The 269,329-nt window shown below is 40.9% G+C and overlaps 15 protein-coding genes across 19 annotated transcripts; 7 read left to right on the top strand and 8 right to left on the bottom strand.

Annotated features, from left to right (window-relative positions):
- Positions 1-8,650: 8,650 nt before the first annotated feature.
- On the top strand, positions 8,651-11,281 carry LOC139203500 (interleukin-1 beta-like). The gene is made up of 5 exons (XM_070833287.1): positions 8,651-8,710; positions 9,027-9,268; positions 9,571-9,735; positions 10,379-10,515; positions 10,756-11,281. Exons 2-5 carry the CDS (start codon positions 9,049-9,051, stop codon positions 11,008-11,010), a joined length of 777 nt encoding a protein of 258 aa, XP_070689388.1. The 5' UTR covers positions 8,651-8,710; positions 9,027-9,048; the 3' UTR covers positions 11,011-11,281.
- Positions 11,282-12,729: 1,448 nt separating this feature from the next.
- ckap2l (cytoskeleton associated protein 2-like) lies at positions 12,730-21,528 on the top strand. Of its 2 annotated transcripts, none has more exons than XM_070833936.1 (9): positions 12,730-12,869; positions 14,233-14,299; positions 14,406-14,460; positions 14,677-15,950; positions 16,868-17,063; positions 17,613-17,771; positions 18,291-18,351; positions 19,705-19,867; positions 20,969-21,528. In XM_070833936.1, the coding sequence occupies exons 1-9, from the start codon at positions 12,830-12,832 to the stop codon at positions 21,282-21,284; spliced, it is 2,331 nt and encodes a 776-aa protein (XP_070690037.1). In that variant the 5' UTR covers positions 12,730-12,829; the 3' UTR covers positions 21,285-21,528. The 2 variants fall into 2 exon arrangements, with proteins under 2 accessions (XP_070690037.1, XP_070690036.1); XM_070833935.1 differs by having other exon boundaries at positions 19,702-19,867.
- A 32,484-nt stretch (positions 21,529-54,012) lies between these two features.
- LOC139203360 (transcriptional regulator protein Pur-beta) lies at positions 54,013-57,233 on the bottom strand. The gene has a single exon (XM_070833045.1). The coding sequence runs from the start codon at positions 57,222-57,224 to the stop codon at positions 56,295-56,297; it is 930 nt and encodes a 309-aa protein (XP_070689146.1). The 5' UTR covers positions 57,225-57,233; the 3' UTR covers positions 54,013-56,294.
- A 621-nt stretch (positions 57,234-57,854) lies between these two features.
- Positions 57,855-60,656, top strand: h2az2a (H2A.Z variant histone 2a). 2 transcript variants are annotated; one of them, XM_070833466.1, is made up of 5 exons: positions 57,855-57,960; positions 58,976-59,053; positions 59,187-59,300; positions 59,402-59,531; positions 59,740-60,656. In XM_070833466.1, the coding sequence occupies exons 1-5, from the start codon at positions 57,958-57,960 to the stop codon at positions 59,799-59,801; spliced, it is 387 nt and encodes a 128-aa protein (XP_070689567.1). In that variant the 5' UTR covers positions 57,855-57,957; the 3' UTR covers positions 59,802-60,656. The 2 variants fall into 2 exon arrangements, with proteins under 2 accessions (XP_070689567.1, XP_070689566.1); XM_070833465.1 differs by lacking the exon at positions 57,855-57,960 and having other exon boundaries at positions 58,970-59,053.
- An 8,092-nt stretch (positions 60,657-68,748) lies between these two features.
- On the bottom strand, positions 68,749-95,742 carry hs3st1l2 (heparan sulfate (glucosamine) 3-O-sulfotransferase 1-like 2). Its single transcript, XM_070834098.1, has 3 exons — positions 95,722-95,742; positions 72,190-72,569; positions 68,749-70,112 (listed from the first exon to the last, which is right to left on the bottom strand). Exons 2-3 carry the CDS (start codon positions 72,439-72,441, stop codon positions 69,447-69,449), a joined length of 918 nt encoding a protein of 305 aa, XP_070690199.1. The 5' UTR covers positions 72,442-72,569; positions 95,722-95,742; the 3' UTR covers positions 68,749-69,446.
- Positions 95,743-118,506: 22,764 nt separating this feature from the next.
- Positions 118,507-129,863, top strand: LOC139204278 (uncharacterized). Of its 2 annotated transcripts, none has more exons than XM_070834277.1 (10): positions 118,507-118,800; positions 120,010-120,750; positions 123,534-123,613; positions 123,861-123,941; positions 124,066-124,125; positions 124,257-124,316; positions 124,424-124,525; positions 125,070-126,945; positions 127,712-127,882; positions 129,259-129,863. In XM_070834277.1, the coding sequence occupies exons 2-10, from the start codon at positions 120,069-120,071 to the stop codon at positions 129,501-129,503; spliced, it is 3,357 nt and encodes a 1,118-aa protein (XP_070690378.1). In that variant the 5' UTR covers positions 118,507-118,800; positions 120,010-120,068; the 3' UTR covers positions 129,504-129,863. The 2 variants fall into 2 exon arrangements, with proteins under 2 accessions (XP_070690378.1, XP_070690377.1); XM_070834276.1 differs by lacking the exon at positions 118,507-118,800 and adding an exon at positions 119,049-119,123.
- Positions 129,864-130,690: 827 nt separating this feature from the next.
- Positions 130,691-143,872, top strand: LOC139204071 (protein transport protein Sec24C). Its single transcript, XM_070834029.1, has 21 exons — positions 130,691-130,757; positions 131,242-131,958; positions 132,319-132,377; positions 132,949-133,002; positions 133,462-133,573; positions 134,324-134,451; positions 134,595-134,730; positions 135,868-135,977; positions 136,589-136,701; positions 136,860-137,051; positions 137,565-137,661; positions 138,170-138,274; positions 138,719-138,886; positions 139,466-139,562; positions 139,651-139,799; positions 140,131-140,269; positions 140,840-140,961; positions 141,247-141,426; positions 141,952-142,149; positions 142,364-142,453; positions 143,309-143,872. The coding sequence occupies exons 2-21, from the start codon at positions 131,289-131,291 to the stop codon at positions 143,447-143,449; spliced, it is 3,060 nt and encodes a 1,019-aa protein (XP_070690130.1). The 5' UTR covers positions 130,691-130,757; positions 131,242-131,288; the 3' UTR covers positions 143,450-143,872.
- Positions 143,873-147,108: 3,236 nt separating this feature from the next.
- LOC139203784 (calcium/calmodulin-dependent protein kinase type II subunit beta-like) lies at positions 147,109-212,898 on the top strand. The gene is made up of 22 exons (XM_070833662.1): positions 147,109-147,326; positions 153,656-153,750; positions 161,868-161,927; positions 162,790-162,844; positions 163,177-163,242; positions 170,178-170,250; positions 179,401-179,503; positions 180,345-180,428; positions 180,623-180,717; positions 181,572-181,694; positions 181,875-181,958; positions 183,473-183,515; positions 191,931-191,968; positions 196,866-196,934; positions 200,896-200,940; positions 203,363-203,411; positions 208,182-208,325; positions 208,560-208,739; positions 209,470-209,545; positions 209,653-209,747; positions 209,981-210,214; positions 211,419-212,898. Exons 1-21 carry the CDS (start codon positions 147,265-147,267, stop codon positions 210,211-210,213), a joined length of 1,872 nt encoding a protein of 623 aa, XP_070689763.1. The 5' UTR covers positions 147,109-147,264; the 3' UTR covers position 210,214; positions 211,419-212,898.
- A 4,410-nt stretch (positions 212,899-217,308) lies between these two features.
- On the bottom strand, positions 217,309-219,406 carry LOC139203786 (zinc-binding protein A33-like). The gene has a single exon (XM_070833663.1). It carries the CDS (start codon positions 219,375-219,377, stop codon positions 217,971-217,973), a length of 1,407 nt encoding a protein of 468 aa, XP_070689764.1. The 5' UTR covers positions 219,378-219,406; the 3' UTR covers positions 217,309-217,970.
- Positions 219,407-221,122: 1,716 nt separating this feature from the next.
- On the bottom strand, positions 221,123-222,335 carry LOC139204450 (retinol dehydrogenase 14-like). The gene is made up of 2 exons (XM_070834477.1): positions 222,008-222,335; positions 221,123-221,540 (listed from the first exon to the last, which is right to left on the bottom strand). The coding sequence occupies exons 1-2, from the start codon at positions 222,333-222,335 to the stop codon at positions 221,281-221,283; spliced, it is 588 nt and encodes a 195-aa protein (XP_070690578.1). The 3' UTR covers positions 221,123-221,280.
- A 4,882-nt stretch (positions 222,336-227,217) lies between these two features.
- LOC139204266 (zinc-binding protein A33-like) lies at positions 227,218-229,076 on the bottom strand. 2 transcript variants are annotated; one of them, XM_070834254.1, is made up of 2 exons: positions 227,957-229,076; positions 227,645-227,781 (listed from the first exon to the last, which is right to left on the bottom strand). In XM_070834254.1, exons 1-2 carry the CDS (start codon positions 228,960-228,962, stop codon positions 227,741-227,743), a joined length of 1,047 nt encoding a protein of 348 aa, XP_070690355.1. In that variant the 5' UTR covers positions 228,963-229,076; the 3' UTR covers positions 227,645-227,740. The 2 variants fall into 2 exon arrangements, with proteins under 2 accessions (XP_070690353.1, XP_070690355.1); XM_070834252.1 differs by having other exon boundaries at positions 227,218-229,076.
- Positions 229,077-230,859: 1,783 nt separating this feature from the next.
- LOC139204453 (retinol dehydrogenase 14-like) lies at positions 230,860-231,914 on the bottom strand. Its single transcript, XM_070834480.1, has 2 exons — positions 231,587-231,914; positions 230,860-231,119 (listed from the first exon to the last, which is right to left on the bottom strand). The coding sequence occupies exons 1-2, from the start codon at positions 231,912-231,914 to the stop codon at positions 230,860-230,862; spliced, it is 588 nt and encodes a 195-aa protein (XP_070690581.1).
- Positions 231,915-237,400: 5,486 nt separating this feature from the next.
- Positions 237,401-238,928, bottom strand: LOC139204189 (zinc-binding protein A33-like). Its single transcript, XM_070834166.1, has one exon. It carries the CDS (start codon positions 238,812-238,814, stop codon positions 237,408-237,410), a length of 1,407 nt encoding a protein of 468 aa, XP_070690267.1. The 5' UTR covers positions 238,815-238,928; the 3' UTR covers positions 237,401-237,407.
- Positions 238,929-240,563: 1,635 nt separating this feature from the next.
- On the bottom strand, positions 240,564-243,045 carry LOC139203580 (retinol dehydrogenase 14). The gene is made up of 4 exons (XM_070833395.1): positions 242,688-243,045; positions 242,223-242,465; positions 241,444-241,746; positions 240,564-240,976 (listed from the first exon to the last, which is right to left on the bottom strand). Exons 1-4 carry the CDS (start codon positions 242,806-242,808, stop codon positions 240,717-240,719), a joined length of 927 nt encoding a protein of 308 aa, XP_070689496.1. The 5' UTR covers positions 242,809-243,045; the 3' UTR covers positions 240,564-240,716.
- A 370-nt stretch (positions 243,046-243,415) lies between these two features.
- Positions 243,416-267,977, top strand: susd2 (sushi domain containing 2). The gene is made up of 14 exons (XM_070833393.1): positions 243,416-243,496; positions 243,717-243,915; positions 244,584-244,732; positions 245,561-245,918; positions 246,485-246,686; positions 252,743-252,828; positions 252,920-253,188; positions 253,873-254,016; positions 255,064-255,216; positions 255,700-255,951; positions 256,791-257,069; positions 257,419-257,595; positions 263,570-263,666; positions 267,217-267,977. The coding sequence occupies exons 1-14, from the start codon at positions 243,427-243,429 to the stop codon at positions 267,266-267,268; spliced, it is 2,487 nt and encodes an 828-aa protein (XP_070689494.1). The 5' UTR covers positions 243,416-243,426; the 3' UTR covers positions 267,269-267,977.
- Positions 267,978-269,329: the final 1,352 nt, after the last annotated feature.

Genomic DNA, 269,329 nt, shown 5'->3' with positions numbered 1-269,329 from the left:
GATTACAATGAATGTGTTGAATTAAATGTGTAGGGTACGTTAACTGTGGCCACCCTGCTCTCCAGCGGCCTCCCTTCGTTTTCTCTCTCTGGCAGATGACGGATCAGAAAACGGTGTTTCAGATAAACCCGGAGTCGGTTTTCTCAGAGGCGGTCGATGTCGGAGAGCACTGAGACTTGGCGAGTCCGTCCTTTCTTCGTAGAAGGAGGGAGGGCCGTCTGCGCGCGCGCGCGCGTGTGTGTGTGTTTGTTTGTGTGTGTACATGACCAAAATGGCCATCACCAGACTCGGTGGGAACAGAAACCAAAAGAGGGAAGCTTGATCACATTCTGACTAGAAAATACTAGATAATCTGAGACTTTATTTATTGAGTTCGATGTGTGTGTGACTGAGTGTGTGTGTGTGTATTATTGTCAATGGAGGCACCAGAAATGTGATTTTTATTTTGCCTCATTGTGAGATTTTACATGTTAAATGTTTGTTTGCATTCAGTGGTTATGTTGGGGGTTTATTTTGTTTGTTTTTTTCTAAATCACATGTGGGGAAGGGGGTATCTCCAGCATACTGAACAGCAAACGTCACCATTTACGGTTGTTTGTATTTGTGTAGCCAAACAGAACGCTCAGCTGTGGCATCAGCCAAATGTTGCCACTTTTATGGGAAACAATGTTGTATATTTTATGATCACCACAATGCATGTTTTTCACTGAACTGCACACACTCCAGTTACATTTTACTGTTTCTTCTGAGGAGATGTTAAAGGACGAACCTATTCTGAAACTCTTAAATTTTGTGTCCTGTGACAGATCTTCGCCTGACTTTCAGCAGAGCCCCAGTGGTGTTTTATAGTGATGAAATGAAAAGTTTTAGTTTGTAAAACCAAAGAGAAAAGGCTGCTTTCCAGTCGTGTTATTTCTTGAACGCTGTTCTGCGTTCACACACAGTAGAGAATGATTTCACCAACACCTACATGTACCAGAATGCATCTCTCCCCCCCTTCTTTTCTTCTCATTTTGCTGCTCTGTTGTCGATATCGCCAAATGTTTTCTTCCACTTAACACACGTAAATCACAGGTTAATCCAACGAGTTCCCATATGCTCTCTAGATGTTGTGAAAAGGGGATTCTGGGAAATGTAGGACGTTAGGAGAACGATACATGAAATAACAATAATACAACAATATGATTATAACACTTAATGTTAAAGACGAGTTTGTGATGGTGGATTTTTTTGTATCTTTTTCTTTTTTCCTGTCAGATTCTCAATCAACAACGCTGACAAACAACGAAGTAAAGCTACTGACGCACTGTGCTGCTTGTTCTAAAACATCTGGCCAGCTTGTCATTTCTCTCTTCTGCAGAAAATATAATGTCAGAAACACGATGCCTCCTTTCCCGGAAGAAGAAATTCAAAACACTTGCATCTAATTTTTCTGCATGAATCTGAAACCAAAGGTTAAATAACTATGATGACATTTTGTGGTTTTTACTTGGAAAGCTTAAATAGCACTGGTGATTTGGGAGAAAAACCAAAATTAACATACTGTACTTTTGAGTCAGACTGAAAGGGGAGTCATATTTTTTCCATTTTTTTGTAAATCAACACATAGATGGCGTTCGATCAGGCAGGAAGCGTCCTGAAGTAGTCGCGGATAGTTGATTTAGTTTTGCAAAAACAAGTAGAAATTTTAAATCGTCTTTTTATGTCACGTGTTTGAGTTTGAGAGGACTTTCTGCCAAAGACAGCGGTGATAATCTACAGAGTAAAGTTTTCTGGGCTGATGCGTTGTGGGTCTGAGCTTTCCCGGTGTTTTATCTTTTCAACAACTTTGCCAACATTTTCTCCACAAGTTGCAATTATTTGATGCCTTGCCATCCAGCTTATTAAAGTCAGTTTATTTACTCACACTGCCTTAAAATGTTTAAGTTTGAGCCTGGTGTCGGGTTTACCTGATCCTTAAAGACGCTGAGCTACTGTCCAGTTTATTTTTTTTTAACTGGAAAATGTTCAGTCACACTATTTATGTTCCAGTGTGGAGTTTCACAGCAGCAACATCACAGCAGACTGGATGTTTAGTAGCATCATTGGGTGAGTTAAACGAAGCCAAATGGGGGTGAAGCTGAAAATCTGATCTTGATAAAACTGAAAATAAAATCTTATGCACTGGTGATTAAGGCATTTATGACAGCAGTTTTACTATTTGAATGTTTGGGTATTTTTGTGGACTTGTTTTTTCTTTCTTGATTTATTACAGGCAAAATAATTCACATAACACACGAAAACATGGTGTAATTATAATATAAAGAAGGGGAAAAACAAAAGGGAAAATAAAAGTAATATTGGAAGGATCACTTCAGTAATTCACATAATTAGGTGACAGTACCAGTGCATTTAGAAACTGAAATATGCATGAGAAACCAAATTGGCTTTGCAGTTTATCTTTTTTCTTTTGAAAAGCAAATTTACATTCCGTTCTTAAATGGGCTTTAGATATAAACATTTTACCAAGCAGAATAATTTGAAATTAGTATCTGTAGACAGTTTTCACCCCGAATCCCCAACATAATGTCTAAAGGTTAAAGTTTATATGGTTTTTGTTTTATTTGTAGGTCATTTTAAGACAAAACTATAAACAAAACTAGACTAAAACCAATGTAAAATTAACAAGATTTTACTTTTTTACGCAGGAAGTTTAACATCTGTATTCGTATGTGCACAACATAAATAGGTCTTTTTTGTACTGTATAGTAAAGTACGTTCATCTTAACGTTCATCTTAAAATGCATTTTTGACTCGACAGAAAAGCTTCGTCAGAAAACCCCAGTGAGCAGAAGCTGGTGATGAAGATTTTATTTTGAAGGGTCATTACGATCCACCTGCTGATGTTTAACTCAACCACTGAGTGCTTCTAAGAAATCTTTTAAACCAGAACTCATCTGTGATTAAAGATAGAAGCACTTTATAATGAGGAAAGCAGTATTTTCCCCAAATCCACCAATTTGCCAAAGTTGCTGGCTCAGTAGTTCTGTCGCAATTCTGTTACTGATCAGGATTTCATAATTATTTCGTCTCCTTAACATGACTTTTTTTTTTTTTTTTACTTTTATTTCAGTTTTGTGTCTCTGCACAGAAAAGACAGTTCTGTTGCCTTCACTGTCTTTTAATGACTTTACTGGATTTTTTGGTCATTCCTGAATTATTTCTCTCTCTCTCACACACACACACACTCTTATTTCAGAGGACGTTTTTTGTTCATTTTGTAGATTTTTATGGCTGAGATTGTTTTTGTTAATGTATGTGTTACCCCCCCCCCCCCTTAATGTTTTAAATTGTACTGGCTTTGGGTTCATTAATGTGTGTGTGTGTAGGTGTGTGTGTGAATGCCTGTGAATCAAGTCTTGTTATTTTTTTTTTTTGTACCTCAGAACACTGTCAGTAATTGTGGTAAACAAAAATCTTTTTTTTTTTTTTTTATTTGTCTTGAGTTTAATTTGGGAACAGAGCAAATGGAGCGACTGGCGTTTTAGGGGAAAAATAAACTGATTGTCCTTCATTCTCTCTGGCATGCTTTAACTTAAAAAAACAACAACAACAACAGAGAAACAAGGTGTAAATACTGTTTTATAATTTCTGTCTTAATGAGTTTTGAAGATGAAGAAAGTTATTAATAAACCTGAGATATATTTCTCTACGGACCTTTGTGAGTGTCCTTGTGATTTGGGGTCGTCCATCTCATTCTGGTGACATCTCAGTAATTTCTTTAAATTTGAGTCAAATGTCCACTTGGGCTCAAGAATGATCTGATTAGATTTTGGTGGTCAAAGGTCACTGTGACCTCACACTACACATTTTTGTTTGGCCATAACTTAAGAAATTATTCGCTAATTATGATGGAATTTCACACAAATGTCTAATAGGATGAAATGATGAATTAATGACACTGTTTGTCCGTCTGTTCGTCCCATTTTCGTGATACACAATATATCAGGAATGCCTTGAGTTCATTTCTTTAAATTTAAACAAAGATCTCCTTTCCTGAATTGTGATGCATGTTGGTCTGGATTGATGTTTTCATGATTGTATTGATCATAAATATTAAAACCTGCATTCATTAACCTTAGACATCCATTTTGACTATTACAGTATTTACTGTTGCTGTTTGGTACCACTCTTAAAATGAACCCAAAATTATTTTCATTTCTATCTTAAACCATTTTAAATTCCCCAGCTCACTATTTACAGTGCAGTTTGACGTGTTGAGGATTTTTAACAAAAAATAAAACATTTTGATTGGCCAAGATAAAGGAAGATAAATGTCCTCATGGGGGGAAAATGAATGGAAAAGAAATAAGAGTTTTTAATGTATTTTATCAAAGGACAAAAGAAAAAGGTTTGAGGTTAAAAGAAAAGCATAAATCTTTACATTTTTTACTCTGTATTATCTGTTGGTGTATTTAGTTATATGTTTGACTCATCTTATTACCTTTTACTGCCTTCTGTTGGTTTCAAGCTCCATAAGTCAAAGTCAAATAAGAATAAATTATGATGATCAATAAGAACCCACCTACCCAAGATAACTATATAGATAAAGCTTTCTTATCAGTGGTGATCACATTCCTTTCCTTTTCCCATTTACCTTTGACCTCTAGGGTGTCGCCTGTTGTTGAGCTTTGTAGCACATCTTTAATATTCAAACTCTTCATTTTGAGATACAGTATATATTTTTTTAAGGTTTTCTCTGCTAAATATTACAAGGAAATTCAACAGATTTTTCTTTCCTCTTTCCTTGTTGATGTAAAACATTAACTGTTTACAGTAACATAAATGACACACGATGATGAAACATGTCGGTCGGGTTGTGTGGATGAGGAAGTAAAGTTCTAGTTTTGGGAAGTGGGTTTGAATTGTGAGGGTGAGAAATCCAAGATCTGCTCCTGATGAAACGTCCCATGAAACAAGAGCCAGCACAACGTAGAAACCTGCTGTTAGAAGACACAAAGAAAAGTCCGGCCGAAGGCTTTTCATCACCACACATCTTCTTATTGTATGAAATTATATCCACCACACCTCTCACACAGGGCTCAGCAGAGAACCGCCGCCCACCAATTCCTGCCCAGGTTTTTATTTGTACAGTCACAGCTGACTGGCTCAAGATAGAAGAGCGATGATGGAAGAAATATTGAGCAATACTTAAGTGTAAAAAACAGGTTTATACAGGTTAACTTTTCACAATCTTCAGTAGAAGCAAAGGAGGTACAATTTACATATTACCAGTATTATTACTATACTATATAACACACAATCATATAATATCTAATCATATAATAAAAATACTGAAATAAAATACAAGGAAAGCACAGGTACCTCAAAATGTACTTATGTTCAGTCCTTCAGTAAATAGTTGCTCCTTCCATCACTGGTTGGTTCCTTTAAAACTCCTTTTAAGTATTTTATTGCAGGACTGATTCTCCTCTCATACTCACATATTCTAAGTCTCATACAAAAAGCTGATCCGGATCTTTATTTACATTTTAAAGTCAAATAATTTTTTTCTCCCCAAAATGTGTTTATTAAGTTCATATTTTTCCATTTAACAAAGAAAAGGAAGAAGGCTGAAGTACATAAAAGTACAAAATAACAGAAACAACCATAGTTGTAGTCATAAAACCTATAAACCCATTTCATACCAACGCCCTTGATAAAATGTCAGATATGTTCTCATCAGCATATATTTAAAGCTGCTCTAATCAGTATTTTTTACATTCACAGAGGGTCAGATGACTACATGGAAAGTAACAGAAACAGAAAATTACTAGTAGACTGTTTAGTTTCCTTTTAGTGTCTTTCAGCTCATTTTTTTGCCCAAAACTTTACTGTTTTGGTTATTTGTGGCAGGCAGCTGTTATCGTCTGTAATCACCAAAGCTCCGCCTGGCGGTTAGACGGTTAGAGACTTGCTGGTGAACATAGTGGAGTATTTAGCTGCTAAAGAGCCCAATATTTCCTTCAGGAGTTGGCGGAGACCAAAACTGAGATAAAAGAGACTTTGATTCACCGGGTGGCCACAAACATGACTCACGTTTGCTGGGCGTGTAAACAAGACACTGTTTGCCAATACGTTCATCATATCGACACTATAAGATGATAATATGTCAGTGTTCGCAGCTGTTACTCTGCTCCCAACGATTAGCGCAAAAGGATTACGTTGATTTACCGTAAACCCCCTTATCTACACATTTATAAGCACTATATAAACATTTAGTAAATGGTGTATAACACATTATAATGTAATCACATATGTGGAGTACAGCATGTGAAAGATTTTTTGCAGCTGCCCTTCCACATTTTTCAGTGTGGAAACCTCATTCACACATCAAAAATTAGGAACGGTGTGCTTCTGCTGAAATTGTGTTAAGAGGAAAAGCAACCAGAAAATAGAAATTATCATCTGAATTTAGTATAGATAATAATAAATGGAATATGTGTTACATTTCCTCTTTAAATTTAGTAATTAAACAGTTTGTCTCTTGGTTTGTAATTTACAGTTTTCTTAGACGTGACTTCATATTCTGCTCAAATTAAAGGCATTCTGGATACAATTAAAGACAAATGAGATAATCACTCTTAATCATATCAAATTCATACAAATGCTGACAGTTTGTGATCTTAAATTACTTAAATGATGAGTTTTCCCACAGCAGTAAAAGTACAAAATTATGACTAATTTCTTTGTAATTTAGCATTTCAGCACAGATAACACAATTTCATATATTTTACATTTCCTTAACTCTATTACGTCATTTCTCTATATGCTCACTTCCTCCAATTGAACAAAAAAGACGACTGTTAATAGGATGTGAAAGTACTGCTACAACACAGGAAACCCAATTGCCTGATGCCAACATGGGACAAAACATTAGTCAGCAGCAATTAAAGCTAAGCGATTTACACAGAGGTAGAGCAACAACATGTAAGTGTGGCTACAACACAAATAAATATGTATAGAAAGCAGAATATGGGGTAATGAGATATTTATACCCAAATTCCTACAAAACTAACGACATTCACACCAGCCTCAGCTGTTTTACTACTGTACTGTTAAGTGGTTATTGTCAAATGTTAGCATGTTAAAACTCGGTGAACATGGTGAATATTTTACCTGCTGCTGTAATGTCAGTATGTTAGCATTGTCATTGTGATCTGCTAGCATGGCAGTAGACGTTTCTATATATAGTATACTGAATGTAATTAAATCTACAATAACCATATAAAAACATGATTTTGGAATTTTAAATAGAAAAGAAAGCTCTATATTATTATATCATACATACTCAGTGAATGATTAAATATCATAACGGTTTATCTTACTGCAGCCCTCCCCCCCCCAGACAGTGTAAAATCCCTCCTATCGAATCCAGACCAAGATTGGAGTGTGACGCAGCTTCCTCCTGCATCATGACAAAACAGGGAAGTGAAGAAATTTCAGATTTAGCCGCAGTTATGCAACTCTAAACAACAAACAAGTGCATTATAGCTGGCGGAATTTTTATTCACATCAAAAGAACCACAAAACCCCAAAGGGCCTGGTCAAAGACGTGAGAAGATTAGGAAACAGTAAGAAAATTCAGCATTTCATGTGATGAGCATAACTTTTTGCAGTAGTGTGTATTTTTTGGTATTTCTCTGGGATAAAACAACTTTTAGCCAGCTGTGACTAAACAGAATGGCTTTCATTTCATTTCACTTCGTTTTTTTCCATCAGCTTTTAATATTACACAGACACTTGCTGAAAAAAACAACGTATTTCTCTTTATAATATGAATTTGAATCTGTTTGGATGGACTACAGAAAGTAAATGGATGTAAAAGCAGCACTTCTACACACTTAACACTTCTATCCCTCCACCAACTTGTTTCCCAAAATGTCAAATTTCAAACCTTGTACACTCATGACTACCAGAGTCTGCATAAAAAACAGCACATTCATATTAATTATTTATGTTCAATATTGATCATAAATGCTAGCATTTTTCTGAGTTACTATCTTACTAGACTTACTATCATCTTCAGACCCCTGGAAGGTCACAATTAAACATCCACGCAATGACAGAACAGCACTAAACACAGTTACACCATGTGTATGTTAGACAATTAAAAGTGAGTGTATTTGTATACCAAGCAAAACAAATCAGCTGCATAGTTAGAGGTTACAGAGCTGAGCAGCTTTTAGCAGATTTCTCAATTTTACCCTAAAAGCTAATGAAGGAACTTCACCTCTTTGTTGTCTTTTATGAAGAATATTTTATATTTAAATGTCATTGTGTTTTTTAGGATTCCAACATAAAATATTAACACATTAATGATCAGTGCATGAACTGGTGTACATGCAGATCACGACAAGTGTAATCTCTCATTCCTAAACAGTATGTGTAACACATCTGCTTTAGCGCTGCTCCTTGTGTGTGTGTGTCACAATCACACGCTATACTTAAGCCATGTGCACGGCAGAGTGTGTAAGTACAATATTTCATCACCACAGTAAGTGCGGCATTAAAGACCCTCCCACTTCCTGTCTATGAGGGAAAATCCCTCAATGATTGTGTATAAAAATGCTGCAGATCAGCACAGACAGACAGAACAACACTGACAGGACAACTGCTGTGGTCTTAACCAAACACACAAACAAAGCTTCAAATCTACAGAACTTAACAGGTAAGCTGAGTTTTTTTGGAGCAATTGTTAAACTGCTAAAAGTCTTGTATTATGTCTAAAATATTTCAGCTTCTCTAGATCATTGTGTGCTTTGTAATCTCCATCAGTATTACTGAATAAATGCCTTATAGTGTTGATACAGTAGTCATACATTACTGCAGCATCAGACAGAGATGTACTGCACTCTTTACAACGGAGAGTAAAAGGGTAAATAATTATATTCAAGACAAATAAATAAAGCTAATAAAACAGTTATCAGGAGTAAAGCTGAAAATCCAGCTGAATTAAAAATGTTAGACTTTCTGTCTTCCTGCAGATCTTCATTAATTCAGAAAAAGATGGAATCCGAGATGCAGTGCAGCGTGAGCCAGATGTGGCGCCCCAAGATGCCAGAGGGAATGGACTTGGAGATTTCCCATCACCCCCTGACAATGAGGCGCGTGGTGAACCTCATCATCGCCATGGAGAAGTGGAAGGGCAGCACCGCAGAGTCGGTCCTGAGCACTGAGTTCAGAGATGAAAACCTGCTCAACATCATGCTGGAGAACCTAGTGGAGGGTAAGCACATAGACGAGACTATTTCAACACTGTTGCATAAAAAGGACTCACTGGACTGTTACTCACGTTTAAAAGTTCCTAAAAAAAATCCATAATATACTGTATTTCTGCAATGTGGTGACGAAGTTGCTAATAAAAAGCATTAAGTTACTCTGCCAGGTGCTCAGAATTTTGGCTTTCAAGGCTCACTAGTGCATGAAAAGACAAGGTCTCTGTTGCTGTTCCTGCTTCTTCGAGATGAATTGAACGATAAAAATCCCATCAGCAACATAACTAATCAGACTTGCCTCTTTTCCCCTCAGAGCAAATTGTGTTTGAGCGTGGTACAACTCCATCAGAGCCATTTGTGTGGACCGGCGAGGACCTGTACAACGTAACTGACAGCGAGAAAAGGAGCTTGGTCCTGCTCCGAAACAGCATGGAGCTCCACGCAGTGATGCTGCAAGGAGGCTCTGCCTGTCGCAAAGGTAAATGCTTGTGGAAGTTAGAAAATCATCCTCTGGGTTATGGTAGATATTTGAATTTTAGGTATAATGTACCTATCGCTGTTTAAAGGTGATATTTTACATCTAAAATTACATCTAAAACTTCCCAAATATTCAGTGTTTCCTCCAGTACTTTTATTTGCAGGATGGAAAATACCCAGTAACATAATCAAGTCATAATATCTCCTTAATACAGCCTAATATCTCAATTTAGGCCTGGATTGAGGTGTAACAGCTCACAGGTGCTTTAACAAAGTGCTGAATTTTATAAATGTACAATATGTTTTGTATGAAAAGTCTCAATTAGTAATATAGCCAGAAATGATAGCTGCTGGTATGATGATGGAGTAATAAGTATAATGTTTCCTTTTAAATATGGGGGAATAAAACTATAACATTGCAGAAAATTAGGCACAGTGTAACTCCTGATGTGGTGACATTGGATACTACATTTAACCTAAAACCTTCCAAGTCACACCTGTTTGATCTTACCTTAGCCCTGCTGCACAAATTCAGGTTTGCCTTCAGTAAAATGCACAGAAAGCAGCATTTGTCTGATGATAGAGGATGAAATGGTCTTTCAGCTTTCATTAAAACGAACTTGCATCCTCTTTTCTCTCCTCAGTTCAGTTCAGCATGTCAACTTACGTGCCGTCTGCACCCAGCCAAGAGGCCAGAACTGTGGCTCTGTGCATCAGGGGCACAGATCTCTACCTCTCTTGCCACAAGGATGGTGACGAGTCTTGCACCTTGCATCTGGAGGTAAAACTCATGACGCTTACTTACAGATAACACACTTTGTTTAACTGTCAAAGGGTAAATTCAATCCCATGTGCCACATTTCTCAAAGCCAGAATAGTGGTGATTAGATCTACATGGTCATTTGAATTGTTATAATCTGAAAGAGACACTGCACATTTATCTGAACTGGTAGTTTTGGGTTTTTTTGGTCAAAGTGTTTTGGTATTTGAGCCTTCTGACATCTATCTTTTCACACCTCAGGCGGTGGACAACAAAGAAAGTCTGAAGAGCATCACCCCGGGCAGCGACATGGAAAGATTCCTCTTCAACCAGCAGGTGACTGGGTTGAATATCAGCACCCTCACATCTGTCCCCTTCAGTGACTGGTATGTCAGCACAGCAGCCGTCGAGAAGAAGCCACTGGAGATGTGCCAGGAGACTGCCCAACGCCACCGAACCTTCACCCTCGAGCAGACAACACTCACTCTGGATTGTGAAACTGCATCTCAAGTTTGATGCTCTTCAGGAGCAAAACTGGGTGTTGAGCAGAGTGTAAAACATGCTGCACTTCATCCATTCTGATTCAAAAACATTTACTGTATGTACCAAGTACAGAAAGTGAAATGCGTCTTGTATTGACGAATTGAAGTTTCACCACAAGGTGGCATTATTGTGCTTTTTGGTGAGCACCTTATATATTTATTGTGCTGAATGACATGACACACTATTAATGCTTTTATCTACTAATTTATTTATCTATTTATGCACTATTTTAACATATTAATGTATTTGGTAATCTGTTCACTAACAATTATTTCAATGATGTATTTTTGTATGTATTTATCTTTAATAAAGCCATATAATTTATTTGGATTTGTGGTTTATATGTTCCTTTAGGATTTGATAAATGACACAACTCAAACAGGATAAATGATACAGCAGACATTAGCTGTAGCCCAAATCTAAAGGCTGTAATCCAAACTAGATTTTGAGCTTTTTTTGAGTATACTTTTGCACTTAAAAAAAAAAAAAGTCACATAAAGTCTGTAACTTTTTATACATAAGAATTGCTACTTTTAATACTTTTTCCAACACTGTACAGGTTACAGGTAATACAAGCATTTAGTTTACACAAGCATCAATCCACGACTTTCTTAAAATGCTAACATAGTATACAGAATATCAGTGTTACCATTGGGTCGACTGTCTTTGGTGTGTGTGAGGGGAGGAAGTAAACATCTAGAAAAGTAATTACAGTACTTAAAAGGGGTCATATTTATTTAATTTACAATAGTAATGATGGTATAATATCATGATAGGGGAACTAGATATTCTGCACTAAATTGCACATGGCCAGCCAATCAAACCAGGCCTGTTTTTGCGTCATCTAACCTTCTCCTCTGATCAGCCATTATAAGGAACAATGATCAAACTACTCAGAACAAAATTGGTGTGGACGTCCTGACATATGGGATCTGCTTTAATGGTCCTGGTGTAGTGATGAGCAGATTCCACCATCAGTCACTCTGTTCTTGGATAGTTTTGGGTAACTAGAGTATCAAGATGTCAAAGCACTTCAGAAGATAGATAGATAGATAGATAGATAGATAGATAGATAGATAGATAGATAGATAGATAGATAGATAGATAGATAGATAGATAGATAGATAGATAGATAGATAGATAGATAGATAGATAGATAGATAGATAGATAGATAGATAGATAGATAGTCATTGTCGGGATTGGCTCCAGCTAATGGATGGATTTATTATTGTCTTTTAAATGCACATTTATTTTTATTTTTTCTTTGCACTGTAAGCAGCTGGTGATGTATTTTGTTTCATCCCGTGTATGCGAGTACTCAGGGAAATGACAATAAAGTGAATCTTGAATTTCGAATCTTGAATCTCTTGAATTCTGTTGTGGTTAAAGTACCTTTGTGACTTAAATATTTACTTTGTTGTATTTCATTTCATATTACTTTATTATTTTTGTTACTGATCATCGTATATTTTGTATTTCTGTATTCTCCAATTAAAAAAACATGAAGGAAATACTATTATGAACCCAGAATACAGCCTGTATGTACTTTTTGTTTACATCGTCTACACCAATCCGCTTAGGGGTTGTGCGCATGCGTACCGTTCTTTCGAAATTTGAAATCGTCCAATCAGAGAAGAGGAGGCGTTCAGACCCGGTAATTTCAAAACCGAATGCCAGAGCTGAGTTGTTATGGAGCAAACTAACGTTACTTTAACGTATCGATAACCACCAACAAGGCGTTTTTGTGTTGAGAGAAATACGGATAAATTCGAGAGACAAGTCCTGATAGATATGGAAGAAGGAGAGACCGTATCGATACTTTCCAGAAAAGGTTAGCTTGTTAAATTACATTAAACCCAGCTAGCTTTAGGCTAGTTAACGTTAGCCTATTGACGCTAAGGCTAGATAGCAACCGTTTGCTAAAACTTTATGTTAGCAACAGCGAGGACATGTTTTTATGTCTAAATAGATAAACTAGCACTTATCGTGCTGGTTTGGTAGCGTTAAATGTATCAGACGCGAACACTACATCAGTTTTTGTAAAGACCGGGTATTAACATAAATCACTAGTATCCCCACAAGATGCTCTGGTAGTGGAGGGTTTGGTGTGTGTGATCACATGGATTATTCATCTTAGTTATAAATGCTGGATTTTCTGCCTAAAACAAACTAGATATTTAACATAATTTGACACAATGGAAGGTGGGTTAGTTGTAGGCTTCCCATGCAAACAGAACAGCGATGGACAGAGTTAATGAAAAAATAAGTCCAATATTTTTTTGTCAAATTAGACAAATAAAGCAGCAAACGTTCACTTTTCGGATGTTAGAACAACTAAATTTTAGTTTGAATAATTATTCAAAGGATTTATCATTATCAAAATTGTTGGAGATTACTTCTCTTTACTTGTTGATCAATTAATCAGTTATTTAAGCTCTATTTTGCAGTCCACTGTTCAAATTTCGATTTTCCACAAGATGGCAGTAACTTTCTGTTGAGTCGTCTAGTAACTTAAATCAGTCACCTACATTAGTTAGAGGTCTTATTCTGGAAGGCTGGTGAAAGTGAACGCATACAAACATATTACGCCAATTTTCACTTGCATGATTGTACTTTGAGGCCTCACTAGAATATGTTTACATGTTGTAATGTTCAAAAGACATTATTTTTCTCATACTGTGCACACTGCTATGCATGGTGTCTCTGAATTCCCTGTTTGAGCTCCTGTCTCATATATGTTGGAAAAGCATAATAGTTTTCTATAATATGCCCCCTTTAGGTGTCAATTATGATGACTTGGCTGCTGCTGTTACATTCTGCCCCTTATAATTCAGCAGATGAAGGACTTAAAAACCTTTTAGACTTCATTTTTCTTACTGTCTGCCACATCCAGTATGGGGAACTGAGCTGTAGTTCAACTCTTGGCCTTGATGAACATACTGTATTTTTCAGTGATGCTGTGTTTATTTTTTTTAATCAAAAGACAGTTTCCAAATCTTGTAATGTTCCTCATTTACACTTAATTTGTATGCAGGCACATTTATTAAGAGCTACAGTATCTGGCTGGATAATAAGCCTTTAAGCCAAAATGATTTGCTTGAGTCTGTAATATGGAATTTACAGTTGAGTATATTGGAAAGTCATTTGTGTGTGTGTTCACCAGTGCTGAATTCCTGTGCTGTTTTCTGTCACAGAGCTGCGTAAGCAGAAGTTGATGGAATATCTAGCAGCAAAAGGAAAGCTGAAACAAACCAACCCCAAGTAAGAAAAACAAAACTCAAAAACAGTGTGGTTAAATGTTGTTATTGTTATTGTTATCTGTTATCGTATCGGGGGTAAACTGACTAGCCAAAATTTTACTTTTCAGGCCAAACCTCCATGATGACTGTCAGGTTAAGAAGCCGGTGTCGTCTGCACTAAAGGTGGGTTGTAACTCTTGATTGTGCAGGTAATGGAGCTGAATTTTAAATAATGGTGTCAGTATTAGATTGGGATTGTGAGGTGGCCTCATAGTCACGCTGAAATGCCATTTGTTTGACACTTACTTGATGAACAAAACAGATGATTACTCAGACCGACTCAGAAGTCTGGAAGCAGAGTAATGCTGATTATTTTATTTCATGTTTTTGTTTTCACAGATTCTTAAGGGAAAAGAAAATGAGGCTCCAGCTGGCAGATTCAGATATGAACGCACAAAAGTTCAAACTCTGGCTGCTAAATCCTTAAAAGGTCCTACTAGAACAGCATTCGGTGTCACTAACAAAGTTAATGTAAAAGTCAGCCTCCTGATTGGCATGCAGGATGACTCTTGTTCACCTGTAACCAGTGGCACTCAGTCAAAATATAATCAAAACCCTGCGCTCACAAGCACAAAAAACACTGTGTCCTCCAAATCCAACCTGAATGCAGCCAGCCATCTCAAAAATCTGCCAGACACAGGAAGCCAGTCTTCTGGCAGATTCTCTTCAAATGCAGCTTGCACAGCTGGAACAAAATCTAACTGCAGATTCAGCTCCAGCTCAAATGCTGCCAGGTCATCTCAAATGAGGACAGCCAGTGCCAGGATAAGTCTAGGTCCCATCGTCAAAACAAAAACAGGACTCATTCCTGCAGTGACCCAGCCAAGAAACAGTGGACGCCAAAACCTAACACTCACCTCCGCCCCAGCAGCTGCTACCACCTCGAAGTCAGTTGCTAACAAAGTGCGATCCAGCACCTCATCATCAATCTCTGTTTACCAGAGGTCTGCCTTGGCTCAGAGGAAAACATTACCTGCTGCTGCTCTAAACAACCCTGTTAACAAGAGAATATCTGTTTCTTCGACTGCAAGAGCTGGGGTCAAAGTTCAAAATCAGATCAAGTCTAACTCTAAACCAGTCTCTGGTAAACATTATCAGCTGTCTTGTAAGATTCAGTTATCAAGTGGTCTGAAATCAACATCCACCTCCTCCAAGTGCTCTGCAGCACATATTAAGCCAGAGTGGAGAGTAGGGATGCCAAAAACTGATAAAACTGGTCAGTCCACACACGTGTACATAAAGCAGAGATCTGAGGGTGAAGGGGAGAAAAGTGGCCGACCATCCACCTCCCAAGCGCACTCAGGAATAGCGAGTGGGTGCATTTCCAGAGCTGCCAACGCGGTTATGCGAGCTGCTGTGGCTGAGCTTAGTGGGAAAACCAAGAAATGTAAAGAGACCGAGAGCAAGAAGGGGCGCAGTTCAGTAAATGCCCCACCACCACAAACCACTGTAAAAAGAACAGGTGCTCCAGTGTCGTCACAGACGGTGCCACGGCCTGCCAGGACCATCAGCCATACAGGCCAGGCCACAGACATGAAGACCCCAAAGATCCCAGTCAGGCTCATTCCCCAGACAGAGGGAAACAAGCTGACAGCTGTCCAGGAGGAACGAATGTAAGTAGAAAAGTAAATGCATAGCATGAAACTATGGCCTGGCAACATGAATCATTTCCAGCTGTGAGTGAGTTTGAGTTTGGCTCTTCATTTGGACACTTAACCAGCTACAGAAGAACTGCGATACTTCATATCTTTCTGTATGTGACTCACATGGAACGTTTCTTTTAGGGTTGGGTCAACGGTTCAGTATTTTTTTTATTATTTACTTTTTAATTGTAGTGTGTCAATGATAAAATTTTCTATCATCCAAATGAATGATTTCGGGCAAGCGATTGGACTTTTTTTGTTAAGTAATGCATAACAGTGAGAAAACAGTTGATGACAATGATTTGAACATCTTTTTTTCATACTGTGATAGGTGTTGGAAAATGTTTAGGTAATAAGATAACGATTTCAGCCATATTGTATTTTGAGAGTTATTTAAGAGTCCCTGTGCAGCCGTTCTAAATGACTAAATGATTGGGAATCGGTATGGGAAGATGTTCATTATTAGAGATGTCCTAATCGAGTTGTTCATGCCCCGACCCAATCTGGCCAAGTGACAATTCAGGTGAGATTTTTGGTGATAAGGAAGTCTGGTTTATAGATCCTATAGACACAAATGCGCCAGAAATCCGACAGCGTGTCAGACAGAAATAGACTGCAGTGAACGGGGCAGCAAATTACCACGAAATAGGGCAGTCACCTCCAGGCTATAGCTAATGGTGTTTACTGAGTAAGACAGTAAAATAAACAGTTAGATAGACATACTCAGAGTCAAAAATGCCCCGGATAAGCAGAAGATAATGGATGGATGAACCCCAGTTTGTCCTTGGATTTGTTATTCCACTGCCACACCCCTCATTCCTCTCTCCTGTGCTGTCCAAAGAAAATAGATTAAATGTTCATCCTCCGTTTTATTATTTGGCCCCAAGGAGAAAACTACAGGAATGGCGAGAAGCCAAGGGCATTTCCTACAAGCGTCCTCCAATGCCGGTAAAACTTCAGGTCAGGCGCACTGTGGCTGAGCCACAGTCCTTCTGGGCCACCATGAAGGAGGAAGACGAGGCTCATTCCCTCATCTGTGCCGTGGACAGATCCCTCGCTGATTGCATCAAATTGCTTGGAGAGGTATTTGAAGTGGAGTGAGGGATTTAAAATTTCTCTCTATTATTTTCCAGGACATTGCAATCTGATGAGCACTTACTAGATATTACATTTTACTGGAAGTTGTGTTGTGAGCACATTTGTAAAGTATTGGTATTCATGAAATTTATTTGGGGCTGCAGGGATGCCCCAGTTTCCTCGAAAAAAAAGTTGGATTCTGGATTATTGAATAAGAGTAAACATTTATGATACTTAGACTTTTTGTTCAGCAGCATAATCTTCACAGATGAACACCACTTTTGATTTTTTTTATGTCTAAATGCAGTCTAGGTAGTAGATAAAGTTAGGATATAAATGAACTACAGCACAGTCACATGACTTTAACTGCAAAGTTGGAAAATACTATACAGTGTTTCCCCTAGGTTTACTGCCGTTATATTATATTGTTTTAATATTCTACACAGTCTCTTCTGGGCACAGACGCTGAATGACTGTGATGACTGTACGATAAGCACCTTGGTTGAAGTGTCTTCCAGCGCATGAGTTTGACATGAGCCTGCTTCGCTCTCACAGGGCTGCCCTCCACACCAGGTGAAGGAGGTTCTCTCGCGGCTGCCTGCGGTGTCCAAGAAGTTTGCTAAATACTGGATCTGTCAGGCCCGCCTGATGGAACAGGAGGGCAACCTAGCTGTCCTGCCCATGTTTGAGGAGGCCGTTCGTGTTGTGTTGGAGGTAAGACCTCCACAATATTAAAACTCCGGAGTCATCTTTCATAAGAGTTTCGTACAGTTGTTAAAGGTGCCCTGTGGCGTTTTCCTATAAACAAAGTTGTCACCTGTGTACGTATGCACATGCACACTCAACTCAACCTGTCTTCAGGTAATATTGAAATACTGAGTGATACTCATCATGTGTCACCAGATGTCTTTCAGTAGAAATCTTATCTGATTTTCTGTTGTTTTTCTGCTGTTGCTTAATTTTCCATTACTGCTGTTCAGATGCTCGAAGCCCTTGTACTCAGTGGTTCCTGTTGAGAACCACAATAGTTATACCATAGAAAACAATTGTTGACTTCACTTCACTGCATCATTCAGATTTTATATTACCCCTGATGGCTTGATTTGTTGATCACAATCAACAGCCCAGTAAATAATATTACTTCAGATTCCCCAACACACTCATTGTTTAAGTTGTGCTGCGGTTTAAAATGAAAGGATCCTTCTTCGTTTCTGTCTTTCTGTTTTATTCTAGCCAGTGGACGAGCTGCGGACTGTGGTGTTTGAGATTCTGAAGAAAAAGGACGAGATCCAAGGTAGCCGGCCTGCGTGCCTTGTTCACTTACATTGCACAGGTTTCAGTCAGCACTTAGCATGGCTTTGTTTTGTTGCATTTCTGGAAGCCACTTTTTTTTTATTTCTTATGCCATATCCATCTGATTTCATAGATGGCTACAGCCCGCACCTAAACACGACAGTTGTAATTCAATATGGAATACAGGGGTTTAGAGACGCTCCAATACCATTACCTAACTAATCCTCCTGCAGGACTGAGGCGATAGATGGAATGGTCCCGTGGGAACATTCCGGAATTCTTTTAGATAGATCAGAGACTGTTTGTGGCCACATCTTTACACAGACCTGCCTTAATCTCAACGCCTCGTATCAAGCTACTGCTCCTGACAGGCATACGACCAAACGCTGGTAAAAACGAAACAAAATATATACATACAATAATTTAACAACATCACGGCCCATCCCTACAATTGTGATAGATGATTGATCCAGCATCTTAGGCAGGATCGGAGGCATTTCCGCTGCTGGTATTGCATTCTCTTATTTGCTCCTGTTTGGATAACGTATGGTCATAGTTTTATGTATGTTGGTTTCATGATGGCACTGTTTGTTTTGCATCCGTCTACAATAGAGAGGACTTATTTTAATTAAGCAGGTCAAATCTTTCATTACACAAACAGCAGCCCACATGTATGTATTTAAATATTTTCAGAACTCATACACACAAATCATTACCAGAGAATTTAGTTATTATGATTATATTAGAAATAACACTATTTTAGTTAATAGTATTAATAGGACCTCACTTTCATTTCCCTCTTCAGACTATTGCAGATGGTGGTGGGAGCAGAGAACACGAAGGCAGCATTTCTTATTTCTGTCTGAGGGTTAACCACAGCTAATACACCCAGCTGTACCATTTATCGACTAGATATTACAAACGCCTCTCAGTATAACACAATATTATTCAGCATTACAATCTGCAGCCTCCAAACTGGCCATAGAGTTGAATCACACCTCAACGGGTTAAACAAAAAGCATCCGAACGCACAGAGAAACAAATTGGCGACCACAGCGTAAAAATGTGCAGCCAAAGAGCCAGATGTTTTTTGCTGGATTCGTGAACAAAAACAGCTAAGAGAAGAGTGGTTGTTATATTTGTCAGGTGGCCACAAACACAATTCCAAATGAGTGGCGATGTTGCTCCGTATCTCCACATCTGTTTATAGATGTGTGAATAAGCCACTGTTTACTAACAAGTTTGCCATAAACACTTTATTAGATGATGATATGTCAATGATTTTGATGCATCTTTAATGGAAATAAAGTTAATTTTTAATTACTTCAGTTCTTTTTCATGTTTTTGTCAGCAGCAGAAGAAAATGAGGCAGAGGATGGGCAGATTTCAACATGTGAAACTCCTCCGGAGAGTATCATCAATAACCCAATGATGACTCCTAAACCTGTCCGAGCCCTCATCTGTGGGGAGAAAGGAGACTCGTCTGTAGTCAAATACAAGATCACAGCAACTCCTGGGTGTGGCTGAGTAATTATTACAACTTCCAGCAGCTGCACATGTGACAGTTTTTATGCTAGCAAGTGTTAGTGTTTTTGCTTTGCTGAGTGTTGTAACTGTTAGTTAGCCAAAGCTGAAGAAGAGCCTGGTAATTATTTTACTTTCACGGCCGAATTAGCTTCGTTCAAATGTATCTGTTGGCGTGTTGCAGGCGTAGCCAAGAGCACATCCGCTCTGTAGGCGGTCTGCACACATTATGTGATCAGTATAGCTGCGCACCGACTGTATCAAGGAATTGGACTTAGCCACCATGACGTCACCCAATGGTTTGCGGCGTGCTGTTTTTAAGCCAGGAGCGATGGTCATTCTGCAAAGACCCCCTTGTCTGATTGGTCAGGGTTCAGCACGATCCACCTCTGATTGGTTAGTCACAAGGTAGTCCCGCCCCAAAGCATACCCTGCTTTATTGTCTATTTCAATGTAAGTGGGACCATAAGGCGCCGTCTAACCTGCTCCTCTGATCAGCCGTTATAAAGAACAACGATCAAACTACTCAGAACGAATACTGGAGTGGACGTCCTGACATCTGCTTTAATGGTCCTGGTGTAGTGATGAGCAGATTCCACCATCAGTCACTCTGTTCTTGGATAGTTTTGGGTAATTAGAGTATCAAGATGTCAAAGCACTTCATGACAGCAGAAGTGCATGCAGTCAAGTCGTACTTGCTTGCTGGTGTGTTTTTATTGATATTGTTAGCAGTGTTACTGGGACCAGAGACATAAGAATTTCACTGCCAGTGATTGCTTCATGTAACTGCTGAGCATGTGACAATAAAGTCTTTGAATCTTGAATCAAGTCAACACACGCCCATGATGGTACCAGCTTAGCTGCAGTGGTGGTGAGCCAGATGTAAACACATTGAGAGATGTTACAAATATGACACACCACTTAACAAGTTTATTTTCCTAAGAAATGGAGTGACATGCATGTCTATGTGCAGACTTCAGAGGGGAAAAGAACTGATGAAACATAAAGGAGGTTGACATGACCTTCTAAACAAGCTTCTTGGAGGTTGAATAAGTTTTGAAATTGTGATTCATGCTTTTCTTTCTTTTCTTCAGTGGCCCTCCAAGCCAACAGAAGGAACCAGCGAGGATAAACGGCCAGGAGGTTCGCTTCTTCACGCCAGTTAGACGCTCCGTGCGAATTGAGAGGGCCTCGCTTAGATACCCGGCGTCCCTCCAGGACCACGACCTCTGCGTGGCCTCCTACAATGACCTGATCTCAGGGGAGGACAACGAGGAAAGTGAGGAGCAGAGGGGCGGGGAAGCCAACTCAGAGGCTAACAACACGCCGATGTACGTCTACAGACAGAACGAAGCGCTCAAAGATAAGGTGCTTGTCCAACTAGTCTGTGATGAACACTTCCAGCCTTAGATGCTCACTTCATTTCCACCAGTTTGTAGTTGAGATCTTATTAGGCAGTCGGCCCTGTTCCCACGATATATGTACATACGCTGTTGTTGTCAGATCCCCTCCTCCTCCAGACATTTTAGGTAATGTTTTAGCTGTTTTATACAGTTGGGTGTTTCTCACACATGCTTATGGAGAGTTTATTGGTTCATCCTTTTTTATATGTATTGTATTGTGTTATTTGATTCCTTCAAAAAATGTGATGTACACAGCAAAATAAATGTTTTTTTTTATATATATAATCAGAGGTACTGACTCCTATTTAACATGATTCTGAATGTGATTGGTTAATTCTGAACACAGCCACATCCCCAGTTATAAGAGGGTGTGCACACTTATACAACCACATTATTTTAGTTTTTTATTTTTACCCCCCCCACACACATGAATGAAATTTGCATCTAATCACGTCTTTCTCATGACTTTTTATGCACTTGTGCTACCTCTGTAGTTTGACTTGTGTTCTTTCTGAACAAACCATGAAAACGTAATAAATAATAAAAAACATAAAACCATCTCCACCTGCACAGTGGCCCAGTGATACCCTGTGTTTTATACAAATGTTAGCATTATTTTAAAGGGCTCTTTAAGGAGGTTTCATTGTATTTTTGCTTATTGTTGTGACGTTATTATTCCAGTATCTTCCAGTGCTCCATATAACTAAAATCTGCACAACCTCAGCTCAAAGGCTAAATAAGCCAATAAACCAAAATGATTAATAAAAGTATTGAGATTGTTTCATATACACAAGAAATATACGAAAATCTGACATGTTTTTTCATCGAATTTGACTAAATAAAGACACAAAACACTGATGCAAAGATGCTAGAGCGTCTTATAGACTCCTTAAGACTTTAGGACCGTGCCACTGTACCCGCACGCCATCAACTTGCAACACGGGCAACTTGCAACCTCAAGAATGACACCTTTCTGCTGCAAAAAGACTGAATACTCTGTTCTGGTTTTTATTTTAGATCAATTTAAATGGGAACATGAAAAACTGTCTCCCACATCCGCTCCAACCATAACCTTCGGCCTAACCTCAACCCTTGACCCAAATCTTGTGAGACTTTAGCCAATCGAGTGTTCAAATCTAGAGAGAAACTTAGATGTTTTGAAGCCAGTAACACCACCACTAATGAATGTGTGATCAGCTGTGATCAGCACTGATCTGAATGGATGCTAGAAGGCACTTAGAGCAGGGGAGGAGAGCGGGGAGAGATAGGGGCCATTGGTTTGTCCCTGGGCCCACTTCTGGTCCCTGCTTGTTGGATATGAGCTGTGGACTCCTTATCAATTTACAGCCACAATATTCCTCACATCTGGTGTTTTTTAACTTGTGAGTGTGAGATGAGTGTCTGACAAGAGCAGAAATAAAATACAAAAAAAGGAAACAGTTCCCAGAAAACCACCAGACATTTGCTTATTCTCTGCAATTCCAGGGAAAATATGATTCAACTGTTACAACGACAGAAGCTGATTTACTTCCATAAACAGAGTTCGCCGTCTCTTTTGAGCAGCGCTGGTGCCATTCCGAGAATTGTGGGGTTTCGGTTGTTGGCAGACTGCCGCCGTGCGTAAAGCGCCTGCGCCACCCATCAGTCGGCCTCCTTAAAAGGTCTCCAGCACCTCTGCAGACCAAAGCTGCACCCGCCGGCCCGACAAGCACACACTCGCCCCACAGCTTCACAGGACTGTTTCACCGAGAGTAAGTCACACTGCTTTATTTCTAACCTGCACAGCAGCTTTACGTTCCTCCTCTCTGCCACATCCAGGCGCTCACAGCTTTGTGTGGTTTCACCTGTTATCTGTGGTCAACAGTGGTGAAGCGCCAGCCTGCATGCACGCACTTGATTCTGCAGCGTAATTATAGCTCAGGCAGATTGACCTACTGACTGTTTATTTAAGAGAACAGCCATCTGGCTCTGCAGGATCAGACATGCCTTTTCGTTCGCTAATATTAGGAGCTCAGAGTTCAGCCAAGGTTTACCGCTGGTTAAAGCACAGATAATTAATAAACCGTACCTAATGTTTTCATTCATGCATTATATTGACGCGGTTGAATGTGTTTCAGTGCATTTACTCAAGCAGTGTACACTAGTCAGGGTTTTAGGTTGGGGTTGGCTGTGACACTTTGCTCTCTGCTCAGCAACAACACATCTTACAAAAGTCACTCTTACATTAGAGGGAAGCTAAAGCTCTGGGGTTTAAATGGGCATCCCTTTCATTCTTGTAACTCAGTTTAACATCAAATATAAACTCCTTCACATTGTGACTCTAAACCCCAGCACAGAGTTGTTGTCCCTTATGTTGTTGTCCCGCTTTGTCACCCTGCACAATGCGTCAATCTGTTTCATCGCTCAGTTGAATTGTTCCAGCCATCCTTTCATTATAGATGGTTCTCATTCCCAGTTTGTCAAATATCTTAGACTGCATAGAAGAAGTGGATGTGGTGTCCTGATCTGAAAAGTGAAGTGAATGACCAGCAGGGGACTCCAAACAGAAGTCTGATTGGATGGAAGTCTGTGAGCTTTTTTCTGACTTGATTTCAATCAATCAATCAATCAATCAATCAATTCACCTTTATTGATCCCCCCAAGGGGAGAAATTCCATTTTACAGTGGGGGGGGGGGGGGGGAACAGGAGGAGAGAGAGAGGGGAGGAGAAAAAACATGCGACACCAGACTGTACTCATGTGGAGTGCAGTGTGGGACCGGTAAAAAAACCTCAGCACAAATTTTTTGCACATCACATGACAATAACAACATGGCAACAGGGGATGGGAAAAGGGGAGTGGAGAATTCCAGCACCGCAGGAGGCAGGTCGCTGGCTACAGCCCTGGTAGGCGAGCCCTTGGACCACGCCCCTCGTACTGGAGGGGTGGAAGCTGGCGAAGGCGTTGGATATAGGGCAGGAGTAAGTCCCGATGTGTTTGCCCATCAGTTCTCAAAACTGCAGAGCCGAAAGCTTCTCCAAGATGTTATCCGAGCGGTTGAGAACCACAGCCACGGCTGTGGCCTGAGCCCTGCCTAAGCCCTCAATCATGGTCGGCAGCGGAGTGGGGCCCTTGACTGCTGCCACCGTCTTCCAGATTTGATGATACATCAGTGCAAAGCCTGACCCAATCAGCAGAGCACCTAGTATCATGGATCCAAACAGATAAACATCTTCCACGTCCTCAATGGACAGGTCCGCCAGGCACATGGTCCTCCACTTATCCCACGAGTCGACCGTGTAGCCAGCTGGAAACGTTCCCCAGGCACCGCTCTTCTGGTATTTATTATCTCAATAAACATTTAGCTATTTATGGTATCAGTTGCTAGTTTCACGTCTTCTTCAACACAGCAGGATGTTCATTTAGTAAATTATGGTCCAGTTTAGAGGAAAGTAGAGTATAAAGCAGGATATGCTTTAGGGTGGGACTGCCTTGTGACTGACAATCAGGGGCAGGTCATGCTGAAACCTAACCATCACTTCTGGTTGATGATGTGGAAGATCGGGGCACTTTCACACCCGGGAAGTCGAACTTTTTGGCTTCAGGCGCCACTGAGTAACTTTCATAGGAATGAACTGAGCCTCCAACCCCGTGTCCAGGTCCCTTTACACATCCATGTTCAGACAGGGTTTATGCGAGCTACCACACGTCTTTAGCCAGCAACTGAATACTTCAGTTAAAACTGCTGCCTTCTTCTGTTTAATTAGTGTTTGATCATGACATGCCTGATCACCTAAAACATTTATTTCAAAAGCAACATCAGCATGACATCAGCACCACCCAGCTGTAATAAGTACTGTGACAACCGACCCCATGGGACAACTTGCCCCGTTCTCCCCTACCTGTACTTAACTAAAGTATTTCTATTTTGTGACATGTTTTACTTTGACTTTTCTACATCTTAGAGGGAAATGTTCTTATTACTCCACTACATTCACTCGACAACTATAGTCAGTTTTTACTTTACAAATTCAGATTTTACATATGAAATATATGAAGATGAAGAACTTTTTGAAACGTGTTGCATTGTAAAACCTCTGACTATTCAACAGTGTGGAAAAATTGCATTTTTGCCTTTTTGATAAATAGTTTTATCGTGGAGATGCTGGCAGAGAGCACAGGGAGAGATGAGACCAGTAATAATCAGTAGTTGCAGCGCTTACATGCAGCAAAGGCCCCCAGCAATGCAAATAGTAACAGTTTAAAATAGCTGTAATTATTACACCAGTGGATTAGTCAGCTCGTCTAGTGTGCAGAGAGAAAAACATAGTGCTTTACACAAGCAGTTCAGTGCAATACAGGCATACTTACAGAGTAGGCAGACAGTAGTTAGTACAAATAAGGAGCACATGTTGCTCATGCTGCTGTGGGATGACTGTAGGTATTTAAAGGATAACAACCAGTATTTATAAACCTCTGCCCCAATTTTACATATTTTGGGTTCAAAATGACTGATAGATACAAAAACGTACTTAAAACTGATCCCCTGACAGACTCAGACTGTTCTTTGAAGTGTCTGACAACAGTACAGAAAGGACCTCTACAGAGATCCCTTTTGTTTAACCAGAAACAGCCATGGCATCGCGCTATTCAAACCCACCAGACTCCATTGACAAAAACAGTAATTTCACATCACAGAACATGGGAGCGGCTGGTCTGCTGCTGCCTCAATCAGTTAGTTCGATTGTGTTATTTTGTGGGGTAAAAATATTGTATTGGATCCAGACTAACTTTTCAAAACACCAAAGCCTCACAAATAATACAATCACACTAATTGATCGAGACAACTGTAGACCAGCAACGACTGCTGACAAAAAGCGGTGTTTTTTCAGTGCAGTCTGGTGCCTTTGAACCGAGCGATTTAAGGGTCATGTCTGGTGAAACAAAAAGGGTTTTACAGGTCTATCCCTGCAGGAATCCTTTCTATAATGTTGTCAGACACTTCAAATGATAATTTGAGCCTTAGCGGGCGCACTTTCGTTCGCTGTCTGGTCTTGGCAGCTGGCTGAGGATGTCTACAAGACCAGTTACAAAACTATACAATTTATTTATTCTGTTTGACAATCAGTGACTCACAGCGACCTAGTAAGTATTAGTGATAGTTTCCATAATTGTAACATAACAGACAGCTGAGAATACAAATACGTCAAAGTGTGAGGGCAAGTACATTTTTCCAATATTCCATGGATTGGGTTTTGTACAATGTGCTCTTGGGAAAACTGGAGTTTCTGAAGTTTCTTGAGTACTATAGATGATGTCTCTGACTTATTAAAGGTTTTTCTATCCTTCCTGTCCTGTCAGAACGCTACAGAGGAGCCAGCATGGTCCTAAAAACTGAGGAGTCTGTGATGAAGATTAAAGAAGGGAAATTTGTGACAATCAAGACTATCAACCGTACATTGAAGATGTGTGCTGTTGACCGACAAACCGAAGGTGGGAATGGTACAACTTTCTATTGTCTTCCATTTCCACTATTTCAAAATAAAAGATGAGCGGTTTTGCAAAGGCCCAGTTGATCCGTGTATTACACTCCATCCTGATTTAGTCATAAAATGTCTTTATGAAGGGCTGGTTATGTTTGATTTTAATCTGATTTTAATCAAATGTATTCATATGTTGTCTTGCTGTTGTTCTTAGAGCCTTTGGTGCACATTTGGAGACACGAAGAAAACCAAAAAATGGCTTTATGTTTCCAGCACGGAGGAAATTACTATTTCCCAAAGGTGGATGTAAACGTGGATGGAGAACAAAGCCTAATGGTGAATGTAAACCTTTAACTATACTGTACTGTATATATAATATATATATGTGTGTATGTGTGTGTGTGTGCGTGTGTGTAAAAAGCCAGTTAACCAGTTAAATGTCACACAATAGGTGAACCTGCATATTTCGCTAGGTTTTTTTTTTCCTTCAAGCTATTTATTTTTATCTATTCTTGATTTCTGGAGTTAATTATGCACCCTTGTTTTTAATTGTTTACCCCACTAGAGGTTGTGCAGGCATCTTCCACAATCTTCACACACATCTTCATTATTAATTCAACAACATACTGTATATCTAACAGGCATCCATCTTTCAGCTTCAAACCAATTGCTGAGTAGAAAAGTGGATGAAAATATTTTCTCACATTTTCTCCAAATGCACTGAAATACTCGCATCTCACCGAGAGAGGAGCAGAAGCAGAGTCATCCTGTCACAGAGCTTGAAAGTCTGTCATGTGCACCGCTAGTGGTGTGTGACTATATAGAAAACAGTTTGTACAATCTGCAGCTTAAATCAATTTCTTTTTGGATTGTGGGTCCATGTTCGATTAATTCAGCAGCCACGGTGCCCTGAGTTGTTCATAAATCCACAAAGCCATCCCTCTGCCTCCATCTCTGACCACAGCTGATTTCTGCAAGAAAAAGCAAACTGCAAACTTCTTATCATCACTTTCCGTACCCAAGGAGTGCTTCCTTCTCAAAAGATAGATATTGGGTACATCACATGACCTCAACTCAAATGGCTCATTATAATTGTTGCAAATTCAAGAAAAACACACTGAAAAATCACTGAATGTGCACATTCCTTCCCTTTTACTGCCTAAAATGGGGCCAAATCTTGAAAGGAATTTGCTAAACATGTGTGTTCTGTGTGTTCACAGCTGGAAAAGGCTGCCAGCAACACCCCAGATAACACATCTGACAGACTCTGGTTTGAGAAGGAAAACCTGGGAGATGGCGACCATTACGGCCTGCGGTCTGTGGTCCAACCCCGGCAGTACCTCTCCATTAAGAGGAAAGTCGTCTTCGTCCTCAGCCAAACCCGTGAAAAGTGTGTGCTGGTCACACATAAAAAGATAAACTAGAGGTATGTTTTCATTGTTCTAACCAACGTTATTTTGTATTTGTACTTTATGTTCTATTTCGCATCGACTTTTAGATGCTCTGAAAATGTTTTTCTGGTTCACAAATAAAATGTTGATCTGGCGGTGAGAAATTGTACGAAACAAATACACATATCTTGACACCACAGAAGTTATTTTTCTCTAATAATTTGTAGAGACGTGGTGATATTTCGACACAGAATGATGAGGACAAGGTTTAAAGAATAGTTTTGCATAATACTGTTGGCCATCGCTACCTGCTACCAAACCATATGTCAAACTTGATGTTTTTGTAGCCGTGATAGATCATCATGATACTAAATGAGATTCAAACCTGAATAAAGATACAGTTCAGTGCAACTTACAACTTAATGTATTTGGTCATAAACTAAAATTGAGATTTAGACCAAATGATGCCCTCTAGATGAGCCACAAGTCTGCATCCAATTTCATGGCACAAACCATCAAATGCATGTGGTGACGTTTCACTCAAAGTCAAAAATGTCAGCCTCACGGTCGTGTCAGGTGAAAAGTCAGAGGATCATCGGAGTCAGTGGACTTCATCGTCTGTGAACCACAAATTTCTGCACCAACCTGTCAAACAAAAGGCCTGCTGTGCTCAGCTCAGATGTTTTTAGAGTGTAATGGGTGCAGACCCAAAAATCACAAAATAGCAAATGAAGTTGTCGGTACTCACAAGTACGCCTGTTATACTTTTGCTAATGCACAGAAGACAGACGAGAAAAGAAAACAGAAGTGTTTGAGCCCAGCAGCTGAAAGGTCTGAGGGCCGAGACGCATCTGTTATGTCTTCATTCTTTAGAACAAACTTTGCTTTGCCTCTGTTCTCTTCAGCCTTCTGCATTATTTCTGAACACATTATCTCTGAGTGTATTTATCATATTTGCAGCATCTCCCATATGTTTCCCCTGGTTTGAGTGCATGATGGCAGATCCTGACTTGTTGTGTGTTTGTGAGCTGAGAGGGTCGAAGTCATGTCGAAATGTCCTTGGGCAAGACACTGAACCCCAACTTGCTCCTGAAGCAGCTTCAGCGTGTGAATGTGTGTGAAAAAATGGTCTCCTCCAACTTAGATTCCTCCTGAATGAATGATGTGTGAATGGGTGAATGAGGGTGTGATGTAAAAGTGATTTGAGTCGTCAAAATGAGTAGAGAGGCGCTATAGAAATACAGTCTGTCTGGATTATTTCTGAACACAATATCTCTGAGTGTCTTTATCATATTGTGCCCATGCTGACCATATATTCAATTCAATTCAATTTATTTTGTATAGCCCAATATCATAACAGAGTTGTCTCACAGTGCTTTACAAAGTTCACTGAAATAATCAAGAAGTGTAAGCGAACAAACAATCTAATAAAGAGTCCAGCAGTCGATGAGGCCAATGGATCAGTCGGAGGCATCACCTGCCCTTTATGACCCTCCTTCTTCGGGAAGGAAAAACTCAAAAAACCCAGTGGGAAAAGAGAAACCTCCGGGAGCACCACAATGAAGGAGAGATATATGGCCTCACATGCCCTCTTTGTGCATGAGCGAATATCCACTAACTGAATGTTTTACCATGCCTCTAGTTAATCAGACGCTGAGCCCTTACCCTTCTTCGATGTGTTGTTTGTCTTGCAGGAACTCATCACCACCAAACCACATAACTCAAGATTTCCCTCCTCCTTCTGCGCTCCACCAGATCTGCTCCGGCTCTGGATCAAGCACACGATCGATTTGTTTAGTTAATTAGTCATTATTGGGTGGCGAAGTGGCTCCTTGTTAAACTAAAATAAAGGGGACAGGGAAAAGATGGATTTAAAAAGAATGGTCAAACTAGAAGCAGCACTGGCTGAGATACTTTGGTTTTCAATCCTTACTGTGGGACAAATTAAAAAACATCCTTTCCTGTAATATGGTAGTTTGTTTTCGTTAAACCTTTGCTTCTTTGTAAATTCTGCTAACCTGTCTAAAGAGACAACATATAACCCAAAGGTTTCCATTTAATGTGAAAATGTTCTTTAAATGCTTTTTAATGTGTTGCTATTAGTGGAAATGCGGCATTTTCTTATTTTTGTACCACATCTGTCTGTGATCCGACACACTGATTGGCTGGCAGTAATGCTGACCCAGCGTAATCGGACTTCGACTTAAAGTAGTGAGACTGTGAATACCATCAGTGAATCATTGTTTTTTTTGGGTGCGGGGGAATTGCACAGTTTCATCACATCAAAATCTTTGTTCAACAGTTTAAGCAGCGTCTCACTTTACCAGCATTTAAATAATGCCTGCAAGTACTTTTTTTATGCTAACTTTGTAACTGTAAATACAAACTAAAGGTTTAATAAATAGGTGTATATTCTGAAAGGTGCCCTGGTGTCTTGGCCAGAGTGGTCGTGTAAGAGTCCTCGACACTCTTGTCCCACTCACTGGTGTAATGTTTTGCAGTAGATATGAGTAGAAACCTTCAGGGTAGATCAAATCTGTTTAAACATGATTTTTCTTACTTAGACATTCCACAGCTACTTCAACAAATTCGCTCTTAAGAAAGGAAACCTCAGCGGGGATGTTTCACACACTTCATTACCTGTCAGGCAAACGTATAGAAGAATTTATTAACATTATTGCAAAAATTCCTTCCTCATACACACACACACACTCAGGCCTGAAATGTACACACTTGCACAGACAGGGGATAGTAGTGGATAGATATGATGAGATGGAAATGGTACTTTTGTTTGGACAGGATGAATGCAGAGCAGTGTTTTCCTGCTCCAGCACACCAGATTCAAATCAGCTCGTCATCAAGTCCCAACAACGACCCACTCATTCTAATCAGATGTGTGTTGGAGCAGGGAAACAGGAAACACTGATATGAGTGTCTCAGGAGTGTGAGAGGATGGAAAAACAATTTAAGAAATTCAGCGTTTGATTTCAGATCTGCTTGCTATGCTTTAAAAACAAAAAGTTATAAAAGTCATACTTTGTTTGATTATTGCTCTTATTCTCTTATTTGGATGTATTCATATTTTATATTTGCAAATGTTTTAATGTCTTTGATCTCTTCTGCAGCCCTCTCTTGACTCTGTTTTTAAAGGTGTAATACAAATAAAGCTACTATTATTATTATTATCATTATCATTATTATTAATTTTATTACAAATCTGAGGCCATCTGTTTGTTATTCATGTCTGTTAAACAGTGTAGTTTCACATACAGCATCTGCAGCCAGGAAACAATCCTGTTTGTAATACTTTCTGCTCATGACTCTATGTTACATAATGTTCTTTTATGTAGTCAGTCTTCCTAAGGCGGTCTGATACCATGCTGCTGCATGATGGGAAGTGCTCATTCCTGTAGAAGCTCACTACTTGCCAAGAAGCTCAAGAAGGACAATGCAGTGAATGCAAACCGGTAATTACCACCTGGCGCCAACTCCAGTCCACCTAACACCAGTCTGATGAAAACTGCACACAAACACGCAAACTATCGGCGTAGGGGGCTCGCTTCGACATCAGGTCACTGTGTTATATGTGACAAACCTCAGACTGCATGGTGCTCTACTGGTCAATAGGGATTGATTAGGATCTGACCTGTGTGTGAGACTCTCCCAGTTTATCTTAGAAAGCATGAGTCAAGTCTTAGTCAGTTGAGGTCAGCTTTCCTGTAGCGGGGATTGAAGAAGATAACCTCATCTCTCTGACTCTTACGATATTCAGCAGAGAATGGTACATGGGAGCAGTGGAAAAACCAAAGTCAGATTCCTTAAACAACTTCACATACTTGGCCAGTAAAAGCTGATTCTGAATCCTCAAAGATGAGAAAACCACCAAATGATGAGCAAATAACGACACATCCAACAGTTGTTTAGATGCAGCATTTCAGTCTGGACTTAAGTTTAGAAAGTTATGAATATTGTCAGATGCAGCTTCAAATTCCTCCTCTTAAAGTGGGTTGCAGATGCTGTTTGAAGGATACTGAGAACTTAAGATGTGTATTCATACTGTAGGGCCACTGCGATGTATTTGTTAGGTATTTCCATGCTTTTGTCCAGCTCAGCGTTTCCTCTCATTTGTAAAAATGGTTTGCTGTGCTGCATAAATATATACATACACTATTTGCAACCATCAATACAATATAATGATGCAGCCATCAATACAATATAACAAACTTATCAATATCATAAAACATTTTATTTTACCTTGATAACTTTGTGCTGATTAGAGCAATTCATTCAAATGGCGTCCCTGAGCAGAGGTGTTTAATCTTCTCTAATCTACAACTTTATCACTTTGTGTGGTAACCTCTTAAACACTCATTTTACTGTATGTGGGAGGAACTTTTATTAGCATGCTGGGAGGATCAACCAATGCAGATTTTATTTTCATTTTTTTTATGTTTAATCAGCCTGATTCATTCAAGTGTATTTAGTTATCAAATTTTTCAGCTTTCAGTTCTTATCAGTGCTGGTTCCTCCCTGCAACAGCTCAGTGAAGGCACTCTGCAAATAAAACAATCTCTTCACTTGTCGAGCCATGAAATTGCGTTGACGGTTGCCTTCATTTGACTGGATTCAAACTGAGCACATGAAACTTTATTTTGACATTTCAAGGTTTTGATGTGAACATTTCACACGTCAGGTCACGATCAGCCTTCCTTCAGACGTTCATTGGACTTTTGAAGAGTTTTGGGTTCAAATTTCCCATGTTGTGTTTTGTATTTTGTGGTCTAGTGCGGTCGTTGCCTCCTCTTTTATTTTGTAGTCTCCTGCTCCTTGTTTGCTTCACCTGTCCTCACTTCCCTCATTAGCGTTCCCTTTATATACTTGCCCTGATCCTTTGTTCTTTGTCAGATTGTCAGTGCGTGGTTGGTTTTTGTCCCTGTGGTTTTTCACCTGCCTGATTTAGTTTTTTGCACATTAAACTCTTGGAAAATCAGCTTATCTCTGTTCCTGGCTACCAACCCCTCAAACATGACAATGATGCCTTCTTTATTACTGAGCAGGTGTGATTTTAGTGTCCCTTTTCCGTTGCAGTAGCAATAATTATACAATAAAAGCAACAGTAAATTGATTTACACATGCTTAGAACCACCCTGCTCACAGCTAAATGAATCATTGCTTTTTTTCTACTCTCGTTTCTGCACACAAGCAAGCAGTAGTGGAATTAAATACACACTGGAGGTGCTTGTACTCTACTAGTAGTAGTGGAGTATTTTCATTTTATACAACTTTAAACTTCAGCTTCACGACATCTCAGGGCTAAATATTAGAGTTTCCACTCCACTACATCTGTCTGACATCCCGATCCTGTCCAGTGAAAACTATTTATCTCCAGATTTGGTCGTGTCTGTGATAAACTGAAGGATGAACTGAAGAGTTCCTTTATGGGCTGAGAGAACCGCTTTAGCTAAATAAACTGTTTACGTTTAGTTTTTCTGATTTCATGAAAAGTTAACTTTTTAGAGACACTTGCTGTCGATTAAACTACCCAACAGTATATAAAGTAGTTAACTTTTACTACTACTTTTACTTCAGGCAGAGACGGCTCTGGCCATAATGGTGCCCTAGGCGAGATGCGCACCCATCACTCTCAGGAGCGCCGTACGGGGGGGGTGCGCGCGTCTCAGGAGTGCCGGACGGACGGAGGGCGCCACTCGGGGATGCAAATTATTACTGGCAGCGCCCCTCCAGCAGCTGGCGCTCTAGGCGACCGCCTATATGGCCTATGCCTAGAGCCGGCCCTGACTTCAGGATATGAGTTATTCCTGCACCACTGGGTGCAGCAGTTGGATGCCAGAGCTTCATATGTCAGCACCTGCACCTGAACCCGGTGCCTCACCTTCATCATATTCAGATCAAGTTTGACAACTCCTGAGATAGAAACCTCGCGTCTGTTGGGCTTCACTACACGGTGAATAGCACATGGTGAAGACCGCATGTTTCTTTGTCTGTGGAACTATTGGACTCCATTCCCCAGTGTCCCCAAGTTTCACAGATAGGTGTGAAATCACCCCTGCACCCAGCTCCACAGCCACCATTGGCCAGTGTGGGACACATGATTTTACGACCTCAGGCCAACAAAACCAGTTCACCCCCACTGAACTCTCTCTTTCCCATTGTCTTCTCCTGGAGGAGAGACGACTCTCTTTCCCATTGTTTCTCCTGGAGGAGAGACGTCTGTCCTGAGGAGGACAGACCAGCTCTTTTTCCTGGACCTCTCCTCACAAGAGCAGGCCACCTCCTTCATGGTAGCGACACAAGGTCCTGCCTGAACTAAATAGATCAGCGCCAGCAGGTACAACCCTGAGTCTGCCAGCTGATAATCAGAACCAACAACAGGAGCATACCAGCAAGTTGGTATCAAGGTGCTAACTAGCCAGAATCAAGGAGCGACCGGATTCCTCCAGCCTGTAACCACAGCAAGGACACAACCAAACCCCTTTTCTCCAGCAACCAGCAACTCATCTCAAGGACTCTTCTTCTCCCCCTTTAAGGACTGGAACAAACTCTAACTGGGCATAATTAGCATAACATTAATGCATACATGGTCTACCCCTGTTAATGTATTTGATTTGCTTTAATGTACAGTGAGTTTGATTATTGTGATGTGTTGTAGTTACTGTGTAGCCATTACGTTTAGTTGATGTTAGTTTGTTCACACAGACACAGAGTCTACACACAACTAACCACCTTTTCTTAACCTGGCACCTTTATCTCACACACACACACACACACAGTTTTCAACAGGCTACTGAGGGACAAAGCTAAGCTAACAGCACTTAGCTTCCTTTGTCTCCTTTGCCCCACACCCCAGGGGGGGCTGGCCATCACCATTTGGGCTCTCCCCCACCTTTGTGGGCCCATCTCACATTCCTCAGCCTTATCACACACACACCCACACACACACACTATTCCTATCCTATTGTTAGTTTAGTCATAGACACTTAGTTAGATTGTTTGATTGATTTTGTTCTGTTTTAATAAATGTTTTAATACCTGCTGCCTTCTTTAATGTTGTACAGGGGTGAATACTGCCAACCTCTACACTGTCAAGAACTCCAAAATCCTTCAGCTAGCTATCAATGTGGTAATTTTGGTAGTAATTATTAAATTAATTATAAAACATAATTCCAAATTGATAGTTTAGTATTTTTATGAGACTAAATCAATTAAAACGGCTATCTTTTCCTCGCTTTTCAAGGTGGTGCCCCAATCGAGGTGGACTTTATTCAAAGTTCCATTCATTTTAATAATTATTAACTATCTTTGATAATTATTAATTATTTCTGATAGCCAAATTTAACTTAACCACTTGTTAAACCCCAACACGTCTGATGCAATATGCGCTACATGTTTGAACAGATGCAGAAAGAGATGTTTGTAGAGATGTGACATAAGTGGTGGAAGTCCTCAAGTGCTGACATAACAAACTGAATGTGCTTGCTGAGGTTGTTTTTTGGGGTTACGTCGCTTGTATGGTCATGCTTCATGTGTTTTCTTGTCACTTACTGGCGTTTCCCTTATAGGACCTAAAGGCAGACAAGGCAGAGCTGATGCAGTTCAGTGATTTGATAACAAAAAGTGGAGGTACACAGGCTTACAGAGCAAGTTAGACAGGCAAGGATCGAAACCAAGAAAACAGTCCAAACTGGAGGGCTTGGACAAACCATGCGCTGTATTTTGTTGTTTAATTTAAAAAACTTCTTGGGAAATTATAAGAATTCTGCATCATTATTGATGTGAAGTAACTGTTGTATGCAGAACAATCCCTCTCACCAGAGACTCATTGAGCAGCTTGGCTCAGGTCTCTGTCATAATCATTCCTACTATCCTCTCCTCCTGTGTCTGTTGTGCTTTAAAGCAGGCAGATGGCATTACTAGTATTGGTATATAATTGGTTTGTTTCCAGATGGGCTGGGCGCAATAATTTTTAAGGATTAACTATTCATTCAGATGAGAAAAGCAGAGAAAGGCTCCGGGGGAAGATACCAAGTTAGTAACAGACATTAAAGGGACATGAAGCATAAGGAATGGAGAGGCAGAAGAGGAGGAGAGGGGAGCCCAGTGCATCATGGGAGTTCCCCCGGCAGTCCAAGCCTATAGCGGCATAACTAGGGGCTGGTCCAAGGCCTGAGCCAGACTTAAACTATAAGCTTCATCAAAAAGGAAGGTTTTTAGCCTACTCCTAAATGTACACAACACTCTTCAGAAGAAAGCTACTGTCGTGTTTGTTTTTTTCGAATGAAGACAGGCAACTTCTCTCATTTAAGGTGTTTTAATGTTTGTAAGAATAAAACATAAGCATGGCCATGGACTCAGTCTGTTCTCGGAAAACCACAGTCAGCAAGCTGCTACTCTGTAGCCAACAGATAGCAGAGTGAGCCCCGACTTTGCTCTCTCTTGTTGGTCCTCGCGAGTCCTCATCAGACAGCGAGAACGACTTATCTAGGGATGAGGACAATTCCCTCCCCCAGAACCCCACCACCCACTCAGCTGAGGAGGTAGGCGGCTCTACTTTGGACGAGTTTTAGGCCCTGTTCAGTGTTTCCCATCACCCCCTAACTCTGGACAGCAACTTTTGGGGACGTCAGGAGCCGTCCCTTGAGGGGGGGGGGGCTCTGTCACAGTTCTGCCCTGCTCTTCCCTGTAGCCACCTCTCAGTATTTTTCCACACTGCCATCAGCCACAGCCACCTCGTCAACCACTCTCCCTAACGCAGGTGCTGCCCATCTGTAATCAACCATGCCACTACATAAGCCACCCTCTGCCAGATTGTGCTTCGCAGTATTCAGCAAGACTTTCCAGCGTTTCATGTATCGGCCTGATTTCTCTTGTTATGAACCTTGCCCTGCTCATCGCTCCTCGGTAACCGCACTGCCTTCTGCCCCTGGACTTTGGATTCTGTCTGCCTGTCTTTGTGAGTTTATATGTTTACCTGCCTGCCTGAGACCTAAGGAACTGTGATTGAAGAACACTATTCAGCACTTCAAGTTGGTGGTGTTGCACTTGGGTGGGTCCTTCGCTCGCCCCGTTACAATTATTAGTCATATTCCTATCATCAATAATTTTCTCTCTCTCTCTCTCCCCCTCTCCCCCCACCTCTGATCCTGGTTCTGTTTGAGGTGTCTTCCTGTTAAAGGGGAGTTTTTCCTCCCACTGTTGTTGACTATAACATCTGATGCTTACTCATGTTCGGATTCTTGAATCATTAGGTCTCTCAGTTAAACTAGTTTGGTCTAGAGCTGCTCTTTATGGGAAGTGTCTTGAGATAACGCTGTTTTGAATTGGCGTAATATAAATAAAGATCGATTGATCATCAAAATAATGAACCCTGTAAAATATCGGTTGAGTTTGAGAGGCTGTTTCTGCCAAAGCTTATTAAGCCACTTCACACTTTGTAGCTCCTGTCATCTTTGCTGTAGTTTGAAAGTTGAGGATTGCAGCTTTAAGGACTAGATTGTAAGATAAATGTATCTACGCCAGTTTATCTCAGCCAGATGGGTTACTTTTCCCACCAAAACCTGCCTCACAATGTGGACACATGTGCTTCCCAAATGTATGACCTTACTGTAACAACAAGGACGCCTTTAACACATCAGTAACCACATCTCACATTTCCTGTCTGTGTTTTTTCACTCTTCAATCATAGTTTTTCTGTGGTCCACAGGTACTGTTCTGGCGCTGTGGCACTGCTCCCCTGAGATACATTTCCAGGATCAGTGGGCAGCTGTTTTCTGCAAAAAAAAGCTTCGATAAACCTATGCAGCACCAAACTGCAGACATACGAAAGTATGTCTTATTATGAGTATTTGGCAGCGAAAGAGCGAGAACGTTCCCTCAGACAGATGAGATGTGTATTTGTCAGCTCAGTTATCTGCTTAAAAAAGCACAAAATAAAGGTAGCCACCCACACAGTTGTGCAACTCTGTGTTAGGCAACACTTCATCTGATTGGTTAGTCACAGCATAGTCTTGCCCTGAATTATACTTATACTTTTATTTTTATTTACTTATATCTACTTTTTTTTTTATCATTTATTTTCTGACTGAGGCCATAAACTCATCAGGAAAATGTTTACTGAGGTAATAAATCACGTGAGAATTTGACTAATTTTCTTATAGGCTTCCATTCATTTGGACTCCCATTTTAATGTAATATAATCTCCAGAGTTGGTAGATGCTTTTATGTTTCTATCATGGATAAACCTGTAACCTGTAAACCCATCACACCTTTTTTTTTTAATGCCTTGCGTGGAGGTGTAGTGAGTCAGCAGTGAGAGTGACGCATCACCAAGCAACAAAGGTGTTCTCTCCTGGCTAAATGCCACACCAGTTCTGCTTAGACAACATAAAGTGCACTGCCTGTAAAATGGAAAAAATTGTGTTTACCTTTTTGTAACAAATTTTTAATACGTCAAATTCTGCATTTATTCTTTATATGCACTGTGGCTTCACAATGCCTTTAGTTATTTAGGCTGGGTCTAAAGCAGATAACACATTTCCCTCAAGGGATTAAAAAAGTACAATAACTTAGTATTACAAAACTTGGATAACTTAACGAGTAAGACAAACATAATAGAAGTAAAATATTAAAATTGTGCTGTTCAATACAATCCCTGCAAACAGTCCTTTATAGTTATGAAGGTTATGTTTGTTCGTTTTTTTTTTTTTTACTTTTCCAGACTGAAGACTGAAGATTTATTTTCATTGATATTATTTTATGATTATATTGTTTATTTTATCATTATTTATTTTAAAGCTGCACAAATCAATATCATTATGTTAACAATGCATCGCAGGACGTTTTGTCGCATGAAAGGAGTCAATGACGAGCCCACAAAGAAATATAACCTGACTCTGCAGCTCCCCTCGGCTCCACTGAGTTTGTTTTTTTTTTTAGTCTTTCAGCTCATTATTTTGGTTTTACGCTCATTGTGGGTATACTGGTCTAAACGAATGCTAATACTGCTACAACTCCGCAGGATTTGTAAGTGAGCAACTTCTCACTTAAAAGTTCGCAATATATGCCAACTTTTCAAACACTGTATAATGACAATAAAGGCATTCTATTCTATTCTACTCAAAAGTGATAAAGTGCCCCCATCACTGTTCTACTGGCCCCAGGTGGCCAAAACGTTGACTAAATTTAATATTGAGGTTACTACAAAGCAGCGTGTGCAAATTATTTTAGAAGCACCGTTTGTCTTCTGATCACTGTCGTGGACTCGCTCAGCAGTAACATTAGTCAGACAGTGCGTTCATGTGTTGTGCAGAGGAGGGAGGCCTGAAGGGAGGGGGAGGGATATTTTCGGTTGCTTATTTCTCCCTTGTTGCTGAGCCTGCCTTAAAGGTCCCACATTATGCAAAATGCACTTTTTTAATGTCTTTTTAACGTGAATATGTGTCCCCAGTGTACCTGGGGACCACCAAACTCTGAGAAAACACTGCCCTCTCTCTGTTTCTCCTGTTCTATCTTCCAATAGATTTGTGTGAAAATGCTCCCTTTAATCTGGCTCCCCTTTATGATGTCATAAGGGGATCATGTGACCTCCTCCAGCCCTTCAGCAGGCCAACTGTCCCCACCTGCTGAGTCCACCTCGCTGTCCGCCATTGTTTTTTCCTCACTAACGCCAGCTCTCAGTAAAACGAGGATGCGAAAGACGAGAGCGAGAGCTAAAGCGGCGACAAAGGCTGGACGTGTTCTAATAGGACCTCAAAGCACAAATGTGAACTTGAAAATTATCAGAATATAGGACCTTTTAAACAAATAAAAGTCTAAAACCTGTAATTGTTGTTTTCTTTCCCATGACTATTTACTTATAGATAATTCTCACATTGTTCAGAGAAGCCTCCACTTAGCTGCCACCTTGCTGATCACTACAGCGATCTCCATACATTTCATACTGCTGTCCGTACTGTATATGTCTCCTCTACCTTTAGTGTGTTCATGTCATACCTCCAGCTGTTCAGTCTGTACATCACTTGTACACACCTGCACTACATATTTCATGCTTCAGAATATCTGCACTGCCTACTGTTACTGCTGAACAAGTTCATACTGTTTATATCGTATTCTGTTTATATCTTAGCATTTTCATATCTACCCCTTTACCGTTTATTTATGTGTACCTCTCTACCTACAGCAGGCTACATTACTCCATACAGGACTGATTTGCACCTCCAGTTAAATGCTGAACTGGATTTTGTGGTCTCATTGCCTGTGCAGTTACAGTGAAGCTGAATCTAATCTAATCTGAAAAGGACAAAGGGTTACAATGCATTCTGGGAAAGAGCAAGGATAAACCTAGTGAAAGCATGTGGGCAATTAAGCTCTCCAGAGTCAACATGGATAAGTTATGCTTCAAGGTTAGGCAACTAAAAACACGTCACGTTTTGTTAGGAAATAGAAAATGTGCAGACACGCTTATGCTAATACATTTTTATGTTAGTACATTTATGCTTTATTATCATGAAGTTTTAGCCTGATGCTGGACTGTGTGATGGTTGCTGTGACCTTTACACAGATCAAAGAGATGTGTGTTGGCGTAGGATGTATCAGATTGTGCTTGCATTCTTGAGATAAAGAAGAGTTCGAGAAGGCCTTGAACGGAGAGAAGTCAGCGTACCTGCGTTTCCCACCAACCGCCCCTGCAAGGAGGAGAGGGAGCAGGGTGCGGCGGAGGACTGCTGAGAGGAGGAACTTTGCTTATACATGTTATATATGCTTGAAAGACACTGAGACTGCTCAGTGCAGATGTAGATCTTTGCCTGTACTCCTTGCTTGTTGCAAGTAAAACTTTGAACTGAGATCTCTGTCTCTGAGAGTTTATCTTGTGTGTTGGGAAATTAATGGTACGAACTAACAGCGAAAATACAGTTCTGGTCTTATAGAAATAATTTCCTGACACGTTTAATCACTGATGCTGGAGTATGTCTCAAGTCTGAAAACAAACTCAGCACCACTGCGGAGGGTGGTCAGATGTTCAATTTATTTATTTTAGATTGAGACAGGCAGAAAAAACATTACTGAAAACCATGTGAAACAGGTCAGCTCAGTCCAATATGAGTGAAAAAAAAAAGCTAATTATGCAATGCAAATGTTGGGAATCCAACAGCTGGGCTGTTTCCCCACAGCTCTCTGTTCTATGTCTTTGAAATGAAACAGCTATGAGGATAAGACTTGTCAGTGCTTAATGCTCCTTCTAACCTGCCTGGACTTTTATTGTGGCCAGCCTCAGGCACACCTGTGCAATAAGCATGCTGTCTAATCAGCATCTTGATATGCCACACCTGTGAGGTGGGATGGATTACCTCGGCAAAGGAGAAGTGCAAAAACAAAAGTATTGCGTTTATATTTTTGTTCAGTGTAGTATTACACTTTTAGTGCAGTCTCTCTAAAACAAAAATCTGAAGACCAAAAATCTGCAATCAATCAGTGATTAAGCACGGCAAAACGTACTTACGCTAAGAAGTTGCAGATTAGGATCTGAAATGGTAACACTTTATAATCAGTGTTTAAATCATATACTTACGAAATGCTTAACTAACGCATGACTCTATTTGATGTATGAATCAAAGCAGGGTGTATTGTGGACTGATGTTGCTCACCGGTAATAAATGATCATGTCACTATTTTCCTACATTGGCTGAAGTTCTCATAACAGCCCCACACCAACCAATAAATGAAGCTGTTTTTAAATAAGTTGCACACCCTGCCTTGAAGTTATGTTAAATATACACACACTTCATACATTAATTGATATGCAAGCAAATTGGCTGGATTCCTGTTATACAAAAGCTTATTTCAGGACCATCCAAAGCTTCATATTTTAAAGACAACAGGTACCGCTCATGTTGTTGTTGTTGTACATGTTGCATGACCCCGTGGTATTTTTGACACACTGACAACCTTACAAACTAAAGTGCGTAACATGAGCTGTTTTTCAGTGTGCTTTTTCTAACTCTAATTGTGTGGGGGGAAGTTCAGTATAGAAAGATACATCAAAACCCAAGTTTTATACCAGATACCAGTTGAAATATTAGAGAATGATCAGACATATTTAAACTCAATAGAAGTGCTGCAGGCCCATCTGTCAACTGAGTGTAAGAGAAATATGAAGTGTTCATCAGTAGTGCTGACTTGTGTCCCCCCAAGGTATGTCATGTCATAATGCTTATTATTGCTTAATCTTAATTACTTAATGTGTAAATTCTTCACAAAGTAATTATTTTTCTTGATTCAGCACTTTGCCATGCACTGACTCAAGCAGTCCTGAGCATACGATTTGTACCTTTATTATACAGAGTAACTCAAACTAATCCTTCCAAAGAATCTTTTTAGATTTGCAGCTATTTTGAGCCATGAGATTTCACATGTCTCAACAGGAGGGATGGTATCTATGATAAACAAAACATTTACAACCTATGGTTACCAAAACTACTCCAAGACAAGGTAAATTTCCTGAAGCAACCTACCCTTTTCATTTCATCTGTATGGATTTCAGATAGATAGATAGAAATACTTTATTGATCCCAGAGGGGAAATTCTGGTGCTACAGCAGCAAAAGAGCAAAAGCGAGTAAAAGTGACCACTACCATGAATACAACAATAAATAAGCAGATAATAAATAAGCAGATAGATTGATAAAAAGATTAAAACCAAAGTGCGAGTTAAATAAAATAAAATAAAATAAAAACTATAGTGCACGTTAAAGAACAGAAATACATATTTGTTAAATAGCAGAGGGTGCTGAAAGCTCTCTGCCAGCCAGAGCTGACTTGTTAAAAAGTGTTATGGCAGTTGGCAGAAAAGATTTTCTGTATCTGTCCTTGTGACAGCGGAGCTGAACCAGCCTGTTTGAGAAGCAATTTCATAGAACTAAACAAAAATTTAAGGAAAAATATACTGTTTGGTGATAATAGATATGTTCCCATACTCACATCCATGTTTTACTTTGTTTTCGTCTATCAGGGAAAGAATGATTAGTTATTAGGGGCAGGTCCACTTAACAGGTACGATGGGATGACCAGCCTGGAGGTGGACAGGTTTAGTTCTTTTATGGATGTTCCCACACTCAAAGTTTCTAGAGTAGACAACAGCTATTATTCTCATTGTGTGCCATTAATTTTTGACATTATTGTTACCCTCTGGGAGTGCCATAGTGCGGTCGCCGGGGTAGCGGGACCGTAAGAGAATTTTCCTGTCCAGAAAGATTGATTGTTCTGCCAGACAGGTTTTTCGCTCTTACCTCCATGGGCTTTTGATATACACGTAGGCAATATTCTTATATGTTACGTGGAAGGTTGCACTCTTGTGAGTGCAAACAGGAGGGAATGTTATAAGAATTCCCATCCGAGGACATGCTTGTGAATTGCCAGACAGTATGGCAATCGAGGGCGTGCTCTGCAACGGTGTGTAGCCTCATATCTACAAGGACAAGAAGACCTGAATAGCCCAAATGTCTTTCGCCTCACGCCAGTAGATGATCACACGATGTGTGAGAGCTACACCCACAACTCCCATTATAAAAACCAACTGTACATGCTCACTGGTTGAGCTTTTTACTCTGTAACCTCTATGATGTTGTTGCACTGTTGAACGCGTGCAACATTAAACTTTGTTATGACTCGCAAGACGGCTCCAATCTCCTCTATCAAAAGACTTTTCTTTTGAAAGTTCCTGTAAAGAGCCATTAACTCGCTGCATAAAACACTTCAGTGGTGGTGACGAGGCATTTCAACAGAACAATTAGACACCAAAAAGTCTGAAGTCAATTAGCTGCTGTTTGTGTTTGTGTCCTGTGACCAAACAAATGCCAAAGCTCATAATTGGGACAGTCTGCGAGAGGGTGCCAGTCAGTACTGAAAGGAAAGACAGGAACATTTCTACCAATACAGATGCATTATAATTTTTTTATATTAATTCAAAAAAGCATTCTTTTAGCTAAACTGTATATTTGGTGCCCCAGAGAGCAGAACAGTAAGATACATTGTAAGTAAGTAAGTAAGTTACCACTTTCATTCTTGATAACTTTCATGGTAACTTTCTGTCCACTTCAGCAACTAAAACATAAAATGTTTAAGTCATTGTCTGCAGAATTAGTGGAAACGGGTTTTTCCACCGAAGCAATTCTCAGGAAGGGAAGCTGTTTTGCCATGAAAGCAGAATAGTTCAAATAGAATAGTACATCTTGTGCAATACACAATTAAACTGTGGAACACATTACTGCTGGCATTTCACTGGACCATTTTAGCAATGTTTGGAGTTTCCCTCTGAAAGAGTTCAACGGTCCCCTCACATTAAAGGAATTCTGATTCTGATTCTCACAGCGTGGAAGAACAAAAAAATTCTGACATGGCTGTGAGGCCTGTGAATCCTTCAGAGCCCTCACCCTCAGTGGCTCCCGTCGCTGCAGGTGAGACAAACAGGTTGTAGGATGCAGGCAGCTGGATAGCGCTGCGCTCACTTCATCTCTGCTGCTAACATGTGGAATGAATATGGTACTGCCACTCTGGCTGTGTGTTCAGTGCGTTGGTGCAGAGAGGAAACCAGCAACAGTGCTGCTGCTCAGGGGGTGCAACAAAAAAGGGCTGAAGGGTAAAATCTTCCTCTGATCAGGTTTACCGCTTTGGGCTTTGAACTGGGTCAGGTCAGATTTCTTTAAAATGTTGTCAGCAACTGAATACAAATTACATGGAGTTTGTTTGTAATTAGTTATGTAATCCATTGGATTACAAAAATGTAATCTAATCTGAATTCAATTGGATTACTTCAAAATCAAACATTGAAAATATTGCACCTGCACACGACAAATTTTTTTTCTCTCTTTGAACATCTCAAAACATTTTTAATGCAAATAAAATGTATTTTGCATAAACAACATTTAAAGTTGCTCACAGTTACAAAAACTGTACTGACACAAACTACAGGTGTTCTGTTTTTTTATTTCTGTTTTTATGTGGGATGCTGTTTTTTTTTTTAATCTAGTCATTTAAACATAATTTATTTTAAAGGTGTAATCAAAAATATAGTCAAGTAATCCTTCACTAGGTATCAATGATCTAACAGCATTTTTTCAAAAATGCTCTGGCTTTCTTATTTTTGCAATCTGATTATGTATTCCCGATTATCTGTATCTGTTGCTATCCAACCCTGATTATGAACTTTCATGCCAATTAGACACACAAAGAAAGTAAGGAAGAAACAGAAAAATAGAAAGAGAGACAACAAATGACTGATGAAAAAGGAAGAAAACGTGGCTGATTGAATTGACACTGAGAGCCGGAAAGGGGGAGGAAGAAATATTCAGATACGGGGAGAAGAAGAGAAGAGATGCAGAGACGGAAAGAAGTGGCGGAAATACTAAAGAGATGGAGTTTGTATGTGATTGTGTGTGCGTCACGTGATGTGCTGCATTTCCCAGCAGCTCAGTTATGTGGACTTGAACTGATCATTTCCTCCATTCATGCATGGGATTAGGATGACGCTGTGTCATGCGCGTAGAAAATTTAGTTTGCTGGAGCGCGCAGCAGGGAGCATTCCTCACACATGACAACACGGGCTGAAAAAAGCTCAGAAGCCCCTCATTCACCACTATTAGATATTTGCTCTGCTCGGCAGGCGTGGGATCCCCGGCCATTCTGGTCTAGATTTGATGTATACAATCTCCTCAGTTACCTCACACTGTCCTGGATCACATATCCATCTTATGAGAATTTGTGCTGCTTCGTGTGAGGGCTAAAAATACTGTGCACTGACTGTAGAGCACAGCATCCATTGAATTGGGTTTAATTATCTTGCTTTTCCTGACGTAAAGCATCCATCATTTTTTGGTGTTCAGGCACTTTGGTGTTTGAGATACAGTATGAAAGGCAGACATGACATGAAGGTGGCATAAGTATTTGGGTTTAGACTATCTGTGACAAACCAGGCTCCACAAGACAGATGGACAGACAGATGGACACAGTCCTCTCATAAAGATCACAGACATCTGGAGAAAATCTCATCCACTAATTTAGGACAGCTGTCTTGATGGCGTGGTCAAACTGCTTATTGCCTCCTGACATGTATTTGTGTGGTTTGGTGAAAGCAGGCCAGCTGTCAAGCTGTACCATCGGTTGCATGAGTTAGCATTGCTAGCAGCTCCATTTAGCAGCTCCATTTATTCAGGTTTTTCCCAACCTGACCTTAATGGAATAAACAAAATGACCACAACCTCTTCACACCCTATTATGCGGCGGCACTTGATGTGTTAAATTTATCGTATAAGGTATTGTCAAGTTTCTTTGTCAGTTCAACATCTCCCTTCACACTGTCACAACTCACTGGGACACTGGAAGTGAATTGAATGTAATTGAATGTAACTGGAGAATAGTTAATGCTATTGGTAGGCTAACCTGTGCTGAGAAAAAGGCCTCTGTCACTGTCAATAATGTTGCCGTCAAGATGACTTGTTTTCGCTGTTTATGAGAAGAGCCCATTGGATGCAGTGTGTGTGTGTGTTAGTTCCACAATTACAAGTTGTCACGTCTGCTGATATCTTTAAAAATGTACTTCCTTTATGGAAAACATGACGTTCACGTGTGAAATTGTGTGAAAGGTCTTTTCCTAGAACACTAAACCAAACAGTTATTAAAACCATCACTAACGTCAGGTATATTTTAATATACCTGATAAAAAAATACTTCAAAATATATTAAAGTACAACAATACATGGCAAATTGAAGTACTCTTCTTTTATTTTCCCCTATACAACGTCTCATAAAACGAAAAAAAGGTATCATGGCAGACCCTATAAAAAAAAGAAAAATTAGACACGCAATGACACACAATGAAAATCACATTAGTGTTCTAGGGTTAAGTTCGATTTTTCCTTTTTCACCTGCGACATGTACACATCTGACCAATCAAAATGTTTGCTGTTGTCAACGTCACATTCAAAACATTCAACATGGCAGATGTTTTGATGTCTTTTACAGAATTTTGTCTCATAAAAAAGGGCTAAAGAAGCACAAAGACAATGATTATGATGATGTGTGCGGGAGGAATAGCAAATGAGCTTCAATATGATGATAGTGTTTGTAATCTATGTAGAACGTCTTTGCTCCCTCTGTTGTTGTTGCAATGCTACCATGCAGTAATTAGCACAAAGCTACACTGTAAGACATTTCATGTTATTTCAACTTGCAAATGAAAGTTCACCTACTGCCTTGAAAACACAAATTAACTTGAAGACAACCTTTGTTTCAACTCGTGAATTAAAGTCCATCTAGTTGATATGACTACAATGTTCTAGTTGTCTCAACATTGTTTTTTAAGTTGCCTAAATTGATTTAACTTTGGACTCAGAGTTAAAACAACTAACCATACATTATCAGTGCAAGAAAATCTCATTTACCTAGTCAAACAAACTCACATTTTGATATTGTTATAACTCACACTTTCAAGTTCAGTATTTATATAACTTGCCATTTCAAGTTAAGAGGATAGTGCAAGTTTGCTTGATTTATTAATCACAATTAACAGTTGCTTTCCTCCAAGACTTTCTGTATAATTTCCTTAATATTTTGACCAGCAAGTTCTCCAATGTCAAGTAACTCATTCCTGTATTGCTGAATTAGAAACATGTAAAATGGTTTGAATGCAGAGAAATAAAGATGCCAGCTGGTTTTTAATCACCTCTCCATTTCCAAGAGGAAGTTCAGCACCAGAATCATATTGCAGCAACCATCGGGGTCACAGACAGCAGAAGTTGCTGACCTCTTAGGCAATCACAACAAGTATTGCTTCAGAAAATCATTTATCATTGAACATACTTAACAGACCAAATCACATCATGTTATTGAACCCAATGCCCACCTAACTTGTGGTTCTCCCCAAAACACATTAACCCTACCCATAAGTCCTTGTGGCACTGCTCTGCCGATGCCACAATATGAAGGTGATGCCTCAGGATCATTAACAGAATCCTCCCCTTTGTTTTTTCAACTGATAACTTGATAAAGCAAGTTCAGTCAATTTGACAAAATGTTCAATTAGTCAAGACAATGAATAAATGTAAATTTAACCCACAAAAACTAGAATAGTTCAAAATCTAAAACTTATCAGAACACTTTGAGTTAAAGAGAAAATGTAAATTGACATAACTAAAAAGGGCTGTGATGTTTTACAGTGTAGTAGGTTTGAACGGCAGAGAAAATATGCTGATGGACTGTTAGCAACATATACTGTTTCATTGTGGTTGTAACGTGTAAAATAAAGAAATTTAATGATTACATTTTTTTAGACCATTAATATCTATTCACAAAATTTGCTCACAATGTGATGTAAATAGTTTGGCGGCTCAAAATGTTTAGTATTCCAAATGTCATGCTGTTTAAGTAAGTGCTCAGTTCGGATGTGTTGCTCAGATCTGCTTTTTTTGTGTGGTCGTCCTCATTGTTGCAGCACATGGTCATTCTGAGGTAAACACGGAGGCCACTGGAGTCGACCGTAGTGACATAAAAGCCACACGAACTCCCAGAGTGTGCAATTTCCCATTTTTCCCATTTAGATGAATTTTCTCTGAGTTCAGTGGGAGGAACTCCACGTTCAGTTGTAGTTTTTCCACTAGAAGGTCGCATAAGGTTCACACTTTCACACATCTGCACCATCGAGTGTGTGCATGGAAGCACTTAGCTGTGTATGCGTGTGTGTGTGTATATGTGTGTGTGTGTGTGTGTGTGTGGGGGGGGGGGGGGGAGGCAGGTGTGCACCAGGTGAATTGTACACCCCACTACCACATAGCCTTCATCAGCTCTCACTCCACGCCAGCTCAGAGCGATGGATAGGTGGCTTAGCGTGGCTCTGGAGCACGCCATCAGGACACCAGGCCCATGTGAAATAATCCCCTCTTTCAATGGTGCTTGGATCATGGTATTACGTGCCCTTGAGCTATGTCCTCTCTCTCGCTCTCTCACTCACTCACATTAGTGCTCTGTGCCTCTTCATTTTCAGAGAGGTCACAGAGTCTGTGTGTGTGTAATAGGGAGGAGGGGGCGGCTCTCATCTACGTGAATGAAAACATCTGTGTGAGCATGTACACGTACGGAAAAATTGGCAGCATTTGTTCAGATGAATCAAGAGGAAGTGGAGTCAGCCTTTGAAAAAAAGATGCAGCACTTAATGTTACCATCCAGGCTGAAGCTAATGGCTCACAGAGTCATTATGTAGCGTCATCATTAGGCTGACGCATATTTTGCGTCAAAGCATAGCTGCAATTGTTTACAAGATAAAAGGCAGGAATGTGTCTATAATAGATTGTGACATTTTAGATTTTATGAGATATAAACTCTCCGGCCAGATTCCTGATAGCTTTTCCATCATGTTGGCTGTGATCCATCCTGTCAATGTCACTTTCCCCTCAGCCGCAGCAGAGGCCTTCTCTGCACAAAGCTGTGTTGTGAAATAAAGTTGTGTTAAAGTGTGTGACGGCAGTTCATACGTTACTTTGCGTGTCGATGCAATGTCAACATTTCTTTTGTTACAGCTCTGCTGTGAACTCATCAGCTCATCTGATGACCAAGTGTTGATCAAACTCATCATTCATCATTCAGTCAAGTTTTAGTGTCAGTGCAGGAAGCAGCAAGGAGGCCTGTGAGGGTCATGTTAAGGTGTATCATCCGATCCTGAGGGAAATCAAACTTTTTTAGTTGTTTCAAACAGCTGTCACAGAGAGAGGGGAGCTGTGATACGACAAAGAGAACGAGAGAGAGAGAAGTTAAAACCCCGGCTTCTTTCTCACAGAGGGGTCAGACAGAGCATCCTGCTAGTCCGACATCGGAAAGGTGGGGGGGTTCCAACAAGCCCTTTGGATGGATTAACCTGCACCTTCAGGGTGTGGAGGTCAGCCAGTTGATAGGGATTCGTGTCCCATCACAGACATGCCAATTAAAGTTCACCTTTTTATCAAACATAACCACAAAATGTAGTTGCAATGCACAGATGTAGAATTCCAAATGAGTCTGTGTTGAATATGGATGCATTTCCAAATCAGAGCTTAAAGATAAGTAAATATTGGATGTCTATCTATCAGGGGGCAGAAACACAACTTCAATGGGACGTGGATGTGGCCCAAGTTTTACTAACATGTTAGTTTAAAAATCTAGATAATCAAAACAAAGTTTTTGTCAGTTGTGCTGCTGTGGGTTTGTTCTCCTGCAGCTCCACCAAGTGTCACCTGGTGTTGTCTTAAGACTTGACACTTGATACTTTTTCGAAGCGCTCCACCCACAGTCAGCACAACTGAGGTCAATGCCACAAAATGGTCATGAACTGTTTGCAGCACTCAAACTCAACCTCCACCAAATCTCTGGGTATCTGGGTTCAAAACATAATACAAAATTACCTTAAATCAGATTTTTTCTACATTCTTTCTACATTAGGACACCGAGCTCCTGCTTTCAGTGCCAGGTGAGAAAAAAGTGAGTGCAGGTGAGGTGAGGTCCAGAGCATTTTGTAAATATTTGGGACAATGTGGCTTTTCACTCAGAGCGGTTTACAGTCCATCCCAGGATGGTGTCATTTTTCCTTCCACCTTTTCCCGTCATTCCTAAAACCCATGAAGGATTATTTTCCTCTGGTGGAAAGTTTATGAACACCAGCCACACAAGCAGATGTCCCTCTTGGATGCAGTGAATGTTGGATGTCTGGACATACCTGCAGAGGATTGTCGGGGATGGATCAGACATGCAGCAGGATTCTTTCCCAGGTGGACTGCTGGACAGGACCGACGGTGGGATGTGGATGAGAACTTGTGGCTTATTTCTTTTCAGTTATGCTAGTTTTTTTTAATCAGTTTTGACAATAGCATATAAACATTATAAACAGCACACCGATTTTGGGTGGTGGTTGATTTTGAGTGAGAAAACAGTTCATGAAATTTGAAAGCTGAGTGCATTTTGTGCATAAGCTGTGAGAAGTGATCCACAGTTTAGTCCACATTGATTTCTCTGTGAAGCATTTTGAAAAAGAGAATTCCTCCACAGAAATGTGGCCTCGCCGTTGTAACTATAATTTCAGCAGCAGATACTATGAGGGAGTACAATCCAGGCAATAAAAAAGTGACCATGACCGCAGAGGAGGTTGTGAACAGGATTACGGAAACAGTGGTGGACTGATTTTCATGGAAGTTGGTGAAAGGGTGCAGCATGGACCAAGGAAGAACCAGATCTGGATCTGCCTCGAGGATGAGCGATGATAATGACCAAATTGTAACACCTATGGCAACAAAACATTTTTTGACATAATTGCAGTTTTTTCTAAATATATCCAGACATAAACAGTGGCTGCACTTGTAGATTTGCACATCACAGAAGACTGGACTCTAGTTTTTGTTATGATAGAATATTGGTTTATGCTATAAATAAATAAATGAATAAGTAAGTAAGTAAGTAAGCAAATAAATGAGTTATTATTGTAATGCTCCCTGTTGTTAGTGATTTTTATGGTCAGTACATAATAAGTGACACATTGTTACTATTGGCGGACAAATGTTCAGGAACATGGGTTGATTCTGAGATCTGTATCAAGTGTTTTAGTTGCATCAGTGCACTTTTGGATGTGAGATAAACTAAAAACTGCATGTCAGTAAAGAGAGCTTGAAAAAGTGGCCTAAGTACAGAGAAATATGTGACAGCTGGGCTACTTTTAGTACCTCTAAAATGAAACTGCACACTGTGGAACCCGCCCCGTCTGGCCTTTCACATGCTGCCCTGTTGACCTGCACCATGTCGGCCTGTACGTACAGCTGAGTATTTTTAGGTTTCAGGCAAACCTCATGGGATACACGGGCCTCTGGTCGGCCCTGCTGCCTGGATACTTAGTTTAATGCAGCAGGTGTCGCAGTATGGGAGTCCACTTGTTCAATTAAAGACGGGGACTGTTAGATTGACAGGTGGTGTCAGGTAAAAAACGACTAAACTCACCCCACTCTCCCCTACAGGACCTTTACTTGTAATGGAGCATGTTAACACTGAGGTATTGTTAGTTTTATTTCAGTAAAAGTTGCGTTCACCACTGTCGTTTTCACCTGTTGCCATCTTCATACCTCACAGCAGATGATGTATATTATGCCTCAGTATGTGACACATAAACAGACATTTATGTGCCTCTAAGAAGCCGCATCAGGGCCTGGACAGATGTTACTCCACATGTGATATCATCAGTGAAGTCTGTTTGTCACCACAAAAACGTCTTACATGTAATCTTGCAAGGATGACAATGTGCAACTGTGGGCCAACAAAAATAAGATTTCACTGATACACCTTCAACGAGGGAGAAGAATCTGGTGTGTAAAATCACCAGCTGCCATTTATTATTTGAAAGAGACAATTATTGGCTCAGCGACACACTGTGCACACCCTGGTGGACACACACATGCCTGCCACTGCTCTCCTTTCTAAATCAGTGGTGTGAAAACACTGCGCTTGTGTAAACTGACTTTGCAACACCTCCGGACCACAGACACAGAAGCTCAAAACAAATCTTACCTCGTGTGGTTGAAAGCTGAAGGGAGAAAAATCCAACAACTTTGACAATGTTTACTTGTCATTAATGGAAAGAAACTAAGTGTTATTTATTTATTAATTTATTATATTGAAGTACTTTGAGCAGCATTTTATGCATGAAAGATGCTGTGTAAAAAAATCATTTATTTAATTACTTATTCAAGTGCTGGTACTTCACTATCTTGTGCTGCACTACATCTTGTTCCTTTTTATCTGGAAGACATGCTGAATAGTCACAGTGATTCACAGCCATTTTGTTTGACTCATGACCCTACCAAAAAAAAAAAAAAGAAATCATATGAGACATTTATTCTAAAAAACTTCTCAGAAAGTTCAATTTAAGTAATGTAATTTGAGATCAAAAGAAGTACAGAAAAGTCCCCAACATGAAAACAGAAGAACTTTTTCTTCCTCTAACATTAATCATCCCACGACCTCTCAGATTTGCCTTGTGACCCTTCAAAGGGGCCTGACCCCTTGATTAGGAACCACTAAACTAAACTGCCTACTTAACTTCAGTAGCATTAACAGTGCCAGACGTAATAATACATAAGTCACAAGGAGCATTTTTATGCATGAAAATTACTTTTACTTTTGATACTTTAAGTACCTTTTCTTGATAATACTATTGAATGCAGGACTTTTACTTTTAATGGAGTATTTTTACATTGTTGTAGTTGTAATAAAAGCTCACAGTACTTCTTCCACCACTTGTACTTGGTACACAATACAATTTAAGTCAGTCGCTTGTGAAAAAATAATGTGGAAATATGAAATACTACCTTGGGGCTAACATTTCTGCTGTTTTGATCACTTTAAATAAAGGTGAAGAATCACAGAAATAGGACAAGGAGATAAATACATTTTCTGCTGATGTTAAGAGGCAGCTGTTGTGACATAACGCACAGTAACGTCACAGACAGATCCTGATAATTCAGATATAGAGCTGAAATCCTTGAGTGGTTAACTCGCTGGTGAGTTGGCAGCTAATGTGTTTTTTTTAAGCAAAAATGCCACAAATTTGCAGGTTCCAGCTTCTCAAAATTCAAACATTTGCTGCTTTTGCTAATTTTCTATGATTGTAAACTAAATATCTGAGTTCTGGATTGCAGGCCTGACAAATCAAGCAATTTAAAGACGTCTCCTTGAGCTGTGGAAAACTGTGATGAGCATATTTCACTATTTTTTGACATTTTATGGACAAGACGGCCTGCTGGTTATTAACACTTGAGTTGTGCACTGACCATGTAAAAATAGAGGGGGAGGATAAAAAGACCACACCTCTCCTGAGCAAAAACCTTTTTTATTTCTCGTTGAAAGGAACTCGGTAGAATATTACAGCAGAACACACGACTGAAACAGCTGCCATTTCACGTAACACAGTACAGGAAGAAGGATGTAGTTCAATCTCATGTGTAATATTATATATATTTATATCAATAGAAAAGAAAAAAAAACTATTGCTCCCAGGTGTTTATTTTTTTCATATGGCATTTTCTGCATTTGTTGTGTTGAAGTGGGTAAAGTAAAATTCAACGAGAGGTTCACACACCAAAGGAAGTGGGACAATGAAAGTGACATTCCCCAAAGCACGGGAACTTTGTGGCGTTTTTTTTTTTTTTTTATTAGGCTGAGAAGTAAACTTTTAACTTTTTTTTTCCCCCATTGCAAGAAATAAAACTTGAAACCGCTCTACAAATATGGATAAATACCATCATACAGCAATCAGAATATGCAAAAGAAAAGAACACAAGGCAGCTCCGCGTAAGAGCAGGCATGCAAAAATGATCATATTTCTAAAAAGGAGCACTAAAGACAAAATGTCGATGATTGCAGGTGTTTGTGTTTGCGTCGTATGGCAACTGATGGAAAGCCAGTTTATGACAGGACATGGGTTAAATGGGTGGACTGAAAAGTGTGGACAACTCGATGCTATGTAAAGTGAACTGGAGTGCTGAGTGTTTGCTGACAAACTACTTCAATGAAGTCGTCTCTAGAAATTGCTATAACATACTGTTATCAATTTGTTGTACTCTTCTTAATTTCCTCTAAGGAATAAAAGAAATGTTAGGAAAAAAAGCAGGTATGAAATATCACCCTGGACAGTTGCATCCAAGTTTAGTGTTTTAAATAAGCCACTTTAGGCAGCATTATCTAATAAATGTCTCATATTTCTAAGACATATTTCAATATATCTCTTTTGAAAAATAATTCTATCTATACTTGATCTTTTTTATTAAGTAAATCTCTTCCAGTATATATTTTTCTTTTTTTTTTTTTTATACCTTTAGGTACAGCGCCCCACTGTGGGTTTTGTTTTCCAAAAGCACCTAATTTTTCTTACAATCAGACTGAATATTGCTTCAGTCATTAATGGTCTGAGTTCAAGATTAAAGGATCCAAATGGCGCACACTAAATATGTCAACAAGGTTTCTTCCCTTGAGACTGTAGCTCAAGCCCGGCAATATTAAGCTTTAACTTGAAAAATCATGACCAGCGCTAGAGGCCTGGAGCTCACAGAGTCCCCTCGACGAAAAGGTCACAGGGGTCAGACGTGGCTCTGCATCGCGTGAGACATCATCAGTTGCCACAGACGTCTCTGCTGCAGCTACTGGCTGACCAGATCTGCACCCAGGACCTCTTGAGGATGATGCACAGGCACAGGTAATGCTGATATACCCCAGAATGTGGATTGGACTTGCCAGCCCTGAGACAAAAGAAGCCGCGTGTGAGCAGGCCTCCCCACATTTCAGCTATCGGAGCAGGAGGTTAGCACCTGAGGGATGCCCAGGAGGGATGAGGGGAGGGGGGGGGGACGAGAGGGGAGGTCATTTTGGACTCATTTGGATTGTCCATAGAATCCAAAATGAGTCATGTGCTTGTAACAGATCACGCTGTGGGACCTCGCTGGGCCGAGTGGATGTCCTGAGATGCCAAGGATGCCCCCTATAGCTGAGACTGTGGCTCTGGGTGTTGTGGGTCTTGTCTGGGCGAGCCGTCCGTTACAGGTCTTTTTTTTTGTGGTTTTTTTTTTTTTTGCAGACAAAAACACACACATCCACGGTGAGTGATGCAGGCGCTCTGTCTCACTCCCAGTCCTGCACCTGCTGGTGTGAGTGTGTCACACGTTTCACACTTCCTCATCATCATCATCACAGACTGCAGGTCAGAAGTGGGACTGGTAACCTGCTGCTGTGTCTTTAGCACTGTCAAACTTAATTTGCTGGGCTACATGTGTGAGGTTATCAAATAGACAATATATATTTATATATATTTCATATATATATAATTTTTTAATCAAAGGGGGCGTCTCATACAGGAGCCGACTACTGCAGTCTGCACTCATTTAGCTATAACATCCACCTAAACTTTAGGACATGATTCTCTTATATAGACAGTAATTTCTCACTCAAATATACTTTTTTATTTTACTCCGTAGTTTTAGCGTTTTAAAGTTCGATTCGTCATGCACAGAATAGTCGTTCCTCTCTCTCTGTTGCTCTTTTTCTCGCCAGGCTTTTTGCATCATGTTGTCAGCTTCATCATTAAGTAGTCACCTTCTCCATCAATCGTCGTCCACGTCGTCGCCCTCAGACTCCTCTCCGGCTCTCCTCTCGTACATCTTATCCCGGTGCCGCTCCTGGATCTCTTTCATTTCCTCGGCGTAGCGACTGAACGCTCCCCCGAACTTGCTCCACGCCTTGAAGGGGATTGTTATAGAGTTTCTGTAACTGGGCTTCACTTCGCTCACCCGCAAGAAAACTCCGTACTTGTTGGATCCCACGTCAAAGAAGAACCGCTTGGAGTCCACCATGATCGAGGTGCCCTCCGGAAGCTCGCTGTAGCCCCCGGCCCCTCCGCCGCCGGCCAGCTCCTCCTCATCTCCCCCGTAGTCGTCTATCAACTTGGCCAAGGCGTCACGGAACTCTATTAAACCCTGGGCCGGGAGCGCGATGGTCTGTCCGGCCTGCAGGCCCGCCCCGGGGATGCCTCCCACTCCGACACCGAAACCGGGGCCTCGGTTAACGGTCTGCCGGATCCGGAGAAACCGACCCCGTTGGTTCTCCTTCAGGTCGAGGTAGTATTTTCGGTTCTCACGCACCAGGAACTCGCTCTTCAAGGCCCGTCTAGGCCCGGTGTCATCCCCACCGGAAGATTGAGCGATCTGCTCCGGGGTGCTAGGCCCAAGCTGGGCGTAGTGCTCTATGAAATCCCCCAGGTAGTCGCGGAACTCCGCCGCCACTGACATGGAGAGGGTCAGCCGACTTTTCGAGCCCCCGGCGCCGACCTCGGCGATTTTGATGAACCGGCCTTTGGCGTTTTGCTTCACATCAAGGTAGAAGCGTTTGTTCTGAATGTCCAGCCGCTTCGACGCCAGCTCCTGGGTCTCCGGTTCCCGCTGGTAATGCTGAAACCCGCCGCCTCCTCCTCCTCCCCCGCCGCCGCCACCGCCGCTGCCGCCACCGCGCTCACTGCCACTGTCCCCATCCGCCATCTTCGCCACCAGCAGCCCGTTTCTCTGCGTATCTTTGACCCCCACCCCCCCTTGCTTGCCGAGTAAACCGGACGCTCGTTACTGAGCTCTGATTGGCCGCTGCAGCTGTCAATCACAACATCAGACAGAGGACTTGCGTTTTCATTGGCCGGTTGCCCTGCCTGTCATTAAACCCCCCCCCCCTCAGGATGACATTTGAGTACATATTGTTTTTACGATCCATAACAGAGCTCCATGTCGATATTAAACTCATATTTAACGTGTGTCTACAACGGGCGGATTGACCGTTGGTGAATATACTGTTGTCATAATCGGTTTCTAATCGCAGCCAGCACAAAACATGCGTATCTGAAGAAGTTATGAGAGCCCTCATACTTAAATCCAGGAGTTAATTCAAACTACGGTCTGCTGATAGTGTATTTTGTACATTTTTGGGATGGATGCCCCTGGAAGGACACTCCACACACACGCAGTCCCGCCTACTGGTTGGTTCCGTGCGCAAAGGCAGGCACGATGATCTTATGGTGGGGGATGGGTGAGCGTCCTACAAGCCGATCAGTGATTGGTCGAAAGGGAGATTCGAAGTAACAACACGCACTCTGATTGGCTGTCCAGATTCCCACGAGGGGTCTCATGCAAAAGATTTCCGAAAGGGTTTATTGTTTCTTTGCTTTCGGGAGCCGAAATTGTTTGCTATCTCCTCATTTCTACAATCAAATAACAACACGGAAAAATGGTACGTGCACTTCGGCTTATGCTAAACGCATTAAACGGGGGTTCGGTTCATTTGTACTGCAGTTGATGTGTAACTGTAGAAAGTGCTGTTTTGAATTTGAACTGAGGAAATTCGACTGGAAAGGTGTGTAGTTAAAAAGCTAACTCTAAGCTAATATGTTAGCATTAGCGTTAGCCGTAGAAGTCCCGAGTTTTGGGGCTTTTGCGTTACAGGTATCACGTTGGGTGCTTTGGGTGTTTTCTTCGGACAGTTCCGCTTATGTGAAAGAGTAGGTCTGCATTAGAAGTATTAACTTGAAGTCACGGCAGCGTTTTTTTTTTTCACTCGATGTGAACGGTGGATTAGCAACCATTAGCAAGCTAGCTCAAGCTAATGCATTAGCGTAACGGCTGGTTAACAGTTAGTAATTGACCGCAAGTCTTTCGTAATAAGTCTGCAATCTAGGATAATTAAGTCCAAACGACCGCGTCTTTTTCATGCTTCTGTGTGACTCCGTGAGGGAAACTTAAATCCGGTGTAATTCGTGAACGAAAACTTAAAACACCGACCGTCTTTAAAGCGGCGCGTCTGTTTTCCGTTTGTCGCGGGGTCACCGGGAGCAGCTGCCCGCTGACAGCTACCAGTGTTTTTGTCTGAATAGCTCTGTTAGATTTCTCAGTTTAATTGGTTTATCTACAATATACTAACTAGAGCTGCTGCATTGAATTTCTTGTAACTGTAATTGTTTATGCAGTTGATATGTTTTGTTATTGATTGGCGGGAAAGTGATAATAGTCGAACCGGGCATCTGTAACGTTACCTACACAATGCTGCCTCTTTCATTTTTAGAGCGGTATTGGTGTATTTAATCACTCCGTACATGAATATTGCTTCCTCGTTAGAATGTAGGAGATGCTTCAGGTGCTGTGTTTTTTTGTCGCCCAGGGCGTATTTTTGCTCATAAAAACAGACACTCGCCCCCGTGTTGCTTGTTTAATTTAATGATCTCTATAAATTTCCTAATCATCCCATGCAGGCTGGTGGCAAGGCAGGAAAAGACAGCGGCAAAGCCAAGGCAAAAGCAGTGTCACGCTCCCAGAGGGCTGGGCTGCAGGTAAACCTCTCACAAGCTTCATCATGGCAGTTTGTGGCTTAACTGCAAACTTAATTTGCCGCCCTTCATCATCGCAGTGGGTTTACTCCTTTTTTGTTTAAATCAAACCTCTATCTTGTCTGTTTCCTGTCAGTTCCCAGTGGGTCGTATCCACAGGCACTTGAAGACTCGCACAACCAGCCACGGGCGTGTAGGAGCCACAGCAGCTGTGTACAGTGCTGCCATCCTCGAGTACCTCACTGCTGAAGTAAGCCTTACCCTGATGTTGTGCATGTTCATTGCACAACGTGCAGTGTTTCTGTGTGAGGCGGTGCTTTAATGGACATTTGTGGTTATTGTGGCTCTCAGGTACTAGAGTTGGCGGGCAATGCCTCCAAAGACTTGAAGGTGAAGCGTATCACTCCCCGTCACTTGCAGCTGGCCATCCGTGGTGATGAGGAGTTGGACTCCCTTATCAAGGCAACAATTGCTGGAGGAGGTGAGCAGACGGTTTTCGTAAGCAGATGAATTCTGCCCGTCTTTTATCAGGGTTTAGTGTCTCCGTTGTACGTGCATCATACTTGCTTCTTGGTGTCTGTGTGCTCTGCTACATCTGTACTACACCTTCTGTAGAAATATCTTCCTCCTGATTATGGCTACATTTTGCATCAAACATTTAATCTCACCAATGTGTTTTTTGCTTTCAGGTGTCATTCCCCACATCCACAAGTCCCTTATTGGGAAGAAGGGCCAGCAGAAGACTGCATAGATGCCACGTAGACCAGAAATTTTGGGGCTTGGGCTTTGATTGGACCAGGAGTTCACATTTGTTCTTTTTTATTAATATTATAGCAAACGAAGAGTGATTGTTAGGCTTTATGTTGTAATATTTTCCCATAACTAGAAAAAAGTTCAGAAAATCCCGTAACAACAAAAAAAACCCTTTGTATGTTATTGTAGAACGTTTGACTGGGGAGTTAATGATTATTTCAAATGGTGACAGTGAATTTGTTTGATTGGCCTGGAACTCTGTAATGTTTTATACTGAAAAGAAATTGTTAAAACCATTTTTTATATAAAAAGGTTGTTTTGTGGTTATTTTCTTGAAGTTATAATATTTACTATTAAACAAGTTTTTAAGGAGAAATTTTTTTTTGGAACGGCAAATTGCGGTAACAGGTGAACGTGAGATGGTGCTTCTTTTTTCCTTTTGACTTGCTGTAATATTTTGAACTGCACAAAGATAACGATGTATTAAAAGTTGAATTTTTTTACATCAAAATGAAAAATCATTGAATACATCCTTCCGTTACAGAGTTTTGTGTTTATAGTTTAAAAAAATGTTTTAAATGTAAGTGCGATCAGGCGACTGATCTGTTTTTCCTTTGCTGTGGGGCCACCTGTCGGCTACATGCCACCATATAGTTTGGTACACTGTTATTTGGAGAAGACAGACTAAGGATTGAAAATCTGTCGGTGCTCCACAGTGTCTAAACTAGTGTACCGATCTTAAATCATTACGTTTTTGAAGTGCAGAAGTTGGAGCTTTTTTTTTTTTTAAGAGTTATGTGTTCAGGGAAATGACTGCGTATTTTATCTTTGAATAAATACCCATTGCATGTTATTCTTGGCTTGATTTGAAACCACTAGGTGAAATTATTTCTGTAGTTGTGAATTTAGAAGTAAGGACAGCATAACAAACATGAAACTGCAATATTTTAGATTGAGTTTTACATAAATAAGTATGAGGACAGTTAAGAGCTGAACATTAAGACAGTAAAGATCATTTGGTCTCCTGATCATAAATCAGAAGTTCACAGCTTCTTCGAGCAGGTTTACAGTCTGCCAGCAGAGGGAGGCACCGTCTTCAGCAACATCTCTGCTGAGCGATCAATGGGTACTTTGAATTTAGGAAGAAAGAGAATATAATATTCTTCCTTCAGCCTCACAGAACTGTGTCATAAATGCATCAAACTGTGCAAACATGACAATAGATTCTTACTAAATATTCAGGTCATGTAAGAGAGAAAAGCTTAATGAGGCAAATCCATCAGCGCTTACTGAAGGATGTGTGTTGGCAATATTGTGGTAACAGCAATTTTATCAAACATCCCAGTAATTCTACTTAAAATTCCTATTGCATTAGTTTCTTTTAAGCTGCAAAAACCACACATTACAGGAATAAGCTTAAATATAATTTTAGATTTGAGGAATTAAAAAAATTCCAAATGGAGCCAGGATCTCTATTTTAAACATGTCTTCTATTCTAATCACTTGTTTATTTTACTTTATTTATTTTATTCCACTTAGATTGCTTAAGAGTAAGAAAATAATTTCTCCACACTTTGGATCACTAAACAAATTTTACACATCACTAAACGCATTATTTCTGCTATTCAGCATGACTGTACTTAAAACGAAGCCCTGCAGGTTTGAACCACGCTTGCATTTGTGATGAGAAGTTGGTTGTTAGAATAATGAATAAACATATAACCTTGAATAAAACATGAAAAATAAAATGTAAACAATGAAAAAAAAACAGCAAAACAACATTGAAATCTGGATTTGGTGTTTCTCTCAGTAGTCTGCTGCCAGTCGTTCCGACCACTATTGCAACTGTGAGACAAAATTATACAATTATATTAACATTTCAAGTGTTTACATGCCAGCAAAACATGGCGTGTCCATGTCTTCACACAGAGACCAGAGTGCTGCAGCTTTAATTGTAGTTAAAAAGCTGATAGAAGCCCTGACATGATCAATCAGGAGGATGGAGATAATTTATGTCAGTATAATCATTAACATTTATCACTTCATACACTTCATGTACACTCACACTCTCGCACAGACAAGTTAACTGTGATTGTCTGAATGTGACACAGGCCATGACGAACTGTGCTGTGGGTGCTGTGGGTGGGTAGCTGTTCTTCTTCAAGCGGACAAAGCATCAAGAGTTTACACAGAGAGACGTGCGGCTTCAAGGGGCCACAACATTGAACTGAGCAGACCCCCCCCCCACACTGAACACTGATTGATTGCAGTCATCTGAACAACGAGCACTTTCCTATGATGTTTGACAGCAGTTTTACCAACGCGAACAAGGACAGTTCAGCCGCTTGTAGTGATAATCATGTGATAAACTTCATGTAAATTCCCAAGGACTGCCATTCAAGGCTGAAATGTGTCACTTTTGCTTTTGTTTTATTATTCCTTTTGCTGTGTTTGTGTCACTAGTGATTCTTAAGGGCAACGGTGCTGCTGCTGATGCTTTGAACTGTTTGTGGAACATGTTCTGAGCTTCAACCTTGGAAGACTTCACATCAGCATCACATTACAACCTTTCCAGATGGCAGAAATACAGTTTAAGAACAAGGACAACGTCCATACTTGAGTCAATGGGAAGGAGCGTAGCATTGAAATCCTTCACTTTGCATTTGAAAACAACTCCAGTACAAGTACAAACTCTGTGAGTTTACATCATCCAGGTAAAACTCGTTCCTCTGGATAATTTTGCATTGAACGTGTGATTAAAAGTGAAGTATTTGTAAAGTAAAATGTGCTCAGGAACCAACAATGGAAGCAATGATGATTTTTAAAGGGGATCGTGGTGGAGATTTTGAACTACTAGCAGGATTCATGCAGTCAGTGAGCGTGTTTTTTCAATTTTCACCCTCTGCTGCTTGAAAAAGTCTCCAAAACTAAAAACATGTCCAAAATGAAACGTATATCCTTTATTGCTGTGAGTTACACGAGAAGATTAATATCACTCTCATGTCTGTATAGTAAAAATGAAGCTGCAGCCAGTTAGCTTAGCTTAGCATAGGCACTGGAAGTACAGTATCGACTGTATATAAAGATAGACGCGCCTCTGCTTCCTCTGCTGCCATCTTGTGCTGTTGACGTCATTTGCAGCAAAATACACCAGCCCGACCCGATCACAGGTTAGAGCTGGATGTCAATCATGATGTTTCACTTCGTTTATGTAGCATCAAATAACTCATTTAAACCAAACTGATCAGAAAAATTAACATTCGACAGACATCAGAGTGATAAGAATTACTTAAATTAACAGAAACCATATGTAGAAAAATGTTATTTGATGTGTACTTTGATTTTTTTTGTTTGGCCCATCAGCTAAAGCAGAGTGGGCGGGCCATGGATGCTTTATAGAGACTGGATTTTTTCCCAATGACCACTCTTTCTACCCAGAAAGACGCTTCAAAGATGCTTTTAGGCAGATTTTCTTTACCTCTGGACCGAGGCAGGCAACCTGTTTCCCTCAGCTCCCAGTCTTTATGCTAAGCTATGCTAAGTGGCGAGATGTAGCTTCATATTTACCGTGAAAAGTGGTACCTAAGTTCTCATTTCACACTAAACATTTAGGGAACATCAAACTCTTTTATATATATATGTTTCACAACCCAATTCTTGTAGTTAGTCTTTATATTCAGAATTAATGTTTGTTCCCTGACAGAAGAGTCTAACGATTGTGTTCTGTATCCCATCAACACCTAGTTTGTATCTCATTATGTGCAGTTCCCACTGGCTGAAGTGTCACAAAATCTCTTCATTATATGGACAGCAGATGATGTGGAAAGAGTGACGAGCCTGCAGAGGAACAAGCAGATCAGAGGGTGACGGGAACAAAAAAAACTGTGGTTTATTTAAGGAGGAAACAAAATTCACAACTACTTCTGAAGTTTTGTTTACTGATTCAGAGGTGCAGTGACGAGCGATAAAACATGCTGCGTCGGCTGCGCGGCTCACAGCCCAACACTGACAGCGAGGATCTTATTACCACACTAACAGGACTGAGCTTCCACTGATGTCCAGAGGCCCACAGCTGGACTTTTCTTTACGTCACACAACATCAGATTTAATATTAAAGTTTTGTCCAGTTATGAGCCACAGATGGATATATTTTTATAATTCAACTGGAGCCACACAAAACGTCTTCTGAATCAGTCAGACTGCTGCAGCTTTGTTATGTTTTCTGATTGCTTTTCCAGTAAAGTATCTAGAAGCACCTTTAACCCTGTAATGCCAAGTGTATCATATTTGATACATGAGTTTTTGAGACTTCTCCATCATCAGTGTGATATTTTTTTTCCTGAAAAACCTGATGTATACAATCAGACACATGAAGTGCACGGATAATCCACCAGGGATCAGTAATTCATGCACCAGAGGGCTTTTAATTAAGACATCCAACATATATATATATATATATATATATGCAAATTGATATTTAATTTTTTTTTTATTTGTCAGAAGGTTCAATAAACACTCCAGTTTAAAAAAAATTGAATTTCCTGGCAATTATTTGGTTCAGGCTTTACAGCCAAGAGTACAGCCATGCTGGTCATTGCATTGGCTACATGCTAACATGCTAACATGCTGATGTTTGGCAGTATGTTCACCATCCTAGTTAAGTGTGGTGACATGCTTATGCATTATGTTTGTTATTAATGTCATTAGTTAGTTGAAGATGATGGGAACTGACTTGACAACTATCTAAAAGTGAATCAGTCTTTAGTGTACAGAATGTAAAGCAGAAAAAAATAGTAAATGAGAGAATTGCTGCAGTAAAAGCTTTATTAGTTCTGTGTTGTTCTGTATCCACATTGAACAAAATCATTCCAAAAAGTCCCTTTATACTGTAAATGTCCGTGTAAGTGAAAGAAGTTCACCGACTGCTGTGGTTGGTGTATTTTATCCAACTTAAATCAGATGTTTGTCAATGTTTCAATGATCCGTTCATTTAAAAATGCTGAACAGTTGTTTCAGTATAGCTTCTGAGCTGCTGTTGTTGCAGAGGAATGTAGAGTAGTCAGGCCAAAAAGGTCAAGGAAGGTGGTAGGCAGGCAGACTCAGCAGACTTCTTGTACACAAAAGTGGTGATTTTATTTTACAGTGCTTCTCCATTAAATGCAACTTAACCCTTGTATGGTGTTTGGGTCTGTGGGACCCATTTTCATTTTTTTATCAAGAGAAAAATGATACGATTAATTATTCTTTCAAACTCACTCATTGGCTTTGGCTCATATTGATGAGTCTGAAAAAATTATTAATAGTATAATTTTTCTTTTGATAAAGAACATGAAAATGGATTAAATCGGGTCCCACAAACCCAAACACCATACAAGGATTAAATTACAAAACAATACAAAAAAATATTTACAAAGAAACATAATTTCAAAATTTAATTGTAGCTACTCAAGGTAAATGTGACACTGTGGCAGCACAGTCCTCACCTCTCTGTCGAGGCAGGCAAATCTCTACTCATTATATAGGCCGTTCAATTCACACCTTCAGATCTACCATTCTGCAGCATGGTGACCTATTCTGTACCCTGAATGCAAACAAATCTGAAAATATCATCCTTGTACACACTACAAACTACTAAGCGTTTCCAAATATCTCCCTGCAAGCTAAACAAGTGAAATCAATACTAGTTGATGCGTTTTGAAACCAAAAGAAACATTAATTAAAAGGAAAAAACCCTCCACTTGGTCTGACCTAATGATGTCACTCTGACATCACCAACACCATAAATTCGGGAAAGTGCTGGGCCGACCTCCTCTCAAACACTACTCCCTCATTGTGAGTCAGAAGAAACAAAGAAAGGTAAGTATGAACAAAAACAATTGGACCACATTTTACCTGTAACTTAATAAAGGATAACGGAACTAATTAATGACTGTGTTTCACTTTAATCCTTCCTGTGATGGATGTAAACTGTAACATAATACTAACACAAACAAGCCCGGGATAGTATGTGTTTCAATGTTACGCTATGGCCTGGTTAGATTAAAGCAAAATACACATAGTGAAAACAGTATGTAGCATGAAAGTGTCCAGGGACAAGTGGTGAGGAGAAATGAGCGTTCTCACCCACTTTGTCACAAGGAAACCGTACTGTATTTAAAGCCTTGAATGTCAGGGTTTTATCTCTGGCACGCTGTGTGCAATCATTTGTGAATAGGACAAGAAAGATCTTTATTTTTTGTATTGGTTAGGTTTGTATGTAAAGAACATAAGCATTTTAGAGGCATTTTCATATTCTGTGAAAACACAAGAATTGTGTTAATGGTTTGGCTGAAAACAGATGTTATGCTAAATGTGTAGAGTTTTAAAAATGTGACTATAGATTGAACCAAAAGATGTTAATGATTGTAAAAAAAAAACAACAAAAAAACACTGTTAGAGGAAAGTCAGGAGATCACCAAAGGTATTTCAGTTCAAATACAGAGCTGTCATCTGGTCCAGATTTCCTGACAGTTGTTATATTTCACTCAAAACCACAAAAATAGATCATTTAATCTTGCAAACTGCCCCTTAAACAGATCAGGGCGTCTTCTAGAAATAAAGCTGATGCTGAGAGTCACTCCAAGACAATAGTCGGTTATGAAACTGATGCAAACTCAGGAACCCCAATGTGTGAAGTAAAGGCTCCTCTGATCAAATGTGACATCAGATGTATTGTCCACATTGAGCGCGAGCCTCTGTGGGAACACATGAAAGACGAAGCATCTTCATCTTCACATCTTCAAAGAGCGAGAACCATTTGTTTATTCTTACATCTCTCCCCCCCTCTCAGTCTTTACAGTTTCCTCTTGAGGACGATGGGAGGGTGACAGCCAGCGGTCAGCCTTCAGCTCCTGTTCTCTTCTGCAGCAAACACGAGATGTCGGAAACGCACTGCACAAAACAGTAACGACGTTTAAGGTAAAGACCCAGAAATGTTTGGTTAACTAAGTTTCTGTTTGCTGGCTGATGTAACAAGAGTTTGGATTCAACCTGTAATCAAGTCCTGAAAGCGTTTGCTGTCTTAAACACTTGTGTCTGCTACTATACATTGTTTTTTTTCAGGGGGAAAAAAAGAATGATGGGATATTGATATTCTTGAAACAAATGGAAAAAGACCAGGCAGTTGTTGTTGGTAGCATTGGTGGTTATAGCCTTTTTTTTTTCTGGTGAAAACCGAAAGAAAGAATCTCAATTTTCGCAGCATTATTTAGGTCTGACATGTGAAAGCGCTGCTATCTAAAAAAAAAGGTCTGAAAGGCTTTAATCTTTAAAGCTGCTCATAACTTAAATGTTTCGGTTCACTCTGACTTCAGGTGGTCAAAATAATAATTATGAATAATGCCTAACATTGCTCTGTCTGTCAGATGTATAAGTAAGTAACTGTTTACCCCTAATAACTTTATAAGATAATAATACTGAATGTCAGTGTGGTTTACTGCTTGCTGCACTGCCCCTATGTGGCCAAAAATCAGTAAATGTAGTTTTAAAGAAGATTTTCACTGTTTCCCAACTGGGCTTAAATGCACCCTAAGGTGACAGTTATAAGTCATCATAAAGCAAAAAGTATTAAATCTTTTTGGCAACAGATAACTCATGACTTAATGTTGGACTGATGAAAAGATCTATTAGGTTCTATGAAAACTTTTCATTTTGGACACCGTTTTGTGAGCTTTCCTGATTTAAAAACTGAGTTTATCCTTGCAACTGATAATACAGTCAGAGGTCCTCAGCAACGTGGTATAAATCAGAAAGGTGCTGTCAAACTTAAGTCTGTACTGGATCTAATTTAATAATTACCAGAGTGTTTTTGCTGTGTGGCAAACTATTTTCTTCAAGACAGATTTAGAGCTGAACTCAACTATTTAGATAACTAACTAACCGTTTTCAAACAAATGCCAAAAAATTCCTTAATTCCAGCTTCCCAATTGTGTAAATTTTCTTATGTCAAGCACTTATCTGAAATTGAATACTTTTGGGTTTTGGGCTGTTAGTCAGAAAAAACTAAATATTTCAAGGTGTCACAATGAGTTTAAGGAAATGGTGATAGACAGTCTTTTTCATACACCAATCAATTAATTGAGAAAATAAATTACCAATAATGGAAATAGCCTATTTAAAAACTGTTTAACCCTGCAGCCTGTCTAACCAGCCCATCCTTTACTCCTTGTGAACAGCCAAGACCAGGTTACAGTGGCTTCCATTTAATCCTTCAGATCAGCCTCGCCCATCAAAGTACAGATTGATATTTTCACTGTGACACCATTACAGAAAGGAACCCTGCACAGACGGACCCATAAAATCCTTTTTACTGAACTAAAAACAGCTGTTCTATATCTCCATAAGCCACCAGACTCCATTGACAAAAACAATAATGTTACCCCAGATTGTGGAAGTTGCCAGCTGAGGCAGTGAACTGGAGCAGTTCCAAAAACATTTTGTATCTACAAGTCATTTCAAACCCCAAAAATGTGTAAAGATGGGGCCCAGGTTTAAAAATATGAATATAGAAATAAGGTCAGAACCTTGAGTGAAGTCCAGATTCAAGCCTATGCATCGCGTCAGCTGTCCAACACGTGTGATGGTGAAACTGGAGGTAACTCCTTCACATAAATAACCTTGTGATGAAAAGAAGCGCAGGCGTCCTTTGATCCTTGATGTAAAGAACATGTTGGATAGACACTGTCAGAGAACATCTTCATACACTCAGAGAGAGGGGAGCTTTCAGAGAGACCTGTCAGTGACTCTTTGAGTTGTTTCATCTGATGTTTTTAAACCCTGAAAACCTTATAGCTGGATTCAATGTAATCTGATACCAGGCAGGAGACTGTAGGACTGAACACATTTATTAGAAAAAAACACAAACTAGTGATAGTGCTACATTGGCCTTGAAAATAAAGAGAAACCAAAAACAACTTTTTAATGTGGCTACTTTCAAAAGAGCTAAAAAATAGATATTTTCACTGAGCATCTAAAAGTCAGCCTTGTAAAATAGCAAAAAATGGAGGCTAAACAGGATGACTCAACTAAAACATTTTTACTAAACACACAAAACATGTTACAACTGTTCAGAAAAATCAAAGCAAAGTGTTGGTTTCTGTTCAAAATTGTCTACACTGAATGCCAATTGACTTTTTTTTAATATGCAGTCCGTAGTGCAACAGTTAATCTGCTCCGCCATCTTTTCACCACTTTTCTATTTCTACATCACTTCAAAGTCTGCACGTTGTCTTTTAACATTCCACCAACGAGCAGTTGTGTTTTCAGTTTCAAACTTGAGTATGGCACGGCTGTCGTAGCTTCGAGTGAGTTCATCCAAGGAGGCACCAGTATGGTCGTGGTAAAAGGTTTGTGTCGGCAACATGTTCAACACAGTCTGAAGTCTCCACGTCTTCGCACATGTGTGATTCACTTGTTGGCCACATTTATACCTGAGTAGGTATTAACAACAAGAGATGTTTATGACTTTCATTGAACTAAATTTTTTCCCCCACTCATCTACCTACAAAAACACACAAACTACAGTTTTCCTTTCTCTCTGTGTCCCTGAATGTGTTGGCAGTGTTCAGGAGGTGTCTTATCTCCACATTTGCTGTTCGCCACTGGATCAGCACCAGGAAAACGACCTCCCCACCATTTCAAAAAACAACTTGTTTGGCTTCCTGAAGTAGTGGCAAAGCTTCTTAAAGGCCCGAGTGCTCAGCGGCGCGTGCGGCCTGCCTTTAGACTCGTCCAGGCACTTGTCGTGTCCGGCAGACAGGAGGCAGTAGAAGCCTTTGGTGGTGTTGTAGTAGAAGTTGCTGGGGCTTATCCTGGGTGGGAGGTCCAGAAACCTCTCCGCCTTTCTCAGCTCTGGGAAGGGATCCCGAATAAGCGCGTCGCCATCCACCACATGGATCTGTTCCCTGGGGAAGACCTCCAGCCAGCGGGCTAGATGGAGGTGATACAGGCTCCTCTGCAGCGCCTTGTATTCGGGGTCAATGTGGCCCTTGTGGATCAGGAGCTCCTCGAGCGATTGGTAGGGCTTGTGGCGGGCCAGGCGGTTGTGGAGGACCTGGGTGTAGTCGGAGACTAGCCTCTCAGCAGGGTCCCGGACGATGAGCAACAAGCGGACAGCAGGGTTCATGGCCCAGACACGTGCAGGAACCTGGGGGGCCGCGAAGTAGCCGGGGGTCTTCTCCACTGTCAGCTGATCAGGGAGGGTGAAGGGCATCTGGGCTCGGTACCAGGCCAGGCCCCGGCGAAAGTGCTCCTCCACGTTGAAGAAGTGCACCTGACAGAGGGACGGGGGGTGTTAATGAAGATGAGGGAAGCAGCACATCCATAAAATTTCTTTCTTTGATGGTACTAATAGAGTTTCATAGGTATCAGAAATGTATCTATAAGCATTTTACCCTTAAAAAAAACACTGAGCTCTTTTCATTATGTCCCCATCTTGTCCAAACCAATCTATTCCTTCACGTCAGCTTTCCGATGTTGCAGTCCTTACCTCAAACTACCCTGATTAGTAATTCTCTCTGTACAGCTTCTTCAGGACAGGCCTTTCATCATTCATAATCACATAAGTTCACTGCACACCGTTTATAGGTTGAGCTCATTTTTATCTCCAATAGGGGAAAAGTCCCCCTAGAGTGGCACATTTTTACACTGTCCCGGCTTAAAGGGAAGCTTTTGCCACTTTTTATGTGGATGTCCAGGCAGTATTGGTTTTAAATGTAGTCCACTGAAGCAATAAATACCTCTGTCCCTATTGACAGAGAAAGCTAAGTTGTCATGCTTGTGGAGAAATGCCAGCAGTGCCTGCATTTACCATAATGAATTACATGTAAACTTCTATGTCCCCCCCCCCCCCCAAAATCCTCTCAGCTCCACTCAAAAGCAAGACTTAACAAAAACTGCCTGTGCTGAAATCCTGTGCAGAAAAATGGGCTGATAGCCTGAAGTTCTTCCTGGTCACCAATGACTTTAATGGCAGCGTTGGTAACTGGGAAGTACAACAGATTTTTGAGCTATTTGGGTTTATTGGGGAAATGGAGGGTTATCAATACTGTACTGTACCCCAGTGAAGCAGATTTATCATTATTGGAACATTACATACGTTCAGACAGAAAACTGAAATCACACTTGTTTCATCTAATCAGCTATTTGTGGTTGAGTCATGCTTTAGGATCAGTGGGTCATTGATCCATTAGCTGACTCTCTATCAGCTGACTTGTATGATCCAATCACTGGTATATCCATACGGGTGTACGTGGTGGTCTTTTAAGATGTTCATGCATGTGTGCAGCTCTCACAGCTCTCTCTATACAATACGATATGTGGGTTTAAGATGCAGTTTGTTTGTAGTACTTCAAAATACATTGAAACAGTCGGTTATTCCTGGCTGTTCATTCCCTGTTATCTGCAGGGATATTTAGTAATGTGTGTCAAGGTCAGTAGAGGAACACTATACCTTCATAGAACAACAGTCACATAGAAGTCCAACATTAAGTGCACAAGTACTGGAAGAAAAATATACCAATAATAACTACTACAAGCACTCATTTTGAAGACTGGGCTTGTTCACACTGTAAATTATTAATGTGGTAACCTTTAAACAGCATTTTAATATTCTAGATAGTTCAAGTGGCACTGGGTCTAACTTCTTGGAAGGTTTAAAATTCATATTTTATGAGTCTCAAAATGAGTATAAAACTACTCTGCAAAGTAACAACTTTAGTCGGCTGCAAGTAATGATAATTCTCTACATTACTAGATCAATCGATCTTTCTGTAAATTGTCAGGAGATAGTGAGATATGCCCTTTAACAGCTTTAAAATGTGTTGTATTGTCTGACCAACAGTTTAAGTGGGCTACTGTCAAATAAGACAAAGAAAAGCAGCAAATTCTCACATGTGAGAAGCTGGAGCTAGTTTTATCTATTTTAAATGCAGTTAGGGTAGGCCACACACACACGTACACACGTTTTTATCAGGTGTGTTGGAGCAGGAAAACATCTAAAACATGCAGGGCATTGTGGTGGTGGGGGGCTGAAAAACACTGTCTGGTTCCTAACACCTGTTAAATCTGAGGGGTCCTGAGAGGAAAGAAGAAAAAAGTTTTGATACATAAATCTATTTTTTGTCAAACTTTTCTCTAATATCAGTTTTTTCTTCACATGAAATATTAGAAAACCTTTACAGCTGTTAAAATCAAAGCGTGTAAGAAGCTTCAAGAGCAAACATCTTTTTGGTAGGTTGTGGAGTAGAGGATGGAAAGTAGCTCAAAATTGTATTTAAATACAATACTTGAATAAATGGACTTTTCACCACTAATGATGTGATTATTAGGTGACAGTAGTGGTCTTTTACCTCGGCTTTTGCCACTTCCACATCTGGGTGCAGGTTGAGCATCTCCAGCAGGGCTCTGGTGCCGCCTTTCCGCACGCCAATAATAATCGCTCCGGGCAGCCGCTGCTGGGTGGCGTTGGAAGAGGAAGAGGATGATGAAGAGGAGTAGGCGGGGAAGCTGGAACCCCCGGTGCGTAATTCTCTTAAGCACACAGACAGCTGAGTCTGCAGAAGCAGAAGCAGCAGCAGCGCTAGTAGCACCGTCCACAGCATGGTGCCACACACACAGAGGTGGAGTGGAGGTTATGTGCACACACTCATGAAGCTCCCGGACTTGTACAGAGCTGTGCTTGTTATCAGTCAGCAGGGGGCCTCAGGAGGGAGCTCTTCAATTGGACAACCTAGGAGCCAAGAAAAAATAATGGTTATTGTTCACTTTTGCTGTCTTACTCAGCTGTGGTGTTTCGATAGAAATACAGGGCAGAAAAGTGATCAATTTGGCAAAGATCCTAATGATAAAGAAGCAAATATGAGGTCCTCTTACGTGGAAATCAAATGTAATTCAGAACAGAGATTATTAAGATTTAGATAGAACATATTGGCAAAGATAAAGATTTAAAACAAGGAAACTACAGTGTCAAACCATCGAAACCAACAATGACAAAGAAAACCATGAAACCATAGTCTGAAACCGTCATGGGTGGCTGCTAATCAATAGGGCCCACATTAAAACATCAATACAGCAATGAAACGCAGGGTCCAAAAGAAAGAAATTCAAAGACAGATAAATCAGAGCAGAAATCAATAACAACAGATCAGTAACACAAAATATCAATAATATCAATAAATGGTTCAATATATATATATATATAACATGAACAAAACAGAGACAAAAGAAATAATATATATTTAATATAGATTTTTTATATATTTTATATATATTTTCAAGACAACTTAAGAGAGAAAAATGTGTATATTCAGTAAAATAGTCTAGCGCGTTTTTGATTCACTAATACTATTTGGTAAGTTGTTCCATGGCCTGTACATGATGGTGGCTTATGAGACAATGTAGAAGCCCCCAAATATATCAATAAATAATAATAAACTGAGGGGATAAACATTCAGGTAAAACGTATCATGATGGTTTTTTCCTTGCGACCCTTCAAAGTGAATGTTTTGGCCCATCAGTTTTTCAGGTGGACTTTTGGGGCTCTATGATTAGATATGAATGACTGAGCCCTTTGACCACGAGACAAAAAAGTAATAACAACTTCGCGCAGAGGCTCCAGATTTCTGAGCCCTTGGGCCTCTGGGCCTGGTAGACGTGAACAGTAATTCACTCATGCGTGCACATAACTGTACGTTAGTCTTGGCTCTAGGGATAATTTATCCACATACCAAGTGGGATAGGTAGGCCTACTGTATCTGTGCGAGTCCCCTAACAGAGCTGCAAAAGACTCGGGTGTATCTAAAATGTGTCTTTCCCCTTGAAAACAAGTAGAGTGGAATGTAAATGACAATGACTATAATATAATAAAAAGAATTGCTCACAAATACCAATACAAATAACATAAACTGCTATTTTAAGTGATCAAATAAATACATTAGGCCCAAACAATATCTTATTTACAATACAGTTACAAGTCAGGAACACGAATAATGAACTTTTCTGCAGAGCTCCTGGAGATGCACAGGTGAATCCGTGTGTGTGTGTGTGTGTGTGTGTCCCGACCAAGCCTTCTGTGTAAAAAGAATAAAAATGTGAAATGTTTCCTTTGAAAAGCTGTAAGTCACAGACGCATTTCTTTTCATCTCACATAGATACAGCAGTCGCTCCATGCACGCACGCTCTCTTGGCTGTTTCATGATCCCATATGTCTGAGACGGCTCTGCACCCAAATATGTCGCTTTACAAAGTCCCTGTCCAGGCAGCTGTGGTTTAAGCCCAGAATATAGGGCTGAGATGTGATTATGGCAAGGAGATACTGAAATATTAATCTACATCTAAAGCAGACAGAGAGAAGATGCATTGAAAATTAATGCTGTTACGAGGTTTAGGGTCTCTCTAAGGAACAGTAACACCCCTCTGAGTTCAGCTGAACCATTTTTACAGTATAGAAGAGAAGTAGCAGTAAGTTCTGAATGTTTTAATGCTGCAGTATGTCTCTTTGAGTTGGGTTTATTCTGTATTGGGTGAGGTTTCTAGTGATGGGACAGGTATTTAGATCTTAAGTACCTTTGCAACAATGCAAAAGTATTCTCTCTAACCTTAAATCCTGTTTAAACAAAAGTACAAAAGTATCATCAGCAAATGCACTTTAAGTATCACATGTAAGAAATCGTTCTGTTATAAAAGAGCCGTTGACTGACAAAATCTTATACAATATATTAATTTACAGTTAGCTAAAAAAGTTCTGATACACAAATCTGTATTAATATTTTGCACTTTTCTATAATCTCTTTTTAATTGTGAAATATTAAATGATTTGACCTCAAATGTTTAATTTAAATTTAGGCCACTGAATCATGTCAGTCACTACAGTTTTTAAGTAAGGACTCAGAAACTTAAAAAAATAACAGGAGTGAAAGCTGTTGAATAAATCTAGTCCTTGAGCCATGTAGACCCACAGGTGTTTGAGCAGAGCTGATCAGCTGCTTAACCAGACGAGAAGGTGAGATTGTTCTTCGCAGCTTCCTGGGGATGATGTGCTTTAATGGATATGAGTGTGAAACAGTCCTGACCAAAATGTGTAAGTATGTCTCTGTGTCGTCCTCAGTTTAAAAGGATCAGCAGAACATAAAGAGCACAGCATTGAGAGCTGAATGAGGGGACAGAAAAATCCACCTTCAGTCAGGGCTTAGTTAAAGTAATTGTTCAACATTTTGGGAAAGCCTTTTATTTGCTTGCTTTGCTTGCTGAAAATTAGATGAGACAGAAAAAGCTGCTCTCATATTTGTGCAGTAATCTGGGGCCAGAAGACAGTTAGCTTAGCACAAAGACTGGAAACAGGGGGAAACAGCTAGCTTGGCTCTGTCCAAAGGTAACAAAACAATCTGCCTGCACCTCTAAAGATCACTGATTAACACATTTTAAGTACAAAAGATAAAGTGTCAAAATCTGGCAGTGTGCCTTTGGGTGTGGAAACTAGACTCTTACATTCGGTCCCACCCAGGAGGACTGACAGTGTCATTTGTGTGATTTGGATAAGGCTGACAAAAAAATCTATTTGTTATTCTACTGATCATATTATTATGATCTTGTAGTTATTATAAGGTTTTCCTGCAAATGTCCGCCGGACATGTCAGTGACATGACAGATGAATGCAGGCCACAGTGCCTGTTCAAGGCCTTTGGTTGAGCTCAGTTTTAAGGACTTGTCATCAACATAATACAGATTTTTATTTAATTTATCAGATTTATTATATTTAACCATAAAAAGGTGGACGTAGCTTCCGGGTCTGAAAAGTGAAGACTCCAAGAAGACATCCAATTGTATGGAAGTCTAGGAGAAAATTATCCACCTTCTCACTTCATTTATTACCTCTGTAAACGTTTTCCTAATGAGTTTATGGTCTCAGTCTCAAATTTCAAATTTTCAACACAGCACGATGTTCATTTAGTATATTACGGTCCCATTTAGAGGAAAATAAACCAGGAAGCGGAGTATGTTTTAGGGTGGGGGCACCCTGTGAAGCAGGTCATGCATAAACCTAACCAATCAAACTCATGCGTCTCTTCTGGCTGTGTGCTTTCTTTTTGGTCTTCTCTTGTCTCTGTATGTAGTGGGGGCACTTTTGAGTGAATGAAAATATGTAAGTTAAATGTTGTAATTTTCATTTTTGTGCACAAACTTTCCCTCAGTTTGCATTTGTTTTGATTTGAGGAAGAGTTACTATAACAGCATGTTGCATTCAGGGTCTGGACCTTTTGACCTCCAACGCAGGTCTAACACTGTTGCAGGTGTAACAGAAATGTCTCTTCATGGTGAAACCGTAGTAAGAGCTGCAGAGTGAGCTATTTCAGCCAAGGAAAGTTTAAGAGTTTCAATTTAGGCCATATCATTTAACTGTCATTACACATAGCCAAGTGGGAAACAACGTCTATGGAAATACTGAGACCAACAAAATCTCTAAATGAAGTGAAAAGTGAAAAGGACTACGGAAACCACCATCGATGGCAGTTACATTGTCAGAATATCCAGTTCCTGAGTCAAATTAACAAACGTTCTCCTGTTTTTTTCTATTTTGCTGACAGGGTAAGTCTATTTATCCAAATTACACATTATGGCCGCACTTCGTTCTGGTTTCGTTGGCTTCTTATATGATTAATTTCTCCCTCCACAAGGTTGAAAGATGCTCTTGCTCTTTGATTTTCGAGGACTGACAGAAAAATCTGACATTTTCCTGCGATGTTTGTGAGAGTATATTGTATAAGTGTATTGTCGGTTGCTAAACTCCATTGTAGCCACACTGGAAATGGCGTGTTTTGTCAGTTTTGGATCAGATTGATAAGAAAATTCACAGCAGTAATTTTCCAGCGATGCTTCAACAGTGTTAGAAAACTTTAATACGTGATTTCTTTTAATTACCACAGTGCACTGTTTGCAAAACACAAAGCTCTTCCTCTTGTTCTTTTGCTTTTCCTGTTGTTGCTGTTATTGTTGTTGTTACTGTTGTTATTGTGCTGAAGCCACCCTGATGTGACTGAGTTATTAATTAGTGTAACAATGTTCTGGTTCAGAGGAGGAACCTTGTCTGGTATTGTTCCTGTAGCAGAGCGCTAATTGCACCTTTGGGGAGTCTCGCTGCACCCCGGGCCTTCTGTGCTATCCCCTGGCTTGGTGATATTGTCGTCATCGATGTCGCAACCTTTGCTGTCCCTCAATGACTGCGGAAGGAGTTTTAATGTAAAGCACTATGTGGTTTATATTTGTTGATGGGGGTGTTTTGGGTGTGGTGGCTGTTCACTTTCACGTTGCAGTGAGGAGGATTTAAGGATTTAACTCTCAGAACAAATCCAAAGACACTTTCATGGCTAAATTATTTTACGGGAAGATTCAACCGTTTCTGCTTTTACTTGTCTAACATTAAAGGTTCTCTATACAACATTCAGGACATTATTATAGCATTAAACTGCTCTTTGCTATGTAAAGATACAGTTGAGTAATGGCGACCTGAGCAGAGAATGAATTGTGTTGTAATTGGAGCTTCTCTGTCCTTTGTTTTGGTCACTGCGATGGCTACGCGTTAATGTGAGCCTGTGAATCTGTCAGACAGCGAATCTGTCCAGTGAAAGCTGGAAAGTTAAAACCGTAGCAAAAAATCTAAGAGGGGTTGCTAGTCATTGTTTGTCTTTTTATGAAATTATATCTCTCTTGACCTTTTCCTGCAAAGTCGTAGTTAAGAATTTAAAGTCTGTGCTTGATGACCCAAAAAGTTTGGTTTTCACATCATATCTGCTCATGTGACTTTGACACTACATGCCAGAGGAAGAACAAACAAATTGGAGTGATTTTGTGATTTGAGCTGGATTAAAAAATCAAGAAAACAAGACTAAATGTCTGCAACCACACTAGCATCTCTGAGCCTTTGAGCTAAACACTGGTACCATGCTAACAATGACAGTACTAACAGGTATAAAGTTTACCTTGTTCACCATCGTAGTTTAGCATGCTTTTGCAAATTAGTCAGTACAAGTACAGCTGAGGCTGAATTTGGTCACAAACCAAAGAATTGGATGTGAAAATTTAAGAGGCCACTAAAGTTACAGCAAATAATACAAATTTCATGGCAATTGTTGTTGCGGTATTTCACTCTGGACCAAAGTAGTGGGCCAACTCAACTCAACACAGACATTGCCTGACAGAAAAATGCATGAAATTAATGTCACTCAGCTTGTCAAAAAAAGGTTAATGATTTAACTTCAAAGTGCAGCTAAGAGACATTTTAAGCCAATTAAATGTGCTGCTAAAATACTTCCAGACACACTCACTGTGGTCTGGCAGGGCTCCAAGTGAAGACCAGAATTACCAGATTACCTTTTAACCAATCAGTGGGCAAACCAAAACACTGCGCTCAATTAAAATTCCATATGCAGCTTGTTTTCTTCATCTAAACTGCTCTTCATAGTTCACTGGTTGGTCTGGCTTGCAGCTGCAGAGCTCAACTGATTCTCTGTGGATTTCTTTGTCTCTCATTCACTTCAATTGAAGCCTCATACAAATGATGGATCCGACAAACTGAAGAATGTGTGTCTGGTTTTGTGCAAATTCTGATAGATTAGCAGAATTTAGCTAATTTGCAAACTTGGCGTTAGAAACAATATGGTTTTGATGTGTCTTGTGTTTAAAAGTGATATTTGATGCATTGAATTGTGTTTTTTAGTTGCTCTTTGAGGGGAAAAGTAATTGCTGCCTGGGTTATTTTCCTAGAAAATAAACATCTAATGAAGGATGAGCTTTGTTTATGTACTGCATGCAACATGTTGGCACCTGGTGCCCTGTGTGTATTCAGGTTTAGGCATCAAAAGCACTTTGGTCAGTAAAGATTGTGGTTTCAGTTAAATATTGATAAACTCATCCTTTCGTGTGCTTCAAGTCAACTGTTGAATTCGTCAGTATTTTCAGTATAACCTAATCTTTCCCTAACTTTCACTAATCAATCATGATGTGAGTGCCTAAACATAACCGGATTAAGAATTAGGTTTATTAGAAAGTTTTCATATTACAAGGAAGTTGCCTTTGTATAACATATAATGAAAAACACAAACATAGATTATCAAAGAATAAAGTACAGATATTTACAAAACAGAATATGAGAAAAAAATAGTAAAAATGTGTTAAATAAGAAGTTAGCTAACCGTAGATTAATGTTTTAGATGCTGAGTAAATATTTGATAAACAAATGACATGTTTTTCACTATCAACATTTTCAATACATTGTCAATATATTAATTGGTGAGGTTTCCTCTTTGTGTTGACGAAAACGTGATCTGGGCAGCATCATGTTTCTCACTGTTGCAAATATTTGGGACTAAAAAAATCAAGTAACGATGTTTCAGCTGATAGTGATGTTTTAAAACATCAACCATTTTTAGATTGATCCATTATAAATTAGTAAATTAATAATTTTTTCAACCAAGATGCATATTAAGTAGAAATAATCCTCTTATGTAAAGGAGACAGTCTTTCTTGATTAATCTAGAAATATCTATAATGTCATATCTTTTCACTTATTGTCCAACATACTCACAGATATTACTGCAATAAGCGAATATTGACCGATTACAGAACCAAAACGTTTCTGACCACAATGAGTGTGGCAGCTGAGCTTGCGTGATTTATTGTGGCGTCTCTCAGGCGTCGCCAACCAGCGGAGCCAAAGTCATTTCTCAGTGAACTGGACGAGTATCCGATGTCCTACATATGAACTCATGTACATTCACTGCTGGCAGCGAGCAGAGAGCTTTCCAGATTCAGAGCACCTACAGCCGTCATTTTGATGTAAAGTGACAAACTGTGGGTTGATGCCAATCACAGTGTGGAGCATGTACACGTTATCTGTGTGTGTGTGTGTGTGTGTGAGAGAGCGACTGAGACAAAGAGAAATCTTTTGGGATGTTTTTATGCGTGTGTGTGTGTTGCACGGCGAGACACATGCTTTGTGTTAAGTGGGTACGTGAGTCCCTTGTGACTCCTCTGTAAACTGGAATATTCCCCTGCTGTCAAGTCGCTTCGCTTCCACCTCATGACCTTCCTCTCTCCTCCGCCTCCTACCCTCCGTCTCACCTTTCCTTGTCCTCTTTAGCCCTCACCTTTTATTCTCTGTTTCCTCAGCCTGTTCCCAACTCTTTCCTCAGGAATCGTTTGAAGCCATCCCTATTTATGTGGATCTGCTAACAAACCAACAGCACCATGCTAATGGGGATGCCCTGCAGCAGCCTCTCAGCTGCTCATAAATAAAACACGAGTGCACATTTCTGCCATGAAATATTTTGGAGTCAATGGACTTTTAATCTTGACGAAGTGGAAATGAGACAGGGTTGGATTTGAAATGAGAAACATCTCCGTGTACATGTCAAAAGTGTCCTGTCCTCAATTCACTTTCTCCAGACAGAAATATTTCCAAAATACTAGGATTCAAAATCTTGAATCTAGTCAGTTTTTTGTACTTTAAACTGCACATCGGTAAGATTCTAAAACAGACAATTTGCACTTAAAACTCAGTAGAAATTTGTCTCAAACAAGACGGCACACCAACTGTACAGTATACAATACAATGTCCCTTGAAATATACATTTAGTTATATTCACGGTAAACAGAACTGAATTTGGAGAAAATACATTTTCTAAAACAAAAATTTTAAATGCGTCTATCTAGTAACTCTTTTGATATTGCTAATGAGTATATTCTGTATTTGTTTAAACTAATTTTAAAGGATTATAGGAGGCTTCAGGCATGACCTTTTCTGGTGTAAATGACACAAAATCAAAACAAAATGGCCGACTTCATCAGCACCACTTAATGGCTGGACAGCTCTTTTTATCTGCGCCATATGAGCTCTGCGTTAGCCTCTTAGCCCTGCTCAATGAGGCTCACATGAGTCATTGCAAGTCCTTGTCTTTCCCACTCATCGCTTCTTGTGATTCACATTAGCCAGCACGGATGGGGAGAACAAACAACAACAACAATGCCAGGATTGCCAATGATGCGTGAATTCTCCATATTGGCAAACACAAGTATCTATCCAGGCTGGAAAACAGAGATGGGGAGAAAAAAGAAAAGGGGGTAGGGTGGAGTTTAATTATCTGTGAAAGGCAGATGCTGTCATCTGCGTATTGGGAGAGTCTCCATGTCTTATAAGTTTTGTTGTGTGTATGTGTGCATATCTCATCTCATCTGCATGTGTGCAGCGCTTTTGCCTTTTGTGCCAGCACGCAGCATGCGACTGCTCGCGATCCAGGCCCTTGGAAATATCTTTTTTTTCTGAGCGATGGTATTTGAGGGGTGGGGGTAGGATAATCCTGTACAGAAAGACGGAGGGTGGCAGAGAGGGAGGAGGCGGCCGGTAGGGAGGCAGGATGGGGCTGAGGTACAGTTGGTGTGTGTGTGCGCTCTGCAGGAGGGTGTGTGTGTGAGGCAGCAAGGAAGATTGTCCCTAGTAGGGGGTGGCATGGTGAAACGCTTTGGATTGCCAAGCCTGTCATATCACCAAGGCTGTGAGAGTTAGATAAAACTCTCTCTGTCCTCCTTGCTGTCTTTCTTCACCCCTCATCCATCTCTCTTTCATACATCCTTCCTTTTTCTTTATTTGCCGGGTCTCACCATCATTTCCTCTGCCATTTGTCTTTCTTTACCTCCAAACTTCCACCTCAGCCGCGCTTTCTCGGTTTCCTGTTTGTCTTCGTTTGCACCTTCTCGCACCCCGCCCGCTCCTGCTCAACCAATTGCATTTGCTGATGACGCACACATTCACCGCCGCCATGGAAATGATTGCTTTTCAGAATAAAAAAAAAACTAAATGTAACAAGGCTGGTCCTATTTCCCATCCTGTTCCCATTACCCGCCTGGAGAGGGGATGGCCAACACTCGGAGGGGGGTCTGTAATCAAAATAGATGAAGCCATCTGAGAAAGATGAGAATCAGTCATGCTTCCAGATTGGACCAACCGCCAATCTTCGCCTTGTGCTCCCCAGTTATCGCAAAGATGGCAGACACTGAACAGTGAGAATTTGGATGGTGGTTTAAGATGTTTGCCGACGTATGAATACAGTTAAGATTCTACAAGTCCACCTCTCTCGTCACAATATGTTACAAAAATCCCTTCATGCCCGGCAAAGCTTCCTATCTGCTGCCAGGTCTTTCAAAGTTCATAGATAAGATGAAAGAAACAAGGAGCTTCATCGCTTCCAGGCACTCTGACTATCTGTGGGGAGGAGTTCGAGGCACGCTGCACCAGGTACTGGGCCTGGGGACTGATATGCTGAGTTATCGACATGAGGAGTAGAAGATTTGATCTTTTCCTGAGAGAGATTCAGAGTAAAGAAGAATATATAAAGAGGAGGCAGCAAAGGGAGAAACGGAGCTGCCTAAGCCTTAACAACAGCCTCCTCCTCCCTCTTTATCTCTGTCTCAGAAGTTTGTCTGTGCTGCCAAACCATGTATGGGCATTAGCAACAACATCAGTGCACAAGTAAAATACTAGAACTACTACACATGCCTACAAGATGTTCAAACCTGATGCTCCAATCAGCAGGACAACATTATTTAACAAGTCACTGTTAAATGAATCGTCTTCATGAAAATGTTAAATGTTACCTAATGAAATTCAGAATATTAATATAGCATTAAACACCTATTTGCTATGTAAAGTGTAATGACAACACACTAATTATGAGTGTGTTGTAATCCAAGCTTCTCTGTTTGCTTTGGTCATCGGTGTGGCCACACATTAGTGCGTGTGAGTCGGTGAATCGTTCAGTGAGTGAATGCACAGAGAACCTGAGCAAGTCAGAGCAGCTGCCCAGTGACAGACTCTGCTAAGCTAACGCAGTAGCACAAATTTTCGGCATTTACAGGATATTGTCATCTGTAGTTGAGAGCCCATTAAGCATAATTAAATCCCCCCAGTCATTCTGGCAGTTCCACTTAAAGGACATTTGACGTCTCTGTCCTCTGTACTGGATTGTCTCCTGTTTTGTGTATGCAAGACGATTGGTAATTCATCTTAATGGCAGAATTACAGATACTATCCATGCATAATAGAATTAGTCTTTCATGTTGCTGATAAAGATACTCATGCACACCTCACATCAACAGTAGTCATTTTTCTATGCTTGAGTTAGCTTTTTCGTCATTGTAGGTTTATTTGAATTGTATGACTGCTGGTGAGTGTTGGCTGGGATGATGTTTCTCAGGCAACAAGCTTGTCATCAAGAGTTGCATCACCCTTATTTTTCTTTTGTTTACAGAAAGCGCCATGAGGAAGTTGCTGAGACCTCTGGTTTCAGGTCTGATTCTTAATGAAGCTCTATTGAATGAGGACACGTTTAATACAAATGTGTTTTTTGGCGTGTGTATTAATGTCATGCACAGATTATGCCCACTTAATATATTGCAGGAATATTCTTGCCACATTGTGATGGTACAATATGAAATAGTGATAATGTCCTTATAAAACAAATCCTAATTATGTAATTTATAGTCTTTTTCTCGAGGCAAAGAAAGGAGGGCCCTCAAAGAGAATCTTTCCCAGAGCCCTGTGCTGTCTGGAGCTGATTCAGGGCAACATGAATTGTCTCTTGTTGGAACAAAACAATATTGTGCATTAATTTCTTGTCTGCTAGCTGCCAAAATTGTTAAAAACCATTAGCACTGTAAACCATTAAGGAATTAAGACACAGATTCTTAGCTGCCAAGTTTACGTGCCAAGTAATGGTGATAGGGTTTGTATCAAATTATGAACCATGTCCTCCAAATCCCACTTAACAGAGATGTAATGAGATTACAAATACACAAGCTTCTCATTGAGGCCGTCGTCCTCTGACATGGCTAACAGACAGAAAGCTTCTCCTGACCTCATGTAATTTTCTTAATTTCTTTATTTGTTGCCCTCTATCTATCACTTTCTGTTTTCATCTCACTCAGTCTGACCTTTGCCAAGGGCTGTCCATCTTTTACCCATCAGCCCCCCGCTGGTTTTCAAATTAGACTCTGGAAGTCTCTGAGCAGCCCAATGGCCCACACCCACAGCCCCTTCGCTCCCTCTTCATCTTATTCACTCATTCGCAAATGCATAACACCCCGATACCCCCCCACCCCCCTCTGCTTAAACCCCTCCCCCCTCATCCTCCCTCCCTCCTCCACCCCTGCATCTTCAGCCGTGCACACTCCAAGATCTGGGTCAACCGTATCAAACACCAAAATGTGCCTGCGCTTCCTCTCCCCTCTGGTGTGTGTTCAGTGTGTGTATGAAGCACGAATATCCAACGTGTGTGTGTGTGTTCAGGAGAAGACGTGGGGGTTCTACTGCTGTTGTTTTATCAGAAAGTGCACAGGGGGAGTCTGATTAGGAAATCCAGTTTTATCAAAGGAATCTTTGTATGTGTGTGCATGCATAAGAAAAAAAAGCAAGCTGTGTCTGATATTGTGTGTGTGTAAGAGGGAGGGAGATAGCTAAACAGAAAAGCAAAGCATGCTGGGAGTGTTTGCAAATTTTGCTCTAATTAAAAAGGGTGTTGGCCTGAGTGTCTGGGCATACAATACATACTTATGCCTGTGTGTGTGTACATGGCCCACCTGGCACAGGGCCCAGCTCATGCTATTTGGTTTCATAAAGGTGAGAGTGATGCTTGGACATCCCCAGAGTCAGGTACATGACGGGGCTTTCTGGCTGTCTTTCTTTTTCTTTCATGTCCATCTTGACCTCTTTATCTCTTCTCTTTCCTTTGTAAAATAGTTTAAGGTTGAAAAACAATAGTTGCAATGACATAATAAGCCAATAACATCAGGTAGCTTTAGTCTGAAGAAATCCTTAAATAAACTAGTTTTCTGAAACTAGAAAGAACTCTGAGAGCATTTCTCTGTCAAGGTCACAACATAATCAAAATTTGGTGAACATCCAGTGCAACATCCATACTTTTCCATATTTTTGCTCCAGGCCCTTTAGTTCCAATGAGGGGAGATCTAAATGCTGCAGCATACAATGATGCTGTGCCTGGAGCTTTGTGGGACGGCCCTTTCTTGTTTCAACGTGACAATGTTCCTGTTCACGAAGCCAGCTCCATAAAGCGGACTGGGCCAGGTTGAGTGGAGGCTGTTACAGTCGCTGATTGATGCCTGTAGTAACATTTTCATCAGGGGCATATGGGTGTAACTCTCCACATACTTTTGGACATGTGATCTATTTTATACTAGTTCAGGATTTGTATTCTGCTAGTTCAGCTCTGCATCAACAAGTGTTGAATACTGAAATGTATTAGTGACCACTGAGTTGTTGATCATTTTTGCTGAATTGCCACATACTGTATGGACAAAATATTTTGCAGGATCACCTGGAGTTGACTTTTGCACCTGTCGTCTAAATGTGGTGGGTTTCGTACCACATTTTCAAGAGTTATGTGAAAATTAGCCACACATACCAGAATGTGGCAACCATTTATAATAAAATAATACATCATACGTACAGACGTGTGTAATACGGTGCAGGTAGCTTTGGACAGTGAGCACCATCTGATGGGCTCCCCTTCTCAGGGCTAACACATCTTTTTAATTACTGCAGCTTGCTTACACACTGTTCTTAATTCACACTCCTATCCTCACCCTGCCGCCAACATCCTTGTTTACATGCTCACACACACACACACACACACACACACACATTTGCAGACACAACATATGTGGTCTCTCTCACAGTGACGGGCCCCAACAGCTTGGCCTGACAGTGAGAGGAGACTGACCCGTCAGAGTGGATTTAACCCGACTGTCAATGAATGGCGGGACACTCGAGGGGTGGAGGAGCGTTCTGCATGTGTTTGTGTTATGTTTGGGGGGGGGGGGGTGACGCATAGGAGGATTTGGGTGCATCCTTCCTGGCGGCAAGGTCAGCAGCTTGGGGGCAACGGACACCATCGACTTGTTTTTTTTCCGGGTGAATTCAGTGTTTTCTGTAGGTTTGGGTGTCACACTTGTGTACATATGGGCGTCGAGAACGAGGGCGAGCTGACAGATGGAGGCGGGCAAGTTGTGTCTGGTCAATATCATCACGGGCCAGCGAGCCCAAATATTATCTGGGTCCTGAACTGTGGTTGTTACACACTGTAAGTGCAGAAGGAGAGCAAAACAAAACGGAATGAAAGAGATTACACAAAGCAGATGGTGTTTATGTAAAAGAGGATGATTTGAAGGTTGGAGGGAGAAGAGTGAGAAGTGAGTGACAGATGAAGAGAAAGGGACAGAGGGAAAGAAACCAGCATCATCAGGTGTGTTTGGGCTCCTGCTGCTGGCTTTTCATAGCAACGATTGTTTAGATCCATCTCACCTGGGCAGTAGACCCCAGGGACCGAGGATTATTAAAGCAAGGAGGTTGGTAAGGGCGGAAAAAGAGACAAAGCAAGCGAGAGAGGAAGAAGGGATGAGGGAGGGAGGGAGGGTGGTAGTGGGTACAGATGATGCCACAGTTGGTGTGGTGTCACGGCCAAACAGTGCCCTACGGCGGCGGTAATAAACCAAACCGGCTGCTGGTGGCTTTTTTTGTCCAAATCGACGATTAGTCTGATTGGTGTCTCGACTGCTTGGCCCTAAAGTCAACAGACACACACAGAGACTGATACCAGTCAGCTACGCTTTAAAGCTGCTCTAGATTTTTAAAATAACTACTTACTGTAAGTATAATACTACTTACTGGTTTAAATCACAACGTGAGCCTTATGTCCTGTGATGTTTTCCCATACGTAGTTCTGATGGGCAGTACTGTAGGTTCTCACGTTTTTCCGAGTTTACATTTTGCTTGAATTCAGCAGACGTGAACCTAATGTGGGACAAATGGAAATGAGTAAACTAGCATGTCAGAGTAATGATGGTGTCATTGTTTTGCCTCCCAGTGTGAAATCTGATACTCGCGTGGGTAAACTCTGCAGCAGCTCCCACCCATCAGCTGCTTGTCAAATTTCTACACCTGAGCTTTAAAATTAAAATGCATACGGCAACGAGAAAGTCCCGAATCATCAGAGATGGCTGGAGTTAGGATTTAATTTTGTCCTCTATTTGTTTTCAGTGCTTTAATTTTGGAGCATGATGTGTGTGCACTTTCTGTGTGCATTTTATAGGCAAGATGTCAATAAGATGTTTCCTGGTAGGTGCTTGCACCTGTTGTAATCACTATTTTGATGTCATCAGTGAATAAATGATAAACTGACTGTATCCCAACTATTCGGAATCAAATGGCAGAAACATTTTTTTTGGAGCAAGTAGTAAACTAGAAGCCACTTTCAAACATGCATTGCAACCCTGAACTTGTCAGCTGGAGGAGGAGCTATATGTGAGAACGCAAATGCTCAAATCAAATAAGATTGGATGTTACACACTCTGTACCCTGCCAGCACCCTTGTAAAAAGTCTGCGTAACGTTTGACTGAGCCCATGTGCAAGTACAGCAAGTCATTGTCCTACGAATACACATTGTTTTTCTGTACCCTTGTGCCCAAAATCCATTAATGCCACTTTAAAGTTGTATTTATATAATCATTAAGTACGAACATGTTTAACATATTGTGTTACTGTTTAACACCAAATGCAAATATGTTTTCTTTACTCATTCATTCTTACTTTTTATACGTAATAGTTTTCTCATTCTTTCCCCTCTATTGGTATTATTTCTTTTCTCTTATGCTTTGGAAACCAGTTATGTACTTTTCACATGATGCCATTTAAAATGTGTCAAAGGGAAGAAAATCAACAGATACATTTGTGGATCAGTAGGACATGTGTGAGTTTTCAGACACAACTGTGTGATGATGTGCTGTAAACACAGTTTATTTGCAGGCATCTTTAGATTCTTTAATTTGACAGTTTATACAGTCGCAAAAAGTGTATTTGCAGGCTGAACAGGAAGCACATAATGGGCAGATTCCTGCAGTCAGAGATTCTGACTAATGGGCATAGACGCAGGTAGGCACACACACACACACGTTGTGATGTAGCCAGACAAACTCCTCTCTAATCACTGTATCCGCTCCGTGGCTGTTTTCACATAGCTCCACTGGTGGTGCATCCGTTCTTTCTTTCTCCCTTTCTTTCTCTCTCTGAGCCGCGTATCCCACTGACTCTCCAGACCGGCTCGCTCACCCTCTCAGCACACACACACACACACACACAAACATAAACGATACACTGACACACTCTCACACACATGGATGCACTAACTCATTCCTCCACATACACAGAAACGTGTGCAATCTGTCGCTCTACACACACACACACACATCTACACACAGCGGAGGACATGAGGTGCCTAGCAGGGGGTGGTTTTGATTGATCAAGCACTTTATGACTATTAAATGGCTTTATTGCCTCTACTTAACCCCCACACACCACCTCCTTCCTAACTGTCACACCACAACACACACACACAGTCTTTAGGCTTTTTCTGCAACTGGAAATTAAAGAGAGCCACCACTAACCACACAAGTACAAACGCACGCACACACACACACACACACACACACACACACTGCCACCCAGCTTGCGATTTGAGTTCCCTCCTACTGTCTGGAATCCATCAAAGTCACCCGGCAAATCTGAAGCGTTGCCTCTCCCTCTGGAGTCTCTTTGTTTGCCCTCCATGACCTTGCTTTGATGCGTTTTTCTTAAATTTTGGGAGCGGGCCAGGATTCAAGTCTAATGACTTTGTTACTGTACAGAGCAGGTCGATATGAGAGATTGGGTTGATTGATTTTAATTGGCAGGACACCAGGAGGCGGGAGGGTGGTGGAGCTGGAGACCATCAGTAAAATGGGACTAGAATTTGACACATATGAGAGTTTGAAGGCTGTGACTTATCACTAAGCCAAAAAGGGAGAGAGATGCTGTGTTTTGGCCATAGTTTAGATTTTTTGCAGTGTAGAAAAGCATCTGAAAGAGTCCAGGGGTCTGATTAAAAGGCTGCCTAAAACTAGAATCAATCACATCGTAAAATCTGATAAATTACCAAACTTTTCTGATTCTGAACTCTTGTGTGGACTTCTGCTCTCTACTAAATAACACATTTTCCAGTATTGTGAGACTCCCTCTGTATCAGTATTCCTCTCAGGTGGAGCAATGATGCTGCCCCGGTTCATTGCGAATGGAAAGATCATCCTTTAGCCTGAAAACTTTGGCTCGAGCTCAGTGTGTTGACAGAAATCTAATCCTGCTGTTGTGCCCTTGAGCTCGACAGTGAAGCCCAGCCAGCCCCAGGACGGCTGCTCTGTAGCTGACCTCTGAGCTCCGTGTGCAGGAGGCCAAGTTTACGGAAAATTCCCTCCAGTGATCAATGTAATATCATGTAATTAATAGAGCTGAAATACGACATGGTGGCAAACAGTCCAGAGTCCATTCCTACAATCTTCTCTGTCAAAAGTGCTCTCATTGTTATCACTAGGTTTTTGAGTTTTCAGCCTTCGTGGTGTTTGTTTTGGCTTGTAAACACTTGCTCAGTTCTAGTTCAGGGTTTTTTCCACCTAAAATCTCGCATTTCTCAGAATCTCTTAGCTTGCTTCTTTACACACAGTCAGCTTGGCGCCATAACAGTTACAATCAATTCCAACACAGATTTTACAGTGAGAAAAAACAGCTCGAAACAGCCTTGGTTTCTTTTCAAATAACTGTCTTAGTGCTCAGTGTAATACAATATAATATTATTATCACCTCCACGTAGCTCTAAAACTGCAGTGGGAATAGGACATTTAGCTGTTTAATGGCAGAGTGAGTTTGGAACATGCAGATCAACAACAGGAGCAGATGCATCAATAAAAAAAAACAATCTGTTCTGAGTCAATTTCAACATTTACAATTAATCAATATTTCATATACAATATTTGCAGAGAAACTACAGTTTTTAGTATAAGTGTATCACATATTGAAATAATGGGAACAAGCTTTAAAATTCAACCCTTTTTGTTGACTCTAAACTGGTAGTAATCATTACTTCCTGAATTCTGATACTAACTTAATGCTACTATATTAGACACATTACATTACTCAGTATGATGTACCACTTTAGTTATGGGTACACAACTGAGTAACGACTGAGTAATTAATGAGTCATTCTAGTTTTATGCTGCTCGATGACTGATTCATTGACAATGAGGAACTAGTCATGAGGAAAGTGGTCAGAATGATTCATTAATATCGTCCTCTGGTCAGACTAATTCAGGATCTACACATGAACGATTCATTAATCATCTGGTCACTCCTGATTCGGTCCTCTCTTGTTCATTAGTAATTACTACAGTTTTTTGTTAAGTGTTGGCCAATTTTCTCCTTTAAAACTTGGGTTTAGTTTTAAGACAAAACGTTTGATTCCCTTATTGTCACTTTTGGTTAAACTGTAAATGAACTCGGAGCTGTCAGGTCTTTGCCTGCAGGTCCGGGCCACAAGACAGGTGGGGCCATCATAACATAAATTACAATTGCGGTCTTGCTGGCTCCCTCCATCTGTCTTCCACCAGGAGTTCTTGTCACCTCAGAGCTGCTGAGCTGTGACGGCCTCGACAGTGTGTGTGTGTGTGTGTGTGTGTGTGTGTGTGTGTGTTTCCCAGCTATGCTGGAGTCACTGTGAACCTTCACCCTGACAGAGTGGACGGCTGCCAGGCTGATGAACTCCCGCCCCAAGGTTTTTACAAACACAGTTAACACTGACCTCCTGAGTGTATGGCCTCCCTCCAGCTCCAGCTCTTTACACACCACATCCTTAAGTAAGGCCGCCATTAAAGAGCTTAAAGGAGCATACCAGGCCTTTATTTTACAGTATGTTTTGGGCTCAGCTTTCAGGCAGTCTTTATTTTAGTTCAGATGAAGGTAGCTATGAAAATCAGCCTGCAGAGAACTAAAACTTGCAGTAGATAATGAGTTACTGAGAAATCATCTTTTCAGGGACACATTGAAGACATACTCTGACTTGACAGAAGATTATTCAAATAAACAGTCGACTTCAGTTTTTAATATCTCATATTTAGGTGTGACAATGCAGTTCTGAGAGGTGATTATAAGGATTTCTAATTATATTTGTTTGTGTGAGGAAAAAGTCCCTGTCTTTAAATAGATTACAGATTTCAAGGTAATTTATAGTTGTAGATAATTTATAGCATAGCACTGCAGTGTAAAACCACACCTCTGTGAACCAGTGGCTGCATAAAGTCTGTAACAATAGTAAGCAGTCTTATAAGGAATATGAATTGTTTGCGGTGAGTCACCTACAAAATGCAAAACAACAAATTTGGTCATTAAATGTATAGAACCTAAGAATTTCAAATGTGCAAGTTAAAAAAAAGTTGATATCTGTAAGAATTTTAATTAACAAAAACTTCTCACATGTTAATCTGTCAATAATGTAAAACTAGATCACCCTCCAGTCAACCTCAGCTCACCTTTACGTTGTTAAAAATAAACTCTGCACTCATGCACCTATTTCTGTAAGGGTACATGTCAAATGACGTCTCACTCTGGAACAAAACTCAAGTCACGGATGACGCCGTGATAAAACTCTAAGAGGAGCAAAAAAAGTTTGGATTGCTGGAAGTCACAGGAGTGTGTGCGAGACATTAGTGAGCTTATGAGCTGCTCAGCTCGACCTGAGGACCAACGGTCTGCTGCCACCTTCGGATGGGAGTATGTAGGACTTTGCATGGTGTCCCAAAGATGGTGTTAGTCACACACTGAGCTGCTCACACACAGCAATCTTGATTTTGAGAGTGTGTAGGAGAGTGAGTGAAAAAAGAGAGGACTTTCTGTGTGTGTGTGTGTGTGTGTGTGTGTGTGTGTGTGTGTGTGTGTGTGTGTGTCTGTGCCCTGGTTCAGTATGCTTCAGAGGACGTATGCACTCTGCTCATAAATAAAGGGCATGCATTATTCAGGGATGCTCCTCCAGCTAATGCCCCTTAATGTGGCCAAACAGCTATAATGTACTCTACTACCAAGGTGGACGAGACCCCCCCTCACACACACACACACAGATGTCAAACAAACCTCCACCTCTGGATTTGACATAATATCTCTATCATAATATCTCAGTGTCACTCTCAGGCTTATATCTCCCTCCCAAATCTCCCCATGTTCCTAATTTTCTATCAAATCCGTTTTACTTTTGATCCAAATTACTCTTGCTCACGCTGTCTCCATATTTCCATCGAACTTTGCTCGATTAGTCCCAAATTCTCCATCGCCGCTCTCTCCCTCTCCCTCTCCCACTCCTCCCCCATATATCTCCTCGCTTTCTCTTTCTCTTTGTTTTTTTAACAGAGTAAATCGGAGTACAGTTTTGAAAAGCCCTTGTTCTTCTCCTCTGTATGGCCCCCGAGGTGCCAGCTTTCTGCAGAATTAGGATTTGGTCTTAACAAGGATTTGTAGCTGTGAAGCTCCGGCAGTGAAGCCTCCTAAGTACGTAATCTTGATCGGTTTTAGGGGAAATTAAACGGATTCCGTTCACAGGTAAAAAGGAGACCGTTTGGAGCAAAAGAGCCCTGAAAAACCATAAAATCGGCTTAAAGGTGGAATGTTTATCTCTGCTGCTTTGCTTGTCTGCGTTTAATCGACAGTGTTTTATGTTCTAATCACTTTGTAATTGATTCACCTGTTCTCCATCTGTGGTTTAATTGCTTTGGTGGTTAGTGATCCCCCTTTGTTGTGGCCTTTGTGGAACACTTAAACTTTTCTGAAGGGTAATATAACTCAAGTTTACAATTTTTACAAGACATGAAGCAGATATGAGACTTTGTTTAATCTTCTCTCAGGACACAGTTAAAAGGCTGAATTTGGTGTCTTTAGTTTCAGTCATTTCAGAGCAGAAAAAACTCATACTATTAGTACTCATAGTAACTCATACTATTACCCCTATTGGATGAGAGTTGGGACACTTATGTTGTCACACTCAGGTGTGATGTCATACTGCACTATTGTGCACCATTTCATCACTTTTTAGTTGTGAAAATGGAAATTTCTATATGGAAGCAAGAGTAGTATTTAATGCATGTAGCTTATTGTGAGCAAGGTGTAGCTGCTCTAATTTGTACTTTTATTTTGAAAATAAAACCAGCACTATCTCCTAGAAATGCTCTTAATTAACGTTCCTGACAAGCCGAAATATTAATACTGAACAGGTTCACTGACAAGATATTTCATCTTTCATTTCACACATTTTTCATTTGTTTACCACCAAAATGACCAAAGTTAAGATCAATCCCAAGTCTTAATCAGAGTGCTTTCGTTGCCTAAACTTAACCACAGACCGGAGTGCGGATGTAGTAAGTTTATGCAAAACTATATCATGAAAGTAACAAAACTATATTATGAAAATGAGATTTAAATAAGATTGATGGAATGACTGAATAATGTCTAGGAGACAGGGTTGAACCCACAGACAATTTTCACCTGACTGTTGCAACAATTTTACTGTTTTGACTCATTTCAAGGCTGTCGCAGCAGGCTGCTGTTTTTGGCACAAACACTCCAGAAAAGTGAAGCATTTAACAGCTAAAGAGCCAGATATTTACTTCAGGAGCTGGTGGAAAACAAAACAGAGCTAAAAGAAGAATGAATACTAGACTTACTGATCAAGGTGGCCAGAAACACAACTCCATATGACTAGCATACTAAAGAAGCTTAGGGCTGTACCTATTATTGGGGCAGTTTCTGAGAGAAGACCTGGTCAAATTGACACCAAAGACACTATTTGAATATTTTGGCAAAATATTTTACCTGCTGTATACTGTACATACCTCAATAAACACGACAGAAAATCTACTCCAATCAAATCAAAAAGCTTTTAAATGATCCAAGATGGCTGTAGATTATCTCTGGTTTTATATTTGTTGACACTGTCAGTGCTCCATATCATATTTGTCTATTAGTTTTATGGAAGCAGGAAGTGACATTTTTCATGGATTTTCTTTTAGAGTTTGGGTTTCTGTGGATCAGATCTTTTTAAAGTCACTGCACATGCTAACTATCAACTTGTCCAAAATATGTTCCAGATAATATTTCTGAGGAGGTAAATTTCAGTGTTACAGGAATATAGACTGAACTTTATGAAACAGTCTGAATGCTTTGTGTGAGAAACATTCATTTAACATGATCTCTTTGTCTACAAGACGCATCTCATGTAACATTAACCTCACACATGACATTGATTGCTCACAGTTTGTTTTGAGACACACAGAACACCCCCCCCCCCTTATCCAGCACACACACACACACACACAGACTAGACAATGACTCCATTCATCCCTTTGCTCTCTCCATCTCCCTCTCTCTTTCCTTCGGCTCTTTACAAACACGGTGAAGTTCAAAACCCACAAATCGCACCACATCCGTCCCTTCACAGCCTCTGACCTGGATCTGCTCTGATTGTTTGGTCTTTTACAGCCCGTTTGAATTCTTCTGCAGATGCTCCGGAGCGCGTATTGTTTCTCATGGTAGAGACTCACTTCACCAGTTAGTCATGTGGGACTGTCATGATTAGTGCTGGCTGGGATTTACTGCCATGTTTTAGCTGTTGTGTGTTCACCGGACTAAAAGGGACATCAACTCAAATACACCAAAATGCCAAAGACAACACAACAAACTTCCATTTTGGTCTTTACAACAAGTCCTCCAAATTAAATGACGAAATTCAAGTTTGTCCGTGGCCTGCAGAATGCCACATACTGTGTAAGCGTCTTCTGATATGTAGTCTAAAACTGTAAGTGTTTTCTATCTGCAGGACGTCGTCACTTTTATTATTTATTTATATTTTATCTGTTTTATGATCTAACAACGCTCTGGCTAAGATTTGGCTAAATGTGGGCACAAATTACTTGGTTTAAGTTAGAGAATCATCCCGCTTTGAGTTAAAGTTCGGAGACTTGGGGCATCATAGTTGGATTAATAACCACACCTTGTTTAAGGATCGTGGTCATGGTTAAAAGAAATCAATGTTGGCTATTGGCAGGAACCAGGAAACAAACTGTAGACTCCTGTGGCAAAGTCTGATGTTTCGTTGACTCATCCAGCCATCCGCTGTGGACTTTGTAGCACCCAACTTCCTGCTCTGCTCCAGGAGGACAGGAGCCACAATCACTACAACCACTAGAGGGCTTTGTCTCTTACATTTAAACAAATGTTTATACCGACAACATCAATAAACTAATGAAATAAAAAACTAAATTATCATCAGTAAAGACATCTCAGATCAAACAGCAAAAAGCAAATCATAACAGTTGTGTAGAAACTATAAATGGAGCAAGCTTTCACTTTCTTAAATTTTTTCTTTCATTTTAAAACGGCATTGCAAAGGTACCTCCTGGCATCACCATGACTCCCCCCAACTCGGTTTGAGAGATACTCAGGAGCTCTTTCTCTTTCTGCTCTCACCTCCCTCATTCCTCAGTGTGCCTCTGACCCAGCACATGCTCGAATGCTCACAGAAAAAAGACCTCAACTGCATCCACACAGATGAATGAACCCCACACTTGCCCACACTTTCCCCACATGTCAGCATTTGTGACTTAAAAGCAACCGCGAGCAACTCCAAATGCACCTCTGTGACTTCACCGCGCTGCCTCACAGGTGAGAAAGAAACCAACGAGGCTCTAAAAACATGTGATACTGTGAACACAGGATGGGTCCAAAACTTCCAGAGCGTGAGGGTGGACGAGGCTCACTCTGCCCACTGATACTGTACAGTCACCAAGCACAGCGTGAGGAGGGACTTTAAACTGCTTTTACAACAATACATATGGTGTAAATATTGGCTGGTGGTTTATCAGATACAGCATGAGGAAGATGAACAGTTAGTGAATGGAAGAACTAAAAAAGAGGCCTTACCTGATGGATGTTTTCCTAAAATGTATCTTTATTTTATTTCTCTTCTTCTCTGTGCCGGTCTCTCTCTCTCTCTCTCTCTCTCTCTCTCCTCCTCGCCTTCCTCTCTGTCAGTTTTGCTTCAGCTCCCCGTACGTCACTGAGGAGGTGTGTGTCGAGTGTCTGGGTGTGTGTGTGTGTGTGTGTGTGTGTGTGTGTGTGTGTCTCTGAGTGTGTGTGTGTGTGTGTGTGTGTGTGTGAGCACAAGCTGGTAAGAGAGCGACTCTGCTTTGTGCTGCCAACCTCGGTGCGCGTGTTGTTGCAACTGACGGAGTGACTGAGAGCGAGAGAGAGAGAGAGAGAGGGAGGGTGTGTGTGTGTGTGAGTGTGAGAGAGAGGGAGAGAGAGGGAGGGTGTGTGTGTGTGTGTGTGTGTGTGTGTGTGTGTGTGAGAGAGAGAGAGATTAGTTCACACACAAACACATCTCTGCCTCAGGGAAACACCCCACTCCCTCTCCACCTTCCTCCTATTTTTTCCCCCTCGTCTTTTTTATTTCTCTCACATCAGGTCTTTTCATTTCTTCCATCTGATCACCTTGAAGGACTCGCAAAACATTTCCCCCCTCCTCTCTCTTACTGCTACCAGTCGATCCTCCTGCTCGATTCTAAGTTTTTAACCTCTTCTTCTGCTGCCTCTCCTCCTCATGTTGCCCCTTCACTTCACTGTTCGAGTCCCCTGAATCATGAATAAGTTACAGAGAGCAGGCAAAACACAGCGCAAAGGCAACAAAACAACCCTGACATCTCAGATGGTCTTCTTCCTGTGAGCTGTTGCTTTTTGTTTGACTTCATATCAGTAAAAAAAAGTCATCTTTTTACACTTTCCATTTTTTTTTCCTGCCTTTGAATCTACAAAGACATTTAATTGAATAGCGAGGCAGTAGGCGAAGAGAGAGAAAGGTATCTTTTCACTTTTCAGGGACAAACTGCTTATTAATGGTCACTGAGCGTGACTCTTCAGCTCTTGACTAAAGTTTTTTGTAAATGTCATGATGTTAAGAGTCAGAGAACCATTGCATGAATAGTGAACTAAATAACTAATGTAGCCAAAACCCTCCGGTTTCTTTCTACGAGTCTTTAGCGACCATTTTGCAAAAATCTTCATCTCACCCAGTCATTTCTGTATCTCTCTATCTTGAAATGATCAAAATCTGTAAAAATAAATTGACACGTTGTTAAAAGACAGAATGAAATATTCTCAATGTCCCTTGTTAAAAAAAGAAGACTAAGGACTCAATAACTGACAAAATGACCTGATTTAAAAAGGAGACTTTTACGCACATTTGCCAAATTTGCAATGTAAATCAATACCCAAACATATTACAATAAAATGGAGGCAGAGAAGAAAAAGCCGAGCGCCTGAATGAACACTGATAGGTAATCGAAAAAGACAGCAATCAGTTTAACCTTGAGGAGACCCCTACTCAGTTTTGTTTAAGCCCATGACAGCGATTACAGAATTTAGCTTTAGCCTGCTAATCTGCTCCAGATCCACATTAAAGTGCTCCTCAGGAGGCCGAGCAGAGGGGGAGTTTTTGTGGGTGTGCATTAATAAACAGCACAGTCTCCTGAAGTATTTGGACTCTTTTGTTTTGGCAATTTACTGCAGCACACTGGGGTTGAAATTAAAGACTAGGAGGTTAAAATACTAACTTTTAGCTTTAATTCGACTGTGTTTACATCCACATCCAAGGACTGTAACCTTTTTTTTTTAATACATTACACCCCCGAGGGTAAGAAGGGCTATGAGTCCTACTGTTCACCAAATATGGATATAAACATCCTCAAATGCCCTTAAAGCTGAAAATTAGTACTTTAACCTCATATTCAACCCTGCCTCCTAACAATTAATTTCATATACAGCTAACAAAGCATTAGCCAAATAAAATTTTATCACCACAACAAAGCAACTTTCATAGGGGATGTACCTGCACTGTCGCTCTAATGTAACAGGAGTAAATGGTGCATCCACATTTGGTGCTCTGTTGAGTGTATGGGGCAGCAGGTCATTGTGTGTGTGTGTGTGTGTGGGGGGGGGGGGAATAGTGCAATAGTGCAATAGTGCAATAGTGTGGCTCATTGATGTGTTTCTAATAGTTTGGGGGGCAACAATGGAGCTCTATGGCTCAGAGGAAAAAGATAAATCATGCTTTGGATACACAGACAATGTTGGTTAACAGGATCAAGTCATTGTTGGTTTTGGCCTGTTCATGGGATTTGTTGTTTTTAAGGAAAATATCAAATACTTGGTCTGGTGACTGAAAACACTGACCTTTCCCTCAATTTAAGTCTTTTGGTGTCAGTGACATGAATCCCAGCCTCTAGTGTGAAAGTCCAAACTCTCCCACATCAAACCATCAGATCATCTCAGCTTTATGACCCCAGAGCAGTTACACTCCCAGGATTTGTAGTGAATTGAGTATTCAGCAAGGTTTCCATCAGAATGTAGCACAAATTTTAATCACATTTGAATTATGTCATTAATTTATTCACTATTGTTCTAAATTCTGGCATTTACACAGTTTTTTTTTTGTAATCTGCAAGTTGCATTAAAAACAATGTGCCTAAAAGCAGGAACACTGAAACGCACTTAGTGTTTAATTTCAAATCTGACGTGTTGGTGTGCTCTGCCAAAACAACGGGAACCCGTCCCTGTCCAAACAGTGTGCATTTATATTTGTGAATGCAAGTTAAATCTTATGTAGGTAGGTGGGCAGGGTGTGTGTATAAGAGAGACTGTGGGGGTGGAAGATGAGTGACTGAATTAGAAGCCCCCCCATCTCTCTGAACAAAGCCCCCCCACCGGCTGAAATATGAAGTGTATGAGCCTCTGTTATCACCATGTTACTGTCGAGGGTGGTGAAGAGGTTTTTTCTTTTTCTTTTTTTTCTCTCCAAAACAAAAAGCTGACCCCCTGTTGAGTTTCTCTGCGGGGGGTGCACTCGCCGAGCCATCTTCCTCTCCCTCTGAGACCCCCGGGAGACGCACAACCAGCCCTCCGCCCCTCCTCACCTCCTCCCTTGTTAGTTTCCACCCTCCCCACCACCACCACCACCTTCCCCCTGTCTCTCTCTTCTCGTTTCCCTCCCTGCGAGGCTCGAGTTAACTCTCACTCTGATCGCCCCCCCCCCTGAAAAAAAGTGTTTTCCTCTCCTTTTTGTCATCCTCCCTTTTGTGTCTTCATCTCCATCCTGTCTCTCTGTCCCCTCTCTTCTCTTTAGCCGTCTCTCTCTTGACCTCCCCGCTGACCCCCACCTGTAATCTCCCTCGTCTTATCTGTCGCCTCAACCCTCTTCTTTTCACAACTTCTTGGAAAACACCACCTTTTATTTCCCCTCTCTCTTCACCCCCTTTTATTCCCTCTTGTTTTTCTCTCCTTCCAAGCAGCAAAGCGATTTGGCGCTCGCTCGGGCCTGTGAGAAGACCCAGGGGGTTGGTTGCTCTATGAGGCGACATCTCTGAATAAATAAGCATGGGTAATTTGCTCCGAACCTGCAGCCCCTTTATTTTTTTTTCTTCTTTTCACCCTCCCAGTTTAGAGAGAGCAGATAAAGACACAATAAAATGGTGGGAGATCCTCACAGAGGCTCATTATATGGTTGTCAGTGAAGTTTTCTCACAGGGCTTTGTGACGAATCGCTCAGTCCCACTCCGCTCTGACTATTTCTTTTCAGGGTAAATTATCTATATTACATTCCTGTTTTTCCAGTGGCTGAGTATTTGGATAAAACCGGTCTCATTTAAGGAAATAATGAACCGCCAATTCTATCCGAACTAAGGCAGATTATCGAGAACAAATTGCAAACTGTGTTGTACAGAACGAACAGCTATTAGCACTGTAGCACCTCACTGATAAGAATTAAGCAATTTGCCTCCAAAAGGAGACATTTAATGCGATGAACTGGACGTGGTGAGTCCATCCTGGAGGTTGTAGCACTACTTTAATTCTCTGCCTCACACACAAACTCCCACTCCTCCATTCATGGCCCAGCGAGGGAAGTGTGCGAGCGCCAGGTCAACTGTGAACATCAGGTATTAATAATGCAGGACAGGAAGAAGCTCCCTCTGACTACAAAGCCGTGCACTCCGCTTCTGCGTCTCCGCTCCACCGATGTGAGCTACATAGCACAACACAGACCACGAGGAAACCTGCAGAGGTGTGAGCGCGGGAGGAAACCTGCCATGACGGCTTCCAAAACTGTGGTGAAAAAGCCTCAAACTATGAAAAAGTGTATCCAAGTTGGTATCACGAGGACATAAAAACATATCAAATCTGCTTTTCATCATGTTAAAACCTTTAGTTAATCTGTACTTGGATCTCACCTTTTTTTTTTTCATATATCGAAAAATTGGTTGGTAAAATGACTTCTTAGGATCTCTTGTTGTGTTTCAGGCTGGTTAGCGATACATCTAAATGCTGTGAAAATGGCTTTGTAACTTAGTGAGCTGCATTGCCTTTGCTGTTTTCACATTTTTCAAAGATGCCACTGGCTGAAAACTACGTCTGTTACTGAAATCAATGACCTCTCCAGCACCAACCTCAGCTTCTCCACCAACCGTTCTTCTTTTTGAGTGCAAGGGTGTAAAAAGAGTCTTACCTTTTGAAACGTGGCTTTACATCTTTATCAGCTCCTCTCTTGGCTTCAGAGTGAGTAATAATTTGGACTGTAGAGGGGACTCAGTGGCTTATAGTGATAATTTTTTTGGGTGTAAATATATGTAGCAATGGTACGACCACTCAGACGTGTCTCTTTTGCTGCGTGGGCCTTTTTGTAACAAGCAGCAAAGTCTTCCTTCACTGTATTTGTTAGTAATAACATTTCACTTCACATTTTGTACCGTTGATAAGAAAACTACATTTTTATTATTATTACTATTATTGTTTCTAAGCTTTCTAACAGCGGACTTTACAGCTGTTTCTTTCCTGTTTCGAACAAACAGTCAACTGTGAATCCAGTGAAGGTTTTTAATGAAATGTCAGAGCACTGTTAAGCCTCATCATGTTCATTTACTTTGCACCAACTTAATCTGCATTTCAGACGTGTGTATTTACAGAACAGAGATAAACAGCTGCTCGCTCTGCACTGAAAACCTGCTCTGTGAACATTTGCTCACTGCTGGAGCCACGACGCTCTCCGTGTGCCGTCCGCCATGACTCTCAGCTCTCTTCAGAAGTTGCAGAAGGACAAACGGGGTTCATTAGCCGCTCATTTAGCTGCAACAGGCCAAACCAGAACAGCGGCTAATTAGCCAACAGTCGCCAGCTGGGACGTCAAAGCCTTTGTGGTCTTGATGTGTGCGGTCTGTGTGTCTGGGCTGAGGAGCTAAAAGAGCAGCAATAGTACGGTGAAGTGACCCAATGAGAGGATCGTATTCAGCCTTCATCTCCCACTCTTAAGGTCTTGAGGAGACTCCAGCAATTTAAACAGAGCCAGAATCAACATGAAGGAGAGACTGTGTCGTTTCATGTGGGCTGATTTCTCATCTTTGAAGATGAAAAGTGCTTCTTATATGTTTTTAGGGGATAATTTGAGGTATTGTTGGTGCTAGGGGCTTATTGCATTAGTTTTGTATTTTCTTTGAACCTTGTGTTTATAATGAGGTTTGCTTTTGTCCCTTTTCCAACCTGGTACCTCCCTACTTGAAAGGTGAAATTCCACAGCTGTGGTGGGAAGCAGGATGCATTAGGAAACATAAATGCAGTGTGTTGTCAAAATGGCTCCCCATTCATTCTAATCAAAGCTGATCATTTTGTATGGACACTACAAAATGTCTAAAAGACTTGAAAAATGAATCTCTGGGCTACAGCTCCTTGTGACATTGGATTAAACGTACATTGGTGTAGACCTTTTTTATATAGAAGTAATATTACTTTCCTCATTAAGTAGTGAAATTATTAATAAATGTCAGTAATAGTATATTTACCCCTGAAAATAGTTCATTATAACTTTATTTTTACAATTTTGTTGCCACGTAATCCTCCAGTAAACCAAAAGAGGGAAATTCACATCCCGTGGATATATTCACTTAATGCTCACACATGCTCAGTGCACACTGGCAACACCAATTTAGCAGGCCAGCTGGGAAGATGGAAGCACTTTCGTTCAGCAACTGGAAATGAGCAGGTGAGATGAGAGTGTTGCACACTGTTCCCTGACCCAGGCCGCTAGTAAGTACACCAGGCTTTGAAGCAAATTTTCAAAGTGTCTAAACTGTGTAATTATACAACAATGAGGTGTGTCACATCATGCTAAGGGGCCCAAAAAGACTCTTTGCTATAGAAAGAGTGTGAAAGAGCCTTCTGTAAAATGGTGGTTACAATTTTTATTTATTTATTTTTATCACAACCCCAACAAAATGTTTCATAATAAGTTTGATCCATTCTGTCAGATAATATTTGGCAAGTCTGGTGGAGCTGCACGATAATTTCATCCCCTTTCATCCCCTCCTAGCAGAGCGCTAACCGGAGGTTTGCCGTTCGATCGGTGGAAGTCTCTAATGTCTCTGCACGCCCAATAATGCAGAAGATCTGGGAGATTTTTATACCAGAACAGAAATGCTGCATCTAATTCTAATAATACATCCATGCATCTAAAACTTTATGGATTCATAGGCTGCAGAAAAACACTGCTAGCTGAAATCATGCTGAGCAAAGTCTGAATTTTGTGGAGAAAAGACACAATTATCAATTTTGTGGGTGTATCTAAAACAAATATATATACCAAGTAGTGTAATGAATTACTATTTGCTGGGAGTAAAGTTAAGTAATAATAATAAAATGAAAAGGGTATCAAGTAATGAGTAATATAGGACATTATAAGCCGATGCAAAGAGTAAAGCGTTATTGGTGGAGCAATATAGTGTAATGAGATGGCTTCCTACATATCTGGTTCTGTCCTTCAAAAGTCGGCAATGTTCAAGTGTTCAAGGGCTTGAATTCATATGTCTGAATTCACCTTTAACTCTGATTGCCACAAACTAATTAAACTGAAATTATTTGATGTTTTGAATCTGAAAATGTCACCACCTGAAAATGGACGGGCCTTCAAAAAATGTAAAATACAGCACTGTTTTCCCTCGGTCTCTGTGGCTTCAAGTGACATAAGACAGAAATCTGCAACCTCCTGTGATTTTTCCTTTTCTCTTTTTAAACCAACTGCTGACACGATGCATTTTAAATAAAACCTCAGCAGCAGGGTTAATGTAAGTGCGTCTGTGCACATGTACCAAAGTCTCAGAGTCTCAGACTAATTACCTGCCATGAGAGCAGGATGTAAATGGCTTCTCAGGAGAGCAAAAGAGACATTGTTGGCAGAAAATACATTTTCACACACTGAGTCATGTTTGGAACAGATCAGGGTTTGGTTAAATTGGTTAAAAGTATGTTGTAAATGTGTATGTTGTCTAGACTGGTGTTTGACCTGTATGAATTTGTATTTGTACACCTCAGCTCAGTCACAACTGGGATCATATTTTCTTCCTTAACTAAAAATAAGTACAAAAACAAGCAAAATAACTGCAGTTACAAAATCAGCTGACACCTTTTGTTACACCGACTCAGCACACACACACACTAGCACACACGTGTCTTCTTGACATCACTGTCAGTGCATGTTGGTAGGAAATATGTGCTACATCCCGGAATAGATATGAACCACCATCCAAAAAAGAAAAAGAGAGATTCAAGCAGAGATTCAGAACTGAGCGTAAAGGCCCGCGGTGGGAGTGTAGCTGCTCAGACACACGAATACACACATCTATACAGACACACACACATCACAGGTGAGGGTTTGGCGGCCTGTCGGTGAGTGTAACATAGTGAGACCAAAACAAGGAAATGACACAAGTGAAGAAAGAGGTAAGAGACCAAAAAGATGCCACATCTCAGTGAGCAACACTTCACAGCAAGAAGTTTTACCTGCTCTTACAAGCTGTTGTCCATCTTTTTCCACTATTTCATCCAGTTACTGAAATGTTTGACTCCATTGACTCCTGCTCATTCCATGTTTTACTGACCTCACCTGTCCTTCCTCACTTGCTTCCCATCAGTCATCAGCACCAGTTTATAAATGCTCCTCATCCAGAATTCAAGCCTTTGTCAGATTGTCATTTTGGTGTTTTCATCTACCTGTTTTACTGAACATTTCCAGTATTTTGAGACGGATGATTTTTTTTTTTGCATTGGAGGTGGTGACACTGGCAAACAAAAAAAAAAAAAAGGGAAAAAAGAGAGAGATGTGGTAAAAACTGATGTATTTTTTTCAGATACACCTTGTTGTTCTGGTGTTGATGCTGCTGTAGTCGGTCATCCATGCACGCCATCAGTCAGAACTCAGTTTTACCAGAAAGCCCAAAAAATAAAATCAACTGGGGGCTCTATGTATCCATGTGGGAGCCCTGGTCGCATGTCATTGCCCTCTTAATCAGCAAAGTGGCTGAAAAAATTAAACAAGGTCCACACAGAAAAATTAAGTCATTAAAAAAAAAGATTAGAAATGCCATTTTAGGTGGAACGCAGCAATGAAATGCTAATTTTACATAGACAATACACAGACATACCAGTGTTGGTCAGTGTTGTCAACTGCCAGATGTTAAAGGTACCCTGTAGAGTTTTTGACCTCTTGTAGTGCTGAGGAGCAATGTTTTTATGTGTGGGTCCCCATTTTTTGGTTAGTTTTTTTTCAGGGGGCCAATTACATGAGGACAATCATGTATGCATACAACACAAAATACATATTCCTACTAGCCTAGTCTTATGTAGAAGGCGATGCATTCTGCACCTTTTTGTTAGACCCTCACCCCAACTTCACCAACAAAACTGAAAGAAACTTATTTATTAACAAGAAATCTCCACAGGGCACATTTTTAATTACACTACATGGTGTTGCCAAAATTGAAAAACTTTGTTTAAAAAACTTCTTGATAAAATCTTAAAAGAAACGTAGAACTTCCTGCCTCTTTGCTTTGCCTTGCTGGAACAATATTTTTGTTATATTTGCGCTGAGACGTCACTCTTGTGCCAGTTTGCTCAGTTTTCACTTCCCTCTGCTCATCGTCACCGCAGACGAGGAACATCAATGTTTGCTGATCTTTGTTTTTTAGGGTTTTCATCTTTCACACAGGCGCTTCTCACGCTGTCACACCACCCAAGCGAATGAAATGCCATTTACAGTAAGAGGAAGCTATGAGAAATGATTGATTTCTTAAGATGAGGACGAGGCTCCCAAAGCAAAACCTCACTGGACCCCAAAAGTGCAAACACCAGCCCTGCTTTCAAGAGTAAACACAACTAACTTTAGAGCACACTTCATGGTAAAGGTCAGATGTGGTCCCATTTGCCCTTTTCTCAGATCTTTTAAAAAATGAGATGAGTTTAAGCTTATAATCTGTTAAAATGCCATAAATTACAGACTCATAATTCACAGTGAAAACAGGAAATAGTAACATCTGGGCGGCACTAAAAGGGAACCACTGAAGGAGATCTGCAGCAGAGGGGTGCACATATATGTGAAGAGACTGATTGAAAACATGGTCCATTAAGGAAAATGCAGCCACTTGGGTTTTGGTGATCATGTGTGTTCAACCTCAAGTATGTGGAAGTGTGAAATGATTTATTGTGGGATGTTCTGTTGTTCTCAGTCAGTGCAGCTGCAGATATCAATACTTCTTTCTAACAGTGTGGAAACTGTCAGTCTTAAAAAATTGAAACAATCCCAGAGATTCAAGAATCCAATATTGTACATTTGGAGCCTTTCCTTTCTTTTGATTAATGCATGTTTTTAGATTTTGTTTTTGGATTTTGTTAGAGGAGGTGGATCTTGTTTTTGTACTTTTCAGCTGTGGGATTAAATGTGAAGACTTAAGTTTGTTTAGTACACCTTTCTGTCTGTCAGTGTGCCAGTTGTGTGTTTTCATACCAGAGTTAACCTGCGAAAACTGAAATCTGACATCCCTCTTACATAAACTCCTTGTTAACCATGTTGGCTTTTTAAGGTGTCTATTAATTTCAAGTCTGATAAAACACAGAGAATTACTGACTAGCAAGTACAAAACAATTTAAAGTTGAAAGTGAGTTAGTCCAAATCATAAAATAACATTCTCCATGAGGACAGGGTTTCTTTTAACCGAGGGATCGAAATATCTGCCACTGAGATGTCTCCTCCTGTTTGAAATTGTATTAATTTTATATTATATATTATTTATTATAAGATGTTTCGTTTTTAAAAATCTTCCTAGTTCAAAGTTAGTTCAGCCGAGAACATCATTATTTTGCTGCTACATTCATATAGTTTGTTGTTGGGGTGTCTAAAATGTTTAATGTTAAATGTCTTAAATGTTACAAATCGAGCCCAAATAAATTAATGTCACTATTTGTACAAAGATCTCAAATGACATAAACAGACATTTATTTGTTTTATTTTTTTCCTTATTTCTTGAAGCCACCATCATTTCTGCATTCATAAATATTTTCTTTATTACGAGCACAGAGAAGATTCAAGGGCCTTTTTACATGAACAAAGACCCACCCAGCTCTCTTTTCCTGCTCCACTGACGAGGAGCTGCTGCATCCTTATTCTGATAATTTGACTGAATAATGATCTTCAGATTTGCATCCATGGTGGATACTCAGCAGTTTGGGCTAAAACTGCTTTTTTCAAACAATATTTGTGAACAAGGATCATTCACTCCCAAAGCTGGAAACATGACAGACGGGATGATGCTCTGTGACGTCCTTAGGGGACGAAACCTGGAGCTGATCCACTGGCAGCCGACCAGAGACTGACTGAGTTTAAAGGCTGAGCAGCTGCTTGCAGCTTCTTTTTCTTCTCTTTATCCTGCACTTGATCAAACACTGTAGGTCTGCTTCACCACTGAGGTTAATGAGCTTTGAGTGAGTGTTTCCCTTTTTTTGCATACAGGTATTTATTTTCTTTTAGTTGTTTTTTGGGGAATTTCACCTCTTCCAGTTAGAGGTGACAATAGTAGAGATCCGCCAGGAGAAGAAGTAGATTTAACAAGGACTTCCACATTTTGCTAGTTGATGATTCAATCATTTTTTTTATTGTTCTTTAAGCCACTGTCTGTCGTAATGGAAACTGTGTGACCTTGATAGTTTGATAGATGGTACCAGTGCTACTATTTAAAAGCAAACTTTGGCACCCACCCCAACCCACCACAGATCTGAGCCACGATCACATCAGAGGTCTAGTAACTGCACTGATCATATTTCCTTATTAATTACGCCTGCAAAATAAAGTTTTTCAATATTTTTAATTGTGCAGCGTGGATGTCCGTGTTTGCTCGCTTGTACTCTGTCTCTTCGCCGCTTCACTGCCACCGCCTGTTCATCAAAATAATTGCATGGAAAGTTGGCAGGAATGTTTGCTGCATCGTCCACACTTTTATGATCATGCATCTTGTGCACATGCAAAACTGTGCTCTGCAAAACAAAAACCATAGCACTCCTGGTGGTCAAAAATGTGACAGGGAACCTTTTTAAGAGCTGAAAGCTACACAAGAACTACTCTGGGCTTTACCAGGATTGGGTTCGTTTTTCACTAAATGAAAACATATTTAATCAGACAGAATTAATCACTTCTACATATAGTGACTTTAAGAGGACCTGCCTTTTGGGTTGAATTTTGAGCTCACTAGAGAACTTAAAAATATAAAGCAGCAGCTCATAAAGAGATGAGCCTAATGAGCTTGCCAGTTTCAGCATCATATTATTGTTGTTTATGTTCACGCTTAATTCTGTCTGTCCGCCTCGTCCCTCTGCCCCAGCAGGGTGGATAGGGTGTGTTGTGTCTGGAGCCCTGAGCTTGGAGATGCTCCACTATGACGCTCCTCTGAGCCTTTGTGGCTGAATGAGAGGGAAGGAAAAAATGGGAGGAGAGAGGAAATGAAGACAGAAGAGAGGGAATGCGAGGGAGCAAAAACGAAGAGGTGAGAGAGGAACAGAGGAGAAGGTGATAAGAGGAGAGGAGACGAACTGGACAAGAAAAGGAGAGGTGTGAGGAAATGAGACAAAAGCGGAAAAACAAAAGGAGGAAAAGAAAATAGGGAAAAGCAGAGGAGAGGAGAGTATGAAGGACAGGGTGGAGAAGAGGTTGTTAGTCTGACTTGACATCATCTATGAATTTTACATGAGTCGTATTGTAACAGCGATACGGCTGCTGTGAGCCTTGGCCTTGAGTACGTGACCCACAAATCGACTGTCAACTTGTTGCTCCTTGTAGCACAAATTACTCTTCAGATTTATTTAGTGCGCTTCAACCAGGTGAAGGCTGCACTAACACCCGCTGACACTGACTCACGGCCATGATACCAGTCTTTGGACAAACTTGACCTACCAAACACCAGAGGAAGAAACCCAAGTTGGACATCAGGTGAAACTTTCAAAAAGAAAATGATTACAGCTGGCAAATTTATGGAGGATTTTACAGGAGATGAGGAATATTTACAGCAACCAGCATTTACAGTAAATTTAAAATCCAAATCAATTATTTTCAGTCGGTTTTGCTCATGTAGACTAAATTCATACTTTAGTATAATTAAGTATATATTTCTACTTTGCTTCTGTCTAGTTTTAATGTTTGAACTCCAAAAACACAAATTTGTTGACCAATTGCAAACCATCAATTCGCAAGTCATCACTGTGTGAGGAAGCTACACCACCTGTTCCACAAGGGTGCACAAATTAATTTGACTTTGCCAATTTTCAGTGTGACTGGGCACTTCGCCAGGCAAGCAAAAGCCAAAAAAGTTCCATGATTAATTTAAAAATCTGTATTTTGGCCAGGTACTGAGTTTTTGTTTATTATAAATCACTGAAAACCATTTTGTATTCCCTGTGGGCACCAAGAGAGAAACTTTATACTCGTCTAACACCAAAATGAACCTGAGAACAGCAGATAAACTATTTATTTTTTTTGCAATCACATATTTTAATAGTTTGGATGACCTGATATTCAAACACTATCCCGGTACAATTGAGGTCCATTTCCTGAGAATCTATTCAGGCCCATCTTGGGTTTTTAATTGAAAGCTGCAGGTCATGTACAACTTTTCTGAGCCATGAAGCCCTCTAATCCTTGCCTGTGTCTAAGTGTCTATGAGTATGTGCTTGTAGACATTCGTTCACCCGTTAAGTGTTTTATTCAGTCTGAGCCCAAAGAGGATTTGGTAAACAGAATGTATACCCCCCCCTCCCATTTGTCAATTAGCTAACATGTTGATGTCAGCACGGTCAGTATAATCCCTCTCTTAATGTACTGTAATAACCCCCCCTCCTTCCTCGACCCTTCATCGGTGAGATCCTCTGAACACACACACACGCAAATACACAACTGTTCCTGAGGGACACAGCTGCACAACAACATGACAGGATGCTGCATTAGCTCAGCCGTCATAACAACATTACCAGGGGCTGGATGAAATCCTCCAGGGCTCCGGAGGAGTCAACTTTCTGACCAAGCATACGGCTCTGCTGCGCAAGCACTGAATTTAGTGTTCATCTAGGTGGCTCTCTATATACTCACACCAAACATCCTCTTATTGCTGTTTATTAATTTGATGCAACTTCTTTTTTAATCAGTCTCTGGTCCCTTGTTGCTCCCAAACACAGAGTACAACCGAGGCTGATGGGAACAAAATTAGTTTTGCCATAGGTTTGGTTTTAAACAAAGTGGTGAACAAATTTTAAATTTGACCACATGGCCGGAGTCTGCCCAGTGGGTAAAGCTAGCGAGCTAGTTGCACCAGAATGGTAAAGAAAGTGTGGCCAAAATATAAATTCAGAGACAGTTTCCAGCACAAAGCACACACCCACTGAGCCGAAAGACAAGAGAGAGACAGAGGTGGGCTCCTTTAAAAGGCTAATCATATCTCCATGAAGCTATCTTCCTTAAACAAAGCTCAGCCTCTGAGCTGAGTGACTGGAGACTCTAAGCTGCAGGTGTGATTGAATTCTCCAGAGATGGTTAGCTCAGACACAGAGGAAAAACTGCTGTAGACCTTGATATCTTACACAGCCATATTTATTGGTGCTCAGCCGGAGAGAATGGTGACAGCAGCAAAACAGTATGAACGCCACCTGATGCCACCTCAGTTCTGAAGGTTGCTTCCTGTGATCAGTCTTTTTAACCCTGCTAGGTGTGCCAAAATTACTCCAAATGTGGTCATTCTGCATGTACCACAAATATGTGTGAGTGTCTATTGGCTCCCTGGAATCTAAACAAAGAACTATGACCATTCATGTTACCCCAGATCACCGTCAGCATGTTTCCTCAACAGCAGACAGTCTATCTCGTGATGTCTGGAGCACGGCACACCTGCAACCTCAGTAACCCTGACAACGGGGCGTCACTACGTATCTGGAGGCGCCAGCCAACCCACAACAACCAGGCAGCTAAACTTTGCTCCAAAGACAGAGACGGGCTTTTCCAACTTCAGGTCACAATTTGGTCTGAGGGTGACCCCCTCTGACTCAACCACGACCCAGAGAAGCTCACGTGACCTGATTCCAAAAATTCCTTCACAAAAGGTAACGTGATGTTCATCACTTGACATGTTTATGTGACTGTGACATTTAACAGAGTAGTTTATTTATCAGACTGAAAAACTGAGAACAGATGAGGGACCCGGCAGCGGCGGTGGTGGCGGACAGCCTTCTCAACGCGCCTCGTCCTCCAGCAGGAACATTAGTTGTTAGTTAGTGGAGTGGTTTTAGAGGATGGCCTGATGGGAGGGGGTGGTAATAATTTTAGTGGGATACTTTCAAAATCTAGCTACTCTCATTAGTTTCTCCAGTATCTCAGATTCTACCTTTAAGGGGGTGCAAAAGAGATTATAATAATAAATAATATATAATAATAATGATATAATAAGATTTTGTCCTCTGGAGGACAATGTATGCTTGGCAATCCATCTAATAGTAGTTTCCGGTTTAAAGTTGAGACACTTGAAACCAGAAATGCTGACCTCATGGTGGCATTAAAGGAAAAGTCATCAAAGGCATTAGAAGTCTCCCTCTAAGCACCACGAAGGTCTGCACCAAATTCCAACTCAATCCATCCAATAATCGTTGAGACATTTCAGTGGGGAACCAAGTGGTGTCTGTTACTGCTTATGTTCATTATCCAGCTCTGCTTCTGTTTATTCCAAACAAACAATATTGGTTTTGCAAATGGAGAAAAAGGTTCATGAACTGGGCTGAATCACTTTGTTTTCCATCATGTTTATTTACGGAAACTGACCAAGTTTGCAGGCTCACGTGATGTCATTCTGAGCTTCACAGCCAGAACAAAAATAATGACGACCGGCCTCCCCTTCCCTGCGAAACTTCACCGCCTCACATCAACATGAATCATAACTAGCACACTTCCACGCAGCCTGTCTGCAGCCTCCCTCTGGTTTTGAGGGACGCAGGGGGCCAAGATGGCGGCTAACGATGTGCAGCTCGCCAGGGGACTGAGCCGAGGCTGCCATTTCAGCCGGGGGACGGTCCAGTCTGGACACCTAATGCATCCAAGACAGCTGGTGACACTAAACCAGCCGTCTAGAGGATCTGTCGAGTCCGGCCGTCCCTTCAGATGCTCAGTCATGATGGTTAGAGTGTTGCTGCTGGAGAAACTGTGGAGTAGCGTGTGTGTGTGTGTGTGTGTGTGTGTGTGTGTGTGTGTGTGTGTGTGTGTGTGTGTGTGTGTGTGTGTGTGTGTGTGTGTGTGTGTGTGTGTGTGTGTGTGTGTGTGTGTGTGCTCTGAGAGGAAGAACAAGATGATCTTCATGACTGATATCAATAGGGACAACAGATCGTACTGGTCTCCGGCGGGCCTAATGATGATAAGGGGAGGATATGAAGATTAACAGCAAGCCCCGAGGAGTGTGAGTGCAAATACGTGTGTTTCCTGGAGAAACTGTGGAGTTGTGTGTGTGTGTGTGTGTGTGTGTGTGAATGCATGTTATGTAAAATCGCTCCCAAAGCACATTACATATTAGCTAAATGTCTCAACTGAAAATGGCTTTGATTTTGCAAAATTTTAAAGCAAACAACAACGTGAACAAGAAGTCTTGTTGCTGCCTTTCATACACAAGAGTCTTCCAAGGGTGTCTTTTTCCACCTCCTCTGTCTCCATGGTGAGCAAATGAGGTTCCTTCCTTGAGGGATCATCGAGGACTGTGTGTGTGTGTGTGTGTGAGTGTGAGAGAGAGACAGGCAGCTCCAGGTGTCTTTTGCAAATCCCAGTATTGTCACGTAGCACTACCTGTCCCGTCCCTGCTGTCTTAAACACACTGTTGTTTGTTTTTACACATCTGTCTGCCAGGCTGCACGCCTGTTGCTTCAGAATAACACACACGTACACACATAGGCACACACACACATACGAACACAATTTATTTCTAATTGGGGAATTCAGCTCATTTGTTCAGATGAAAAATGTATTTTGTTGTTCATTAAATAGTCCTCAGGCTGGCCTGTTTTCTGTTTTATAGAAGTCTATGGTGCCATATGTGAATTTATTCAGTGTGTGTGTGTTAATTGTAGTTTGCATTAGTGTATTTTCCTTCACAGAGTTACCAAGCTAAACCTAAGAGTGTTTTGCCGGTGGCCTTGGTTTACGTGTCCCAGCGCTCTTTCGAAAAAAATTAAAAAATAAAAAATTTCTGGAGCAAACTGTTGAATAATTCAACCGTGTTTAAAAAGAATAAACTATGATCCTCCATGAATATGCCCTGGTAATCCCCAAAGATGCTCCCTTTTTCTCTTTGCTTTGCTTTCTTTCCCTCCTCCATTCTTTTACCACAGCCCACTCCAATGGAAATGATAGAGGACTTTTTCTGTGGTTCATTTTGTAGCGTAGCACAATTATTTACCTTCAACAAAACCACGTTTTTATGTTCTTTTCATATACTTCCAGTAGCCACAGGTTTTAGTATCATAATATCTCATTATATTATGTCATCAGTGTATGTATTCATTTAGGTATTCTAATATATTTGTATTACACATTAATTTACTTACTTTTTTCTAGCTCAGTTTAATTGTTATGCACCTCTTACATATGTTAAATTAGTAGCTACTAATTCCCTGTACTTGCAAACTATTCTTGGCTTGGGGCTGTTTTTTTTGTAGTTTTAGCTTGAGTAACTTGAGCTTCAGTAAATACAATACTTGTATTGTATTTGTATTGTAAAATACAATACAACTCACATGCACAGGCTCAGAGACACGTTATGAGAAAAGATGGGGTAAAATGTTGTCATTCCACCACATTAAGGACAAATAATTGTACAAAGGAAACAATTATTGCAAATAAATACTTTCTTAAAAAAACGATATATGGACACACATGGATATATAAACCATCATTACATTTTTCTTCTCCCCCTAGACGCCACTCATGCATCCCAAAGCATAATGCACCACACTTTGGAAATCCCTGATTTTAGGTATATTGCTTTATATATATATATATATATTTTTTTTTTAAATAAGTTTTCTATTTTTCTGCATCCTGTCTCTACCTGTCTCTCACATCCCTTTTCTGTGCTGCTCTATTTTTTAATTTCCTCTGAGCTTAGAAGATAAACCTTTAGAAAGCTTCCTTGAGGTGCTTTGAGTGATCCGTCCTTGCCGCCCGTCCCTCCTCTTTTTTTCCTTCTCTGCACTGTTGATGACAGAGGAGACACTTCCTGACATGAACAGGTTTCATGCACAGAAATGTGAACCTCAACACAGACAAAAAAATCCATCAACAGCTCCAGACACATTGACAGCCAATAGCATTAACTCATCTTTGAACTGCTGACCCCTGTTGATGAGCTCTGTAAGGGTGCAGAGGGAGAGACTTTGCTTCAAACTTTAATGCTGATGGGAAGATGATATAACGTATCATCATAATGCAGCACAGGATCAGCTTTAGGGAATGAGATGAAACATAAAGCAGAACGTGACCCAACAGCAGCAACAGATAAATGAAAGGGCGCCCCCTACAGATAAACAGCTTTAACAACAAGTAAACAGGAAGAAAACAGTTGGCATTTAGAAAGTTCAGTGCAGAAACATCAGCAATGATTTCTTAAAAATCAAAGAGCCCAAAGTTTAAAAATACAGATGAATTTATCGATTTTGAGATGAAAAATTCAGGATTTCTATTTTTTATTGAGCAAAGACTGATGGAATTTAAATTGTGAGCCCATGCAGTGTGCGCAGAGGTGGAGAGAAGAGTCAGTGTTCAAGGTTTCCAGTTAGCTCCAGATGAAATGAGTTGTACTGGGATCCCAGCAGTAATAAATCATGTACAGGCTCACCTTCACCTTCTGTCCTGTAAATGCAGTCAGATTTGACATGTGAATGTATGTTTGATTTCTTACAATCCAAAGGGAATCTACATCTCCCACCACAGGGCTTAAAGATCCCATGCAAAGGTTGGGAAATTATCGTGAAATATGTGTGAAAATAATTATGAATTTTCCTGTTTGGCTTGATATTACTCTCTGTGAACCAAAGCATTCACATGAACTTGATTCCACACATATATATATATATGTACATATACATACATATATATATATATATATATACATATACATACATATACATATACATATACATATACATACATACATACATACATACATACACACACACACACACACACACACACACACACACACACACACACATATATATAGATAGATAGATAGATAGATAGATAGATATAGAGATAGATAGATAGATACATATATATACACACACATATATATATACATATATATATACATATACACACTATTTAAAATCTATTTTGAAAATGAATTACACTAGTTAATTACCAAAATAAGTAAATACATTTAATTAAGCTACTTGGGGCACAGTTCTGGTACTTTGGGAAATAGAAACAAGGTTGTTGCAAAATAAAACCACCCCCCTCACTCCATTTTAGTGTTGGTGAAGTCAAGTTGAAGGTTTTGCTTGATGAGAGAAGCTGGCAGGACTCCTCATGAATAATTGATCAGATTTTATGAATTTAGATTTTTATATATGGCCACAAATTATTAATGTAGAAAGTAGTGTTGAAACTATTAGCTGATTTATTATTAAGGTCCTTCATCATGTAATTATATTAAAACAATGAGGCTTCTTCCATGTCTCATTTTCATATTGTTGTGAATTCATCCACCCTGGTTTCTCCTCTGTTTTTAGGACAAAATAACCAACATGAAGATGTCGCTCTTTGTATTTCTTCTATAAATAATCAAAAGGTTAATTAAAAATAAAATTGTTAGTCTCAGCTTTAATAGACCCACCGTTCCTCTATACCTTATGGTCTTTTCTTCGCTCACTGAGGTCATTATTCTATATATCAGGACACATTGGAATGTGTTAGACAAAGAAAATGAGGCACACTCTCATTACTTTAGGCATGGGTTATCTGACTGTATTAAATAGGTTAAAAATTATTATTAACTATTAAAAATAGACTGTGATTGTGAGGATTGTGTGAATTCAACACTTAAAAACTATTACGGACAACGCATGGACACCAAGCTTATTGTGTTCTATAGGTACCTTGTATACTGAATGCCTCTATTCTGTTTATGTCTATTCTTTTATTTTGGAACATGTGCTATAGAGTATGAAGTGTGCAATTATGTGTCTGTCTTTGAAACATGTACGTCAACTGACAGAAGTCATTTCTATGTGGTGCTATTGTGTAACATGTGTGGCCCGTTTCAACAGTTACTTCATGACACTCCCAGACTCTCCCACCTGTGCCGCTCACATGACTCTCACCTCCACCTGCTCACCTGTTTCTACTCTCTCTCTCATCAGCCCTGTAGTATATTTACCCACCCATTCCCACCAGATCACTGGTGTTGCTTTATGCCTTTGTTTTCCTGCCCACCCCCGCACCAGTACACCTATCTGTACGTCACTGCTCGCGTCTTTTTTCTAGTTTGTCTGTGGTCTCTCACTTACTTACCCATGCCAATGAGCTTAAACACTACTCTTGGCTTAACAAGAAAGTTTAGAAACATAGCAAAGACACGCCATCCTTTCCTGCTCTATTTTAAAAAGTGGGCTCATGTCCATTAATATGATATATTTTTCCCCTTTTCTATCCTCGAAGGTTTTGCACGTGTGTGAGGGACAGCTGTGGGCTGATGGGATTGAGTGTGTTTGTTTGCATATGTATTTATTTACGTATACAAATATCTGAATAACAACTTGTGTACAATGATCACTTACCAGAAAAATAAATATAATAATTCATGTATTATAATTATAATCATTATAGTAGTAGTAATAGTAATAGTAGTAGTGGTGGTGATGTTATGATATATACTTTTTCAAGTTTTGTTTCACCAGTGAGATTTGACAGGTAACAACATTGGTAAACAGAGGTGCTGTTGCTATGGTTACCTGCAGTTTAATATACCATGTGCACTTTAAAAAGCTGGTTAAAGTGATGTCCATCACTGTGTGAGATCAGTCCTGACATACAATATTAACAGGCACCTGCCAGCTAATTCAGCCCTTTCTGTTGCTATGGTATAAGTTTCTGTAGACTGCACAACACAGGAAAAAAACGGTGTTTTCCACTTCATGAGATGTTTAAACACTGCAATAAAACATCCAGGTAAAGGTAAAGTGTGTGCTTGTAATGGGTGCTCACATACAGCCACATATTCATACCCCACTGGTTTTCCGTACTGGGAGGTCAGGTTTGCTAGCGGTGTGCTAATGTACCTGGGAGCCAAAGAGAGCCGGCTTCAAGGTCTCTGGACCGCATCAATATTACAGCACACGGGGCCAGAGAGGAGCCGATCAAATATTCATTTATCACCCTTCCTCTCTTTTTCTCTCTCCGGCTCTGGTTCTCTCCTCTACAAACTGGAAACACACACAGTCTCTGTCCACACCTGCTACCTTGACCCCCGGTGCAGAGGCTCTGCTTGTGTATTCAGTTATTCAGAGTTCCTGGGGGACAGCTTGGGTTAAGTGTTACATGGAAAAAGAACTCTTTTTAGGGTCAAACGCAGAACAAGGACGCCATAACATAGAGAAAAGTTGGTTCTGCTGCTGGAGCAGGATACACAGTGTAGTGCATGTATAGCAGTCACTCAGTGGTGGAAGAAGTATTAAGATGTTTTCTTAATACAGTTAAAGTATCAATACTACAGTTTAATGATATTTTGATTGAAAAATACTGTTAGTAAAAGTTCTGCTTTCAACATCTTACTTAAAAATACACAACTAATAGCAAAAAATTGTACTTTAAGTATAAAAAGTCTAAATATTCATTATGAAAACTGGCTCCATTGTATTTATAATTAGAATCAGATTAATTTGATTAATGAGTGTCTAAGTAGCATTTGAATGTTGTCAAGGTAGAGCAATTTCAGTAACCTTAACTGTCAGATAGTGGAGTAAAAAGTATAATAATAAAAGTACAGTAATTCGTACAATTTGTACTTTGGTGAATGTACTTAGTTACATTCCTCCATAGTGAGACGTTGGATAGTAAATGTTGGGGCTGATATCGTACATAAGCTATTATGTATGCGCTATTACCCGAAGGTTCAGGTATTTACTGAGTTGTTTGAAGGTTTTAAATGTAACTTTAAAGAGAAACTTTACAGCAGATTTAAATCTTGTATTTGTTGACCCCCAGTGGTGAAAGCTGATGTTCAACTTTTGATGAAGTAATAAAACTGTGATACTCTGTGTGTACATAAAAGGAAGCCATTTTCCTGACTTAAGTGAAAATAACATTTTCTGTATTTTCATGTTCTTCCTGAATAAACAAGGACAAAGTTGAGATTCAATTTCATTTTCACAACAAAATTCAGGCAGGAACTTGGGAATTGTGAACAGAAATATTACAGTCAGCCTATTCTTTGGACTTAAAGTTGGACTCAGTGCAAAAAGATAATCTTTTACGGCTAATTTGGGACCCCAAAGCAAAGTTTAGGAAACACTGAGATCGATTAACTCAATAATAAATTGAACTGTAAATGAAACAGAGACGTTTCTGCGCTTTCAATTGTTACCCAGTTTATATTCTGTTACCGTTAAAAACTGGCAACATTCATTTGGCATAATAATGACACTGATTATTGATTTGAAGAAACTTATCAGCTCAGTAATGATCTGAAAATGCGTATTATGTCATTTTGTTTGTACACATGAACTATACAGAATGCTTGCTACTCAGAGATGACTCTGTTCAAGCTGCCTGCAGAAATTCTGGGAACAAGCTAAAAACCCAAAACTGTCCAATTTGTAAAAGAAAATCCTAAAAAGATCATTTCTAGGTGAACTTTGCACTGAAGGGACTGGCTGATTTGTTTGCTGGGAGGCGGAAAAGTGGATCATCTAAGAAGGTGGAGGTGGCGTGTAGTAAGCATCAAGAGGAGCCCAAATTGTTCTGTAAAGATTAAACAGAGCTGTGTGTCCTGTCTGTGAGTTTTCTCTCCACCAGAAACACAAAGTGGTTCCTATTGAACAAGCAGTCAGTGACCTGAAGGACCAGCTGAAGTCTTTAATTAAGATCCCACACCCTGTAATGGCTGTTAATGCTTTAAATATTTGATTTTTTCAGGCTGTGTTCACTTTTCCAAATCGTTTTTCCTTCACATTACTCCATTTGATGTGTATTTGTAGAGGTGGCGCTCTTATTCTGAAAACCCAAGCGGAAGTCAATGTGAAGTAAACAAACCACAGGAAACAAACGGCCGCTGCTTCCGGGGTTGATCATAGTGGTGCTACCTGTGTTCAAACCTTTATTCTGAAGACTACATGTGTTCTCAGCAGCTACGTTACTTTTCGCAGGCTTGTCATTTTGGAGTCGTTGTCAGTTTTACGAGTTTTACAGCTGAACCTGCTCACAGCCAGCAGCTAATCAACATTAGCTAACGTTAGCTAGCGTTAGCCAAGAACCAGTGTTAAAAATGAGACGCCACACTGCTAAGCTACATTTTGGCGACGTGCAAGCAACTACGACGATTTAACTCAATTTTTCATTCATTCTCTACTGTGAGTATAAATATAAAGTGATTTGGAGCAAATAACTACGTTGTTTCCCGTTCATAAGGGATCCTGTAAGTGGCATGTAGTGTAACTGGGTGCTTCAGACGAAAACAGACTGAAAACACATTTTATTCTAAACCCTAAAAATAATCTTCTAGTCGACTAGAACAAGCTGTCAAAAGTTTTCCTGTTTCTTTTTCTTCGGTAAAATGCAGATTCCTTGAAAACGGTTGCATCAAATGGTGAATACATTATAAGTATCTGTGTGTGTATCTTGAAAACAAGGGGAGCAACAAACCTGCATGCAAACAAACAACCTGCAGCAACAGGTAAAAGACGAATAACTATTAAGAACAATCTGCCACAGTTTAGTTTCTGTAGTTATTTCTTAAACAAAGAAGTCAAAGCCTCCACTCAAAACACGTATTTTACTCATTTTTACCGTGCAGAATGATAAATGTGCAGCTTCTGACATTACAAAAGCTGCTTTATTTTCACATTCATCCAATGAAGGATGAAAGTTTGTGTGTCTGAGTTTGAGATGTTCATCAACTAAAAACTAGGTGTGGAAAAAAACATTTGAGTTCACTGAAATAAAAATAACTAAAAACTAGACTTAAAACAACAACATAAACACTATAGTGTACTTGCAAAACTAACTAAAGTAAAATAGGAATATACAGGAAATGTCTTTAGTTGTAGTCTTTGTGAGTTTGATCAAATTTGCCAATACTGTTTGTACTGTATAAATCTTAGCCATGTCTACACTTCTCTTATTTAAATCTGCATATATATGTATAGACCCAGATGTCCAGGGTGTATGTATATACACACACTCTGGACATCTGGGTAGATACTAAACTGCATTTTGCTGTTCTAATACTTCTATACTGTGCAGTGACAAAAGTTGAGTCTAATTGCCTTTTTTCCAGCAAACATTTTAACTTGTCATTGTGGGAAAAGCACAGCTGAAACTACTAATAGAAACAATGGCTGTGCTCCATTAAGTGTCCCAGGAAGCGACTCCGGTAAGCCAGCATGTAGAAAAGCAAATCCTTGAACTAGCTCACCTAAATAGAATACAGCCATCATTGATAATTGGTAATTGATTACACCTCTGCTTTTCCTGCTTTACCAAGTGAATGCCATGAAAAAGGTCTATCTAATTAAAGGTGACCCTGATGATGTATTGTGCGTGTTGTTTTGCTCTGCTAGGCCCTGGCACCAAGGAAATAACAGAGACTCCAAGCAACAGCCTCTGATGGTTATGGGGAATGATGGACAACCTGACAGCGAATAAGAGCCACATACCCTGTCAGTCGTGGGGGGGGCAGAATGGCTGGTCCACAGCTTCAGCTCAAGGCCTCCCCATCAACCCGCTGCCCAGCTCTCAGCATCTCAGCCTGGGCTCATCCTCTGACCAGAGACCCTCCTGCGGCCACCTGCGGGCATCCAATCAGAGCTGTATGAGCGACCTCAGCACCATATCATCCTCTCATCACTCCTCCCTGTACAAAGCCTCTCACATTAGCGGCAATCCGTCATCCGCCATGCTGTTTTCTGACAGTGGTACCCAGAATGCCTCTAACATTATTTCCTTTGCTCAGCAAAACCCTCACATTTTATCAGTGCCGCTGACTGCAAACCAAGGAAAAAATATGCCCCCAACACCCCTGCCCCAAACAAACCAAGCTCCACAGACCTGTAGGCCCCAACATCTACTGCTCCTCCCACCCCACGACCCTTACAAAGCCTCATTTCAACCTCTGTTAACCAGTCAGAGTTTACTAAATGGGCTTCAAGGTCTGCCATCATGTCGGCAACGTGCAAGTACATCTCAAGCTACTTCTGAAGGAGAGGATTTGGAGTTTTCTGGTATTGCTGGATACACTCAAAGCCTTGCCGCATCCACTTCTCAGGAGCAGTGTCAGTGGATACCTTCATCACACTGCAGGGGTAAGCTGTGTCTGAAATACCTTTTTACTGTGCTGACGTGTTCATCCTGTTTTGGAGAACGAAAAGCCTCCTCAGTGTGTTTGATCATGTTGGATTTATGTGAACCACAGTGTGTGTTTAGTACTTAAGCTGGTTTGTTGCTTATCCGTGGGGCCCCAACTCTTCAAATCTCATATTCATGGCTGAATTTGACCAAGCCAATTTTACTAACCAGTTCTCTTGAATCTTTAGATCCTAATTGAGGTTATTCAATTCGAGCAACTTGGAACATACTATATACTATGTAATTTCTGAATATATGAATGCAAAAAAATATATATATACTGGAAATGAAGTTTTTGAAATTTACTAAAGAGATGAATTTAGTGAACATAAATTCACAGATGGTTTTTGAAGTGAAATATTTAAGTGCTATAAACATAAATTTCAACTTTGAAAATTCAATAGATTCAGCAACTGATTCAATTTCACATTTAGGTACTTAGTTGCTTATACAGGTGCTGGTCATATAATTAGAATATCATGAAAAAGTTGATTTATTTCAGTAATTCCATTCAAAAAGTGAAATTTGTATATTATATTCATTCATTACACACAGACTGATATATTTCAAGTGTTTATTTCTTTTAATTTTGATGATTATAACTGACAACTGATGAAAAACCCAAATTCAGTATCTCAGAAAATTAGAATATTGTGGAAAGGTTCAATATTGAAGACACCTGGTGCCACACTCTAATCAGCTAATTAACTCAAAACACCTGCAAAGGCCTTTAAATGGTCTCTCAGTCTAATTCTGTAGGCTACACAATCATGGGGAAGACTGCTGACCTGACAGTTGTCCAAAAGATGACCATTGACACCTTGCACAAGGAGGGCAAGACACAAAAGGTCATTGCTAAAGAGGCTGGCTGTTCACAGAGCTCTGTGTCCAAGCACATTAATAGAGAGGCGAAGGGAAGGAAAAGATGTGGTAGAAAAAAGCGTACAAGCAATAGCGATAACCGCAACCTGGAGAGGATTGTGAAACAAAATCCATTCAAAAATGTGGGGGAGATTCACAAAGAGTGGACTGCAGTTGGAGTCAGTGCTTCAAGAACCACCACGCACAGACATATGCAAGACATGGGTTTCAGCTGTCGCATTCCTTGTGTCAAGCCACTCTTGAACAAGAGACAGCGTCACAAGCGTCTCGCCTGGGCTAAAGACAAAAAGGACTGGACTGCTGCTGAGTGGTCCAAAGTTATGTTCTCTGATGAAAGTAAATTTTGCATGTCCTTTGGAAATCAAGGTCCCAGAGTCTGGAGGAAGAGAGGAGAGGCACAGAATCCACGTTGCTTGAAGTCGAGTGTAAAGTTTCCACAGTCAGTGATGGTTTGGGGTGCCATGTCATCTGCTGGTGTTGGTCCACTGTGTTTTCTTAGGTCCAAGGTCAACGCAGCCGTCTACCAGGAAGTTTTTGAGCACTTCATGCTTCCTGCTGCTGACCAACTTTATGGAGATGCAGATTTCATTTTCCAACAGGACTTGGCACCTGCACACAGTGCCAAAGCTACCAGTACCTGGTTTAAGGACCAGTTCTTAATTGACCAGCAAACTCGCCTGACCTTAATCCCATAGAAAATCTATGGGGTATTGTGAAGAGGAAAATGCGATACACCAGACCCAACAATGCAGAAGAGCTGAAGGCCACTATCAGAGCAACCTGGGCTCTCACAACACCTGAGCAGTGCCAAAGACTGATCGACTCCATGCCACGCCGCATTGCTGCAGTAATTCAGGCCAAAGGAGCCCCAACTAAGTATTGAGTGCTGTACATGCTCATACTTTTCATGTTCATACCTTTCAGTTGGCCAACATTTCTAGAAATCTTTTTTTTGTATCAGTCTTAAGTAATATTCTAATTTTCTGAGATACTGAATTTGGTTTTTCATTAGTTGTCAGTTATAATCATCAAAAGTAAAAGAAATAAACACTTGAAATATATCAGTCTGTGTGTAATGAATGAATATAATATACAAATTTCACTTTTTGAATGGAATTACTGAAATAAATAAACTTTTTCATGATATTCTAATTATATGACCAGCACCTGTAGATTCAAACCTTTTTGAATCCAATATTTGCCTCCATGTTTGACTGGAAATGAAATTCAACAGAAGTTATAGTGATGAGTTAATGTGCAGTATGAACTGTTGTATGTGAAGTGTGGTTTCTAGTGTTGAATAATGCTCCCTTTCACATATTTTAACAAGGTCTTGCTGGTCTGATTACCAGATGAGACAAACTACAAATGTTTATTGGACCAAAATTAAATAAGTAAATAGTAAATTAAAGGTGCAGTCACACCAACAGCAAAGACAAAATGACTTATTGCGACACTGAACTTGAACAAGGCCATTAAAGTCTGCTCTTATTAATGTCAGTGGGGTTGACAAAATATTAGAAACCCTTCACAGGATACTACAAAACAATTCAGTCACAAACTGCATCCATCTAAATGACCATAAAGTTCAATCTGCACCTCTCTGAAGAGGTTAAACTGAAACTGGAGATTATGACATTCAGGGAGGGAGGAGTTGTTGCAGGGCTGTTGCATTAGTTTACGGTGGGTGTAGCTTACTGGAGAAACCTCAGCAGCTCATGGTTCAAAAAAAGATGATGACACACTACAGATTAGTCTCTTGTTTAAACAGGCGGTGCTGTTCAGATTACACTGCTGTTGTACTGATGTTGCTTTCAGCTCCCTCTTTCGTTGTCTAACTTCGTTGTCTTTTCTTCAGGTGCTGTAAATGAGTCTGTCCCTGACGCAGCCGCTCATCCTAACAAAGAGACATTGCAAAACGAGAATGCTAGTCCACTGGTGAGGAAACTTAACACCTCCAAATCTTTATATAGAGAAAGGATTTGTTATTTATTGTCAGGAATACACCAAAGGTGTTGTCATTTTCTTAACCTATTTGCTGACATCTAGCTGTTTGTTCCTACAGAGATTTTACCAAATTGGTGTTGGGCATTTCCAGTAGAGTTACAGAGCTGTAGAGTTTCATAGGATGGCATTATCTTTCGATTGAACCTTTTGAATTAGTTTTATTTCTTTCTGCTTTCAGGCCAGCAATGACAGACAGCGTACGGTACTTCTACATCAGCGTGCTCAGCTGCTTAAGCAACTGTCAGAGTTGGATAAATGTGTAAGTGTGTTAAAGCAATTTTTAGTTGAAGAAGACCAATATTATTTTATAGATAGTTGCTACACAGTGCTACTTTAAAATGATGGTATGTATTACTTTTAATTAATTTTGTGTCCCCATTAAGCTGGAATCAATTCCTCCGGATAACAGCAATGATGGGCAGTCTTCACACACAGCTGTTCAGGTAGGTAAAGTTTTTTTTTTTAGATGCTGCAGTTTGACGTGCAATGAAGCACAACAATTCATATTTAAAATACATGCAAATATATAATAGACCGTTTTGTTTCTCCTCCATCAATGGATGATTCGTCCCAGTGTGAACAAACTGAGACCAGCGATGCACAGCAGGTTCAGCCGCTTGCAGCAAAGTCAGAGGTAGATCCACATCAAGTCATCAGCGGTGCATAAATGACTTCTTTAACTGTACATTTTAGGCTGTTAGTAAATGATAGTCACGGTTATGTTATGGCTTTGTTTTTCAGTCACAGTGGCATCTTTCAGCAGATTCATCACCTTCAGCCTATGATGATCACAGAGAGGTCTCCGATGCACAAGAGGATCCAATGTCAGCAGCAGAATCAGAAGTAGTTAGCTGTTTTTTGTTTGTTTGTTTGTCTTTTTAACAAATAGCACATGTTAGTGTTTAGAATTAGTATCAACAGTTTCACATGTCCATCCATTTCCATGTTCTAAATTAGGGCATGACCCACAGTAGTTTCAGCTATGTTCTTTTGGCTACACTGATAAGTTGCGGTTATGTGGTATGTGTTGTAAGCAGCAGAGTTTGCTCTAAGTTAAATGAACTGAAATTACATAGAAATAACCACTTGAATAACTTGAATATTTATTTTTTTATTTTTTTGGAGAATACGAAGACAGCAGGACGTGATATAGATTTAAATAAATATTGAACGTTTGAGCCCAGTGTCCCAGTTCCATAGCTTGAGTACACATGTATGCTGCTGTTGTAAAAATGCTCATTTATATTTGCTTATCAAATTAGCTGTGGCAGGTTAGCATTTAGATATTTGGGTCTTTGTTTAAAATGGCAAACAGAAATTATATTTGCTGCAACCACAGATTGTTAGTGACTCTATTTCCACATGCAACTGTTTTTCTTTTTTCTAGAAACAAGGTAATGCGTCAGCAAAATCAGATGAGGAGAGTGATCCTGATTATGTACCTAAGGGTGATGGTGACCTGTCTGATTTCCTATCTGACCCTGACGAGGACTCTGCAGATGAACCCAGCCATAGCAGTCCCGCCTCCCCCACAGATGAAGGATCTTCTCTGCCAGGAAGAAAACGGACGAAATCGAAAAGTTCTTTGTCTAAGGACAAAAGTGTCAGCCCTCCAAAAAAGACATGTGCGAAGAAGAAGCCCGCTGAAACTGTTGTGCTGCCATGTTCAAGTTCTAAAGTACAACGCGTTTATGACAGAAGGAATTATTGTCTGTTTTGTTCTAAGCCGATGTCCAAAATGGCACGACATTATGAGACGGTCCACAGTGAAAAACCAGAGGTTGCAGCTGCATTTCAATATCCCAAAAATTCCAGAGAAAGACAAAAGATATGGAACAGACTAATAAATCAAGGCAACTTTGTTCACAATAAAAATGTCTTGAAAACGGGGAAGGGCCAGCTTGCTGTCCGACAAAGGCCAAAGCAAACTGGAAAAGCCACAGACTTTCTTCATTGTCTTTACTGTCAAGGTCTTTATAGGAGGAAAACTTTGCACAGGCACATGAGGCAGTGCCCAGAGAAGGTGAATGACAAAGAATCACAGATTGGAAGAAAGCGCGTCGCATTGCGCTGTCTGCTTCAAACCTCAGATGACCTCGACGTAACGGACGGCTTCAAGAACATTCTTTTGCAGATGACATACGATGACGTGACACAAGCTGTCATGGAGGACAAGGTTATCTTGCAGTTTGGTGAGCTCATGTTCAATCAGCATGGATCTGATGTGAAGAGACACGATTATATAAGACAAAACCTTCGTCAGGTAGCACGTCTTCTACTTGAAGCTCAGAAAATAACCCCTCTGAAGACACTGGAAGACTTCTTTCTCCCTTCAAGCTTCCCACATGTGGTGACTGCAGTGAACGTCCTGGCAGGCTACAATCCAGACAACAAAACGTACAGCAGTCCTTCCCTTGCTGTCAAGCTTGGCTACCATCTACAGAAGACCTGCAGTATTGTTGAGGCTAACGCTATGAAGGCTGGTGACGAAAGTTTGGCAAAGTCTGCTCGAAAGTTCCTGTCTGTGTATGAGAAAAACTGGAACAAGCTGATTTCCTCAGATGCATTGACAACACTCAGAGAAATAAAATTCAAAACAGCAAAAAAGGTTCCATATGCGCAAGATGTAAAGCGCCTGTACTTCCACATAGAGAATGAACATGTTCTTGCTGAGAAAAAAATCGAAGACAGCCCCTCCCCAGAAGATTATGCCGGTCTGGCCAAGGCAATTCTTGCTCGAACAATAATCTTTAACAGGAGAAGCGCCAGGGAGGTATCGACTGTGCCACTAGCGGGTTTCATGTCACGGAAAAAGTCAAACCTGCATGCTGGCATGGACGTATCTGTCACAGATTTGGAAAGAACCATGTGTGGGTTCTTCTTTAGGATCGACATACGAGGGAAGTGTGGGAGAATGGTTCCTATTTTACTCAAACCAGCGTTCGTGTCAGCTATGGAACTTCTCGTGAGCATTCGTGAGAAATGTGGAGTGCCGAGTAACAATCCCTTCCTGTTTGGCCGACCATACGCACTGTCGGCCTACAACGGGTCAGGCTGCCTCCAGAAATATGTCAAAACATGTGGAGCAAAAAACCCTGAAGCGCTGTCATCGGCGAAGATCCGGAAGCACTACGCAACGATGCTACAACTGATGAACCTGGATGAAAATGAGGCAGACCAAATTTTAGGCCCTAATAATCAGGTTCGAGCCCTGCGACAGGACAGTAGTGTGCATCTGGATGATGTTGAAATGGCCTCTAGGGGTAAGAAATTTGGTTTTTCTTTTCTCTAGCTGGTTCCAAAGTGTAAATGCCAAAATACCAGAGTGAAGTTTTTACATAGTTTAAGATTAAATGCAAGATTTAGAATGGTGGTCAGACTGTGGTTAAGTGTAGTGTGCAGAGCCTTGTGTTAGTCACAGTATGATTGTAACTGAGTATTTGGGCAGCCACACACAGTTTTAACTTCACTGCAGAACCTGGTTTAAGAAATTTGGAGAAGCAACAAACTTAACTTTATATCACATATGCAGAAACCATATATAACCACAGCTAAAGCGGAGTTTGAAGACTATCATTTCCAAAAAAGCATGTTAAATGCAGAGACAATGCAAGACTATTTAATAACCTTTGTCATGCATGCAAGGAGATATCAGTGCTATGATCAATTAATGTAATATGACTCAAAATCAAAAACAGATTGAGGGCATGCGGGGCCTTCTGCTGTCACACAGACCTTGCAGGGTGAAAAGAAGAGAAGATGACTAGTATCCTGAGATGCCAGAGAATAAAATGTTGGCATGAATGGAGTTTGTCTTTCATATATACAGCTGGGGTAACAAACAGTGGCCTATAATTAACAGCAAGTGGCTTCTCTCTCTTAAAGCAGAATGTTGAACCCTAAACTTGTCTGGAGTGCTGCACTGTGGGTCACTTATTCCTTTATTCCAATAATTTAGGTGTGAGAAAGGTGTGTACATGTAGGTGGGGTATGTAAAAGACGGTGGTTCGCTTTTTATCTTAATTACAGAGAGATCACGAGATGCAGGAGGACAACAAGCTGCATCGTGGCAGCACAATCAGCATTCCAGCGCACACTATGGACCAACGGAGTCTTATCATGAACGAGCAACAGAGCATGGAGCAACAAGAAGTGGCAACAGGACTGCACATCCGAAATCTTCCAAGCCAGGAAAAAAAGGTAGCAATGGTGATCACTGATAGTGTATTTATCCAGCCGAGCCACTTTGACTGAGGTTTTCTTTCATAATAATAAAAACATCTTCAGAGTAATGTTAGATATACAACAGCCAGAGTCCTTTAATAACCAGAGAGTCTAGTTTGTTTTATAGATAAGAACCGGGAGGACAAAGCTGGGTAACGGGGACGGAAACAGAGCAACAAAGTTAAACTACTGATCTCAGGGCTGCAGAAACAGCAGGAGATACTTGTCTGCCACCAGATCACAAAGCTGCCGTGACTTTAAAGCTTTTAAAGTGTTTCCGGATAGCAAAGTGCTGCAAAGGGTCCATTTAACTTGCCAACCCACTTTTTATCTTCCAAGCTCGCAGAGTCTGTCCTTGTCTGCATGGCTTAACTGCCTGAGTTAGTCGGGATGTTTTTGAATTTTTAACACAATAGTCCAATTTAGGGAAGCCAAGCACGGCCTTTCAATGATTTTTTTCAATGCCGTTATCTCGAGATTGCGAATTAATGATTTCTTTATGTCCAGTTGTTGTTCCTTTGTTACTACCATTTGTGCCTTTTATGCTACTGATGCCATTTTACTTGCTACTGTTCACGCTGATTTTGAACAGCACTTTGGTCAACTGCGGTTATTTTAAATGATGCTTTATAAATGAATAAAACCAATAAATAAATGAATATCACATGCCTCTTGGACCCATCCCCTCACTCCATTACCATTAGGACTGTTTTAGTCTACTTTTACTATTAAAAGTCAGTCCTATTTTGTTGTCCGTAATGAATTGTTTTTCTGCTCTTGATGAACACTTTTAATAGTATCTCAAGATAATGAAAAAAATAACTCATATTCGATTATTTATTTTCTCATAATTACTGTCTTGGTTTTCATTTACTGCCTGTATTGATTGCCTTGATTGTTTTCTTTAAAAGTTCGAATTGGCTAATTAATTGGTTAACATTTATGGTGGTAATCTATAATCCTAATCAACATTTGGGGTGACATTTGACATATTTTCTACTAGAGGTGCTATCTTTAAAGTAGTAATAATCTTCCATTAAGCCCATATCATGCTTAGATAAATATAATAAATGTAGTTTAAATTCTGATCATTGATGTGACAACAGATGGGCCACACATTGGAAAAGGATTCATGCAGGTCAAAGGGGAGTTCTTATTTATCGTTCATATGCACAGTGAGGATTTGGAGTCTTCGACAACATTTGGACAGCAGTGTGATAATTATGGCTGTGACGACGATGAGATCTGTCTTTAAACCTTATGATTTAGACCCCCCAGCGTGTTATGAAAGAAACTTTGGTCATTTTTTCACTCGGTCACTAATTTTCACTCATTTGCCTATTACCCCACAGGCTCCCAAAATAATGGAAAACAAAAATGGGAGGAAGCAGAGGTCCGTGCTGTCGAAAGACACCTGATGCATTTAATTCAAGAACACAAGGTGCCTCAGAAAAACGACTGCATCCAGTGTCTCGACGCTGAGCCAGAAGCACTGAGTACCCGTTCGTGGAAAGGTGTAAAGGACTATGTCAGAAACAGGATCACTGCCCTAAAAAGGCAAAGTGGAACTTCCCAAGCTAAATTCAAGAATGAATGAACAATGACTGACTGACAGTAACACAGCAGAGCACTGGGAAATTTCAGTAGTTATAGATGCGTCATTTTGTGGATGGCAAAATCTGTTTAATGCATTTTTTTCCCTCCTCCATTTTCTTATCCTTCACCAAACTCTGTTCATCTTTGCCTTTGATTTGTTCACTCTCCGCCTCCGTCATGTTGCCCGGCTCAGAATAATGTGTTATACAGATTGAGCTGATGGCTGTGTTTTTGGAGGTAAAGGTTAACTTCTGCGACCAAGTTACCTGGTATTCTATATTTTCTTTGACTTTCTATAACAATCCACCACCAATAAAGTGCCATGAATACAATATCTAGCAATTTATCTTTGAATAAAAAGCCATGTTACCTGTGATCCACTCAAAATAGTAAACATGAGGTATTTAAATGATTTGTGCAGCCACGCCAGGACTAATCTCTGATGTTTCACTCGAAGGTAGCAATAATTTCACGTTCAAAATTATTCTGATTTAAAGCACGTCAGTAAGCAACACAATAAACTCAAGTATCAGAGGTAACAGACATGCCCGTTAATGTTGTATTGCCATATTAAATATTCAGAATGCAGGGTTTACTCCGTCTCTCGCCCAATGTCAGCTGGGATTGACTCCCACACAACCCTTAAGGTTAAGAAGTATAGACAATGGATGGATGGACTTCATGTGTTATTTGGAAACTCTGGTTTTCTGTCTAAAATCATAATTATAACCTGAAAAGTAACTAAAAGAACAGTGTTTTCCTCTCACATGAAGTGAAATCAAAGTATAACGTAGCACAAGATGGAATTGTTGCAGTGCAATACCTCAAAATATACTTTGGTAGATGTCCTTTTCATACAGGCAACAAGTGAACTGCAATTTATTGAAGAAACTCTGAGTATATTGAATTTACTGATATGATAGTTAATAGCATTTTAATTTGTAATTTAAAACTATCTCCGAGTATCGCAGGCTTTTACTTTGAAGTGGGAAGCGGAAATGCGCTGTCGTTATTCTTGCTATCATGATGCTAACATCACAGCATCGGCTCCGGTTCAGGAGTGAAACCGGGTGTGTTGTGGCCAAAATCTCCAAGTTAATCATTTAACAGTCTCTTTTCTTGAAATTGTAATTTAATTTAACGCAAAGGCGAATTAATTTTAACCTCTCCGAGCTGTTTAGCCTCCGTCGCACAGGACGACATGAAGACACTAAGAAGTGCCGCACGCAAAGCCTCCTGTTTCCGTTGATGAGAGGTACTGACTCTTTTTTTTTTATTAGTCAAAATATGATGATTCTCTTTCAGATGCATCTTTTTTTATTTCAATCTGTCTGGTTTTGTGGAGCCATTGGCTGTCCGGTGTCCACGTTGCAGGCTATCAGCTAACTACAGAATAACGCCAAACAAATCAACAAATAACGCTACGCTAGCTATAATAATAATAATAATAATAATAATTTTGTCATAATCGTGTATTTAGATCAGCTTTATCTTCAGTTACTGGTTTAGATCATGTAGTTAGTTTCAGATACCTGCTGTAACCTGGTATGACATAGCTAACTACTACATTTTTAAAGATATTGTTAGTTGCACCAGTCGCAACAGGTAAAATTTGAGTGTTAATGCTCTCAAGTAGCCTTAAACTACCTGCAGTGACCGCTGTCAGGAAGATTTCGGCCTCTCAGAAATCACATCACGACCCTGATGCTTAATTCTTCATGTTTTTGTTGCCTCGTTAGGTCCCGCCTCCCAGGAGAAACCCACCAATCAGTGATGGTTATGGAGGATGATGGACGTCCCCACAGCCAATCAGAGCCAGACACCCTGTCAGCCGTGGGCGGGCCAGAACGGCTGGTCCCCAGCTTCACCTCAAGGACTCCCCTGCAACCCCCTGCCCAGCTTTCAGCATTTTAGCCTGGGCTCGCCTTCTGACCACAGAGCATGCCACGACCACCTGCAGGCGTCCGAGCAGGGCTGCCAGAGCGACCTTAATGCCTTTTCGTCCACTCATGACAGCACGCTGTGTGCTACCAACGCTGATCAGAGTGTGCAGCGAGTCATTCCTGATGTTTCATCCGTAGTTCCAGCTGCAAGCCAAGGAAGAAACATACCTCCATGCTCTCTCCCTCTTATGAATGAAAGCATGCAGCCTTGCAAGCCTCAACAAATGCCACTTTACTCCCCTCGAAGCCCTTACCAAGCAATATCTCCACCGTTCCACTCCCCATACACACACCAGGATTTACTGAATGGGCCTCAGTCACCGCATCAGAAACATCTGCCCATTAGCTCTCCATCATTTGGACAATGTGGAAACCAGAGTCCACAGTGGACACCTCAGCCTTCCCTTGACAGGGCAAATGTGGTGTCCTCTGTTGGATACACCCTCAATCATGCCTCTCCCACATCTCCTATCCAACAGCAGCCTCAGTGGACACTTTCACCACACTCAAGGGGTACGTTCATTTGTAAAATGTGCATGCTAATCTTATATGCACGCGGCAGAGCTTCTCACAGGAGCCGATCATCTAAATGAAATGTCTCACAAAGTCACTGAAAGATGAACTAGCCCAGGTTGGCAACCAGCTTCAATTTCAGCTGCGGACTAGTGGCAAGAACTCATTCCTAAATCATCCATAATCTGTCCAATATAAGACCACAGAGGGTGTAAATCTCCCACCATGCTGATCAAAGTTTGCATTATATTCCTCCAAACAAATGTTACAGTCTGAGAGAAAACATCCCCCTCAGTTCAGAATATGATACTCTAGTCAGGATCTTTCCTCTATGATATAACTCCTCTGTTTTCTCCTCAGGAACCATGAACGAGTTTGTTCCCAACGCAACTGCACAGGACAGGAACATCACGCCACAGGTGGGGGAAATACAGTAACAGCATTCAAACTCTTCAATGCAGAGATTATTTCTGACACAAATGTGTATTTCCCTACTCGATAAATCTGCAGATTATTTCCTCAAATGTGTCGTTTTGTTTAACCAGCAGTCCAAAGCCCAAAGATATTCAGTTTTCACAGCTAAAAAACAGAATCAGGCAACAAATCTGAGAAGCTTGAACATATGATGATCGTTTTTCTGCCAGCAATCGATTTATCAGTTAATTCTTTCAGTTGTAGCAGAGATTCACCCTTAAAACTTTCAGCTGTTAAAGCAGCTACGAATCATATACAAAGGTACATGTTGTTTTGTTATGTATTCTTGTTAATTTAGTGCATGTCAGTGTACTTCAGGAAACAATGTCAGTTTTAAGATATTTTCCATTTAACCTCAGGGATAAAGAGTTTGAAAATTAACGGATGTCTCTCTAAATTCAATAATCTTGCAATCATATCAATTTATACAGTCTAGAAAAACAAAATCTCACCAAAAATAGTGTCTGTGTGTTCGAATAATGTTTGTGAATGAGTCGTTACTTTTGCTCTCCGCAGTCTCCTAACTCTGAGTCTCGTTATGGTCTGGACCCAGAGCTGCTGCCCAGTGCTGTAAGTTCTTTCGCTCTCTTCCAGCATCGTTTCTCGACTGACTTCTGTGGCACCTCTGACTAAGGACGACACACATCGGAGGCATCGCGAAGCTTTGCGTTGACTGATGCGCTCCATACCAAGCCGATGTGTGTTGCCCTTTACAGTCCATGTTTGAGAAAACTAGCAAAATGACCAGAGGCGAGTACAGGAAGTAAAACTATCTTTGACTTGAAGTACAACAAAACCAATAATATACTGTATTTCTTTCACAAAGAGTTGAACTACATTCCAGAACTCTTTGGTTTCATAGTCTGTGCCTGTTAGTAATTTCATGCAAGTTTATACACACGCTGTAACTATTTTATAAATCTAGATATTTTACAATCGATCATGCCTCTGTTTAAACCTAGTGACATGTTGCCAGGCTCGTACTTTGATTGCCAAGGTTACACCTGTGTCTCTCGCTGTCTGTCTCAGGTGAAAGTGATTGCAGAGGACAGTGCAGAGTGGGAGGGCAAGGTCTTCATCTCAGAGCCTTTTTCCCCTCTTCCTCCTCTGGCAACTACTTCCTGCATGGTAGAGGACAGGGGTAAACACACTCGTCACAGTCCGTATCTGTCTCACAGAGATGCACGCCATAAGAAATGTATTTCATCCACGATTAAGGGTCCAGATAACTTAGCACTGCATCAGATGTTTTGGTGAGTGTGAGGAAAGGGTCATGGCAGGTGTGATGTGTTTTTGTTTTTATAAAACAATTCTGATTCACTTCTGAATAACAAAAAGGATATTCTAATGTGCTGGTGTGTACGTTTTTTCCTCCTCTATGTTGAGTTTCACCGTACTTAGCAGACGTTTCCACCGTGACGTCACCCATTGGTGTGTGGACCGCTGTTTTGAAGCCTTACTTTGGCTTTATGGGCGTCACCATATCTGTTTCATTCTTGGTGTTTTAGAGCCAGAAGTTACATTTATTGCACAAAGACTCTCCTCTGATTAGTTAGTCACAGCGTAGTCCTGGCCTGCTTTCTCATCTCTTTTCTTCTAAATGGAACCATAGTTTACTAAATGAACTTGAAACTAGTACTGAGACCATAAACTCATTAGGAAAGAGTTCACTGAGGTAATCAAGTGAGACGTCGGCTCACTTTCTCAAAGATTTCCATACATTTGGACTTCTTTTTGGAGCCAGTGGAGTCGCTGTCTGCTGAAAGAATACAGATTTTTCAGCACTGGCTTCATTTTGCAGACCCAGAAGCTACGTTCACTTCTTATATACAGTCTGTGACTTTAAGCCAACCGTCGTGTCATCCCTGACCTCGTCTCTGTTGAACTCCAGGTAACGCGAGTCCTTTTGCCATCCGCTCTACTTCGTACTGTGTGCCCTGTGACGGTCAGACGGTGCTGATCAGCCGTCTGCCGCTGGGAGCTCTGGTCACGCCTCTGACAAAACAAAGTGCTGGAGAGGTCAGTTTTTAGCTACTGTGCTCATTATATAATCTATTACAACACATATTGGAAAAACAATCGCAATAACGACCCATTAGAGTGTTTCTGTGATGATATAAACATGTGTATTTAACGTGGATGTGTGTGTGTGTTGCCTCTAGAAGCCCCTGCCAGTGTGCAAAGAGCCAGAGTGTGTAACAGGCTGTAGTTGGTGCGGAGCCTCTATGTGCCCGGCGATGGGGTGGCAGGACTGTGGTCAGAGGTTTTACTGCCCCTTCTGCGGTAAACTCAGTGAAGGTAAAATCTAACACGGAGCATCTGAACATGCAGGTGATACTCAAACTGTAGCTGATGGTTCAGTGTCAGTTTGACAGAAAAGATGTTTTTTTTTTTGGTTTTTTTTGACATGCTGTAGCCACAAGTATGGTCTGTCTAATGACAAGTTTACTTACATCACAGAGGTAATCTTAAAACTTTATTTAAATAGCACATTTCATACAAAAGGAAGCAATACAATGTGCTTCCCAAATCTTAAAAAAAGTCAGATTCCAGAAATAGGAACATAAAGAAAAAGCAGAAAATATCTTTGATTTGCCTCTTAATTTTTTTACAGTATGCTAAATAGCCTAATGTCCACATTGGTGCCACTGCATTGTTTTTAAAGTGCCTTGAAGGAATATTTATGTAAAAACTCCAATCTGACTAATCAGCAGATAGTGAAATCTCATATATCCTTTTTTCCAGGACGCAGAGATATTTAGTTTCCTGTCATCGAACAACAAGAATATTATTTACATAACTTACATAATGAGACACTGAAACCAGTGACTTTTTTGCACTTTTTCTTAAAAGTTTTTCGACTCAAAAGTGAATACTGATCCTTAAAATTGATGATGATGATTATCATTTTCTCTTAAATGACTCATTGCTTCAGCTCCAATCCACAGATTTGAAAGTTTAAGAAACATTTTTTCTCACCAAATTGCCTTTGAGTGCAGTAGTTTTGCGAAAGTGTCGTAAATGTCAGCTACAGTTGGCTCCACAGTGGAGGTCCCCTGTAAAACTGGATGCATTAATAGAAATAGGGACATAATATCAGTGATGATCCTATAAAAAAAAGACATATCTGAAAGAAGAGCAGTCTGTGGTGTAGGCTAATTCAGTATCAGATACATTATAAGAAAATGTCCACAGATTGACAAGTTCGATTTGTGTTCCCAGTACAGCTGTGAAAATATAATTTCCTGGTCAAAAATACAGAATGAAATAACGAACCCTCTTACTTTCACTTTTACTAATACTTTTAGTGATTGAATAAAAAAATCTAGATTTCAGTGCCATTTCAAAAGCAGCTGAAAACACTGCACCTAACACCTGAGTTTGCTGCTTCCTTTGCACGCAGCAACAGTTTTTCTCTGCTCTGCTGTGTGTCAGTGCCGTGGCAGCACTACCAGCCTACCAAAGGGGTGGAGGGGGTCCGGGTGGATAAAGACAAGAGGCCTGAACTCAGTCTGGGGTCATACGAGATACTCAATTCTCAGAAGGTTAGTGTCAACGTGTCACCATCTATAGCTGTTCAGTCTGGATGTGTGCGTTTGTGTGTGTGGGGTCGACACTTCCCAATGCAGTAATAAAAGCTAAAGCATCCCAAATAGAAATACTTTGGACAGTTTGTGCCCCATTTGATTATTTTTTTTTTTTAGATGGGAGCCCTCATGTGTAACCAGGTATCCTTCAATTGCCAATGAATTACTGAATGAATAGGACATTTATCAAGCAGTAATACCAAACTTTTGCTGATTCAGGCTCACATGCAAGGATGTGTTGCTTTGCTTCGTTTTCTTTCACTCTAGATTCAATATTTTGGGTGTTTTGGCTAGAAAATGTCACCCCAGAGCTCTGGGAACTTGTGAAGGACATTTTTGTTGGCCACATTTTAATACATGTTATTTCAGTATGAAAAAAAATTGACCGATTACAGTTGCAGCCATAATTTGATCAGGAAAGGGACATGTGACAATTTATATTGTAACTGAGGAATGACTGTGGAAAGAGTGAAATCCCGGCTACCAGAATAATTTGTCGTTATCACATGACCTCACTGTTCAGTGGGAAGGGATGCCATGTGTGTGTAAACTGTTGTGCTTAATCTCAGAGTGAGCCTGCTGCCCTGCTTCTAGCCATAGATGTGTCTGCCTCAGCACTCAGAGGAGGACATTTGGAGTTTACAACACAACAAATATTCACTCTGCTCACCTCTCTAAAGAGGTAAAACCCACCAAACTATACACACACGCACACACACACACTCTTTCACAGCGTCCACAGTAGTATCCCTGCACAGGTTTGGAAATACTTGGAAAATAGGGCCAATGATCCACAATCTGGTTTTCAGCCATCTTTAAAGATTACTTTTTTGCGTGTAGGGGGGACGGTGATGCTCCGTCGGACATCCGTGTTGGTCTGATCACGTATGACAGTACGATCCACCTGTATGACCTCAGCCCCGGCCTGTCCCGCCCACACATGCTGGTCATCACAGAGACAGAAGACCTGCAGCTTCCTGTGAGGGAGGGGCTGCTGGTGTCCCTGAATGACTGCATGGACGCTATCGACAGGTAACCCACGTGTCGACTGGCGGATGCATCGTGCAGATTCTATGTGCTGAACTGATTAGGATTATTATATTGTGTACATGAATCTGCTCGTAGCTTCATACGTCACTCTTATAGGTGATATTTACCTTTTAGTTTCTTATTCTAGCTTTACAAATCCAGCCTGAGTCTGATGAGCTCAGGTTTTGATCTTAGATTTTAATTTAAAAAGTCCAGCAGCTGAAAGTGTTTAATAGGCTTTTTGATAGGAGAAATTTTATATTTTAAATTTTGTAGTCTATAAAAGGTAAAGTAAAATTCATGGGCTGGTTTTATGAAGCCACTGATGTTCTTGTGCTAATATTCAGCTCATAATCCAGAAAATGTGGTTTGCCCTCAGAACTACCGCTACTGCTTTCCTGCAAATAAAAGCGACAAAGTGACATTTTTCTGCTGCTTTGCTGAGAATAATGTCACCACTTTGGTATTCTTTGGTAGAGAGTGATCATTCTGTGTCTGCTGTCTTTGTGTGTGTAGTGTATTGCAGCTTATTCCTCAGTTCAGTGCAGAGTGTGATGACTCCAGTGGAGTTCCCATGGAGCTGCCCGTGAAAGCAGGACTCGCCATACTGCAGGTTGGTAATCAGTGCTCAGGCAAACATGGGCTTTCTTCAAAGTTTATTAGAAGCTTGTTCTGTGGTTGCACAAGGAGGGATGATAGTCCAGGTTCTTTTGCCGGCTCTCTGCGATCAGTGTGGTAGAGATGTTAATGTACTAAACTGCATCCTCAATAGTGAAAAACACATGATATGTTTTGAAGATATTGCTTATTTGGCAGTAATTCACCATTATTACTTGACTACATTATTACAGCATGTGCTATGCATAACATCTATTTTTATTTTATTCAATTTATGATTGAGAACAAGTACAAAAAATCTGATCTTAAACAAAGGGAAGAGTAGTAAGCAGGTAAACATGAAATTTGTATAATTATAAAGGATTCATGACTCAGTGTCAGTGCCTTTTTTTAATGTTGCTGATCATGTTCATTTTGCTTTTTTTTCTAAGACCAAGGAACTGCAAGGAAAATGATTATGATATTATGATATGATTTAAGGACTTTAATTTGTTTGTTTCTAGGCCTTGAATTGTCCTGGCAAGCTGCTGATCTTCCATACGGCTCCTCTGATAGAGATGCGACTCTCTAACTCGTCCTCAGGGTTCTTTGGCTCCAACAAACCAAAGGTACGTAACACACACACACACACACAGTCTGTTTTAAAGGGTTAGTTTGGATCTAACACAATATTTGTGTAACGCACAATAACACAAACAAACTAACCAATTTATATAAAGGCTGTTTCTGGTTAGACAAAAAGTATCTCACTTGTTTGTCCCTGCAGGGATCCTTACCGTAATGTTGTCAGGCACTTTGAATAACAATCTGAGCCTTTCAGTTCAAAAACAAGCAATGTTAGTGGGCGTACTTTGACTGGCACTAAAGGATTACATTGCAGCCATTGTAGCTCAATCGGGGCTAAATATGTAAAAATAGGGCCCAGTTATCCTTTCAAGCTGACCTGCCTGTACAGGTGGGAGGATAAAGCAACAGCAGCACTGTGTACAAGTATGCAGAGTCAGTGTGTCAGAGTTAGTGCATTAATTCCCTCCTCTTCTGTTGTTTTCCAGTCTATCTTTCAGCCATCAGAGCAGGCCGTCTCATTGGCCAAGGAGTGCGTCAGTCAGGGCTGCGGCGTTCACCTGTTTATCCTCTCCCAGCAAGATGTGGGCGGGGCTTGGCCGGGCCACATTCCATATCTAACAGGTGGCGCTCTGTACACCTACAGCCACCTCCAGGTATGTTAGCGTGTTCTTCCATTGTAGCACTGGAAATGGTGAGAAATTAACTACATAAAGAAGAAATCTTATTTTAGCAGCTGATGGGGTTCAATAAATATCGTGAATTTTGGGAAATTTGCTTATTCGCCTTCATGCCAAGCTTCAGGTGAGACAACACATGTCACTCCCATATCTGTCCACTAAGTTTAAGGCTACAGATTGGTTTTATATTTTTATTATTATTCTATCAATCATTATATTATTCATTTTATATTTTTTTTAAGTAAAAGTACAAAACTTACAGCTGGGTAGCACTTCACAAATGACTGAAAATGAAGAGTTGCCATCCACTACTTGTTAAAGAACTTACATGAATTGGTTAAATTGTGGCGATTCATTTTCTTTTGATTTATGTTGCACTCGTATTTTTTTTCAATATATTCATGTTCTGTCAGCAGCTGATAAAGTAACACAGAAGTAGTATTTTCAGCTGTGTTTAGGTAAAATGACGACTGTTTGGAAGAAACCAAGCACACAAATGTGCTGGAGATCCTATTGTAGGCTAGTATTTATTTATTTTCATTATTTCCACTACAGGGGGAGTTGGACAGAGAGCGTTTTATCACTGATCTGAAGAGGATTATGGAAACGGACACAGGCTACAAGGCTGAGCTCAGGATTTTTGTCAGCAAAGGTGAGAGATTTTTTTTCTTTTGTTGGGATTATGCACTATCTCCTCTAAAAAATACCCATGATTCTACAATTTGTACCCGTCTCCACAGATTTGCGCGTGTCCGGCTGTTATGGACTTTTTATCCCTGGGCCTAGCCCTGGCCAGGTTACCATGGCGACCCTCGATTGGCTTACAACACTGGCTGTGGAGCTCGCACACACCAGAGCTGTGGATGAGACGAGAGGTGTAGCCATACAGGTCGGTTCATGTTCAAGATCATCAGTGTAGAGCAGAAATGCACTGAATTAACAGACGTGTCACTTCTATTGCTTTTATGTCATCCAAATTCTTCTCTAAGTTGAGTTTTAAATGAATTGTTTCCCCCATTTAAAGACATTTTTTACATATAATTTTATAAATTAGACAATAATCCACTTTTTACTTTTTTTATCTTTAGTAAAACAGCACCTCACTGCATTCTGTTGATCTAAGAGTTTTATGTTACATTCAGTTTGTAGTTTGACTCAACTTTTCTTACATTTCATCTTTCTTTTAACCATAATCCTCCTCTCTCCGCTCCTGTTTGCAGGCTGCATTGTCTTACAGCACCCAGGCAGGAGAAAGGAGGACCAGGGTGCACACTCTGACCCTGCGATGCTCACGTCACCTACAGGATGCTTTCCGGCAGTACCAGGCCCAAACACTGCTCACCTTCTACTGCAAAAAAAGTCAGCGTCTTTTATGTTAGCACTTCATTTATTTGTTTTTTTGTTGGTTTGATATATAGAGAGAGCAAGTTAATGAACATCAGTATAGAAATACAATATAGAATACCTGATGGGATATGTAGGGCACTCCTGCTATTTACTTCCTGCTATTGCTACGCCAAACCAATATTCACCTCCCTTTGCTTGAACGCCAAGTGGCCAAATGTGGTGCGAATGCCACTGTCAGCTCTCTGACATTATTCTGTAATGGCAGCATCAGTTCTGTCGTAAATCGGTAATTAAAGCATACACATACATTTTTATCCAATTTGGTAATAATAGCATGAATGCTTTCGAATGAGTAGACTTCATGAGAACGTCCACAGTACAGTACAATAATCTGCATTATACGCATTATCTCACGTAGTGCAGTAAAATATTCTGTGATAATATAAAATTTCAATATTATGCCACTGAAGTCCCTCAAAATTGTAAATTGTAAATACAATGTATAGTACAATGTAAAAAAGTTGACCAAACATTGATTTGAAAGTGTCACATGAGCCATCATCAGTTTGTGTTTCCCTCTAGTTTACTGTGCAGCGTTGGAGCGCCCCCTGCAGGAGCTGAGGGAGGAACTGCAGACAGAGGTAACGGAAGCGCTGGCGTCCTACCGCAAACACTGCTGCTCCAGCTCAGTGTCTGCTGGACAGGTGAGGTTTAGAAACATCAAATACGCTTCATAGTTTTCCAGAGGCATAAAGTTTCCTTTTGTCCTTTTTTAAGTTTGTAAATGTCTGAAAAGTGTGAGTGCTCTATCAGTTACTGTAGAGATAAATGAGAATGGGTGAATTTAGCCTTTTAGTTGTGCATTCAACTATTTATAAAACCTACCTACAACATGAGTCTGTGTGTGTGTGTGTGTGTGTGTGTGTGTGTGTGTGTGTGTGTGTGTGTGTGTGTGTGTGTGTGTGTGTGTGTGTGTGTGTGTGCTGTAGCTGGTCCTCCCTCAGTACCTGCGAGCTCTTCCTGTTTACCTCAACAGTCTGAGGAAGAGCGAGGTGCTGCTGCCGGGCCTGAGGAGCTCCGTCCACCAGCGGCTGCTGCTGCGCTGCCAGGTGCTCAGCATGGACACCCGCAGCACCGCCGCACACTTCTACCCCCTGCTGCTGCCTCTGGTCCGTACCATCGACACACTGGAGTTTGTCTTGATCACATTTATGCTGCAAAAAAAGAAATAAAAGGAGTTTGTCTTGATCGGTGAGGCAGGTGTGTCTCAACAGAGCTGAAGGACAGAATATTGAATAGAAACTAAAATAGTGAGAATCTCACAGTTTTAGGGACTCATCATCTAGCATCATTAAATAAAGCTGGTTTTAGCCGACTGCTAATTTAAAGCATAAAAGTAGTTTCAACTACTCTTTGTGGTGATTAAGTTGAATCGTTTATATGAGATGCACTCTCTACATATTTGATGTGGTGTTGTCACATTTTGTGTTAATTAACTCCATAAATTCCTGTAAACAATTAATAGTTACATCTGAAAATTGTCTGTATTTTTAGTGTCATTTCTACACTAACTTCAGAATAACTCCTGCAGCAAAGCAGTGCAATAGTCTTTCCTTGCATTTGAAAAACAATTTCAGTAACCTTTATTTGCGGTTGTAGCTTTTGACTCTCTTGTCACTCATTGTTACCTGCAGCCACTGTCAGGTGACAGCTCCAGCTCTCCAAACCCAGAGGAGGCGCTGCGCTGCTCCGCCGCCAGCCTGGAGCCCAGAGGGCTGTATTTGGTCCATGCACCCCTCACCCTGCTGCTCTGGGTGGGCACCCAAGTCCCAGCATGCACTCTGGTCGAGCTCTTCAACACCAGCTGCTTCTCTTCTCTGCCGTCTGGAGAGGTAAGAAATCAGACGGATGTTGGTTGGCTAATACAATAAGACAGCGTCTACAACAAAGGATTTATCCCGGTTACAGTGAATATATCCAGCAAATAAAAGCTCAAACGACACTCAGAATATCAGTGCTATGGCCGGCCATGAAGCCCACTGAAGCATCAGCAGTTAACCGTCTATTTCTGATGTTTGGTGTGTTTCTGTGCGTGTGTTCCTTCAGACCAAGCTGCCAGTTCTTGACAACCCTCTGTCCATCAGCGTTCGATCCCTCATCCACACGCTGAACTCCCAGACACCCCGTGCCCGCAAGGTGAGCTGCTGACCACCGTCCTTTTATATAACTATACTATATATAAGCGACAGCCCCGAGAGTCGGCCATCATCTGTCACCTCAGATGTCTTATAATCTGCTGCCAGCCTTCCTCTTGTTCTTATTCTGCTTCTTCTTATGCTGCGTTCAAGTCATGTCAGATTTATTGGAAACTTGAGCTGCCACCTGGGGAAATCTAAAAAAACCCAACAAATTAACAAGAAAAGAAGTTGACCTCATCCATCCTAGTATTTTGTGTGCTCTCATATCTTCCACTTGGTGTCAAATGATCCTTTTCAGTACAAAGTGGACACTACAGCTGTGTGGAAGTGATGAGCTATGATTTCTTGCCATTTGCTACACAAAGTAGTTTTTGTTAGTAATTTTACTTTCTCAGATATTGTAGGGATACCGGTTGCCTCATAAGATCATTCATCTCTGACCTATTGTTGCAGCATTATTCTTCTCCTCCTTGTGTTTTGTTTATTGAATTATTTCTTTTGTATTTGATACGATACAAATATGATACACACATGAACCTCCAAACATGATTTCATTTGTCAAGATATCTCTAAGGTAGCACATTTTTTGAAAGTAATACAGAACATACCAAAACCGCTCCTATAAGCTAATTAAGTGAAAGTGAAACAAAAACGTAATTAAAGTGAGAAGTTGTGCATTTGCATGATACTTTCTCATTTTTTTGCTTTGCTTTGAGGCGCCACATGTTGCTTCATGAGCTGTCCTCTCATAGACAGTGAATGGACGTGCAGTCATATCAGGAGAAGTGAACTACAGCGGGTGTCGACCGCTGATGCCTCCACTGAAACTGTGCCTCTCTGTGTTTCTGCTTAGCTGTGGGTGGTGAAGCAGGGCGACACCTGCGAGGAGGCCCTGCAGCGCCACCTGGTGGAGGACAAGAGCCCCAACGGAGGGGCGTCCTACGCAGACTTCCTCTACCACCTCCACGTCAACTCTGTCCGGTTTCTGCAGTGACTTCACACACACACACACACACACACACACACACACACACACACACACACACACACATTTTCTGACCACACTGGAGCTTATTTGCCTAAAAAACAGGACGGGAACAAAAGTGTAATGTAGAAATATTAAAGGTCTGTTTTCAGGGAATCAGGCAGTGCATGGAGACATTTTAACTGATACATAGTTCTGTTTATGTAATGACTGCTGTGATACGTGTGCTGTGTTGAATGTGATCCGTGCTCTTTTAAAAACGTGTTTATGATGTTAATTTATTCCTGCGTCAGAGCAAATCTCTCTAATCCCTGCCTGAGATTTGTGTGTATGTTTGTCTCCGTGTGTGAGATTGTGTGTGTCTGTGTGTGTGTGTGTGTGTGTGTGTGAGATGCTCACAGTATGTTGTGTGCGTGTGCATAATCTCCTATAAATAAATGAATGCTTTAATTGAACCTTGATTGAAGTTTCTTCCAGTGTGGTTCAGCTAAGGAGAGAAGATGTTTCAGTGTTTCATGAACATCAGTAGATCTGTTTTCTAATTGATGGCTGAGATGGAAGTTGGATCTTAGACGTCATATGTGTGAACATTTGACTCTGGAAGCCAAAAGGGCAAATGTCTAATGAGGCTAAATGCCTAATCAAGCTAATTGGCGGCAATTATTTTGATGCGGGGGGGAGGCGGCATGTGGCTGAAGCAGGGGCAGAGCTGGAGGGGTGTCGCTGCTGTTATTCATCACATGTATAAAAGAAGTGGACGTAGCTTCCAGGTCTGAAAAGTGAAGCTGGTGCTGAAGAGCCTTAAACCTGAATTCCTACTAATGTCCAGCAGGGTTGCAAAAAGAAGTCAGAAAAAATGGAAGTCAATGAGAAAATGAGCCAACTTCTCACTAGATTTATTACCTCAGGAAACATTTTCCTCATGAGTTCATGGCCTCACTCGTTAGTTTCAAGTCTTCATCACAGCTTGATGTTCATTTAGTAGATTTTGGTCCCATCTAGAGGAAAATAGACGATAAAGCAGCTTAAGCTTTAGGGAGGGACTATGATGTGGCTAACCAATCAGAAGCGGTCTTCATGGCTCCAAAACAAACCAAGATGGCAATTACCATAAAGCCAAACTCGAAGCTGCAGAATAGCTGTCCACAGACTAATAGTTGACGTCACGGTGGCTTCGCCCACTTCTTGTATACAGTCTTCGATTCTCGCCTTCAACATCAGGAAAAAACGATGGTGGACAGCGAAGCGGATTCTGGAGGCTCTCTGTGGGGCTGGAGGAGGTCACATGTTCAGCAGATCCCCTTATGACATCATAAAGGGAGGCAAATCTAAACAGCATGTTTTCACAGTTTTTTTTCTGACAGATGGAGCAGGAGAAGGGATGGGCTTTTCTCAGAGCTCGACACCGGGGACGCACATTTTATGTTGAAAAGACATTAAAATCTGCATTTCGCAAAGCACGGGACCTTTAGAATAGTTTTAATCATCAATCATCAATCACTGAACCCTCTTCACACGGCTTTTGGTTTTGGATTTAACCACCGTCGTCTCCTCCTAAAGTCGCAGTGTTCTTCTCAGTAAATGTCCGTGGAGAAATGAGCTCTCTCACACGAGGTCCTTTTGTCCAGTTTTTGAGTCCAGCACTAAATCACTGCCTCACAGAAAATGACCAACACAGGACATTTAAATGATCTGTCATCTGCTAACCACTTAATTCATGTCTGAGCTTGTACTTGTTACTGGCAGCGTGTGGGCCGTCCGGCTTTGGTGGATTCGTGCCCTCCAGCGTTTTGGATGCTGCCCAGTTAGACTGTGGTGGGATCACACTGACTGGGAGGACGTGGGCTGCTGGAGCAGAAGTTAAACTCAATGTTTGACACTTTATCGTAAAGCAAAGAGGTGCTTTTTTCTTTTCTCTATTTTCTTTTTTTGGTCTTTAAGCATTTAAAGTACAAATCAAACCAATGATAGATGACACCAGATCGAGATGATGCACTCAGGCCTGAAGCTCCTGCTGTAAATTTGGAGCGTTTAATGACACTAAGAGGAGTTTGTACACTATGATTAACCACATACTGAGTCGATAGTGAAATAATGAGTAAGACAACATTATAAATTTGAATAAAAGGGATTAGCATTAAACTTAAACAGCTTTTAAACAACATTTAGATAATAATACAAGCTGTTAAATGACAAAAAAAGGTGAAATTATGCATTTTGTTGTTAATATTCAGAAGATTTTTGCAGTGTTTGGTTGTTGGCTAGGCAGTAATATCCTGAGTGGGGGGGTTGTGGACCTGGGAGAAAGCATTTTTTTAAATGTGACACAAGTTTTGCACATGAAACTGCAAAAGCACAAATGCAATGAACATGCAGCTGGACAATAATCAGGCCTCGAAAGCCAAATGCTTTGCAACTAATATCAACATTTCTGTAATATTGCTATTCTGTGGTGATGTCTGTCTAGAATTAAACTCCGCTTTAATACAAGTCTATCTTTACTGTTTTGTGGTAAACTGTGAAACAGACCAGCGTAAATCCGGATAAAAACACGCATTTGCAGCGCACATGGCGGCAACTTTTGAAGGCACAAACCATCTCTTTCATATTTGCCCCTATTTGGAGATACGCACCGTGCAGGCGGGAGGTGTCGCCGCTCTGCGCACTTTGTCCCCCAGAGGGCGGCAGAGAGCCGCGAGGCTGCGACCGAATGGTCAAGTTAGCAGAGCTGATCAGTACAAGACCGGAAAAGTCTAATAAATACGGAACAATTAAAAGGTTCATAAATGTATATATTACAGTATGCTTAAAAAAAGAAGAGTAAATATTTGCAGATGTGGTAGCTAAATGAATCAGAAACAGGACTTTCAAGCAAGAGACCAGAACAGAAATCCAAGCGGTAAAAGCTTTTTAAATTATGAATTGTTAGGTAGGAAAATACTATCAATAATCATAATAATAATAACAAAAAAACCTCTGTAGAAACCTTCAGAGTATAGACAGGAAGAAAATTAGTTTGAAGAAAAAAAGTTTGGTATATCTGAGTGGAGGTTTATGGCTGAGAAAACAGCCTTAAAAGATGTGAATTTGGGAGAAATCTGCAGACACATGTAGACAAAGTATTAAATATTTAATTGAATATTTTGCACACAGGATTAGAAAAAAAGGAAAGAAAACAAAAACTGATTGGGTGTTTGCAGACGTGGTAGCTGAATGAGTCAGAATCAGAGTTTTTTTTGTCCCATAAGAGAACAAATATTGAGAAAGACTTATTTCTGGGCTCATTATTGACTCATTATTTCCAGTTTTCTTTCATCATCACCAGTTTTCAGTCACAGCTTAGTTAGGATTAGGAAAAGACAATGATTTGAGTAAAAATAATAAGTAAAAAAAAAAAAAAGCACGAAACATTAAGCACAAAATCCAACCTTTCCCTGGGTGTGAGTACCCACACAGGCGCCTCACCTAAGTGCAAATACTGTCTGCATTTTATTCTGAAAATCCCAACAGGAAGCCGCCGCGCCGCTTCTTCCTGCTTGACCAGGGCTCAGCTGAGCGCGGCAGCTGTCAGAAAGCGGAGAGAGACTGAGAGAGAAACACCTCAAACCCTCCTTCACTCGGCGCCTCCTTTCACCCGCTCCCAGGGCCGTCTAGCTGCTGGGCGGACCTGCACTTTTAAGGCAAATTTAAGCGCAAAAAAAACTGCATTTTATTTTTATTTACCCCACCACCACCCACCCTCCTCCTCCTCCTCTTCCTCCTCCTCCTTCTACCCCTCCCGGAGCTGTCAGAGCAGAAGAAGCGAGAGAAGACAGCGGAGCGACATGGCCACGACAACCTGTACGCGATTCACGGACGAGTATCAGCTGTACGAGGAGCTGGGGAAGTGAGTGGCGCTCGTTTTTTGACGTGTGTGCGTCCGGTTTGGGTCGCTTGTCGGGGCGGGGTTGTGTGTTTTAAGGTGAAATGTGGATAAACAGCGGGAGGGCTGATTCCCAGGCAGTGCAGGGCGACTCTGCAGGGCAGCAGCGAGGTGTGTGTGTGTGTGCTGACTGTGTGTATATATATCTATATGTGTGTGTGTGTGTGCTTTTTTGGGATGACAGCTCTCAAAATACACTGCTCTCTCTCTCACTCTCTCTCTCTCTCTCTCTGAGTGTGTGTATGTGTGTCTCTCTCCCGCCCACTAATGCAGCAGCATTGGCAGTTATGTGCAGTTTAAATGCGACTGTGCATTTGTTTCACGTCGCTGTTGCAGGGAAACGTGGGGAGCCAGAAATGTGCTGTGGTGCAACCATTTGAACCATTTGATGCAAAGAAAGCAGCTGAGGTTTCTATAAATAAATAAATAAATAGATAAATAAAAATAAATAAAGTCTATTCTGTTGTTGCAGAGAAGCAGGAGTTCATAGGCCTTCTGATGTGGCCACTGTGCATGAAAGTACAGTCTTCTCTGGCTGCACACACAAGTGCACAAAGTAAAGCATCCTCCTCGTCTTATATTTTGTTTCTAAGTTTTTTTTTTAGTGTGTATGGCATCAGGTTAAAGTTGTGAATGAATGCCATCTGGATGTGCAAATAGAAGTAGTTTTACAGCTTTACTGCACATTATGTGAGGCGGTGACAACTCTCTCGCCCTCATGACACTGTTCTGCTGCACTGTGGAGGCCAGCAGATAACACCAGATAAGACGCTGTGCACCAGCAGGCAAAACAACCCTCACCTATTTCAGTTCGTAAAGCCATTTTAACGAAGAAGGCTGCTAATGACTTGACACAGACGCAATTTCTCCAAACCAAAATAAAACATTTCAGCTTTAATTCAAATATTCCAGCCAAAGATATTCAACCACAGATGTACAGAAATTGTTTTCTTGTTGTTGAATGTCTTAGATCGTGCCTGGTGTGGCCCCACAGGGGATACAAAGTGGGCTACGTGGAGTTTGAGTATCATAAAGTCACTCAGTGCTCTCTCTGTTCATAATAAAACTAAACTGAACCTCTCTGTGCGCCACACTGACACCACAACATTTCAGTAATGCAGTGTACATGTAAAGTTTGAGCTCCTCACACATCATGAAGGATGATTACAGTGATATTATGAGAGAGATAAACGAATGCACTCACTCATGTCTTAGTGTTACAGGGGAGGCACCGCAGGTGGCAAAGGGGGTAAATTTAACTATCACAGATAGATATCAGCACAAAACCTCCCCAGCAGCAACAACACAGTTCTGTTTTGTATTGCAAGTTTTCAGAAATGTTATCTTTAAATGTGAAAATGGTGTGTTATCTAATTAGATATGAGCTAATATGCACACATTTCCAGGACTGGTTTTTACATTAGAAATGTTGGATATCTTAAAAAAACTATTTTCACCACATTATTTTAGGAATAAAGTGTTCTGTAAATCAGGCTATGACTGATATATGAACCAACCCCTTTAGAACATAGACAGGAATAAAAACTAATAATAGAACTATAAAGTTTGGTGTCTGCTGAAGTGGAGATTTCATCCCATTTTTTGAGAAAATGGTGTTCAAAGATATGAATTTAGGAGAAACCTGCAGACACAGATAGATTAAGTGTAGTGGAATCAACACCTGAATGTGTGTTTTGGATGTTTTCTCTCCACTAGTCCCAAAGAAGATGAGCCCAGAATCTCTAAATTGACCAGTGCATGAGAAAGCAACGCTCTTGCTTGTCTTGTTTCTAAATTATCGTTCTTCTGTTATCAGGATGGTGTGGAGGAGTCGGGGGAGCAATTGATAATCACTCTGCCTCATCAGGCGCACATTGTTTACATTGCTGCCGTAGAGTGTCGTGTTGTGCATCTTGCTGCCGTCGTTTAATTATCATGCATATCATTGGTTATTTACTGGAAGCTTGATTGGCTCCACGCTGCGCAGACAGCCACAGCCACCTCTGCAGCAACAACAACGAAAAACAACCAAAATATGCCGAGTACGGCGTGTAGTATGTGTTGTATTCATTTGTGAGGCTCGTGGAATAAAGTCTAGACTAATTTACCTCCAGGAACGTAGAATTAGCTCTTATGATATAATCTTCATATACCTTTTACAATGTACAGAGGTGGACAAAGTGCACGACTCCATCACTACAGATGCTGTAGTATAGATACTCCAACGCACATATTACTGCAATACAAGTGAAAGTTCTGCAGTCATTTAAAAACAATGAAGTATTCAGAACATTTTCTTTTTAGTGTCAGCACAGTGATGCCACACTGCATTTACAGAACCCAAAGACTCTGAAACAACCCTCTGAATGCACTGACTCGCTTGTAGGAGCTGCAGAATAAAAAGAATATGCTTCAAAGCCAATAGAAACGTCTACAGAAACACAGCTGCCTTTTAATATTTCTTACTTCATGTTCTTCATATGTGTTGAATGCAATTTGCTGATCTCATTTACCTGAATGTTTGTGAAGTAGCCCTCAGACATTTTGTTCATAAAGAAAGATACATCCAGCAGTTTATTCACATGAAAGTATGTTGAGGAGCAGTAAAGTGCCATTTCGGACACAGCGACCGTTTTTCCCTGAGTGATGATGGAAGCAGCTAATGAGCGAGCCATCTCGCTTCCTCCTCATCTCCGTTGAGAGTTGCACAGTGTTGTAGAAAATTCATCCACCGACTTCAAAGCTGTGCTTCAAAGTAACGAGTAAAGGGAACCGTCATAGGAATGTAGTGGAGTCAAAAGTACAACATTGATCTTTCAAATGCAGTCGAGTAAAAGTCACAAGCTTCCAAAAGAATTAACACTTTAGTAAAGCACAGACGTTCGATAAACGCACGGTAGATGTTCCTCGTTACTGTCAATCCTGACTATGTATATTAATCCTACATGTTTTAGGTTGACAAGCCGAGCATTTCGCCAGCAGTGTCGCATTAAAAACCAATGTACTGTAGAAGGGCCTGATTGTGAATCAGTGAGTAGCAATGAGAAAGATCATGTATGAGACTCAAGACTGTTTGCATTAGAGGTTTGCATAGAATTGTATAATTTGCAATGTGAAAACCTGCAGTCAGACCATTTGCGGACAGTCGAACTCTCTTTTAAAAGTGGCTTTAAGGTATATTTTTTGTCCTGAGGCATGTCTCAAAAGGCAGGAGAACCAACCTCTTTGAGTTTTAAATTGATAAATTAAAGAAAAGTAGGTTTAATTGAAGGATTTATGGGCAGATACTCCCACCAAAAGCCTATATTTGTGTGTATTAACACTGAAAAATGGCTTTGGCAAAGTGGTAACTCGCTGCAAAGATCTTAGCATTGATTCATTTTAATCGGCTACGTTTGCCCGAGCAGCACCTGAAAGCTGTGTGTTTTGTGTCATGTCGGCACATTTTGGTGAGCAGAGAGGGGAGTTAGGCGGTGATGATTTGGGAAGTTTATATGCATGTTTTTTTGTCATGAAACTGGGTCACCATTTGAATGCACTGGACTGTTGTGAATCCAAGCTGGCTCCAGCTGCGGTCCTCAGTGGAGCGCTAGTTACAGATTTCTCAGAAGGCACCTTTCAAGCCTACACAAGGTGAGTTGTTGATACTCAAAAACACATGGTGGGGTATTCCTTCTACCAAATTTATGAAAAACAAATCCCAGTGCAACAGACTGGGCTGTGGTCAACAGTAAATGGCTGTTCGTCTGCCAAAGTGCTATAGTAGACACAGGAATCTGACTGATTTACAACACCGTGTCCCCACCATGCTCATTTCATCCCATAAGTAATAAATATCGTTAGCAGGGAAGGTTTAGCCTCTCTGACTCCAATAAATCTTCACCCCAGTGAGACTTCATGCTCCTGTCGTGACTCTTTATTAAAAAACACATTTGTGAAGAACCCAAGTGATCAAAGGTGCAGGCCTCAGATAAATCTTTGCGTCTACATGCTACACTCCAGTCAAAAGCACTGGCTTTGAAGCTCTGGATGAGAAAGCGAGAGGGACTAATCTGTCCGCCCCGCACTGCAAAATATCTTTCACAGACGTCTTATTCCCCCGGTGACATGAGGCTCGGAGGAAAGAGCGCAGGTGTGACTGGCTTGGCGTCATCGTGATATCGCTCTCTGTAATACTAATCCAACATCTGAGGAGAGCTAATTGTTGCGCGCTCACTCTCTAATGGAGTCACTTTCCTAACAAATGGCTCTTTGTGACTTTCAGGCAATGTGCCTCTGCTTTAGTACGTTTAGCCAATTTATTACAAGTCATGTCTGCCACGCTTACAAGCAACCACAGCACGCTTTAGCAACAATGATGAGTACATATTATTTGTGTTGTACATGGGCTGAAGTGCTAAAACACTGGTATGCCCCTTTTAACATTACTGTAATGTTCTTTTTTTTTGCACGTTTGGGCCATGGGGTTCCAATCTTTTTATATATAATCTGTATTTGCCAGGTCTGATGTGCTCCAGCAGTACATATTAGTTAGAAAATGTGTTTTTTCACATTATTAAGCTAATAATAAAATATGTTAGTAAGCTCCTTTACTCGATCAATGGGGTTCTTCATATTTAATTCTATTACAAACGTGCAGCAACCTGTACGAGTCACACAGACTTGTTTCTGACACACTGAGAAACACAGTCAAAGGGAACCTCTCAAAAGTTCTTCTCGCACAGAAAAGAAACCCGTAACAGTAAATAGAGCTTATGAAAAACACTTAATCTGTTTGTTTTGTGTGTCTCTCCTCTCAGACTTGTAGCTTTTTGAGTATAGATTTACAATCCTACAGTACGTAATTCTTCTTCATTACAGGCACCTTGTGAGACTGTAACAGCACACCAGGAGCTCGCAGCTATCCACTTACAAAAGCTGACTGCTGAAGGCACCAGTGTTTTTCAAAAATAATTTCAGGAGCGTTTAAATCATTTCATGTCCACTTTCTGGGTGTCAAACCAGACTTTGAAAAGCAAAGATTCAAGACCATGTTACCTAACTTAACTGTGTATGTGTGTTAAAGCATATTCAGCCGAGACGACAGACACTTACCTCACGGACTGTGAACTTTCCAGGCACAGCTGTGGAGTTTGGTGTCAGTAATTTGTTTGTGTGTGACTGGTGTCGCCCATGCAGGGCTTATACACAACTGTGTATCACTGAGCTCCTTTCTTTTAGGTCTTATTTTGCGACGGAGCACGTTGTCGCCAAAGAAAAGCACTTCAAGCACGTTGCTTCCAACCCTGAGATGGGGGGTTTGAAACTTGCTTCAGCTTGAATTCGTTTTTGCTGAAAAAATATTGTTTTCTGCTGGGTTTTATGTGTCCACGCAGATATTTCCCCCTGTGTCTGCTCATCTGAGTGTCGGGTCAACTGGTCTCACAACTTTCACCTTTGACCCTGACCTGGTTGGTTGCCTGTAACTGCCTCAGTGTGGAGGCAGACCAGTGGCACCAGTCAACCTTCGCTGTCAACAGCGGCAGTAAGACTTAGGCAGCTCTAACTAAACAGGCCAGGGCTGACTGAGAAGCCAGTTCTCTATGGAGATACTCATATTTTTTAATATCTATGTTGAAATGTGACCCTTTTATGTCCAAATGCATCCAGTGTAATTGCATTAAAACTATATTTTATGGAAGCACGTGGCAGCAAAGGCAACATTTGGCTTTGGGAACACATGGCAAAGTTCAGATGAAGTGGCTGTAAGATGTTATGTTATAGTTTTGTGCCTTATGTGCATGTTTGTGCATCATGACAGGCTTTTCAAGGTAAAGAGGCCTACCCACAAATGCCTGGTTTATTTTCAGGAGCCCATCTTGGCCCTTTTCGTCACAAGCTACACGTGTGCATGTCATTTAGAATATGCTGAGTGTGTACGAGGAACCTTGTGGGAGCCTATTAAGGAGAGAAGTGCTGGCAGCATAGTCTTTTAATGTAGTAGCTAACACGCGAGTGTGTGACAAGTCTCGTCTACGCCGTGTTTGGCCTGGAAATGTGCTGGCTGTGCAGAAAATGTTCTCAGCAATAGTCATTAAGTTAGCCGAGGTCCTTCACCACCGTCTTTGCCATTCATCATGAAGCTGCAGGTGTGCTGGGGATAACTTTCTATTGAAAGATGATGAAGCATGCAATTAGAAATGTTATATCAACTGGACTTTAAATATCAACCTGTTTGTCTTTGGTGTGTGACAGTTGCCCGCTGATAGCAACATACCGTAATCTTCGCAAATGTTTTTGCTGTGTTTTTACAGGGGAGCCTTTTCAGTGGTGCGCAGATGTGTTAAGCTGTGTACAGGACAGGAGTATGCCGCCAAAATAATCAACACCAAAAAGTTATCTGCAAGAGGTAAGCACATCTATGTTTCAGGATGTTTTCATCACAGGTGTTGTTCATTCCTTCATAGCACAACATATAAGTGAAGCTGTGGTCTCAAACAAAAACAAAGTAATTGAATTTCACAGTTATTTCACGTACTAAGAGTATAATGTGTAACCATACAAGACTGAATCACTTGTTCATAGTTTCTGTGTCCCAGTGGTCACCTCCCCACCTACATAATAGACAGTTATATAAGTGGTATCTAACAGCAATTACCCTCTCAGATGGTGCTGCGTAGGACAAGTTTTTATCACACTGGGGTCTGTGAATGAGAAAAGGACAACGGCACACTTAGAGAAGCTTGTGACAGCCAAGAAGAGACGCAGCCAGTACTGCACTGTGGAGGCCATACATTAGGCTTCTCTGCACACGGGATTACTTTTGACTTTTTACTCAGTTTCTGACGTGCACTCATCATTCTGGTTGGTGGATTCGGTGGGTTTATTTCCAGGGGATACATACATGACATGTGGGGATATCATAAGGCATCTGCTCGATATGTCCTCCCAGTTAAGCTCATGGTTGGCAGGTGAGAGGAAGCGAATGGTGACGCCACATGTCACAAAAAACGAAGAATATCTATATGTTGGAGTCGATGAATCAGTTAGAAGTACAGACTCAGAAAATCCACAATAAATAATCAAGAAATGAATCAGTGATGAAAATAATTGTTAGTCACAGCCCTAAATTTGACCCCAAAAAACATTTCTCTTCACTTCATTGTGTTAAAGTCAATAGAGTATAGTATCACAGAAGAATCCTGCCACTGTAGTAAAGGTCTAAAACTCATTTTTAGAACTTAAATTATCACGTAATGTAATAGAGAAAGAAATATTTTTAGAGCACTACAGGCTCTCACATCAGTTGCAACTTTGGTGATGGGAAGTTAAGCTCCTTCCACTGTTACACTCATTTCAAATAACTCAGGATGGAAATTGTCAGCTAAATGCTTTGAATGCACTAAAATGTTTCACTATATAATCATATGATAATGTCTTATTAAGTAAAAAGAACCCTAATTAGTGCCACACACTGTGCGGCCAGTAACCGTTTAAGCCAAAGCCGAGGCTAAATGCCATGGCCATGAAGACCAATCCGGCACCACAGTGGTCGCTGTGGCTCTTCACACCACCACTTGCCCGGTGTAAATCTCCTGCTGCCCCTCCAGCCTCGTAACTGGAGCCCCACCGCAGAGGCCCTGCCAGGTGGCACCACACTGACACTTGACTGTTACCCTGCCTTCACACACACACACACACACACACACACGAACACACACACACACACACACAATTGGGGCCACTGCTTGTGTGTGAAAATGTTGTGTGGTGGAACAGGCATTTTAACAGGCAGAGGGCATCAGCCCACAATGTCTGTTTGTCTCTCAGAAGCGTTAGTCTCAATTAGGACTGCAGGATTTGTCAGTTAACCTTTTTGTGTTGTCTGTATCCAATCTTATTAGTAGATGCAGCCTGTTTATGAAGCTGTGCTCTGTATGTTGTTCTGACATCTATTTGGAATAGCAGAGGGAAGTTTTCAAGGAGACAAAATGCCAAAGCTCAGTTGTTTGACAAGTATGTTTGTATATTCAGAGTGAAGTAATGTGAGCTCCTCTCCTTCAGAAGGCAGACTCTTGGAATCAGTGTAGTGTTAATAAATAAATCAGATGATGTTGTAATTTACTTTTGGCTTTGGATTTCAACATACTATTTCCAGCCACAGCAGGCAGCACACAAAAATGAATATTGCTGCATTCGCTCCTAAAATTTTATAGTGAAAATACAAATGTGTTTTCTGTTTTTCAGCCATTTAGAGGCTTGTAGTGGTATGGTTCTGCTGTTTTAACTGTGTTACTTAATTTTTTATTATTAATATATGCAATGACAATGTGAAAGCAATGTGGACGGGGTTGCTTTTACTGATGAACCCACAGAATAAGCAACTGAATCTGCAGCTCAAAGCCTCACAGCTCATAGTTTCACCTCGTTGTTTAGCTCTCCAGCCCACAGCTTTACTGTTTTGGTTCACTATCGCTGCTTTCACACTGCTTTGTACACCACCTGCTCAGCAGCAAGCATCAAGCAGCAGACAGACACAGTTAGAGACTAGCTGGTGAACATAGTGGAGCATTTAGCAGCTAAAGGGATAGATATTTCCCTCAGGAGATGGACTTGCATTCATCAGGTGGACACAAACACGACTAAAAAAGAATGCTAATGTTGCAAAACAAGTTCGCAATATCAACTTAAATGGAGTGGTATGTTTCCTGCTGGCTCCAACTTGTCAAAAAAATCAGGTATTGCATGTTTGAATTATTCTTGGCTTTTGTTTTTATGTTACTGTCATGTACTGTTTTCATGTAGGAATATAGTGTGTAATGTCTGCACATACATACTGCACACCAAGGACAGGACACAGGACAGCGATATCAGAGGTTTACTTTATATCAAAACATAGAAAAATAACAATAAAAAGGACAAAGAACCATTTGTAAAATCTACATTATTTGAATGCTGTGTCCCATCATCCTTTGCAGCAGCTGTGTCACTCCACATGTCAGTGCAGGGAGCAGCTTTTAATGAGATTAAACCCATCCTAGATTATCCTGATGCTATTAGCACGGGGCTAACAGTTAATCCCAGCGATTGGCTTGATGACGCCTAAAGAAACACTCACACACACACACACACTCACACACAGACGCATGCAGAATACATGATTCACCTATAGGTTGTGCTGTCATTGGACCTATACATTTCACTCCAGCTGCTCTATCAGGGAGTGCAGCTGCTTGCAGCTTCCCACCATATTTCAGAGGCACAGCATAATCTCCCTGCCTCTACTTTTGATAGGAGGACTGATCTGACCTGACTGGGTGGTGCGCAAGGCTTGTACTGCGCTCCTTACTAATGGATGAGCCATATTCTATGAAATGGCAAAGCAACGTTAGAGTCGGCAGAGCTTCTGCATACTACTTCTACTCCAGGTCCTATTAATAGCTCCATGACCTATGTGACATGGGCTGCTTCAGCCTGGTCTTATGGCAGACTTGCTGCTCCACTTTAGAAGAGGCATTTGGTTTAGGTCATTTTGTTGTTGTAATATTTCTCGGGCAGCAGGTAAGGTCAGCGAGCTCAGAGCCCTGGCTGCAGCAACTTAAAGAGGAGCGTTTGTTTAGGACTGGCAGATGGAGATGGTAGCCGAGGGGAGGGAGGGGTCATGCGAGAGAAGGCACCCCAGGCACTTGGCAGCTGAGGGCCATGCGCCTGTACGCCTACATGCCTTTAGCACGGGACTCTCATCTGACTCTCTCTCTCTCTCACACACACACACACACACACACTCACACACTCACACACTCTCACACTCACACTCACACTCTCACACACACACACAGATATTCGGAGAGCCATAGCACCGGAGCTGAGACTGTGATGCACTCGGTCAATTGCACAGTGAAATTGACTTAAAAGTCATGAATACCACTCGTTTATGATATTAAAAGTAGTTATGAATAATCATAGTTGTGGCTTAGTTGGCTTAGTGTGTGCGTGTGTGTGTGTGTGTGTGTGTGTGTGTGTGTGTGTGTGTGTGTGTGTGTAAGCGAGGAGACACAATATGGTAAGAAACTGCAAATGATGTCATATACCAACACACACAGCCAGGCCTCTCCTCTGTGTGTAACATCTCCCAACAGTGAAGCGGTTAATGCAAATCCAACACATGTCAACAGGAAATGTAGGACAGGTCTATTGGGCAAGACCTCCAGCCAATCACAGAGCTTGTTTATTGGCAGTGATCTCCGGACAGGGGTTGCCAGAGGTTGCTGTATGGCCTTGTAATTTATCATGATAGAGCTTGTGTGTGTAGATACAGGTGTGTGTGTGTCCGTGTATGTGTGTGTGTGGAGATTTACCTGCAATGCAGTAGCAGATGATCTGTCCTGGTTTGGCCAGCCAGCTTTGTGTCAATGTCAAATAACCAGGACAGATGTAGTCACCTCACTCGAGTGCGTATTAAACCGCAGTATTAAGCCTTATTATGAAGTCAGATCACTTTAGCTGTAATTACACACACACACGTAGCAATCCATATTTTTTTTTTTTACTAACAATACACTGCCTGCTTTTCTGTAAAGATTTGAAGCAGTATTTGTCTTTTATGACATGAAGATTTAATGACCTACGTTTGCCGCATATTTTAGGTTAAATCAAAGGATGATACACAAGGATGCTTTCAACAGGCCTTTTTTGGTGCTTATTCTGTTGTGTATTTGTCAACTGAATACTATTATATTTTTCTGATATTGTGACATAATCCCCCTCCGAGGGCATGCTTCCCCTTAAATGTAGAGGCTGTATTCGGTCACTATGTGCCTCTGTCCTGCCATATTACTGTAAAATGCACAAGAATTGTAATGTTACATATCTACTCATGATCTCACCTGTGTGACCACGATGCAGTTCATACTCAACCTTTCCCAGATGGCAAAAGCCATGCTAATGTTGCAAGAGAAGTGTTCAGTACAGTGGTTATATCTGGGTGTCTTTGTGGCAGTCTTTTTACATCTTCTCCCCTCTTGAGACTTAAGTCCTAAGACTTAAGCGATGATAACCCAAATTTATTCCTCTCCTCGTCTCCTCTCTGCACCTTCAGCAAAATGCCGTTCCTAGGTTATCTCACTCAGTGAACACTCAGCGCTCCTGCCTGTCCTCCTTTCTCCACTTTCTCTTCTTCCAGTGAAAATGAAAATAACCGTTAGTTGTAGTCAGATTGTAGTCAATCAGATGGTTTCTAGATTTTGTCAAATTAAAGGTTAGCACCAGATACGTTTAAAGATCTGAAAACAAAGTGTGCTCACTGTAGGTTTTAGTCGCCTCACCTGCACCGATCACCACTGCTGGTTTAGTTATACTCCGCTCTGAACGTCATAACCAGCCAACACAATGACACAAGCCGACCTGCTGCCATCTATTAGTCCACCCAACCATCCATCTCTCCACCCAGCCACTATCCACCCTTTGTTATCTACAAGCCATCCATCCATTCAACCACTAACCCATTTTTATTCTCAGCATGAACAAAATCCAAAGCGAACACTGACTGGCTGATTAGCTGACCATCAGTATTCAGAACCACAGTTGTTGCAACATCAGAAAAGACGATGATACCTTAGATCATCCTGACAATTCACCCTCTGCTATCGCTGCCTAAACCCCAGCACGGCCCTCACCCCCAGGCTCACACACACAATAATAGGCTGTATGGGCAGTTGTACCTTCTTTGTAGGAAGAGCAGCCATTACAAAGCCTTGCATGAGTGATATAATATGGGCAGATCATTTGTCCTTTACGATGTTGGCTGTAGGTTTATCTCCCATTGATCCGTCCAGCCTGATAAAGCTGGGATAAAGGACCTGAATAGCGACCTTCCTCGTTACGGAGGAGGTTGTATTTCTCATCTTAAGTCAATCTCCAGCTGTAAATCCCAGGAGAAGTTCTCTATGAGCCATACGCTGTTGTTAAGTTGAGGCAAGGCTATAAAGAAACACAGTTAATCACGTATGTCATTATTATTTATTATTTTTGTGTAGTTTCAATGCGTGACAATAAAAGAATATGTCTGTATATGATTTACATAACATCTTAAGACTCCACATGTTGGTTAAAAAAAGTGAATGTCTTCCTTAAATTGATGGAATCACTTAATAGTTTTTACCATTACATCCAGCATTATATTTTCCACTTCAGGCTTCAGTCATGCAGTCCTTCTGTGACGTGTAGATAACAAAGGCTCAGTCTGGCCATCTGGTAGACTAAGCTAAGATGAACCAGTGCGCTTACTCAGAGCCAATTCTGTACTTGCAGAGTAATGTCAGCAGATGCCACAGACAGGAATGAAATGCGATGCTTGTGCTTATGACATGTTTTCCACCATTTGACATTGTAGTATGATGGATAACATGTCTGGGAGTGTTCAGCACAAGTGGACAGTTGGTAACTTTTAAAACGCAGGATTAAGCCAGTCAGAGCGAGTTTAGCTGGAGTGGAAGCCTGGCAGTGCTTTGTGATAATTCATGATGGCTCTTCCCAAATTATTAACAAATATCTTATTCAGCGTGTTTCTGTACTCACTAATAAACTGCAAAGAGAGAAGCCAAGATTTTAAATTTTAGCCCATCAGCAGTGTCTGAAATGCGTTTTTTAACACAGCAACAAATGAACAAATGGAAAAAAACACACCCTCTGTGTCCAAAGCCTTCTCTAAAATCAAAATGAATAGTTAAAGAGTAAATCAATAGAGTAAGAGAAAACTAAAACACGTGGCAGGCGGTGATGGTCGGTGAAACAACAGCAGCAAAAAGCAGCATCTTATTCTTTCAGCAGAAATACAGCAGCCAGGTTTTGTGTGTATTAATCGGCCTTGCTTTTTTTTTTTTTTCCTCCCTCCTTCCTCCTCCTCTGTCCCCTCTTCAGCACTCCTCCACTCCTCTCTCCGCCTCGCTCCTCTCGTCTTCTAAGACTATAATCACTGGGCTTACACTTCACTGTCACTCCTCAATGCCAGCGGGAGTGTGTGTGCTTGTGTTTTGTCGCTCTATGTGTGTACAGTATGTGTGCATCTGTGTGTTTTTGAGCCCATGCAACTTATACATGGGTGTGGGCGAACACGTGCGTTTCCGTGTTATGCTCTCTACTGTGCTCTGCATGCCTGCACATCCAGGGTGGTCCGCCCCCTAGTGTGTGTGTGTGTCTGTGTGTGTGTGTGTGTGTGTGTGTGTTTGTATGTGGGTTAAGACTTCTGCTTGCTTGATAACCATGGAATCCAGGTTGGCTATTGGCTAGCATCATTAACCAGTTAAATAAAAGCACATACACACACACACACACATAAATACATAATCTACATACACGGTCTACAGAAGTAAGAAGGGCTGCATTCTGACTCACACAGATGATATTATAATTGTGTTGCTTTCATAACGTGATACGTTTCCTGTTAAAACAGCATAATGGAGCAGAATGTAACAAACAGTATCAGCAAAAGGATATCAGTTTTTTTTCTTTGGTTGGATGTTAAATAATATGCTGTAATCTTTTTAGCCCTCTGGTTAATGAAGGTGCGAATAGTTTCCAGGAAGAAAATGTAGTGACGTTTGAATCTTAGTCCCATTACAAGGTATTTTTTTTAGCAGGTCAGATGTTTTTTTGGCACAGTGTGATAGAAATAGGGTAAATTTAAATTTGCTTTGAAAGCAAAATATGTTGAGATATGCTTTTCCTGGTTTCTGTTTCAGTGGGTTTTACACTATTGTACTGATCTACAGGGGATCAGCAGAAGAAGACTGCTAGTAAAGATGGATGTAAACAGTGTAGGTTTCTCTGTTCAGAAAATTTTCCATTTTTTTATGTGGAAAGAAAAGCATTTAATAGCTTGTTTGAACTCAGCACATCACATCAGTTTTGACACTGAATGGAAATATGACTTGGGCCTTTTAAGTAACAACAGTTTTGGACTTTGTAAAGAAAAGGTTCAAATTTCTATTGTGAATCTAACCTTTAAGGTTTGAGTGGCTATTTTTCTCAGTTTCTAAAGTTTTGAGTTGTTTGGGAAAATGTTATTTCCTTGGCTGTATGTTGAAATGGGACAATAATGGCATGACTATAGAAAGAGCAATCAGTCATACTGGTAAACACTTGCACTGCACCTCATTTATTTCTGCTTCCATATTAATACGCCTTACCTTTTAATGTGTTTGTTGTTAATCAATCGATTCATCCAGGAAAATACTCTACTGCACCGATGGTCCTGTCAAAACCTGGAGAAAGAATAATTCATTACTGCATCTCAGCTTTTTCAGATTTATGACTGTAGTTGGTGTGTCAGTGTGCGTCTCATATCCCAGACACAGCTGACTCAACTCGGCTTCCACATTTTCACATTTAACCTGATGCTCCCAAGCGGGCTGCTACGATATCAGGTCATGATGAGAAAGTGTATTTGCAGTCAGATTTTAAGAATAACTCCTCATTATCTCACCCTCTCCTCCCTTTTCTTGTCTTTCTATATCCGTCACCCTTCAGATCACCAGAAGCTGGAGCGAGAGGCTCGAATTTGTCGCCTGTTGAAACACCCCAATATCGGTGAGGACGTGTCTTTCTATTTTTGCTTTTTAGTTTTGCTTTCCATTTTCCTACCGCCAACATCTGCCTGATTAAATAACTGCACTTTTATTGAAATTGAACACATTTATTTCCACTTACTTCAAAGTGAGGACATATTGGCAATTGTTTTTAATTTTTCTATTTAATTTATCTATTACTTCTTATCACAAAAAAATTACGTTTCTACTATTCATTGTAAAACGAAATCAGTTTGTTAATACTGACTAAAAGTTTAAATTTAAATTTTCTTTATTACAACTGGAGACATCCCATCTATTACTGATTAGCAGAAAAAAGTTTACATAATGACAACCCTAACGTTCGTTTATTTGGGTTGAATACATTTTATTGCCAGAACCTCTTACAATATTAAATATGTTTAATATTAATATATACATAATAATATATACATTGAATATCTTTAATTTAAGACTCAATTATTATGACTCCCTGTGGTTTCTACCCCTCTTAATCTCTATTTTTTCCTTTTCTCCCTATTTAAAATGCAGCAGTGCCACACTGTTATTCAGGGTGCATTTTCAAAAAACAAATAGATAACAAATAGGCTCCACTATACCCAGACAAGGAATTGATGAAAATAATCATTGATCTACTTTCTCTATCTCTTGTTTCTAAGTGTAGCACTTGAAGCCGTTCAACTTATTTGATAGATTTGATGCACTTGCATGATTCTTGCTTGATGTTTGAGTCGTATCCACATGGTTGAATGCCCTTATTGTAACTCACTTTGGATAAAAGCGTCGGCTAAATAAATAATGTAACGTAATATATCAAGAGAAACAGATATTTATCTCTCCATCTGTTTATCTTTCTGTTCCAGTTCGTCTCCATGACAGTATATCAGAGGAGGGTTTCCACTACCTCCTGTTTGACTTGTAAGTCATCCTCCTCTCCTTCCCCACCCTTGCTTACACATACGATTGCATAACTCTCTCTTCTATATTACCCCACCCCCCGACCACCACCTCCACCACCCACGCCCTCCACATCCATCTCTTGGCAGTTCCCTCTAGTTTCCATGGTAACAGTGTGGGAAGGGGGCGGATTGGGGGAAGCGGGATGCTGTAGGATCCCCCCCCCCACCTCCCCCCCACCTCTTTCCAATCCATCCAGATTTTAATAAATGTGTGTGTTTGTGTGTGTGTGTGTGTGTGTGTGTGTGTGTGTGTGTGTGTGTGTGTGTGTGTGTGTGTGTGTGTGTGTGCAGGGTGACCGGAGGTGAACTGTTTGAGGACATCGTAGCCAGAGAGTATTACAGCGAGGCCGACGCCAGGTAGGAGCCCTCACTCCTGTATGTGTGAAAGGGCTTCTCCTTAAATGGTCTGTGTCTCCTGTTGTCTGCTGTTTGTTAGTTTCACGTACTTTTCCTTTTTTCTGTGCCTCTGCTTTCCTCTCTTTTCTACTCCTTGCTCCTCTTCTTCTCACTTTCCTCTTTACCTCTACTTTCTACTCTGTTCTCTCTTTCCTGTTTTCTGCCTCTCACATCCCTTCTCTGTATGTTTTCTTACTCTTAACCCATTGTTCTCTTGACTTCTGTTCTTTTTCACTATCCTCTTTTGTTATTGTTTTTTTTCTCTTCTCTCCTGCTAGCTGTTTCTCTATCTCTGTTATTTTTCCAGCTATACCTCCCGTTTTCAATGCCATACTATGACTGCTTTCCTTTTCTTCTTTCCTACTGTTCCTACTCCTTCGCTTTTTCCTTTACATCAGTGCCACAGCACAATATTTCACTTCCGCATGGACAGAGGAGCGACTTTTATGTCCAATTCAAAGTTTGACCAATATGGATTTTCAAGGCCAAACCAGATTTTTCTTAAAAAACTCTGCTTTTCAGAAGTGTGATGGACATTGTTGCTGAGTCTAACCAGTGTCAAATTGAAGAAAAGCTGACTTTGAATGCGAGTCTGCGAGTTAGAGTCTAGTTTGATTTCAAAGTGCAGCACAGTTAGTTGTGATTATCATCATCTTACATCTAATATCGTGTTGTGAAGATTGAGCTACCGACAGAGAAGTGATGTCTACAAAGTGCAAAACATGCCACAGCAAGAAGCACTCAGCACAAGTACAAAACGAGTTACCATTGACACATCTTTTGAATAGAAATCACATATTAGTGGTTTTCCCCCAAAGTGTAACATGGCGGTAAAAGCGTCTCTAAAACAGTAATTAGACGGTGACACAGGAAACTCTGATCACCAGGACATTATAATTTCCAGACTAGTTCTGATAAAAACTGCATTGCCTGCTGACATCATTACACACATGAGTGACCTTTTATGTGACAAACTCTTATTTGATCAAACCTTCATTCAGTGTCCTTTAAATGATATAATTAACTCAACTGGTGCAGGTGGTCCAGCGTACATCCCTACACTGTACCTTCATTTTTCCGCCTTTTTTTTTTTTTACTCAAACAGTGTGAGAGATTAAAAGTATGTAAGCAGAACTGAACAAATGGCCCTACACACCTGTAGTGTTTATGTGTGCGTGGACAGTCTTGTTTTCTGTATTTCTTTTCCCTTCTTCGTTTTTTCCTCTTAGGCTGAGAGAAGAGTGAGAGAGATAGTTGAAAAAGACAGTTGTGATGTGGGTGTCGGTCCATTCAGCAGCATTAAAGTGAAACTGAATGGTGTGATATTGTAGAAATACATGTCATAATGGCTGAATGAATTGCTGTCTTTGGTTCTGGTCTTTTCTCCAAAACCTTTTGATTAATTTGAGAACAAAGAACTCAGGTAATTTGAGCAAAGTGTTATCAAGCTGACTGACTTCGTAACAAAGCCTGCAACTATTTTCATTATCGAATAATGAATCAGTTGTTTGGTCTATAAAATGTCTGAAAATAGTGAAAAATGTCCATCAGTGTTTCCCAAAACCCAACATGGTGTCCTCAACCTGAAGATATTCAGTTTATTGTCATAAAGGAGTAAAGAAACTAGAAAATATTCCCATTTAAGAAGCTAGTGTAAGATCAAGAAATCAAGAAACTCAAACCAATTAATCATTAAAATAGCGATTAATTTAATATTTGACAAACAATTTAGTTTTTCTTACATTTACTCAAAACGCTTCAGGTCTTAAATATCCTTTGTAACATTTGATGAAAGATAAAATTAGATTTTCTGATTTTGTCCAGATGACTTACTGTGGTCATGAGAAAATCGTCTATTCAGAGTTGCATCGCTGCGTCAGGTTCCACCCCAGTGCTAACCACTGAGCCACCATTTAACCCTAGCTGAAATTTCAATGAAACTATTTTAATTGTTTACAACAAGCAGTCTAAAGACTGTTCTATTGGGGGCAGGAGTAGCATGCTTTGGCTCACAGGACAGCTTTTAATCAGTGCAGTGAGCCCCATCACCAATTAATTGAAGCCTGATATGGCCTATTTCTTAAAGTCATAGTGTTTTTATCACACTAGGTGACTGATTAGCTCATGGGATGGATTTAATATACATAATGGTTTCATTATTGCTCTGTGATGGGTCTAGAATTGTTTTTTGATGCAGTTTTAACAAAGCGCTCAGCTAAATGTTGGTGTGATTTGATGACAGCTGCTGCTGCTGTCATGCCTCGCAGCAGCAACAACGGGTGGCAAAGAGGTCCACATGTCACTCACAGTGAAAAGGTCACACCCTACAGTAGTCTGTAATTACTTCTCTTTAATGCAAACATAGACATCCTGACTTCTAGAAAATATAAAACTAATAATGTGTGCATGAGGGTATAAACTAAAATAAAACTTGAAATGTCCGCTCGCATGACCTTTAAAGTTCATTTGCAGCTACTGGCAAGCATAATTGTCTTTTTGCTATTTCAAGTGCATTTAATCTCTGCTAAATTCTCACTGAACTGTTTTAAAAACAAATGCTAGATATACTCAAATTATTGTCTCATTAGGTAAAAAAACCAATGCTAATCAGTACAAATATGACAGCACAATATGTGTGAAATCCCTTCACAAACAAAGTTGAATGCATCTCATTTAATAGTATTATGAGTATGCTGGTTTTTAAATATAATCTACATTAAATGTCAAAATATATAGTTACAAGCAGAAAATCTGATAGTGACTCATATCTGAGGAAGACAGTGAGACGTTTATATAGAAGTCTGACTTTCAGTCATTAAATTTCTGTTCTGACTGATGACTCAAACTGTACAAGAAATAACAAACTGACAGCTCCTCATCATACAGCACAGCAGAAGTAGACTCATTTACACATACATTACAAATAGTGTTTGTGCGTCCGTGTGTGATTGCATTGTAGTTGATACTCAAGTAATTACCAGACAAGTAATGAGAAAACATCAATTGTAGCTCTTCTGTGCTGCATACACACCAATGATAAGGCTCTTTAGGTAATAAATGTAGCATTTCCATACACTGCTTATACACTATCATCCAGCGAAATTGAGGCCAGTGTCTGAGATTCTGACGTAAACATAATTATCTGTTTTATTTTCAGTGGAAACATTACATATTTGCTGTTGAACCAGGCAGTCTTTAATATTAAAGCCCTGAAATCAGTCTTAGTAATGTACCTTTCTGCTTCTGTGCACCTTCAAAGCAGCAACAGATCTTTTAGGCCTTTTTCACTGGCAGATGAACTTTAAGCTGAGTCTGAGTTAGTCCCTTAATTCATAAGAGGCAATGGAAAAAAAACTAAAAACTGGCTGCCTTGCTTCTGCTCGTACGCAGCGATCTCAATTTTCTAAAAATTGTGCTTAAGGTGAAGGATTTAAATTAGCTAATTATCTGGGATTTTTGCCTGTTCAACTCCTTTGCGCTAAAGAGGACAGTTGTTTTAACAAAACTGCATATTTAGCAGCCTCCAACGACTGCCAGCAAATTTCTCCTTATGGCTGATGTCGGGAGCTTCTGCTCTGGCTCTGGTCCAGTCGTTTTTGCCAGCTAACAAAAACTGAAGTGATGCACAAGACGTTTCATGCTTGATGGAGTACTTCAGCGGTTTAGTAAATGTTTCTGAAAGTGCTTTTTTGAGTCACAGTATTTTACTCCCGTGTGTGAGTGTGTATAAGCTGCCAAATACCTACCATATGATATAATACTAATAGCTGTCCATTCAGTCTAAACCCTCCGGTGATTACTGTCTTTCCCACCCATCCTGTAACCCTTGCTGTACACAACCCTGTCATACACACACACACACACACATGCACACACGCACACTCACATTCCTTTTGCCTCCCCTCTGAATGTCAGTCATCCAGGCCACCCCCTCCCCCAACTCCTCCCTCACTCCCTTGGAGACCAGCAAGAAGTGGGACTTTAATTAGCTCTGATAATTAGTCTCACACACACATACTCAGGCACTCACACAGACCCCAAACTGTGCTGCATCACACCTTGTCGCCCCCTGTCAGAACCCATCAGTTTCTCCTCAGTAGTATTTGATTGGATGGAGGCCATTATTAGTAGACCTAAGAAGTGAATTACAACTAAAAAGGATTCATGGAGTTTTGCCTCACTAGGGAGAAAACAGACTGAAAAACAAAGCTCCAGAAACGCTTCACTGTTTATTTACTAAGTTGTCATGTTAGCAGATCATCACCTGCACGAACATTCAGCAAACACAGAGAACCATGAGCTTCTTATGCTTCTGTCGAACTGATGAATTTAGTCTTAATATCCACACAGCACTGGTTTTGTCCACCAAACCCTGACATGCTGCCATGGATAGTTTATATGCCAGGGGTGTCAAACTCATTTCAGTTCAGGGGCCACATACAGCCCAATTTGATCTCAAGTGGGCCGGACCAGTAAAATCACAACATAATAACCTATAAATAACGACAACTCCAAATTTTTCCCTTTGTTTTAGTGCAAAAAAGTACAAGTGCATTCAGAAAATGTTCACATTTAATGAACTATCTTTTTTACAAAACATATGAATATATGAACGACCTGAAATTTGTCTTCTCTGTAATTCTTACACTTTGCAAAGTCATCCCGTGGGCCGTATGTTTGACACCCCTGGTTTATGCATTAGTTTCCATGGTGAGATATTTTAACATGTTATTTGTACACACATAATTTAATTACATTGCAAGTATTTCCACATTACACACAAGCTTGGACGTGCTATATGACATTGTATTTCTGTATTTAAAGCATACACAGGCATATGAGAGGGAGAGAAGGTGCCCCCTCTTGACATACAGACTGGCTCTGTGTCTGATTTTCCTCCCAGTATCTCTTTACTTCCCTGCAGGGAACAGTGGGACATTGTAGCTCAAAGTGCTGAGCAAGTCACATTTTTTGGCAAGTGTGATGAAGGCGGCACTTTTTTTTCCCTCTCTTTGCCCCATCAGGAGTTCATCAGCAGACGAGTCCTTTGGAATGACATGATGGTTTTGTACAGGGAGGATATTAGAGGCGCAGCAAATAGGCATACAAAGGAGTGGGTGGAGATTTCTTCTCATTTCTAAGTACACACAAGTATACACAATATACTATAGTATAAGTATACACAATAGGTCACTGACATGCATCCATGCGTGCATAAAGTAAAGCTTCCCGTCACTTTCATTTTAAATCAAGGAGTCAGCTCAAACAGCTGGACAGGGAGGTGTGAATAACTGAGTGTCAGCCTGGTCATTGCAAGAAATAGAAGTAGGAAAGTGTGTTATTCTCTGTTGATTTTAGCCTCTTATCTTAGTGAGTCAGAAGCATTAGCTTACTGGAAAAATAAAACACAAACTGGGGAGTGGACAATGATATCAGTTATGATTAGCACTGATAACTGTGTAACCCATGCACAATGATGTACCAAACTAGCAAAGGTGTCCTGAACACCCATCTATACTGTACTTTCTTGCACTGTTACCATCTTGTCCCCACTCTAGGGTGTATTACCACAGAGTTTCTTTACTTTTTTCTTGTTTAGTTATCCATCTATCTATCAAAAGCAGCATTCGTTGCATCATTGTTTGCCCTATGAGAGCTGGCCTCAGAATACAGAATGAAGTTGAACAATTACGATGTAGCCTTTAGCATTGTTTAAAAAAACAGAACAGAATAAGAATATTTAACGTGTATTTCACGAGGTCACGAGTGTCCCCTGTTGCACTTTTAAGCACACGCTTCACAGTGGTAGTGGCATAGCCTGAAGTACAGTACATCACTACAGCAAGGTGAGAAGTTTGAGATAAGGATTTTATCAAATCTCCTGACAAATGAAAATTTGCCTCTGTAGTTCATGGGTTAAGGTTTGAGATCAGGAAAATAATGCAGTCTGTAAGAGGTCATATTTTTTTAGATGTGTGTGTGTGTGTGTGTGTGTGTGTGAGAGAGCAAGTACGCACATATATCTCTCTCATTCTCTCTCTCAGTCCCCCCACTCACTAGACACTGTGTGGGTGTGGATCCTGCAGGCTGCCTGTCCCTTTGCACCTGCTATTAGTCACATATTCTGCACATTACACTCATTGCATCATAGACACTCATTTAAATGCACACACACACACACACAATAGGTTGAGGTAGCTACATGTACCTCTTCCAACACAGTGATGTGTTTTCCTTTTTTAGTGATGGAAAATAGCCTTGCATCAGCCCACCAGTCTTCTATGATTCAGTTTTGCTATACATAAGAACTCTATTTCTTGTATTATTATCTCTCTTTGCTATTCGAAAGCGCCCTATCCTCTCTTTCACAATCTGCCTTCCTCCTCTCCTCTCCTCTCCTCTCCTCTCCTCTCCTCTCCTCTCCTCTCCTCTCCTCTCCCCGTCGGTGTTGTTGTGATTTTTGTCTGGCAGGTTGCTCTGCTGCTCTTGTCTCTCTCATCATGTTTAAAAAAAGCACAACAAAACGTTTTTTGTCTCCTCCACCCACATTCATCCACCCATCGCTCCCCTTTCAACATCTCTATCTGCATCAATCTCCCTCTCCTCCACCTTTTTCTCGTCTTCTGCCTGTTATCCATCGTCTCCTCCTCCTCATTTCATCTGACATCTCTGTCACTTGGCCTCCTCTAATCTAACCTGCCATTTTCTCATCTTTAATTTTGTCTCTCGCATTGGCCCTGCTCATCACGCTGTTCACCTGGCACCCTCTTTTTTCCCCTTCACCCCCCTCCCTTCCATTCCTCCACCCTTAATCCTTTTCTGTACATCCCCATCCATCTCCATCCCTCCTTCCACCGCCCACCACCGTCCCTCCTCTCTCTGTTTTGTCTTCACAGTCACTGTATCCATCAGATTCTAGACAGTGTCCATCACATTCACCAACATGACATAGTGCACAGAGACCTGAAGGTTAGTATATGTAGAGGAGCATCTGCATCCCTCACCTTCCTTTCCCCACACCCTATGCCTGCTTCCCTTCCTCCGTCCCTTTCCTCCTTCCTTCCTCCTCCGTCTCGTCTGTTCGTGGCGTTCCTGTCAGTTGCTCGTCTAATGTCCGCCTGTCCGACTTGTCTCTGTATGGTCTTGGTATGCTCTTTTATTTCGTTTCCTCTTTACTCTTTCATTGTATTGTATTTAACTTTTTAACTGGAGGAGCCTGGCCTACCTCACTCACCCTCCCCACCCCGTCTGCCCTCCCACCCGTTCTCTTATCAGCCATTTTACAGAAAACAAAAAAGCTCCTGTTGCACTGACAGACAACCAGATCAATCAATGAATGAGCTTTGTACACACACACACACACAACCCTCAGCAGGTGTAATAAATATCCAGTGTTTACAAAAGCCCATACAACCATCAATTTCTCCCACCAGGCCAGTTAAAACAAGCCACAGTTATATTTATTGTGATCTTCATCGATTTTTTTTTTTTCTTTTCTTTCCGCCTCCTCTCTTCTCTCTGGCTTTGAGTCGTTTCTTTTATTGTATTGATCCCTGTATTTTCAGGACAGCCTCATTCAATACCGAGCACATCTTTATAGAGCTTTTGAGCTGAAAGAGAAACCCAACAAAAGAACCGCAGTGCTTAAAACAATTTTTATTCCATTTATGTTTTATGATATTCTTACACGCATCTCCTGAGCTGGTGGTTTGGTGTTTGGGGATGTTTTCACCTGCGGTCCTGAATTACACTTCAGATGGTTCACTAGCCACAGACTCAAGCCAGCAGTGTTTTAGTGAAATAAACCCTCAGGACAGTTTCACAGGATGCTATTATTTTTAACTTCTATCTCCGGTCCCCTGATTCACTGCAGTTACTTAGAGGTTAATGCTGAAACAGCACTAAATATCCTCAAGCCAGAGATATACTGTAATAGACACACACTTTCACACTTCTTTGTGTGATTTCATAAAATTCAGACTAGTGCATGGTCATATGGATGTAGTCAATGAGTAGTGACAACCACTTGCCATACAATGATCACCAACTAGAGAGCAAAATTAAGCCACCATTTTGATTATCTCTGCAGCCCTCGCTTGATTTGATCTGCAACTACTTGAAATCAATCAGCTACACTGTGATCAGCATGCGATTAATATAAAAAGTAGATAGTCCAGTTAAGCTTAATCACCAAAATCACAATATAATGCTATCTTGCCTAATTTAAATCACTGTTACAGTGTATTTGTAAGTTTTCCATCATTATAATAGCAGCATTAATCGTGATTAGGTTAGCTGAGCAGTTGTAGTGGAAACAGAAATTGCTGTTATTGTGGATACATCAGTTGAGATCCTTTTCATTGCTATTGTGGACTTAAAGTAATGCATTTGTGGCATTTCCTCATATGTCCAATGCATATTTCCTTTAAAGCAGATCTCAAGTGCAACAAAAATGCACAATTGAAAACGTACAGTTAACAAAACAGGTTAAATGTCTGTTTTATTGTCACCTCTTATATCCAGAACAGAGTGAAACACAAGAGCAGATTATTTAATATATGTATGTATATATATACTGTATATACTGTATATATAATAAGTATATTATATATAAGTCCCATAGTGTACTTGTGGCAGTGATCTGTAGACCTAATTGCTCAGACCCTCTTTGAAGAACACTGTAAAAGGAGGTAACTTGGTAGTTTGCAACAGAACCATAAACGTCTGACAGCAGATTATATGTTGTACATAAAGTGTGTTTTATTATGAAATACGAAATATTTGTCTTCATGCAATGAAATAAAAGGGTTTCTTTATACATGATGTGCACTGCAAATAAACATGATTGCAAGGAAGTAAATAATGAATCTAGGAATGAGTGACTCTGCCTAAAATTGCTGCTGAGTTTTACAAATGTATATTCTAAATCAAAAATGCTGAAGTGATGACTCCGGCTTTGGTTTACGTCTTTGCTGTTCAGAACAGAAGACAGGCTTTCAGTGTAGTTAAAACAAAGGGAGAATGGGAGGACTGCAGGAGGGATCTTTAAAACAGCAGCTATTGTGAGTGATAATCCACGGCATGGCCGCCACTGTCTGCTAACAAACACGGGAACGTTTGGGATGATCTCCTTCCATCAAGCACGGACACAAACAGGCACACGCGCAGAGGATTCTCACCCTGCGGGTTACAGAGCTCAACAGCTGACAAAGTGGGGGAGGACGGACATGGAGACACACACACGCTGAACTGCATGCATACCTACACACAGGCACACATTTATGTGCGAATAAGGCTGCAAGAGAACACACACACACACACACACACACACACACACACACACACACACACTCACACACGCATACACACACTCAGCTCGAAGCATTCACCCTGTAAATGTGACCTGCCTAGTATTTATTCATTGGGAGACCTTTAGAAACAAGACACAGGATTTTAATTTATAGCCCTGAACTTTACAGCCATGCCTCTCCATCTTTTCCTCTCTCTCTCACTCTCTCTCCGACTTGTGTCTGTTTCTCACTTTCTGTCTCTCCCTCTCTCTTGTTTCTCTCATGTTATAATATTTCACAGACTGGCCACACTCGGGCTTTTCTTTTATTGCAACCTATTACTGTAAGGTCAACCTTCGAGGTCCTGTATATTTGTTAGTGTAAAACTCACAACTCAGTTTCTGTTTTAATTATTAGGCTACCAGTTTAATGTAATGTACTGTGTAAAGCATCTGGAATTACATAAAACACCAGATAACCAAAAACTTCAATTGTTTATTTATACTTTTGTCACACAAGTCCAGAGGCCAGAATCAGAGGAGCTTTTCTGACCACAAACACCTAAATGCCAAAGCAAAGTTTGTATTTTACTCTGTGTGTATGTGTGTTTTTAAAGTTTTACACACACACACAAAAAAACACACACATACACAGGATCCTATTTTCTCATCTGGAAATGAGACTAATGACCTGTCAGTAGCACAAAGGTGATGCCCTGCGTAGAACAGCAGTCCAGCAGTTTTCCATATTCTTTCTCTGACAACACAATTCACAACAACAGTGTAAGAGTGTTTGAATTGGGAAATAAATGAAATGAAAGGAAGAAAACAACAGTTAAGTATATGTACATATGTTTTTGGAGAAACTATAGTGCATCTTAATTGCCTTCATTATTCATGAAGTGAATTTTCTTTATTTCAACTCTATATAAACTGTGTTTCTCAGAATGCCCTTAATGCCACAGAAAATATGCTTAAACACTATTTCCAAAAGTGTAGGTGGAAAGAGCAATAGTGTGGTAACAGCAAGAGAGTATATTTTTCCATTATCCAAAAGCTTCCCTTCTGCACTCAGACCGAGAACAGGCCTGCGTTAAAAACATACAATGGGCTGCGTTGGTGGAAGTGTGTTGTTTGTGGAACAAGTGAGATGATGAACTGTGATCCAGGACATCATCAAGTTTGAGTAATTAATCCATGAGTTTGAAGGCTTATCAGACATAAAAATAGCAGTCAACGGTAGTCAGCCCCTATGAGGAAGGATTTTACTGCTTTGGAAGGTATTATTCAGTCATCTCATTTTTCAGTGCAATGAACATCAGTTAAACAATAGAACTAAAACAAGTTCAGTGTTACAAAATAATCTATATCCGTGCATGTATTTGATCGGCACAGCACCTTGCTGGATGCCGTTGCATTGCATTGTAGTAAAGGTTGTCAAGGTTCAGCTTTTAATCCGTAGCCTTTTTGGCCTAATTAAAATGAATGACAGGGCTACATTTTTCCAAGCAGTGCTGTTGTCTGCCTGAATGTGGTCATATTTAAAATTGCTTTGCACTGTAGTCGATCAGGCTTCCTTTTGGTAAGAAGTCACCTCAAAAAGAAGCCCCTTTTCTTTGATTCCTGAGACATGGTTCAAACTCTGTCATCAAAATGTTTTAGATACTAAATGTTTTGTCATTATGTCATATTGTAAACGAAATGATGAAATATTTGGTCCAGAGATGCTAGTTTCATAACCAACAGCTGTTTGTTAACAGTTGTGGGGTGGATTTTTTTTTTTTTTAATCCACTCAAAAACACACACACACACACATGCATGCAGACAAAACCAAAATTTGGACTTTGTCAGTGCACAGGCAGCACACATACACAGTCAAGTGTTTGTCTACACACAATGCCACATCCCCAACTGCACCTGTGCTTATGTGTGTGTGAAGGTGTGTGTGTTCATGCAGCTCCGCATCAGTCCAAACATCCCATCAATCTATCTGTCTTATCTATCTTATCGATCTATCTATCTGTCTATGTAATCTATCTTATCTGTGTATGTATAGATAAAAAGATAGATACATAGATAGATACACACATATGTACATATGTATGTATAATATATGAATCTAGTCTCTGCATACACTCAAACTTCAGTCACCCCTCAGTGTCCCCTGCACAGTTTTGGAGTTTTGGACTTTTATTTTTAGTGTCCAGTAGCTAACTGACATCAGAATGACAGCTCTTGTCACCAGAGGCCAGCAAGGCTGGCAATAGACATGGCATTGATCCCAGACACATCTTTTAAATGTTATTAATTGCACAATGACTCACTCCTTCCCTTACCTCCTTCATCAACGCCTTCTGTGCCTCCCATGGCCAGCCACATTCTCACCCCCCTTTTTCATCACCCATGGCCTGCTGGCTAAAACATGGTGGGAGGTGGGGTATCAAAGTCCACCTGGAGCCAACTGTCCAGTAAAATGTGTTTCTCTCATTATTGTGTCTATGGATGCACTCATCTACAAAGCATAAAGTAACTACGGTGAAGACCACAGAGTTTATCCATTGGCTAGTTGCAGAATAGATTTACTCAAAGAAATCTTCTTTTGCAGAGCACCCACAGCAGTGCCCTTCCAGGCCAACCAAGTCAAACTCACAGCTACAGCCAATCCCCCAAAAATCTCGCTAAAGGAGGTCATTGATGACAACTGCTGCACAATAGGTCTCCGATCAACTCTAGACCAGCAATTTTAAACTTGGGTCACCTTTTATGTGGGAGGCTTTCTGCTGAAGAGCAAACACACATACAGCCAACAGTTTTGTATTGTGCTATCTATGAAGTGTTTATTACAGTAGGTCTCAATTTGAGCCAGAATGGTTAGCTAACACAGCCTATGTAGCTAACAACTAACTAACTACATAGAAGCTATTTAGGTGAATCCTTATTGGCTTCATTTGCATAATCCTGGGTGTGTACTTACCTGTGGTTCAACCAAAGCCAATAAAAGGTGAGAGTGTGACACCTGGCAACAGAAGAGCCCTTTCAACCCCTGTTGTACCCTTTAATCCCTCCCCCCTCCTCTATCATACCTCCTCTACCTTCCCTCCCCTCTCCATACCCTTGGCCTGTGCACGGGATTGTAGCACTGCTCAGACTAACATGCGCCCCCCCCCCCCCCTTGGTGTTTGCATGCAGTCATTGCATCCAGCAGATCCTGGAGGCGGTGCTTCACTGCCATCAAATGGGCGTGGTGCACCGGGACCTGAAGGTGAGTGATGGGGATCACCGTGCTTTCCCTTGAGACTGTGCCTATATATTTGTGTAAGGGCGTTTGTGGGTTTGTTGTTTGTGTAGTCTGTGTAAGTCTGGTTAGTAAAATGTTTGTGGAATTAGTGTCACTTGCAAAGACTCAGAAGCTAGAGAGGGGTTTGAAACATTTCATTCCTCCTGAATTCTAACATAGATAAAATGCTCTCTTTGTAACCAAACATAATGCCATTTAGGCCCACACAATAGTTGCTTGTACAGTTAGAAAGATCACACCAATGCTCCTTTTCCTAGTCAGAGTTAGAACACTCCCTTCAGCTTTGTGCCCATCATCATGAGACTGTCAAATACCACGTCCGACCTTTCTCTGGCTCTGCCCGGCTATACACAGCCTCCAGCTCTGTGCAGTCACCTTCTTTTCCTGTTGTGTAAACACCACTTCCCCCAGTCTGCCGAGGTTTCAAGTATGCAACACTGGTCATGCGGGCTGACCAATGCCGCCGCTCTGTAACCGCTTTGGAACGAGATCTTTTCATTGCACTGCCGACCATCCATGATGGGAGACACCCTGTGTGGCTTTGACTACCTTTATAGATCACTTAATGAACCTCAATGCTTTGAATGTGACCGCTCATTTTTCTGTGAACTGCCATCAATTTAGTTGCAATGCTGTGACATTTGTTTATATTGGCTGACTGGCTGGTAATGCAGTCTTTTTTAGGTTCGGAAAGCGAGAGCTGGTTGTTAACAATGCATCTTCTTCTATACATACGTCACATGGTCCGTGTTATGTTTTGCTCTCAACGATTTTTGCTGAGCTTGAAATGCATTTTCAGTAAGACTATACAGCGAGCATTAGCCTTGTTTAATATGATTGCAGACTGCCGTATTTATCTAATGCTGTGCTCATGGAAATGTTTCCTCAGACAAAGCAGCACCTTAAGTGTAATGAGCTGTATGTGTGTGTGAATCAGCACCTAAACAGATACAGATCAAACTGTTTCCAGTCCTCTTGCTCACCTGTCTTGTAACTGTATTTGCATGCTTGTATGTCGCATCTTGTGCATGGTGCACTTTGTGTAGCAGACCTCTTCTATGCAAATGTCAGTCCCAGCATTCCAGCAAAGGCGTGTTGTGTTTATCAGGACTGTTGTGGCTATTTCTTTATTTAGCCGACACGCCTATCTGGTTTCACACCCAAGCATCGGAGAGCATTTCATGCAATAGGTCATAGTGTGATGACTGAGGACAGCTTGGGTGACAAGATCCCTCAAATTAGGAATTGCGTTATGGCAAATGAGATGACAACACAGCAAACAGATTTATATCCCAAAAAACACTAAATTGCGAATAGCATATATTTTTTTGTCATGCCAGAAATTATAAGTGTACTGCCTTTCAGATTAAATGTCCATCTGACTGGCAGTATTTTTAGTCTGAAACAAGTTATGGATGAAACTAACTTTCCATTAAAAGACATAGTTAACCTCTTAAATTACTGTTGCCTGCTGGTGTACAGGGGTTGAAAAAATACCCTAGCCCTTAAAACAGAAGAACTGTATGGCCAAAATGCAAACCTAACCTTAATCCAGGACACAGACAGGCAGGTGGAGTTTTAGAGGTTATTAAAATAAGAACGCACAATACTTAATTTAGGGCTGGATATCAAAAGGAAATGTGTCTGTGAGGCAGAGCTTTGACTTTTTAGGTTTTTTTTGTCCAGGTGTCTGGTTGATTTCTTCAAGCTGAGGTAAAATTAGTTCGGGCAGGTTTCTCTTTCTACACAACATCAGTCTGCTTCAGTTTGAGTGCCTTCTTTAAAGACTGTCTACATCCCTGACACATTGTCTGAAGGAATTAATCAGGAATGCTGCAGCAGCTCCAGATCCTCTACGGACAGAGATATCGAAGAGAAGAGAGAAAGACGGGAACCATACCATTTGAAACACCCACTCATGAACTGCTCTCAAATGCAGCTTCTTCTGTCTTCCATATGCCCCACCCCCCCTTCTCAACACAAACCAGTTGCTAGTCACTAGTGTGCACAGCTGTGTGTGCATGTTTAAGTCTACATGTGTATGTGTGTGCTACAGAGATGGAGATGGAAGGAGTGCTCATGTTTTGCATTGCATTTATGTACCTTCTTGATGGAAGCGCATGCTTCATCAGAATTTCCACCCACATCCATTTTCACGGATTATCTTACTGCTGCAGTGTTGGCAAGTTCTAACTCCCCATTTACAAAAGAGTAAAGCCCAACCAAGTGGTGGAGCTGGGAGAACGTGATGACACGACGTAGGCACAGCGCTTTAGGATTACTGGTTCGCTCACTCACAGTCTCTCTCTCATCCTCATTTCCTTCTCTTTTACTTATGGGCTCAAAGGCTATGAAAGCAGACTTTTAAGTATCTGCACTTTAAATACACAGTATTCCTGTGCCACTAAAGCAAATTAGATGGGGGAAGAGGGCAGAGGGAGACAGGCAGAGGGTGCAAAGACACACACTGCTGCAATGCAGGAGAGGCAGTGACAGAAATGCAGCCTAAATTTAATGTCCTTGTTCTCTCCATGCCACAAGTTTTTGCACTTGTGATGCTGTATACAGTGGTGCATTTTAGAAAACAACTACACGAAGTAAAAAACGTGCATAATGACTAATAATGATTTGCATCTGTAACTGTCAAACGATTGGCGTGCAGGCGTTACTGACACAGTTATATTCAGCTTCGCCAAAGCAACGTTGTAGAAATTTAAAACTTCTCTGTGCACATCAAACCCAGGATGTGCAGATGATAACTCAGGAAGGGACTTTACTTTGGACATTATTCTGAAATACTCCAGTCTTGCCATGCTAACATATTTGGGCTAACTTGTTAGAGTAGCTGACCTTTCAAACTCTAAGTAGTTGTACAAACTTGCTGGTGACTTTCCAGCATCGTGAATACCATGGACATCAGTGAATGAAAGTGTTTTATATTTTGTTTTTATATTCCCCACCAGAGTGCTTTATGTGTCATTCAAGATTGCCAGTCGTGTTTCAGACGCAATGATTAAATGAGATTGAGAGAGATGTGGAGAGACAAAGTGAAAAGGAGCAGGGGCCAGTGGGGGATAGCATCCCATTATTAGAGCCCTCCTCTGACAGAGAATAATGAGGCTGACTGTATTATCTGGGCCACAGAGATGGAGCCTATAGACTAGGACAAAAAAGCACTGCAGAGTGACTGGGTTGCGCGGACACATGAAGCTACACAATACAAGTTAGTCCACATTTCAGTGCACATCCAGGTGAAATGTGGACTAACTTTTATTATACAGCTTTATGTGTCCACACAACTTATTCAGGTGGCGTCAACGTCTGTGTATTTCTATGTTGTATGTGTGTGTGTTTGTGTGCTGAATACAGTGTTGATAAGAATTTACTATATAAACCGAATTACAAACTTTGTGCATGCATAGCTATCTGCCTCCAGCTCTTCCCCCACTAAGACAGTGCGTATGTTTTGTAACTCCATCTTTCATTTCAAAATGTTTGGTAACCTTATTTCTGTCCTCTACCCCACTTTAGCCAGAGAACCTGCTCCTAGCAAGCAAATGTAAGAATGCCGCAGTGAAGTTGGCCGACTTTGGCCTTGCCATTGAGGTGCAGGGGGATCAGCAGGCCTGGTTTGGTAGGTACAGCAGATACAGGAGTTCATCACATTTGTATTTTATACATATTCATCTAAAGCTATAAGTGGATGCATTGTGACTATAGTGACAGGATAAGGTTCAGGCACTCTCAGTGTAAAGATTGCAAAGGTCTGAACTCCATTATTATTTGAGAAAAATGCTTGGTAAAGGAATAAAGAACTAAGGATTAAAAAAAGAGTAATGGAGTGACTTAAACTATTTTATAAAGATTATATCTCCCTAAAATTTCTAAATGTTTGCTCAATTTCTTTGTGTGTGCCCTTTTGTGGTCATGGAGGAATTTATGTAAGATAAATGACAACAGAACGTGTCCAAAGTTGCCTACTTCTCATTGATAATCTACTTTTGATTTGCTGTGGTGCCTAGCATTTGATAAATATTGATCTGGTGCCAAGAATGGTCATGCGTTCATGCTTCCCATCCCCTTACCTTAGAGACATGATTATTTTTAATCAGGGACATCTAACTCTGATCATAAAGTTTTTGTTTGTAAATGCAGATTACTTAGCAAAGGATAAAAAAACAAACAATGAGTGAGGTAAACCTCGATCTCTACTACAAACATCTGCACCCATTAGTGCACCAGTAGCAGTATCTGTGGCTTTCCTCAATGAGAGATTTGCTCGTCCTTCACAATCAACTGACCTTAAGTCCCAAATCTGTCTTTAAGATCTCAGTCCACTGTGTGGATGAATGGGTCTTAGCTCACGGAAGATTATCTTGCTATACAAGCTGATCCAAGGATAGCACATACACAATCTGTTGCCTTGAGCATGTCAATCAATCGTGTGTGTGTGTGTGTGTGTGTTTTTACTGCAGGATTTGCTGGCACACCAGGGTACCTGTCCCCTGAGGTGTTGAGGAAGGAGGCATATGGCAAACCTGTGGACATCTGGGCCTGCGGTGAGCTGAGACGCACACACTTTCACACACTTGACACACATAAAGCATTTGCTCGATGGTTATACACTGAAAAACAAACACACTGAAGGACATTTTCTAACAAATTGTGCATTTTCTGTGTGTGTGTGTGTGTGTGTGTGTGTGTGTGGGTGTGCGCGTGTCCGTGTCCATATGTGTTTTTGTGTGTGTCTCAGGGGTGATCCTCTACATCCTGCTGGTGGGTTACCCTCCTTTCTGGGATGAGGACCAGCACAAGCTGTACCAGCAGATCAAGGCTGGGGCTTACGATGTGAGTCTCCTCTCCTCTCCTCTCCTCTCCTCTCCTCTCCTCTCCTCTCCTCTCCTCTCCTCTCCTCTCCTCTCCTCTCTTCTCCTCACACTGCCCTCGTTCCTTTTTGGCAGCAGTTACGTAACTCAGTCACCTCATTCATATTTCAGGGGGTGCAAGAGAGGGAGCCTCACCTTAGAACACATTCAAGCTTATGTCAAATAGAGAGGGAGAGGCTGACTCTGGCAGGGAGTCTGGGCTCACAGTACTCAACATTTAAGCCTAAACACAACAGGAACTGATGGGCTTAGAATTTCTTAACAAATTGCTTGGGGCTATGCGTGGATTTGCCCTCTGATTTTGTTGAAAGCACACCCACAGGAGGCCACAGTGGCCACAGTGTACTGGCGACACGCTAGGTTAATATCTGGCCTAAGATTAAAACCTCAACACTTTTCACACAGAATCTCAAATTAAACATTAAATTAATTTCTTAAATTAGACATTAAAAACTCCAAAAAGACTTTGAGCTCATCAGACATCGTGGCTGTTGGGACGATAGTGAAAGCTTTGAGGCCAACTTTTATCTGTTACTTTTATCTTCTGTTTATAGGTTGTACAGTCATTACAAATAAATGCACTATATCTCATAAAGACATTACATGTAAATATACCTGTTATATGTATTTACAAGTATTTGATGTATATATTTGTCGTACAATTTCCCAGAGCCTAGGTGACATCTTCAGCTTTCTTGCTTTGTTCAACCATCAGTCCAAAACTCAAAGATTTAATCAATTAAATTAAATATTTGATTTACAACCATGAAATATGGAGAAAAGCAGCAAATTGGTGGTTCTGTTTTTTCTCTTTAGTTCCCTTCTCCAGAGTGGGACACAGTCACCCCAGAGGCCAAAAACCTGATCAACCAGATGCTGACCATCAACCCAGCCAAGAGGATCACTGCTCAGGAGGCCCTCAAGCACCCATGGGTCTGCGTAAGTGTCCCCTGCTCGAGATGGACGAGCAGACAGCAGTTATTTTACACATACCTTGTTAACACTACTGCAGGCCTAGAAAAGACTTCTAACTCCGACAATCAAGTGGCTGGATCACAGCAAACACAAAAACCTTGACTAACTAACTCCTGCTTCTCCTCGTCTTCTTCCTTCTCACAGCAACGGTCCACAGTGGCGTCTATGATGCACAGACAGGAGACGGTGGAGTGCCTGAAGAAATTCAACGCCAGGAGGAAACTCAAGGTGTGTTTCCATGCTCATTCTCTCCTACATTTCACTCTTCTGCTGTCATAAGCTCCTGTACATTTTACAGGGTTGCAAAGGAATTGCCAAGCGTGGTATTTGCACTTCTTACTGTTTTCTCTGTAATGTTTATGATCTATAATTTCAAGATGGCCTGAAGTACAAAATATAAAATGTATGTATGCTTTCTCCCTTGACTCTACTGCTGCTGTTATATGAAAAGGCAGGAAGCATTTAGATCCAGAGTCACCTACATGCATAGTTTCTACACTGATTTATTGCTGGCATTTTGTGTGGATACAACAGCTTAGCCATTGGAGCATGTCGCTGTTACCCTGCCGCTTTTGGCCAGTCTTGGCATGGCTCAAATACCAGCACATGGGAAACTGGAAGCAGAAACACAGGTGGCTGCTGGCGAATGCTGCACCATTCAGCCAACATACCATCAGCATGAACCAATTGTCTCTGGCTTTTCACATTTAGAAAGACATGGACACTGGCAAGGTTAGACATTCAAGTACATAGTAAACAACAAATACGAGCAAAGGAAAAATCATCAATGTATATAGTAAAGTAACAACAACACAGAGAATTTACAGACAGAATCATTTTAATTTAATACATTTAGATAAAAAGTTACCTGTCATTGCCAGCATTACACAAAATATTACATTATAAAAGAAAAATCAGCTGGACTAAAGGTCTTGTATGTTTCTTGAATGTGTTGCTAAACTTATTTTGACTTTGGAATCATTTTCTAAACGTCACAGATTGATATATAACTCTCTACTGGTATCTGAGACTGTGAGGCATCATCTCTTTAGCTAACAAAATACAAGAAAATATTGTATGTTCAAAAAAGATCTACCATTTATATACCATATATATCTATTTACTTTTCTATAAATGCATCGCCTTTGTTATTGTTACGACAAAGTGGCATCTCTATTTAGCTCTTCAGACATTAAGTATATAATGAACTTCCGCGGCTCTTAAATAACTCTGGTCTGTTTGCTATTCAGGAAGATTTCATGGCTGCATAAAAAGCCATCAGCTCCAGTGGTAAATTATGTCTCCAGAGGAAAAAGTGTCACGATTAGCTGCTTTTACTCCATGCCCCTTGCCTCTCTCTCCCCCTCTTCTCCTCAGTCTCTCTCTCTCTCTCTGTCTGTGTTTTTCTGTCTCGGATTTGTCCATGTACTTTCTGGGATGGTTTTATTTGTGGTTAAAACCTTCATGGTAAGCAGTGATGGCTCATAAAGGGGCTCTGTTAGCATGTAATGTACATTTTTTTATTTTCTGTTTTTCTGTTTATTTTCTGATTTTTCCAAGAAAAAGGCCTGCAGCAAATTTAAAATTTGTAATTGCCTGGATAATGGTTGGCTCACTGCTGTGATACATTAGTCAGTTATACAGAGTGGCAAAATGAATGTTCATTTGTATGAAAATGTCAAAATTATTATGTTACTGGTTTAAATGATTGAAATTGATTTGTTGAATTGTTTTCTTCTCAGGGAGCCATTCTCACTACTATGCTGGTTTCTCGAAATTTCTCTGGTAAGTGTTGCCTGGATGTAATTCTTGAAACCTTCATTACTGTAGATCTACCGTTCATACTGTATCCGTGAACCAACATCAGTCAATATGCAGTTAACGTACTCATGCTAAATGTAGGGATTTTATCGCCTGTTGTATTGCTATATGCAAATACTAAAGTACAGATGGAGACTGACATATGTGTTGAATATAAACAAGTCTTTAACAGACTTTTGAGGAACATGCCGCCATTTTGGAGGACTGGCTCTTAAAAGTGTAAGAGTTCACCCAAAATATGACTTAGAAGAAGCAAACGACAAACCTTTTTCAGCCACCTTAAAGCCTACATTTTGGGAAGAGTAACACTTTAAAGCCCGATTTGAACTTTTTTTTAGCATTTTGTTTGGTTTTGTCCAGAAAGAAAAACAACAACTTTTTGAGATTTTATTCTGCTAAAATGGTGGCATGTGCCTCGTAAACACAAGCCCTTTTTACACAGAGACCCCTCAGTATTTCTGTAAAGGTGACTCTCCATAAAGCCAGCTTTGCTTTTTTACACTGAATGTCGGCCCACTGTGTGATTTTTAGATAGCATGCCGGCTTTCCAAAAGTTAAAAAGGTGTGATGTGTATCACAACATCGTTGGTGTTCGCCCTTCTTTACGCACATCAGTTCAGCTCTGTTGCTACTTCCTCTGTCGGGCAAAAATGAGCCCCCAGTTCTTTCTTTGTAAGTTTACGAAGAGACTGTGAGGCGGAACAATGCTGCGAAATTTCCCCCTTGAAAGGGCAGTGTAAAAGGGGCTACTGGTAACGGTAAACAGTCATGTCTGACCTGATTGTCTCCCGAGATCAAACAGATATAGGTGTACTTATTTACTTAGGTAAAAGTTACAGAGCATGCTGTCAAAAGCAAAATGACATTTTCATTTCATATCAGTGCAACTTCAGTGTTTCCCATTTCTGTATTCAAGTATTTCTTTTTCTAACGGAGGTAATAAGACTTACAACCAAGTAATGCATAGAGTCGCCTTCTTGAAGAAAGAAGTTCATCAGGACCATTTTAGTTCATTTTAGCCATGGTAGATTGCCTGTTTTGCACTGCGCTGAACTACCACAGTAAAATATGGGGAAACACTGAATTTGATCAGCAAGCTGTGGATGTGTTTGTGTCCGTGTGATGTCTTTGTGTATATCTCTGTAACAGATGACACATCTGTACATCTATACCTCGCAGCGTTTGAGCCTGCGACACTTTCATCAATGACTTTCCACAGTAGGGAATTATACCTCTGTTATATAGATAGTGTGATCCAGAATTTCATGTATTTCTCATCAAAAATCAGTTTCACTTAATTTGGCATTTTCAGCACTGTTGTGGTCAGTGAAATGAGAGCGTGTTTTCGATGATTTTTCCACTCAGCATGCAACAAGAAGTCAGTTTTTGTGTGGAAGAATTTTTAAGTGTAGCCAGGCTTGGATTAAGCTAATTTGTAAGCTTCATTTGAGCGACTGACATTCAACAATATTTTCAGGGGGTAATCATGGTAATGGACTGTCGGACGAATTCAAAGCAGTTTCTTAATATTTGATGAACTTAAGCGCTTTCTTTTGTCGAAATCACAACCACTGAGTTTGTGTACATGTACATGTACATGTACAGTACGTGTGTGTTTTGCAGATGGGAGTGATGTTCGTGTGTGTGTGTGTGTGTGTGTGAAAATGTGCTGCTTCAGTAAACATGACTCACAGCAGCCACTCTGACACTAAGCTCCGCAATGGGAAATTGTCTGAACATCTAACATTCAGCTCTTTAACTCCCCCCCACACACACAGACACAGACACACACACACTGACAGGGGTGGCACAGCCAGGCCAAACACCTTTTTCTCGCTCTCTCTCCTGTTCTTCGGAAGCAGTACTCCAATTGTGAGTGTGAGGTCATACGCTGAATGAGTCACAGAGAGGATGAGAAATAACTCCAAAGTGAAAAGAAGAGGCAGACTCCAGTAAAAGATAGCCACGGGACATTATCCTCCATTAGTGCTTTACGCAACGGGTTACTGTATTCTCATCATTTATTATGAATCCTGCATTACACAGATCAGTGTATCAGTGTCCCTGAGCTGACATGGAGGCGGTTCTATCTCCCCGCACATATTGATGTAATGTCTTGTAGTATTTATACCATATAGGGTTACATATATGACGTTCAGGTTTAAATTAAAGCTTTAGGATGAAGAATTACTGTATATTCCTACAGCATATATCCTCAGTGAAGCCACCAATGTGTTACTTTACATACAATGTATTGAATTGCCGGCATGTCGAGACAGGAGTACACTGCCCACTGTAGATTTTAAATTTTGTAGACGGTTATAAAGGTCAGTGAGAACTGCAAATCTAACATTTACTAACATTGTCTAAATTCTGTGTCATTATCTCCATCGTCATCCTAACACTAACGCTATTTTCAGGGATACATAGAGACAAAATGCAAGCATCAAAGATTCAAAGTGAAGGTTCAGATTTGTATGCCTCCCTCCGACATTTTCACTCTGCTGATCCTTCTGTCGGAGCAACGGATGCATGTGACACAATTTGTTTCACAGCCAAATAATGTCAGTGGTCTGTTTATATGAATTAATCCCTCTTCTCTAAACTAATTAGCCCTGTTTGTCTCTGCCTTTTTGTGTCTCACCTTTTCTTTGCTTTCCCCCACCCTGCCCACCGACCTCCTGCTGTGTCTCTGACTCACCTTCTCCTCTCACGTTCCTTCTTTTATTTTTTACCCTTCTTCCTAAATATCACTCCACCCTGTCTCCGTCTTTACCCCGTGTTCCTCTTTCACCCCGTTTTCTCGCCTTCCTCTCCTTGTTGCCTTGTAACTGTCTTTCTTCGTGTGTGACATGGTATTGGACTCTTAACAGTGGGCAGCAGGCAGACCACCGCTCCAGCCTCTGTCACTGCGGCCGCAGCAGCAGTGGCTGCAGCCGCCGGCACCACCGCAGGGCTGGTGGAACAAGGTAGCGTGGTGGCTCACCCAGGGCACGCCACCCCTTTCCCAACCCACACCCCCCCTCTCTATTCCTGTATTTTACACTGTATTCTTGTACTTCCTCTTCTTCCTCTTTTCCCCCTCTTTCATTTTCTTCACTGACACCTTTCCTCAGCATGGAAGCTCAAAGCATGATGGCTGACCACCACCTCCGACCACATCTCCTGTTTACTCATCATCTGCAGCATTAGCTATGTTTCCATCTAACTATTTAGCAGGTTGTATGCAGCGTTTTGCAGGTATCTTTCCATCTGCTGGGTTAAGGCCAATTTTTTTAAATGGTAAAAAACGTGTATAAGAACAGCAGAAAAAGTGTCAAGCTGTTGTTGGCCATATGTCTTTATCCAAAAAAGACATTCATTTAATACAACTAATGGTCAAAACACAACAAGTGCTTTGGTTTTTTTGAGGATAGAATGATGTTTTACAAACAGAAAGCCATAATTTTTACAAATATGTACATATGCAAATGTTTCTGCGTTGCTGTTGTTTGAGGAAAAGGTCTTCTACTTAAAGCAAATCAGAAATTAGTTTCTGCAATAATGGATATAGTTTGGTAAATATTAAATTCAACATGGTGAAGCTTCATAATTCATTAAAGGATTTAGATGGAAGCCCAACTACTGCTGTCATTTTCCACATCAGCACATCTGTCACCTCCTGTCTTAGATCTGATAGGGTGGCTTCAGTGCCCATCACTGCTCTGTCATCGCCACTGACCCGTATTCATCATCTTCATCTCTCAACACAGCCACAGAGCATGGCCTCGACCCAGCTACACTGCTGTCCTGTCCCTCTCTTTCTCTTTTTTCTCCTGACTTTTTTCCTCCCACGTCACCTCCGTCATGTCACCACTCCATTTTACCCCATTTCCTTTTCCTATATTCTGTCGATTTCTACCTCTCTGGTCATTTTTCACTTTTTTTTTCACTTTTCACCTTTACTACTCCACCAGCATCGGTCATCACTTTCCCTCTTTACATCACTATTCCACATCTCACTTTTTCCCTCACTCCTCTTCCCCCCTCTATTCTTTTCTCTGTCTGACAATGACACTGGAAAGTTTGCCCCTGTCACTTTAAGGTTGGGACTGCCCAAGAGCTGTCGGTGAATGCTGCATGGGGCACTGGACTGGTGCATGCGCTGCAACACGGGGGGATTGTGGTGCATTGTGAACACTGTGGAAGATGCAAGGCTGGGCTGGTTCTCGTGAAGTCAAAAACCTTTGAAGCCGTTACTTTACTATTTTCACATTTCTTGCATTGAGGCAGTACAGTATCACTAACTGAGCTGTGAGCTGAGGTGTACCTCCCGTCTAGTCCACACACTGTCCATGGAGTTCAGAATAAATATATCTATAAGCTTTGTCTTAGCATATCTTTAGACATTGAAAACAAGCAGCAACCATCACAGGTGATGTTTCAACAGAGTTAAAACTGCATTATGCTTTTTTTTAAACCTCCAAATAAAACTTGCAGAATCACTGACTGACGGCTATGGCCGTATCATCTGGCTAATCTTATTAGCAAACGATTGCCTATTTACTGTACATATGCAGCTGACACAGAGCAGCATTCCCTTAGAGTCTTATTTCTGGCCCCTGACAAATGTAAATCTAATATTTGAGAAAAAATATTTTGCTTGCCACATCATTTGCTGTCTTCACCGATGTCCGCTGTCTTCAGCTTCTCTGAAATTATTTGCTGGAAATGGCCTGTCCTCTTATTTTTTAGCATTTTCAACAGATATTTAAACAAAGAAGTTCAAGAAAAGTATATTCAGAGGACACTTTAATAAATGTGAACCCGAACTAATGTGTTTGTTCTGGGTATGCAGAAATGAAAAACTGCAAAGAGCTTCACATGACTGGTCTAACAATGAGCTAAGGAGACAGAAGTAGTGGCGGTGTCCTTGTTTCTGTGGCTCGCTGGGACTCCACAGTCCTCTCTGTGTCCCTCAGCCTCCACTAGGCTCCAATCAAATATTTATAGTGGGCTGTCTCCCCCTATCAGCCTCACTTTGCTTCACTAGCTTACCAGAGGCCTCGCTTTACTCCATCTTGCATATTCATACACATAAATACAATAACTATCTACTAGACCTCACGCTGCCCTCATGCAGGTGTAAAGCAAATGTATTTTTTACTTTGTCCTGGCCTTCAACATGCAAAGCATAAGAACAGTGTGGGTCCCTCCAACAGCTTATTGCATCTCCAGAAGGCTTTTGTGATTACTACTCTATCTTCACGTGAATCCATGCCCATCCTTGCTTCGCTCTTGCAGCGATGCATCTTGCGTATGTTTAGCAGGAATTTATAGTGGTGCTTTTGTTTTAATCTCTTCCTCCTCTCTCTTCTTGCTTCATGTGTAATTTGTGGCAAGGTAAGGAGCGCCCTCGCTTCTCCACCTTCGGTTTGAATTAAGCTACCTTCTTGATTTTTCAGGTTTCCACAGAGATTTTTCCTCTTCGTTACTGGAACTTAAGCTAATTTTTGGCAACCTTCAGTTCAGGTTTTTTTAGAAGATCCAGTTTGCCATTTTGGCAGAATAATGGTGTTTGGAAGGAGAACAGTGAAATACCATTATCACTTTAATTCCTCTTCTCCTTACTCTTCCTCTCTGCTCTCCTTTCATATCCTCTCCTCTTCTGCCAAGCCATCAGAGAATACGAGAGAATGAACTTGACACTATTCTGACCCCATTTCTTCTCCTCAGTAACAACCAGCCTTTGGAAGGAGGAAGAGCAGCATAACAATAAACTATGTGCATTCATGCCACTCTTACATCCCTCCGGATTATGTAGTGCTTCTTTTTCACTTCCTGTTGCTCCTTCCTCGACTGCTGAATATGCAAATCACACATTAGAGACTATATCCCTGAGGAGGCAAAGTAAAAAAACAAAAAACAAAAACAAACTAGGCCAAAAGGTGGCAGTGATTTATTCTACATACTCCATCTCCCCTGTATCACTCTCTTGGTCACTGTCTCGCTTTTCAAATGACAGCTTTAAAAAGTGGCTTGTAAGGATGTGTTTTTACTTAAAAGGGCCGGACCACGCCTCCACTAGACGTTGAACAGGCCTCCTTGTGATTGGACCTCTGCTCCTCACTGCCCAATGGAAAATCTCAAGGAATTCAGGCTTCTGTTGAGATTGTCAGTGCAGCTGGCTTGGAGCGTGTTTGGAAACGAAAGTGTGAAAATCAGAGAGGAGCTTTGTCTCATGTTCAGAGAGAGAGAGAGCAGAAAGAGGAAGAGAGAAAGAAAAAAAAATAAATCCCAGGTCGCCAGAAATAGTGTTTTATGTAACGTGGCTGGCTGCTGACGTGATTGCATCTGATTAGACTTGAAATTGCACTCAGCCCTTTAAAAAGTCCCAGTAAGGATTACATTTAGGGGAGTAAGGGAGGGAGGTTTGGGACTCGGAGTGGCAGGTGACACGTTTCCCAAATTAATTTTGCATGTGTATTCTTTAAGATGTAGCCATACTACTGTAGAACATAATGTAGAAATCTTCTGAAACGACATCGAATTATCTTATATTCTTACCTGTTTGTTGGCCCTTGATATAAACCAATGCAATGACATCCAAACAGATATAGACTTTCTAGTCCGCCACAAAAAATACAGATGGATAAATCATGTTTACAACATTTTTTAAATGCCTGACAAATCTTTTATTGAAGATATAAATAACACCCTTATCTGAACATTTGGAAAGTATGCAATACTTACCTGCAATGCCTATAATAACTAATCAAGCCTTTCTATTGTTCCGATTAATTTTGCCTTTGTGACACATCAGACAAAGATCAGTTTTAAACTTTTATCGAAAAAAATGTAATTTACAATTTAACATAATTAACTTTGGGCAGATTTCAATTTCAAGCATTTTTGTTCAAATAATCAGGACCTGTGATAATTTCTGCCTCTTTATATTTACTATTTATTGACCCTCCAGTGGTTCATTTACAGTCACCGCAGCACAGCCACCGTGAAACCAAAATAAAGTTTGTAACTGCTGGACATAACAGGCAATCATCCAGAATGGGTGTAAATGTAAAACTCATCACTTTTCCTCATTGTATGTGTCCATGGTTGGAGCTGTTTATTACCAAGACGTCTGCAAGTGCATTTTTGGCATTAACTTAGTAAAAACACACACATTTGCTCGTCCAATTTCGTCAACATCTGGTGTCTTGTTAGTGTTAATCCTCTGTCTACATCCTCACAGACACACCCACAGCCTCCACTGACACATCACAGTGAGTCTGGCTCTTATTTTGGGGCCCCTCTGGGTGAACGTATATCTATCTAATACAATCGGACCACCTTGCTATCCGTGCTTTAGCAGTACAGTCATGGTGAATGCCCTGAGGACTGTCTTCTGTTGTCTGCACACAGTTTCCACTGTTGTAAGGGATTATGGGTATTACGGTCATCAGAGGACTCTTTCTACAGTATCATTCTTCCTCTCCTACCCTCCTCCCTCACCCACTCCTTCATTACTCTTCATTAGAAAGCAGACTGAAGACTAATCCTCCTTAAGACCCCCTCAGAGTTCTTTAAGGCAGGGCTTATTGTTGGGTTTTGATGGTCGCCGTGCAAGGCCGCCATCTTTGTTTTGCACCTTGGCACAAGAACTGATGCAAAACAATGAATTGGAGTACATTTTTTATTTCACTGACAACAACGTATTTGCATCATCAAAAGCAAACAAAACATCGGCTTTTGTCACTCTGAAGTGATCAACTGTGCAGCAGGCCGCAGGGGTAATTTTAAAGGGTGTGTGGATAATAACACACATCAGTGCCTAACTTTTCCATCGTAATTTAGTACTACAACTTTACTTTTACTTGTGAGATTTGGAGAGCAGAGCTGGAGACCATGTCTGTTCAAGCAAGTGAGCAAAAGCCTCACACAGATGATTAAATAGATCAAATTTTGCCCAATTAATAAAAGTACAACTTAACAGAAAGTAAAAACTGCATTTGGGTACACAAAAGATCAAGGCTTTACTGTATGGATAGTAGATAGATCAGTTACTCATACGGTACCCGTTCCTAGTATTTAGTGAATTCTGGAGAGTTGGGAGGGTTGCGTAGCTGGAAGTGTCTCAGTACTGCAGTTATAAAACACAGTTTACCTGCTTTTTCAGCGATGTGCTAAGGGATCCAGGCTCTTTCAGCCTAAGGCTACATTTGCTGAGCCACTGAGGTCAACACAGAACATTACTTCACAAAATCAAATGAATGTCATCTCTTCAGTGTTGCTATAAGCTGTAGCGGATATTTTTAATCACTGAACAAATCATTATTGATTACTTTTTCCCGCTCATCTCCACTGCTGACTTGTTATTTTTCCCTGTGTTTGTCATTGCAGCAGCTAAGACCTTGCTCAACAAAAAGGCAGATGTCAAGGTAAGGATCATGTCATCCTCCCACTTCTCTACCCTCTCTCTTCATGACTCCCGCTTGCTTAATTTTACAAAGATAGAAACTCTGCCTCCTCTTTCTCTTTGCTGTTTTTCTCTATTCCACTATTTGCTTCTTTCTTAAACTTTCTAATTTCACTTTTCAAAACTGTTGCTCTCCTTTTTTTGTAGTTGAATGTGTTTATCATCCATTTTGTGATGTGTGTGTAGAGATTGTGTTTGTGTTTTCATATGGTGTGCGTCTGTGTTAGGGCTGCTGGATTTATCTGTTGAGTTTAGCACACCATATTGGGTGTGTGAAGTAAAATTATTCACAGATTGTTTTTGCCACAGCCCTTCTCTGGATACATATCTGCGGACATGTGTCTGTGTACCTGAATGACTGTATGTATGTGCATGTGTCAGCCTTCATGTTGCCTGGCTGAGCTCAAGCCTCATGTAGCACATTCTTCTGAAAGCACCCTTTACTTTGGTTTGGCATTATTCAGCTCATTGCCACCTCTCCATCTCCATTATTAAATGTAACCATCTGTTAGCCCTCCCCATTCGTGTTTTCATCACTTCCTCTGCCTCTCATCCCTCCATCTCTGTCTCTTACTCCTCTTTCAGTGCTTCCTTTTCCTGCTCACCCCATCTGGTCTTTAACCCCACATTCCTGTTCATCCTTTAACCTCATCTCACCATCCCACGCTTGCACATAAACACGCTGCAGTAACACATCCCACACAAAACTTCCATGAATGTGTCTGTGTGTGCAGCGTGCATGCATAATGGTGTGCGACAAAGCTTGGAACATGGTGTACATGCAAACGGATGCTTTTTGCTTTTCAGCACTGTACATTATGTAGAGCTTTGCACGCACACACACGTGGACATGCAGGTGTATGTTTGTAAATGTGAGTGTGAGTGTGAATTCATCACTTTTGTTTGTCAGTTTGAAAAAAGAACGAAAGCACAAATGGGGATGCGAGCACGCCTGTACATCAAGTGTGTGTAAGCGTGGGTGTCCGCATGTGTGGTTTGCTTATGTGCATGTGCAGTAGTGCGCGTGCGTGTGTGTTTGTGTGTGTGCACATGGGCCCCCTTCTCTTTCTCCCTGCTCAGTCAGTTCAGCAGGGAATGTGACTCCGGTTCCAGGAATAGCTGCCAGTCTGGACCCTGGAAACTCAGACGACAGAAATAGACGCTTACTTCCACTGCGGCGCACTCATTGCCTAGCAACAGGCTCCCCACACACTCGCCCCAAACCATTTCTAAAGGAGTCTTCTTCGTTTCCTGCCGTCCCTGCTTTCCTCCTTCCCTATGTATTCTCTTGTTTCTCCTCTTTTTCCTCCCTCCACATGTCCTTTTTGTTCTCTTGGCGACTCTGACCTCCTCTCCTCGGCATCTCCTCCTTCTTCTTCTCCTGCTGGCACATTAATGCATAATGGCACCTGACATTTTTCAGCTGTAGGACCTACTCAGCGCAAGCAGGCAGCCTCTCCCTGTAAAGTTATTACATGTAGCATTCTCAATTTGGAGTTCAGAAGTATGTAAAATACAACAGAGAGTCCTTATGAGGCTTCCAATGTACTTTTGGTCCAATACATTTTAAGTGATTACACCTGTATCCCTAAATCATCATGGTATTAAGTTATTCATGAATAAATGCTACAATGTAAGAGGTATTTAGCCAGTCGTGATTTTGAATTTAAAATGAGTTCATGCTTTAGTATTCTGACAGAATACATTTTCCTTGTCTTGCTGTTCAATTATTCCTCCATCTTGCTCCTTGTTGTCCCACATCTCCTGAATTTCCTGGCAGAAGAACAACGTGTCGTAGTTTTGCAGTCTGCGCTCTCTGAATCCCACTCTGATGGCCTCTTCCTCATGGCTTCCACTTCCGCTTGCACTTTCCTACTATCACTAACACTTCTCTCTCATCTCATATCTATGAGGGGAGACACTCGTCCTTGTTCCGCTTCTTCTGCAAGCTGTCTGGGAAAAGTCTGATCCTGTTCTTATCAAGGACTGAAAGCTGCATTGCCTTCAAAGAGTACACGTTTTGGTTTAGACTGACAAGTTCTCTCTTGTACTTTGTACTAGTGCATTCACTTTTTGTCATTGGTTATTTTATCTTTTTCCCCCCTTCTTCTATCATCCATTCGTCAATAAATCCATCCATCTATCAATCGCCTGAGGACAGAAACGCAAGTCCAGCTCTACTGTCCAGTACATGGTGAGCATGCTATTTATGCATTTGCCCAGTCACACTTTTTTTGCCCCCTCTCTCCACTTGTCAGCTCCTATTTTTGTTTTATCCACCTTTCCTCTGTCTTTACTCTGTTTTATGGGTGGAGCTGAGTCTCCCTCACTTCGCTAAAGTATTCATCTGTACGGACAGGTGTCATTTAGGCCTTTCCTGGGTAGATGTTACATGTTGGTAACAGCAGCCAGCACCTTTTTTAGGTAGTAGACAAACTGAATAGTTAACATAAGCGGCGACGGCTAAAGAAAATAACTCATGCAGAAAGTCAGACTTAATTGACAGTAAATGTCAGGCAGATGTCGCAGCTATGGCCTTGCAAAGTGCACTGCCACAAGACTAACCCTGACATTACTCTAACAATGTAATAGAGGTGGGATGTTTTAGTTCCATCGGAGTTACTCCAGGGATGCTGATCCAGTTCTGTCAGGGGCACGCTTTTAGAATAGAGGCAGCGCTTGTGCTCGTAGTTTTGATACAGAACTCTCCTGTCTTACAAGACATTGCACGTTCTTCAAACAAAAAGCCACAATAAAAGTATTGGTGAGGCACACTCGCTTACCACTTCTGAGCACTGAATACATCATCTGACACATTGTTCAAAATGTAAAATATAACAGCAGTTTATATAAGTATAATAAACCAAACGGCAGCACATTGTTTAGATTCAGGTAAGTGAATTGGAAGGGTAATTTGTTCACTGTCCCACTGACTCTCTGACTTGTGGCACCTTGTTTTCCCTCTGACCAGGCATGTCCCTTTTTTCTCCACACACCCATCTTCTCTTCTGCACCCCTTCCTCCTTTGTTCTCCATGTGCACTTCCTTTGTTCACCTTGGGAACCACCTGTGAATACTTTAACCCGTCTCTCCTTTGCTCTTGGTAACATCATTAAATGGTATTGATTGTGAAGAGGTGTTACCTCTTATCGACGTTTATCGGCTGATGTGCAAGCTTGATTATATCACCATGGTTTTGCTGTCAGTATGGAAAATGGTTTAGACGTTCGGCCTTGGACGTCAACAGTTGTCTCTGCCACCAGCGAAGCCTTGGTCAGGACTTCTATCATCATGCCAGTCTTTTAAATGCCATCCGGGTATAAAAGGAGCATCTCACCTGGTAACCATTTCTTTGATGAGGAATACATTTCCTGTTGCTTCACAGAGGCAGTGGGCCTGATGGCTGACGACAGCTTTGGTTGGTTTCATGTATGTGTGAGTGTGGGTGATTGTTTGGGCGTGTGTGTGTGTGAAATGTCTATATGTCAGCTTATTGTCAGTTTACACCTGCTTTTATTCTGTTATTTTCATGGCTTTTTTGTGTGAATGCATTGTGTTGTGTCCTTGCATATGTGTGTAAACTCTCCTCTCCTCTCCTCTCCTCTCCTCTCCTCTCCTCTCTTCTCTTCTCCTCTCCTCTCTTCTCCTCTCCTCTCCTCTCCTCTCTTCTCCTCTCCTCTCCTCTCCTGAGTAAGCCCAGTGGCTTACAAAATTCATATTATGGTAACATATACACCTATGCACACACACTCTGAAAGTAAATGATCTAACTTAATTTAATCTTGTACCTTTTCTTAAACTCTTCCATTAAGTAATCTGTGACTTCTGTTGACCTCTATCACTGACTAGTAAGAATTGCGAAGGTGTGATAGTATTATATGATTAAGATTTGAGTCATGGTAGCTGGCTCTCCATTTCAGCCCCATTTAGCAGTTTTAAATCAATATTTTTCCAAACAATATTATAGATAATTTAATGTAGATTCAGTGCAAATATCATTATGATGGAACTAAGCCATAAAGGACGAGCCTCTAAATGATGTGTGGTCCTCAAAGGATGCATTCGGTTCTGGTTTATAAAGGTGATTCATTATGGCCAAATGGCACAGTTGAATCGTTGCGATTCGGAAGTCGGCAGTGACAACAGGATGATGTCACGCAGTGTCACCCGCCCCCACATGTCACCTCTCAGAATTACAGAAAGGTCTTGTGAATTAACCCCTGAGGTAACCCTTTCGTCACTGCTGCTGCCGTCTGCAGTCTACAGGACTCAGACACACACCTTTTGTTTATCTTATTATGATTGAGGGGACTTTAAATACTGACTAGTTATTATTTGCCATCTCTTAATTTGAGATTTTGCATCACAGACCTATTGCAAACTAGATGTAACCTTAAACCCAAGCTCCGACCCTAAATCTACTGTGCAATAAATGGTCGATTGACCCAAATTCCTAAAACCATCCTCAACTCTAGTGGCACCTGCTCCTGCTGATAGTTTTCATTTTATCTGACAAGGTGATTCACCATTTACAGTTAAGGTGAAAACTGTAATCTGGATAGTGATAGTGAAAATGAATTAAATGCATATTTCTTTGGACTTGGAGCAGCACAAACTTTACAACCATTAACATCTGATGTATCGTGGTGATGGGAGAATGCTTTAGAGACAGATATATCAAAATATCTGCATCATAACTTTAAACTTAACCAAAAAACCAACAAGGACAGGAGTGCAAGCACACAAACTTGCAAACGAGCATGCGCACACATGCATGGACACACTCTCACAAACCCACCTCTTGCTGTTGTTAACACTCTTGTTGTGTCTCCTCCCTTTCCTCTCCTTTTCCTGCACAGCCCCAGACAAACAGCACCAAAAACAGCATAGTCACCAGCCCCAAAGGAAACATCCCTTCACCTGCTCTGGTATTTACCTCCTAACCCCCCTTCACCTGTGTGTGTGTGTGTGTGTGTGTGTGTATTTGTCTATCCCGTCACTCTACCCCACTCCCTTACTCCCTCTCCTTGTGTGTGTTTTTCCTCTCTGTCTGTCTTGTCGATTGTGGATGATCTCTGCCTAGCCACTGCGATGGCCACAGCAGTCGGAAAGGTCTTAAACCAGCAGGTGGTGTCAGGAGACATTTCCCCCTGGCAGGTGGAGATGCTATGTGACTAGCACTCGGGTTGATGTTGTGCTGCCATGTCATTTTCTCTGTCAGTGAAAGTTTGCCAAAGAGGAACAGACAGCCAATGCCTGCTGGGGCTGTCATTGCGATTTACCCCCTCCCTCTGATATATGCCTCTGTAAAGAAGCAGTGAGCATCAAAATCCAAAGGTCTTCATGTTATCCTTCCAGCCAAATAGCACACCAGCTGATTTCAGAGATTAACTCTCTTCTGTTAATGGTGTGAAAATGAGTCAAAAGGACTGATTGGCTGGAATGAAAACCTGCATGCTTTTGGGCTTCTGGCACATGGTTACAAACCACTTTTTTACTTTAACTTGGAATCAGGCCTTCCGAAAAGATTTCCAAGTTATTCAAGTTCATTGAGCACTTCTCTTCTTAACCTTCGTGGATTTACATTTTACATTTTTGAGCGGGTGAGCTGTAGACATTGGAACTAATGCATAAATGTCCATTTCCCATAATTTTTAGTTATTAAAAGCCAGAATCAGTTATGAATCTGTTGTCTGTTGATAAGTTAATCCGACAATACATCAGTTTTGTTTTTTTTTAAATTAACCCCAAAATATATGTATATCATGAAAAAATGTGTAGGTTTAACGTTCATGCTTTTTATTTTGCAAAGCATATCACAGATTTTTAATTGTCCTACCTCCCAGATAGCTATTGCTTTCAGTTCTTGTTAGTGGATGTATAAAAATCAGAACTCTGCTGTCAGCTGTGTTTACAGGTGAGGGAAGGATCAACCTGCGAAAGCACTTGTACAGATGCCTAGAATTTGGCGGCTGGCCCATGACAGCCACCTGGCAAGCCCATGGTGGATCCTCACCGCTGCAGGGTACTCCCCCCTCAATGACATGGGGGGAGATGATGCCCAGGGCCTGGAACTTTTTCCCAGCTGGCTTTGCAGCCAAGCCATTTGGTTAGGAGTGGCAATTCTGGGTGGCTTCCACTGTTTGGTTTTTGAAAACACAAGCTCAACATCTAAATCACGTACAGACATCACAGGATAACTGTAGCCATCAGATGTCAGACATTTTTCTTCTTGTGCTACAAGAAAAGTCTTTCCCACCAATATTTTTTAACCAGTGCAGAAACAATGTTGGTGAAATGTTGGTTAATTTTGAAAAATAAAAAGTATATACAAAAATGAAGAAAAGAGACTAGAAGACAAGTGTGGAAGAGATAATTAAAAATAAACGTGTGTGCATATTTTACTTTATGTACAGTTCAGTGTTTTATTCTGTCCTGAAACTTTGACATTAATATTAATCATGCAGTCATTTCAGTTGTTTCCCACCTGTCAGGTACATTTGCAAGGGCCATAGTGTTTGTAACACTTTTTCCTACCGCACATTATTTCCTTTATTATATCCTTTATATCCTGCCATTTATATAGGCAGGCCAGTAGCTGATCCCAATCTTAAATAAGTGGCAACCGAGACCCAGATGCTGCACTCATGATCTCACTTCAACTTAGACATGTAACGCAGTTAGTTTGGGTGTACTCCATGGAACTGCTGCATAATAGATATAGCTTTGTCACACTGGCTATACAAAGCTCCATCTAAGCCTGTGGTGATAATGTATTAAAGGTTATAGACTGTTGGTCGGGGTATCACGGTAAACCAGTGGTTACCCTGCTGATGGTGTGTGTCACCAGCAGTAGCCCATCCTCAGCGTGACACAGTGTGGAGAACTAGCCACCTGCTTTCAGTCCTTTCCTCAGAGGAGGCCGAATGACAAGCACGCTGCCATGCACGCTGATGGAGAACCAGGTGCAGCCATATGAGTGGATTTTTAAGGTAGACATGCTCACAGTTCTCTTTTTGAGTGTGTCTGTGTATGTTGTGTGTGCGTGCATGTGATGTTAGCTTAAGCTTCATTCCACTCGTGCAGACATATCAGAAGCGCTTACGAGACGTTTACGCTTCTTTGCATGGAAGTATGGGCACAACCATGGAGCAGAAGAGTCTTTTTTTTTTTATCCTTGAAGGGAATAAAGAGTGGGAGGGCGGCTGTTATCTCCATGCTGTTGCTAGGGACTTGAGCAAGTTACTGTTTAGCCATTTGGCACATTAACTCCTTCATTACAGAGCTGCCAGGCCATAGAGAGACAGACTGCCTTCACTTACATGACCTTAATTTTCTGACTTGTAAGCACTCATCTAGGGTAATGGGAGACTTTAAAGTGCACATGTACTTAAATATATATGTGATTTAGCTCTATCTACACAAGCTGTGCTACTCCAACAGCCCTGGAAAAGCAGCAGTGTTGTTGTAAGGTCATTGGTGATGTGAAACGGTTAAACCCTTCCCAATCTGATGAAGTGACGCCATCAGCACTTGCCCCCTCCTCCTAATCTGCAAACCCCAGGTACTTTGTTCTCAGTCATCATCATCTCCCAAGTTGCCAGCGGTGCTTGTTGCCTTGGGGGACGGTTGCCTTGACAACACAGCCATCATCACCAGGGAGAAAGATGATGATTGGTCATCACAGAGGTGTCACTTCCTGGGGGGAAGAAGAGAGCTGCTAAGAATATGGGGGTGGAGGGGGTCTGATCTCCTGTACATCAAATGACAGTTCCTAGCAGACTGTGGAGAGCAGTAGAACAAGGAAAAATGTCTGTCTGCATTCTGAATCATCAGCAATCAGTGTCTGCTGTATAGGGTGGCAAGAAGGTAACACTGTGTTTGTAAGTCATAAAGGTCAAAGTACCGGTGTTTGAAAGAGCCACTAGTTGTGAAGACAAAAATGTAAACATGTAACATTGTGCCTTTTCTGCTATGACTGAGACATTTGAGTGCAGAAGCTGTAATATGACATGCAAAAAGGAAAAAAAAGTATTTTTCGTAACTTACTGTGCTCTAAGTGGAAGTGATATCTTAGTTTCATTAGAGAGAGGGTTTAGATGAGGATAGGAACCACAAAAATAACAAAGATAAAAGTTTCATGGCTAAGCTTTTGGAGTGATTTCAGACTGAATTTCTTATAGAAAGGGATCCTAAAATTATGCCAGCATTTGCCCGGCAGTGCTCGCCATATCTGTTGAGACAAGTGTGAAGGAACAGAATGACCTGTTTCAGAGCACATTTCATTTATATTGTATGAACTGGCCGATTTTCTCTTAACTGTAATTTACAGTTTTCGTGGTTCTGTACACATTTGCGATGAGCCAAGCACTCTGGATGAGTTGAGGTTTAAAAAAAAAAAGTCACAGTTGTGAGTGCAACTTTATGTCCTTTTCCTTAGAGTATGGACTTGCTGTACCTGTGTGTGGTGAGAAAGAGAGAGAGAGAGAGAGAATTGTGTGTCTGCTGATCTGCTCATGGCAGATACTTCACCCTGAGTTTTTGTATTGTATGTGCGTGTGTGTGTGTGTGTGTGTGTGTGTGCAGAGAGAACAGAACTGACTCCAAATTACGGTTTTCACCTCATCCACCCACTCACTTCGCTTTGGAGGATTCTTCCCTCTCTCCTTTGTCAACTATAACAAGCACTTTCTCTTCATCCAACATTCATATTTTTTCCCCTTTTTCCATTTTTTTTTTACACTTTGTCCATATCTATCTCCTTTTATGTCACAATCTTCTCTTTCTTTCCCTTCCTTTTTCTCCCCTTTTCTTACCTTACTCTCATTTATTCCATGTTCCTCCATCACTCCTCCTCCTCCTCCTCCTCCTCCTCTTCTCCTTATTCAGGAACCTCAGACAACCGTCATCCATAATCCAGTGGACAGGACGAAGGTATACATCATTCCCCAGTCCTGACCTATTCTTTATCCTTTTTGTCATTCTCCTCCTCTTCTTCATCTTTTACTGCCCTTTTCCTCATGCATCTTTGTGAGCGCTTCATGGTTTTGGTTTACTAACGTGTATGTGTATATGTTTGTGTGTATTGCTAGAGATTAAACTCCTCAGATAAATTATATTACGAAGGGAACAAGGGGTGAATTTTGCTTACCTTTTCAAAGGATAACTCCCGTATTATTACGCCTGGCCCTGTCTTTACATATTTGGGGTTTGAAACGACTGGAAGGTAAAAAGTTTTGGCGCAGTAGATCACCTCAGCTGGCAGCCACGAATTGGACTACTATGAATGAATGATTTTATACTTAAACATATGCAGAAATTTTACTGAATCATAGAATTTATATTATAGTTGTGAGAGAGCTCTGATGTAGTTAAAAGATCATGTTTTCTTGATGTAATTTTGTGTAAGTACTGACCACTTATATCACTTAGCCTCCTAAATGCAGTTGTTATAGATAGTTTGAATGTGCCAGTATGTGTTTAGAGGTTGTGCATGAACCTGCATGACTTTGCAGTGAGATCCCCTCCTTATACTTATGACCAAGCATTTATTATGCCTGTGTGTTTGTGTGTGTGTGTGTGTGTGTGTGTGTGTGTGTGTGTGTGTGTGTGTGTGTGTGTGTGTGTGTGAGCGCGCACTCCACTGTGTTTGCTCAGGTTGTTTTTGCTGTGCTGTGATGGCTCACAGCTAAAAGGGAACATAACGTTGTTCCAAAGCCGCATCCGTGTTCTGCTTCACAATAAAGTGACCTTTGCATTAGATTTTGGGTCAGACCTAAGAAAGAAGTGTGTGGCTTTGAATTGTGCAGAACAGCAGATCTCAAAGAGTCTAAACAGAGGCTGCTCGGGACGGTGCTGAAAGGGTTTGGGAAAAATACCACTTCATTTATCTCAGTTTTTGTTTTCACACCAGGCAGGTTGAAAGCAGCTCATTTGACATCTACAACAGTTGCCCACTTTGTTTCGTCCTTCTGGGCATGTGAGAAAGATGAGCCTATAATGTCAACTTCGTACAGGAAATAACCAAAGTCGCAAATTTTTTATTAGTATAAGAAAACAAATGTAAACATAAGGATGTGGTTTGTTATTGGACACCCTGTCATTGTAAAATATACAGATAAAATGGATGAGATGCCCTAATGTATGGGCTGAGGAATGAATATAGTATAAACATTCAAGCACAGGAACAAGTATTCATTCAAGTAACAAGTAGTCATATTTACGTAGGTAATATTTTACAAGTCCCAGCTTGCCTGTAATGTGGCAGGATTTAACAAAAAGAATTGGATGCAAAATGTCACAAAGAAAACTTTTCTCTGATTCAGACGAAAGGAGACAAACTGTAGGCGTGATCACACTTTTAGTGATATATCTAATATTTGAGGATGTTTGCCACAATTATGTCCCTCACACATACTCAAAACACTCTCTCTCTCTCTCACACACACACACACACACACACTCTTTCTCTTCACTTGTTCTTCTCCTCGGGTCACCAGCTGCTCTTTAGAAGGCTATGAAACCACTTTTGTGCTTTGTGCTCGTGATGCTGCTCATGCACGTGTGTACCTCTAATGAGGTCACAGAGTCTCTTAACTCTCCTCTACATGCAGGGGAATTTAGGCCCATTTAATCTGCTAATTGGAAATCAGACGCTAACTTCTCCTCTGGCGAAAGCCTGAGAAGAGAGAGACAGGGAGGGAAGACAGACAGTTACCATCCGAAGCCCTGCTTCAGATGGCAGCTAATTGCCCTCTGAGAATCAATTCCGCCTGCTTCCATTGTTGAAATAGATGGATGGAGCACATCCCATAGAGTTTCTGTCAGTTTCAACAAGAGACAAGAGCACCCTGTGGAGGAAAGACGTCTCTTGTCCGCATGGTGTGATGCTCACATCCACACACTGAGGATGAAGCAAAGGGAGCTTTTCCTGACGTAGAAGAAGAAAAGGAGTTTCAGGCCAAGGGTAAAGAAGTCAAATATGAAATGACCGTTGACACAGTTGCATATTGAGCTACTATGCTGATGGGTTTGCTGGCATGCTGTGACTTTCTCTTTGCAAAGGCTGGATGGTTGTGACACATTAACACAATAATATTGGGATTTCGCCCGTGTTTGGCATCTGTTTCTGAATTGAATCCACATTAATTGGCCTTGATATATTTGGTTCTCTGTAATCACTTTTGGTTTTGTAAAGACTTGACATGGCAACACAGGAATATGCCCCCTGCTGGCATGTGCTCTTGCTGTGTCTTTTTTCTCCACTCTGGAGATGTGTGTCTTCATGTGTATTCAGCACAAATTGTGTGTGCTAGTATATCTGAACCCAAACCGACTGTCCATCTCTGATCTCCAGGAATCATCAGACAGCAGCAACACCACTGTGGAGGATGAAGACGTGAAAGGTAAGACGGTCAAAACACAAACCATGACAAATCCTATAGTTAAAAAAAAGTCAAGTACTGAATCATTTGCTGCAAATGAAAGACTGGAATACTTCTGGGAACAAGTTTTTCATCATCACTTGACATTTCTACTGTATTGACGTCATTGTTTTTTTTTTGGTGCAGCCAGTCACCAGTGCACCAGTGTAGCTGCAGAACTCCACCATGAGGTGCCTCTCGGGATCATGATTGTCACATGAGGCGCTGGTGTAACTTTTTGAAACAGCAGAAGCAGAAAACAAATGTATGACAATCGGCAGATTGCACAGTAAACCACAAAGTAGAGGAGATTTGGTCGGTTTAGTTTGAAATTGGGCTTTTAACTTTCTCACTTTGTAATGGTGTATTGTGACAAGCTGTGTTATTATCATTAAGTTACACATGGTGGAATGGATTCTTAAAGTTATTTGTTATCACTATTTGTTACCGACATATCTGTTGTACTTGTCATTAGGAAATAGGGCACAGTTGCTATACTCTTTGAAATGGATAAATGCTCTGACTACACAGAGAGTCTACTAAAAGTCTGCTTTGCATGAGCTTCTTCTTTATTAAATGACAATATTAGATACCTCAGGGTAGCAAGTGCATTTTGTTGCCAACTGATGAAAAACTAACTTGCGACTGGCTTTGTTTTCATGGCGGCTTATTTCTCTCTCTCTCTCTAAGATCTGTTTTACTGGTGTGACATTTGTGTCACTGTGAATCTTGGCTTACAGGTATAATGCGGAACACAATGTGGCCTTTTGACTAATTTTGTTTTAATTGAGTGACTGTATAATCACCCAAAAAAAGGAATTTTGAATCACATCAGCACATGCTTAAGGGATTGTTATTTTTAAAATGAGTATTCATACGCTCTCTTCTTGTGTGGTGTGGATTGTGTGAATGTGACTCTGCTGTGTCTTAGTCACCAGGCAGACAGTCAACCGGCTGATACATGACCTTTTACTGACCCCTCATGGTGCTTGGCTGTATTGCTTCCTTCTACTGGTCCTTCAGAAAGACTGAAGAGGTGTTGTGTATGTGTGTGGTGCGACTGATGGGCGGTGGAGGGGGGGGGGCTGTGAAATGTAAGAGGCCTTGTAATGCTGTTGTGGTTTTGCTTTTTAGAAAGTGTTGGCATTAGACTGAAATCTTAATACTGAGAAACACATACCTCCGAAATACCAACTTGCCTGTGTTTGGTGTCAGCTTGCAGAGTGTGTGTGTGTGTGTGTGTGTGTGTGTGTGTGTGTGTGTGTGTGTTTATATGTTGGTGGCTAGAATTGTGAAATGAGGGTCTCAATGGCGCATATCACACATATCAGCAAATAACTTCACCAGGTGCTTTTGTGTCCAGCCCTCTCTGTCCGTCGTGTGTGACTGAATCTGTGTGTGAGTGTGTGAATGCATGGGTTCTGCCTCTGCCTTTCCATGGCAGTACACTCAAACACCCCTGTTCTGCACATCCAAGCTGAGTACAATGCGTCTAAATCGGGTCATGGATGCATCATTTCGGTGCCAGGCATGCAGAACAGAATGTGTGCTTCCATTTCCTCCTCCTCCTCCTTCTCCTCCTCCTCCTCCTCCCTATAGAGCCTTTGCTCCTATGTCACAAATCCCCTAGCAACCATCATGTAGGTCTGTAAGAAAATTGAACCAGCGTCAAGAAACCAGTGTCATTTACTGGTGTCATGCCCCTTGTAGAAGCAGAGGTTCTAGTTTGAGTGAAAGGGTCACTCATTTGAAAGATGCCCAGCGTAACAGTAGCTGAGAGTCACACTTAAAACCCAGAGAGGATGGAGTTCGAGCCCTATATTTTGTTATCAAGTGGAAAAAAGCATACATAGTAGAGATGCATTTCTCTTGTCATATTCTCTGACCGACAGTTGACCAGAATGTCCATGCTTCCAAAATTTGTTGTCAACATTTATACCATAGTAGACTTGATTTTGATGAGGGATAAATGTGTTTCACTACCTTCGCTCTTGGCATCAGGTGCTCTTGTGTCGTGGCTAGAAACAAAGTGTAATGGCTTTGCAAGAAAAGTGGATATCAGGAAGAAAACAGGTGTCAGTTGGCGTTGAACATTTCTTAAATGTTCCAGGTAAAAGAGAACAGCGTGATCATCAACTTTTGTTTAAAAGTTTTCATCAGCGCCACGCTCTTCGCTATCTTTAGCATCACTCTCTTGGGATCTAACCTCTATTCACAAAAGCACAAAAGAATCATTCTACCTTTGGCTCCAGTAGGTAGCTTACTTTTGGGGAGCTTTAAATGTTGATCATTTGAAATTAATTATTGACATTACCCTTGATGGAAGTAGGGTAGCCTGGAGGAACACTGCATCACCTGAAAATCCTTTATACCCCCAGGCTCTACTGTACCATACTGTACTTTATCTGCACACACAGAGAAAGCTATCCTCCCCCTCCCCATTTCCCTCCCTTCCAAGGTCCCAAATTGGAGCCCCAGCACCCCACCCCTCTGGCAAGAGTAGAGAGGGCAAGGTCACCTTGAGAGGGGGGTCTGGGCTGAAGGGGGAGGTGACTAAATTTAGCCCTGGTGGCAGGAAATGGAGACGGAGTGCCCAGAGAGGCGTTAAAAACACACTGCTTTGCCGCGCCACCCTTGGATAACATCAGCCTCACACAGCAGTTTTAAGAGTCTTTAGATGCGAACGGGCCGATAGCAGGAAAACTACAAGAGCCAGGTGAGTGTGGGAGGAAGAGGAGATGCGTTTGGTTGGAATAGTTAGTGTCATGTTGGCCTTTGTTGGATCTCGTCAGGTCAGTGAGTGCTCGACAGCTGGTTTGTAACCCAACACCTGCACTGGCGTTTGAAGCATCTGAACACATATCTGTTCTGTTACTCGCCATACTTTAATAGTGGAGAATATGTTACAGGCGCTGCCTTCTGAGGGCTGCTTGTTATGAGTCGTCAATCTACATTTGTTGTGAAGGTGATAATTTTTTGTGTCAGTTATGATTTATGGGATTACCTGCTGTTAGATTGCTAATCCTGAAGTCCTTTTTTTTTATGACATCTGTGGAAGTAAGTGCTAATTGCAGAGATGTTTCTGCGCTGCACTTCCGTGGGATCACCTGTCAGTCAGCAGTGTGGGCTGCGCCGTCACGTCCTTTTTCTTTGGATTTCCTGTTGTCCTTGGTTTCTGTAGCTACCACTTATAGCTGAGAGTTGGAAAATGTCCATTCATTGATGCAAATGTTGTGGTTTGTTTGTGCTGGTCTGTGAATTTATTTTAATCATGTTTCTAGAAGGCACAGTCAAACCTCTAGTAATGTGCTATCGTGGCAGGAAACTCGCTTTTTTTCCTCTTTTCTCTCCTGCCATCTTTGTGCCATCTATTTTTTCCTGCAGGGGCACTTTCTTTCCCTCTATTTATCAGTGAGTGTTCATGTGTTACATTTCCCTCTGTGCCGGCTGATTAAACAGGCGAGCGGTAATGAGTAACATCCAACTCTCTCTCATTATCATGGCCATCACCGTTGTCATCATCTATCCTCTGCTCACTGGCAAGACTTCCATTAAAGTCTCGGTAAAAGCTCACATGCAGCTGCAGCAGCCACAGCTGTAATGCCTGCTATAATGAAGTCATTAACTTGGATAACTACAATAATGCTTTTTTTGTTCTTTTTAAATGAGATCCGGTGATAGAGAACAGTGTCAGTGAGAAGCGGCTGTAATTTCTCAGAGCGAGAAAAGGTTGACTGGGTTTATCATCTGTATTCCCCCGCCATGTCATCTCACGCTCACTTTGCCCTTTCCATCATTCCTCACTGTCACATTTCTGTTATGTTTTTTTCATACAATATGTGCGTCTGGTTGTCACCTCTCTGTGCTTGCGTGCGTGCGTGTGTGTGTGTGTGTGTGTGTGTTTGGTCTCATCCTTTGTGTTTGTGTGCATGTTATCAGGAAAGAGCTTAGACAACAGCTCGCTTAAGGCGCAGTCCAGCACAAGCTCCCAGCCTGATAGCTCTCAGGGCTCCTCAGCTGCTGTCTACTGTAAGTCAGCATGGCCTGCCAAATGCAGCCTGTAACACACACACACACACTCACACACACATTCATGTGCTCCACTAGCAATTCACCTTGACTAAATCCTAACTCGTGTGTATTCTTCAGCGTCCCTGCATGTATTAAAAGTATACATCTGTTGTCATTTAGCACCACTAAATCCCTAAAGTCCCCTGACTTATACTGCACTTCATTCCTCCATTAGACTCTCCTTAGTCAGTGCCATTCCTACATCTTAGTATCAAACAGTCTCAAACATCTCATGATAACATAAATAGTCTAAAATGAATAAGCCCTTCTTAAAAACAGTGAGATGCTCTGTAGTATTTCTACTCTACTACGTCATGCTCCCTCCTGTTCCTCCCACGGCATGTGTGTTCAGAATAACTCCTTGTCTCCTACTCATGGACATACATGGAATAGCAACACAATACCGCTCTATGACAGTCTGTGTTAACATTGTTCTGCAGACATTTTGATGCACGGGTTTTTGCTCCCTTTTTTCATTTCTCCTTCACTGTCACTGAGGCAGAATGTGCCTTGGAGAGATCTATACATCTCAGTAAATAACACTTCATAGCTGGGTTTATTTTCAACCCAGCTTGTCTTAATGCTCTCTAAGACAAAGTTTGATCATCCGAACTGCCGCAACGCTTTGGTCAGCCTTCCATTGAAGTGCACTGTCCCTCCCTTACTCCCTCCTAAACTCAGCTGCCACAAAGTTTGCTGACCTGCTGGGCTCAGTGCGTAGGGGGTCAGGGCCCGCATCCGACGGAGAAGGGAGATCCAGCACTCCGCCTCCCGCTGCCCTCTCCGCCCCCTCCCCTCCGCACACCCCAGTTGTCCCCATGCAGAGTAAGTAGAAAAGAGCAACAACAGGGAGTGTCCAGCACACCACCTCTGAAAGAGAAACAACTGGTTTCCTTTGTTCCTGTTGTGACCACAAATATACATTTCCTCTTTATTCATTCCTTTATTCTCTTTTTGTTTCATTCATCACTGTTTCTAATCTGTTCTCTTGCAATCCTCTACCATCAACACCCACCCACCCGTCCATCCACCCATCCGCCCTGCCTCGACGCCACTCAGTGTCTCGGCTCACAGACCTGGTAAGCAGCGTCCGCAGGGTGCCGGCGGCCCCAGCGCCCGAGGCTGACACTGCACCGGCGCCGGTACCTAGCGCCAGGCCCACACCTCCACCTGCACACACCACCTCCCCACCTCCCCCTCACTCCTCCCCCTCCAGCCCTTCCCTGTCTTCCTCCCAGAGTGAGTACCGAGCCTCCCCCTGACCCCACGCATGATAGCCAATCAAATGATATTTGAGGATATCAGTGCAGGCCTGTGCGTGAGCAAGCGTATTCAACAGTGTGTCAATCTGCTCTTTTGTCAGCAAGTTGGAAATTAAACTGAGTGGATGTGTGTGCTTTTTGCTTCCGCGCCTTATTAACCTCCTCTTCAGTCTGCCATGAAGGGCACTGCTGACTGCAGACGGATTTATGCATCATTTGTGTGCTTTTGACTAGTTGGGACGTCGGCGACTTTATAGGTGGCATTGCTCGCGGTGATATAATGAAATGCCTTGTGTGTGTGCTAATATGACGGTGTGTTTGAAAGTTGTTCAGGATCACATGAAGAGAAAGGTCTGCAGTGTTTGTCTTCACAAGTTTGATCTTATTTTTCTTGTCATGTATAAGGCAAACAAATTCTGTTCTGGCTCCACAGATGTTTGTTATACTGAATCCAGGCTTTGCACAATTAAAGAAATTTCACTTTAAAGCATATTTCTTCAGCTCATTATATAAACGAAAGGAGAAGTTTGTCCGTTTTTCACAACAGTGTTCTCAGTACTGTGCGTTGGGGTCCTAACTGCCTTTGCCTGAGCATCTGTGTTCTTATGTTAATGAATTAAAATGATCTAAAAACAAAGTGCTCTCCATCTGTCCAGCTATTGTGATTACCTCTGGTTAACATCTACTCCCCCTGCTCCCCTCTGCAGCACGCAAACAAGAAATTATCAAGATCACTGAGCAGCTGATAGAGGCAATCAACAATGGAGAATTTGAAGCATACGCGTGAGTCTGCATTTTTTGATTGGTGGTTTCTGTTTGGCTTGTGTCCAAATGCATAGTTTAAAGTTCATGTTTGGCTTCATTAACATGTCCTGCTCTTTCCTCTACAGTAAGATCTGCGACCCTGGACTGACTTCGTTTGAGCCGGAGGCACTGGGCAACCTGGTAGAGGGGATGGATTTCCACAGATTCTACTTTGAGAACCGTAAGATTGATAGATTTGTTACTATTGGTTGTCATTTTGAAAAAAAAAAAAAAAAAATTCTTAGGTCTTCTTAGTCTGATTTGCCAGCTTTAAAAACTTTTGTTAAAGCAGTACACAATTTAATTCACATGTGAACTGTATGAAAATGATTAATGGTAAAACTAATAGTATTTTTTCATTATGTTGATCATTATTTCTATATATATATATATATATATTTTATATCTTTTCAGTTTTGGCTAAGAACAGCAAGCCCATCCACACCACCATCCTGAACCCCCACGTCCACCTGATCGGCGAGGACGCGGCCTGCATCGCTTACATCCGCCTGACTCAGTTTGTCGACAGCCAGGGTCGACCGCGGTCCAGCCAGTCAGAGGAAACTCGAGTCTGGCATCGCAGAGACAGCAAGTGGCAGAACATCCACTTCCACTGCTCAGGCGCACCAGCCGCTCCGCTACAGTGAGGTACGGTCGACAGCGCTGGGACAACCGGTTCCTCTCAGAGCATCTTTATGCTATTTAGCTTTTCTCAAACTGCTACTTCGGAAAGGAGCTGCAGCTGAGAATAATAGATTGACAGATAGAAAAAGAAAAGCCAGCTTTAGAAATTACTCTAATCATATATTTAGTATTGGGCGCACTGGTTGCATTGTGGTTGAGTGCTGACAAAGTCTAGAAGCAGAAAAATGGTCTTAGATGCCCTAAAGTAAATCTCTGTGTGCTTCCATCAGCCTTTGGTATGTTAATAGTCTGAAGAAAGCTGAGGTATTCCCACAGTAAATCATTCAAGTTTATTACACAATTTATTTTTTTAGTGCACACGTTCAGTATGGTGCTTTTTATGGCAGCATTCAGCTGATGCTGTAGCTGATCCTAGAAGTAAAGTAGTAGGTCCAGCAATTTTTGTCAAAAGATTTGATTCTATCAGCCATTTTGTCTGTATTCATATGGCAACTTTTGTGCCTAAATATTTTACGAATTTTACGTTTTATTTTATTTATTTATTTATTTTTTGCGATATTTATTTTTGTGACCTTTTTGTTTTTTTCCTCAAAATCCAAAAAGCTGTAAAAACATGCTTGTTTAAATAACATTTCTAAAGTGTTGCTCCACCCCCCAAAAAAGTGGTTGTGACAGAAGGGGAGTTTCCTTCCTCATGAGAAACTGTGGCTGTGGCCTACTTCCAAATCACGCCAAAACACAATTAAAATCTAAAAGCTGTGGAAATATACTGCTTCTTTTATAACCACTTGATTTGCTTTGAATGGTGTATAACTGCACTCATTTTGGTAAAAGAACAGTTGTGACATTTTGTGAAATGCACATACACATGCATTCTTGCAGAGGGTCGATACCAGGAGACTGTTAGCTTAGCATAGCATAAAGACTGGAAACAGGGTACTGGGGGATTTTGTTACCTTTGATCAGAGCGAGGCTACCTGTTCCCCCATGTTTCCAGTCTTTATGCTAAGCTAAGCTAATTGACTGCTGGTTGTAGCATCATTTTTACTATGCAGACCTGAGAGTGGAGAGTCCTCTCGTTTAACATTTTGTAAGAAAGAAAATATTTCCCAAAATGTCAAACTATTCCTTTAATTTTAAAGCATGGGCTAAACTGATCAAATAGTGTGTTCAATTTATTGATCACCGTTTTGTTTTCCATCTCAAGGTTGAATGCCATAGATTTGTGTGTCAGGAGTGATCTGCTGGAGAGAGAGAGGAAGAGGAAGAAGGAGGAGGACGGGATGATAGAACGTCCAATGTCAGTTTGGGGACTTCAACAACAAACCCTCCCTCACTGGACGCCCTGCCTCAACCCCCAGCATGCATCTCTTCTTTTACTGCTACTGCCCCCTGTCTGTCTGCCCCTCAACATCTTTTGACAACCATCACACAGCAGCAACCGAACGTCCGAACGCTCGATATCCTTCAACCCCCTCCCCAGCTTCCTCTTCCTCCATCCGGCACACTGGGTGATAGGTGCGCGGGGGGGGGGTGTTTTCAGCACTCGGTGTTATCCCTCCTTCCTTTGGTCTCTTTCCCCCCGTCCCCACAATTTTTGTGACACCAACCCTCTTGTCCTCCTGTAAATCCACACTTAACACTGCACTGGAAATACAGTATGTAAAGTTTTAAGTAAAATCTATTATCATTACTATATTATTATTATTATGATTATTAATATTATGATTACACATTTGCAATTGTATATGTAATTTGTATAATTCAAAATACTTCTTGATGCCAGTGGTTTCTAGAGTTGAAGGAAATCTTTTTTTGTTTCTCTATCTTTTTAAGGAAGCATGTTTTCTTCCCCATATTAACAGTGACTGTTTTTTATTGTGGCTAATAAGTGGAAAATGATATTGGCAGTTTTTGTAATTTGCTTCTCGTGTGTTAGCTATAATACTGCGCCCAAACTTGTGGTCAACATGTTTTTGGTTTGTTTGTTTGTTTGTTTGTTTTTGGCTTTTTCTTTTTTTTGTGTGTGTCTTTTTTCCTTTTTTTTGGAAGGGGTGTGTCTAAAGGTGTCATGTGTGAATGCAGAGAGTGTAGCGAGAGGGAGTCCTTATGTGTGTGTGACTGTGGTTCTGTAAGCCCAGGCACATGGTGTGTGTTAGTCCAAACATAATGACTCTGTACAGTTGGAGGAAACTGTTGTTTTTCCCTTAATGCAATGTGAACAGTTGGAGAAGGGGTTGGCTAGGCTCAGTGTCTTCCTGCATCAAAACACGAAAATGTCAAAAGCAAAACAAACAGCATGTGATAGGACTTTTATGTGAATTCACGTCTTAATGTTTATGGCTGTAATGGTAGAACGCCCCGTGCTCTAGTACCCTGAATGGTGAGGTCTAAAAAAAAAAATGAAGCAGCATCGCAAATTGCATAACAAAATCTAATTGCTTGTTTTTCATCACTGTGAGAACATTATGTGACAAGACACCTAAAGTCGGAGTGACCAAATGAGTTGGTGTTTTGTCATATAACAAAATGATTTGTTCCCCTTGTTGTGACAAGAAAAACATCTGATCCAAAGAGGAAACATAGTTGCTGTAAAAGAAACCAAGAATGAAGCGTTTAACCCTTGTATGGTGTTCGGGTTTGTGGACCAGATTTAATCTGTTTTCATGTTCTTTATCAAAAGAAAAATTATACGATTAATCATTTTTTCAAACTCAGATTCATCAATATGAGCCAAGGCCTATGAGTCTGAGTTTGAAAAAATAATTAATCGTATCATTTTGCTCTTGATAAAAAAATGAAAACGGGTCCCACAGACCTGAACACCATACAAGGGTTAAAAGACTCATTCGATTTTCTTTATTTGCTTTCAGGTTGAGATATTTTGGAAGCACACATTAGGAACTATAATTAAAAATGCGGGCCTACAGAGAGTCAGTCAGACCTCTTCAGCATTGTCGCTTTTAAATGAAGTGGAGCAGCATGAGAGGCTGTATTGACAAAAGTCCCAGCCCTTTTTTAAAGTAACCTGAGGATTATTTTAAATCCTGGATTAGGCTGATCTTTGACCAGAGAAACCTCAACAGGTTTAACTCTGAAAACACTGGAATAATTTTATTTTGCTATACAACAAACCATTTTGAGCAAATTCAAGGCCGCCCTGTTAGATACTCACAGCGGTAATATAAGTAGAATTCAACCCAGATTTTGCACATTTGAAAAATTGAAACGCATTCTTCTATGAACATTTTGTATATGAACGATATGTATTGTATTGTGTTAAACTCTACTACCCTCTAACAGGACAACAAAAATCCTAAACATGTTATTTCTTGCTACAGCAATACACCAACTTGTTAGGGATCTAAAAAGAAATGTTTCATTATGACTATGAAATATTTTGGTCATAATAACGAGCAAAATATGTCACTGTCACATCAAAGCATCTTGTTTTAGTGTCATAGTGTTTTGTTTTGCTCACGGTAGCAGTGACATGCTGTCCTTGCTGTCCTTTGACCCCACACTCCTGCCTTCTGTCACACAATGATGATTCATAGACATCTCAGTGAGCAGTAGTTCAGCGTAGTCACTTGTTTTTTCTTTCTACCCTGGCTAGCAGTGCTAAAAAGGTTCTCTGGGAGGGATGCATTGTTGCTAGCTCCTGCTGTTGCTATGCGACAGCTGAAAACCTGCTTGAAGCTCTGTGCGCTTTTCCTAAAAGTTGAGATATTTTTAACTCGCTAAAACCTCGGTGCTGTCTGGAACACAACAGCAGATCCTTTTTTTTTTTTTTTTTTAATCAAAATGACAAAAAAAAAGTTGTTAGTCTAAAGGAAGGATGTCGGCGGCTGTGTGACCTTTCTCACTTCCAACGCAATTGTGCAGAAAGCTGGTGCCACTGGCTGTCTATATGTCAGGTTAGGCCCAAATCAGTGATGAAGAGTTCAGCGGGTGTGTGCTTGAGTGTGTTTTCCAAACCACGAGTTCATAAAAGTCTGCAGATACTGAGGTTTGCGCAGGACTGCTGTGCTCTGTAGTCTGGCTCCTCATTTCAAGGCTGTCCTTTGCCACAGGGTGCAATATTTATATATGTGTGTGTGTGTGTCTGTGTGTTTGTGTTTGCAAGCATGTACAGTACATCCGATGCTCTCAGTGTGTATTCTTAACAAGCCTGGGGGGGAGCGGGAATTTTCTAGGTGTGTTGTGTGAGAGATGAAGGAGAAGGCTTTATTTTCGGAGGATGTATCAGTCCCCTGCCTTCAGCCCAGTAACTTGTTTTCTTATGATTTGATCAGTTTTTTTTTTTCATGTATTGTGTTTTTAATGAATTATCAGCTTTTTATGATATAAAGTGCTTGTGCCAGGGGTGGCAGGATTAATCCGATGGACTTTGCAGCACTGAAAACTGATTTTGTGGGGGTTTGACTTGCCATCAGCTCCTCTGTACTTTGCTCGTCCACCACTGGCTGCCTTCACATTTGTCTCGCCCCTATTGGTCAGACCAAGATTTTGAGAGACCGGGCAGTCGGTTTGGTGAGTAGTCCTCAGGTTTCTATTTATTTTGAATATTTATTTATTTATTTTGGTGGATATTTTTAATGTGCTTTTTTTTTTTCTTCTTCCTTTTGCTGTTGTTTTCCTATTGTACAGCTCATGCACTTGTGCAAGTACTGTCTGTTGTTGTTCAAAGGGACACTGCTCCATGTAAAACGTGACTGGTTGTAAAGGGATAGTACACCCAATTTGCATCCTGCATGTGTTTTTCTTTAACGACCAACATGGTGTGAATTACTATTTCTTTTTCTGCTATTTTTCCTCTGCAACTTTACATCTAAGTTGTTTTTGAAATAATTAGTGACGTTTTGTGGTGTCCTTTTTTTCCTCCCTAGAATCGGACAATTAACCACTTAAAATAACCACATATAATACAGGACTGTATTTTGTTTGAACTATCCCACCAAAAGCTTCATCGCCTTTTTGTAAGGTGATGAATTTTTGTTTTTTTCTCGAATGGTTTTTTTTTTCAAGGTGAACCACTGAGTCGTTGTATTGTACTCGTGTCTCATCCAGTGACAGTGTTAATGCCTAGTTGACCCTGCTCTGTTACTAAAAGTTCCAAGGTTACCTGAAGGCGTTCATGCGTGATCGTATTAACCAAACATGACCCGACCCTCTTCCATAAAAAGAAGAAATAGCAGCATGTAAAGTACAAAGGTGTTGTTCTTCTGTTCTTCTTAGTGTGTTTACTAGCCTTGAAAATCAATATAATAAGAGTCACATATTTAAAATGAGGGAGTACACAGTATTACACAACTGCAACTAACTAGCAGCATAGCTGGCGTTTTATTTGCATGACAGTCAACAAGACACTTGTTCTTTGTTTGTTTTTTGTTTTTTTTGGTGTTTTCCTTTTTATTTGGTTTCTCATTTTCTACTGAATGCTGGTATACTCGACCTTTCTCTATCTATTTTCTCAGCTTTTTAAGTGCATATAACTATTTTTGTCTCAAGATGATATAATGAAGATGATTATGATGATCAGGACGATGATGCTTATGACTGTGGCACTATGAGGATGACTATGAGGATGTTGACGGTGATGAAGATTATTTCGCATGCTTTTCTATGGGGCTCTGTGTTGTCAGTGCAGATTGGCTGCCTTTTGCACGTAGCTGAGAGAACACGAGGAGCGCTTGTCAGGCCTTCAGCACCAAGAGTGACTGGGGGTGCTTCACCTGCGCCTGCGTGTCACTCTGGGGGACAGCACTCGAGTCCAAGCAACAGATTAGAGGCACTTCAGAGAGCTCCAGCGGGGGCGCCGTCACACAAAGTAAAGCACAAACACACACAGATGGATGGCAGGTCGATGCTTCTAATGTAGCTGCACAATAAGCTGACTTTAGTGTCACATCTGACGATCCAGTCAGAGACAACAGCAGTTTATCACTGTAGAATAAGAAAAAGCTTCCAGTACTTCAGGGCTGCACCATTATGACCAAAATAACCATCCTGACTGCACTTTGAGGATTCAGTCACGTATCAGCATCAAGATCATGATCTCAGTGTTTTTGGGGAGCAAAATCATTCTCCTTTATTCATCTTTTATCAGAAACTGTTTCCAGACACTTTTTACATTCTTAACAAAAGGAAATGTACCAATACCGCTGATAGATAATGATTCTATGTGAATGATCAAAGCTGAAATCATGATTGAAAATGATTAATTGTGCAGCCCTCCATATAAACTACAGCAGCTGTCCTTCTGTAGTATCTCTGTGTCAGTGTGAGCTCTGCTGCCTTCCTGTCAGCTCTTTAGTCAGATGACGTATTACAGAGATAAACTGGAGCCACTGTGTTCACTCTGAACCTCTGCCATCTTCTTTCTCCAGCCAGTGACTAAGTTGCACTGACAACACTGAGTTGGCTTCTCTTCGTAGGGCGTCTTTCACGCTTTCTCCCATTCCCTCCGTTTCCAGCCTTATTCAATCATTTCTCTGCAGTTGGCTCTTTCTAGTTTCCCTTTGTCTCTTTTTGTCACTTTGGGTTTCTTCTGTATAATAATATTAATCCTCTAGTTCTCTGATTCTTCGGATTATTGCTCTGTTCTCTTACGTGCTACACGTGTTTCTATAACTTCAAGAAAATGTGTTAAGGTGTTATCAATAAAATGATCATTTAAATAGAAAAGTGAATCCCTTTCTGTGTTTACAGACGCATCAAATCGCAGCTCAGCTCTGGTTTTTATTGACTGAAGCAAATCGAGAGACCAGGTAGAAAACATACATGACTCCACAGTTAACTGGCGTAAACCCTGAAGTCCATCCAACACACTCGTGTGCTGATGGGTTGTTTCACACCTAAGTGCCGGTGAACATAAACGCACAGGAACAAACGGCAGCTCCACCTTTGATGTTCAAGAATTATGAAATAACTGCTGATGTGTAATTATAAAGATTAATGTTAGAGATGAAGATGGAAAAATTCAGCATCTGCAATTCAAAGACCAGATCAGAGTTTTGTAGTTAATATGTGTATTTTATTGGACATGAGAACAATGATGAATAACTGAAATCATGTATCAAGCTAAAATTCATTCAACTATTTGCCCAATTTGATACTTTCGTGTTTTATTTACTTAAAAAAAATCAATAGAATCGATAATAATAAGTCTTTAGTTGCACCTCAAATCCACACAGTGTAGAAGACAGTATTTGATGGACCTGTTTTGATGTCTTTGCAATTGTGGGCGACTAATATATGCTGATCCTTAAAGAAAAATAAACTGTAAATTTGGTGAGCAATTTTCTACAGTCACAGAAGCACAAATAAGGACTCTGATTTTGTTCGGATGGATAAAACGTAAACAATATATAGAATATATCTGACAGTCAACATTCAGTGTTTGGTCCTTCTGTACAGTAAATGATTTATTAACAAGCTTTAAAAAATCTTAATGAAGAAAAATAAGTTATTTACTGAATTACTTTCAAAACTTGGATAATGGAAAGAAGAAAAGCAATTATGAAGCATCACAAAATAAAGAAGCTGAGGTTTTCTGTGTTTATGTGATTTAAGATTAAAACCTATTTGAAATAATACACTGTATGCAGACGTAGGGCTGTAGCTGTGCCTTGAAGATTAAAAAAAATGATCACAAGAAATCTACTCCTGATTCCTTCAAATATAATAATGCTCCACATTTTCTACATGTGTTTTTGAATTAGATGATACTCCCTGAACATCCCAGAGAAATCTCATGTTAACAGATTTTTATATCAGCAGTTTTAGCATCACCAGTCAGTCCAACATAAAAATATGGGAAGAGTTTCTCAGTGAAAGTGTCTCTGTGAGAGCAGATCTGACTCATGTCTTCAGGGTTATAGAAGGACACCTCCCCTCTGTCACAGTCCAGCTGGACTCCGATCTTCTGGAGACTCTTCTTCACTTTGACAGTCTGACCAACAGCATTAATGTATTTTCCACTGCGATACCATAAACACCAGAATCCAGAATCTGGTGAAACAGGTACCTCTCCCTTCCTTTCAACTGACTCTTTAGCCAAACCTACAATCCAGTCAGGATGATCTCCCACCTCCACCTCCCAGCTGTGCTTCCCTGAGCTGAAGCCCACAGATCCCAGAACAGTGCAATATCCACTGAATCTCTCTGGATTGTCAGGAAGCTGCTGGTGTGTGAGTCCACGTCTCACACTGGTCAGATCATCAGACAGGCAGAGCCGGGTGTTTGCAGTGTTTGGATCCAGAATGACAGGACTGAAGTGGACCTTGTCCTTCATCTTGTCCCAGACTGTGAAGGACAGATTGCCCAGGTGTTTGGCCACATCTACCAGCGCTCCTGAGACCAGCTGAGGATCCGACAGTGAGCACTGCTCTCTGGCTCTGCTCTGAGTGGGTTTATAACTGCTGAGGAACGGCATGACGGGTTTCTGCAGGTCTTCTTCAACAGCAGAGATACTGTCTGTCAGAGAGGAGATCTGCTCCTCAATCATCTTCATCTCTCTGCTGATATTCTTCCCCTTCTGCTCCTCTTCCTCCCTCAGAGCCGCCAGTCTGGACTCCTCCTCCTCTTTCAGGAACTTGTGGAGCTTGTTGAACTCTGCTCTGATCTGCTTCTCTGTGGACAACAGCTGCTTCTTGGAGAGTTTCAGCATTTTGTCGTATGTTTTCTCCACTTGTTTGTATTTGTCCCTCTTGTCCTGTAGAGACTTTAAGTCAGACTCCAGCTGGTCCTTCAGGTCACTGACTGCTTGTTCTATAGGAACCAACTTGTGACTCTGGTGGAGAGAAAACTCACAGACAGGACAAACAGCTTTGTTTTCATCCTTACAGAACCAATGAGGGACTTCTGGATGTTTCTCACACCCGACCTCTTTCTCCTTTTCACTTTTCCTCTCAGATGATCCATTATTCTGCCTCTCAGCAAAAGAATCAGCCACTTCCTTCAGTGGAAAGTTCACAACTAGATTATCCTTTGAGGATTTCCTTTTACAAATTGGACAGTTTTGGTTTTTAGCTTGTTCCCAGAATTTCTGCAGGCAGCTTGAACAGAAGCTGTGGTTGCAGCTCAGAGACACAGGATCTCTGAAGGTCTCTGAACACACGTGGCAGGTCAGGAAACTTTCAAAAAGATCAGCTTTCTCAGCCATTTTCCCCTAATAAGTGATTTATCCTTCAACAGCCAGACTCACCAGATTCCTTTTGAATTACTAATTACAGTCCTTCTGGTTTGTGTTCGTATGACAGGTCCTCCACCCTGTAATGGCGTCTCATCTCTGTTCAGCAATGTTAAAGCTTTCACTTTCCTTCTTTGTAAGTAAATAACATTTATTTTTCTTACCAGCAGATAGTGCTATTGGACTTATTAACAGATTTTACTGTGACTTTCCACATGAAGTACCTTACAATTGTCACTTGATAAATTAATCTGTCTTTGAGTGAACAAAAACTACTCATAATAAAATGTAGAAACATTGCAAACAGATATTTGACTAGAGAAATAGCAAGCTTAAACTTATATTTAACGAAATTTTGTACCATGCTTTTGAAAATAAATGTCAGGAAATAATGAAAAACATCCATCAGTTTCCCAGAGCGAAACGTGACATCTTCAGTTGTCTCGTTTTGTCTGACCAGCAGTCAAATCCTCACACAGAAGAAGGTTAAACTGGTAAAGCCAACCTTTCTCTGTCTATTCTGATGATCAGGATGATGATGATGATGATGATGATGTTAATGTTAATGTGTCTCTATGAGGATGTTGACTTTAGGGAGCGCTCAGTACCAGCCGACAGATTAGAGGCAGATTAGAGAGTCAGCGAGCTCCAGCAACACGTTTTTGAATACAACATAAAGTTAACTGGTGTAAATCTTGAAGTCCATCCAACGCTGACTCGTGTGCTGATGGGGGTGTTTCACATTTAAGTGCCGGTGAACATAAACACACAGGAACAAACAGCAGTTCTGCCTTAAATGTTTAATAAGTACGAAATAAATAAATGCTGCCGTGTAATAAGGTCAGGGCTTTGCAGTGAACATTTAAAACATATTTTACTGGAATTGAGAACATTAAGTAATTGATAGCAGTCATTTATCAAGCAAAAATTCCAAATATTTGCTCAAATGTGATAATTTGCTGTTTTCATCCTGCATTTGTCACTATTTTCTGATATCTGGACATACAGCTCTATGTTCATCTCCACAAAACCAATGAGGGACTTCTGGATGGTTTTCACACAACCTCCTCTTTCTCCTTTTCTCTCTCCATCTCACGTGAACCATTATCCTGCCTCTTGGCAAAAGACTCGCCAGGTTCCTCTACTGCAGACTTCACATCCTTGGATCATCCTTAGTGGATTTTCTTTTACAAATGCTTTTGTTTTTAGCTTCAGAATTTCTGCAGGCAGCTTGAACAGAAGCTGTGGTTGCAGCTCAGAGACACAGGATCTCTGAAAGTCTCTGAACACACGCGACAGGTCAGGAAACTTTCACCAACAGCTCCCTATGTGAATATAAGGGTGGCTGAGCTCTGTTCAGAAATGTCAAAATCAGATTTCAGCATCACTGACCTTCCGCTGAGATGCGACAGTTCATTAACTTACCAGAAGATGGCGCTATTTGACTCATTAAAGGCTCATATGGTAATGAAGGGAAGACTGTTTCTTGTAAAACAAATAATTTAGTTTTAAGTGAAAAAAGATTTTTGTTGAACATGTTTTGAAAAATAATCACCATATCAATTCATATGCTATACTACCCAAGTGTTTGAAGCATTACATCGCAATTTCATTAAATGTACTGAAAAGCACTGCAAAGTAAGTCTTTTATTTTTGAATAAAACAATAATCCACAAAGAGAACTTGTGTTGGTGAAAAAAAAACATTCCCTCTTAAAACACAAGCACATAAAAGAACAAGAAATCTGAACATCTGCATCACATATGAGAAACATGATGAAGAAGAACATAAATAAGTTTTAAAAAAAAAAGTACATGATCTCATCAACACTGGTCAAAAATTAAAAGTAAAGAACCCGTTTCCCAAACTTCTACCATCAGGCGAGTTTTACTAGTCTCTCACTGGCCTCCCACAGTTTTTTCGCCACACCAGCGTCTCTTGCGAAAGGACGCAGAGTGGCTGGTCTGCAGTCGGTGAAGTAGCCTCCGCTGTGTTTGGCAGCTTCGTCCGACACAGCGCAGTAGATGACAGTCTGAGCTCCAATCTCGCACGGCACAAAAAACATCCACATGATCACCTGCATCAGCATCCGGAACAGGATGGAGTAGTGGCACGTCCAACTACTTTGGACAAAACCTGCAGCAACATATGTAAGCAGAGGTATGGATCAGGAATATGCATACTGTATGTTAATGGTGGGCAATATGATTCAAATCTTCCTGCATGATTCATTTTATATCGTAATTTAAGTATGTGTTGTGCTATCCTGAAAATGCAATAATGTTATGGAAATTCCAGGTATGGAATATCTGTTTTTAACAAATCTAGCGAATGAAATAGTAGAAAATCAAGGTTTTAAGGTATTTTATATGAAACAAGAAGTAGGACTGTGAGAAATGATTACTGAAGACCTCTCCTATTCCTTTGCATGCTTTTTAACCCTTGTACTTCAGGACTAAATGTAGAAAGTGGACACACTCCAAAGCTTGATGATGATAGAAAATGTGTTCAATATGACCAAACACCAAAATACATACATGCAGCCATTCTCAGTGAGATTTCCTTATATATTATCTGATAATTTTTTTGAAAAACAATCTCACCAGGGTGCACAGCATAGCAGGTCACTCCTTTCCCCTCTGTGACACGGGCTAGTTCCTGACTGAAGTAGATGTTGGCCAGCTTGCTGCGGCAGTAAGTGAAGAAGGGCAGCAGGTTGTAGTTGAGGTCCTGGAAGTCTAGTTTCTGGTATTTGTAGGTGGAGCATGTGAGGGTGACCACCCGGCTGGGGGCACACTCCTTCAGGCGAGGCAGAAGCAGATTGGTTAAGAGGAAGTGGCCCAAGTGGTTGACGCCAAAACACATGCTGAAGCCGTCGTCTGTCCAGTCGAGGACACTGGGCATGCCTGAAGAGGCAACAATGAGGTGCATAAAGTAGAAACATCTTACTTTTAGCTTATGATGACTTTTATGTGAATTCACGTCTTAATGTTTATGGCTGTAATGGTAGAACGCCCCGTGCTCTAGTACCCTGAATGGTGAGGTCTAAAAAAAAAAATGAAGCAGCATCGCAAATTGCATAACAAAATCTAATTGCTTGTTTTTCATCACTGTGAGAACATTATGTGACAAGACACCTAAAGTCGGAGTGACCAAATGAGTTGGTGTTTTGTCATATAACAAAATGATTTGTTCCCCTTGTTGTGACAAGAAAAACATCTGATCCAAAGAGGAAACATAGTTGCTGTAAAAGAAACCAAGAATGAAGCGTTTAACCCTTGTATGGTGTTCGGGTTTGTGGACCAGATTGAATCTGTTTTCATGTTCTTTATCAAAAGAAAAATTATACGATTAATCATTTTTTCAAACTCAGATTCATCAATATGAGCCAAGGCCTATGAGTCTGAGTTTGAAAAAATAATTAATCGTATCATTTTGCTCTTGATAAAAAAATTAAAACGGGTCCCACAGACCTGAACACCATACAAGGGTTAAAAGACTCATTCGATTTTCTTTATTTGCTTTCAGGTTGAGATATTTTGGAAGCATACATTAGGAACTATAATTAAAAATGCGGGCCTACAGAGAGTCAGTCAGACCTCTTCAGCATTGTCGCTTTTAAATGAAGTGGAGCAGCATGAGAGGCTGTATTGACAAAAGTCCCAGCCCTTTTTTAAAGTAACCTGAGGATTATTTTAAATCCTGGATTAGCCTGATCTTTGACCAGAGAAACCTCAACAGGTTTAACTGGACACTGAAAACACTGGAATAATTTTATTTTGCTATACAACAAACCATTTTGAGCAAATTCAAGGCCGCCCTGTTAGATACTCACAGCGGTAGTATAAGTAGAATTCAACCCAGATTTTGCACATTTGAAAAATTGAAACGCATTCTTCTATGAACATTTTGTATATGAACAATATGTATTGTATTGTGTTAAACTCTACTACCCTCTAACAGGACAACAAAAATCCTAAACATGTTATTTCTTGCTACAGCAACACACCAACTTGTTAGGGATCTAAAAAGAAATGTTTCATTATGACTATGAAATATTTTGGTCATAATAACGAGCAAAATATGTCACTGTCACATCAAAGCATCTTGTTTTAGTGTCATAGTGTTTTGTTTTGCTCACGGTAGCAGTGACATGCTGTCCTTGCTGTCCTTTGACCCCACACTCCTGCCTTCTGTCACACAATGATGATTCATAGACATCTCAGTGAGCAGTAGTTCAGCGTAGTCACTTGTTTTTTCTTTCTACCCTGGCTAGCAGTGCTAAAAAGGTTCTCTGGGAGGGATGCATTGTTGCTAGCTCCTGCTGTTGCTATGCGACAGCTGAAAACCTGCTTGAAGCTCTGTGCGGTTTTCCTAAAAGTTGAGATATTTTTAACTCGCTAAAACCTCGGTGCTGTCTGGAACACAACAGCAGATCCTTTTTTTTTAATCAAAATGACAAAAAAAAAGTTGTTAGTCTAAAGGAAGGATGTCGGTGGCTGTGTGACCTTTCTCACTTCCAACGCAATTGTGCAGAAAGCTGGTGCCACTGTCTGTCTATATGTCAGGTTAGGCCCAAATCAGTGATGAAGAGTTCAGTGAGTGTGTGCTTGAGTGTGTTTTCCAAACCACGAGTTCATAAAAGTCTGCAGATACTGACGTTTGCGCAGGACTGCTGTGCTCTGTAGTCTGGCTCCTCATTTCAAGGCTGTCCTTTGCCACAGGGTGCAATATTTATATATGTGTGTGTGTGTGTCTGTGTGTTTGTGTTTGCAAGCATGTACAGTACATCCGATGCTCTCAGTGTGTATTCTTAACAAGCCTGGGGGGGAGCGGGAATTTTCTAGGTGTGTTGTGTGAGAGATGAAGGAGAAGGCTTTATTTTCGGAGGATGTATCAGTCCCCTGCCTTCAGCCCAGTAACTTGTTTTCTTATGATTTGATCAGTTTTTTTTTTTCATGTATTGTGTTTTTAATGAATTATCAGCTTTTTATGATATAAAGTGCTTGTGCCAGGGGTGGCAGGATTAATCCGATGGACTTTGCAGCACTGAAAACTGATTTTGTGGGGGTTTGACTTGCCATCAGCTCCTCTGTACTTTGCTCGTCCACCACTGGCTGCCTTCACATTTGTCTCACCCCTATTGGTCAGACCAAGATTTTGAGAGACCGGGCAGTCGGTTTGGTGAGTAGTCCTCAGGTTTCTATTTATTTTGAATATTTATTTATTTATTTTGGTGGATATTTTTAATATGCTTTTTTTTCTTCTTCTTCCTTTTGCTGTTGTTTTCCGGACAATTAACCACTTAAAATAACCACATATAATACAGGACTGTATTTTGTTTGAACTATCCCACCAAAAGCTTCATCGCCTTTTTGTAAGGTGATGAATTTTTTTTTTTTTCTCGAATGGTTTTTTTTTTCAAGGTGAACCACTGAGTCGTTGTATTGTACTCGTGTCTCATCCAGTGACAGTGTTAATGCCTAGTTGACCCTGCTCTGTTACTAAAAGTTCCAAGGTTACCTGAAGGCGTTCATGCGTGATCGTATTAACCAAACATGACCCGACCCTCTTCCATAAAAAGAAGAAATAGCAGCATGTAAAGTACAAAGGTGTTGTTCTTCTGTTCTTCTTAGTGTGTTTACTAGCCTTGAAAATCAATATAATAAGAGTCACATATTTAAAATGAGGGAGTACACAGTATTACACAACTGCAACTAACTAGCAGCATAGCTGGCGTTTTATTTGCATGACAGTCAACAAGACACTTGTTCTTTGTTTGTTTTTTGTTTTTTTTGGTGTTTTCCTTTTTATTTGGTTTCTCATTTTCTACTGAATGCTGGTATACTCGACCTTTCTCTATCTATTTTCTCAGCTTTTTAAGTGCATATAACTATTTTTGTCTCAAGATGATATAATGAAGATGATTATGATGATCAGGACGATGATGCTTATGACTGTGGCACTATGAGGATGACTATGAGGATGTTGGCGGTGATGAAGATTATTTCGCATGCTTTTCTATGGGGCTCTGTGTTGTCAGTGCAGATTGGCTGCCTTTTGCACGTAGCTGAGAGAACACGAGGAGCGCTTGTCAGGCCTTCAGCACCAAGAGTGACTGGGGGTGCTTCACCTGCGCCTGCGTGTCACTCTGGGGGACAGCACTCGAGTCCAAGCAACAGATTAGAGGCACTTCAGAGAGCTCCAGCGGGGGCGCCGTCACAAAGTAAAGCACAAACACACACAGATGGATGGCAGGTCGATGCTTCTAATGTAGCTGCACAATAAGCTGACTTTAGTGTCACATCTGACGATCCAGTCAGAGACAACAGCAGTTTATCACTGTAGAATAAGAAAAAGCTTCCAGTACTTCAGGGCTGCACCATTATGACCAAAATAACCATCCTGACTGCACTTTGAGGATTCAGTCACGTATCAGCATCAAGATCATGATCTCAGTGTTTTTGGGGAGCAAAATCATTCTCCTTTATTCATCTTTTATCAGAAACTGTTTCCAGACACTTTTTACATTCTTAACAAAAGGAAATGTACCAATACCACTGATAGATAATGATTCTATGTGAATGATCAAAGCTGAAATCATGATTGAAAATGATTAATTGTGCAGCCCTCCATATAAACTACAGCAGCTGTCCTTCTGTAGTATCTCTGTGTCAGTGTGAGCTCTGCTGCCTTCCTGTCAGCTCTTTAGTCAGATGACGTATTACAGAGATAAACTGGAGCCACTGTGTTCACTCTGAACCTCTGCCATCTTCTTTCTCCAGCCAGTGACTAAGTTGCACTGACAACACTGAGTTGGCTTCTCTTCGTAGGGCGTCTTTCACGCTTTCTCCCATTCCCTCCGTTTCCAGCCTTATTCAATCATTTCTCTGCAGTTGGCTCTTTCTAGTTTCCCTTTGTCTCTTTTTGTCACTTTGGGTTTCTTCTGTATAATAATATTAATCCTCTAGTTCTCTGATTCTTCGGATTATTGCTCTGTTCTCTTACGTGCTACACGTGTTTCTATAACTTCAAGAAAATGTGTTAAGGTGTTATCAATAAAATGATCATTTAAATAGAAAAGTGAATCCCTTTCTGTGTTTACAGACGCATCAAATCGCAGCTCAGCTCTGGTTTTTATTGACTGAAGCAAATCGAGAGACCAGGTAGAAAACATACATGACTCCACAGTTAACTGGTGTAAACCCTGAAGTCCATCCAACACACTCGTGTGCTGATGGGTTGTTTCACATCTAAGTGCCGGTGAACATAAACGCACAGGAACAGACGGCAGCTCCACCTTTGATGTTCAAGAATTATGAAATAACTGCTGATGTGTAATTATAAAGATTAATGTTAGAGATGAAGATGGAAAAATTCAGCATCTGCAATTCAAAGACCAGATCAGAGTTTTGTAGTTAATATGTGTATTTTATTGGACATGAGAACAATGATGAATAACTGAAATCATGTATCAAGCTAAAATTCATTCAACTATTTGCCCAATTTGATACTTTCGTGTTTTATTTACTTAAAAAAATCAATAGAATCGATAATAATAAGTCTTTAGTTGCACCTCAAATCCACACAGTGTAGAAGACAGTATTTGATGGACCTGTTTTGATGTCTTTGCAATTGTGGGCGACTAATATATGCTGATCCTTAAAGAAAAATAAACTGTAAATCTGGTGAGCAATTTTCTACAGTCACAGAAGCACAAATAAGGACTCTGATTTTGTTCGGATGGATAAAACGTCAACAATATATAGAATACATCTGACAGTCAACATTCAGTGTTTGGTCCTTCTGTACAGTAAATGATTTATTAACAAGCTTTAAAAAATCTGAATGAAGAAAAATAAGTTATTTACTGAATTACTTTCAAAACTTGGATAATGGAAAGAAGAAAAGCAATTATGAAGCATCACAAAATAAAGAAGCTGAGGTTTTCTGTGTTTATGTGATTTAAGATTAAAACCTATTTGAAATAATACACTGTATGCAGATGTAGGGCTGTAGCTGTGCCTTGAAGATTAAAAAAAATGATCACAAGAAATCTACTCCTGATTCCTTCAAATATAATAATGCTCCACATTTTCTACATGTGTTTTTGAATTAGATGATACTCCCTGAACATCCTAGAGAAATCTCATGTTAACAGATTTTTATATCAGCAGTTTTAGCATCACCAGTCAGTCCAACATGAAAATATGGGAAGAGTTTCTCAGTGAAAGTGTCTCTGTGAGAGCAGATCCGACTCATGTCTTCAGGGTTGTAGAAGGACACCTCCCCTCTGTCACAGTCCAGCTGGACTCCGATCTTCTGGAGACTCTTCTTCACTTTGACAGTCTGACCAACAGCATCAGTGTATCTTCCACTGCGATACCATAAACACCAGAATCCGTATCCTGTTATAGCAGGTACCTTTCCCGTCCTTTCAACTGACTCTTTAGCCAAACCTACAGTCCAGTTAGGATAATCTCCCACCTCCACCTCCCAGCTGTGCTTCCCTGAGCTGAAGCCCACAGATCCCAGAACAATGCAATACTCACTGAATCTCTCTGGATTGTCAGGAAGCTGCTGGTCTGTGGGTCCACGTCTCACACTGGTCAGATCACCAGACAGGCAGAGCCAGGAGTTTGCAGTGTTTGGATCCAGAATGACGGGACTGAAATGGACCTTGTCCTTCATCTTGTCCCAGACTGTGAAGGACAGGTTGCCCAGGTGTTTGGCCACATCTACCAGCGCTCCTGAGACCAGCTGAGGATCCGACAGTGAGCACTGCTCTCTGGCTCTGCTCTGAGTGGGTTCATAACTGCTGAGGAACGGCATGACGGGTTTCTGCAGGTCTTCTTCAACAGCAGAGATACTGTCTGTCAGAGAGGAGATCTGCTCCTCAATCATCTTCATCTCTCTGCTGATATTCTTCCCCTTCTGCTCCTCTTCCTCCCTCAGAGCCGCCAGTCTGGACTCCTCCTCCTCTTTCAGGAACTTGTGGAGCTTGTTGAACTCTGCTCTGATCTGCTTCTCTGTGGACAACAGCTGCTTCTTGGAGAGTTTCAGCATTTCGTGGTATGTTTTCTCCACTTGTTTGTATTTGTCCCTCTTGTCCTGTAGAGACTTTAAGTCAGACTCCAGCTGGTCCTTCAGGTCACTGACTGCTTGTTCTATAGCAACCAACTTGTGGTGGTGGAGAGAAAACTCACAGACAGGACACATAGCTTTGTTTTCATCCTTACAGAACCAATGAGGGACTTCTGGATGTTTCTCACACCCGACCTCTTTCTCCTTTTCACTTTTCCTCTCAGATGATCCATTATTCTGCCTCTCAGCAAAAGAATCAGCCACTTCCTTCAGTGGAAAGTTCACACTTGAATTATCCTTTGAGGATTTCCTTTTACAAATTGGACAGTTTTGGTTTTTAGCTTGTTCCCAGAATTTCTGCAGGCAGCTTGAACAGAAGCTGTGGTTGCAGCTCAGAGACACAGGATCTCTGAAGGTCTCTGAACACACGTGGCAGGTCAGGAAACTTTCAAAAAGATCAGCTTTCTCAGCCATTTTCCCCTAATAAGTGATTTATCCTTCAACAGCCAGACTCACCAGATTCCCTTTGAATTACTAATTACAGTCCTTCTGGTTTGTGTTCGTATGACAGGTCCTCCACCCTGTAATGGCGTCTCATCTCTGTTCAGCAATGTTAAAGCTTTCACTTTCCTTCTTTGTAAGTAAATAACATTTATTTTTCTTACCAGCAGATAGTGCTATTGGACTTATTAACAGATTTTACTGTGACTTTCCACATGAAGTACCTTACAATTGTCACTTGATAAATTAATCTGTCTTTGAGTGAACAAAAACTACTCATAATAAAATGTAGAAACATTGCAAACAGATATTTGACTAGAGAAATAGCAAGCTTAAACTTATATTTAACGAAATTTTGTACCATGCTTTTGAAAATAAATGTCAGGAAATAATGAAAAACATCCATCAGTTTCCCAGAGCGAAACGTGACATCTTCAGTTGTCTCGTTTTGTCTGACCAGCAGTCAAATCCTCACACAGAAGAAGGTTAAACTGGTAAAGTCAACCTTTCTCTGTCTATTCTGATGATCAGGATGATGATGATGATGATGATGTTAATGTTAATGTGTCTCTATGAGGATGTTGACTTTAGGGAGCGCTCAGTACCAGCCGACAGATTAGAGGCAGATTAGAGAGTCAGCGAGCTCCAGCAACACGTTTTTGAATACAACATAAAGTTAACTGGTGTAAATCTTGAAGTCCATCCAACGCTGACTCGTGTGCTGATGGGGGTGTTTCACATTTAAGTGCCGGTGAACATAAACACACAGGAACAAACAGCAGTTCTGCCTTAAATGTTTAATAAGTACGAAATAAATAAATGCTGCCGTGTAATAAGGTCAGGGCTTTGCAGTGAACATTTAAAACATATTTTACTGGAATTGAGAACATTAAGTAATTGATAGCAGTCATTTATCAAGCAAAAATTCCAAATATTTGCTCAAATGTGATAATTTGCTGTTTTCATCCTGCATTTGTCACTATTTTCTGATATCTGGACATACAGCTCTATGTTCATCTCCACAAAACCAATGAGGGACTTCTGGATGGTTTTCACACAACCTCCTCTTTCTCCTTTTCTCTCTCCATCTCACGTGAACCATTATCCTGCCTCTTGGCAAAAGACTCGCCAGGTTCCTCTACTGCAGACTTCACATCCTTGGATCATCCTTAGTGGATTTTCTTTTACAAATGCTTTTGTTTTTAGCTTCAGAATTTCTGCAGGCAGCTTGAACAGAAGCTGTGGTTGCAGCTCAGAGACACAGGATCTCTGAAAGTCTCTGAACACACGCGACAGGTCAGGAAACTTTCACCAACAGCTCCCTATGTGAATATAAGGGTGGCTGAGCTCTGTTCAGAAATGTCAAAATCAGATTTCAGCATCACTGACCTTCCGCTGAGATGCGACAGTTCATTAACTTACCAGAAGATGGCGCTATTTGACTTATTAAAGACTCATATGGTAATGAAGGGAAGACTGTTTCTTGTAAAACAAATAATTTAGTTTTAAGTGAAAAAAGATTTTTGTTGAACATGTTTTGAAAAATAATCACCATATCAATTCATATGCTATACTACCCAAGTGTTTGAAGCATTACATCGCAATTTCATTAAATGTACTGAAAAGCACTGCAAAGTAAGTCTTTTATTTTTGAATAAAACAATAATCCACAAAGAGAACTTGTGTTGGTGAAAAAAAAAAACATTCCCTCTTAAAACACAAGCACATAAAAGAACAAGAAATCTTAACATCTGCATCACATATGAGAAACATGATGAAGAAGAACATAAATAAGTTTTAAAAAAAAAAAGTACATGATCTCATCAACACAAAATTAAAAGTAAAGAACCCGTTTCCCAAACTTCTACCATCAGGCGAGTTTTACTAGTCTCTCACTGGCCTCCCACAGTTTTTTCGCCACACCAGCGTCTCTTGCGAAAGGACGCAGAGTGGCTGGTCTGCAGTCGGTGAAGTAGCCTCCGCTGTGTTTGGCAGCTTCGTCCGACACAGCGCAGTAGATGACAGTCTGAGCTCCAATCTCGCACGGCACAAAAAACATCCACATGATCACCTGCATCAGCATCCGGAACAGGATGGAGTAGTGGCACGTCCAACTACTTTGGACAAAACCTGCAGCAACATATGTAAGCAGAGGTATGGATCAGGAATATGCATACTGTATGTTAATGGTGGGCAATATGATTCAAATCTTCCTGCATGATTCATTTTATATCGTAATTTAAGTATGTGTTGTGCTATCCTGAAAATGCAATAATGTTATGGAAATTCCAGGTATGGAATATCTGTTTTTAACAAATCTAGCGAATGAAATAGTGGAAAATCAAGGTTTTAAGGTATTTTATATGAAACAAGAAGTAGGACTGTGAGAAATGATTACTGAAGACCTCTCCTATTCCTTTGCATGCTTTTTAACCCTTGTACTTCAGGACTAAATGTAGAAAGTGGACACACTCCAAAGCTTGATAATGATAGAAAATGTGTTCAATATGACCAAACACCAAAATACATACATGCAGCCATTCTCAGTGAGATTTCCTTGTATATTATCTGATCATTTTTTTGAAAAACAATCTCACCAGGGTGCACAGCATAGCAGGTCACTCCTTTCCCCTCTGTGACGCGGGCTAGTTCCTGACTGAAGTAGATGTTGGCCAGCTTGCTGCGGCAGTAAGTGAAGAAGGGCAGCAGGTTGTAGTTGAGGTCCTGGAAGTCTAGTTTCTGGTATTTGTAGGTGGAGCATGTGAGGGTGACCACCCGGCTGGGGGCACACTCCTTCAGGCGAGGCAGAAGCAGATTGGTTAAGAGGAAGTGGCCCAAGTGGTTGACGCCAAAACACATGCTGAAGCCGTCGTCTGTCCAGTCGAGGACACTGGGCATGCCTGAAGAGGCAACAATGAGGTGCATAAAGTAGAAACATCTTACTTTTAGCTTATGATGACTTTTATGTGAATTCACGTCTTAATGTTTATGGCTGTAATGGTAGAACGCCCCGTGCTCTAGTACCCTGAATGGTGAGGTCTAAAAAAAAAAATGAAGCAGCATCGCAAATTGCATAACAAAATCTAATTGCTTGTTTTTCATCACTGTGAGAACATTATGTGACAAGACACCTAAAGTCGGAGTGACCAAATGAGTTGGTGTTTTGTCATATAACAAAATGATTTGTTCCCCTTGTTGTGACAAGAAAAACATCTGATCCAAAGAGGAAACATAGTTGCTGTAAAAGAAACCAAGAATGAAGCGTTGAACCCTTGTATGGTGTTCGGGTTTGTGGACCAGATTTAATCTGTTTTCATGTTCTTTATCAAAAGAAAAATTATACGATTAATCATTTTTTCAAACTCAGATTCATCAATATGAGCCAAGGCCTATGAGTCTGAGTTTGAAAAAATAATTAATCGTATCATTTTGCTCTTGATAAAAAAATGAAAACGGGTCCCACAGACCTGAACACCATACAAGGGTTAAAAGACTCATTCGATTTTCTTTATTTGCTTTCAGGTTGAGATATTTTGGAAGCATACATTAGGAACTATAATTAAAAATGAGGGCCTACAGAGAGTCAGTCAGACCTCTTCAGCATTGTCGCTTTTAAATGAAGTGGAGCAGCATGAGAGGCTGTATTGACAAAAGTCCCAGCCCTTTTTTAAAGTAACCTGAGGATTATTTTAAATCCTGGATTAGGCTGATCTTTGACCAGAGAAACCTCAACAGGTTTAACTGGACACTGAAAACACTGGAATAATTTTATTTTGCTATACAACAAACCATTTTGAGCAAATTCAAGGCCGCCCTGTTAGATACTCACAGCGGTAGTATAAGTAGAATTCAACCCAGATTTTGCACATTTGAAAAATTGAAACGCATTCTTCTATGAACATTTTGTATATGAACAATATGTATTGTATTGTGTTAAACTCTACTACCCTCTAACAGGACAACAAAAATCCTAAACATGTTATTTCTTGCTACAGCAACACACCAACTTGTTAGGGATCTAAAAAGAAATGTTTCATTATGACTATGAAATATTTTGGTCATAATAACAAGCAAAATATGTCACTCTGTCACATCAAAGCATCTTGTTTTAGTGTCATAGTGTTTTGTTTTGCTCACGGTAGCAGTGACATGCTGTCCTTGCTGTCCTTTGACCCCACACTCCTGCCTTCTGTCACACAATGATGATTCATAGACATCTCAGTGAGCAGTAGTTCAGCGTAGTCACTTGTTTTTTCTTTCTACCCTGGCTAGCAGTGCTAAAAAGGTTCTCTGGGAGGGATGCATTGTTGCTAGCTCCTGCTGTTGCTATGCGACAGCTGAAAACCTGCTTGAAGCTCTGTGCGGTTTTCCTAAAAGTTGAGATATTTTTAACTCGCTAAAACCTCGGTGCTGTCTGGAACACAACAGCAGATCCTTTTTTTTTTTTTTTTTTTTTAATCAAAATGACAAAAAAAAAGTTGTTAGTCTAAAGGAAGGATGTCGGTGGCTGTGTGACCTTTCTCACTTCCAACGCAATTGTGCAGAAAGCTGGTGCCACTGTCTGTCTATATGTCAGGTTAGGCCCAAATCAGTGATGAAGAGTTCAGCGAGTGTGTGCTTGAGTGTGTTTTCCAAACCACGAGTTCATAAAAGTCTGCAGATACTGAGGTTTGCGCAGGACTGCTGTGCTCTGTAGTCTGGCTCCTCATTTCAAGGCTGTCCTTTGCCACAGGGTGCAATATTTATATATATGTGTGTGTGTGTCTGTGTGTTTGTGTTTGCAAGCATGTACAGTACATCCGATGCTCTCAGTGTGTATTCTTAACAAGCCTGGGGGGGAGCGGGAATTTTCTAGGTGTGTTGTGTGAGAGATGAAGGAGAAGGCTTTATTTTCGGAGGATGTATCAGTCCCCTGCCTTCAGCCCAGTAACTTGTTTTCTTATGATTTGATCAGTTTTTTTTTTTCATGTATTGTGTTTTTAATGAATTATCAGCTTTTTATGATATAAAGTGCTTGTGCCAGGGGTGGCAGGATTAATCCGATGGACTTTGCAGCACTGAAAACTGATTTTGTGGGGGTTTGACTTGCCATCAGCTCCTCTGTACTTTGCTCGTCCACCACTGGCTGCCTTCACATTTGTCTCGCCCCTATTGGTCAGACCAAGATTTTGAGAGACCGGGCAGTTGGTTTGGTGAGTAGTCCTCAGGTTTCTATTTATTTTGAATATTTATTTATTTATTTTGGTGGATATTTTTAATGTGCTTTTTTTTTTTCTTCTTCCTTTTGCTGTTGTTTTCCTATTGTACAGCTCATGCACTTGTGCAAGTACTGTCTGTTGTTGTTCAAAGGGACACTGCTCCATGTAAAACGTGACTGGTTGTAAAGGGATAGTACACCCAATTTGCATCCTGCATGTGTTTTTCTTTAACGACCAACATGGTGTGAATTACTATTTCTTTTTCTGCTATTTTTCCTCTGCAACTTTACATCTAAGTTGTTTTTGAAATAATTAGTGACGTTTTGTGGTGTCCTTTTTTTCCTCCCTAGAATCGGACAATTAACCACTTAAAATAACCACATATAATACAGGACTGTATTTTGTTTGAACTATCCCACCAAAAGCTTCATCGCCTTTTTGTAAGGTGATGAATTTTTTTTTTTTTCTCGAATGGTTTTTTTTTTCAAGGTGAACCACTGAGTCGTTGTATTGTACTCGTGTCTCATCCAGTGACAGTGTTAATGCCTAGTTGACCCTGCTCTGTTACTAAAAGTTCCAAGGTTACCTGAAGGCGTTCATGCGTGATCGTATTAACCAAACATGACCCGACCCTCTTCCATAAAAAGAAGAAATAGCAGCATGTAAAGTACAAAGGTGTTGTTCTTCTGTTCTTCTTAGTGTGTTTACTAGCCTTGAAAATCAATATAATAAGAGTCACATATTTAAAATGAGGGAGTACACAGTATTACACAACTGCAACTAACTAGCAGCATAGCTGGCGTTTTATTTGCATGACAGTCAACAAGACACTTGTTCTTTGTTTGTTTTTTGTTTTTTTTGGTGTTTTCCTTTTTATTTGGTTTCTCATTTTCTACTGAATGCTGGTATACTCGACCTTTCTCTATCTATTTTCTCAGCTTTTTAAGTGCATATAACTATTTTTGTCTCAAGATGATATAATGAAGATGATTATGATGATCAGGACGATGATGCTTATGACTGTGGCACTATGAGGATGACTATGAGGATGTTGACGGTGATGAAGATTATTTCGCATGCTTTTCTATGGGGCTCTGTGTTGTCAGTGCAGATTGGCTGCCTTTTGCACGTAGCTGAGAGAACACGAGGAGCGCTTGTCAGGCCTTCAGCACCAAGAGTGACTGGGGGTGCTTCACCTGCGCCTGCGTGTCACTCTGGGGGACAGCACTCGAGTCCAAGCAACAGATTAGAGGCACTTCAGAGAGCTCCAGCGGGGGCGCCGTCACACAAAGTAAAGCACAAACACACACAGATGGATGGCAGGTCGATGCTTCTAATGTAGCTGCACAATAAGCTGACTTTAGTGTCACATCTGACGATCCAGTCAGAGACAACAGCAGTTTATCACTGTAGAATAAGAAAAAGCTTCCAGTACTTCAGGGCTGCACCATTATGACCAAAATAACCATCCTGACTGCACTTTGAGGATTCAGTCACGTATCAGCATCAAGATCATGATCTCAGTGTTTTTGGGGAGCAAAATCATTCTCCTTTATTCATCTTTTATCAGAAACTGTTTCCAGACACTTTTTACATTCTTAACAAAAGGAAATGTACCAATACCGCTGATAGATAATGATTCTATGTGAATGATCAAAGCTGAAATCATGATTGAAAATGATTAATTGTGCAGCCCTCCATATAAACTACAGCAGCTGTCCTTCTGTAGTATCTCTGTGTCAGTGTGAGCTCTGCTGCCTTCCTGTCAGCTCTTTAGTCAGATGACGTATTACAGAGATAAACTGGAGCCACTGTGTTCACTCTGAACCTCTGCCATCTTCTTTCTCCAGCCAGTGACTAAGTTGCACTGACAACACTGAGTTGGCTTCTCTTCGTAGGGCGTCTTTCACGCTTTCTCCCATTCCCTCCGTTTCCAGCCTTATTCAATCATTTCTCTGCAGTTGGCTCTTTCTAGTTTCCCTTTGTCTCTTTTTGTCACTTTGGGTTTCTTCTGTATAATAATATTAATCCTCTAGTTCTCTGATTCTTCGGATTATTGCTCTGTTCTCTTACGTGCTACACGTGTTTCTATAACTTCAAGAAAATGTGTTAAGGTGTTATCAATAAAATGATCATTTAAATAGAAAAGTGAATCCCTTTCTGTGTTTACAGACGCATCAAATCGCAGCTCAGCTCTGGTTTTTATTGACTGAAGCAAATCGAGAGACCAGGTAGAAAACATACATGACTCCACAGTTAACTGGTGTAAACCCTGAAGTCCATCCAACACACTCGTGTGCTGATGGGTTGTTTCACACCTAAGTGCCGGTGAACATAAACGCACAGGAACAAACGGCAGCTCCACCTTTGATGTTCAAGAATTATGAAATAACTGCTGATGTGTAATTATAAAGATTAATGTTAGAGATGAAGATGGAAAAATTCAGCATCTGCAATTCAAAGACCAGATCAGAGTTTTGTAGTTAATATGTGTATTTTATTGGACATGAGAACAATGATGAATAACTGAAATCATGTATCAAGCTAAAATTCATTCAACTATTTGCCCAATTTGATACTTTCGTGTTTTATTTACTTAAAAAAAATCAATAGAATCGATAATAATAAGTCTTTAGTTGCACCTCAAATCCACACAGTGTAGAAGACAGTATTTGATGGACCTGTTTTGATGTCTTTGCAATTGTGGGCGACTAATATATGCTGATCCTTAAAGAAAAATAAACTGTAAATCTGGTGAGCAATTTTCTACAGTCACAGAAGCACAAATAAGGACTCTGATTTTGTTCGGATGGATAAAACGTAAACAATATATAGAATATATCTGACAGTCAACATTCAGTGTTTGGTCCTTCTGTACAGTAAATGATTTATTAACAAGCTTTAAAAAATCTTAATGAAGAAAAATAAGTTATTTACTGAATTACTTTCAAAACTTGGATAATGGAAAGAAGAAAAGCAATTATGAAGCATCACAAAATAAAGAAGCTGAGGTTTTCTGTGTTTATGTGATTTAAGATTAAAACCTATTTGAAATAATACACTGTATGCAGACGTAGGGCTGTAGCTGTGCCTTGAAGATTAAAAAAAATAATCACAAGAAATCTACTCCTGATTCCTTCAAATATAATAATGCTCCACATTTTCTACATGTGTTTTTGAATTAGATGATACTCCCTGAACATCCCAGAGAAATCTCATGTTAACAGATTTTTATATCAGCAGTTTTAGCATCACCAGTCAGTCCAACATAAAAATATGGGAGGAGTTTCTCAGTGAAAGTGTCTCTGTGAGAGCAGATCTGACTCATGTCTTCAGGGTTATAGAAGGACACCTCCCCTCTGTCACAGTCCAGCTGGACTCCGATCTTCTGGAGACTCTTCTTCACTTTGACAGTCTGACCAACAGCATTAATGTATTTTCCACTGCGATACCATAAACACCAGAATCCAGAATCTGGTGAAACAGGTACCTCTCCCTTCCTTTCAACTGACTCTTTAGCCAAACCTACAATCCAGTCAGGATGATCTCCCACCTCCACCTCCCAGCTGTGCTTCCCTGAGCTGAAGCCCACAGATCCCAGAACAGTGCAATATTCACTGAATCTCTCTGGATTGTCAGGAAGCTGCTGGTGTGTGAGTCCACGTCTCACACTGGTCAGATCATCAGACAGGCAGAGCCGGGTGTTTGCAGTGTTTGGATCCAGAATGACAGGACTGAAGTGGACCTTGTCCTTCATCTTGTCCCAGACTGTGAAGGACAGATTGCCCAGGTGTTTGGCCACATCTACCAGCGCTCCTGAGACCAGCTGAGGATCCGACAGTGAGCACTGCTCTCTGGCTCTGCTCTGAGTGGGTTTATAACTGCTGAGGAACGGCATGACGGGTTTCTGCAGGTCTTCTTCAACAGCAGAGATACTGTCTGTCAGAGAGGAGATCTGCTCCTCAATCATCTTCATCTCTCTGCTGATATTCTTCCCCTTCTGCTCCTCTTCCTCCCTCAGAGCCGCCAGTCTGGACTCCTCCTCCTCTTTCAGGAACTTGTGGAGCTTGTTGAACTCTGCTCTGATCTGCTTCTCTGTGGACAACAGCTGCTTCTTGGAGAGTTTCAGCATTTTGTCGTATGTTTTCTCCACTTGTTTGTATTTGTCCCTCTTGTCCTGTAGAGACTTTAAGTCAGACTCCAGCTGGTCCTTCAGGTCACTGACTGCTTGTTCTATAGGAACCAACTTGTGACTCTGGTGGAGAGAAAACTCACAGACAGGACAAACAGCTTTGTTTTCATCCTTACAGAACCAATGAGGGACTTCTGGATGTTTCTCACACCCGACCTCTTTCTCCTTTTCACTTTTCCTCTCAGATGATCCATTATTCTGCCTCTCAGCAAAAGAATCAGCCACTTCCTTCAGTGGAAAGTTCACACTTGAATTATCCTTTGAGGATTTCCTTTTACAAATTGGACAGTTTTGGTTTTTAGCTTGTTCCCAGAATTTCTGCAGGCAGCTTGAACAGAAGCTGTGGTTGCAGCTCAGAGACACAGGATCTCTGAAGGTCTCTGAACACACGTGGCAGGTCAGGAAACTTTCAAAAAGATCAGCTTTCTCAGCCATTTTCCCCTAATAAGTGATTTATCCTTCAACAGCCAGACTCACCAGATTCCCTTTGAATTACTAATTACAGTCCTTCTGGTTTGTGTTCGTATGACAGGTCCTCCACCCTGTAATGGCGTCTCATCTCTGTTCAGCAATGTTAAAGCTTTCACTTTCCTTCTTTGTAAGTAAATAACATTTATTTTTCTTACCAGCAGATAGTGCTATTGGACTTATTAACAGATTTTACTGTGACTTTCCACATGAAGTACCTTACAATTGTCACTTGATAAATTAATCTGTCTTTGAGTGAACAAAAACTACTCATAATAAAATGTAGAAACATTGCAAACAGATATTTGACTAGAGAAATAGCAAGCTTAAACTTATATTTAACGAAATTTTGTACCATGCTTTTGAAAATAAATGTCAGGAAATAATGAAAAACATCCATCAGTTTCCCAGAGCGAAACGTGACATCTTCAGTTGTCTCGTTTTGTCTGACCAGCAGTCAAATCCTCACACAGAAGAAGGTTAAACTGGTAAAGCCAACCTTTCTCTGTCTATTCTGATGATCAGGATGATGATGATGATGATGATGATGATGTTAATGTTAATGTGTCTCTATGAGGATGTTGACTTTAGGGAGCGCTCAGTACCAGCCGACAGATTAGAGGCAGATTAGAGAGTCAGCGAGCTCCAGCAACACGTTTTTGAATACAACATAAAGTTAACTGGTGTAAATCTTGAAGTCCATCCAACGCTGACTCGTGTGCTGATGGGGGTGTTTCACATTTAAGTGCCGGTGAACATAAACACACAGGAACAAACAGCAGTTCTGCCTTAAATGTTTAATAAGTACGAAATAAATAAATGCTGCCGTGTAATAAGGTCAGGGCTTTGCAGTGAACATTTAAAACATATTTTACTGGAATTGAGAACATTAAGTAATTGATAGCAGTCATTTATCAAGCAAAAATTCCAAATATTTGCTCTAATGTGATAATTTGCTGTTTTCATCCTGCATTTGTCACTATTTTCTGATATCTGGACATACAGCTCTATGTTCATCTCCACAAAACCAATGAGGGACTTCTGGATGGTTTTCACACAACCTCCTCTTTCTCCTTTTCTCTCTCCATCTCACGTGAACCATTATCCTGCCTCTTGGCAAAAGACTCACCAGGTTCCTCTACTGCAGACTTCACATCCTTGGATCATCCTTAGTGGATTTTCTTTTACAAATGCTTTTGTTTTTAGCTTCAGAATTTCTGCAGGCAGCTTGAACAGAAGCTGTGGTTGCAGCTCAGAGACACAGGATCTCTGAAAGTCTCTGAACACACGCGACAGGTCAGGAAACTTTCACCAACAGCTCCCTATGTGAATATAAGGGTGGCTGAGCTCTGTTCAGAAATGTCAAAATCAGATTTCAGCATCACTGACCTTCCGCTGAGATGCGACAGTTCATTAACTTACCAGAAGATGGCGCTATTTGACTTATTAAAGGCTCATATGGTAATGAAGGGAAGACTGTTTCTTGTAAAACAAATAATTTAGTTTTAAGTGAAAAAAGATTTTTGTTGAACATGTTTTGAAAAATAATCACCATATCAATTCATATGCTATACTACCCAAGTGTTTGAAGCATTACATCGCAATTTCATTAAATGTACTGAAAAGCACTGCAAAGTAAGTCTTTTATTTTTGAATAAAACGATAATCCACAAAGAGAACTTGTGTTGGTGAAAAAAAAAAACATTCCCTCTTAAAACACAAGCACATAAAAGAACAAGAAATCTTAACATCTGCATCACATATGAGAAACATGATGAAGAAGAACATAAATAAGTTTAAAAAAAAAAAGTACATGATCTCATCAACACAAAATTAAAAGTAAAGAACCCGTTTCCCAAACTTCTACCATCAGGCCAGTTTTACTAGTCTCTCACTGGCCTCCCACAGTTTTTTCGCCACACCAGCGTCTCTTGCGAAAGGACGCAGAGTGGCTGGTCTGCAGTCGGTGAAGTAGCCTCCGCTGTGTTTGGCAGCTTCGTCCGACACAGCGCAGTAGATGACAGTCTGAGCTCCAATCTCGCACGGCACAAAAAACATCCACATGATCACCTGCATCAGCATCCGGAACAGGATGGAGTAGTGGCACGTCCAACTACTTTGGACAAAACCTGCAGCAACATATGTAAGCAGAGGTATGGATCAGGAATATGCATACTGTATGTTAATGGTGGGCAATATGATTCAAATCTTCCTGCATGATTAATTTTATATCGTAATTTAAGTATGTGTTGTGCTATCCTGAAAATGCAATAATGTTATGGAAATTCCAGGTATGGAATATCTGTTTTTAACAAATCTAGCGAATGAAATAGTGGAAAATCAAGGTTTTAAGGTATTTTATATGAAACAAGAAGTAGGACTGTGAGAAATGATTACTGAAGACCTCTCCTATTCCTTTGCATGCTTTTTAACCCTTGTACTTCAGGACTAAATGTAGAAAGTGGACACACTCCAAAGCTTGATGATGATAGAAAATGTGTTCAATATGACCAAACACCAAAATACATACATGCAGCCATTCTCAGTGAGATTTCCTTGTATATTATCTGATCATTTTTTTGAAAAACAATCTCACCAGGGTGCACAGCATAGCAGGTCACTCCTTTCCCCTCTGTGACGCGGGCTAGTTCCTGACTGAAGTAGATGTTGGCCAGCTTGCTGCGGCAGTAAGTGAAGAAGGGCAGCAGGTTGTAGTTGAGGTCCTGGAAGTCTAGTTTCTGGTATTTGTAGGTGGAGCATGTGAGGGTGACCACCCGGCTGGGGGCACACTCCTTCAGGCGAGGCAGAAGCAGATTGGTTAAGAGGAAGTGGCCCAAGTGGTTGACGCCAAAACACATGCTGAAGCCGTCGTCTGTCCAGTCGAGGACACTGGGCATGCCTGAAGAGGCAACAATGAGGTGCATAAAGTAGAAACATCTTACTTTTAGCTCATGATGTTTTCTCTGAACTATCATACGCTGAGAGTGCAACAGTGACTGCGACAGAATTAGATCAAATTGGCCTCATATTCACACTTTGTGCTCAGAATGCATGGTCCAGGGAATAACATTAATCACATTTTCAGATAAGAACTGCCAAACCAATACCCAGCTTTGAGATTTGTTTTCAACCACAGATTGACTGGCTTCTGCTTTCACTTTTCTCTAAGGGAACGCGTCTTAGTCCATTTGTTTTGGTTCCATGCTCTGGCATCATTGGTGTTATTATTAAATCCTGCTTTATTTCCATTTCATTCTGTCTCTCAAGAATCTTAAACTTCCCCTGTCTGTCTGTGAGATTATTGAGATTATTACCATGTTAAATTATTATTACTGTTTTCAAGTATCAGGAGCTCCTGATGGTTGACATCCTCACCTGCATTATTGATCAGGATGTCGAGCCTCTTCTCTCTCTGGAGGAAGCTCTTACAGAATTCCCTTACAGAGCGCAGGTTGGCCAGATCCAGCTCCATGTGAAGGACGTTCAGGTTGTGGCTCTTGAACTTGATCTCTCTCACAGCCTTCTCAGCTTTGTCCACATCTCTGCAAGCGATGATGACACGGGCGCCTCTCAGTGCCAAGGCAATAGCTGACTCCTTGCCAATGCCAGAATTCCCACCTGCAAAGGAAAAAAAGCAATAAAGTAAATCCATGTAATAATCCTCATGCTGGGCTTATACCTTGAAGAGGGCAGCGGCAATATTGCCTGCAAAAATAAGAATTTCATTGTCATGTCAGGCAACAGGCTGTGATGTTTGATGTAAGTGTCTGACTGACGGGTCAATTCAAACCACAGTCATCTTGGTAAACACATCACGCTGCAATAAACGTGTTTATTTACCTGTAACAAGTACTGTTTTTCCATCGAGTCTTTTCAGGTCGGTGCAATACCTCCTCTTTTTCATCCATTTCAAAATGAAAAAAGAAAATAAAGACGCGATGATTGTGTAGAGGACATACATTTCCCTGAGAGTGCTAATATCTTGGTCCTGATGCTGCTCTCTGAGCCTGGAGCTAACTACAGCTAGCTTGTTAGCTTGCTAACTGTCCGAGAAACACGGCATCACCCTGCCCTTACTTTCACTTCATTCTGGTTCTTGTCGCGGTTGAACGTCGCGGGGATGATCCAGGAGAGACTACACCAAAGAAAAGACAGTTACTGCGTTTTTATTTGACAGTCGCCCCCCAATTCATCCTGAATTACTTAGCAGGATGCTAGTGTTTTGATGTGCGCATGGGCGGAAAACGCTCAAGTAACGCAATGTCTCGCGAGAGTTCGTTACTTCGACGTGAGTAAAAACAGACAGACGGTAACGTTACATTTCTAGCTAAAATTATTTTAAAACAAATGTATAAACCCGACATTATCAATAATATATATTTATATATTATGTGTTCGTACGCCAGAGACACAAATATTTTTAAAACCTACCGACCTACGTTAAGTTAAGGACTTAACTTAATAACTCGTAAAGTTAATGTTTGTCTGCTTTTTGAATGACCTTCGGTCCACAGCACACTCAAAGCCAGAGCTTTAACCAGGCATGGTGTGAGGCAGGCATGCTGAATTATCCTCTAACATGAGAGCATACCGTAGAGAGACCATTTTTCTCTGTGGAATTTTTCTCATTTGCTCTCCTCAAACAGCTGGTAAGTCACTTTCAAAGTTATTTTAGAGAATAAATATTAATATGAGCAGATGGTCAAAATACCACTTATGTGTAGAGGAAAATTGTTTGCATTGTGTATTATACCTGGATACAATAAACCAAATGATGGGTATGCAGGTATATGTGATCACTTATGAATGCAGTCAATTAATGTATTTAATGAGTGTGAGCGCAATAATAAATCTTTTGATTTTGATAAGGTCAAACATGCAGGGGAAAGTGTGGAGACACACTGGAGGAATGCTCCTGCCATGCAACCTGTGTGTCTCTGCTGAGCTGCTGTGCAGACTACAGCCAGGCCTGTTTCCAGGTGGCACCTCACTCCAGCTCCATGCTGGGTGGAAGAGCCCTCAAGATCCTCAGTTTGGCCCCTCAGCCTGGTGGGCAGCTTCTCTGCAGGTTCGTTTCTATGAGCACACTGTCAAATCTTACATACACTCATCATGGGCGTATTTCCAATACAGGCTCAAAATGTGGAAAATATAAACAGAATATTCAGTTCACATGCTGTGTTTTTTCCTTATGAAGTGAATATGCTTTGCATTAGATTTTGTGAGAGTCTACTTGTGGTAAACATGTGCTGTCTGATCAACAGTAATCCTCAGAATCTAAAAAGTTTTGCTCACTAAAAAAATGACATAGAGGGACTGTAATATCTGAAGCATATACAAAATAAAAAAAATGATACTCAAAGTTAAAGGTGCTTTGATATTTTGCAGAACATTTTCACAGAACTTCTGTTCCCACAAACTCTGTGTAGTAACTTCCCTGTTTTTAAGGCAAATGGGAACAGGCTGCTTTTATAAAGAAAAAGACGATGCTGCCTTTGAAATTAAATATTGCATTCTCTGATATTGATGATATTGATTGTGACCGACTCCCTCATAAAGCAAATTTCTTATTTTCTGAGAATGTTCCTAAATGTCATGTTACTTGAAAACACTTTAAATTGTTATTCTACCTACTGGACAATAGTGTTCACAGAGGACAAATGGTTTTAAGACCAAAGTAATAGTATAGCCAGTCAAAAAACAAAACAAAATCCTGCTTGTCTGTTCCTGTTTCAGGTTCAAAGGTGAGATTGAACGAGAAGGGTTTATTGATGCTGAAGGCCACGTCTACTGCATCACTCCCCTACTGTATGAGACTGGTTGGATTGCATTTGCCATCTCAACAGACGGAATACATTTTGACAGGTCTGGAGAATACCTGTCAGGTATGTTACTGAAATATAAAACTGATCTTAATCTGATTTTGCGAATACCTGAACCTGTCTTTTGATTTGTTTGATTTAGAATCTGTGATAGACCGCACAGATTTGATCATCTCTGATCAGAAGTTATTTAAAGTGCTATTTGAAGGTTCTGTAAATTACGTATCCAGCATCTCCGACCAGAACAAACCATTCTTTCTGTAGAAGGGCTCAGTCTAACAACCGACTTAAAGTTCCACTGTCCTATACAACATAATTCCTGAGTGTTTAGTAAGATATGAGGAAGCTCAGGTTGATCGATATCTCCCAGTCAAAGAACCCCACCTCCTCTCCTCTCCTCTCCTCTCCTCTCCTCTCCTCTCCTCTCCTCTCCACTTTCATCCAAGGCCACTGCGATCTGCTACCTGGCCGAGAGGGCTACAAACGTGGCCAACAGCTACAAACCCTGGCATACGCCCTGTGGTTTCTCCCCATAACTCTTTTATAAACGCAAGCTGAATCTATATAGAGTTTGTTTTTAGTTAAGTATTTCAGTTGTGGCTTTTAAGATGACATTTTTAACAAGATATATTCCTACCATCCAGAATATATGAACTGGTTCTGCTGTGAAAAGACTGAATGACACAGAGATATTTTCCAATAATTATTACTACTGACCAGCATGTAACTATTTACGCAACTGTTTCATAAAGAGTTGTCGTTGAGCACCTTGAGTGAGCTTTTTTATTGCAGTTATATTTTCTTGTCTCTGTTACCACTTTGAATCAGCAAAACTCTGGTTACACCAAAACTGTTTAGCTGTGTGTCCCCTTAATATTTTCACTATGTTAGTTCACCCCAGTAAAGCGGACCCTACCTTCGAAGTCACCTTGGCAAATGGAACACAGTGGCAGCACTACGGCACGCCAAGCGTGGCAGGACGGCTCAACATGACGTGGAACAGCTCTCTGATTACTGCAGAGGAGGTCAACATAGAGCTGTGGGGATACAGAGAGCTCAGCAGGAGCACTGAGGCAGGGACCAACAGATCATCCTCTCTGCGGGCCGAGCTGAGCTATCTCTACTCTCTCGTCAGAAATCTGCCTAACACTGGTACCTTCAGCTTCACCCCCGAGCCCTCTGAGGACTACTCTGAGTGGGAGTTGGGGAACATCCGCATCACTGCTAGTTCAAAGACAGATGGAGCAAGGTATCCATAATTAACATCACACATCTTAGGAATATAAGAATATATCCAAAGGAACCGTTTTCCCCTGCCTGTTTTTGGCTGCTAGCGGGAAAAACTACAGATTCACTGTGATACTAAAAAGTGTATTGTGCCTAAAAAGTGACTAAAAAAAATACTAAAAAAGGTTTAAAAAAATGACAGCTATGGTATTTGTAAATGCTTTGAAACTTTTTTTTGGATATCTTATATAAAGTATCAAAGTCAGTGTTGTTTGCTTATATAGTGGAGATTTAGACATCAGATCCTCATATGTGCCTGGCTGTAAAACCTAAAATCCAAAGTACTTTACCAACATAAAAATAGTTTAATGAGCACTGGCTGTATGTGGTGTTTGGCTGTCACACTGATTTATTATAAGGTCATTATTACAGTAATATTTCAGAACATTTCTTTGACTAAATGACCAATCAATTGTTGGAAAAAAAAATCATAATTAATTTCACTTGCTTGAACTTTGATTTGAAGTTCATATTTTATGGAAAACATCTCTTTCAAAGTAACTTGAATTGATCATTGATCATACGCAGGGATGTGGAGGGGCTCTGGAGTGGAGGTCATGTCTTAGCCTGGCACCTGGAGCAGCCTTTCAGAGATGACTCTGCAGCCTGGGCCAAGAGCAAGTGTCTGCAGTGGGACGTCCTGGAGAAGAAGCTGCCCAACTTCCTGAATGAGCTCATCGACTGTCCTTGCACTCTGGCACAAGCCCGAGCAGACACAGGCAGGTTTCATGTGAGTGCACTTCAGTGAATCTTGGTTACTGATACTTTATTAGGGCCCGAGCACCAAGCGGTGCGAGGAACTGCGTGGGGGAAAAACGTGGGAGGGAGGAAACAGGCCAGTACCCAAGAGCAAGAGGTGTACGGACCTCATAGGCCTCGAGCAGGTAGGCCTCGAAAAAATACGTGAAATGACAAAACCCAGGAGACCAGGGGGCCGAAAACATAGTTGAAATGCAAGGAATTATTCTTCTTCTTTTTTAGGCAAATGAATTGCATTTTTGGGGGCCTCAACATGCACGAAAAGTCATGAAAGTTTGCAGAAAATTCAGTCGTGGTGAAAAATTACGTATTTCATAGGTTTTGCAAATGGGTGTGACAAAATGGCTCTGTAGCGCCACCTAAACTCAGCCCTGGAACTGCGTTTTATGTACATGTACGAAATTGGGAGGGTTCATGTATCTCTTCAAGACAGACAAAAAAGTCTCTTGGAGTGATGACCTAAACCCAACAGGAAGTCGGCCATATTGGATTTTTCACGCATTTTTGGCGATTTACAGGGGACGTAAATGAACTAAGTAGTCCGAGGGGGTTCTAGCGATCAACTTCAAACTTGGTCAGCTGGTAGAGAAGGCATCAATGATGAAAACTTATTAAAGGTCTCTACAAAACTTTAACGGTTTGGGCGTGGCGAGCTGTCAAAGTTCAGTTTCTCACCATGACTCGCCATGAAACAGGAAGTTGTTAATAACTTGATTGTACATGATCCAATCAGCACCAAACTTGACATGTCTGATGAGAGTCCCGCCTTGAAGACGTCTACATGTCAATATTCATTCACAGTCACAGCGCCACCTGGTGGTGACAGGAAATGCTATGTTTTACATTATGATGGCTCAAAACCAGCCAGTTGATCAGATCCACTTCAAATTTGGTCAGGGAAGCCTCAAGATGTTGATGTTGGTCTGGAGCGAACACCGTGAGTCTCCGTCAAAAGCTGTTGCCGTGACGAACAGGCAATTTCGATAATACATTTTCCTTCACCATGAGCATTAAAAGTGCTGTAACTCCACTGTACAAGGTGCTATCTTCACCAAATTTATACCGTTTGATGACTGTCCGGCTCTGCTATAACTTCAGCATACATTATCCAATCTCTTTCAAACTTGTCACGCTTAATAAGAGTCCCAACCTGAAGACATCTAGATGCCAATTAGTGACCACAGTCATTGCGCCACCTGGTGGCAATAGGAAGTAACACGTCTATGGCAATGATCATTTGATTTGCACAACATTTTCACAGTGTAGTCAACACTTCATATACTGGAATATAGGACGTGATTAGTGGCTGTTCTCTGGCGCCACATGGGAACAGGAAGTGACGTGTAACTCCTTCACGCACTGTCCGACATACATGAACATTTTGAGCTGCGTTGAAGGGTCAGAGTCCGGCACAGGACGGAGCCGCCGCACGCCCCGACGTGCACGGAGGTGCGAGGGCCCTCCAACGCTGCTTGCAGATTTAATTAGGGCCCAAGCACCAAGTGGTGCGAGGACCCTATAGAAATGCGAGTAGGAAAAACGTGCAAGGGAGGAAACGTGCCAGTACCCAAGAGGTGTACGGACCCCATAGGCCCCGAGCAGGTAGGGGCTGAAAAAATATATGAAATGCAAGTAACCAGGGGGCCGAAAACATAGTTGAAATGCAAGGAATTCTTCTTCTTATTATTCTTCTTCTTCTCCTCCTCCTTTTCCCCAATGAATTGCATTTTGGGGGCCTAAACATGCACGAAAACTCATGAAAGTTTGCAGAAAATTCAGTCATGGTGAAAAATTCCGTAATGCCCTGATTTTTTTTTTTTTTTTTATTGCATTGCCTTGAAAATGCAGGTTTTACTGAAAACGGTCCATGTCACAGCCATAAAGTGCAGACCGGTGGACATAAGAGAGTCTCCTGAACACGTAGATGTAATCTAAGGTCTCTATCTGGTGAAATGAGCGCAAGAGAAGTGTTTCTCTCTCCCTCCTCTGTCATTTTAACATGGCAGTCAATGAGGCGTTCGGTCGGTGCTCCCGTTGCTCCGAGGCTCGTGGGACGCGCTGCATGCGTTTCTGTGTGTTGTGAGTCACATGACTGCGTGTCCAAAGACTTAAGCTACATTTTGAGTGATAAACTGTGACTGTGGGTGAAACGGTTCGGCCAAACCAGCGAGTTAAAGACAAAAGTTTCATGTGATTTTTCCGCTCCTCCACACTCTAGCGATGACGTCACCCACTCTAGCGCGGCCACATACACACTCATGTAAAATGAGAAGAAGTTTAAAAATTTTTTTAAAGACGACTGTGATGAAGTGGTGAATGGCACAAAGGAAGTAGAGGTATGTGCTGAAAGAGGGAGAGATGATGAACGTTTTAAAGCTTCAATGGAGTTTCTAGCTAAAAGAATGAAGGAGCTGTGAGGGCTAGAAGTCAGGTGAAGAAATGGGAATGTTGAAAATTTTTCACATTCATTTCTATGAGGAAATAAATATATCGGACATTTTTAAAGTTTTGGATATGAAAAGTCATAGCAGAGCCACTTCCAGAGCTCTCAGAAACTCCAAAGGACTCCTGCAACCATTGACATATACACAAGATATCTTGAGATATCTTGTCTTGAGATATTTCTATGTGATGAACAATACTGGAAAAACTATTTTTCAAACAAAAACAAGTTTGTAAGTAACCAGAATGTTGGGTGAGAATGAGAACCAGAATGAGGGTGTCACTGATGACCTCAGAGGCTTCCAGAATGTTGAAACGATATAAATAGAGACGGATCCCAAACTGAGCCGAGGGAGATAGACAGAGAGAGATACACGTTCACCACACATCCGAGACACACCACCGTTCGAAGAACACTTCAACAACCATTGACAACCCGTTACAACTGCGATCGGTTCCATTAAGAAGATCAATGAAAGCCAACAGCAGTCCAGTTGAGGCAATGCTGCCTGCGGGTCTCACCTGGGGAGAGATCATTGAGTTGGAGGACGAAAAACAGGAGTTACTAGCTACACTACCTGTTGATGGCAGCAGCGCTGTCGAAAATATGGATTGGGAGTCCAATGAGGTCTCTCCTGCTCCGATGGATGCAAGAGAGCCTCATGAAAACACCCAGAGGGAGCAGCCACCTCAAAACAACGGGGATGGCCAGCAACCTCAAATCAACGGGGATGGCCAGCCACCTCAAAACCACCGGGGTGGCGGCCGACCTCAAAACCACCGGGGTGGCCAGTCATCTCAGTACTACTGGGATTCCCAGTCATCTCGAAACCACCGGGGTGGCCAGTCATCTCAATACTACTGGGATTCCCGGTCATCTCAAAACCACCAGGGTGGCCAGTCATCTCAAAACCACCGGGGTGGCCAGCCACCTCAAAACCACCAGGGTGGCCAGCCACCTCAAAGCCACAAGGGTGGCCAGCAACCTCAAAACCACCAGGGTGGCCAGTCATCTCAAAACCACCAGGGTGGCCAGTCATCTCAGAACCACCAGGGTGGCCAGTCATCTCCATACTACTGGGGGAGGAATCCACCTCTGCACCAGCGTCTGCAGAAAGCCCTAACCGACCTTCACTATGAAAGAGGTTTGAGACGTAGGGAGCAGCAAACTTCTTACAATGAGAAGTACATGCGTGAAGAAGCAGAGTGGAAACTGAAGCAGCAGCAGAGCTTGAGTTCAATCTAGACAAGGAGGTGGTGAGGCTCAAACAGGAAATCAAAAGTCTCTCCTCCACAGCCCTCGCAGCCGAGCCCCTGGACGGGTCGAACAACAACAAAGACGACCTGATCAAAGATCTCACAGATCAAGTCCAAGCTGAAAGGCAGAGAGCTGACCTCCTGAAAGAAGAACTGGAGGAACTCAGGCTTGAGTTTAATGAGAGAGTCACCAAAGTCCTGAGCCTGGAAGAAAGGCTGAAAGGCGAAAGAGACTCTCTGTTGGTCTTCAAACTAAAGACGCATGAACTGCAGAAACAAGTTGATACCTACAAAAACCCAGTGATGCTCCAGGTGTGTGAGCAGATTGGAAAAACCCCCATTTCAAAGGTAAACAACTTGATCACAACTGACCTCCATGCACCACAGAACACTTCTGTTGCAGAGGAGGTTGCCCTTCCGGAGGAGTCCCAGGTCGCTCCACTGGAGGAGGCCCAAGTTACCGAAGAGGTCGCCCCACTGGAGGAGGCCCAAGTCATCGAAGAGGTCGCTCCACTGGAGGAGGCCCAAGTCACCGAGGAGGTCACCCCACTTGAGGAGGCCCAAGTCACCGAAGAGGTCGTCCCACTGGAGGAGACCCAAGTCACCGAAGAGGTCGCCCCGAAGGAGGAGGCCCAAGTCACCGAAGAGGTCGCCCCAAAGGAGGAGGCCCAAGTCACCAAAGAGGTCGCCCCACTGTACCTGGGTGTTCACCTCAACAAGAAGCTGGACTGGACTGTTAATACTCAGGCACTCTTCAAGAAAGGCCAAAGCAGACTCCACCTGCTGCGTAGACTGAGGTCTTTCGGAGTGGCGGAGGGCCTCCTGAGGACTTTCTATGACTCTGTGGTGGCATCAGCCATCTTCTACGGTGTGGTCTGCTGGAGCAGCAGCATCACGGCAGCAGAGAGGAAGAGACTGAACAAATTGGTCCAGTTTGCCTCAGTCGACTGCCAACTGCACCTGATCACAGTAGGTCCACTAAAAGTGCTTGTTTGATCCACTGACAGGCTCAGAGTGTTATTCTAAGTGTGTGACAGCATCATGGAAAGGATCCCTACAGAGAGAGACCTGGAAGATCCTTTTGGTTTAACCACAAACAGCCGTTATATCGCTCTCTGCACACACACCAGACTACATTCACAAAAACAGGGATTTTACCATACAGAACACAGGAAGCTGCTGCTCTGCTGCTGCCTCATTCGGTTAGTATGTTTGTGTTGTTGTGTGCTACATAAATATTTCTTTGGATCCAAACTAACCATTAAAAGCATCGAAGTAACACAATGACATAAACAAACTCACTGATTGAGTCAGCTGTAGAAGAGAAGCACTGATGTTCTGTTCGGTAAAATCCCTGTTTTATTGCGTGGAAGGGTCGGAGTCCAGCAACAGGACGGAGCCGCCGCACGCCACGACGTGCACGGAGGTGCGAGGGCCCTCCAACGCTGCTTGCAGCTTTAATTTTATTTTATTTTTGTTGTTATTTTAGTTTTTCAGTTGACAAAATAGTCATAGAAGTAGCTATAATAAGATAAGATATACCGTTATTAGTCCCATGACGGGGAAATTTACAATGTAAATAGCAGTAACAACACGATCAGTATTACTATCATTAGTGTTAATTATAGCAGAAAATGTTCTTTTCTTAATTAAGTTACAGACTGTAGAAAAATAAAAGGAAGAAAGGAGCGATTTCATCAGCTTTATTACCTTGGAAGACAAAATTCAATAAGTAATATTGTAATAATCATACGTACGGTTCCCTGATATCAACTGTATTCAATTTTCAGGTCCAATAACTTTTAAAATCCCTCACACCACATTATGACCACTGACTATGACGAGTTAATCTGATTTTCACGAAGAGAATAAAGGCACTGCAATGATTCAATAGCAGAGAACAAATGTTTGAAATTCCTCCCTGTCCCTCTGATAATACAGAAACAAAGACTCTAGGGATCATGCTTTGTGCTAATATGTGATTGATGTTGTGTAGAGTTCTGTTGAAGTCAACAGGATTGACACTTGTGGGTGACGGGAATCCCGCGGACTGACTTGAAACAATAACAATTACATGAGACCTTTGTTCGAGAAAAAGGATGAAAACAATAAAACAACCATAATAATTTTAAAAAGGCAATAATTTTATTGTTCAGTTAAACAGCCAGAAAAAGTCTGGTGGGTGGTGGGCGTTCTGTGTCACCTGTTTGTTCATTTGCATATACCATCCACATTGTATTGATACAAAGCTGTTTAAATATCGGCAAAGAACCCTTTGAATTATTATTATTGTACTGAGACTGACTTTTGTTAACTGTCTTATTTCAGACTGACTATAGTTGTGACATTGAGAGGGGCAGTGTATGCACTTATCACCCAGGTAGTGTCCACTGCGTCAGAGCAATTCAGGCCAGGTAGGAGTAGACGGATCAAGTTTTTACCTTTTTACAAGTGAAATATATTTTTTTTTACTGTTTTGACACAGTTTTCTTCTCATATTTCCAGTCCTAAGCATGGATCAGGCCAGCAGTGCTGCTATGACAGCACAGGCGCTCTGGTGCTGACAGGAGATTCGATTGGTGGCAGCACCCCAGACAGGGCTCACGACTGGGGCTCACCTCCATACAGGGACCCCCCACGGGTGCCTGGGTACTCCCACTGGCTTTACGATGTCATGAGTTTCTACTACTGCTGCCTGTGGTCTGACCACTGCCGCATCTATTTCAACCATCGGCCCTCTACTGGGTGTCGCAACTACCAGCCCCCAAGAGCCGGTGAGACCATTTATCAAATCAAGTCAATCAAGTCAAGTATATAAACGGTTTTCAATACATAAGACTGTTGCAACATTCTTAACAGATATCAGGACAGCCAGAATGGAAGAACTATAATCGAACACAGCACAGTGATGATGATGATGGCCTCATTAAGACTATTATTATTCCTTATTATTATTCCTGTGTCTGATTTCCAGTTCATTAGTTACTTATATATTTCTCAACATCAAACATACAGCACACGTATTTATAGGTTAACATAAAGTCCTGATTTGGGTTTCTGTAGCTGAATCTGGGGTAAAACTGAGAATAGGGAAAAAAGTACATCACAAACTGCAGGAAATAGTGTTGGAGTGTGTGTGTGTGTGTGTGTGTATGTGTGTGTTAATCTGTTTTTAACTGCCTCTGCGTGGCTACACACACATTAGAGTAGCAGGTAATGCCAGATCAGTTTGCAGGAGAAATAAATGAATTACAGAGAGTGGCTGAGAGTTAAGATGTGGCTACCGCTGAATACCTGCTCTCCAGAGACTGTAAACACAACAGCAAGCTGCATACTGATGTGAGATAATGTTTAGAGGAATGAGAGATCAGTGGTGTGCAGTTTGAAAAAAATATGTTTGTGCCAGAATGTGCATTCGATGTAAACGCATCAGTGCTTTGTTTCTTGTCGCCTCACAGGTGTCGTCCTCGGGGATCCACATTTCATAACGTTCGACGGCCTGAGCTACACTTTCAATGGCAAAGGAGAGTACTACCTCGTGTCTTCGCCTGACATGGAGCTGACTGTTCAGGCCAGAACAGAACAGGTGAAAATTAAGACAAGTGAGTCCACATTTGTTGTGACTGTGCCCCCTCTTTCATCCCCATGCTCCCGCTGTGTGAAACGTGTTCCAGGATTTCCTCAGAAACCTACATTGTGGTCGTAAAAACTTTGGTTGTGGTTGATATGTGTTTTCTTTTCTTTTTTTTTTTTTTTTTTTTTATCAACCCCAGGATTGATTGCCTGCCTCTAGAGTTTGCTTAGACATATTGATCTTGGTATTTCTTTGCTGAGTTTAATTTGTCTTCTTTTCCTTGCACTCTTCTTTTAAGGTTCAGTGTGTAAGGTTTAGGGGATCTATCAGCAAAAATGGAATATAGTATTCAGAACTATGTTGTCAGTAGTGTATAATCACCTGAAACTCAAGAATTGTTGTGTTTTCATTACCTTAGATTGAGCCTTTTATATCTACATAGGGAGCAGGTCCTCGGTGTGTTGAATCGCCATAAATCTACAGTAGCCCAGAAAGGACAAACAGGCCTCCTCGTGTTTTCATGTTGAAATGGCAGCTTGAATTTGATGGCACTAATGCACCGGTAGGAAGAAGAGGAATACCATTTGTGTTGTGACAACTGTAAAATCATGCTTATTATTTAGCACAAGAAGACACATTTTGGTTGGTTGCAGTCTACACTTTCACCACTAGATGTCATTAAATCCTTCACACTGGTCCTTTTAAACTGGTCCAGTTTATGGCTCCCTCTTATCTTTTACACAGTTGTGTACAGTGATGTCAGGCCCTTGTGTGAGTGAAACATGTTGGCACTGTAAAATGACAGCCTGTTTCCTTAGTTCCCTGCTTGTTTTCATCAGTGTCTCTGGCGTCAGATGTTGTGAAGAAGGACAGATGTTTGCTTCATTGTTTACAGCAGAATTTTTACAACAGCCATAAGCCAAGTGACTGCTGATGGCCAGATGTCATTAATACTCTCGTCATTAGATCAGCCAAGTGAAACATCTGGATTATTTGATATTGCAGAGACATTCTTGAATACTTACTACATAGTGACATTACTGCATATCTATAACAGTGTGATGTTTCTACCCAGGTACTTTGGCCAAAGCCACGTTGCTGTCATCAGTGGCTATGAAGGAGAAGGCCTCTGATGTTATCGAGGTGCGTTTAGCAGAGGGCTACCTTCAGGTGCTAAGGAACCAAAAGCTCCTTCATTTCACCGAGCAGAGATGGATGGACCTAGATGGTGAGATGATTAGGACTCTGCTGACCAGCTGATAGCTGTTATGACGATTTAAAGAACTTCATACCATGACACACTGTGATCTGACATCAGCGACACCTTGTCAAATTTTGTCTTTTCTACATCTGGTAAATGTTAAAATCGGGAAGAAAAGCTTTTACTTTATATTACTCTTAAGTTTTGATTCACCACTTCCTTGTGTTGACTGGTGACCATAACAGGCATGAATATTTCATCTCAGTTATCTTCTTTAAGGAGGATTCGATGCTCTGTTTTCTTTTATAATGTTAGTTAATTTATTATGTACAGCTAAATGTCATCTAGTGTGGCCTCAACTGCACTGACATTTACTTTAGCGCCCTGTTTTTGTCTTATACCATTGTGAGTTTAGCGTATTTCACACGAGTGTGTTTTAAAGATTACCATTTTTAATAAAATCAATGAAGGGATGAGACATTAAAAACACAAACACTCTCTCTTTTGTAGGAGTATTTGTGTTCGTCCCCGTTCCCCAGATTGTGACAGTCATGTTCCTCTCTGGTGCTGGCGTGGAGGTTTGTGTGCGCGAAGGAACCATGGCGGTAACCGTCCTGCTTCCAACAGAGTTCACCAACCACACTCAGGGTCTTCTTGGCCTGATGAACTCTGACCCATCAGATGACCTGTTGACCCAACTAGGGGAGGTCATCTCCCCAGCCAACACCACGCCAGGGGAAATCTTCACCTTTGGAGCTGGCTGTAAGTGCGAGAGAGTGTTGCACTTGTGTTTGTGAAAGAACATCAATCAGTTCCAAAGCAGCGCAAATACTGAACTTGTGTAAAGAGCCACGTTGCATGTTTAGAAGGGATGATTCTGTGATTTGGTAATGATTGAGCCACATTTGGCTAAAATTTTGACAAACACAGGAAGAAAGAAGGCACATTTGTAGGGTTAAAGTGCAGCTTTAATAGACTATAGAAAGATATCAGGGGCTGTGACCATATGGTGAAAGTGAAACCACATCTCTGGAACACAGTTGGGGCCAAACTGTGAACATTACATGATAACGTGTCTCAGCTGGAATTACTGTACATATCTCTCAAAACCAGTGAGTAACTGACTTTTCATGCACTTGACCTTTTGACTGAAATCCTTTACTTCACAGCATGCTGTGTGCATCACTGATCTCTTAGAGTTATGGAATTTAAAATAGGATATGAGGCATTCATTAATTTGGATATACGGAGGAAATGTGTAGTTTGAGCAAAGCAGATTGATTGGCCAAACAATAATTCCCATAAATAGGGTTAGCCATGTCTGATTGGTTGTTATGACTTTTAGTTATTAGTTTCTCCATTTCTGTCATCTAGTATTTATTTGAACGTTTTCCTTATATTATATTGAGTAGAACTCTTCAGATGGTGTATATGTGTTTGTAGCATAAACACTGTAATTCAGTTGAGGATGTTGTACTCACAGCTACCAACATTCAGCGCAGTTGGTTTAGGATCACTCAGAAACCCGTCATTTGTTTCTAACCAACAATCCTAAATGGTTGTGCATTTTAACAGGTGTTGTGTTTTATTTTCATCCACAGGGAACATTTCAAAGAAGTCTTCCCTTTTCACATATGACTCCAAGTATCTTTTGGATACTTACTATTTCCCACCAAGCCATGATCCCACTTTTGTTCCTGCCTTTTCTCTGCCTGAGACACCTGATGATCCTCTGGTGGCAGACATGCTGATGATGTGCTTGGGAGACGGAGCGAAGTTTTGTAAATATGATACCCTGACGACTCGGAGCCTCGCAATGGGAAACGCCACACTCAGGGCTTACCGACATCATTGGGCCTTAATGGAGACCTTGGAGCCAGGTACCATGTGAAACAAGAACAAACTCTGGTCATTCATATGCTGCCTTTTAATCTGATTGGCAAAAACATGGTGACATATGAGTGTCTATTTTGTTTGTTGTAATGCCAGAAGGCGACTGTATAATTTGTGGGTGATTTATGTTTATTATTGAGTGTTTCATCTTTGAAAAAAGTACTAACCATTATTTAATCATGTCTGAAAATGAAGCAAACAGGATCCGTAAGAGCTTGCATGAGTGTGGTTAGGAATTCATCCATACTCCACTGTAAAATCATGCCATAAGAAAGTTTAATGAAGTGAAAGCATTGGCTTTGAAAGTTATTCTACGCTGTGTTTTTGTTCCTTTAGTGGTTTCTTGTGGCCGGCTTCCCACACCCAGGAATGGAAAGAAGAATGGGACACATTATTTGGACGGGAACACCCTGAGCTTCACCTGTAATGACGGCTACGTACTGTTCGGTTCAACAGAGCGCACTTGTCTGGATGATGGGACCTGGACAGGAGAGCAACCCTACTGTGTAACAGGTTGGTTCTAGTAATCAACTAAAGCAACAGCTAGTTATGTTGAGTGAAAGAAAGTTAACTGGAATATGTGTGGGAAGTGCACTAATATTTTGAACTCCTATCTATAAAGTCTACTATAAGTACTGCCTTCAAGTTGAGTTTCATACTGTATTGCTTTGAAAACCAGTGACTATGTGAAGGTCGAATAAACTTCCATCACACGTAAAATATCATTAAAATTAGGTTTAAACATACAACACTTTTATTTTTTAATTAGTAGGTGATGTACTTGTTTTTCGTTTGTTTGCCATGCTTGCTCTAGAAATGTACTAGAGTTATTACTTATTACGAACTAACTCCTCACATGTTTTGTATTCACTGTGATTGGCAGCATCCTCCAATGAAAATTGAGAGGGACTTTGGGAATCCTCTTTTTCTCATACAGTCTCTTTGAAAGCTAAGATTCAATAGTCTCGGCTGCTCATGCCGACCATTAGCTACAAAGCTATAAACTTCTGATCCTGGATTGGCTTGGCTGTTTGTAAATTGGAAGCACCTGGGTCCCTCTAATGGTTTCATCCATCACCCCAACCATATTGTTGTAGTTGTCAGCTGTCACCAACAGGTGGCAGAATTTCCCACCAAAATCGTAGTGTGTTGTGTTTGTGACAGAGCAGGTTAATGCCTCCTATTGTGCTGTTGTAGTGTGTGTAGTTTTTAGAAAACCTTGAAAAACAACAGATAACAACAAAGTAGTTATTCATCGATAGTTTAGCGATGGATGATCAGATGAAATTAGATCTTTCATCAATTAGTTGGGGACGAATTAAAGAGAAGGCTTTAAGGCTTTTTTTGAAATGAGTGAAATGAGGGGAAGAAGAGATGCAAAGCCACTTGACTTGTGATCCATCTCCACTTTCATGGCTTCACCCGAGTCCCCCATCCTTTTCTTGTTAGGAAAGACTTCCTGTTGATAGTAATCGGGGAAGAATAGACTTCATATGTCAGATTTGGAAGCCCATCTAACAAGCGGCTGGGTCACAGCTGGATGCATTTGATCCTGACTCCTATTAGCCAAACATATTAGTTTCAGTGCATAGACCTCTCATCTTGAACAAAAAGCAATACCTGCTGATTTTATTTCTATGACATTACTGCAGCAAATCAGACAACGTTTAGAAAGCATCTATCCTAGTTAGTGTTCAAGTGAGGTGGATGTGTCTGGAGATAAACTTAGTCTCACCAACACAAACAGACGCTTTCACATGTGTGTATCGATAAACACAAACATACATTGATGAGCTTCGGCTGCACACATTGTACGTGCACACACACACACACACACACACACACACACACACACCCTTTTTAACTATGTGACAATGATCACACTTGCTCCAACACTCATTACACAAATCAGAGCTAACAACTGTCAACATGACCTGAGGCGCTCAGTGGCAGGTGTTGCATGAGCTGTTACCTACGCCATTCTAATGTGACCCCTAGCCATGTCAACAGCACTAAATGCAGACCAAGCAGGGGACGCCCTGACGGATCTTTCCTCCTCCCCCTATGTGAGTCACTGCAACGTGATGTGTAGGCTGAACCGGCAGAGAATTGTAGTTGTGGTTAAGGTGGAAACGACATGCCGCTGAACAGAAAATGCCAGTTTGACTTCTTCTCCGAATCAGTTTATTGAGCCACCGTTGAAACGTCAGCTGAGGTGACACTAAGTCCCTTCCATTAAAAGTGAATCTATGTATGAAAATCTCCCATCACTAAAAGCCCCGCCTACTTGAGATGGATTATAACCCACTGCAGTACTTGTCAATGTGCACTTTTTTAAACTGCTTTAGACTTTAGACAGGGGTGTGGTGTATTGCGATGATCAATGTTAATGTCTTCGGCTGGAAAGACGGGAATGTTGGAGAGGTGAGGGTGAGGTTATGGATAGAGAGTCTTTGGGGTGTATTTGATCTAAGTACAAACAGGGCCATGGGAGACTTGAGAAGTATAAGGTGATAGAATTTACTTAGCTAGGCTGTGCCTTGTCACGGTCTTCTGAAAAACAATAGCCCTGGTTGAGTATCAGATGCATACCAATAACAGGATCTCCCTACCTTGATGGCATTGTAATATTAATAGAGTTCCTTGCTCAGAGGAGAAGAAAGTGATTAAAAAAAAAAAAAAGGTGACAGCTGCCGGAGGGATAGAGCGATTTTCACAGGAAAAAGTGACGTGGGTTGCGAAACAAAGTCTCACTCAGTTTTCTGCCTGTGGTTCTCCTCTCTTATTCCCCTGAGAAAGAGCAGTCAAGAGACAAGAGAGTGTGAAGTAGCTGGTAAATGCAAGTTGCGTAGAAGTTTTTGAAATGCCAACCAAGGCTGTTAGAGACTTTTAAACAAGTCCCGTTGCTCGCGCTTCACTGTCTTCATATGGCCATTTCTGTCAACGCACAAAGGTCTGAGAAGGTCCACTTCACCAGCTCTCTCACCTCTCTCTCTTGCCTACATTTCCACTTCACTTCACGTCACTTTCCTTATTTCCTGTTCTTTCTTTTGTTACAAGTTCTCCTTATTCATACAATAATGATGTGGAAATGCCGGCTGGGTTCATCGTGCCTTTTGTTGTCTTTGAATGGGAGAAATAATTTCAAACTTCGGTCAAATTTAACGCTATGTTTGAGTTTGCACAAATGCACAAATCACTGGCAAAACGAGTGACATAATGGTACACAAATCCCCATGACAGACAGTGGCTCAGTTATTACATACATTTCTCAGAATCAATCTAGCAGTGATTCCCAACCAGCGGTACGTGACCTCCAAGGGTTACTTCTGCAGTTCCTACGGATACATAGAAATACTGAAAAATGAAAATTGTGATTTGGTAAAATGATATAGCCATTATTGTTTAATTGGAGGAATATAAACAGACAGGAATGATTACAGATTGATGTGAGGCTGATCTTTTGTACATCAGTACCCCAACAACTAATGAACATGATCATCATGAATGTGATTAACAATAAAACATTTCTTCATTGGTCGTTTGAACTGACAATGAGCCTAAAACATGAACCCTATGTGTGAGGGTGTAGACATTAGTTAGCAAGTGAGCAGAGGAGAAAAAATGAACTGCTTAAAGGAAGGAATAAACGGTTGAAATACCCAGATTTAGCTACTCCTGGTAGTTAAAACAACACAAAGGCAAACTTGACCAAAGAGACAAGTTAAAGTCAAAACATCAACAGTTCCAGGATACTTTTATTGTGTCTGAAAAACATGTTCAAAATCAGTCAGATTTAAACATTTAGAACATGACAGGTGGTGTCAATGAAGAAGCACTGAGCTGATCTGACAGAACCGTGGGGATACTTCAGGCTAAAAAGACTGGGAACCGTTGATACACAGAACTGATGTCTGAATACGCCTGCATGGAGCGCCCTTAATTGACTTTACACATAAATGAGGAATGAAACTGGAAAGTTAAATGAAAGGAATAGACTTCATGTAAGTGTGAAATAATTAAAAAAAAAAAGCTCTGTTTTCGACTTGTTTGAAGACTTTTGTGGTGAAAACATGCACACATTTTCACACACAGACACACAAACCTGGTCTCAGGGTCCCAGACCAGGAAGGTTAGCTGTTGAAGCTGAGTCCTGTGCACACCTTCATCCTCCAGAGCTGCATGTAGACTTCATATTCATAAATTCCTCCAAGAGAGTCGGGGTATGAATCTCTGGTCATGGACAGATGACCTGGCTTTGTGTGTTTTTGTGTGTGTGTGTGTTTATGTAACTGGGCACTTGTTAAGCTTCTACATGGAACATTTGATGTCTGAAGTTTGCCGTCTGACACATGGTTCAAATTCCAAGAATACTTCCACCCATCACATTAAGTCAGACAGGGTGAGATGCACATATCAGATGGCAACAGTAGCTTGGTACAGAGACATGCACTGTTACTAGGCAGGAAAAAAACATAACAGAATTATTTTAAGATGATATCAGCTCTGTCAAAAAAAAAAAAACCTCATCTCTATCTTACGAAATGCTTCATGTGATAAGAGCGTAGCTCGGGGGTGCATGGACGTGGTAGGGTTATGAAAACAGTCTTAGGTTTCTGATTGGTATCGTCTGTTTGCAATTTCTTTGGGAGATAAAACACCAGAAAGGGGCCTGAATGATGATGAGCTCAGAAGTTTTAATTTTCCAAGCTATTGAATTTAAATGTGTTGCAAAATGTGAATAAGATTACATGTAAAATATAATCACCTTTTTCTTTTTGTACTGATGACAGAGATGGGTGATAGAAACATTCATTGAAATGAATTGAAAAGACTTTTCTGTTGTCTTTGTCAACTTTTTCAATCTAACGCCATGATGTCTGTTATGTGTTAATCCACTCTCACTGGAAATATAATGGTCCAAACTGAGTGCTATTGCTCCCTGGAGTTTTACTATTTGATCAATGCTTGGGGGGGGGGTCAGTAGAGTAATGAGATAGCTTTGGGGTTTTGCCAGCAGGAAAAAAAAAGGAAAAAGGTGGATGTTAACACTGATTGACTGCCAGTCCTCCACATGCTCCCAGTACAATTATACTCTGGGCAGCTTGTCGTGCTGATGCTGAAGGCAGCAGTTTGATGCCAGTGCTGCTGCATCCAAAGTCTGGCCACGTGTAGCGAAACTGATTGGATTAGAAAACTTCAGGGAGTATTTGTACGTGTGGGCGTGCATTTCACTGTGCGTCTGCATGCATGTGTGGTTTTGTGTTTGACGTTCCAAGACTGATGACATTTTAAAGGACTAGCACCTGCAGTGCCTACCTGACGGGCATCCACCAAACTTGACCTACCCATATGCTTGTACATTCATGTGTTAGAGGATGACGCCGCTTTTTAATATCTTCCTGATAACATCTGTATACTTCCCTCCCTACATCTCCTGGCTTAGTATACAGTTTGAATAGTAAAATAGATTGAAACATGGTCCACTGAACTTGCCAAGACCGCAAGGAAAGTTTCAGATGTTCTGATTTGATCACAATATTATCTAAGCAAGTGCAAACGATGTGAAGACAAGAGTAGGGAAAATCCAGCAATTGGAGGCCGTATCAGTCCATCCAACATTGTGCTCATTATGCATGTTCAAAGCCAATGTATCATAATTTCTGTTTTGTTTGATCGCCTTGGTAATTATAAAAACTGAAGCATGCATTTGCTGATGTACTGGCAGAGCACAGTGAGCTTTTGTTAGGTGGCTGTGCCTGATTTGCATGTAAAACCTACACAGGGGACGAAGACTAGAACTCTTTTACGTTTTACTAAATTCATATTAATGTAAAATAGGCCAATCACATTTGCACAGATACATTGATGATTATTGTGTATAGAAAAACACACAATACATTTAATTTAATGTACTCATCTCGATGTACATCAAGATAAATAACACTTTTCTGAAAATGACTTATGTACTAGCCCGTTTCTGGACCCCTGAATCAAAAAAATCAGCACATAAGCACAATGTTTGCCTGAATGAATTAAGTGACCTAAAAAGGCGATAAAGTCTGCTAATCAGGCTACTGCAGCACAAACTACAGCAAAATCTGTGACTAATGCTGAATTTAGCACAGCAACAGATGTTTACACTTAAATGCGTTCCAGTATCATTAAATCATTAATCCTGTATTTGACCAGATAAAACAGAATTAACATGCATGGTAAATTTCAGCCACACCCAGCTACATGATCATACTGTCAACACCCGTCCATACCTGAGCAGCTCCACTGGGTGCCTCACTGAACTGTGATCATTAATGATTTTAACTCTTCGGTTTTCCCTCATGCTTCTTCAGTGCCTCAGTGCTTCCCTGCTTGCCTTTTGACTTCTGCATTGATCCACATATTAAAAGCTGTGGAGGATGAATTGATTGTTTAAAAGAATCAATGGCTGGTAGCAGTGACTAATTCTGTGTTGGTGTGATCTCCACAGATGATAATGTGGGGTTTGGACTTGGTGCTCTTGGTTCCGTCTCAGCACTGGTCACAATGGGAGTAATGATCAAACTGCACAGCAGGAAACAAGACAGGTGGGTTCACACATTATTTATAATTCTGCAGAAAAAAACAATTCTTCTGCTCCACTGGTGCTTCAAAATCAAATACAGGGAACAAGAAATATAAAAGAAGCCAATATTACATTTGAGGCAGGCCCTCTTTAGCTGTTCAAGTTGTCTTTTACACTTGCAGATTGATTCTTTTGCTTAGTTTAAAAAAAAAAGCTGCATTCATAGGTAGTTTTCATCTCCCAGCCTGCACTGCAAATACTATTTCACTGTCTAGGACATCGGTTTTACTTCCTCCACACGCCTCTTTTAGGCGATTGAATTTCGTCCCTATTGAAGTTTCTGGTAAGCTGAGACATTTGATGTTGGTATCCAGCAAACCAAGATATTACCCAACAGTTTGGTGGCATCATAATTCTGATTTTGAGTTTCAGGGGTATTATAATAGCAGAAAACTGATAACATTTTCACTGCATTTCATTGTAGAATTACTTTGTGTTATAATTTTTTCAGTCAGGGTTGATTTGGCAGCACCCATAGTTACCACGGTAACAGCAAAATAGCTGGGACACTACAGGTCCCAGCAGACTCCCGTTGAACATCTACTTTGTCAGCAATACAACAGAGAAGCAACTAGTGTATCTGATTATAGTGCAGCTGAACAAACTCATGTTGTCATAAAGAAGTCAGTGAATAATCGTTCCTTTTCCATCCATGATGTGATTAAATGCTGCACATGGAATGAGCACTTTTCCACACAACAGCAGGACACAGTAAAAGGAGGTGGTTACCTTGCAGAGAAGCTGGAGGTGTGCGGCCTGTCGCCTGCAGCTTTTCATCTAACGACTCGCCGTCTCTGGTCCTTCTCGCCAAAAATTACCGTTGTCTTGTTTTGTGAACACATCTTTGATGAACAAAAGTGGCATGCATTGTGTTTCCTGTGACTGCGTCACAATAAAAGCCACCGCGTGCTTCAGCAGGTGAATGCTTTCAATGTTAAGCTGTAGGAAATGTTGCTCAGCAGTACAGCTAGAAATGCAGTCGCTATAGTTCACAGTAAGCAGAGAGGCTGGTATCAGTGAGATGGAATTACAAACAATAACACTGAATTACATATACATGCATTTATGTCTCTGCCAGGTGTAAGCCTGGAGGGGGCTGTGTGTGTGTGTGTGCACGTTTATGCCTGTATGCTGAACAACCTCTTGCAGTTGTGGTGATTTAAAAATTTTTGATAAACCTCATTTATTTATTTTCATAACATCTCTGATCCTCACTTATCTTAACCAGCAGGTAGGGGTTTATTGCTTCATAAGCCATACGTAGCTTGTTGCAGGCCACATTTTGGCCTTTGTCATTGCTCAAAAACTGAGCATGCCATTAAATTTTTGACTATTACTGAAAAAATGCACAGCATATGCAGTATATACAGCCTCACCTAATATATATATACATCAAAAATGGGGGTTGATTTCATGTGTATTTTATGGGTTATTTAAGGTAAAATTCAAACTTCTGCCTCCTCCTCTCTCTTCTGCCATCTCCATTGCTTGCTGCCTTTCTCAGTTCAAACCACCAATGTTTGGGTCTCCATTGGTCAGACAAGCACTGACTTATGACAAAATAATGGCTTGATTTGATCAGTAGGCCTCCAGCCATAGCTGCCTATATATCTTTTAGTCTGTCTTTGAATAGACAGATAAGATGTGAGAAATAGGACGCACTTGTCTTGTGAAAACCGGTACATAGCTAGAGGACTTTTTACCCTCCCATTTCCTCCCAACAGTCGAAACCATTCTGCTGCGCCAACAAAGGCACAAAAACAAAAGCAATGAATTCCACCTGCCTGTTTTATGTCCAACATGTCCCAGCCTCCTAGCCATTACTCATAAAATTTCTTTCTGATCTGATCAAACCAAGTGAGCCCATATACCCTGTGGGGTCATACTTATGACTGCAGTCCAAAGAAACAAAGGCTAACAGTGGGCCTAGCTCCTGGGTGTATACAAGCAAATTAAAGGCCTGTTTTATGGGCTCATAGACTTCATTTGGGCTTTCCCCCACCATAACTCCACCAGGGGATGAAAAAAGATGGATGTCAGGAGTGAAGAGCCACCTCCCGCTCCCAGCAGCACTTGGGGCAGGTGGGTGATGAAATTGCTATGTTTTCAAGCCGTGAGGGCAAAGAGCGAGCACACCTGCCCTCTGTTGAAGCCTTGATCACGGGAGGCCAGGTGTAAAAAGAGACGAGTGTCAGAAGGTCCGCAGATGTGCGGGAGGTGATCTCACACACAGGACATGCTGGTACACATGCTAACATTGGAGACCCGGGACACACACAGCCAGGAAACATACCGTGCACACGGTAGCCTAAATGCATAAAGAGAAATCTTAAACATTCCTCGAGTGTGAGTGGTCACACTGACATGCTTGAGAGCACACACACATGCGTACACACTCTCCTGCCAACAAGTGCAGACACATTGATTCTTCCCAACATCAGAAGAATGGCAGGATGGAAGTAGCTGGGATCTTACTGTATTTCAGATCATGTCTGGGTTGCGTGTCTGGGTGAAAGAAGCAGTGATACTACACAACTCAGTGTGGTGTGTGTGTGTGTGTGTGTGTGTGTGTGTGTGTGTTTACGACAGGTAGATAGTGAGGGCCTCCTGTGCCTCAGTTCGCTAGCGCCTCAGACTCAGACTTGCATGGGTACTTTCCACTTCTAGGGTTACTCAGCAGGCCTCAACAGGTCCGCTGGCAGCTCACCACAGGAGTAAGAAAGTCATTACACCAGAAGATGTAAGTCTGTTTGTATGTGTGTACCACCATGTCTACTCCACTTCTGCTATATGACACATCAAAAAGGTAGAGGGGGGCTTTGTCTGAACCTGGCAAGAGGTTGTGAGGGAGGAAGCACATTTAGCAAAGATAGATAAACTGTCTCAGCACCACATGCCAGGAAATTCTAGTAACATAGCTCATCTGTGTATCATAAAAATTCAGAATATGAAAAGTATCATCGTGACACAATGAATATGTAATAGTGCTGAGATCGGGAATCACCTTGTCAGCCTGTCATTGTTAATGCGTTACCAGTTCATAAACCTTACATTGGATTAGTACATTTGCCCATTCAGCATTTACTGTATGTCCCTGTTTAGCAAGTGTCCCTAATGAGCAAGTTTTATATGCACTGTTAATAAAACACTATTAATAAGAGCAATAAAGTGCTGTTATTAAGAACCGATTTGAAAATGATCCCTGCCCTGATGCAGGGTCACTAGACAATTTTCCTGCGGTCAGTTTTGATTAAACAAGTGTTCCCCATTACTTCACTCATCCAACTCCCATTGAGCAGTGGGACACGCAGTCTGGATGGCTATTTCCCTTAAATGTCTTTGGAAAGGTGGGAATAATTGTCCCTTAAATAAAGACATACCTAAATAGAAGTGGTGGCGTTAAAAAAATAAAATAAAAGTGTCTTATCTTTCTTTATTAGTTGGTTGCTTTTTAATGTTAATTCTTAAAAGTTGTTCCAGTGACTCCTCTTTCATTTCATTTGTATTTTCAGAGAGAAAAAAGAGAAACAAGACCAGATGGTGACCCAAGAACAAACTTGCTAAACCATCAAAGTCCATTGGGATTATGGATCACACCACTCCACACTGACACATTCAACTATGTGGCTTACGACAACAAATATGTTCAAAGCTGAGCATTTGGAAATGACATGCAGTCATGTTGTTGATTAGGATGATGGGCCTATCTCGACCTGTTGACCTTATCAGGAAAACCTCAGGCACTAGTTATGCTTTCAGCGTGTTGTTTGGCCTCATGTTTTTCCTGTCATTTAGTTTGGAAAACCTCCAGGTCGTGGTAAATGGCGCATGGGGCGAGGATTGAGGGCATTGAAGTGAAGGAAAAAAACGCCACGATTGTTTTTATATTCCCGTTCTGCATGACCGAACGTCCGATCTTTGCTAGAGAGAATTGTATAAATACTGCACAAAGATATCATCATTACAATCAACACTCGCTTCTCCTGTTCAGTTTAGAACGGGACCAGATGTGTTCGTGCTCATGTCAAATGTGAAGCGAACCTGATCATTCTTTGGTTGAAAGACTTTGAACTCGTATGCAGCCTTTTGTGTGGGCTCACAATCTTCAGTCAAATGAAGAATTTTGCTGAGTGACTGAGCCAGAAAAATCTACAAGTGCTACATACAGGTCACCTTTTTGCACTATATCAACACTCGCTTTCTGACTTTCTGTTACATATCTGTATTTGAAGAGTGATTTAATGCATCTTTAAATGTTTTAAATAAAAATCAACCTGAGAATCAATACATTATACTGCAGTTATTAGATTTTACGTAGTTTTATTTAAAAAAACACAAAAAACAAACTGGCTGTTTTATCTAGAGGGGTGTGTGTGCGCACTACTGGTCAGAGCAGAAATAAAGAATCATCCCTCCTTCAAGCCAGCAGGCATGCATCGTCTGGCACGACCACATGCCCCGTCGGACAGATCGTCATATCATGTTACCCCGCGGTCTTCTCCCCTACTTTGAACCTGACTCACTTCTCCTTTTCCAAAACAAAGCCCTTGGGGGGGTAAAAGGAAACATGGTGACAGGGTCCCGTGTGGCTGATCCCTGAGAGTGATAGGGGGGGGGGGGTCCAGCTGTGGAAGAAGAAGGGTTCTTGTTGGAGACTAATTGAAATAACCTGGTTTTCTGGACACGGAGTGCTTTGAAGTTCCTTTTCTTTTTTTTTTTTCCTTGCATGTGAATACTATTTCCTAACAGTTGTGCAATGCTCTATCCATTACCAGCTCCTGCAGACACTGCCTGTTTTTGCTGCCCTGTCATGCCTCAGGGACCCTCGGGACTCTATTGTTTTTCACATAAAAACACAATGTCCTTAACAAGCAAAAATAAGTACACAGGCACCCACCTCGCATGTGTTGACCTGGTAATGACACAGGTCCTGATTTAGTCACAAAGGAGAAGTAATCCTCCCTGTGTGTCGCTGTCTGAGGCCCTTCCACAGTATCGGCTCAGATTTGACTCGCTCACTGTATAATCTCCTAACTGGGTGCAAATTTCCCCGCTTTCATGTGTCAGTCATTACTTACAAGAGAGGCAATGGAGCAAGCTGCTGCGCCTGTTTGCGGAGTCAGATGCTGATTAATTGCGTATGGATGAAAGTGGAGGGTTTTCATCTCTGTGGGGGTCTGTTCTAACCCCGAATGTTTACACTCGCTTATCATCCCAACAACCTGGCGTAATTAGTTCACTCAAATTCAAACACAAGTAAATGCTAATGTACTCTGTGGAAGCCTGTTGCTTTCACGTGGGACTTTTTCCATTCCTTAGATCTGCTCTACATCCCTGGATTATAAAGAAAAGCTTCTGAAGTGGCTTTTGGATGAGGCTTTTGTTTTGGGGGTGTTTTTTTGTTTCATGTCAACTCCAGCTTTGCAGGTGTGCTTTGTCCCTTACCTCCTAATGCCCCGTGGCTGAGCAGTGTCTTCTGATGTTAACTCCTAATTTTAAGACGTAGGTTGAAATATAGGTGGATCTCAGGATTAAGGTGGTTGCCCAAACACAGAGTTTGTGTTTGAGATTGTGACTGGCGATGTTAAGACTTGATGTTGGGGAGAAGATTTTTGCAAAGTCAGC

Source organism: Pempheris klunzingeri, chromosome 7 (genome assembly GCF_042242105.1).
Source record: "Pempheris klunzingeri isolate RE-2024b chromosome 7, fPemKlu1.hap1, whole genome shotgun sequence".
Taxonomy (NCBI): domain Eukaryota; kingdom Metazoa; phylum Chordata; class Actinopteri; order Acropomatiformes; family Pempheridae; genus Pempheris; species Pempheris klunzingeri.
Note: the sequence above shows the minus strand (reverse complement) of the source record. Positions and strands in the feature narration are given on the sequence as shown.

Coding starts and splice junctions, on each gene's coding strand:
- LOC139203500 (XM_070833287.1), top strand. CDS start 9,049: ATGGAATCCGAGATGCAGTGCAGCGTGAGCCAGATGTGGCGCCCCAAG. Junction 9,736..10,378: donor AGGCTCTGCCTGTCGCAAAG/GTAAATGCTTGT, acceptor TTCTCTCCTCAG/TTCAGTTCAGCATGTCAACT. Junction 10,516..10,755: donor CTTGCACCTTGCATCTGGAG/GTAAAACTCATG, acceptor TTCACACCTCAG/GCGGTGGACAACAAAGAAAG.
- ckap2l (XM_070833935.1), top strand. CDS start 12,830: ATGGAAGAAGGAGAGACCGTATCGATACTTTCCAGAAAAG. Junction 14,461..14,676: donor CGGTGTCGTCTGCACTAAAG/GTGGGTTGTAAC, acceptor TTGTTTTCACAG/ATTCTTAAGGGAAAAGAAAA. Junction 19,868..20,968: donor AAGATCACAGCAACTCCTGG/GTGTGGCTGAGT, acceptor TCTTTTCTTCAG/TGGCCCTCCAAGCCAACAGA.
- LOC139203360 (XM_070833045.1), bottom strand. CDS start 57,224: ATGGCGGATGGGGACAGTGGCAGTGAGCGCGGTGGCGGCAGCGGCGGT.
- h2az2a (XM_070833465.1), top strand. CDS start 58,970: ATGCAGGCTGGTGGCAAGGCAGGAAAAGACAGCGGCAAAGCCAAGGCA. Junction 59,054..59,186: donor CCCAGAGGGCTGGGCTGCAG/GTAAACCTCTCA, acceptor GTTTCCTGTCAG/TTCCCAGTGGGTCGTATCCA. Junction 59,301..59,401: donor TCGAGTACCTCACTGCTGAA/GTAAGCCTTACC, acceptor TGTGGCTCTCAG/GTACTAGAGTTGGCGGGCAA.
- hs3st1l2 (XM_070834098.1), bottom strand. CDS start 72,441: ATGCTGTGGACGGTGCTACTAGCGCTGCTGCTGCTTCTGCTTCTGCAG. Junction 70,113..72,189: donor TGGAAGTGGCAAAAGCCGAG/GTAAAAGACCAC, acceptor TCCCTCTGTCAG/GTGCACTTCTTCAACGTGGA.
- LOC139204278 (XM_070834277.1), top strand. CDS start 120,069: ATGATGGACAACCTGACAGCGAATAAGAGCCACATACCCTGTCAGTCG. Junction 123,614..123,860: donor ACGAGAATGCTAGTCCACTG/GTGAGGAAACTT, acceptor TTCTGCTTTCAG/GCCAGCAATGACAGACAGCG. Junction 124,317..124,423: donor CGCTTGCAGCAAAGTCAGAG/GTAGATCCACAT, acceptor TTTGTTTTTCAG/TCACAGTGGCATCTTTCAGC.
- LOC139204071 (XM_070834029.1), top strand. CDS start 131,289: ATGATGGACGTCCCCACAGCCAATCAGAGCCAGACACCCTGTCAGCCG. Junction 132,378..132,948: donor ACAGGAACATCACGCCACAG/GTGGGGGAAATA, acceptor TGCTCTCCGCAG/TCTCCTAACTCTGAGTCTCG. Junction 137,052..137,564: donor TGCATGGACGCTATCGACAG/GTAACCCACGTG, acceptor TTGTGTGTGTAG/TGTATTGCAGCTTATTCCTC.
- LOC139203784 (XM_070833662.1), top strand. CDS start 147,265: ATGGCCACGACAACCTGTACGCGATTCACGGACGAGTATCAGCTGTAC. Junction 161,928..162,789: donor GTTGAAACACCCCAATATCG/GTGAGGACGTGT, acceptor TTTCTGTTCCAG/TTCGTCTCCATGACAGTATA. Junction 180,718..181,571: donor TCAAGGCTGGGGCTTACGAT/GTGAGTCTCCTC, acceptor TTTTCTCTTTAG/TTCCCTTCTCCAGAGTGGGA.
- LOC139203786 (XM_070833663.1), bottom strand. CDS start 219,377: ATGGCTGAGAAAGCTGATCTTTTTGAAAGTTTCCTGACCTGCCACGTG.
- LOC139204450 (XM_070834477.1), bottom strand. CDS start 222,335: ATGCACCTCATTGTTGCCTCTTCAGGCATGCCCAGTGTCCTCGACTGG. Junction 221,541..222,007: donor CTGCTATGCTGTGCACCCTG/GTGAGATTGTTT, acceptor ATGTTGCTGCAG/GTTTTGTCCAAAGTAGTTGG.
- LOC139204266 (XM_070834252.1), bottom strand. CDS start 228,962: ATGGCTGAGAAAGCTGATCTTTTTGAAAGTTTCCTGACCTGCCACGTG.
- LOC139204453 (XM_070834480.1), bottom strand. CDS start 231,914: ATGCACCTCATTGTTGCCTCTTCAGGCATGCCCAGTGTCCTCGACTGG. Junction 231,120..231,586: donor CTGCTATGCTGTGCACCCTG/GTGAGATTGTTT, acceptor ATGTTGCTGCAG/GTTTTGTCCAAAGTAGTTGG.
- LOC139204189 (XM_070834166.1), bottom strand. CDS start 238,814: ATGGCTGAGAAAGCTGATCTTTTTGAAAGTTTCCTGACCTGCCACGTG.
- LOC139203580 (XM_070833395.1), bottom strand. CDS start 242,808: ATGTATGTCCTCTACACAATCATCGCGTCTTTATTTTCTTTTTTCATT. Junction 241,747..242,222: donor CATCCTGATCAATAATGCAG/GTGAGGATGTCA, acceptor TTGCCTCTTCAG/GCATGCCCAGTGTCCTCGAC. Junction 240,977..241,443: donor CTGCTATGCTGTGCACCCTG/GTGAGATTGTTT, acceptor ATGTTGCTGCAG/GTTTTGTCCAAAGTAGTTGG.
- susd2 (XM_070833393.1), top strand. CDS start 243,427: ATGAGAGCATACCGTAGAGAGACCATTTTTCTCTGTGGAATTTTTCTC. Junction 254,017..255,063: donor ACAGGTGAAAATTAAGACAA/GTGAGTCCACAT, acceptor GTTTCTACCCAG/GTACTTTGGCCAAAGCCACG. Junction 255,952..256,790: donor CTTCACCTTTGGAGCTGGCT/GTAAGTGCGAGA, acceptor TTTCATCCACAG/GGAACATTTCAAAGAAGTCT.